Source organism: Eubalaena glacialis, chromosome 7 (assembly GCF_028564815.1).
Source record: "Eubalaena glacialis isolate mEubGla1 chromosome 7, mEubGla1.1.hap2.+ XY, whole genome shotgun sequence".
Classification (NCBI taxonomy): domain Eukaryota; kingdom Metazoa; phylum Chordata; class Mammalia; order Artiodactyla; family Balaenidae; genus Eubalaena; species Eubalaena glacialis.
Genome location: NC_083722.1, coordinates 63,531,587 through 63,777,915, shown reverse-complemented (window position 1 = coordinate 63,777,915; position 246,329 = coordinate 63,531,587). Strand labels below are relative to the sequence as shown.

At 39.8% G+C, this 246,329-nt stretch overlaps 3 protein-coding genes and 1 non-coding gene across 10 annotated transcripts; 1 reads left to right on the top strand and 3 right to left on the bottom strand.

Moving 5' to 3' along the window:
- Positions 1 to 36,198: 36,198 nt before the first annotated feature.
- EPM2AIP1 (EPM2A interacting protein 1) lies at positions 36,199 to 39,223 on the bottom strand. The gene has a single exon (XM_061195249.1). The coding sequence runs from the start codon at positions 39,138 to 39,140 to the stop codon at positions 37,314 to 37,316; it is 1,827 nt and encodes a 608-aa protein (XP_061051232.1). The 5' UTR covers positions 39,141 to 39,223; the 3' UTR covers positions 36,199 to 37,313.
- A 287-nt stretch (positions 39,224 to 39,510) lies between these two features.
- On the top strand, positions 39,511 to 89,877 carry MLH1 (mutL homolog 1). 3 transcript variants are annotated; one of them, XM_061195247.1, is made up of 19 exons: positions 39,511 to 39,740; positions 41,559 to 41,649; positions 43,841 to 43,939; positions 48,358 to 48,431; positions 50,055 to 50,127; positions 51,243 to 51,334; positions 52,776 to 52,818; positions 52,959 to 53,047; positions 55,009 to 55,121; positions 57,842 to 57,935; positions 58,870 to 59,023; positions 64,647 to 65,023; positions 66,753 to 66,901; positions 82,294 to 82,402; positions 83,277 to 83,340; positions 86,765 to 86,929; positions 87,499 to 87,591; positions 87,887 to 88,000; positions 89,573 to 89,877. In XM_061195247.1, exons 1-19 carry the CDS (start codon positions 39,625 to 39,627, stop codon positions 89,738 to 89,740), a joined length of 2,277 nt encoding a protein of 758 aa, XP_061051230.1. In that variant the 5' UTR covers positions 39,511 to 39,624; the 3' UTR covers positions 89,741 to 89,877. The 3 variants fall into 3 exon arrangements, with proteins under 3 accessions (XP_061051230.1, XP_061051229.1, XP_061051231.1); XM_061195246.1 differs by having other exon boundaries at positions 87,884 to 88,000; XM_061195248.1 differs by lacking the exon at positions 89,573 to 89,877 and adding an exon at positions 89,418 to 89,563 and having other exon boundaries at positions 87,884 to 88,000.
- On the bottom strand, positions 56,165 to 56,237 carry TRNAG-CCC (transfer RNA glycine (anticodon CCC)). Its single transcript has one exon. It is a non-coding gene; the product is annotated as a tRNA-Gly (tRNA).
- Positions 89,878 to 90,796: 919 nt separating the features above from the next.
- Positions 90,797 to 213,823, bottom strand: LRRFIP2 (LRR binding FLII interacting protein 2). Of its 5 annotated transcripts, XM_061196477.1 has the most exons (28): positions 213,566 to 213,823; positions 192,415 to 192,557; positions 168,674 to 168,760; positions 167,392 to 167,442; positions 161,265 to 161,321; positions 161,122 to 161,166; positions 155,714 to 155,755; positions 154,193 to 154,258; positions 152,828 to 152,902; positions 151,476 to 151,526; positions 151,350 to 151,394; positions 150,459 to 150,506; positions 149,953 to 150,009; positions 147,669 to 147,737; positions 145,260 to 145,349; positions 139,420 to 139,464; positions 137,898 to 138,014; positions 135,046 to 135,117; positions 130,155 to 130,325; positions 116,792 to 116,884; positions 114,131 to 114,223; positions 103,457 to 103,558; positions 103,046 to 103,178; positions 101,368 to 101,417; positions 96,303 to 96,423; positions 93,670 to 93,749; positions 92,974 to 93,078; positions 90,797 to 92,549 (listed from the first exon to the last, which is right to left on the bottom strand). In XM_061196477.1, the coding sequence occupies exons 2-28, from the start codon at positions 192,502 to 192,504 to the stop codon at positions 92,439 to 92,441; spliced, it is 2,166 nt and encodes a 721-aa protein (XP_061052460.1). In that variant the 5' UTR covers positions 192,505 to 192,557; positions 213,566 to 213,823; the 3' UTR covers positions 90,797 to 92,438. The 5 variants fall into 5 exon arrangements, with proteins under 5 accessions (XP_061052460.1, XP_061052462.1, XP_061052464.1 ...); XM_061196479.1 differs by lacking the exons at positions 103,457 to 103,558; positions 114,131 to 114,223; positions 145,260 to 145,349; ... (8 more) ...; positions 161,265 to 161,321; positions 167,392 to 167,442; XM_061196481.1 differs by lacking the exons at positions 103,457 to 103,558; positions 114,131 to 114,223; positions 135,046 to 135,117; ... (9 more) ...; positions 161,265 to 161,321; positions 167,392 to 167,442.
- Between the last annotated feature and the right edge of the window lie 32,506 nt (positions 213,824 to 246,329).

Below are 246,329 nucleotides of genomic sequence, written 5' to 3'. Positions count from 1 at the left end.
TTCCAATGAGGCAGGGAGGACTCGGTGACCCGTGGGCACACCAAACGCACACAGCCTGCATACTTCTCTGCGCTGCTTCCTGTGACTTAAGAACTAGACTATCAGTCTAGCCAGTGTTCTCCGTGCTTCTGGAACTCACCTCCTCCCACTTCTTCTATCCATTAATCTCCCCATATACCACACGGCATCACTTCCAGTTCAAAAGCTTTCAGTGGCACCTCCATTGCCCTCTAGTAGCTGGGCATTTGAGACCCTTCACAATTTTACCCTATCCTTCCAGTCTTATCCTCCTCATACACACACTCTACCCCAGTGGTTCCCAAACTTGACTGCACACAGGAATCACCTGAGGGTCTTTCAAAAAATACTGATGTCGGGGAATTCTCTGGTGGTCCAGTGATTAGGACTCCATGCTTTCACTGCTGAGGGCCCAGGTGGGGGAACTAAGATCCTGCAAGTCCCCCCGCATGGCCAAAAAAAAAGAAAAAAAATACTTATGTCTGGCCCCTACTCCTACTTAATCTTAATCTGATTTAATTGGTATGGGGTATGATATGGGCCTCAGGATTTTTAAAGGCTCCCCTGGTGATTATAACATGAAATAAATTTGGGAAACACTGTTAGTCTCCAAATCATTGTAGCTATTTGGCATTTCCCTGGCATCACTGGTCCTTTCACTTTTAAGAAAGTTGACATATCCTTTCTTCAATGTTTTTCCCAACATCTCCCAGTTCTGTATTTAGGAAAGGTCCATGCCACCTCTTCCAGCATGTCTCTCTCTCTCTTTTGTTTTTTTTTTTTTGCCAACTGCAAGGAGTCTCTTTTTCCAGAAGGCCTAGTCAGGTTCTTACATCAAGGAGGGCAAGCCAGGAGATTGGTGAGTGCAGATGGTTTAAAAGGTGCCTCTAAACTTTGATGCTTTAACCAGTTTCCATAAACATCTCAGAGTCGTACTTCTTCCTCTGTATCTTTTATCATAGTCTTCTAAACAGTCACATCAACTTAAAACAGTTCTCAAAAGTCATCTTTTAAAAAAAAATTGTTTCTTCTCTCTCTGATATTTTTTATCTGCTATTTTTATATTTTTATCAAAATTACTCATTCTCACAGTTAAAAGAGCATTCCCCCCTCCACATGATCTATTCCCAGGGGCAACCACTTTTACCTCTGTTAGCTGATCGTTTTGATGGCTGTGTTTGTGTCTCTAAATAACACTCTACTTCTTGTTATTGGGTTTTTTTTTTCCAGTTTTATGCATCATCAGGTAATTTTTTTTTTTAGATTATGCTTGTCTGAAAACCTTCACCCTCAATATAGTTTGGCTGGGTATAAAATTCTAGGTTGGAAATCATTTTCCTTCAGGACTTTGAAGCTATTACTCCAATGACCACTAGCTTCCACTTCTGCTGTTGCAAATTCTGAAAACATTCAATTACTCATCTTATGTGACCTCTTTTTTTTTTTAATTTTAAGAAGCCAAAAAAATCTTCTTTTTCTCCCCAATGTTTTGAAGTTGTACAATGATATTCTGTGATGCAAGCCTATTCATCCATCCACTGTATACTGAGTGAGTTCTTTCAGTCTTGAAACTCAAGCTCTTTGGTTCTTGAAAATTATCTTAAATAATTTTGTTATTTCTTCTCCTCCATTTTCCCTATTCTCTCTTTTAGGAAATCCTATTATTCAAATATTGGACTTCCAGGACTGATCTCTATGATGTAGTCCCCTGATTTTCAAATCACTTCTCTCCTATTTTCCATCTTTATGGGGTTTTGGTTTTTTGGTTTTTTGCTCTAATTTCTGAGCACCTTCCTCAACTTTATCTTCTGATCCTTCTTAATGAAGTTTTTGGTTTGGTTTTGTTTTTTAATTTCTGACTCCACACTTTGATTTTTCCAAGAGCTCTTTCTTATTCTGTAAACATTCCTTTGTTGGAGTACCCTGTTCTCTTTTCCATGGTTACATAACTTTTCTAATTTCCCTGCAGATATAGTAGTTTTTGTTTTCTCTACATAGGCTCTGTTCTCCAGGTTCCTTTTTCTGTTTCTGTTTTTTGTTTTGTTTTCCTTGTTATGGATTTTCCTCAGATGGTTATCCGCTCAGGATTAAGAATGAGGGAACCAGATGTACATTAATAGAGAATGATTGAATAAACCATGATATATTCACACCATAGAGAACTGTGCACTGAGTCATGAGGAGGATCACTAGGATAAAACACTATAGGCTAGTGGGCAGAAAATACTAAGTGGGAAAAAGTGTTTATAGTATGCTACCTTTAGAGTAATAACAAGAGGTGGATATTTTTATGCATTTGCTTATATTTTCTGAAACAATGGAAAACCAAAAACTAAGACAAGTGGTTACTTATAAGGAGGAACAGAGTAGAGGGGAAAGATAGGGAAGCTAGGCTTCTTTAAATACACCTTGTTTTATAGTTTTGACTTTGAAACCATGGGAACCTTTAATATAATTGAAAAGTTAAATCTAATTTCTGAAGAGTAGTTCCTAAAATTGAAACCATACTGAGACAAATGAATTTAACTGTATATCAAGTGGGTAGCACAACCAAACAAAAATTATTTCAAGTGACTTTAAAACACAGTTTTGTTTACCAAAGGGATATACCCTAAGGGAAAGAAAGAATCAACAGAGAAATCTTGAATTTCATAGTCTTATTGTTACTAAGTAATATTGGTATGTTTTACAAACATTCTTAAAAACATGTATTTAGAGATATTACTTGGAAATATTTTTATTACTCAGTAATGTGTATAAGTTAGAATAAGCAAATAATCAATTATAGTAAATTCATTCAGAATCAAGATTTTCAGTGTAAGAGAAAAGAAATACAAATATAAAATCAAAGAAGTTACGGAAAATTCTATAATCTGAAAACTAAATTGGAAATATCAGTATGAACTTGCAGTTTATTGTCTGGCTCTGTACATTCGATTCATCCTTGATGTGATGCATTATTGCTGGGTTTAATAACCACATGCATCCCTGACACCCAGGAGGTGATCCCTAAACAACATTCCTTTCTATCAATACAAGGAGCCAGGACTCTTTAAAGAAAATCATTAATTCCATGTTGGGGGCAGAAATGTACAGGTTGATCCTGGGATACTTTGTTGTTCCAGAAAGCAAAGAAGCTATCACAGGGAATGAAAATGAAGAAAGTCTATGTGAATTATAGGATACCATCAGACAAAACAATGTGTTATTGGAGTCCTCAAAGGAGAAGAAAGGGAGAAAGAAGCAGAAAGCTTATTTAAATAAATAATGGCTGAGAACTTCCCAAATCTAGGGAGAGATTTGGACATCCAAGTTTATGAAGCTCATAGGTCCCCAAACAGATTCAGCCCAAAGAGATCTTCTCCAAGACGCATTGCAATATAACTGTCCAAAATTAAAGAGAGAATTTTTAAAGCAGCAAGAGAAAAAAAAATTCTCACATACAAAGGAACCCTCAACAGGCTATCAGCAGAAGTTTTGCAGTCCAGGAGAGAGTGGGATGATACATAAAAGTGCTGAAAGAAAAAACTGCCAACCAAGAACACTTTACCCAGCAAAGCTGTTTGTCCTTTAGCAGCAAAGGAAAGATAAAGCCTTTGCCAGGCACACAAAAGCCAAAGGCATTCATTGCCAATAGACCTGCCTTACAAGAAATGCTGAAAGGTATTCCTAAAGCTGAAATGAAAGGATGCTACTTAGGAATATGAAAATATAAAATAAAAGTAAGTATATAATCAAATTCAGAATACTTTAATACTGTAACATAGTGGTGTGTTAATCATTTAATTCTAGTATAAAGGTTAAAGAACAAAAGTATTAAAAATAACTACAGGGGACTTCCCTGGTGGTCCAGTGGTTAAGACTCCACACTTCCACTGCAGGGGGCGCAGGTTCGATCCCTGGTTGGGGAACTAAGATCCTGCATGCTGCGCAGCATGGCCAAAATAAATAAATAAATAAATAAATAAATAAATAACTACAGTTGACCCTTGAACAATGCAGGTGTTAGGGGCACTGACCCTCCGCATAGTCGAAAATACACATATAACTTATAGTTGGCCCTCATATCCGAGGTTCCTCCATATCCGAGGTTCTGCCTCCACATATTCAACCAACTGCAGATCATGTAGTAGTATTTACTACTGACAAAAGCCACGAACAAATGACCAATAGGTACGTGAAAAGGTGCTCAACATCAATAATCATCAGGGAAATGCAAATCAAAGTTACAATAAGATATCACCCCTCACCTGTTAGAATAGCTATCATCAGAAAGACAAGAGATAACAAGTGTTGGCAAGGATGTAGAGAAAAGGGAACCCTTGTGCAATGTTAGTGGGAATGTAAGCTGGTGCAGCCACCATGGAAGACAGTATGGAGTTTCCTCAAAAAACTTAAAAAGAGAACTGTATGATCCAGCAATATCACTTCTGGATATTTATCCAAAGGGAATGAAATCAGTACGTTGTAGAGATATTTGTACTCTCATTTTCATTGCAGCATTATTCACAATAGCCAAGATAGGGAATGGATATAGAAAATGAGATAGATAGATAGATAGATACATGGATAGAGTATAATAGAATAGTATTCAGCCATGAGAACCAAGGAAATCTTACCATTTGCAAAAAACACGGATGAACCTAGAGGACATTATGCTAGGTGAAATAAGCTTCACAGAAAAAGACAAATACTGTATGATCTTAGTTATATGTGGAATCAAAAGTAAAAAAAGCCAATCCCATAGAAACAGAGAGAGAATGGTGGTTACCAGGGGCTAGAGATGGGGGAAATGGTGAGATGCTGGTCAAGGGATACAAGCCTCAGTAAGATGAATAAGTTCTGGCGATATAATGTAGCATGATGACTATAACTAACTATACTATATTGAACACTTGAGGAAATTCCCTGGTGGTCCAGTGGTTAGGACTCTGAGCTTTCGCTGCCAAGGGCACGGGTTCAATCCCTGTTCGGGGAACTAAGATTCCGTAAGCCATGCAGCGTGGCCAAAAAACAAAAGAAAAGAAAAGAAAGAAAACCCACAATGACCACTTGAAATTTGCTAACAGAATAGATCTTAAACATTTTCACCACACACACACACACACACACACACACACACACACACACGGTGGCTACATAAGGTGATGGATGTGTTCATTGTGGTAATCATTTCACAAAGTATGCGTATATTAAATCATCATGTTGTACACTTTAAATATAAGCAATTTTATCTGTCAATTGTACCTCAATAGAGTTGGAGGGAAAAAAAATAATATTAATTTAAAAGAGCAGGAAAGTCACCTGGCAAGAGCATCCATGGGTCTCTCTCCTCCAAGTCTGTGCCTTGTCCCTTACTATCGTGTTTTCAGGGCCAGAGTCTTGACCCACATATCTTTCTGCTTTTCACATGTGGTTGGTTGGTTAGTTGGTTGGTTGAAAGAATACAAGCTCTTCTCTCTTGAAAGTGTCCAAGAACTCATTTCAAATTGATTGATGATCTGGGGAATTAGGCAGGCCAGAATCATCACTGTCAAAAACATCATGAAAACGAATGACAATTGAGTCACTAGTGGCCACAATGGCCACTATACCAAATGAAGATACAGACCCAATCCACATAGCTAACCAAGTAAGAAAGACAAATATTTAGATAAAGTAGCAGGAACACAGAGTACATAAATAAATGTCAGCTGACTTTTTAAGGTAAGAGCTTATATAACGAGGAAGAACAATTTATTTTCACTCAACATTTATGTAGCACTATTTTTTTAAGTCTTTATGATAATGTAAGTTGTTCTCAAGAGAGTCCCCTAAGAAGGATATTAATTAACTCCACTTTACAAGAAGGGAAATTAAAGAAATGAAAGGTTAAGTGGTTTGTTGTACAACCAGTTTGTCAAAGGGCTGAGACTAGAGAACACAGATGAGCTCCGAATGGGCTTGGCTGTGCTTCTTGGACCCTGAGTTCAGTCCACTCTGGATTCTGGTGCTGAAGCATGATGTCATTGGAGACCGTTGGGGTTATCACCCATTCATTACACATTACATATGTCTAGAAATAGACAGGTCTACACAATAGGAAAAACCACTCCGAACCAAGTTTCATTTCAGCTTCAGTAGAGCTGAATCAGCATTCTGAGAGTACCAATTAAGTGTCATATATGACACTAATTTATCTTGATAACACAGGAGGGGCAGTGTGGACTATGTACAGTCCAACCTTGAAACACACAGATATCTATGTCCTCATGCATATACGTACACCCACACTGAGAACTGCACATTCTCAGAAATGTGTGCACAAAGAGTAAACCAAAGCACGTGCTCATTCAAATCCATGCAGCTACACACACACACACATGCACGCACACACACGATACTCTGTCTTGGTTTCCCCACTTTGAGCATAGCTGTTCACATCTGAACCCACCAATGCTCCATTCAAACCCCTGCCCACAGCAGGAGCTGCCTCTCAGCCTCTGAGCCAGCCCTGCAGAGGCAGGTATATACACAGTAGCCTTCGTTCTCACAGTCCTGACCACTGACTACATCCACCTGGAAGGACCAATCCTGAAGCCTCCTATCTCCTTAGAATAGTGGTTCTCAACCAGGGATGAGTTTTATCCCAGGAGACATTTTTGCTTATCACAACTCAGTGAGAGGGGGAAGGGATGCTGCTAAACATCCTACAATGCACAGGTCAGTCCCCCACGACAAAGAATTACACAGCCCAAAACGTCAATAGTGCCAAGACTGGGAAACCTTGCCTTTGAAGAAGCAGGGGACAACTGTCCTGCCCTCAGCAACTTGCTAATAAACCAGTTGGGGCTGCTTCCTCTGGGACAACTGGCCATGGTTTGTACCACAAGATCCCAACCCTGGACACAGCTACTTGGACAAGGGTGGGCAGGCACCTATCCCAATGGCAGCCATGGCCGACTGGCCAGTTCCCACTGAGCCCAACTGGTGAGAAAGCTGTTCCGACAGGGACCACAGCGATTTTCTGTATCAGACCATTTCTCAGTAATGTAAACTGGAGGCTAGAGTGGACGGCGGGGCAACTGGTAGTGCGCAAGAGATGAAAAATACTGAGAGAGAGCAACAGTACGGGCAAGATAGATCAGCCACATTTATCATCACTAATAAAACTAAACACCCCTGCCAGATCCAGTTGGCAAGCCGAGGCAAGCAGGGAGCTCCCCACACGTGGTTTGTCCTGACCTCTTGAACTCCAGACAGGCATGAGGAAATAATGTTGTTTTCAGGGGCTATTTTTGCAGCCTGATATGACCTTGCTGCCCTCTTCCATGTGGTAAACTCCAGAAGTCTCTGGATGACTCATCTCCATCCTCACTTCCCATGGAAACCTAAGCTGACCATCCACCAGCCCCACCTCCCCGTCTTCAGCACTTCCTGCTCACTGCCACTTATTCTCTCTTACAGCCCTTACCACATTGTTTTATAACAGTTTACTTGTTATTTACCCCTGGAGAGCACATACCTCGAACCCTAGGATTTTATCTTGTTGGTTCTGTACTGCCAGCTCCCTGGCACTTAGCTGACACAATGCTTGTGGAATGAATGAGTAAACAATACATGTCAGTAACGAGACCCACGTCTCGAAGCTGCTGACTATATTTCCAAGTTGGTATTTGTGACAATAAGTGTCTCATCTTAAGAGCTTAGGAGTGGGGCAAACAAAAAAGTTCAGCAGGATTTTGCCAAGAAATTTGCATTTCAACGTGGAAACCGATTCTCATGGGGCAGAGGGAGGAGCAAAAGAAGAACAATCCAGAGATGAAACTGAAGGCTCAAAGGACAGCCCTGGTGGGCTGTGATGGTGAGGATGGCAGGGGGAGCTGTTAAGACTGCAGGTGAAAGGCAGTGACTGTAATGGAAGGTTCTTAAAGGGGGATTGTGGGGTGAGGGTTGTGTAGGGACGACGGAGGTGGCGTCATGAGAGGAAGAAAGCTCTTGCAGCACCCTGATGACGGCCACCGCACTTGGGAAGGGGTTTGTTTCCTCCCCTGGTAGGAGCACCCCTGCTGCTTTGGAAATGCGCCACCGTGAGGCCGGAGCAAGCAGCTACACGTGGGTAGTGGACTCGGGATTTACCTCCATCAAGTGAAAACCACTCTGACCCCGCACGCTTAGGGATGCAACTTCAGTGGCATCTAAATGTCATACACAGACTTCTCTTTACAGCAGCTGAGGTCAAGCAAAGGGAAGACCACACACCACTCATCTCACAATCCATCATGCCCTCTGCTGTAGGGACAGTGGTTTATTTATCTTTGCTTTACCACAGGGCCTTACGCTCAGCGGGTGTTTTTTGTTTTTTTTTTAAATCTCTGCTTAGTGCATTTATATGAAGATGATGTCTTATAGCAAGTTTATTTAAAACTCCAAAAACAAGTGAAATAAGCCAGGCACCAAAGGACAAAGGTTGTATGATTCCACTTGTGTGAGGTACATAGAACACTCAAATTCATAAAGACAAGGTAGAATAGTGGTTACCAGGGGCTGAGGGGAAAGGGGGTGGGGCAGTTGTTGTTTAATGGGTATAGAGTTTCTGTTTGGAATGATGAAAAAGTTCTGAAATGAGATAGTGGTGATTGTGAATGTACTTTATGCCACTGAGTTGTACATTTTAAAATGGCTAAAGTGCAAATTTTACATTATGTATATTTTACCACAATTAAAAAAATGAAAGAGGGGAATTCCCTGGCAGTCCAGTGGTTGAGACTCAGTGCTTTCACTGCAGTGGGCCCGGGTTTGATCCCTGGTTGGAGAAGTAGGATCCCACAAGCCGCACGGCATGGCTGAAAGAAAAAAGAAAGGAAGAAAGAAAGAAAACTGGTCTCGCTTTAGTAACATCATACAAAACAGAATTTAGGGGCTTCCCTAGTGGTGCAGTGGTTGAGAATCTGCCTGCCAATGCAGGGGACATGAGTTCGAGCCCTGGTCCGGGAAGATTCCACATGCAGCAGAGCAACTAAGCCCGTGCACCACAACTACTGAGCCTGAGGTCTATAGCCCGCGAGCCACAACTACTGAGCCTGTGCGCCTAGAACCCGTGCTCCACAACAAGAGAAGCCACCACAATGAGAAGCCCACGCGCCGCAACAAAGAGTAGCCCCCGCTCACCGCAACTAGAGAAAGCCCGGGTGCAGCAATGAAGACCCAACGCAGCCAAAACAAAAAACAGAAAAACAGAATTTAGGTCAAAAAGCATTAGAGACAGCCACTTCATGCTGACAAAAGGTTCAAGTCATCAGGAAGAATGAACAATTCTAAATGTGTATGTACCAAATAACTACCTCCATATGTGTAAAGCAAAAGTTGTCAGACTTTTTCTTCAAAGAGAAATTTGCAGTGCTGGTGGGAGATTTTAACAATGCTATACTAGTAACCCATAAAAAATTCTTCTACAAATCTCCAAGACAAGGATATTTTATAGCAGCATTATTCACAGTAGCAAAAACTGGAAATAAAGTAAATATGCATCAGCAGTAGAGGACTAAATACATTGTATTAGATTCATCTGATGGAATACAGCAATGAAAATGAATGAGCTGCAGCCTCATGCAACAACATGAATTTCAAAATATAATGTTGAGCAAATGAGGTCAGATATAATATATACTATATTCTTCTATTTATATGAAGCTTAAAATAAGCAAAACTAGACTGCGTTTTGGGATGCATACTTAAGTGATAACTTTTTTTTTTTTTTTTTTTTTGCCACACGTCTTGTGGGCTCTTAGTTCCCTGACCAGGAATTGAACCTGGGCCCAAGGCAGTGAAAGCACTGGGTCCTAACCACTGAACTGCTAGGGAGTTCCTGATAACATTATTTTTTGAAAGAAAGGAAGTTATGTACACAGAAGTCAGAATTATGGATCCCTCTAGGAGGGAAAGGCAGCATTGTGATCAGGAAGGGGAGTATAAGCTGGGGGGTGAGAATGTTGGTGTAGACTTCTAGGGTTTCGGCAAAATTTTATTTTATGGCCTGGATGGTGGTTATATGGGTACTTACTTCATAACAATTCATTAAGATAGGGGCTTAATGGTGGTGCAGTGGTTAAGAATCCTGCCAATGCAGGGGACACGGGTTTGAGCCCTGGTCCAGGAAGATCCCACATGCCACAGAGCAACTGAGCCCGTGAGCCACAACTACTGAGCCTGCGCTCTAGAGCCCACATGCCACAACTACTGAAGCCCGCGCACCTAGAGCCCATGCTCTGCAACAAGAGAAGCCACCCCAATGAGAAGCCCGCACACTGCAATGAAGAGTAGCTCCCACTCGCTGCAACTAGAGAAAGCCTGCACGCAGCAATGAAGACCCAATGCAGGCAAAAATAAAATAAAAAATTGTATAAAAAAATTCATTAAGATATACATTTGTCAGAGCAACAGTAAGCTCTACCCACCACCAGTCGCTCCCATCAAGCCTCTTAGATAGCCTCATCCACCAGAGGGCAGACAGCAGAAGCAAGAAGAACTACAATCCTGCAGCCTGTGGGAAAAAAAACACATTCACAGAAAGATAGACAAGATGAAAAGGCAGAGAGCTATGTACCAGATGAAGGAACAAGATAAAACCCCAGAAAAACAACTAAATGAAGTGGAGATAGGCAACCTGCCAGAAAAAGAATTCAGAATAATGACAGTGAAGATGATACAGGACCTCGGAAAAAGAATGGAGGCAAAGATCGAGAAGATGAAAGAAATGTTTAACAAAGACCTAGAAGAATTAAAGAACAAACAGATGAACAATACAATAACTGAAATGAAAACTACACTAGAAGGAATCAATAGCCGAATAACTGAGGCAGAAGAACGGATAAGTGACCTGGAAGACAGAATGGTGGAATTCACTGCTGCAGAACAGAATAAAGAAAAAAGAATGAAAAGAAATGAAGACAGCCTAAGAGACCTCTGGGACAATATTAAATGCAACAACATTCTCATTATAGGGGTCCCAGAAGGAGAAGAGAGAGAGAAAGGACCCGAGAAAATATTTGAAGAGATTATAGTTGAAAACTTCCCTAACATGGGAAAGGAACTAACCACCCAAGTCCAGGAAACGCAGAGAGTCCCATACAGGATAAACCCAAGGAGAAACACACCAAGACACATAGTAATCAAACTGGCAAAAATTAAAGACAAAGAAAAATTATTGAAAGAAACAAGGGAAAAATGACAAATAACATACAAGGGAACTCCCATAAGGTTAACAGCTGATTTCTCAGCAGAAACTCTACAAGCCAGAAGGGACTGGCATGATATACTTAAAGTGATGAAAGGGAAGAACCTACAACCAAGATTACTCTACCCAGCAAGGATCTCATTCAGATTCGATGGAGAAATCAAAAGCTTTACAGACAAGCAAATGCTAAGAGAATTCAGCACCACCAAACCAGCTCTACAACAAATGCTAAAGGAACTTCTCTAAGTGGGAAACACAAGAGAAGAAAAGAACCTACAAAAACAAACCCAAAACAATTAAGAAAATGGTCACAGGGACATACATATCGATAATAACCATACACGTGAATGGATTAAATGCTCCAACCAAAAGACACAGGCTTGCTGAATGGATACAGAAACAAGACCCATATATATGCTGTCTACAAGAGACCCACTTCAGACCTAGGGACACATACAGACTGAAAGTGAGGGGATGGAAAAAGATATTCCATGCAAATGGAAATCAAAAGAAAGCTGGAGTAGCTATACTCATATCAAATATGACTTTAAATAGATAAAATAGACTTTAAAATAAAGAATGTTACAAGAGACAAGGAAGGACACTACATAATGATCAAGGGATCAATCCAAGAAGAAGATATAACAATTATAAATATATATGCACCCAACATAGGAGTACCTCAATACATAAGGCAACTGCTAACAGCTATAAAAGAGGAAATAGACAGTAACACAATAATAGTGGGGGACTTTAACACCTCACTTACACCAATGGACAGATCATCCAAAATGAAAATAAATAAGGAAACAGAAGCTTTAAATGACACAATAGACCAGATAGATTTAATTAATATTTATAGGCTATTCCGTACAAAAACAGCAGATTACACTTTCTTCTCAAGTGCACACGGAACATTCTCCAGGATAGATTACATCTTGGGTCACAAATCATGCCTCAGTAAATATAAGAAAATAGAAATCATATGAAGCATCTTTTCTGACCACAACGCTATGAGATTAGAAATGAATTACAGGGAAAAAAACGTAAAAAACACAAACACATGGAGGCTAAACAATACGTTACTAAATAACCAAGAGATCATTGAAGAAATCAAAGAGGAAATCAAAAAATGCCTAGAGACAAATGACAATGAAAATGCGACGATCCAAAACCTATGGGATGCAGCAAAAGCAGTTCTAAGAGGGAAGTTCATAGCTATACAAGCCTACGTCAAGAAACAAGAAAAATCTCAAGTAAACAATCTAACCTTACACCTAAAGGAACTAGAGAAAGAAGAACAAACAAAACCCAAAGTTAGCAGAAGGAAAGAAATTATAAAGATCAGAGCAGAAATAAATGAAATAGAAACAAAGAAAACAATAGCAAAGATCAATAAAACTAAAAGCTGGTTCTTTGAGAAGATAAACAAAATTGATAAGCCATTAGCCAGACTCATCAAGAAAAAGAGGGAGAGGACTCAAATCCATAAAATTAGAAATCAAAAAGGAGAAGTTACAACAGACACTGCAGAAATACAAAGCATCCTAAGAGACTACTACAAGCAACTCTATGCCAATAAAATGGACAACCTGGAAGAAATGGACAAATTCTTAGAAAGGTATAACCTTCCAAGACTGAACCAGGAAGAAATAGAAAATATGAACAGACCAATCACAAGTAATGAAATTGAAACTGTGATTAAAAATCTTCCAACAAACAAAAGGCCAGGACCAGATGGCTTCACAGGTGAATTCTATCAAACATTTAGAGAAGAGCTAACACCCATCCTTCTCAAACTCTTCCAAAAAATTGCAGAGGAAGGAACACTCCCAAACTCATATGAGGCCACCATCACCCTGATACCAAAATCAGACAAAGATACTACAAAAAAAGTAAATTACACATTGTAAACCAATTATACTTCAATAAAGATGTTAAAAAAAAAAAAAAGAAAATTACAGACCAATATCACTGATGAATATAGATTCAGAAATCCTCAACAAAATACTAGCAAACAGAATCCAACAACAGATGAAAAGGATCATACACCATGATGAAGTGGGATTTATCCCAGGGATGCAAGGATTCTTCAATATATGCAAATCAATCAATGTGATACACCATATTAACAAATTGAAGAATAAAAACCATATGATCATCTCAGTAGATGCAGAAAAAGCTTTTGACAAAATTCAACACCGATTTATGATAAAAACTCTCCAGAAAGGGGGCATAGAGGGAACCTACCTCAACATAATAAAGGCCATATACGACAAACCCACAGCAAACATCATTCTCAATCGTGAAAAACTGAAAGCATTTCCTCTAAGATCAGGAACAAGACAAGGATGTCCACTCTCACCACTATTATTCAACATAGTTTTGGAAGTCCTAGCCATGGCAATCAGAGAAGAAAAAGAAATAAAAGGAATACAAATTGGAAAAGAAGAAGTAAAACTGTCACTGTTTGCAGATGACATGATACTATATACACAGAGAATCCTAAAGATGCCACCAGAAAACTACTAGAGCTAATCAATGAATTTGGTAAAGTTGCAGGATACAAAATTAATGCACAGAAATCTCTTGCATTCCTATACACTAATGATGGAAAATCTGAAAGAGAAATTATGGAAACACTCCCATTTACCATTGCAACAAAAAGAATAAAATACCTCAGAATAAACCTACCTAGGGAGATAAAAGACCTGTATGCAGAAAGCTATAAGACACTGATGAAAGAAATTAAAGATGATACCAACAGATGGAGAGATATACCATGTTCTTGGATTGGAAGAATCAATATTGTGAAAATGACTATACTACCCAAAGCAATCTACAGATTCAATGCAATCCCTATTAAATTACCAATGGCATTTTTTACAGAACTAGAACAAATCATCTTAAAATTTGTATGGAGACACAAAAGACCCAGAATAGCCAAAGCAGTCCTGAAGGAAAAAAGCGGAGCTGGAGGAATCAGACTCCCTGACTTCAGACTATACTACAAAGCTACAGTAATCAAGACAATATGGTACTGGCACAAAAACAGAAACATAGATCAATGGAACAAGATAGAAAGCCCAGAGAGAAACCCACGCACCTATGGTCAACTAATCTATGACAAAGGAGGCAAAGATATACAATGGAGAAAAGACTATCTCTTCAATAAGTGGTGCTGGGAAAACTGGACAGCTACATGTAAAAGAATGAAGTTAGAACACTCCCTAACACCATACACAAAAATAAACTCAAAATGGATTCGAGACCTAAATGTAAGACCGGACACTATAAAACTCTTAGAGGAAAACATAGGAAGAACACTCTTTGACATGAATCACAGCAAGATCTTTTTTGATCCACCTCCTAGAGTAATGGAAATAAAAACAAAAATAAACAAATGGGACCTAATGAAACTTCAAAGCTTTTGCACAGCAAAGGAAACCATAAACAAGACGAAATGACAACCCTCAGAATGGGAGAAAATATTTGCAAACGAATCAACGGGCAAAGGATTAATCTCCAAAATATATAAACAGCTCATTCAGCTCAATGTTAAAGAAACAGACAACCCAATCCAAAAATGGGCAGAAGACCTAAATAGACATTTCTCCAAAGAAGACATACAGATGGCCAAGAAGCACATGAAAAGCTGCTCAACATCACTAATTATTAGAGAAATGCAAATCAAAAGTACAATGAGGTGCCACCTCACACCAGTTAGAATGGGCGTCATCAGAAAATCTACAAACAACAAATGCTGGAGAGGGTGTGGAGAAAAGGGAACCCTCTTGCACTGTTGGTGGGAATGTAAATTGATATAGCCACTATGGAGAACAGTATGGAGGTTCCTTAAAAAACTAAAAATAGAATTACCATATGACCCAGCAATCCCACTACTGGGCATATACCCAGAGAAAACCATAATTCAAAAAGACACATGCACCCCAATGTTCATTGCAGCACTATTTACAATAGCCAGGTCATTGAAGCAACGTAAATGCCCATCGACAGACGAATGGATAAAGAAGATGTGGTACATATATACAATGGAATATTACTCAGCCATAAAAAGGAACGAAATTGAGTCATTTGTTGAGACGTGGATGGATGTAAAGACTGTCATACAGAGTGAAGTAAGTCAGAAAGAGAAAAACAAATATCGTATATTAACGCATGTATGTGGAACCTAGAAAAATGGTACAGATGAACCGGTTTGCAGGGCAGAAGTTGAGACACAGATGTGGAGAACAAACATTTGGACACCAAGGGGGGAAAACCGCGGTGGGGTGGGGATGGTGGTGTGCTGAATTGGGGGATTGAGACTGACATGTATACACTGATGTGTATAAAATTGATGACTAATAAGAACCTGCAGTATAAACAAACAAACAAACAAACAAACAAGATGTACATTTGTGTTTAGGCACCTTTCTCTATATGTATTCTATTTCACAATTACAAATTCTTTAATGAATTAGTGGAGCACACCTTCCAAGTTCTGTGGGAAAACAAATTTGAACCTAGAAATCTATGCCTAGCCAAGCTAGCAGTCAAGATTGAGGACAGACTAAAGCCATTTTTACACCTACAAAGATTCAGAGAGTTTATCTACTGTTTATCCTTTTTGAAGGAGATAACTGAAAATGTTGGCCAGGAAACCAAGTTTGAGGAGTATGTAGAAAATGAGGAATGATAGAACTAACCTTGTTAATCTAATGAAAAGAAATCCAAGGATGATAGTTTGCAGCAGGTTTTGAAAGAAATCTGTCCAAATTAAAACAGTAGGTCAATGGGCTTCAAAAAGATGTCATTATGAAGAGCTCTAGAATAGACCCTGTGCTATTTTATAATAGAAAAGAAACTGTCAGTGCCATAATGAAAAGGCTTTTACTTCTCCCATTTGGGGGTGAGGGAGGACAATAAAAAAAATTCCAAGAAGACAAGAAAGTTATGATCCAAATTTGAAGTAAACTAACGTGTGGTAAGAATTTGAGCAACTGTGGTAGTTTCAGAAAAGAGAAGCCGGGACTTCCCTGATGGTGCAGTGGTTAAGAATCTGCCCTCCAATGCAGGGGACTCGTGTTCGATCCCTGGTCAGGGAACTAGATCCCACATGCATGCTGCAACTAAGGAGCACACATGCCGCAAATGAGACCTGGTGCAACCAAGATAAATTAAATAAATAAAAATTAAAAATAAATAAGTTTAAAAAAAATAGAAAAGCCATTTGACGATTTTCTAGGAACATTGTCCTTTGAGGGGTCGAGAGTCGTGACATTGTAAGTATAGGAGAAAATGTAATAATATGTCATAACCACTTACTACTTATTAATTTTCCACTTGTATCATCAACCTAGAGACCAAAGGTGGGGGATAGTTATTATTTCTGAACAGAATGTAAAATTTTTCAACCTTGGCAATGTAAATGTGAGAGCAGAGTCCCCTCAATTCTAACCTCAGACTGGATGGCCGGAGGTACTAGGAAGTGGAGGTGGGAGGAGAGATGGAGTCAAGGGCAGCAGCAGAGCCTAGAGACACGGTGAATGTTGACAGAGGACAAACACATAGTTTAAGAATAAAATGTAAATCTGCAAAAGTAACAAATAGAACAAAAACCAATGGCACAACTATGAAAAAGTGAGGCAAGGAGGAGGAAAGGAGAAATGGGGTGGTATGAATTGCTATGAATTTGCTAAGTCCTTACTTATCATAGTGGGAAATAAAGAAACAATGTCTAGAGTTGATAAATTGAGTTAGTGATATATAGAGATACATCTGAAACCAAAAGAACTAATATAGGAAAATATTACAAGTGGTTATTAGCACAGTTTAGCTATGAAGGAGGTCAGAAGTGAGGGCACCAAAGCTTTCTATCATGTCTTTTGGCATTTTCTGATTTTTAAAAATCATCCATAGGGAATTCCCTGGCAGTCCAGCAGTTAGGACTTGGCGCTTTCACTGCTGGGGCCTGGGTTTGATCCCTGATAGGGGAACTAAGATCCCACAAACTGCGTGTTGCGGCCCCCCCCACCAAAAAAATCCATAGACCTGAGTATGCAGACTGAAAGGGAGTATTTGGTGAGGAAGAGTTTTTCCTCTGTGTACACGTGCTGTGGATGTGTCATGCCTGAGCCCAACACCGTTCAATAAGTAGGCCCCGGTTGCCAGGGAAACCAGCTTTTCACTGATAGCAGAGAAAAAACCGTTCACCCGGCTGTTGAGCCATGCCACCTTTCTGAACTACCTCTTGCCCCTGTGTGAGCTGCCCAGCTGCAGGAAGCTCACACCTGCCATCTCTCACTTCCCTCTCTGTGGCCTGGGACCCTGGCTAAGGGGGCTAATGCCAGTCAGCATGACCTGCCGCCCTGTGTCGGTACAAGCAAACCTGCTCATGAGAAATGAGTAGCACTTTTGTTTAAATGATACTCATCAAAGCACAGAGAATAGGCTAAAAATCACATTACTTTTTCCATACTTGTTTCATTGACCCCAGGGGGAGAGCAGAGAGAGGACTTTTTAAAAAAATACAAATTACGTTGAGGTATAAATAACATTAGTAATGCACAGATCTTAAGTATACAGTTTTAAGTGTTGTGATTAATATTTACACCTGTAGAACTAACACCCCAGACAATATATAAGATATTTCCATCAACCCAGAAAGTTCCTTCTTGGACCTTTTTAGTCAATAACACACACACACACACACACACACAAACACACCATAGTTTGGATTCTTCTGTTCTTGATCTTCATATAAATAGTATGTTCCCTTTTGTGTCTGGTTGTCTGGTTTCTGCTGCTCAGGATAATGTTTTTCACGTTCATGCATATTGTTTTGTTCCAGAATAACATCCCATTGTATGAACAGAACACATACTGTTTATCCATTTACTATAGATGGGCATTTGGTTTGTTGCTAGTTTTTTGTTATTATGAATAAAGCTGCTATGAACGTTCCTTAACAATGAAAATTTTTATCACATATGTTTTCATATCTCTTGAGTAAATAGCTGGGAGTGAAATTTCTGAGTTATGGGGAGGGGTTATGTTTAACTTTATAAGGTAGTCAAATTAGATTCTCTTTTTAAATTGTGGTAAAATACACACAGTATAAAATTAACCATTTTTAAGGGTACAGTTCAGTGGTATTAAGTACATTCACATTGTTGTGCAATCATCACCACCATCCATCTCCAGAACACTTTTCATGTTGCAAACCTGAAACTCTGTATCCATTAAATAATAACCCCCATCTCACCCTTCCCCCAGCCTCTGGCAACCACCTTTCTACTTTCTGTCTCTATGAATTTCATTTGCTAGGTGTCAAATTTGGAATCAAACAAACAGTATTTGTCTTATTGTGATTGGCTTATTTCACTTAGCACAATGTCCTCAAGATTCATCCATGTTAGAGCATATTTCAGAATTATCTTCCTTTTTAAAGCTGAATAATGTTCCACTGTATGTATACACCACGTTTTGTTTATCCATTCAACCATTGCTTCCACCTTTTGGCTGTTGTGAATAATGCTGCTACAAACTTGAGTGTACAAATCTCTTCAAGTCTCTGTTTTTACTTCTTTGGGATATATATCCAGAAGTGGAATTACTGGATCATATGGTAGTTCTATTTTTTTGAAGAACTGCCATACTGTTTTCCATAGTGACTGCACCATTTTACATTCCCACCAAAAGTATGCAAGGGTTCCAATTTCTCCACATCCTTGCCAACACTTAATTTTCTGTTTTTGTTTTTGTTGTTATTGTTTTAGTAACCATCCTAATGGGTGTAAACTTGATTCATTTTTTTAAAACCTTTTTTGTTATGGAATTTTCAAGCATACACAAAAGATGAAGGACCTCCAGGTACCCACAATTATTCACATTTGATAGCAGGTAGAGAAGGACATACCTTCTTTACAGTAGCTGTGAAAGCAGGGGCAAAGACCTATTTGGAACCGCCAACTAGGAACAGTTTTTTGCAGGCTACCTGACCAATAAGGATGGATAAATGGTGTCCAGTCTTTCCACCTGTGTTCAAAATATGGAATAACAGTCAAGCATACTTTGTAAAGGAGCAGCAGAGGAAGGTCACAACCAATGGGCCATAAAGGAACCCTCAGTATCACTTATCCCTCAGACTGTACCCTTCATATTCCAACTAACAGACAATTTTCTCATTGTAGGAGGAGGCTAAGGCTCTGATTTGTCTTGGTGACCCATGTGATTCACCAGATGGAGACTAAACCAAATGCTGTAGGTAGTACTTAATCTGACAGTATTAGTGAGCTGGTGGACTTTCCCAGTTACGTGGAAACTTGAGGAACTCAAGCCAAGCACAAAAGCCAGAACTGAATTCTCCATCAAGCCACTGACCTGCCCTTAATTTACATGCCCATGCTTGAAGAAAGAACCGACGGACATCCTTTGAATAGGAAACTCCTGAAATGAGTTCCCTGAACATCTGCAAGCATACATCAGCTATCCCTGAACTGGGACTTGCCTTTTCCCTGCCAGGAATCATGGGATCAGGAATGGCAGGTACCCCTCCTATTAACTATATTTTCTTACTTTCTGTATTGATGCTCTGGCATCTGGGACCTTGCTGGCCCAGGGGAGAATGCCCCTCCTAGGGCTAGCTAATTCTTAGACACAGCAAACTACTCTCCTTTACGCAATGCCTTTCATATGCAAAACAGCTAATCGAGAGCCTATACTCTGAACCACTACACACCAGGAGGCAATATTCCTCTGCCCTAGAGGAATATTGCTGGGCACTAGACAACTAGAGACAGCCCCAGTATCCCAGAACAGGCTGAAATTATTCAAACTAGCCAATCCTAAGCCCGCTTAGTGACATAACAATATACACAAACAATTAAGAGGTACAAGCTATTATATATAAAATAAATAAGATAGAAGGATGTATTGTAAAACAGAGGGAAGATAGCCAGTATTTTATAGTAACTATAAATGAAGTGTAACCTTTAAAAATTGTGGGGGCTTCCCTGGTGGCGCAGTGGTTGAGAATCTGCCTGCCAATGCAGGGGACACGGGTTCGAGCCCTGGTCTGGGAAGATCCCACATGCCACGGAGCAACTGGGCCCGTGAGCCACAATTACTGAGCCTGCGCGTCTGGAGCCCGTGCTCCACAACAAGAGAGGGCGCGATAGTGAGAGGCCTGCACACCGCGATGAAGAGTGGCCCCCGCTCGCCGCAACTAGAGAAAGCCCTCACACAGAAACGAAGACCCAACACAGCCAAAAATAAATAAATAAATTAATAAAAAAAAAAATTGTGAATCACTGTTTTACACCTGTGACTCATGTAATATTGTACATCAACTATACTTCAATTAAAAAATGAAAAAAGAAATTATTTCAATTGACTTTAGTGCACAGTATTTTTTAAAAATAAATTTATTTATTTATTTATTTATGGCTGCATTGTGTCTTTGTTGCTGCACGTGGGCTTTCTCTAGTTATGGCGAGTGGGGGCTACTCTTTGTTGTGGTGTGTGGGCTTCTCATTGCAGTGGTTTCTCTTGTTGCAGAGCATGGGCTCTAGGTGTGTGGGCTTCAGTAGTTGTGGCACACAGGCTCAGTAGTGATGGCGCTTGGGCTTAGTTGCTCCGCGGCACATGGGATCTTCCCAGACCAGGGCTCGAACCCATGTCCCCTGTGTTGGCAGGCGATTCTTAACCACTGTGCCACCAGGGAAGTCCTAGTGCACAGTATTTTGACTGTACATTCTTAGTGGAATATATTGTAAGGAAAACCAGAACTGCACAGAAATCTCAAATTCATTTGATAATCTTACTGTAATTTTACTAAATTATTTTAAATGTTATTTTGAAAGTATTTTATGTATATTGTAGATAAAACATAAGTTATTATGCTAATATTTTAGGAAAAATATTTTAAGTACAAAAGAAATATCGGTACGAAGTCAAAGAAGTTAAATGAAAACTCTGCAACGTTAAATTTGAATTGGAAATATCAATATGACCTTAAAATGTGTATTTCTTAGTTCTGTGCATTGGAAAGTCCTAGAAGCAATGACGCCAATGAACAACAAACAACACCAACATTCTCTTGGTGATCTCTAACTACAATTCTCTATTTTCAGGGAGCTGGGGCTCCCAACCGAGTATGGGGTAGGAATGTAGAGATGAGCCTAGAACACCTTATGCAGAAATGCATGGACGCTGTCAGAGATTAATGGCATCATGGCAAAGGATACAGAAGCCAACTCAAAGAAGCTCCCAATGGTCAAAGGCAAGGCAACAGGAGTGTCACAAAGAACAATGACTGCAAAGCAACTGAAACAATTAAAAATATAAAAGTCTACAAGTTTATAAATAAAAATTTTTATTAAAATATAGAAAGTCCACAAGTTTAAAGAGGAGAGAGACACCAACTCTTAAATCTGAAAATTAGTAATTAAAGGGGACGAATTGAGCATTTATTCTGCCTTCAACAATTATTTAATGAAGGCCTAGTAGTGCCAGGCACTGGTCTCAGTACCAGAGACTCATCAGTAAAAAGCAAAATAAACTCCTACCTCATGGATCTTGTCTGTGACTCCTTAGCATGTTTGCTTAACACTATATTTCAAGGTAAATAAATAGTCCCAGTTAGTAAGGAAAAGTTCTACTTTACAGAAGAATTCATGCTAATAAGTGTAGAAGGCATGACAGAGTTAGACTATCAATATTGCAAGTCCTAATGACATAATAGATTCAGGTGACAGTGATCAATGGATCAAAAGCACCAGGTGAAAAACTGATACGGAACCTGACATGATAGGATCAGGCTGTGACCACCTGAAGCCAGTGACCAACCTGGGAATTACTAAACCTGGGACGACCACATAGTCTGCGATCCTGATGTGAGGCAATTAAGAAGTATATGTATCACCTTTTCAGTGTTCTAGTGGTTAAATCTGGATCTCATCAAGACTTGAGAATGAACTACAAGACAACACAAAACATGGAGGATAGAGGAACAAATTAAACCCAAGGAAGAAAACAAATAAATGTAGCACATGGGACATTCTATCCAACAACTGACATGATTTCTCCAAGACAATAGCATGAAAAAGATGAGGAGCAGGCAGAGGGACTCTTCTAGATTAAATGAGTTTTAAGACGCATGGCAAACAAATATCCTCTGTGGACATTGCTTGGATACTGATTGCAAGAGATGAACTATAAAAAGTCATTTTTGGACTTCCCTGGCACAGTGGTTAAGAATCCGCCTGCCAATGCAGGGCACATGGGTTTGAGCCCTGGTCCGGGAAGATCCCATGTGCCGTGGAACAACGAAGCCCGTGTGCCACGACAACTGAGCCCACATGCCCTAGAGCCCGTGCTCTGCAACAAGAGAAGCCACCACAATAAGAAACCTACACACCACAATGAAGAGTAGCCCCGCTTGTCACAACTGGAGAAAGCACGCACACAGCAACAAAGACCCAACACAGCCCAAAAAAAAAAAAAGTCATTTTTACAAAGAAGGACACTACATGATGATCAAGGGTTCAATCCAAGAAGAAGATATAACAATTATAAATATTTATGCACCCAACATAGGAACACCTCAATACATAAGGCAAATGCTAATAGCCATACAAGGGGAAATCCACAGTAACACAAAGAAAACAATAGCAAAGAACAATAAAACTAAAAGCTGGTTCTTTCAGAAGATAAACCAAATTGATAAACCATTAGCCAGACTCATCAAGAAAAAAAGGGAGAAGACTCAAATCAGTAGAATTAGAAATGAAAAATAGATGCAGAAAAAGCTTTCTACAAAATTCAACACCCATTTATGATAAAAACTCTCCAGAAAGTAGGCATAGAGGGAACTTACCTCAACATGATAAAGGCTATATATGACAAACCCACAGCCAACATCATTCTCAATGGTGAAAAACTGAAAGCATTTCCTCTAAGATCAGGAACAAGACAAGGTTGCCCACTCTCACCACTATTATTCAACATAGTTTTGGAAGTTTTAGCCACAGCAGTCAGAGAAAAAAAGAAATAAAAGGAATCCAAATTGGAAAAGAAGAAGTAAAACTGTCACTGTTTGAAGATGACATGATACTATACATAGAGGATCCTAAAGACACTACCAGAAAACTACTAGAGCTAATCAATGAATTTGGTAAAGTAACAGGATACAAAATTAATGCACAGAAATCTCTTGCATTCCTATACTCTAATGATGAAAAATCTGAAAGGGAAATTAAGGAAACACTCCCATTTACCACTGCAACAAAAAGAATAAAATACCTAGGAATAAACCAACCTAAGGAGACAAAAGACCTGTATGCAGAAAACTATAAGACACTGATGAAAGAAATTAAAGATGATACAAACAGATGGAGAGATATACCATGTTCTTGGATTGGAAGAATCAACATTGTGAAAATGACTATACTACCCAAAGCAATCTACAGATTCAATGCAATCCCTATCAAACTGCCAAAGGCATTTTTCACAGAACTAGAACAAAAAATTGCACAATCTGTATGGAAACACAATAGACCCAGAATAGCCAAAGCAATCTTGAGAAAGAAAAATGGAGCTGCAGGAATCTGGCTCCTGGACTTCAGACTATACTACAAAGCTACAGTAATCAGGACAGTATGGTACTGGCACAAAAACAGACATATAGATCAATGGAACAGGATAGAAAGCCCAGAGATAAACCCACGCACCTATGGTCAACTAATCTATGACAAAGGAGGCAAAGATATACAATGGAGAAAAGACTATCTCTTCAATAAGTGGTGCTGGGAAAACTGGACAGCTACATGTAAAAGAGTGAAATTAGAACACTCCCTAACACCGTACACAAAAATAAACTCAAAATGGATTAAAGACCTAAATGTAAGGCCAGACACTATAAAACTCTTAGAAGAAAACATAGGCAGAACACTATGACATAAATCACAGCAAGATCCTTTTTGACCCACCTCCTAGAGAAATGGAAGTAAAAACAAGAATAAACAAATGGGACCTAATGAAACTTCAAAGCTTTTGCACAGGAAAGGAAACCATAAACAAGATGAAAAGACAACCCTCAGAATGGGAGGAAATATTTACAAATGAAGCAACTGACAAAGGATTAATCTCCAAAATTTACAAGTAGCTCATGCAGCTCAATATCAAAAAAACAAACCAATCCAAAAATGTGCAGAAGACCTAAATAGACATTTCTCCAAAGAAGATATACAGATTGCTAACAAACACATGAAAGAATGCTCAACATCATTAATCATTAGAGAAATGCAAATCAAAACTACAATGAGGTATCACCTCACACCAGTCAGAATGGCCATCATCAAAAAATTTACAAATAATAAATGCTGGAGAGGTTGTGGAGAAAAGGGAACCCTCTTGTGCTGTTGGTGGGAATGTAAACTGATATAGTCACTATGGAGAACAGTATGTAGGTTCCTTAAAAAACTAAAAAGAGAACTACCATACGACCCAGCAATCCCACTACTGGGCATATAACCTGAGAAAACCATAATTCAAAAAAGAGTCATGTACCACAATGTTCATTGCAGCTCTATTTACAATAGCCAGGACATGGAAGCAACCTAAATGTCCATCAACAGATGAATAGATAAAGAAGATGTGGCACATATATACAATAGAATATTACTCAGCCATAAAAAGAAACGAAATTGAGTTATTTGTAGTGAGGTGGATGGACCTAGAGACTGTCTTACAGAGTGAAGTCAGAAAGAGAAAAATAAATATTGTATGCTAACACATATATATGGAATCTAAACAAAAACAAAAAAAAAGGTTCTGAAGAACCTAGGGGCAGGACAGGAATAATCACGCAGATGTAGAGAATGGACTTGAGGACATGGGGAGGGGGAAGGGTAAGCTGGGACAAAGTGAGAGAGTGGCATGGACTTATATATACTACCAAATGTAAAATAGATAGCTAGTGGGAAGCAGCCACATAGCACAGGGAGATCAGCTCTGTGCTTTTTGACCACCTAGAGGGGTGGGATAGGGAGGGTGGGAGGGAGATGCAAGAGAAGATATGGGGATATATGTATATGTATAGCTGATTCACTTTGTTATAAAGCAGAAACTAACACACCATTGTAAAGCAGTTATACTCCAATAAAGATGTTTTTTTAAAAAGTCATTTTTACAAACAAATGGGGACACGTGCATATGGACTAGGCATTAGTTTTTGTCAAAGAATTATTATTAGGTGTGACAGTAGCATTGTAATTATAGAAGAAAATGTTCTTGTTTTTTTAAAGATGAAATAAGAACTTCAGGTCTAAAACAGGTATTGTTGTGGCGTGGCAAAGTATCCATATCAGTCAAATAATTCAGGGCAATGAAAGGCATAATATAGGCCTTAAAATTTTATTTTATATTGATAATAGGTTTGAGGTACAATGAGGATAGGTTAGTTAGTAAACAAAGTGTAAAAATATTCATCTCAAGGATGTGGGAAAAATACATTAACAGAAAAAATGAATAAGAAAACAGGAAGAACGAATTAAAGAAAATAAAAGCAGAAATCAATGAATTAGAAAATAATGGTACTGATATATTAATACTGAAGCAAATTCTTTGAAAAGGGCAAAAAAAAAAAAATTCTGCAGTGAGGCTAATTAAGAAAAAGAAAGCTCAAACATTAGGAATGAGAGAGAGTATAACCAGAGATACCAAGGAGATGAAATAAAAATGCTATGAACAACTTGATAAATTTGGAAACCTTCATTTAATGGAAAATTTCCTGGGAATATTCCAAAAATTGGAATTAATTCAATATACAAGAGACATGATAGGAAATGCAAAAACTGTCAAAGAACTCTCTAAAGTGGCTCCAGTCTCATTCTTTTCAGATAAATTTTTTCAAACCCTCCAGAAACAGGTAATATGTACAGTATTTAAACTGTTTCAGAATACACATCAAAATATGAAAATTTTATAATTTTATTATATACCTCATGTAGCTATATCTCAAAGAATTCTAGATTCCTAAAGGCTTTCTGTGTAAGCCCTGTTGAAACCACACCTCAGAAGGGACTCAAACCCACAATCTTCCAACTGAAACCACACACCTGGTCTCAGGACTTAATGAAGCTCAGGTTCTTTGTGTCTTGCTGCAGAAGGAAATCAGCGAGAGCCAAAGTGATAGGTAAGAAGTAGATTTATTAATAATAAATGGGTGGCTTCCCTGGTGGTGCAGTGGTTAAGAATCTGCCTGCTAATGCAGGGGACACGGGTTCGAGCCCTTGTCAGGGAAGATCCCACATGCCACGGAGTGACTAAGCCCGTGCGCCACAACTACTGAGCCTGCGCTCTAGAGCCCGTGAGCCACAACTACTGAGCCCATGTGCCACAACTACTGAAGCCCGTGCGCCTAGAGCCTGTGCTCTGCAACAAGAGAAGCCACTGCAGTGAGAAGCCTGCACACCACAACGAAGAGTAGCCCCCGCTTGCCGCAACTAGAGAAAGCCTGCACGCAGCAGCGAAGACCCAACGCAACCAAAAATAAATAAATAAAATAAATAAATTTATATAAAAAAAGGGAACTAATTAAATTTAAAAGCTTTCACATTGCAAAGGAAGCCATAAACAAGATGAAAAGACAACCCTCTGAATGGGAGAAAATACTTGCAAATGAAGCAGCTGACAAAGGATTAATCTCCAAAATATACAAGCAGCTCGTGCAGCTCAATATCAAAAAAAACAAACAACCCAATCAAAAAATGGGCAGAAGACCTAAATAGACATTTCTCCAAAGAAGGCATACAGATGGCCAGCAAACACACGAAAAGATGCTCAACATCACTAATTATTAGAGAAATGCAAATCAAAACCACAATGAGGTATCACCTCACACCAGTCAGAATGGCCATCATCAAAAAATCTACAAATGGGACTTCCCTGGTGGCGCAGTAGTTAAGAATCCACCTGCCAATGCAGGGGACACGGGTTCGAGCCCTGGTTCGGGAAGATCCCACACGCCGCAGAGCAATTAAGGCCGTGTGCCACAACTACTGAGCTTGCACTCTAGAGCCCACGAGCCGCAACTACTGAGTCTGTGAGCCACAACTACTGAAGACCGCGCGCTTAGAGTCCGTGCTCTGCAACAAGAGAAGCCACCGCAATGAGAATCCTGCGCACCGCAACGAAGAGCAGACCCCACTTGCCACAACTAGAGAAAGCCCACACGCAGCAGCAAAGACCCAATGCAGCCAAAAAAATAATAAATAAATAAAATAAATAATAAGAAAAATCTACAAACAATAAATGCTGGAGAGGGTGTGGAGAAAAGGGGACCCTCTTGCACTGTTGGTGGGAATGTAAATTGATACATCCCCTTTGGAGAATAGTATGGACGTTCCTTAAAAAACTAAAAATAGAACTACCATATGACCCAGCAATCCCACTACTGGGCATATACCCTGAGAAAACCATAATTTAAAAAAATACATGTACCCCAATGTTGATTGCAGCACTATTTACAATAGCCAGGACTTGGAAGCAACTTAAATGTCCACTGACAGATGAATAGATAAAGAAGTTGTGGTACATATATACAATGGAATATTACTCAGCCATACAAGGAACGAAGTAGGGTCATTTGTAGTGATGTGGATGAACCTAGAGTCTGTCATACAGAGTGAAGTCAGAAAGAGAAAAACAAATATTGCATATTAATACATATATATGGAATCTAGAAAAATGGTACTGATGAACCTATTTGCAGGGCACGAAAAGAGACGCAGATGTAGAGAACTGACTTGTGGACACGGGGGACGGGGAAAGGGAGGGTGGGACAAACTGAGAGAGTAGCACTGACATATATACACTACCAGTGTAAAATAGTTAGTGGGAAGTTGCTGTATAGCACAGGGAACTCAGCTCGGTGCTCTGTGATGACCTAGAGGGGTAGGATGGGGGGGTGGGAGGGAGGCTCAAGAGGGAGGGGATGTATGTATACATAGAGCTGATTCACTTTGTTTTACAGCAGAAACTAACCCAACATTGTAAATCAATTATGCTCCAATAAAAAAAAAAAGTGATAGTACATCTTAGCAAGATCAGACCCCCATTTAGATAGACATTGAGGTTGCTGGCCTCAAAACCATGCTCAAGTTGTACAAGCTTGATAATATTAAATATTTAGCAGGGTCTATATTTATGTGCCTAACGGTGAGTCTGGGATTTTATCACCTGTGTATATAATAAAGTGTCTATTTTTTAAAAAATCCTTTGTAAAGAGGTTGCAGGAAAATGGGGTGCGAGAGGATGGTCATGACCCAGGTCTCAGGTGAGTTCCTGGGACGGGCCACCAAGTGGGGCTTTGCGTAGTAAAGTGAAAGCAGGTTTATTGAGAGAGATACTCCATAGAGTGTAGGTCGTCTCAGAAGGCGAGAGCGGCCCCAAAATATGGGATAGTTTGTTTTTAGGGGCTGGGTAATTTCATAGGCTAATGAGTGGGAGAATTATTCCAACTAGCTTGGGGAAGGGGCAGGGATTTCCAGGAATTGGGCCACCATCCACTTTTGAGCCTTTTATGGGAGGCTCGGAACTGTCATGGTGCCTGTGGGTGTGTTATTTAACATATGCTAATATGCTACAATGAGCGCATAATGAGGCTCAAGGTCTACTGGAAGTTGAATTTTCGACCATCTTGGACCTAGTTGGTTTTAACCAGTTTTGTTGTATCCTCAACGGCTCTGTCATTCTTTTAAAGGCTGTGCCCTGCACCCCACCCAAGCCCTCCGGAAACCGGTAATATGTACAGTATTTAAACTGTTTCAGAATGAAGCTGAATTCGGCCTCTGGCCCCCGACACTGAATTAAATCTCAGAGACAGAGTTTTGGGTGAAGTAGAAAAGAATAGCTTTATTGCTTTGCCAGGCAAAGGGGGCCACAGAGGGCTAATGTCCTCAAAACTCTGTGTCCCAACCTAGAGGGGTAGTGAGAAGTTTTATAGTAATGGTTCCAAGAGGGGATGATCAGCTTGTGGACGTTCTTCTGATTGGTTGGTGGTGAGGTAAGTGGGAGTCAGCATCATCAACCTTCTGGTTCCAACTGGCCTGGGGTCTACATGCTTGTGGGTGGCATACTGTCCTTAACTTCTCCCACCTGGTGGGCGTTTCTGTATCTGCTAAACAGCTCAAAGATATTGTTATGTGTATCCCTTGAGGGGGAACCGGTTCTGCTGTGTAATTCAGAATAACCTTAGCCCCCAATCTGGGACCCAATTTCTTTACCTGTAAAGGAGTTGGGATAAATGAGCTTTCTATGGATTCTTTAACATTCAGTTCTATAAATTCTGACTCAGAAGGATCAATGAGAACTCTGATAACAGGAGACAATAAATCCATCAGAATGGTTTTGAATATCAATGGTTGCTTAACCACCAGAGATGTGATAGACAACTTTTGGTGTGTCTGCCCAGCCCAAACTCTTCTGTAGAGTCTTCCTCTTCAACCCACCCCAACCGCAGGACTGGGGGCCTGGAGCTGTATGTTATGGACCCCTTTCAAGAAAAATATCTTTCCAGTCATAACAATGTTCTCCCATTAAAAAAATATATATGAGCAGTGGAGGCTGGTGTTCAGAGAAGAGAATGTAGCAGACGTGCAGAGGGAACACACAAGATTCATGAGGGTAGGAAATTTATTTGGCTTCAAAATCTGAATCTCCAGTGTCCAGACCAGTGCCTGGCTCTAGCGGGCCTTCATTAAATAATTGCTGAATGACCACTGAATTCAATTCCCCCACATGGCTTCTGTAAAATACTTCTGTATTTCTCTAAGCATTCCCTTCTTTCCCTTTAAGCTAGTGCTTGTTGGTTCTTACAACCAGAAATCCCTATCAAATACATTATGGGACCCTTCCCTTCACAACCATCACTCTGGCCTCAGGGAAGACATCAAAGACTGGACTGCCACAAGTTCCTGCCCGGAAATGTGGAACTGGCATATGAGACTGGGTTAGTTGGTCAGTGGCCCTGGAGTGGGGTAGTGATGGAGAGCCACGGAGGTGTACAAGGCTGGCTGGCAAATGGAGGGAAGTTGACAGTGGTTGTTCTGAGAGACATCCTCCCCCTTAAATTGGAGTAAAATTTCCTTCCCATTAGTCAAAACAAAATGGCAAACTTTTGCGGGTGAGGAAATGTTTTGATGGTGGTGAGTTTCATGCATTTATGTCAAAACAAATCAAATTTTATACTTTAAATATGTGCAGTTTATTGTTACTTCATTGTATCGATACATCAGTAAAGTTATAAAAAATGTGGTAAGTGCTTAAGTCGAATTCTTTCAGTTATTTTATAATAACCAATAATGTACCAATAATTTAAGGAGGCCTTTGTTATGACTGCTATTTTGGACTGTGCTTAATATCAGCACTTATTTATTCCAATGCCTTCTCACCCCTGTTCACCCCTCTCAGCTCCCACCTACCCCTCATGGAAGTGAACATGTAATAGTAAATTGTAATAATGTAACCAAGTTGGTGAACTCTAATTCATCATCAGTGGAACTAAAATGCGAGACCTTACACATTTCTTGAATTTATCAACGGGATTTTACATTTTAATCTTACTTCTCTAAATCCCTTCCAGGAGTTAAATATTACTGTAAATTATGTTATACTAATTATTATTATTTTTTTAAACATCTTTATTGAAGTATATACTAGTTATTTTAATCATAGGGTGTATTTGCCTCTTATTCCCTACAGAACTAGTAACTGACTTAACATAAACCAGTGTCATGGCTTGTTAAAATTATCTATGTAGACTACAACCACTTTAACGATGGGCTCAAACCATTTATCTTCAATCCCCAATTCACCAGCAGTGTCTAGTACACAACAGAGCAAGTTGGGGGAAGGGAAGGGATAAAGGATATGATGTAAGATGGGGTAGGAAGAAAAAGGGTGTAGATCTTGCAGACCATGATAGACCTTGGATCTTATTCTAATTGTGATAGTAAGCCACTGGAGGATTCTGAACAGAGGACTGGCATGCTGATTTATATTTTAAAATAAGGATCAGTTTAGTTGCTGTGCGAATAATTATGAGGGAAGTGTGGAAGCAGGGTATATACCAAGAATACCAAGAAAAATGGGCACTCACGTTCACTGAAAGACAGACACAAAAATGTTCATAGCAACTTTATTCATAATAACCACAAACTGGAAACAACCAAAATTTCCATCAACAGTAGAATGGATTCATAAATTGTGGTATAAGTCATACAATGGTATACCACACAGAAGTAAAAAACGAATTGCTGCTACACGCACATGGATGACTCACAGACACAATGTTGAACAAAAGAGTACATATAATTATTACATTTACATGAAGCTTTAAAACAGACAAAGGTAATCCACGGTGATAAAGGTCAGAATAGCGGTTATTTGTGTGTGGGGGGGGCATAGGGCACTGACTGGGGTACTAGAAATGTTCAGTATCTTGATTTGGGTGATGGGTTCAAGGGTGTATATAAAAATCCACTGAGGTGTACATTAAATATTTGCATTTTACTGAATGTAATTTCACCTCAATTAAAAAAAAAAAATATTTTCAAAGAAATTTTACAAATAGGGAGATATAACTATATGTGTAGTCGGTAGTATTGTCTTCCAAATATTTCTGGTTCTCTTCCAAGGCAGGAGGAAGGATTACACTCCTCCTTGAACTTTGGTGTGGCCATGTGATTTCCTTTGGACAGTGAAAGTGCTTTAAGGGCTGGCCTGTAAGTGATTTGTCAGACTTTTTCATTTCCCAAAATGAGTAGCCACACCATACATGACAACTGCTTGGTCAGCCTGAGTCCTAGAATGAGGACCACTTAGAGCAGGATCAGTGAACATTTTCTGTAAAGGGTCACACAGTAAATATTTTAGACTTTGTGGGCCAGACACTTTCTTCCACAACTACGCGACTCTGCCACTGTAGAGCAAAAGCAGCCAGACAATACATAAACAAACGGGCAAGGGTATTTTCCAATAAAACTTTATTTACAGAAACAGGCAGCAGGACAGATTTTGCCCATGGCCATAGTTCTTCAATCCCTGACTTAGAGCAAAGCCCCTAGCCAAGCTACAAGAGAAAAGCTGGGATTTTGGGGTTGTTACCGCACAGCAACCTAGCCCATTCTGATACAGAAACTGGTTCTGTTTTCGAAAAACCTAGCGTACTGAACATTGGCTTAGTTGGCAGGCATTCAGGAATTGCTAGTGGAAGATGGAAGAAATAACTTATGCAGGGGCGATGCATGTTAATGGAGTGATGAAACTGTCCCGAGAGAATCTGGAAGGCAGAGAATCTATCCTTTACTCAAGAAAAAAAAAAAAAAAGACAAGAAAACAAAATATGTTATGGTTGCTGTTGGCCCCATTTGACAATATAGACAGGAAAGAGATGAACTCAGAAAAGAATTCATCAGTTTGCAAGCAAAAAAGCAAGGGAATAAAGAGAGTTCACAAACTCAAGTACTTACTGGGTAGGAAGAGGCTACTTCTCAATTACAAAGAGATAAAAGCGAGAAATCCTATACGCCAAAGGTTGACTAAAACCCACTTTTGCAGCAAGGATCAAATTACTGGATGACTATTACACCTACTGTTAAAACCTCTGAATTAGTTAATGGGCCTCAGATTAAAAGTCCAACTAAGAGTGTAACACTGGTTAATCCCTTAAACTGGAAAAAAATGGCTCAGGAAAAAAGAGACTAAGGGTATGGCTCTCCCACAAAGCCTGAAAGCCCAAGTTACCCAGAAAGTAAGTTCAGAGAGGCATGCGAACAAGAAAGCAAAGAAACATAGCAAATCTAAGAAGTACACATTGACCAGATGTCACTTTCGGGTTACCTTCCTTGGGGAGGTGATGAGGACATTCTGCAGGTAGGAAAGCAAGTGAACTGAATATCTAGTGACCAGAAGGGCTGACTGAGTCATTCTTCTAACATTTTGTTAAATTTACTTACTTTAAAATCCCAGAAGAGCCAGAAATTATCTGTAAAGGAAAAGAGCAAGTAAATAAGATGCCATTTTCTCCTAGGGTTGATGCTTACAGAAGGAAAATGGATATTAACTCTTAAGCAGCATTATCTTTTTCCAATACTGAATGCAACTTTTTAATTACTGAGGTATTGTTTTAGTCCACTAAATAGTTGTCCAATCTTTCTCATCCAGGTTCCTTTGCAAGCCTCCCTTTAGAAATTAAAAAAAAAAAAATTAAGACTTCTACATCAAGGAGGTAGACAATATTACATGGCGGATTTATGTGAGTATACTCAGCTTTACTACTTACGTTTACTAAGGCAAACTGCAATCTAAGTTTGTTTCCTCAACAACATTCACATAGTAAATATTTGAACCACATGCCAAGCACTGAACTAAATTCTAGGAATACAATTCCCTAGTCACAAAGAACTTAGTTTCATTTCTTGATTTGTAATATGTGGATAACAATTACCCAGCAAGCAGGTATGGCAGGACCACTGTGAAGGTCAAAGGAGACTATGAAAGGGCTGCAAAGATCGTAAAGCACTATACAAGTATTTATTCATCCAAACATTTATTGAAATGTCAGGCATTGTGCTAAGCACTAGATATAGCAGTGCGCAGGCATATATATGGTCCCAGCCCTTGTGAAGCTTACAGTCTAGCACTGATCAATAAGAAGGAACAACAAAGTGTGCTAAGTATATGGCTGGGGAAGAACAGGGTATTTAGGGAGTGCACAGTAGGGGCACCTAGTCTAGAGGGTATTGATGAAGGCTTCCTAGAGGAAGTGGCATATAAACTGAAACTTGAACAGCCTTATCCCAAGAGCAGTGGTGAAAGCAGAGGAGTGATATGACCAGATACGTCTTTTGGAACAATCTGGCTGCAGTGTGAAAGGGATCACAACCAGAGAAATGCAGCCTGAGAAGGCCAGTGCTATAACTTAGGTAGGTTGATGGCCTTGATCAGGATAGTAGCATTGTAGAATCAAGAAAAGTTTAGGCAACAGACTTAACAGAAAGGTGTGTGTGAGTGGATGTGATGGATGAAGAGGGAAAAGTCATGGCTAACTGGGTTTGGGGCTTGGGTCAGGGCAACTGAATGGTTGGCAGTGGTGGTGCCATTTACTGAGAGAGGGACCAGGAAAGGAGGAGCAGGTCTGGGGGGCAAGGTCAAGGACATGTTGTGGTACCTATGAGACAGCAAAGTGGACTTAAGTTAGCAATTAGATATAGGAATCAGGAAAGGTCTAGAAAGGAGATATGAATTTGGGAGTCATTTGCGTAAAGTTGGTAAGTGAAGCCATGAAAGAAAAAAGAGATCAGCTACGGAGATGATGTAGAATAAGACAGCTTAAAACCAAATTTAAAAATCCCAAGGACACAGATGTTTAAGGGAAAGAGGTGCCTGCAAAGAAGACTGAGAAAGCATACTTGGAGATGATATCTCCCTGAAGCCAAACTAAACAAGTATTTAATGAAGGGTGGCCAGTGGTGTAAAGAGGGTAGGAATATTGACAAGGACTTAGTAAGCTTGGTAAAGAGCAGTCTCAGCAGCAATATGGGAGAGTGGAAACACAGACAAATCTTTTAAGAAAACTAGTAGGAATGGGAGATATGGGGACATAGAGTTTTTTAAAAATAGTACTTATTTTAACTATATTCACTGATACAACAGGACTAATAACAACTATTTTATAAAAAGAAATTTTTAAAGACTGCCATGCAGCTACAGAATTACTTAGTACAGAAAACAGTAAAATACACACTTTGTTTTTCTTTTTTACAAAGACTAGTTTATGGCAATTCTCTATTGTTCAGGGTGAATTTAAAATTCTTAGCTTATGCCTCCCCCACATTCACTGACATTAACTAATCTTATTATTACCTTAAGCAAAATATATAGTGGAACTTCACAAAATGTACAAGAGTTCAATATTTAAGGAACTGGGGTGAGAAAGCAGAAGCAGCTTTCAGGTCTTCCAATTATCCTTTCAATAAAGCACCTGCCACGAAAGAGAATACTCCAAACTATTGGGAAATTACCGGTAGATTTTTGTTGTTGTTGTTTGGTTTTTCACTATGTTGTTTTTCCAGATATTTACTTCCTGTTAACCCAAATCTTAACTTGACCCTTCTTGCTACGTATCTTAGTAATACATTACACGTTCTTTTCTGCCCTAAACCAATTATGTATAATAGAACAGAGCCCTTTAATCTGGTTCAATACCAATTACTGATTTATAAATGCTATTGTGAGCTACCAGAACCTAGCAAGGCCTTGATTGCATCTTACTAGCCAAACTTGGAATGTTGGAATTAGTTTCCCCTATCAAGTATTATCAGTTTTCCCAACTTGCCCTTCTAATTATGCTTCTACCGGTAATTTGCCCTGTCCCTCGAAATATAAGAGGATCTACACAGGGGGGTCTACTGGCACTTTGGGAGGAATAAGTCTTTATTGTGCTGTGCTGTCCTATGCACTGCGGGGGATGGGGTGTCGTTCATTCCCTCAATAAGTGTGACAATTAAAACAGTCCCCTTTATGTCTCCCGACATCCTCTGGAAAGAGGGCATACTGTCTCTGGTTGAGAACCACTGGCAGAATTTTGGTTCTTGGGCTCTTTATGGCATCTATTTTGAAAGCTCAGGCTTCAGTTCCTTCTAAATTCTTGTTTGTATTCTGGTTCCTTGAATTTGCTGAATTAGTGGCCACACAAAAATTCATTACAATAGTTAAGACAGGACTTGAACACAAGTTTTCAAATTGTACTTGAGAGGATCTCTAAGTTGGGTCCTCTTCTTAAATCATTTCACATATTTGGCTTTACTGTAAGATTTCCTTTTCATGGTTAACATAAGTTTGAAAATTACTGTTTTAGCACAAAGCAGATGTCTCACTTAGAAATACGAAGTGCTACAATCTGTAAATAAAGCTGCTTCTTGAGAGTTAAATATTTCCACTTGTGCACTGTCTTAAATACACAATGTGTGGGATAGTGTCAAAGTTATAATAAATCCATTTCCAGCAACAAACAGCATTTGATATTATATCACTTTAAAATAAAGGGTTTCCTTTAAGCAGGATTTCTTTATAAAGCTGCAACACTCATGCAGATAGGACAAATTAGCTAAAATATCTCACACCTCCTGATCCTGGGATGCAAACATCTTTTTTTCCTCATCCTTTTTTGACAGGGCCAAACTGTCTAGAGTAGAAAAAAGAATTACTAGTGGGCAACCCCTAAGAGTCTATACTTACCGTAGTCCTTTAGTAGGCAAGCTCATAAAACAGCACCCAATTGTGAAAAATTCAGGGGAAACCTCCAAAAATTGGTTAGTCTGATCTCCAGACTGCAGGAAGCCTCCTAAACTAGCAATTTAAAAAAAATTCTTGCTCCTCTGACTAAAATTTTACGTGCTTATTTTCTGTATTAGTAATATCATTATCGCTAGGGCGGGTGGGAGGGAGGTGAGAGGGAGGAAATATGTCAATATTTACTTTGACTCAGAAATATGTCTAAAAAAAATAGTCTCAAACATTCTGATAGTTCGACAAAATACCTCCACTGTATGTACGTTCCTCCTTTTCAGAAAATTCTGCACTTGCTATGTGAGTTTCTGCAAATTGGCTCAAACATATATTTAAGCAGTTGATAATTTCAGACTATATGCATCAAAATTTTAACACTTTGTTAAAATAAGAGCTAAAGTTTCTTCGAAACACCTTAAAAACAGACTTCTAATTCAACTCACATTATTAGTACTAAATGTCTTTAAAAACAGTTATATCATAAAAGCAAAAGATAATGACTTTGCCATCAAATTAAGTTTTAAAAAAAGGTCTGCATGTTTCAGTCCCATGCTGCCTCTTGAGATGGAAAAAAAAATATGTCTGAAGAATTTGAATTGTGATTAATTTGGATGAATAATGTGGTGCTTTCCCACAATCCAAATTAGTAAACTTGAAAATCAAACAGATGTTTGCTTTTAGAATTGGATTCTTGCTGAGTGTTTCAATGGTGTACTACAAAAGTTTATGGATTTGATTCATTTCTTCCTCTCACAAGATCATCCCAAAGCGGCTCTATTTCAGTGGTGGCAATCCGAAACAGGGCATGGAGGTGTTCGTCTGTCAATGGCTGGCTCAAAGTGTGTTGGTTTCGAGTCAAATATGAAAAAGCCTTTTCACAGATTTTGCTACTATCAAACAAGGATGCCACCTTACAGGCAACCCCTTTGATAATCGGGTAAGATTCAGCAGACAATCCGGCATAGAACTGCCCTAAGTCTTTGCTTCTGTATTCGTTCCAAAGGTTAGTATTTGCCTGAAGTTTTGTTAGCTCCACCCTTACTGAAATAGGTGCATATTCAGGTTTAAAGCTAAATGGATTTGCAAAAAGCTCTAAGTCCTTTTTAATGAACTTGAGGTCCTTGAAATGTCTCTCAAACTCTTTTTGTAGGCGACAGATCACCACTCGATACCTATCAGGATCGAGTATTTTTTCGTCTTCTTGAAGATGCCCTTTAAGCTCATCAACAACCTGGCTCAAGGCGACAAAGTGTGTTAGATTTTTTTCCTCGATATGTCTCTGAAGTAAATTCAGCTTCACTTCAAAGGCACAAATATGGTCAAAGGCAGCAGCAGCAAAGACTTTACTCACTCTCAATAGTTCGCTGAGTTCTCGAAGGTAGTCCATAATATCCACCAAGAAGCCAAAGTCACAAAGCCATTCCTTGTCTGTGAAATGGACCGTTGTTGCCCCTATCGAAACCAAGAATGTTTTTATCTCTTTTCTTAAGGAAAATATTAGTTTTAAAGTCTTCCCTTTTCTAAGCCAATTGTTCAGACAGCGTCCATTAACCCTTTCACCGTGCTCTGATTCAGATTCAGTTAGTAAAGCCTGAAATTCCGGCCGCCTAACGCCTCTGGTCTTAATCAAAACTATCCATTCAGATATGGCATTTACGATTTGATTAACATCTACATCGTAGGAGCTCAACAGTTCCAAGTGAAGAAATCCTGAATAATGGATCACATTCCAACAGTTGGGGCTTACAGCCTTTTCTCTCATGTATGACACCAGTCCTGAGTTCTCACCAATCATCCTCAGAGTGTGGGTCGTGGTCAGTCCAACCATCCGCTGCAGGCTAAGCCCTGCCGTCTGCAGGGCCTCAAGGATTGCCGCCATGAGGGCACCAACACTGAAGTGATGAGTCAGGTTGATTATGGTCAGAAGCTCTTCTTGCACCTCCAAATCGTGGCCTACGCCGCGGACAAAGACCAGGAGGTAGTTCTCATAGGCCACAAAAGCCTGGTCGTCCAAGGCAAGGGAATAGGCTTTAAAGTCCTTGGCTCGGTTAAAAAGCTGACTGCGTAGATTTTGGTTAATGTCCAGGACCCTCTGCCGCGTGATCTCCGGAGATAAATCAATGCCATTCAGAACGCTTACGTGATCGGGCAGCACATCTCTCAGCATCACCTCCATGCACCGGTGTACAAAGTCCCCCTCGCCCCAGCCGCAACCCTTCAAGGCCAAGAGGCGGGCGAGCCCGAGACCTGCACGAGCAGCTCTCTCCTCCGGAGTGAGCGGGGCGGCCTCGGGCAAGTCGCCCTGACGCAGACGCTCCACCAGGGCCGCGCGCTCGCCCTCCGCCACATACCGCTCGTAATAGTCGTGCTCGGCCTCGTAGTGGTGCCTGACGTCGGGTTCGCCGGTGGCTACGACCAGGCGGCGACACACCAGGCACAGGGCGCCCTCGCCCTCCGGAGGCTCCACCACTAGGTACCGCTGGGTCCACTCGGCCCGGAACCCCCGAGACTCGTCGATTTCCATTTTGCTCCTCTTGGGCGTCATCCACATTTCACGGGATGCCACAGGAGCTGGGCCGACCTCCGGGAGGCCGCAAGGAGAGGGGAGGAGCAGGAGCGAGCCCCAAGCGCCTCCTCCACTCTGCGCCAGATCACCCCAGCTGGGGACACCAACCTGCGGCTCCGACACCTCCGTTCCTATTGGCTGGAGATTTCGTATTCCTCAGCCCCAGACATGAGCCAATAGGAAGAGTGGACAGCGATTTTTAGTGCGCAGGCGCACATCCTTCTAGCTGCAAAGTGACCTGAAGCCGCTTTAGGGCGGGACTAAGAGAACCGGAACTCATGGACTTGACTGGCATTCAAGCTGCCCAATCAATAGCTCACTGGCCCGGAAGCGGCGCTGCCACTAGAGGGTGGGGCAGGACGGCGTCAGCCGAGTTGATGGAAAGATGTGGGCACGAATCTCTAAGGGGATTGGCTGAAGGCACTTCCAGTTAGCTTCTCGCCGTGACACGGGCTCCTCTGGCGCCAAAATGTCGGTGGTAGCGGGGGTTATCCGGCGGCTGGACGAGACAGTGGTGAACCGCATCGCGGCAGGGGAAGTTATCCAGCGCCCGGCTAATGCCATCAAGGAGATGATTGAGAACTGGTACGAAGGGAGTCAAGGCTTCCTTAGAGGCTACGACTTAACGGGCCGATGCTCAGGATAGGGCGGACACGCCTCCCTGCCCAGAGCCAAGGCGTGTGCGGCGCAGGGCCGCGGCGGCGGAGGCCGGGGGTCTTGCCTTCGCCCCTCAAGGGTCCCCGAGCGTCCTCGCGAGACTTTAGGGTTGTTGCGGGGCAAGGAGAGGGTTACGCAATATTTTCATGTTGCCATTAAGAGAAGTCCTTTAAAAATTTTATATGCGGACGGTGCAGATTTTTAAATGTATGAAAATTTTATAATTTAAAAAGGGAAAAAAACTTCCTTCATCCTTCAGAGGGTACTATGTGTTATCAGTTTCTTGCTTATTCCAGAAGTCATCCATCTACATTCAGAAGTACAATTCATTTTGAGTTTTATTCTAAATAAATTGCTGGGATTTTAGGAGAGGACGGTGGACTTGGGGTTTAACTTGTGATTTCCCTATTGCCAAGTGATTGACCCCACTTAGGATTTTCCTGCCCTTTACTTTTTGCGGGGTCACTTCGAAGATATCTGATTTTATGGATTCTGAAGGTTAGAACTGTCACACAAACCTTGTGGAAGGAAGAGATTAAAAACGTGGAAAGAAAGTTGGGTGTAAACTGTAAACTTTAAAAAGGGCAGAGGCTCATAATGTCCCTAAACGTTATGTCAGATCCTTTATGTTAAAATGCATTGATGTTAATAAAATCTATACGTTAAAAGGAAAAAAATGTCCCAGCGAAGATTGATAGGTTTGTAAAGGGATTGTTGTGAAAACACAAACAACCATCGTGGGTAATGGGACTGAAAGAAGAGTGGGTCTGAAAGGACCACTGAAAGAAAGGAAGAGAATTAGAAGGTAGACAAAAGAAGGAACAGGGAGACTGGGGACGGTTTCTCCTTTTGACTTTAAATTCACAAAGGCTGGCTTTTGTTTCTACAGTGTTAGAATTAACTGACAGAACGATTTGGGCCTGTTACTGTACTGTGCCAGAAGACTACAGCAATGCTACACAGATTAGATCAGTGGATTATAATTCTCTAAGCAGAGATTTTGTATGGAGTCCAGTTACGCTCTTTTTAATTCGTAAGTCAAGACGGCTAAGTACAACTTCAATTCAGGGGCTCCTGAGAAAGATCTTTAATATTTCAGTAACTTAATATCTTATTTCTGAATAAAGAATTTTCTGTGTGAGGAGGAGGAAACTTCTCTTTCTCATGCAGCCTCAGTCTGGATTTATTTTCTCTAGCTCTGTAGGTGCTCTATGCTTGTAGGTTACTCTTTGAAGGAATGAAAAGATGTATTGGCTTCTTAAAGAACTTTCTGCACTGCCATTTTTTCTTTCCCCCAACATAAATATATTTGCATAAAGAAAATAGTGGAGAAAAACATTTAGAATCTTTTTTAATGACATTTTATAAGGGTCATTTAGGAACCTGAGGCTGAATAAAGTTTGAGTAACAGATGGTAGAATTAGTTGAAAAGTAGGTAAGAAAGAGGCATGTGCTAAAAGGTCCCACTTCTAACTTCCCTTTCTTTTTTTCCTAGAGGAACAGAAATGTTGCTGAATGTCCTATTGGAAATGATGGTTCCCCCCTCTGTCCTTCTCTTCCTTCCCTCTCTCTCACACAGCATGTAAACTGATAACAGTGTAGTCACAGAGCCTGTGAGACAAAGGGAAAACGCACTGAGTCTTATATTTGTGTGGAATTTGTTCTTATCCCTTGACTCGTATTAAAATATGTGCATTAGAGTAGTTGCAGACTAATAAATTATTATTTTTTTGTTTGATTTGCCAGTTTAGATGCAAAATCCACAAGTATTCAAGTGGTTATTAAAGAGGGAGGCCTGAAGTTGATTCAGATCCAAGACAATGGCACCGGGATCAGGGTAAGGAAAACCTCAGAGCAGCAGGATGTTTGTGTGCTTCGTGTGCTACATCTGCAGGAAGTGGTGGGACTTTTCCCGGTTCTGGAAACTTTAGGCTTTTATGGATGGGATTGTTTGAAAAATAAATATTTATTGAGTACCTATTCCATGCTGGGCACTGTTCAGGAGAATAAGGAGGTCAAGGAGCGAGTCATGAAGCTTTAAAGGTTGATTGTCCTGAGCAAAGAGAACAATACACACAAAAACCACGAAATGGAAGCTTGCATGACACGCTTAAGGACTAGCAAGGGGGTTGGTGTGTCTAGAATGGGTGGTGGAGGGAGTGGAAGCCTATAAGGAAATAAGGTCTGAAGGATAACCAGGCTGAGCATGTAGGACCTTGTAGGATGTTGTAAAATATTTGGCTTTTACTCTGGATGAGGTGGGATACTCTTTAGAGGGTTTTGAGCAAAGAGGTGACATGCTTTGGCAAGTTTTATAAGAACTCTTTCGTCTGCAATGCAGAAAATAGACTGTAGCAGGACAGGATAGAAGCAGTGAGGAGGCTTTTGAAGCAGTCCAGGAGAGGGGTGATGGTGCCTTGGACGGTTTGGTTGTGACAGAGATGTAAGAAGCAGTGAGATTCTGGGTTGATGAGGAAGACCAAAGCTCTCAGAATTTGCTTGTACAGGGAGTAAGAAAAAGAGGAGTCAAGAATGACTTCAAGGTTTTGGCCTGTGCAAATAGAAAAAAAAGAGTTGCCATTTACTGATGGGAAGGCTATGGAACAAGCAGGTTTGGGGGAAGATCAGAAATTCATTTTGGTGTATGTTGAACTTAAGATGCCTGTTAGTTGGATACATGTGTGAGTCTGGAGATAAAAATTTGGTGTATTGCATTTTGATGGTATTAAAAGCCATGAGACTCACATAAAGAGAAGCTCAACATGACTGGTAACTAGGGAACTACAAATAAAAATTTCAGTGAGATACCACTTGACATCCGCTAGGATGGCTGTTATAATTAATTAATTAATAAAAACCAAATATTTCAACTACAATAAAAATTAAAAAAAATATTGACAAGGATGTTGAGAAATTGGACTCTTGTATGTTGCTGGTGGGACTATAAAATAGTGCAGCCATTGTGGAAAATGGTATGGTGATTCCTCAAAACAATTAAACAATTGCCACATGATCCAGCAGTTCCACTTCTGGGTATATACCCAGAAGAGTTGAAAGCAGGGTCTTGAAGAGATTTGCACACTCATGTTCATAGCAACATATTCATGATAACTAAAAGGTGGAGGCAACCCAAGTATCAACAGATGAACGGATAAACAAAATGTGATAGATACATACAGTGGAATGTTATTCAACCTTACAAAGGAGTGAGATTTTGACAAGTGCTACTACGTGGATGAACCTTGAAGACAGTATGCTAAGTGAAATTAGCCAGTCACAAAAGGACAAATACTATATGATTCCACTTGTATGAGGTACCTAAGGTAGTTAAATGCATAGAATCAGAAAGTAGAATGGTGGTTTCCAGGGGGTTGGGGGCCTGCGCCGCATGGCCTGCGGGATGATCTTAGTTACCCGACCAGGGATTGAACCCTTGCCCCCTGCAATGGAAGCATGAAGCCCTAACCACTGAACCACCAGGGAAGTCCCGAGAGCTTTTGTTTAATGGGTACAGTTTGTTTGTGGAGATGAAACAGTTCTGGACATGGATGTTGGTGATGGTTGCACAACAATGTGAATGTACTTCATGCCACAGAACTGTACACTTAAAGAGGGTTAAAATGGTAAATCTTGTCATGTATATATTACTACAGTTAAATGTACCTATAGATTTTTAATAAAGAAGTTTTCTAATACAGTAATGATTTTTGTAAAATCTGTGAGCCTGGGTGAGATCATCAAGACAGTGAGTGTAGACAGAGCAGAGGTCCAGGGATGGAACTGTGAATTATCCACTCTCAGGGGAGATGAGACAGAAGCAGCAAACGAGGCTGAGGAATGAGGCGAGAGAGGAAGAAGGTGCAGCAGGACTGATGGAGTTCTGGATGCCCAGAGAGGAGGCTCCTGCTGATTTAGAACTCTTCTCCCAAGAGGAATGTTTTCCTGGATTCAATCAAGAAAAGGGAAATTAAAAAAGATTTGGAAAAATGAGTAACATAATTATTCACTGATTTTTTTGCACCTTCTAGAAAGAAGATCTGGAGATTGTGTGTGAGAGGTTCACCACAAGTAAACTGCAGTCCTTTGAGGATTTAGCTCATATTTCTACCTATGGCTTTCGGGGTGAGGTAAGCTGAGGATTGAAGAAATGTGTAAAACATCCTCCTGTGATGACATTTCTGCCATTTGTCAGCATATGTTTCTCAGCAGGTCAATAAGACATGATATGTTTTACTTGTTAAATATATGCAAATCTAAACAAACTTAGATTCAGTTTTCCAAAACTGAGAATTGTTCATAAATGCTTTTTAAAAATAATTAATTAATTAATTATTTAACATCTTTATTGGAGTATAATTGCCTTACAATGGTGTGTTAGTTTCTGCTTTATAAGAAAGTGAATCAGCTATACATATACATTTATCCCCATATCTCTTCCCTCTTGCATCTCCCTCCCTCCCACCCTCCCTATCCATAAATACTTAATACACCATAAACTGTATCTACAGAGACCTCCCAGGTCTCTTGCTGGAAGAAGATAGCACCATCTACCAAGTTTTCTTGTCCAAAATCAAATGTGAATCTTACCAATACTTAGATCCAATTACCCATATACAGAAAAATACAAGGAGCAAGGGAGCATGGTAAATGGTACTGAGACTGGAAATCACATGATAAAAGACTTGTTTCCTGTAAAGTAAACTGCATGGGGGAAAAAGGTAAAGAATGGAGGAAGAAGCATAGATTAGAAGGGATTTAAGAGGCATGTGAACCAGCTCCAATGTATTGATCTTACTTGGATCCTGATTTGCACAAACTAAAATTGTTTTGAGACAGATATTTGAACACAGATTGGTTATTTGATGGTATTAAGGAGAAATTACTGTTAATTTTCTTGGTATAAAAATAGTTTCATTGGTTTTTTTTTTTGAGTCCTTTTAAGTTATATGCTGAAATATCTGTGAATGAAATTATATGCTGTATCATAGGGATATATTAAATAGAAAATGGATAAAAATAGTATCTTATATTTTTATGACAATACTCTGTGGATATAAAGATATCATTCAGTATATGTAGGGCAACATAAATTGTAATGGCTACATACTGTTCTTTTTTTTTTAATAAACTTATTTATTTTTGGCTGCATTGGGTCTTTGTTGCTGCACGTGGGCTTTCTATAGTTGCGGCGAGCGGGGGCTACTCTTCGTTGCGGTGCGCGGGCTTCTCATTGCAGTGGCTTCTCTTGTGGACCACGGGCTGTAGACGCATGGGCTTCAGTAGTTGTGGCACATGGGCTCAGTAGTTGTGGCTCACAGGCTCTAGAGCACAGGCTCAGTAGTTGTGGTGCACGGGCTTAGTTGCTCCACGGCATGTGGGATCTTCCCAGACCAGGGATCGAACCTGCATCCCCTGCATTGGCAGGTGGATTCTTAACCACTGCACCACCAGGGAAGTCCCTGTTCTATTACTTGTACATACTGCAGTCTATTTAGATAATTTCCTGTTGAACATTTATGCTCTTTGCCATTTTTTTCGTGTTTAATGCTCTGGTGAATATTCATGTACATACAATGTGTTTTGTTCAGTTATTTCCTTAGGATAAATTTATAGAAATAACATTCGTGAGTAAAAATATGTATCCTTTTCAAGTAGTTTGTATTAGTTTCTTATTGCTGCCCCCCAAAATGACCACAACCTTCGTGGTTTAAGGCAACACAAATTTGTTATCTTACAGTTCTGGAGGTTAGGGGAAATGGGTGTCACTGGGTCTCACTGTGCTAAAATCCAGGTGTTGGCAGGGCTGTATTCCTTTCTGCAGGTTCTGAGGTACCAGAGAAACTGTTTGGAGTAGTTATTTGGGGGAAATGGGAGCCAGGGTGGGGGAGGAGAATGGGGCCAATTACTTTTCGTTTTAGGCCTGTCTGTAGTTTTTGGATTTTTTAATCATGTGAATGTAGTTTACTTTTATTTGACTTACCTATTTATTTTATTCTGTTTTATTTTTTGGCCTTTCTGAGCGCCTTGCGGGATCTTAGTTCCCCAACCGGGATCAAACCCGGGCCCCGGCAGTGAAAGCATCTGAGTCCTAACCACTGGACCACCAGGGAATTCCCTATTTGATTTTTTTAAATTAAAAGGCAGCTGTGACCCAGTCACTGCAATTTAGATCAAATCCGGGTAGTCTCAAGCACCCTCTGGCTCACAGTGAGCCCCAGGTTGTTCCAGGTAGGGGCAACATCAGACTGTGTACCCTGAGGCCCCCCTGACTTTTTTTTTTTAATAAATTTATTTATTTGTTTATTTATTTTTGGCTGCATTGGGTCTTTGTTGCTGCGCACGGGCTTTCTCTAGTTGCGGCGAGTGGGGGCTACTCTTCGTTGCGGTGCGCAGGCTTCTCACTGCAGTGGCCTCTCCTGTTGCAAAGCACAGGCTCCAGGCACGCGGGCCTTAGCAGCTGTGGCACGCGGGCTCAGCGGTTGTGGCACGCAGGCTTAGTTGCTCTGCGGCACGTGGGATCCTCCCGGACCAGGGATCGAACCCGTGTCCCCTGCATTGGCAGGCGGATTGTCAACCACTGCGCCACCAGGGAAGTTCCCCCCCAGACTTTTAAGTAGGCCTCAGGTCAGCCCTAGCAAAGCAGTTTCATTCTGGCTTTGCAACTTCCTGAGTCAGTTCCTAAGTGCATGGCCTCCTGGAGCCTTAGCCCAGCTGTAGGGTATCTTTGGGGTTGTAATTAAATAGGGAAGATTTATTGAGGGATTGCTGTGTGCCATCCATGGTTCTCAGTCCTTTGTGTGTATTAACCCTTTCACTCTTAACAACTCCGTAGAGTAGGTTCTATTATTATTATTACTACCATGTTTTACATACGAGGAAACTGACAGAGTTTAAGAAACATGGCCAGGGCACACAGCTAGGAAGTGGCAGAGTGGGGAATTGAGCCCTGGCCGTTTGACTCCAGAGTCTGTGTTCCTGTCCTCTTGCTCAGGTGACGGTACAAAGGCCCCTGAAGCAGCAGGACCATCTGCCAGTGGCCCTTTCTTTTCCTGGTGTTGGGTAGCATTGTAGTTTTGGATGTATTTAATGTCCTTCCTTACCACAGGTCGCAAAATCATTTACATTTTTAATGATGAAAATTAGCTCAATTACATACACCAGGGAAATCCAGCTAGGACCTGGTAATCTCTGAGCCTGAGCCATGGTCCTTGTTAATGAACTGAGTCTGCCACAGATGTATTCATTGTCTCCTGAGATGCTGTCACACAGACCCTGTCGCAGTGCCTGGGTTGCATTTTTTTATGCTATGGTGTCCTTGGGAAAGGAGATACAGATTCCAAAGGGCTAGCAAACCAATCCTGATTTTAAGGGGAAAAAATGGTCTTTTTTTTTTTTCTTTTAATTTGTTTAGTCTTAATTGCATAATTAAAAAAATATTTATTTATTTATTTGGCTGGGCTGGGTATTAGTTGCGGCATGCGGGATCTTCGTTGCCCCCTGTGGGATCTTAGTTGCGGCATGTGGAATCTAGTTCCCTGACCAGGGGTCGAACCCGGGCCCCCTGCACTGGGAGCACGGAGTCTTAACCACTGGACCACCAGGGAAGTCCCTGCATAATTTTAAATTTTTATTTCTTTTTTTTTTTTTAACTTTATTTATTTATTTTTGGCTGTGTTGGGTCCTTGTTGCTGCGCGCAGGCTTTCTCTAGTTGCGGCAAGCGGAGGCTGCTCTTCGTTGCGGTGCTTGGGCTTCCCGTTGCGGGGGCTTCTCTTGTTGCGGAGCACGAGGTCCAGGCGCGCGGGCTTCAGTAGTTGTGGTACGAGGGCTCAGTAGTTGTGGCGCACGGGTTTAGTTGCTCGGCGGCATGTGGGATCCTGCCAGACCAGGGCTCGAAACCATGTCCCCTGCACTGGCAGGCGGATTCTTAACCACCATGCCACCAGGGAAGCCCCTAAATTTATATTTCTAAACATAAAATTGCTTACAGAAAACAGTTTTGAATAATAGTATACAGCACTATCTATTTGCAGTGTTTCCATTATCCATTTCTGAAGGCAGGCTTTAAACTTGTTAGAAGACAAATCATTGCGACTATTAATACACCTATAACTCTACACCTGAACACAGTTGCTATTAAGGTTAACATTAATGCTTGGGGGTAGGGAATTCCCTGGTGGTCCAGTGGTTAGGACTCGGTGCTCTCACTGCCGAGGGCCCAGGTTCAATCCCTGGTTGGGGAACTAAGATCTTACTAGCTGTGCGGTGTGGCCAAAAAAAAAAAAAAAATGCTTGGGTGTGTTTCCTTTTGGAATTTTATATATATATTTTTTCCCTTGTTCTAGTAATTATGCTACAGATTCAACTCAATAGCTTCCTTTTTTTTTTTTTTAAAAAAAGTCATCAAAGCGAGTGAGCAGAGTGCTCATTGTTGCCATTTGTTAATACAAAACAGAAGAGGCAATTGAGATAACTTCTCCGTTAATGATGAGATGGGGTGACCCAGCAGTTGGTTTTTCTTTCATTCCATTTCCTTTTTTTCCTTAGGCTTTGGCCAGCATAAGCCATGTGGCTCACGTCAGCATTACAACCAAAACAGCTGACGGGAAGTGTGCATACAGGTATAGTGCTGTCCTCTGCTATGTGTATAAATTCATCCTGAAATGTGCTTTTTGCCTGCATCTCAAAGTAGTCCTATCTGAACACCAATGTTATCTTTTTTGGTCTAGATCTTGGGTAACTTTTCTTTCCTGCCTTTGGATTAGTTGATAATCCACAGGGATCATCATAGGTAATAATCTTACTTTATGGACTTGTGGAAGGTACGATGTAACAGATTACAAGTGCCTAGCAAGGTGTCTGTTACACAGAGGAATTCTGAGTCCTTGGGAGCTGTGATGTCATTCTGCCCCTTTGCCCTTCAGCAGGATGTCGCTTTGGCCTGATTATGGGGCCGTGGCTGGGGTGCTGAAGGATCCTGGTTCCTTAGCCGCTCTGAGCCCCTCCCCGCCCCCCCCCACCCCCAGGTGGCCACTGGCTGTCTCTTATGTTGGCACAGTTTTCAGAGGCTGTTGAATGACCTTGGAACAGAACAAAAAGGGGATTCAGGGAATCAAAATCACACCTTTGTTTTCATAAGCACTGGCCATTCCCTAGTGAAAGATGGGTATTGAGTGTCTAATTCATGCCAAAAAACAGAATTTTTTTTTTTATCATACAGATTGTTAGTTTTTATAGAAAATAGCTTCAACAAAGGGCAGTTCTGCCTGTTTCTCAGCCCTCTTTAACAGATGAGTGTGTGCAGTAATGGAAGATGGAGCATTTCAGAGTCTGCAGCACTGGTGCTAGAGCGGGTTTAATCGATGCAAATTGTAACAGCCCTAGGACCTAGCTGGGCTGATATGATTAGAATCCCTTCTCACAAACTGGGGAGCCGCTTATGAGTGAATGTCTTCTGAAATAGTCTGGGACACAGGTTCCATTTCTTTGCCTCTGGGGTGTTATGCCCCTGCTTGGGACCTCTAGTAGCTCTCCTTCTGTGGCAGGATGAAATCGAGTCATTGTCATAGCAACTAGCACCCTCCCAATGCACTCAGCCCATCTTCCCAGCCTCTCCCCTCCACACATCCTCAGCTGCTGCATACTCTAAAGCTTCTTTGCTTTTGTTTATGTTTTTCCCCTCCTGGATGGTCTTCCCTGTTCTCTCCACCGGAGATTATACTGCTTCAGAGCCCAGGTGAATTGTCATCTCTTCTGTGACACTTCCCCCCACCCCCACCCTAGGCTAAATGTTTTCCTACTCTGGATCACTTAGCACCTTGTTCTACACTTAAGGGAAAAGTCTATCCCCTCACTAAATCAAGAACCTCCCAAGGCCTGCCTTTATTACAGGGCGTTTACAGGCCTGATACATGGTAGCCCCTCAATAAATGATTGCAGAATGATTGAAAAAAATTTTACAGTCATCTTAGGCAATGGCAAAACTATTGTTTGTAGCCCAGAACTCAGGAACTAAAAAGCAATATTTGCCAAAAAAACAAACAAAAAATGGATTTTTCCCCCCTCCTTTGGTATCCAATTAGAATGGTTATGGAAGTGGAAAAATAGAGGAAACCGGTAATTAAGGCAATTTATAACATGGCTATATTTTAATCTGTTGTTAGTGTAATTTACTTTTTTACTCTTCGGATAAGTATCTGTTCTTTTTTTGTTAGCTCTCAGTAATCTCTTATATTTTCTGATAGAGCATATTACTCAGATGGAAAGCTGAAAGCTCCACCTAAACCATGTGCAGGCAATCAAGGGACCCAGATCACGGTAAGAATGGTACACGGGAGGGGAAGTTTTTGAAAAAGAGCTTTGTATAAATATTGAAATAAAAAACAAAATTGTCTTTGAGTTCTCAAAGGATTAAAAAAAAATGAATATTTATTAGTTAATAGGAGCCCCAAGATATCACCCTGTAAGAAAGAGAAATGATTATTGACTTTTGTGGCATGGCAGCCTGCCCACCGCCTCTTTTTTTTTAAGAGGCTGGGAGTTTCTTCTGTTGAGACCGCAGAAATCTGTGGCAGGGTAGCTGGCATTGAAAGAACCTTAAGCTTGGCTCCAGTTGAGGAGTCAGAGTCTTAGCCTTGCCACTCAGTGGTTGTGTGTCCAGAGGCAAGTCGTTTAATGTCCCTTACCTCACTTTACTCATCTATCAAGGAAGGATGTAACGAATATCTGCCACTCACTCAAAGGGCTCTGAGTAACAGATTGTATCATTAATTAGGAGAAAGTCTGTTACACTGCCTGCCGTATTTCTGTGGTGCCACATTTGGTCTCTTCCCATTCCGAGATCCCATAAAGCACCCCACTGTCATGTTACACATCCCACCCTACCACCCTCAGCCCCAGCCAGAGCACATCTCCTCAAAGGTTCCAAGCCCTGGGCTTGATGAGGCAGGTGGAGAGGGGTTGGGGGCCGAAATGAACGTGTACTTCGCAGTGCACGTTAAGGGGGATTCCTGTACCTGGGACCACAGTGTAATTTCCAAGAACCCCTAAAAGATCTGATAATTATTCTTAGTTTGCAAAATAGGTTTGAATGCCATGTGGTATTGTAATTGTTTATAAGTTTATGTTTGCCCCACTAAATCCTGTGCTATTCTGGGCAGTAGTGTGCTTCATTTGTCTTCTTATTCCCAGCACAAGGCAAAGAGCCTGACATGGAGGTAGCCCCCAGTACCTATCTGAGAAATCAGTGAGTGAAGCGGGAGGCAGGTGAAATATCCCTTCTTTCTTTTGTTAAGGCTGCCCCATCTCTTGCCCCCTCCCCTAATGCTTAGAACTGTGCTGGTGGTAAATGTAGTTGGATTCTCTGCCTTAAGACCCAGCTTTATTTCCATCTATTTCTGTGAGTTTACAAGAAAAATCAATCTTCTATCCAGGTAGAGGACCTTTTTTACAACATATCCACGAGGAGGAAAGCTTTAAAAAATCCAAGTGAAGAGTATGGGAAAATTCTGGAAGTTGTCGGCAGGTACAGTCCAAAATCTGGGCGGGGGTCTCTGAATCACTCTCTCACCAAAGGAATGTGTTCCGCTGCTTAGAAATTGAGAACAGTTGCTGAGCTAGATGGTAAGCAGCAGTACTAGCCTACAGATTGTTTCTGGTCAAGGTTTAGTCACCACTTCTGGGTTGTCTTTCATGTCCCCAGGAGAGAGCAGGAGTTGGTCTCTGTATCAGTGAGGGTCCTTTGGTGGCAGGCAAAACAAACTGAGTGTACTAACTTGAGCCCAAAAGACATTTATTGAAAGGCGAGGAGTGACTCAGCAAGTGGAAAGAAGTGTGTGGACGGCTGCTTCTTGGGGAGAACAAGAAGCAGGGTGGCTTCAGGGATTTAATGTAGTGGCCCTGCTCCAACCGTTTTCATTCCTTTCCTGACTCTGCTCAAGAGCCTGTCTCCCGGGAGAGTGCATCTTATTGGCATAGCCTGGGTCCCCCCATTGTGTGCCCACATTTGTGGGGAGAAGATTTCTTGACTGGCAGTCTAAGGATATATCAAGTGGAATGGGGAAGAGGTAGTGTCCCAAAGGAAGACTAGGGGCTGTTAACAGAGTGAGAAGGGACTCAGGGCAGGTGAAAACAACATTATGTCCAGGATTGACTTAACCTGCTAGTACAGTGGCCCCAGCATGGCTCTCTGAGCCTGCGTGTCCTTGAATTGTAACAGAGGTGTGTATACTATTTCTCAGTATTGCTACAAAAATTAAAATCAGTAAAACATTTACCTCTATTAAAGTGGAACAGACACATCAATTTTTTTTGCTTTTTTTCCCCTGGAATTGTATGAATCAGTATCACAATATTAATTAGCTCCTGGAAATAGAGGAGTTCTGGTTGGCTGTTTTAGTTCTAGGTGTGATAAGTGAACTAATTGTTACTGAATAAGTGCGTTTGGCTAGACACAATCCTCCAGGTCCTGGGGCCCATGGAGGGAGGAGTAGTAAATGATAGCCAACCGAGAAAAGGCTGGGAGATACTAGGACAGGACCTTGGGGGGAGAAGAAGCGGGTGGGGAGAGGGTGTGTTGGGGACTCTGAGACAGAACAACACAGTGCAGGGGGTGTTCAGGCTACATTCTCAAGATGTCTTTGAGGCAACCCAGATCTTTTGAGTTTGTGAAAATAAAACTGTAGGCAAGGAAGAGATTGTATTGAAATATCCTTGAGTCTAGTCAGCAACGTATAGAAGCAAAGTTTTTTGTTTTTTATTCGATTCTGCCACATTTAGCATTGATATCTTCATGTCGTCTCTGTTGGCTTATTTTCCTGTGGGTAAAATATGACATTTAAAGATATTTTTGTTTGTATATATCTTTGTTTAGATTATTTAACTCCACCAGTTTGTTTAACTGAAAGGGGGCATGTACTCTGCATTTGGCCACTCTTTTTTTACTGTTTTGTTTTTTTCTCTGCCAGGTATTCAGTACACAATTCGGGCATTAGTTTCTCGGTTAAAAAAGTAAGTTCTTGATTTATAGGGGATGGTTATGTATTGTAAAAGAAGAAAGTATTTTTTTATAGTTGCCCGTGGAGACGAGGTTACGGTGTTTCAGTCAGCCCTGTGAGACAGTAAGTTGGATCTTCTGTTCTGTTTATCAGCAAGGTGAGACGGTAGCTGACGTCAGGACACTGCCCAATGCCACAACCGTGGACAACATTCGCTCCATTTTTGGAAATGCTGTTAGCCGGTATGTTGATAATTTATTTTTAAAAATCTTCTGCATTCCGTCACATTATTTTGGAATCTGTTAACACCTGCCTTAAGAGTTTGCTTTAACCAAATATGCAGGCTTGTTTTCATGCTTCAGGCTTATTGTCATGTTTCAGATTATTTCATGGAATCAACCCTTCTTGGGTGCATGTCATCTAGATGCTCTGGCTATGAATCAGTGTGTTCTCTCTAGGTCTCTGTCTTTACAATATCTCCAGTACAGGAGAATTCTGTCATCTTCCAGTGCTCCCTCTTGTCCTTGTATTTTCATTATCATCACTTTAGGATTGCATTTATTATCATTCAACATTTATTAATTGCCTCCCATATTCCAGTCTTTGTGTCAGAAGTTAAGGATATAAAGACAAATAAAATGTTTCTGCCCTTAAACACTTGCCTGTCTGGTGGCAAGCAGTTTTGTGTCACCAAATCTTCATTGTCAAGAAAAGCCTAAGCGGGAAAATTGCTTGTATTATTATAGATTTTTCACGGCACTCCCTTCTGTGGGTGAAAACCACTGTTTCCATCACAGATCCATAGCTAAATCTCAGGACTTTGCAAAGCCCAAAGTGCCTGTGTCATAATCTGAGGGGAAAGATACTAAGAGCCTTCTATATGCCAGGCGTGCACCAGATGCTAGGGGTACACAGATGAACTAGACAGCCCCTGACTTCACTTTTTCCAATAATCTTAAAACCAGGAGCAATAATCCTAGAACTCAGTTTTCTACTTTGAAGGACAAATTACTCACTCTTGGAATAAAACCACATTCCTAGCTAGGGAATAGTCAATTTGCTTTTAATTACCCTTTTCTTACTAATTAAGTAATTAAGGAATTGTTTTTTTCAACTGTGCTCCCAGAGCAAAAAGAGAACTCTGTTGTACAGTGAAACTTTTAAGAGCTCATTGACCAAATTTTAAGACTCAGAATTAGTTGTTATGAAATTCCTAGGGACTGTAAGAGAGCAGCAGTTCCCAAAATATGTTTCCAAAACACCAGCCTCTTTTTTGGGGAAGAGAGGGTTTGCTGGTTCACCGTGTGGTGGAAGAAAGGCCAGCTGTGCCCTCTACTCAGATTGGGAGCACACAGCACTGCCTGCGAAGCATCCTCCATCCATCCAGCAAGTGCGCAATGAGCAAGTGCTCCTTGCTGGGTGCTGTGCTGTGTGGTAGAGATATTCAGTAGGGAATGAAGCAGAAAGGATTCTTGCCCTCAGAGGACTCATATTCTAGTTGGAAAAACACAGGAAATAATTATTCCATTCATTAGTGACTGTGCTGTATGCCTCAAAGGAAAAGTATAAGGTGGGGGGATCTCCTGTGGTTGGGGAGAGGGATTGTCATAGAAGGCTGTTTGAGGAAGTGGTCCCCGAGTTACGGGGGATAAGGAGGAATTAATTAGCTAGCAGTGGGAGCTTTCCAGGCAGAGGGACCAGCAATTGCGAGGCCCTCAGGCAGACATGAGTGTGGCTTGTGGGAGAACCTCCTTTCAGCTATTGGCCTCCCCTCCCCATAAACACACTCTGGGGAGCACCACACAGGAGCCCCATCGTGGTGCCCATCAGCAGAGTAAGGGATTCAGCAGAGATGAGTTCTTTGGAATCTCATCTTTGGGACTTAATTACTAAGATACATAAAAGTTTCAGCAAAATAAGGTCTCAGAGCCTGGACTTGCTGTGTCCTAGCAGTGACGGTGACGCTTGGCATATAACATATTGTGAGTGCTTGAACACACTAGCTAGGTGGGTAGGTGGGTGGATGGATGGACAGACGGATGGATGGGCGGGCCCCGGGGGTCTCAATGAACCAAGTCACAGGGGTCCACATTTGGCAGTCAGTTTATGGGAAGGAGCCCTGGTTTTTCCAACTCTGATTCTTTAGAAAGTTTGAATTTTCCATTTTTTTTCCAAAGCCTCAAAATTTCTCTTTTCCAATCAGAGAATTGATAGAAGTTGGGTGTGAGGATAAAACCCTCGCCTTCAAAATGAATGGCTACATATCCAATGCAAACTACTCGGTGAAGAAGTGCATCTTCTTACTCTTCATCAATCGTAAGTGCGAAAGAGCCACTTGGGGAAATCTATCCACAGGGAACTTTAGGGGGCCATGGAAAAATTCTTCATGGCCAGGTTTGATTACACCCAGGGAAACCTCATGCCGAAATGTGGTTTAATTTCTGCCCTTAGTCTGCTCAGCCCTCTCACATGTGCTCATTGTTGGCTGACAGTTGGGGAGTCTGGTTCTTGCCTCTGAGAGGGTGCCCAGGAGACGGCATCCCAGGCCCCTGTGAGCCAGTTCAGCCTGCTCACCTGCTGGTCTCAGAGCCTTTACCAGCAGGCCCCAGGCAGATCTTTGTTCTCTCCTTATATCAAGGCCCAACATCGGAAATTGCACAGCAGGATACAGGGAGGGGGTATCTCATGTGCAGGCAGTGTTTGTTTTTTTTAATTGAAGTATAGTTGATTGGGAGTTGCCTGGCGGTCTAGTGGTTAGGACTCAGCGCTTTCACTGCCATGGCCTGGGTTCAATCCCTGGTTGGGGAACTAAGATCCTGCAAGCTGCGCGTAGCGGCCAAAAAAAAAAGTAGTATAGTTGGTTTACAGTATTGTATTAGTTTTAGGTATACAGCAAAGTGAATCAGTTACACGTCTATATATATATTTTCAGATTCTTTTTCGTTATAGGTTATTACAAGATACTGAATATAGTTCCCCGTGCTATACAGTAAATCCTTGTTGTTTGTTTTATATATAGGGGTGTGTATTGGTTAATCCCATGCTCCTATTCTCCCCACTTTCCCCATTGGTAACCGTAAGTTTGTTTTCTGTCTGAGTCTTTCTGTTTTGTAAATAAGTTCATTTGTATTATTTTTTAGATTCCACATGTAAGTGATATCATATAATATTTGTCTTTCTCTGACTTCACTTAGTATGGTAATCTCTAGGTCCGTCTATGTTGCTGCAAATGGCAGTATTTCATTCTTTTTTATGATTGAGTAATATTGTGTATATACATATATACACCACATTTTCTTTTTTTAAAAAAAATATTTATTTGGCTGTGCCGGGTCTTAGTTGCAGCATGTGGGATCTAGTTCCCTGACCAGGGATTGAACCTGGGCCCCCTGCATTGGGAGTGCAGAGTCTTAGCCACTGGACCACCAGGGAAGTCCCTAAACCACATTTTCTTAATTCACTCATCTGTTGATGGACATTTAGGTTGCTTCCACGTCTTTGCTATTATAAATAGTGCTGCTGTGAATGTTGGGGTGCATATACCTTTTTGAATTAGAGTTTTCTTCTTTTCCGGATATATGCCCAGGAGTGGGATTGTTGGATCATATGGTAATTCTATTTTTAATTTTTTTAAGGAACCTCCATACTGTTCTCCATAGTGGCTGTATCAATTTACATTCTCACCAACAACAGTGTAGGAGGGTTCCCTTTTCGCCACACCCTCTCCAGCATTTGTTATTTGTAGACTTTTTAGAGGTTAGGTCAGACTCTTATGTGTGTCATTCACTTATCTACACACTGGGCAGGCTCACTCAGGTGGCAGGGACAAAGAACACTCCTTAGGCATATCTCAAGTTCAGAAATCTCAGCTGAGGGGCTCCAGCTGTCCGTTTGTCAGATTACACAGTACAGCAGCATTATTGAGGCAGCTGTGGGTGATGTAGTGAGCCCTCAGAACAATAGTCTCCTCATTGATAAGATCACAGCCAGTCTTCTCATTGGAAATAAAAAGATGTGGCATATCCTTGGCTCCACCAACGCAGGACAGCAGGTCATCAGCAGGTCATCGGTCTGAGGAGAAAAGAGAGCTGTGTTGTATGAAGATCTTCCTCTGATTTTAGTCTTTTTTCTTTTTGAAAGCTCCTTTTTTAAAAACATTTATTTTATTTTTGGCTGCATTGGGCCTTTGTTGTTGCACACGGGCTTTCTCTAGTTGCGGCACGCGGGCTTCTCATTGTGGTGGCTTCTCTTGTGGAGCACGGGCTCTAGGCGCATGGGCTTCAGTAGTTGTGGCACGTGGGCTCAGTATTTGTGGCGCACGGGCTCTAGAGCGCAGGCTCAGTAGTTTTGAAGCACGGGCTTAGTTGCTCCATGGCATGTGGGATCATTCCCGGCCCAGGGCTTGAACACGTGTCCCCTGCATTGGCAGGTGGATTCTTAACCACTGCGCCACCAGGGAACCTCTGATTTTAGTTTTATCTCTCCCAGCTTTTATTGTTTTCCACCCCCTCAAGCCTGCCTCATTTCCTAAATTACCTTCAGCGTGCATTCAGGTATTTCTACCACCTGAAATGCCTGGAAAACACACTCTTAACCTTAAGTACTCCATTTGGCTCGCCCACTGTTGGAGGTCCCTGAGCAGAGGTAGCCGCTCCCTCCCCTGTAGTCCTTACCGCTGGGAGTTGGAATTAGGTTTATTTACCAGAGTTTGTCTCCCAGCTTGTGGCATGTGTGGTAGGTCCCCATGATGTATTTGCAGAATGAAATTCTGAGCAAGGGCACGTGGTCCACCTGGACCGGCAGGGGGAAGGGAGTGGGGAGGCAGAATTGACTGCCCTGTCGTGTTCCTGCTACTCAGGTGAGAGGAGAGCCCCAAGCCCACAGTGAGATGCTGAGGAGTCGTAATGGTCAAGGGGGCTGATGTGGATGTCACCCCAGAGGTGTTCTTCCTGAGCTGATGTCATGGCATAGTATAGGTGCGCACCTGTCACCTCACCCCTTGGGACAGATTTGAGCTAATTACTTTTATTTTCTAGATCGTCTGGTAGAGTCAGCTTCCTTAAGAAAAGCCATAGAAATGGTGTATGCAGCATATTTGCCCAAAAACACACACCCGTTCCTGTACCTCAGGTAATGCAGCTCTGAACTCCTTACCCAAGACTCACAAGGAAGAGTAATTCTGTCCAGCGGTCCTCTTTTAAAGAGATGGACTTGCTAATTAGCCTGGTCAGAGTGAATCCCATACCCCACTGGCACAGGTTGTTCTGTCTCTTTTCACAGGTAAAGGGCACAGTTTTCCTATATTTATTCACTCCTGCAGAATCCCACTGAGAGGCTCCCTTGTGTCAGGCAGTGTGTTAGTGAAACAAAGGTGAATAAGGTCTTGCCCCTGCACCAGGAAGAACCTGCCCGAACCTGGCAGAGAAACCCTTCCTTCTCCAGGGTCTGTCCAGTGCCCTCTACCTACAAAGATCCACACTGCAACGCTCCATTATCAGAGCCAGCAGTGAATGGTGAATTTGGCCTGAGGCAATAAGTTGATAGCTGGCACAGCCTCTAAACTGACTTTTGTACTACATTTTAATGTTACAAAGTTCTCTCGCATATACTGTTTTGATCTCCATGTAATACTGAGCAATAAATAGGGACAGGTTCATGGTTACAGACGGGAGAACCAGTCCAGAGAAGTTAAGTGCCTTGGCCCTGGGTTATGTAATGACAAATTCCACTAGTTCTGGAGAGGTGATAATAACAGCTGACGTATGATAAACATGCCGGGTACGTGCGAAGTGCTTTACACGAGTTTAATCCCCACCATGTATTATGTCCAGTTCACAAGTGAGGAAACCAAGTCATAGAAAGATGCTGTAACTTACCCACAGCCACTCAGCTCTCAAGTAGCAGAGTCAGCATTTGAACCCAGGTCACTCAGACTTGACCTTGAAGTCTTAACCGCTGTGTCATTTGGCCTCAAGTCTTCCACCCACCACATAACGCGCCGTGAGTGAACTGCCCGCCCCCATTCTTCACCATGTGAGGTAACTCTGCTCTTTTTTCCTGCCAGTTTAGAAATCAGCCCCCAGAATGTGGATGTCAATGTGCACCCCACGAAGCACGAAGTTCACTTCCTGCATGAGGACAGCATCCTGGAGCGGGTGCAGCAGCACATTGAGAGCAGGCTCCTGGGCTCCAACGCCTCCAGGACCTATTTCACCCAGGTGGGGGTGCTTCACCCAGCTCTTTCTCTGGTGCCTTTCCCACCTTAAATGTGCCCCGTCACACGAGAGCCCAGGTTTTTGACGGTTGCTGTAGGACTTTCTTTCAGCAGCATTTCCTTCTTTGAACCCAACTGTGAAGGTTTTGTGGTGTTATTCCTGGGCCTGGAGTCATAAGCCCTGAGTTCTTCTCTCTGCCTCCTCTGACCTTAGACTGCCTTCCTAGGAAAATGAGCTGTCTGAAACAGAGTAGGGCGCCGTTCCCCTGCGTTCTCCACTGGAGACGTTTAGAGGAGGCTGATTCCGCATACCTAGGGCAGAGTGCAGGGGCCAGGCTCTGGAGGGGCAGGGGGAAGGGCGGGGCCTCTCGTGTCAGACAGACCTGGGTTACTGCCGTGTGACTAACCTTCCCTGGCCTCCACGTCCCCCTCAGTAAAGGTGGAAGTGGTCACCCCCACATCCAAGGACGGTTACAAGTGGTTGGTGAACAGCAGATGGAAAGTGTCTGGTCCGGGACCTGGCACCGTTCATCTTATTACAATTATCCAGGTTCTAAGTGCTTTGATTATAAACTGCTCCCCCTCTCTGGGGCCTTAGTTTTCCCATCTGTAAAATAGTGGGTTAATAACATGATCTCTAGTGTCCTGTCCCAGTTCTGAGATGACATCATTCCTGGGCAGTCCTGTACTGTATTCATAGTGAGGATGGGTTCATCAGAAGCACAGCAGACACCAAAACTACAGAAATGGAAACATTTTCCCTGTTAAATTACACTGGGTCCTGCAAGCAGAGAGCGGGCTTCTGTGAGCCCTGCTTCTCAGAAAACTTTTAGAGTGACCAAGCAGATGAGTGCTTCCCATAAGAGCATTCACGGTTACCACCTGGAAAGAGCCTAGGTGGAAGACCAGCAGTGAGATGAACGCACTTGGGGCAGCCCTGGGGCCTGCACGCCCGGAGGTTGCTGGGGCTGAGGGTGGGGTGTACGTGAGCCGTTGGAGCAGGAGCTGTACAGGGGGGGCTCCATAACTGGCAGGTGGTTTTTATCCGTTGTTGTTGCTCAGCGCCCTTTACTGCTCCCTCCCCAAATATGTGCTGAGGCTCCCCCATGGGCAAGGTGCTGCTGGGTACGGTCTCCTCGAGTCTCCATCCCACGAGAGAGAAAAACAGAGACTCGGGAGGAGGGAGGAGGGGCTCTTGTCCTGCGCTTGGGCCTCAGAGATGTGAAAGAAGGGATGTGGAGCCTGGGCCCCCAAGGCTGAGAAGGAATTAGGTGGGCAGAAGGGGACAAGGAGTGCACAGGGCGTTTCTGGCAGAGGAAAGGACGAGGATACAGGCCTCGGGGAGGGGTGGGGGGGTGCAAGAGAACAGGTGTTGAGGATCTGAATGCTCAGCATGCTGAGTCAGTGTTCTCTATGCTGGCTGCCATTAGAATCACCTGGGAACCGTTTAGATAATACCTGGGCCCTCCCCAAACCAATGAATCAATCTCAGGGGGTGGGGACTGGGCATCAGTAGTTTTTAAAAGCTTTGCCGGGTGCTGGCGTGTGCAGCCGGGGTTAAGCAACGCGGAGCCTGCGTGTTGAAGGCCTACGCTCACTGCAGAATTCAGGCCAGATCGAGAGGTTTTTATCAGTAAGTTAAGGAGTTTAGACTTTGACTTGATGGGAATTGACGGGATCTGGTTTGCATTTTATGAAGAGCTCTCTGGCTGTGGCCTGGAGAGTGGATGGAAACCCACAGCGACTTGGGCGAAGTGGGGAGGGGGTCTGAGCAGAGGAGGTGGCTCCATTCACTAATAGTTAAAAATATGGAATTGCCAGCACCTGGACATGGGTTGGCTGGAGGGGAGTTGGGGGAGAGGCCCAGAGGAAGGGGTTCACCAGAGACCAGGAGGAGTCTGTCGCTCCACTGGGAAAAGAGCCTCAATTTCCCTCTTTGTCTGATCGTGCGTGAGGCAGATTCATTTAGTTAGATTGCATTTTATTTCCCGAAAGAACTCTGCATGGTCCTGACCAGTGTGTCTTTAGAAGGAAGGTGGGTTTCTGGATCAGAGGGCCTCCCTCTGTTGGTGCATTGCTCTGCGTGGAGGGCTCCAAACTCAGACTGTCCCTGCTCCTGCGGGGTCATCAGAACACCTTCTTGCTTGCCAACAGCAGGTTGCCCTGGCTCCTGACCTTCTGGCTGTGGGTCACCTTCATCCTGCTCCCCAGCTTGTGCCTTGCACTCCACTCCAGCGGCCAGTACAGCAAGAGCCCTGGTTTGCTGTGAGGCCATTTGGTATGGAAATCGGGGACCCTGGCGACTCTTGCAGTTTCTTCCAACTCTGTCATATTGGACAAGGTATTTCACTTTTCAGGACTTTAAAATTACTGTCTGCAGAGTAGTTATGTTACTTTCTGCCTCCCAAAATCCACCTGTGGAAATTGCACAGGCAAATGAAGTAAGTGCATCGTGAGGGCTTTTTAAACTGTCCCAGGAGTGTTTTTCCTTTTTGAGCAGAGTTGCTACTTTAACTTTTAATTTTTATTTAACTCTTTATTACTGAATCTTTCTAAGCACACAGAAAAGCAGGTAATACAGCAAATCTCCATGTACCTATCACCCAGTTTCAACAAACCATCAACACTTGGCCATCTTTGTTTTCTCTCTCCCTCTCCCACTTGAGGGTCGGGGATGGGGAGGAGTAGTTTTTAATTAATTCTTAATTTTAATTATTTATTTATTTATTTGGCTGCGTTGGGTCTTAGTTGCGGCACCCAGGATCTTCATTGCAGTACTCGGGCTTCTCTCTAGTTGTGGCATGTGGGTTTTCTCTCTCTAGTTGAGGTGCACGGGCTCAGTAGTTGTGGTGCGCCGGCTTAGTTGCCCATGGCATGTGGGATCTTAGTTCCCTGACCGGGGATTGAACCCGAGTCCCCTGCATTGGAAGGCGGATTCTTTACCACTGGACCACTGGGGAAGTCCCTGGGGAGGAGTATTTTAAAGCGGATTCCAGGCATTTATTTTTCCCCTAGTACTGCATTATGCATCTAAAAACATTTTTTTTCTTATACAATCGCAGTGTCCTTTTACACCTAATACAATTAATAGTAATAATACCATTTCATATCTAGTCCATATTCAGATACCCCAGTTGTTCAAAAAAAGATCTTTTTATAAAAGTAGCTTTGTTCAGGAATTCCCTGGTGCTCCAGTGGTTAGGAGTCAGTGCTTTCACTGCCATGGGCCCAGGTTCAATCCCTGGTCGCAGAACTAAGATCCTGCAAGCCGTGTGGCATGGCCAAAAAAAAAAAAGTAGCTTTGTTCAAATCTGTATCCAATCAAGTTCCACTCATTATATTTGGTTATGTCTCTTTGAAACTAGAAAGATCACCCTACCTTTTTTGGTTATAGTTCTTATTAGCTTACTTTGAAGGTGTGCTGTAGAAAAATGCACATTTTGGGTTAGCCAATTGCTTCTTCTTAGTGTTCTTTAACTTGTTTCAATCCTCCACATTTCCTATAAACTGAAAATTAGATCTAGAGTTATGGTTATATTCAGATTAAAAAAAATGTTTGCAAGAATTTGTGATAGATGATGCCATGTACCTTTTTTTTTAATAAATTTATTTATTTATGACTGCATTGGGTCTTCGTTGCTGCACGTGGGCTTTCTCTAGTTACGGCGAGTGGGGGCTACTCTGTTGAAGCGCGCGGTCTTCTCATTGTGGTGGCTTCTCTTGTTGCGGAGCACGGCCTCTAGGGGTGCAGGCTCAGTAGTTGTGGCTTGCGGGCTCCAGAGTGCAGGCTCAGTCGTTGTGGCGCACGGGCTTAGTTGCTCCGTGGCATGTGGGATCTTCCCAGACCAGGGCTCGAACCCATGTCTCCTGCATTGGCAGGCGGATTCTTAACCACTGCGCCACCAGGGAAGCCCCTGCCATGTACTTTTATCGAATCCCAGCAGGAGGCGCATGATGGCTTGTTCTGTCATCGTGGTGTTAAGATTTCTCAGCAGGCTTAGCTGGTGACAGCCGGATTCCTTCACCATGAAGTTCACTATTAGTGATTAGCTTAAAGGTTTCACCATTCATTGATGACCATTACCTGCATCAGTTATTTCATTAGTATTGCAGGATTATGATTTTCTGATTTTATCATTTCTTCTTTATTAATAAGCTATACTTTTCTCTACAGAATAATTTTCACTCATTTGTTAGAGCTATCAGTTTATCCTGAAATATAGTTCATACCAGAAAGTAAGGATAAATGCTGAGTTCTATGCCTTTGATGATCAATTTGCAGGGAAATGGGTTGGTGTCCTAGCAATGTCCAGTAACATTTAATGACTTTTTTCTGTATCTCCCTCTCTTCCTCCCTCTTTCGCTTCTTCTCCATTTTTCTCTCTTTCTCTTTTAGTATTTTGTCATAGTTGTTAACAAGCATCATAATTCAATCAGTTGTAGTCAAATTATTCCATCTTTGGTCAGCAGAAGCCCCTTCAGGCTGGGGCTCTTGTCCTTTTGACCCAATTGCATGAATTTTTGATAGTTTCCTTGTGTCTGGTGAGACAGGATGTTTGTAGGCTCACTCTGTACTTTCCCAGCCCATGCCCTGGAATTGGCCACTTTTCCAAGGAACTCTGGTTTATTTTAGTGGGGAATGGCATTTAGACACTATAATCTGGGATCAGGGGACCTCATTGCTACTGGGTGGTCATTGCTTTCAGGCCTTTCCAGTGGACAGACCTAGGAAATATGTATATTTAAAAATAGTCAGTAGGAAGATGGTTGCCAGAGCTAGAGGGGAGGGGAGAATGAGGAGTTACTGTTTAATGGGTAGAGAGTTTCCATTTGGGAGGATGGATGTTGGTGATGGTTGCACGACAGTGTGAATGTACTTAATGCCACAGGACTGTACACTTGAAAATGGTTAAATGATAAATTTTAAGTTATGTATACTTTACCACAATAAAAAAATAAAATCTCTTATGGCAACAAAAAAAAAAGTAGACGAAAATATGAGAGTTTTACACTGGTATTTTTATATCAAACCAGTTTTTATTTTATTTTTTTAAGGGTTTTTTTTTTTGATAAATTTATTTTATTTATTTTATTTTTGGCTGCATTGGGTCTTCATTGCTGCGTGCGGGCTTTCTCTAGTTGCGGCGAGCGGGGGCTATTCTTTGTTGCGGTGCGCGGGCTTCTCATTGCAGTGGCTTCTCTTGTTGCGGAGCATGGGCTCTAGGCACGTGGCCTTCAGTAGTTGTGGCACACGGGCTCAGTAGTTGTGGCTCATGGGCTCTAGAGCACAGGCTCAGTAGTTGCGGTGCACGGGCTTAGTTGCTCCGTTGCATGTGGGATCTTCCCGGACCAGAGCTCAAACCCGTGTCCCCTGCATTGGCAGGCGGATTTTTAACCACTGCGTCACCAGGGAAGCCCTCAAACCAGTTTTTAAATTATAAGGATTTAGCTGAATTTTTGAATTTTATATTTGTGTGTTTTTAATTTCATACTTCAAATTTTGGTCAGAATTTCTTCTATAATAATTCTGTAATGATATACCTGGTTCTAGCTTTTACTCCATTTTGGGACCTGTGCTTCTCTCCTTCATACACTGACTCTTCCCACTGTCTTCTTTTTTGACACAGACTTTACTACCAGGTCTTACTGGCCCCTCTGGGGAAGTGGTTAAATCCACAACAGGTGTGACCCTCTCATCTACTGCTGGAAGTGGCGACAAGGTGTATGCCCACCAGATGGTCCGCACAGATTGCCGGGAACAGAAACTCGATGCCTTCCTGCAGCCTGTGAGCAAGGCCCTATCCAGTCAGCCCCAGGCTGTTGTCCTAGAGGACAGGACAGCTGCTTCTAGTAGCGGGGCCAGGCAGCAGGATGAAGAAATGCTTGAACTCTCAGCTCCTGCTGAAGTGGCTGCCGAGAATCAGGGCTTGGAGGAGGATGCAACAAAGAGGACTGCAGACTCGTCAGAGAAGAGAGGGCCCTCTTCCAGCCCCGAGAACCCCAGGTATGGCCTTGTGTGAAAGCACAGCTTGCCTCCTTCGTTCTTTAATGAAACTGCCTTCTAACTTGGGCTGTCACAAACCCCTTGCATCTTCTCTCCCTGATTCGCCCTCTCCCTCCAGTGGGTTGGTGCTTTGGCCTGGTCTGCTGTCGGCCTTTGACCATGGCTTTAGAGTCACCCATCACAGTGGCCTTTGAAATATCTTAAATGTCCATGATTCCAAACATTATTTAAAAACACATCAGAAAAAAAAAATCAGAAGATTTATCCTTTAATTTTAGTATTGAATTTTGATAAAGCCTCAACAGCAGAGGTGGCTGGAAAGGGGGGCCTAAAATATCCGGAGGATTCTTCCATCCTACTCCAAGCTGCTTTCACTCCTTTCAGAAGAACAGTTTCTCAGTTCAAATTATGAAACTCCCTGAAGTGCATGAGCTAGTGGTGAACGAGAGCTAGTGGTGACCGAGAGCTAGAGAGAGGGGGCAGGAACAGCCGTACTAGTGACTGTCAGTTAATTTTGAGCATCTTCAGTGTACACTCTGCGGGTGCTTCAAGGACATCTCACTGCCATCTGTAAGGTGGATGTTCCTTATTTAGTGTGTGCGGGTACTGACCCCGGAGCTCAGGGTGAAGTCCTTTGCCCGAGGCCGCACGTCCCCCTGGTGGCTGACCACCGAAACCCTGGCTCTGATTGCCCAGTGGAACTTGGGTGAGTTTTTTAATTCCGGTTTGCTCACTTCCAAGTCAGTCTAGGGAGATGGCTTCTAAGGATTTGTTTTTAGAGAATAATAAAGGATGCTAACGTTCACTGAGCATCCACTGTGTGCCAGATACTTAATATGCATTATCTCAGTTAATGCTCTTAACAGCCCTGCTGGGAAGTGTGACATTTCTGTTTATCACTTGGGGACTTAATGCTACGAGCCATTTACCACACAGCAGAGGAATCTTTTTAAACCAGGAACCAGGGTGTCTCACTCCTTGCTGAAAACCAGTGCTTCCCGCGGCACTTGGGGTGAAACCAGCCTGCCCGCCCCCAGCTCATCACTCTCCTCCCCTTCGTGGCGCTTTGGCCACGCTGCTCCAGTGCTGACCCGACCTCGCTGAGCTCTCACCCCTTTGCTCTTGCTGGTCCCTCGGCACAGGAACTCTCCGGCTTCTTGTCACCCAGGTCTCAACTCGGATGTCGCCTCTTACCAGAGACCTTCTTTGTCCATTTAATCTAAAGTTCTCTCGCTTCCCCTTCATTCTGTTACCTTGTTTTATTTTCGTCACAGTACTTGTTGCTACCTAACATGATCTTTCTTTGGTTGCTATTTGACTCTGCCACTAGAAAGCCAGCATGGTGAGGGCAGGCACTTTGTCATGGCTGTGTGAGGTTGGTATTATAACTGTGCCCGATGGACGGATGGATGGAGGGCTGAATGAATGAGATGTGGTGAGGTCAGCGCACTTGATTGAGGCCCTGCAGGTCTCCGGGCTGAGCCAGACTCCAAAGCCCTGCTGCCTGCAGTGGCCACTGCTAAGGCCTGAGGGGTGTCAGAGAAGCAGTATCTGGGAGGACATCCTGATCTGGCTGGCCGCCACCAGCACAGGGAGCCCTCCCCAGATGTGGAGAGCCGGCACAGAGAAGCTGCTCCCTTCTCCAAAATGCAAGGCACAAAATTTGACTGAGTTTGAAACAGTTTTTTTAAGATAGTTATGAGCTGCCAGTTCCTCGTTTACTTTGCAGAAAGAGACATCGGGAAGACCCTGATGTGGAAATGGTGGAGGATGCATCCCGAAAGGAAATGACAGCAGCTTGTACCCCCCGGAGAAGGATCATTAACCTCACCAGCATTCTGAGTCTCCAGGAAGAAATCAGTGAGCGGGGACATGAGAGTACGTAAGTGCTGAGGGCTGCCTGCGACTCCCAGGGCCAGAACTGCTAATGTGAAGGTTTGGGAAGTGCAGGAAGCGTTTGTGTTGGGACAGCTCTGCAGTGTGCTGAGCAAACCTCGCTTCCTTTAGTAACCCACAGCAGCAGCAGCTGAAAAATAATTTTCAACTGGGAGAGAAGGGAAAAAGTAGTCTCTGGCTTTAGTTAGAATTAATTGGTACTCTCGTTAAACCAGAGGAGTCAGAGTAAAGTCATTTAAATAATCTTCAGTTTGATTTCTGTCTTAGCTAAAAGCAGCACGGCCTGCCCTGGGTGTGCTGTTGCTGAAAGTGCACAGGCTCTGGGGGGCCCTAGTTTGTATCCGGGCACTACTGCTTCTGTTGTGTGACCTTAGACTCGTGACCTAACCTTTCCGTGACTCAATTATTCCTCATCTGTAAAATGAGATTAATTTTACGCTTGAAGATTATTGTGCTGATTAGAGAGAAATGTAAGTAAAACACTTGGTACAGAGTAAGGAGTCAATAGATATTTTTATATCCTAAAGATAAAGTGAAAAATCATTATCTTCCTCAGAAATAGCTTTCAGAACACCTGAGTATAGAACTCCATTTGAGTCCCCATTACTCCAAAACTAACTTTATGGTTTTAGTAACAAAAGGGGGCTCGTCACCTCCCAGGGATGAACTGACACAGGGACTGAGGTGTGTGATAGTGACTTGGCCCTAATAGCAGTCCTGACCCCACTTAATGAGCCACAGTCGTGCTCCAGGTGGAGCCGTCATTGCTGGGCTCCACTGGGCGGCTCTGCACTTGAGTCTACACAGTTTAGCCCTGGCCTTGCCATTTTTCATCTACTACACATTTCTTGATTAAACAAGTTAACATTTTATAGCAGTGTTGAAATTTATCTTAAAATATGACAACCTGGACTTCTAAAAGAAATGAGTGGGGAATCCCCTGTCAGTCCAGTGGTTAGGACTCCACGCTTTCACTGCTGAGGACCCAGGTTTGATCCCTGGTCAGGGACCTGAGATTCCACAAGCTGTGCGGCGTGGCCAAGGAGCAATTTAGTGCCTTTCCCACTGACTCTTAGCCTCCTAAACAGCTGCTCTGACTCAGAGGCCCCTTACGTCTTCTCTCTCTGTCACTGCTTGTTTGAATGAATGCAGGAAGGCCTCAGTTTGCCTTTCCTTGCCCGTTCTTTCTTTTCTTCACACTCTGGGCCTTTGTGTGTCTGCATGTGGGGAAAGCCATAGGGGGCCTGTTCCCTTGGAAGGCTACACGCTTCCTGTGACAGGCCTTGCAACTTGCAGATGGCGCTGCCAGTTGGCTTCTGATTTCTGTTTCCGTTAAGATTTGCTCCCGTTGCTCTTTCCCTCTGTTATTGGCCTTCAAGCTGGGGGCTTTTAAAACCATTTTAAATAATTAAGAGGAAGGTGGGCCATGACTTGATTTATTTAGCAGCCTTCCTCACAGTTGCTTAATTGACAGACTCCCTCACATTTGGGATTTACTGAGTTTTCTTTAAGGATTTGTATTCCTTATGCAAAGCAGGCTATTTAAAGTTATAATTTCAATAAATTTCTGAATAGTTGCAAACTATTTTCAGTGCAGTACAAAGCTAACCTGCACCAAGTTTGGTCAGGTTTGGAGTTCATTGATGAAGTGTTGATGAATCTAAATGTTCTGAAATTGTATGTTCATGAGTGCTACCTCATTTAATTCTAGAATAGTCTTGTGAGGGAGGCAGAGCAGATACTGTTATCTCTGTTTTAAAGATAAGGAAATGGAAGATGGAGAGGACAGATTAGTTGGAACATCACTACAAGGCAAAACTGGCCTGGGTGCCTGCCCTGTGGAGGGTGGGTCGTTACTGGTGTGGCCTGAATCAGAGACGCTAGCCCAGTATTTAGGTGCAAAACTAGGTCAGCTGCTCTAGATCACATGTTGGGATGAGCACAGCATGTGATCCCTGATCCCTCAGACTGAGGCTGTTTTCAGACATGCAGGGTAGGGTCTTACAGAGGGAGTCCCAGTCCTGGTGTGGGGAGTGGGTTGAGCACTTTGGAGCCAGGAGGACTCTGCTGAAGCCCCTGCCAGCTACACCATTCCGTAGCCACTCAGAAGTCTGTTCACCTTTGTGGGGCCTTTCCCTGCTCTGTGAAATGGTGCTCCTGCTACAGCCCTTACCGGGCTGTTGTGGTGAACACCTGAGACACCATGTGCAAAGGTGGGGGTGGGGCGCGCTGCCTTGGGCCCTGCCCACCGCATCTGTTGATGCGGCCCCAAGCAGGGGTGCTGCTTGTCTCTGAGTTGAATGCCTACGGGGATTTCTCTGAAGCTCAGATCTGGGGAGGCAGGCCAGAGCCTGGCTGTGCCCGCATAGAGCTGTGACCCTGGCCCAGGAAGGAAGTAAGATGCTTTCCTTTAACGACATTCTTAATTGCACTTATTTGTGTGATTATTTCATCGTGGTACCTGGCAGAGTGCCTGGCTCGGGAACTCAGGAGATCTTTGCTGAAGGAGGGATTGGGAGGAGCCGCCTCGGAGGGGAAGCCCTGGAATCTATTTTTGAGGGATGTCAGAGTTGAATGCTCCGTCAGACAACTCTCGAGTCTGTGGATTTACCCAGTCCTCCTGGGTACACTTTCGAGCAACAAATGAGGTTAATTTCCGGCCCAGTATCCTGTCACATGTTCCGTGGAATTAGGCTTATCCTGGATTGATAATGACTAAGTTACTTATTGCCAGTCACATAATTTTGATCTGTTAAGGAGGATGAGGAATGTCATAAGTTATTTGCTATCGCTTGAATCTGAAAATGTGCTTAACATTTCATCCACAACTTTATTTTCTTGATCTTTGGTGAACAGTCCTGGGTTTAAGTGTACACACTCTTCTATGGTTTGTCACCACGTGACAGCTTCTTTTGGTTCAAGAAGTCAGTTCGGGGGCTTCCCTGGTGGCTCAGTGGTTCAGAATCTGCCTGCCAATGCAGGGGACACGGGTTCGAGCCCTGGTCCAGGAAGATCCCACGTGCCACCAAGCAACTAAGCCCGTGCGCCACAACGACTGAGCCTGCGCTCTAGAGCCCGCGCGCTGCAACTACTGAAGCCCACACGCCTAGAGCCCGTGCTCTGCAACAAGAGAAGCCACCGCAATGAGAAGCCCACGCACCGCGACGAAGAGTAGCCCCCGCTTGCCGCAACTAGAGGAAGCCCATGCGCAGCAACGAAGACCCAACGCAGCCAAAAATAAATGATAATTAATAAAAATAAATATAAAAAAATCTTAAAAAAAAAACCCCGGAAGTCAGTTCAGCAGACATTGCACCACGCCGAGCCCCGAGGCAGAAAATGCATTGAATGCACTCAAACCTCTGTCTTAAAGGAGTCCACGCTGTTCGGGCGGTGGGGGGGGGGGGCGCCGTTTGGTAAATTGCCGGCTGTGACATAAGGTAGAATGAGGGACATTCTGGAACAGAGAGGCCGCGTCACCAGTGTGACAGGGTGACATCTGCCTGGAAGGGCTGCTTGATCAGCTCAGGCAGCAGCCAGAGGCCCTGGGGGCTGCCAGGAAGCAAGCTCCACACGTGGCCCTTAGGAACCAGAGGACAGCTCACCCTTCCTTCAGGTGGCTTTACTTGCTGCTTCTCAGAGAACGTGCTGAGACCCTAGGCTGCCGTTGTGAACTCGGATGTGTGGTTTGCCTTTGAAGCACAAAGGATTTGGTCCTATTTTGCTGCTGGCAGAATGGCAGGGAAACGCCCGCAGACCTCCAGTGCTGTGGGCGTAGCTAGGAGAGGAATGAAGCACAGGTTCTAGAGGTCCTGATAGGAGGCCGGAATGGGTGCCAGCAGCCTCACGGAGCCCAGGGAGGAGAAGCCCTGCCTGTCCTTGTCCACCTCCTGCCTGGATGGAGCCCCTGCAGGGAGCCAGCGCCCCCCCCCGCGGCCCCCTGGCCAGGCTGGGCCTTGGTGGCCTGTGGATGCATCAGAGCTTTGATGAAAAATCTGTATGGAAAAATCTCTGACCCTTTTTTAGTAAATTACACTGCTTCTCTTTCCTCCAGTGCCTCATTATTCAGGATTATTTGATGTTCTCCAGCTTCTAAGATAATCATTTTCCACCTACGCAGAACATCCTGTAGAGACATTGAGTTTCCAGTGGGAACAGAGGAGAACACTTATTCTAATAAATGAGGAAAATAAGCCTCTTTCTGCGGGGGGAGCAGAGTGTTGCAGAACTTATGTAACAATGTGAGAACTCATGTGTGGTGTCCAAGCTTAAAAAAAAGTGCAGTAAAAATGTGATGTACAGGCTTATGGCTGTCCCCAGACCTTTGCCCTGCTGTCTCCACCCCCTCTCCCCTGTCCCCCTTTGTGGTGGTATGTTTACTTCTTCCATTAAATATATATGTATGTACACGTACACACACACACTCAGATAAATTAGTAGACGCAAAATCATGCTTATGAAACATAAGTAGGATCTACAGGAGAAAACAAATGAACGCTAACTTAAAGGAACAGCTCGTTGCCATCACCTGTGCAGCCCTGTGTGCTCTTTCCCTGTCCAGCCCCTTCCCTCCTCCCTTAGGGTAACTGTGACCCTACATTTTGTGATTATTTCCTTTCTTTTATTATAGTTTTACCACCCATATTTGTAGCCCTACAAAATTTATTGTTTACTTGTACAAATTTTAAACTTTGTATAAAGGGAATTATATTTTTCTGCAATGTATGTAAGTATACACATATTCCTAAAATTCATCCATCTTGCTACGTTCCAGTTTACTTTTTCTGCTTGTAATAGATTCCACTTCCTGACTTTGCCACATGTTTAGTCACTCATTCTGCTATGGAAGGACATGTGGGGGAGTCCAGGGGCGTCACCCCTGCCTCTCAGCCCCCAGCCCCTTTCCTGGACCTGAGCAGATCAGGAGCTTGGCACACTGGCCGGGAAGCTCTATGCAGGGTAAGACACACACTTAGAGTTACTGCTGGCTTGTAAAGTGACAGCTTGTTTTCCAAACGGGTCGCTAAGTGTGTGGTCCCACCAGCAGTGTGGAGAGTTGCTTTGCTCCACTGTTTCTCCAGTGTTTGATGTTGTCAGACTTTTTACCAGTTCGGTGTTTGTGAAATGGTGTCTAATGGTGGTTTTCATTTGTGTTTCCCTGATCACTGATAAAGCTGAGTAGGTGTATTTCCTCTTCTCTTAAGTGCCTGTTCTAGCTTTCTGCTCATGTTTCTGTTGGGTGTTTGGTCTTTTCTAACTGATTTTAGAAGTTCTTTATATGTTTATTCTAGACAGTAATCAGTTACATGAAAATATCTTCCTTCAGTTTGGGGCTCTTGTGGTATTTTTTTATGAATGCTTCCCCCCCCCCGCCATATATATATTTTTAAATTTTTAAATTTTATTATTATTTTTTAACATTTTATTTTATATTGGAGTATAGTTGATTAACAATGTTATGTTAGTTTCAGGTGTACAGCAAAGTGATTCAGTTATATATATCTATCTAAAGAATAGATATATTTTTCTAGTCTTTTTCAAATTTTTTTCCCATTTAGATTATTACAGAGTATTGAGCAGAGTTCCCTGTGCTATACAGTAGGTCCTTATTAGTTATTTATTTTAAATATAGCAGTGTGGACATGTCAATCCCAAACTCCCAGTCTATCCCTCCCTGCCAAGTTTGTTCTCTAAGTCTGTGAGTCTGTTTCTATTTTGTAAATAAGTTCGTTTGTATCATTTTTTTTTAGATTCTGTATATAAGTGATGTCATATGATATTTATCTTTCTCTGTCTAACTTCCTTCACTTAGTATGATAATCTATAGTTGCATCCATGTTGCTGCAAATGGCATTATTTCATTCTTTTTAATGGCTGAGTAATATTCCACTGTATGTATGTGCCACATCTTCTTTATGCATTCATCTCTCGATGAACATTTAGGTTGCTTCCATGTTTTGGCTATTGTGAATAGTGATGCTATAAACATTGGGGTGCATGTATCCTTTTGAACCATGTTTTTCTCTGGTTGTATGCCCAGGAGTGGGATCGCTAGATCATATGGTATCTCTGTTTTTGGTTTCTTAAGGAATCTCCATACTGTTCTCCATAGTGGCATGTACCAATTTACATTCCCACCAGCAGTCTAGGAGGGTTCCCTTTTCTCCACACCCTCTGCAGCATTTGGTATTTGTAGACTTTTTGATGATGGCTATTCTGACTGGTGTGAGGTGATATCTCATTGTAGTTTTGATTTGCATTTCTTTAATAATTAGTGATGTTGAACATCTTTTCATGTGCCTCTTGCCCATCTGTATGTCTTCTTTGAAGAAATGTCTATTTCGGTCTTCTGCCCATTTTTTGATTGGGTTTTTTTTTTTTTTTTTTTGATATTGAGCCGCATGAGCTGTTTGTAAATTTTGGAGATTAATCCCTTGTCTGTCGCATTGTTTGCAGATATTTTCTCCCATTCTGTGGGTTGTCTTCTCGTTTTGTTTATAGTTTTCTTTGCTGTGCAAAAGCCTTTGAGTTTAATTAGGTCACACTTGTTTATTTTTGTTTTTATTTCCATTACTCTAGAAGATGTATCAAAAAAGATATTGCTGCGATTTATGTCAGAGTGTTCTGCCTATGTTTTCCTCTAAGAGTTTTATAGTATCCAGTCTTACTCAAAATGGGTTAAAGACCTAAATATATGTCTTCTTTGGCGAAATGTCTATTTAGGTTTTCTGCCCATTTTTTGATTGGGTTGTTTAGTTTTTTTGTTATTGAACTGTATGAGCTGTTTGTATGTTTTGGATATTAGGCCTCTTGGTTGCATTGTTTGCAAATATTTTCCCCCTGTTTGTAGCTTACCTTTCTTCTGTTTATGGTTTCCTTTGCTGTGCAAAAACTTCTAAGTTTGATTAGGTCCCATTTGTTTATTTTTGTTTTTATCTCTATTGCCTTGGGAGACTGACCTAAGAAAACATTGGTACGATTTATGTCAGAGTGTTTTGCCTATGAGCTCTTCTAGGAGTTTTATGGTGTCATGTCTTCATGTTTAAGCCTTTAAGCCATTTTGAGTTTATTTTTGTGTATGGTGAGAGGGAGTGTTCTAACTTCATTGATTCACATGCAGCTGTCCAACTTGCCCAGCACCACTTGCTGAAGAGACTGTCTTTTCCCCATAGTATATGCTTGCTTTTTTTGTCAAAGATTAATTGACCATAGGTGTATGGGTTTATTTCTGGGCTCTCTGTTCTGATCCATTGATCCATATGTCTGTTTTTGTCCCAATACCATGCTGTGTTTTTTGTTGTTCTGTTTTTGTTTATTTATTTATTTGGCTGCACTGGGTGTTTGTTGCAGCACGTGGGATCTTCATTGCGACATGTGGGATCTTTAGTTGTGGCATGTGGGCTCTTGGTTGCGGCAAGCAGGATCTAATTCCCTGACCAGGGATCAAACCTGGGCCCCCTGCATTGGAAGTGCAGAGTCTTAACCACTGGACCAACAGGGAAGTCCCATACCACGCTGTTTTGATTACTGTTGCTTTGTAGTATGTCTGAAGTCTGGGAGGGTTATACCTCCTGCTTTGTTCTTTTTCTTCAGGATTGCTTTGGCAATTCTGGGTCTTTTATGGTTCCATATGAATTTTACGATTATTTTTTTAGTTCTGTGAAAAATATCATGGGTAATTTGATAGGGATTGCATTAAATCTGTAGATTGTTGTGGGAAGTATGGCTATTTTAACAATATTAATTCTTCCAATCCAAGAGCATGGGATATGTTTCCACTTCTTTGAATCTTCTTCAGTTTCCTTTATTAATGTTTTATAGTTCTCAGTGTATAGGTTTTTCACCTCCTTGGTCGGGTTTATTCCTAAATATTTTATTTTTGGGGGTGTGATTTTGAAAGGTATTGTTTTTTTACATTCTCTTTCTGATATTTCATTGTTAGTGTAAAGAAATGCAACCAATTTCTGTGTGTTAATCTTGTATCCTGCTACCTTGTTGAATTCGTTTATCAGTTTTAGTAGTTTTTGTTTGGAGTCTTTAGGGTTTTCTGTATATAGAATCATGTTATCTGCATGTAATGACAATTTTATCTCTTCCCTTCCAATTTGGATATCTTTTATTTCTTTTTCTCATTTGATTGCAGTGACTAGGTCTTGCAATAGTATGTTGAATAGAAGAGGCGAGAGTGGGCATCCTTGTCTTTTTCCAGATTTTAGCGGGAAGGCTTTCAGCTTTTCACTGTTTAGTATTATATGGGCTGTGGATTTGTCATAAATAGCTTTTATTATGTTGAGATATGTTTCCTCTATACCCACTTTCGTAAGAGTTTTTTAATCATGAATGGATGTAGAATTTTGTCAAATGCTTTCTCTGCATCTATTGAGATGATCATGTGGTTTTTGTCTTTTCTTTTGTTTCTGTGGTGTATCACGTTGATTGATTTGCGAATGTTGAACCATTCTTGTGAACTTGGGATGAATCCCACTTGACTGTGGTGTATGAGCTTTTTTATGTGTTGTTGGATTTGGTTTGCTAATATTTTGTTGAGAATTTTTACATCTGTATTCATCAAAGATATTGGCCTCTAACTTTCTTTTTTGGTGGTGTCTTTGGTTTTAGTATCATGGGTGATGGTGGCTTCATAGAATGTCTTTGGGAGTGTTCTCATCAATTTTTTTGGAACAGTTTGAGAAGGATCAGTATAAGTTCTTCTTTGTAGGTTTGGTAGAATTTGCCTGTGAAGCCATCTGATCATGGACTTCCGTTAGTAGTGATTTGTCTGTTCAAATTATCTGTTTCTTCTTGATTCAGTTTTGGTGGGCTGTATGTTTCTAGAAACTTGTCTATTTCTTCTAGGTTGTTGAATTTGTTGGCATGTTCATAGTATTCCCTTATGGTTTTTTGTACTTCTGTGGTGTTGGTTGTTATGTCTCCTTTTTCATTTCTTATCTTGTTTATTTGGGTTCTCTCTCTTTTCTTCTTGGTGAGCCTGGCCAGAGGTTTGTCGATATTGTTTAACCTTTTAAAGAACCAGCCCTTGGTTTTATTGATTTTTTCTATTGTTTTTTTAATCTCTATTTTATTTATTTCCTCTCTGATCTTGAGTATTTCCTTCCTTCTGCTGACTAGGTTTTGTTCTTCTTTTTCTAATTCTTTTAAGTGGTATATTATGTTGTTTATTTGAGATTTTTCTTGTTTTTTGAGGAAGGTCTATATGGCTGTGAACGTCCCTCTAAGAAATGGTTTTGCTGCATCCCATAGATTTTGTATGGTTGTGTTTTTATTGTCATTCGTCTCAAGGTATTTTTAAATTTTCTTTGATTTCATTATTGACCTGCTGGGTTTTTTTTAGTAGCATGTTGTTTAGTTTCCATGTAATTGTTTTTTTCACATATTTCTGTGGTTGATTTCTAGTTTCATGCTGTTGTGGTCAGAAAAGATGCTTGAGACAATTTCTATACCCTTAAATTTGTTGAGGCTTGTTTTGTGCCCTAGTATGTGGTCAATCCTAGAGAATGTTCCATATGCACTTGGAAAGAATTTCTTTTTTTTTTTTGGATGTAATGTCCTGAAAATATCAGTTAAGTCTAATTAACTGTTCTGTTGTATTATTTAGGATCTCTGTTGCCTCACTGATTTTCTGTCCAGAATATCTGTCCATTGATATGAGTGGGATGTTAAAGTTTCCTACTGTTATTGTATTCTTGTCAATTTCTCCCTTTATGTCTTTTAGTATTTGTCTTATGTATTTGAGTACTCCTGTATTAGTTGCATATATGTTGACCTGTATTAGGTGCATATATGAATGTAATAATCCTCTTCTTGTATTAATTCTTTTATTATTACATAGTGTCCTTCTTTATCTTTCTTCATGGCTTTTGTTTTAAAGTCTATCTTGTCTGATATGAATATTACAACCCTTACTTTCTTTTCATTTCTGTTTGCATGAAATACCTATTTCCATCTCCTCACTTTCAATCTATGTGTGTCCTTTCCTCTAAAGTGGGTCTTTTGTAGGCAGCATATTGTAGGCTCTTGCTTTTCTATCCAATCTGCCACTCTGTCTTTTGATTGAAGTGTTTAGTCCATTGACATTTAAGGTAATTATTGATAGATATGTATTTATTGCCATTTTAAACTTTGTTTTCCCTTTGATTTTATATTTCTTCTTTGTCCCTTTCTTTTTTGTTTTTCCTTTTGTGGTTTGATGATTTTCTTTTGTATTATGCTTATGTTCTCTTCATTTTGGTTTTTGTGAATCTATTGTATGTTTTTGATTTGTGGTTACCGTTTTTCAAGTATATTAACCCCTTCCTATATCTACTTGTCTTAGACTGGTAGTCATATAGGCTCAAACACATTCTAGGGAATAAAAAAAAATCTGCATTTTCTTTTCTCCCCCACATTTTATGATTTTGATGTCCTTATTTACATCTTCATGTTCATTCTTTTGCTGTTTCATTGTGGTTATTATTAGTTTCACAGAATTTTTTTTTTTTTTTTAAATGTGTGTACTGGCTTATTTAGGTGATTTGCTTTCCAATTGTGATTTTCTCTTTCCTATGGATTATTTTCTATTTAGAGAAAACCTTTCAATATTTCCTTTAGGATAGGTTTAGTATTGCTGTATTCTTTTAGTTTTTGCTTGTCTGAGAAATTCTTTATCCCTCCTTCTATTCTAAATGATAATCTTGCTGGGTAGAGTATCCTAGGTTGCAGATGTTTCCCTTTTAGGACTTTGGATGTATCTTGCCACTCCCTTCTGTCCTGCAGTGTTTCTGTAGAGAAATCAGCTGATAACCTTATGGGGGTTCCCTTGCCTCCTTTGTTTTTCTCTTGCTGCCTTTAGAATCCTCTCTTTAACTTTTGCCATTTTTATTATAATATGTCTTGGTGTAGGTCTGTTTGGGTTTACCTTGTTTGGGATCCTCTGTGCTTCCTGTACCTGGATATCTGTTTCCTTCTTTAGGTTTGGGAAGTTTTCAGCCATAATTTCTTCAAATACAGTTTTGATCCCCTTTTCTCTTTCTTCCCCTTCTGGAATCCTTATTATGCATACATTGGCACAATTTATATTATCCCATAGGTCTCTTATGTTGCTTTCATTTTTTTTTTTTTTTTTCATTTGGCTTTCTGTCTGCTGTTCTGATTGGGTCATTTCCATTATTCTATCTTCCTGGTTACTTATTCATTCTTCTGCATTATTTATTCTGCTGTTCATTGTCTTTGGTTCAGTTTTCATCTCAGCAAATGAGTTTTCTAATTTTTCTTGGTCCCTCTTTATAGCTTCTAGTTCCTTTTTACAGTACTCTGCATTTCTGTCAATAGCCTTTCTAAATTCCTTCAGTATTTTCATTATCTCCTTTTTTAACTCAGTGTCTATTAGACTGAAGAGGTCTGTTTCATTGTTTTGTTATTTCAGGGGAATTCTCTTGGTCTTTTAATTGGGAGTGGTTCCTCTGCTTCTTCATTTTACTTATAGTTCTCTTGCTCTATGAGTTTAGGAGAAACAGTTATCTGCTGTGGTCTTGGAGGGCTATTTATATGTGGAAGTGTCCCTGTGTAGCTTGTGTGGGTTTAAGATTTTTGGTGTGAGGGCTGTTTTTAGTCTGGATGCCTGCCACCTCTTTCCTTAGTGTGTGCTGGCCGTTACCTCTTGATAGTGGATGTGCAGATGCTGTGGCTGGTGCCTGGTCATGGAGTTCTCAGTGGCAGTGGCAGCTCACGTGTGCCCCCAGAGCACATGATTAGAATGGAGGTGGCTCGGGACTTCTCCTGGAGTCTGGGAGGGCAAAGTGGGCAGCTCGAGACTGCTCCTGAAGTCCAGGGGGCAGCAGCGACTCGTGACTGCTCCTGGAGCTCATGTAGGCAGTGTCTTGCTGCGTTAGAGCTCGTGCGGGTAGAAAGGCTGTAATGGTGGTTCCTGCCCCTCCCCTCACGCACTACTGACACAATGGCACCTGGCCTCTAAGGCAGCCCAGGCTTCCTCTGCATACACCATCAGGTGTGGTTGTACCAGACTCCAGCCCCTTCAGGCTGTTTCCGTGCAGCCCATCCCAGTCCTCTCTCTGGGTCTGATCTCTGAAGCCCAAGCTTCCGTACCCAGCCCTCGCCTGTATCGGCAGACAGGTGTCTCAGGCTCGGAAGTGCAGAGCTGTGGTACTGACTGTCTGTGCATGTCTTTCTCTGTTCTAACTGCTGCAAACTGGTTGCTGTGTTCTTCTCTGAGGCTCTGAAGCTCCCCCTCTGTCCTGGTTGATCTCCCCGCCGGTGACAGGACTTCCCAGGGTACAGGAACCTTTCCTCTTTTACAGCTCCATCTCAGGGATGCAGGTCCTGTCCTGATTCCTTTCTCGCTTTCTTTTTTATTTATTTATTTATGTATTTATTTTTTGCCCCACTTGGTTACGTGGAGATTTTCTTGCCCTTTCAGAGGTCTGAGGTCTTCTGCTAGTGTTCAGTAGATATTCTGTGAGAATTGTTCACATGTAGATGTATTTTTGATGTATTTGTGGGAGGAGGTGAGCTTCACGTCCTAGTACTCCGCCATCTTGATCACTCCTCTACCACACATTGGCCTTTTAATCTTATTTAGGAAATTCTTTCTATCTCTGGGATAATTAAATCTATATTCTTATATTATCTCCTAAAATGTTTATACTTAAATCTCTAGTCCATCTGGAATTAATTTTTGGTATATGGTGTTATCGTCACAGTTTCCATGTGAATATCTCATTGTTCCATATTACGTTGTTACTGTCAGTTTGTTTGGGTTTAGCCAGTATTTTCTGCTCATAATTCTTTTCCTCAGACCTTTCATGGTCTGCCCTAAGCACCTCCTTCTGTGGGGCCTGAGATGGCAAGCTGAGTTTTGCTTTGTCTAATCCATCTTTATTTTGGTAAGTTTCTTTGCTGGGTTTAAAATTCCAGATTGGCAATTATTTTTTTCTCAGTGCATTGAAGGTATTATTTTATCAGTCATTGGCTTCTATTGTTGCTGTTGAAAACTCAGCTGTCAGTCTTATATTTTACTACTTTGTGGGTAATCTCTCTTTTCTCCCTGAGAGCTTTTAAGATCTCTTTAGTGTCCTGCTTATCTCAGGTGTGGATTTTGTTGGGCTTCCTGGAGCTGAGGTTTGGTGTCTTTCATCACTTCTGGGATATTCTCTGATCTTTTGTCTTGAGAGTCTCCAGTTACTGTCTCTCCCTGTCCCCCGCCCGTTCCGGGATTTACTTACATATTTGTTCTTCTCCATATTGCATAAGCTATCTATCTTTCATATTTTCCATTTCTTTGTCTCTCTGTGCTGCACTTTGGATAATTTTTTTAGATCTACCTTACCATTAATTACCTTGCCAACTTTGTCCACTCTGTTCGGTCTATCTTGATTTTTAATTTCAGTTATTGTATTTTTTATTTTTAGAAATTTTATTTGGTTTTTTTTGAAATCTCCTTGATCATTTTTAATATAAACTTATTTTTATTAACTTTGGTTTTAATTTTTAAGATTGAGTCAGAATAAAATCATTTTCCCCATTGTTTACCATGGTATTTTGACCCCCACCTGTTAGCATATTAAAATACAAAAGACGTTGTATCACGTGACCTTGCCAAAGGTGCAGATAGCGACAGTTCTACTTTCTTCCTTTCATATTTTTATACTGTTTCCTTGCCTCACTACAATGGTTAGGACCCCCAGTACAACGTCAAATAGGATGAGTGAGCATATGGGTGTTAATTATCTTGTTCTCCATTGTGGAAAGAACACATTCAGTATTTCACCATTAAACATGATGTTAGTTGGAGGTTTTTCATAGATGCCCTTTTCAGATTAAGGAAGTTATTTTCTGTTCCTAGTTTGCTGAGAGTTTTTAATTATAAATTGTTGTTGTCTAATACTCTTTCTATATCTAAAATGATCATGTATTTCTCATTTATTCTGTTAATATGGTGAGATTTTCCAAACGCTAAATCACCTTGCTTTCCTGGGCTAATCTCTTCTTGATTGTATTATTCTTTTTTTTTTTAATATATTGCTGGATTTAATTTGCTGATGTTTTGTTTAGGATTTTTGCATCTGTGACTGTAAAGGATATTGGTCTAAAATTTTCCTTTTTTCAATGTCTTCTCAGGTTTGCTGTTAGGGTTATGCTAACCTTGTGAGGTAGGAATTATTCTTCCTTTATTTTTTGAAAGAGTTTATGTAAGATTGGTGTTATTTCTGTTTTCTTTTTCTATTTTTTAAATTGCACTATAGTTGATTTACAATATTGTTAGTTTCAGGTGTACAGCAGAGTCATTCAGTTACACACACACACACACACACACACACACATATATTCTTTTTCAGATTCTTTTCCATTCTAGGTTATTACAAGATATTGAATATAGTTTGCTGTGGTATGCAGTAGGTCCTTGTTGTTTATTTTATATATAGTAATGTATATCTGTTAATCCCATAATCCTAATTAATCCCCACCTGCTTTCCTCTTTGGTAACCATAAATTTGTTTTCTATGTCTGTGAGTCTGTTTCTGTTTTGTAAATAAATTTATTTGTATTATTTTTTAGATTTCACGTGTAAGTGATATCATATATTTGTTTTTCCTTGATCACTTTTGATAGTCTCCTGCCACTTATTCAATGTTTTAATATCTCTTAAGCATACTGAACATGCTTATTATTTTATCCTCTTTGCCGATATTTCCAGTCTCTAAAACTTGGCAGATGTGACTGTGATTTCTTCTGGATTCTAATTCTTGGTGCCTAGTTTCTTTGTGTATTTTGTAACTTTTTGACCACTAAGTCCTGGTACTTTATCTGTGAGGAATTATTTGAAGTCTGGGTTGAAGATGAATTCCTCCAGAGAGAATTTGCATTTGATTCTATCAGGAACCTGGAGGAACAGTCAGCCCTGGAATCAGTTTAAACTAAAATCTCCACTTTAAGTTGTCAAGCAGCCTGCTTAGTGTGAATCCTGGCTGCAAAAGAGGGGAAGCGGCCTCCTGTTACAGTCCACATTTTGCACCATTCCTAGGCTTCTGTTTTTCTTTCTCTACACCTCAGAGCCTGCAAAAACTGAAGATCTTGATACCTGCAGTTCCTCCAGTGTCTTTGGATAAAGCTGGTTTCAGAGCTCTTGTTACTTCTCTGGCTTCCTGCTTTGTCTTGGATTGTGATCTTTGAGTATTCCTAAATCTTTTGGCAATTCCTTGTTGCATTTTGAAAGATTAGTTCTATCTTATTCCTTCTTTGTGTGTACTTTCAGCAAGAGGTTCCGTTCAGGAACCTGTTTGTTGTCTCTAGTTCTGGTGCTTTGGGCTGCAGAGAGGTGTTGGTGGGGTGCAGTTACTGACCTGTGTCTTGTTTTCCAGCTCTCCGGGAGGTGCTGCGTAACCACTCGTTTGTGGGCTGTGTGAATCCTCAGTGGGCCTTGGCACAGCATCAGACCAAGTTATACCTTCTCAACACCACGAAACTTAGGTAAATTGGTGTGAATGTGAAAAAAGCCGAGCTGCTAGAAGAGTAGTCCTGGAGGCAGAGGCAGGAAAAGCCGGGGAGAGCAGGATGACATAGTTGGAAAGGGCCCTGGCTTTAGAGTCACATGTCGTTTCACATCTGGGCTCAACCATTTACCATTTATGTGACCATGGACAAGTCACTTTCCTAATCTGCGTCTCGGATTTCTCATCTGTAAGATGAGAAATTTGGGTTATTACTACTTAACTTGCAGGGTGTTGTGAAGGTAAAATTACATGAGACGCCTGGGTTTGGTAGATGCCCAGTGCTCAATAAAAGTTGGCTGCTGTGAACTGGGTGCTAAGGGCTTAGTGCTGGTGGAGCATTGCAGCGTGTGCTGTGTACAGCAGGGTGCTGTGGGAGATGCTCTGGCGGACGTCCGCTGCATCGCCCACTCTCAGCCCTTTAAATCCAACTGATTGGATTTAAAACCGGGGTCACGTCCCTGCCCTCCCTATACAGCCCATATTTTTTAAATGGTGAGTTGTAAAAGAAGTGATTTATAGGATTCTTTGCAAGTGGGGAAAAGGTGAGCAAACAAAAACTCCTTCTTAACTTTATCACTACTGAGTGTTAGAACCTTTTACAGCACCAGAGGGGTGGGGATAGAGCACGGGTGATGACAAGGCAGATGGTCTTAGTGGTCTGACCTGTGTGCAGAGGCCGGCCGCCAAAGCCCTGGTGGAGCAGGAGATCCCAGGACTGTTAGAAAGACCACCGCGAGGCAGCACATCTCTGTCCTACCCGTCTCGGGTTATCTCTCCCATTTTGTCCCTACTGCTTGGCTCTGAAGCATGGATTCAGCTTTTCCTTAAAGTCACTTCATTTTTATTTTCAGTGAAGAACTGTTCTACCAGATTCTCATTTATGATTTTGCCAATTTTGGTGTTCTGAGGTTATCGGTAAGTTTATTTCCTGGTTCTCATTTCTGAAACTTCAACAACTGGTCATTTCTGAAAATAGCTCTGCCTTATTATCTTATTTGTAGTATATTAAATTTTTCTAAATATGCTTAGAATAGTTTATTGTATGATTTGCATATGGAGGTATCTTCATATAGTTTTATACAAAGCAGAACAGTCATTTGGTAGCCAACTTAAATGTTTATTATTATTATTATAGAAATTAATACATATCTACTTGAGAAAACTTGGAAAGAGATAAAAATAGAAGTAAACATTCTTTAAAGCCCATGACCCAAACACAACATAACAAGTTCAGTCCATTTCTTTCAAGACCTTGTCATTGCCTAATTTTAATTTAGAGTTAAAAATCATACTATCTATGTAGTTTCATGTCTTCTTTTTACGTTTGACATACTTTACAAAAAAGCTCTCTGGAATTTTTATTGGCATTGTGTTGAATCTATGGATCAATTTGGGGAGAAAATCTTTTGTTAATTTATCCCTTAATATTTCATATTTTTTGGACACTATTGTAAGTGACATTTTTATAAATTGCCAATTGTTTGTTGCTAGTATCTAGAAATACAAGTGTTTTGGTACATTAATCTTATATCTTGCGACCTAGTTAAACTCACTTAGTAGTTCTAGTAGCTTTTTTATTGACTCCAGCAGATTTTCTATGTAGATGATCATAGCATCTGTGAGTAAAGACAGTTTTATTCCTTCCTTTCCAATCTGGATGCCTTTTCTTACTTTCTCTTGCTTGATTACACTGGCAAGAAGCTTAGTACAAGGTTGAACAGTAGTGGTGAGAATGGAAATCCTTCTCTTATTCCTGATCTTGGGGGAAGCATTCAGTTTTTGACTATGAAGTATGCTTTCTGCCGTCGGTAGGTTTTTTGTAGATGACCCTTAGGTGGTTGAGGAAGTTCCCTTCTATTCCTTGTTTGCTTAGAGTTTTTATTCAGGAATGGATGCTGAATTTCAGATGCTTCCTCTGTATCTGTTCAGATAATTGTATGGTTTTCCTTTTTTCAGTTTGTTAAGATAGTGAATTACATTGATTGATTTTCATATTTTAAACCAGTCTTGCATTCCTGGGGTGAACCCTGCTTGTACATGATGTATTATCCTTTTTATATATTACTGGAATTGATTTGTCAAAATTTCGCTTACAACTTTTTTTTTTGGCTGGGCTGCGTGGCTTGTGGGATCTTAGTTCCCCGATCAGGGATTGAACCCGGGCCCTGGCAGTGAAAGCGCGGAGTCCTAACCACTGGACAACCAGGGAAGTCCCTTGTTTACAACTCTTAACATCTGCATTCACGAATGATATTGGTTTGTAGTTTTCTTGTATTGTCTTTGTCTGGTTTTGGTATGGGGTAATGCTGGCCTCATAGAATGAGTTGGGAAATACTTTTTCCTTTTCCATCTTCCAAAAGAGTTTGTGTAGAATTGTTTATTCCTTAAATGTTTGGTAAAATTCATCAGTGAAGCCATCTGGGCCTGGAGATTTCCTCACAGGAAGATTTTTAACTAAAAATTCAATTTCTTTCATAGATATAGAGCTATTCATGTTAGCTTTTTCTTGAGTGAGCCTTGGTATTTGGTTTCTTTCAAGGAATTTGTCCATTTAAGTTTTCAAATTTATTGCCATAAAGTTCAGAATATTTTTTATTCTTTTAATGTCTGTAGATCTGTACTGATGTACTGTACTCTGTCATTCCTAATATTGGTAATTTATATCTTTTTAACTTGATCAGTCTGGCTGGGGGTTTGATCTCAACTGATTTTTTGTTTCATTGATTTTTCTGTTAATTTTCTGATTTCCATTTCATTGCTACCTGCTCTGATCTTTATATTTCCTTTCCTCTACTTATTTTAAGTTTAATTTGTTTTTCTGTTTCAGAAGCTGAGGTCACTGATTTGAGATCTTTCTTTTCTAGTATAGGTGTTAAGTACTATAAATTTCTCCCAAGTGCTGCTTTAGCAGCTTCCCACACATTTTGATGAGTTGTTTTCATTTTCATTCAGTTCAGAATACTTTCTAAATTCCCTTTTGATTTTTTCTTTGACCCTCGCATTATTTAGAAGTATATTATTTAGTTTCTAATGACTTGGGGATTTTCCAGAGATCTGGTATTGATTTCTAATTTAATTCCATTTAAAAAAATTATTTATTTTATTTTATTTTTTGGCTGCATTGAGTCTTCGTTGCTGAATGTGGGCTTTCTGTAGTTGCCGCAAGCAGGGGCTACTCTTCGTTGTGGTGTGTGGGCTTCTCATTGTGGTTGCTCTTCTTGTTGCGGAGCATGGGCTCTCGGTGCGTGGGCTTCAGTAGTTGTGGCTTGCGGGCTCTAGAGTGCAGTCTCAGTAGTTGTGGCTCACGGGCTTAGTTGCTCCTTGGCATGTGGGATCTTCCCGGACCAGGACTCGAACCCGTGTCCCCTGCGTTGGTAGGCGGATTCTCAACCACTGCACCACCAGGGAACCCCTTAGTTCCATTTTTGCAGAGAACATATCGGAATCCTTTTACACTTACTGAGACTTGTTTTATGGCCCAGAATATAGTCTATATTGGTAAATACTTTATGTGCACTTGAAAATGGGCTTGTTGAGTAGAATATTCTATAAATGGCAGGTGTATCAAGTTGATAGTGATGCTCAAATCTTCTGTATCCTGATTTTCTATCTACTTGTTCTGTCAGTTATTGGGGAAAGGATATTGAAGCCTCCATGTAATCGTGTCTATTTCTCTTCACAGTTCTATTTTATCCTTCATATATTTTAAAGCTCTGTTATTGAGTACATAAACATTTAGGATTGTTAGGTCTTTTTGTTAATTGACTCCTCTGTTGTTATGAAAAAGTAAGAACAGTGTACTGTGGGTTTATAATATGTAAAATGTATGACAACAGTTACAATGTCTGAAGGAGAGAAATGGAAGAAAATTTAGGCATCTTATTTTTCACAATAGATTACAGTCTTCTATCTAATCAGATGATTTACCTGAAATGTCATTCGATTTAACTTACTCTCCCTCCCCCTTGCTTTAGTTATGGGTAAGGCAGTAGGAAGAAATGAATGATCTGCTTACTGTCTGCCTTGTGATTTTCTAGAAATACGAAATTGGGGTCCTTAAAGCTACACAGAAGGAAAGTGCCGCCTCAGGGCCTCGCCTTTCCCACCTGTTCAGCAGGTCTTTTTGTTGGTCACACCTTCTCTGTTGAAATGGCCATTGGTGAGGAGGAGGATGAGCTTCTGTTGTGGATTTTCAGGTGTTTTCTTTGGGGGAACTGCGGAATGAGTGTTAGATTTGTCACTTCTCACCTGCTATTGTTGTGAAGATGGTTTTGTGGGAATTCAGGCTGCGTTTGGATGCCCTGTTATGCTCACTCCTAATGTTTTTGATCCTTCCTAGGAGCCAGCACCGCTCTTTGACCTCGCCATGCTTGCCTTAGATAGTCCTGAGAGTGGCTGGACAGAGGAAGATGGTCCCAAAGAAGGACTTGCCGAATACATTGTTGAGTTTCTGAAAAAGAAGGCTGAGATGCTTGCAGACTACTTCTCTTTGGAGATTGATGAGGTGGGTGATGGTCATTTTTATACCTCCATTGTATTCTTCAGATAAGAGTCAAGTTCTGTAGTTGGTCCAGGATCAGGACAAGAAGGCTGGGCCCCCTCTCAGAAGCAGCCTGTGACCTCTGTGACATCTTCACTCCCTATTTGCATTTCTAGGTTCCACAACTTTTATCATCCATTCGTGCACATTCCTGTCCCCAGGGTGCAGGACCCAGGCAGGAGGGAGAGCTGAATCCCACGGTCCCTGCAGGCCCCAGTGAAGGAGATGATGCTTTGCCACTCGCTCTCCTAAGAGGTTTCTTCCTCTTACCCCTTGATTTCTGGGGCCTTCCTTGATGTGTTCTTTGGTTGGTGAGCAGATCCAAAGAGAAGGCGGCTCTGCTACGTGTCAGGACAGAAAGCTCTAAGTGCTTAGTTCTGCTGCCCCCAGTGCCCAGCCTGGTCGAGCACCTGGTTGCTCAGAACGGAAGGTCTGAGGACAAGACCTGGAGGAAGCACCAGGGAGAATTTGTTTAAACTAAACTGTAACGGCATGATTTCTTGTCCCCTGTCCTGGCCTTTTTCCACAAGCAGGAAGGGAACCTGGTTGGATTACCCCTTCTGATTGACAACTACGTGCCCCCCTTGGAGGGTCTGCCTATCTTCATTCTCCGACTGGCCACTGAGGCAAGTGATGGAGCCAGTCCTGATGACAGTCCTGTGGGTGTGTGAGTGTGTGTGTGGGGGGCGGGGAGGGCACATGGCCCTGCCGTCGTCTGTAATGATGAAGAGGAAAAGGGTAGCATGGCTAAGGCCCCTCTCATCCCTGCCCACCCCAGCAATACTCAGCAGTTCCAACTTACAGCTTTAATGCCTAAAAAGTCACGTTTAGTTTTTAAGTCGTCTGTTATCTCCATTTAGAAATGAAATGTGTTTAAAGCACGTACCTATGTTAAGGTATTGAATTCTCTCTTTGGAGCAGGTGAACTGGGATGACGAAAAGGAATGTTTTGAAAGCCTCGGTAAAGAATGTGCGATGTTTTACTCCATCCGGAAGCAGTATGTGTCTGAGGAGTCGACCCTCTCGGGCCAGCAGGTATGAGGGTGCGCATTGGTGCCCGGGACTGGGCGCACAATCTTGCCCTCTCTAAATTCCTAGGATCTGCTGCGTATAAGCTTCAAACACAATGGTCAGCTCTTACGAGTTTTATTTCCTTCTGAAATATAGAAGGTACCTCCAGAGTGATCTCACTGTCAGATGTACAAACACAAGCCATCGCAGTGAGAAATGGGAAGTTTCAGGGCTAGTGGGTGGACTGTATCTCCCATCGTGAGCCCGGAAGTGTGTAGCCCCAGCCTTCAGGTTCTGGGCCAGTCTCCCCAGTCTCTTTCGGCTTGTGCCTCACTCTGCCTCTGACCACTGCTGTGCCAGGAGGACACGGCTGTACTTGGGTCAGGGCCCCAGCTCTTCTTACGGAAGGTCAGCCTGGGTTCCTCATGTTTCTGTGTCGGATGACAGTGCTCTTTCAATCCACAACTATTTTGGAGGGTTTGGCTGGGTGGGGGAGAGGGGACTGAAATACAGGAGTACCTCAGAGATTTTATTGGTTCCGTTTCAGACCACTGCAGTAAAGCTAGTTACACAAATTTTTTTGTTTCCCAGTGCATATAAAAGTTATGTTTATACTATATACTGTAGTCTGTTAAGTGTACAGTATAGCACTGTCTCTAAAAAGCCAGTGTATATACCTAAATTAAAAAATGCTGTTAGAAAAATGGAGCCAATAGGCTTGCTCAATGCAGGGTTGCCACAAATATTCAATTTGTGTTTAAAAAGAAAAGAAAAAAAGAAAAACCGCAACAGTCTGCAAAGTGCAGTAAAATGAGGCCTGCCTGTAGTGTAAGAATGGAAGGGTAGGCACTTTATACACATAACTGTCTCGGTGATTGCTCCTGGTCCTCCTCCGAGACGACATGCTGTTGCTCCAGCTTCATGGGTGAGGAAACTAAGGGACAGTTTCAGCGGGTGCTCAAGGGTTCCCAGAGCCTGTGGGTGGTGGAGCGGAGATCCAGTCCCACGTCGTGTTGGCCAAAGCCCCTGGAACCATCTCATTCCAATGGAGGCGGCAAGATAGCACACTTACCAAACTGTGCTGAGAGTATCCCGTTTGATTGGAAACACTGACTTCAAGGTGAGGAAGGATGGATGGGAAAGAACATTTTCTTGTACATGAGGCAGCTAAGGCTTAGATGTAGGAGGGGAAGGGTGGAGTAAAATAATCCTCATTTATTTTTTTCTTTTCTTACCTGTGGAGCTCTGTGGGAAACAGAACTACATTGAGACTCCAAATTTAGTGGTAATTATGGAGTGCACTTCCTACTGCTGCCATCCAAACCGTATGTTAGATCCTGCTACGGTAACACACTCTCCCTGAATGGAAACAGCTTCCACGGCAGGAAGCATCACGAGAGCCACGACTGATTCTTTTCCTCCATCTCATCTCTCTGCTCAGGCCTATAGGATCCCTGAGAGACTGGCCTAGAAAAGATACTTCACAAGCATTAAGTCACACAGCCCATTATAAGCCACCAAGACTCTCCAGGCCCAGTGCACATCAGCCAGGAAACCAGTGTAGACTGGGATGTGAACATCTAACATCTCTTTCAGAGTGAAGTGCCCAGCTCTACTCCAAACCCCTGGAAGTGGACTGTGGAGCATGTCGTCTATAAAGCCTTTCGCTCACACCTTCTGCCTCCGAAACATTTCACAGAAGATGGAAACGTCCTGCAGCTTGCTAATCTGCCCGATCTATATAAAGTCTTCGAGAGGTGTTAACTATGGTCATCTATGGCCTCTGGGATGGGTCGTTCTTCCTCTGTATCCTGACATTGGTAGGTTGGACTCACACTTGCATTCTAACTAGTAGCACTCCTTCATGCATGGTGGATTGACTATAAATAAATAGTCAAATTTGTCCTAACATGGTTTTTTATTTAATTTCATTACACTTGAAATTTTCCTAGATCCATTTTCACCTAGTGTATACTGATTGTGTTGAAGAATCCCAAAAGTAGTTTGAAAGCCTCCTGGATGTCTGATAAGAATTCTAAAAGGGCCTTAAAGACTTTATAGATCATGCGTTGATTCGATTCTTTCTGTGTTCTGGTGAATTTCTAATATCAGGTGATAAATATAATGTTGGTTCAGGTGCCTTTTTAAAAGAGGTCCTGAACCTATAAGAGGTGCTGATGACATTGTCAATTCAGCTTTCTACAGAGTCACTCTATTAGTACCTTCAGTAACCAAAGCTAATTAATTTATTCTTAATTTAAAAACTTGAAGAAAATAGTTCTTATCCAGTCCAAAACAGGCATGAGTTTTTAAGTTAGCTCACTTTGTTAATGGCTATCAATACTACCAGCTTATGATAAAGGAATTTCTAGGTATTCTTGTTTGAAGGGTATTGTAAAAATACAAACTGAAACTGTAAGTACCATTAAAATAAGCTACCTTAATATTAGCCTGCATTAATAGAAATGTGCAGTCAGCACAGGGAGGAAGAATGCCTATAGTTTTGAGGTAAAGTCCAGATTACAAGGCTCAGTGAAGAAAGTTCTGTGGAAAAGAACAGAAGAGTCTATTTTATGAGAAGTGGAACCATTCCATTTGGAAAAGACTGGGACAACAAAACAGCTCCAGGAGGAGCACAGGCTGAGTGACCGTGGGTGGAGAGGAAGAGGGATTTCCAAGGCCTCAAGAGGTGGACTACACGATGTTTCGGTTCCAGGTATGTATGGGATTCTAGGATAAATCTGCATTTCAGAACATGCCTCCTCACTGCCCACTCCCACACATCAACTGAAAGAAAACTTATAGGAAGTCATCTCAAAATATGGAAACCAATTTCCTGAATTATTTTATTTTTTAAAATAAACATTTATTTTATTTATTTATTTTTGGCTGTGTTGGGTCTTCGTTGCTGCGTGTGGGTTTCGCTAGTTGCAGCGAGCGGGGGCTACTCTTCGTTGAGGTGCGTGGGCTTCTCCTTGCAGTGGCTTCTCTCGTTGCAGAGCATGGGCTCTAGGTGCGTGGGCTTCAGTAGTTGTGGCACGCGGGCTCTAGAGCACAGGCTCAGTAGTTCTGGCGCACGGGCTTAGGTGCTCTGCGGTATGTGGGATCTTCCCGGACCCCAGGGCTCGAACCCACGTCCCCTGCATTGGCAGGCGGATTCTTAACCACTGCGCCACCAGGGAAGCCCCTGGTTTCCATGTTTTAAACACAAAGAGCTAATTATTCTAAAGAAGGGAATAATTATTAGAGATTTTATTCATATTTAAGTTAACTTTATTACCTAGTTTCAAGTCTAATTTTATCTGTTTATGTGGCCTTAATTCATTAGACTTTCCCCCATATTTTTTCCGTGTAAACACATTGAAGATACAATAATCATTTCCATAAAACCACCTCAATTCTGAGAGCAAAAGAGAATCACATACTGTAACATGGCTACGACTCGATGATAAAATCCTCTTAAACTGGGTGCCTTTAAAGATGAAACTGAAGTTCTTAAAAGAAATTCTATATTCCAGATTATTTTTCTTTAAGATTATTTTAAGGAGAGAAAAGAGGGGCAAGCTAGGAGGGCATGATTGCCAATGACTAGTTTTAAAGGCTCCTCTAAGAAAATGAATGTGTCAGTAGCCAACTGTAGTCAGCAAAAGGGTGTATTTAATAGAATCTTCAGGCCGACTTCCCACCTGCCTGGCCTGGCCTGGCCTGCCCTCCCTCCCTCATCGGGCTGGTCTGAGGTTTCATTCCACAGATGAGCAGCAGATGAAATACTTTACAAGATACAGCACAGTTGATGTGAAGACTAAGGACCCTACTCTTACTTTAAGAGTACAGGCCTTGGACTTCCCCTGCCCCATGCAATAAAGCAAGTTTTATATACACTCCCCGTATCTTTTTCTAACAGTTTCTTATATAAATTTAAATATCTTACAAAAAAAGGCTTTTTCCTCCAAACATATAAATTTGAGTGAAACATATATTCCCCACCTGTGAACTTGTTTCTTCACTAAAATATAAATGCTACCTGATATTAAGGGTAAATGTCTTTTGACCACTGGAGATCACTGACGTCTGAATTGCACTGTGGAGAAGGCACTTGTGTTTTCTGAGGTCTCCAGGAAGTACCTCGGTGAGCGCTGAATCGCTGTCCTCCAGAGCCCGTGCCAAAGCCTCCGAGTGCCCAGTCACTGAGGCAGCTGGGGAAAAATGGTGAGTAAACTTGATTCTAAAATTATGGAAATAAAAAATAATAACGGCATGGACCAGTTCTTAGTCTAGAATCAAACTACCAACAAAATCCAAAGTGTTCATTCATGAAGATTCAAACCTGTTTCATTCTCTCATAAATTATAAAATACAAAGGTGGCTATTTTAATGACAAAGCTCAAACAGTCCTGAAAGGGGTTTGAGTGGACGAAAGATCAGTCCTTCCGGGCGGGGCCCGGGTGGCAGGGCAGCCTCCCTATTGCTGGGCCAGCAGTGCTGTCCTGTTGGCCTTCATCTTCTCCAGCCGCTTGGCCAGGTGGCTGTTGGTCATCTCCATCTCCTCGATCTTGTCCAGTGCTGTTCGTAACTGGAGACAGGAAGAGCTCGGTCACTTCACATGGTCAAAAACGAAACCCAGCGCTACTTTCCTCTCCAGTTTCTGGGAAGTGGAAGCACTGCCCGCGATCCTGCAGTTGCATTGTTTTTCAGGCAGCCAGAGGTGTTAACCAACGGTGCTGAACATTAATCACAGAGAGGACATAGAGAAGCTGGAGAAACAGACCTCATCTAAAACAAAAATAAAAACTCTTTTTCTTATTATCTAACTGACCAAAACTTAAAAGTAAATGGCAGTCACCGTGTAGGTCAGAAACCAACACAGAACAGTAACTCCACTGCTGTTTCACTAAGATTGGAGCCGGGATTAAATTCCTTGTGCAGCAGAGAATTTATCTCCAAAGGATTTTTTCTTTTTAGGAACATATTCCAAGAAGCATAATAAAAGCAAGTACCTCTCGTTGTAGCTTCCTCTTTTCTGCTTTCAGTTCATCCTCGACTTTCTCCGCATTCTCAGCAGCGGTTTTATATCTCAGCACCTGCCCCTCCAGGCGGCTGATCTGTAAATATGAGAACACAGGCCTCTGGTGCTGGTACTAGGAACCACCACTTTTTTGCAGCCGAGATGGAAATACAATGTCATGACAGATTCCAAGTAATCTAACACTAACAAGTCCCCTCAGGGTGAGTCAGAGGTCCTCTCAGAACTCAACTGCTATTTATACATCTAGAACTGTCCCTAGAGAGGATGACAGCTGTAGAGTCATTATACGGCCAATTTCCCATGTTCAGTTTTACGACAACCATATTGTTTAAAAGCCCCAGTAACATCGCAGGAGGAGACTCCCCGATAGACTTTCTGAAATGTACAATAAGGGATTATGTTATAAACTACAATCTTCTTGAAGGCTCTTGAAATAGCTACAAGAAACAGAATTATAGCTTCAGTCTCATTCATTCATAGAAAAGGCTGAAATGCCCTGTCAGGTGTTCTCTGCTGGCCTTTCCACTTTAGAGCTTTTATAGAGATCCAACTGCAAAGGCAGCTCAAAAAACCTAGGCATTCATGGGGTTAACCACTGAGATGCAGGAAGCAGATGCGTTGTAAAAGGGACATAAATCACTTGGTACCATACACAAGAAGGACTTACACTTTGCTCCAAGGTGGTTATATCCTGTTCTGCTTTTGAAAGCTTAAACTTGTATTCACTAATTTGTCTGTTGGCATCTCCTAGAACAGAAGAGAATAATAAACCATCTCACAGAGGTGAAGGTGTGAACGTGAGGCAGTGAGGCCCCCTGCAGCACAGGAGAGGACCGTGCAGAGGAAGAAGACAAAGCACAAACGCACACAGGCAACTGCGGTATCTCCTGCAGCGCAGGTTCTGGCGCATCTATGCTACGAGAAGCTCTAGCACTTGCGTTGCAACAGCATTTTAGAAGAAAATTCTCTCTTCACGCCATGATGTGTGCAGGTAGAGGTTTAAGCAAGGAGCCCTGTCAGCGCAGCAGGGCCCCTGCCAACCTTACCTGCAGCCCCATGGCCCAGGGAGCCTCTGTGCCCACGGGACCGGGCCCCCCCCTCCGGTTTCCCTGCCCCCAGCCCTGCACCTTCTCATCTCCCCAGGTATCCTGCTCCCCCCACACCCCAAGTGCCCTTTTCTCCCCACCTCTGATCTAAGTCTAACCAACCTTTAAGGTCCTGCTCAAGGTCCTGCTAAATTTTCACCTCCTTCATGACTCTCCTTAGTTAACTCTAGCTTCTCCTTCCTTTGTTGCATTTTTTTGGACTCTCTTTTATGACAGCATGCTTTCCTAACATGATATAGGTATGTAAGGACAGGGGCCCTGTTTTAGCTTCTTGAATCTACCTCTGTTTCTAGCCAAGTGCTTTGCACATAATGTACGCTTAATATTTACTGAAATAAATGCTTTTCAGTAATATGTTGTGATAATGTGTTAAGGATAGAGCTATAAATCATTAGCTGTATATCTGACCTAAGAAGCAAACCATTTAAAATGAGAAGCTTAGAAATGCTGGGGGAGAAAAATTCCAGCAATCCAAATTTAACAAAAATCACTCTGAACTAATTACATTGTAATAGGAATCATATCATAAGGCTTGCAGGAGATAAACCAAATCTATCCTACTTAAGAACTTTTCTACTTTTCCATAAAACTAAGGTTAAAACTACCTACATAATCTTTAATGCAAAAGGTTTTTCTAATTGGATAATTACTGTCACCCTAAAAGTAATGTGGTTATAAAAGCCTCTCCCCAAAAGCCATCTCTGGTAGCGAAAGAGAACTACTCCCATTTCTGGGCCTAAACCTGAAGCTTTAGGATATTTTTTTTTAATTCTTAACTCCAGCAACTTATTATCAAAATGTGCTGCTTCCTTCTCACCAAACCACTCATTCCTTCCTGTTTTCAAAAGTATAAATCCCTGGTCTCAGCCATTTATTTCATGCATGTTCTGAAATTCCATCCCCAAACACCATGCCTACAAGCCAAGGCAGCTGTCCAGAACTGAGAGTCACCAGGTTCCTGTCCCGGCCTCTGGCGCAGGGGAGCTGCCTGCTTCTGTCGCTACATGCCAGGCCCAGCCCAGCCCTGCCCGGCCCTGCTCTGCTCACCTGGGTCACAGGCCCACCCCGGTCACTTGCCCTGCCTGCCACAGATGCCAGCTCTGTCGTGGTGCCTGCTCTGGGAAGATGTCACACATCAGTGTACACCCATTCCTCCTCAATATGATTCCTTTTGAATTTGCTGTTTTAGGCCAAACTCTTCCAAATCTGTGCACTGCCCTCTCTCTAAGACTGTTGGCGGCCACTGGACTGTTTTGGTTACTATTACAACCTCCTAACTAGTCAGCCTACCTTTTGTTATGCCCCTCTTTTCATCTACCCTCCACGCCAAATCGGTATTTCTAGAACAAAATATTTATCAGGAACTATCACAAGGGTTCCAACTGATATCCAATAGAGGAAATGATACTAACCTCAAAAGTTAATAGTAATAAGTTAGTTTTAATAAGCCTGGTCCAAAAAGGCTTGTCTATTTGGCCTAACTCAGAATATTTAGATGAAAGGGCCATGGAATAACCAATATTTTAAAATAAGTTATCAGAAAAGCCTTATTCAAATTGAAAAAGAGTCTCCCCTGTGTGATTATACATTATCTAACTGTATACGAATGGCTGCTAAAATCTCCCCGCTGTGGGGATTACTGTGAATACTGTAGGCACTGTAAAATAATATGGGGTCAAAAGTAGAAAGGCAGAAAAACTGAAATAATTTGGGTAAACTGAGTAGGCTTACTTTGTGGCCTTGGTTTAAATTCCATCTAATAAAGATTAATTTGGGTTAACAAGACTACTTCTGGGAAAATTCTGAAGCTACTCCATAGTAGTGTGAGTTAGTTCCAAATATATCCCTCCAGTTATCTAAGATAAATTCCATAGAAAAACATGTCATTAGGAAGGGTGCTTACAGATGACCCGGGGATGTGGAAAAGGATAGTGTCATGATGTCACTATTTGCAAAATGTTCTAGAAATCACTTTGCCAAGAAGCGGGGAGAGCATTACCTCTCAGGCCTTGTCACCCCAGGAAGCACACAGCCTAGTAGAAACCTCTTCAGTTCCATGACTGACCAGGATGGCTTTTCTAGTCCAGCTGAGCACTAACCAGTCTTCAGAACCACAGGCTCTAACAGCCTGCTCACAACCACGCCCCGGACACAGTCCCATGCGGGTCAGCGGGCGGCCCGGCCCCAGCCTTACTCTGCATTTCGATGAGCTGCAGGTCCGAGCCATTCTGCAGTCCCGCCAGGTCACCTGCTGTGCCATCACTCCTGGAGCACTTCTGCCGTTCCTCCTCCAACTGCAGCTTCAGTTTTCTAACCTGAAGAGGAAGTAAAGGCTTATCAGTGAGATCCAGTCTCTCAAATGAAACAGGTATTTGGCCTGGTGGCCACATCTTAGAATAAGGCCACAAATCATTCATTCAGAAACTGTTTCCTGGAGTGCCTGCCATGGGGCACGCTGTGCTCAGGTGCTGGAGATCAGCTACGAACTAATTATCAAAAGGAGCAAGCTCCAGGACCAGGTGTCCCAGTTAAAACAGCCGTATTTTATTATTTGTGTAGGTCTGTGGAAAAGTGCATCTTAGGGGTTTCTTTTTGTTATTTTTTATTAAAAATGGAAAATTCATAGGCAGTTAGAGGTTTCTTGTTTAGAGTTAGGTTAAATATTCTTATTTAGAAAAACTGTATACAGAAATAATTGGAAATATATTTTTGAGTTCGGCTACATAATCTACCTTATTTTACCCAAAATAAAGGCCATTCATAGCAGCTTATTCATTAATAGCCCAAAACAAGAAACAACTGAAATGTCCATCAAGAGACGGATAAGTAAATTGCACTCGATTTATACAATGGAATTACTACTCAGCCAAAGAAGGGAACGTACTACTAATACGTGCAGCAACAAGGTGAATCTCAAACTGAGTATATGCTGCGTGAAAAACTCCAGAAAATGCAAACTGAAGGGACAAAAAGATCAGCGGTTGCCTGGAGAGAGGGAGGGAGGTGGGAAGGGAAGGAAGGTTTACAAAGGGACACAGGAACTTTGGCGAAGTTATGGATATTTGCACCATCTTGATTGTGGTGATGGTTTCACAGGTATTGCTGTGGGTTAAACTGTCCCCCCAAAATTCGTATTTTGCAGTCCTAAGCCCCAGTACCTCAGAATGTGACCTTATTTGGAAACGGTCACTGCAGAGGCACTTAGTTGAGATGAAGTTACACTGGAATAGGGTGGGCCCCTAGTCCAATATGACTGGTGTCCTTATAAGAAGAATGCCACATGAAGAGACAGACAGGCACAGAGGGAAGATGTGCTAAGACAGAGAATGTCATCTACAAGCCAAGGGACCCCAAAGATGGCCAGCAAAATGCCAGAAGCTATAAGAGAGGCCTGGAACTGACTTCCTGTCACAGGCCTCAGAAGGAACCCACACTGCTGACACAGGGCTTCTGACCTCCAGACTGTGAAGTGAGAGGACATTCTGTTCTTCTACGCCACCCGGTTTGTGGTGCTTTGTTATGGCGGCCCTTGGAAACTAATATAGGTATGTACATCTGTACACTTTAAGTATGTGCAGCTTACTTTATGCCAGTTATAACCTAATAAAGGTTTTTTTTTTTTTAATTTACAAAATAAACTAAAAAATAAAATTAGGAGGGACTTTGGGTTGGGAAAAAAGAAGGCCCAGTTGGAGACAAGAGCCTCACATGTGGAAAATAAGATTAGACGGGCAGAAATGAACTGCATGCTGAGGCCTCTGGTCCACCCTCAGTTCCCAAACTGCACACAGCTAGGACTGTAGCTCAGGCACAGGACGGGACCTCTCTCTTTACAGGATGGGGATCTCTCTCTTTAGAACTCTCTGACTAGCCTAAAATAAAAGACCAACATAACCACATCTAAGGTTCCCAGTAAGACACCCAGCCACATCAAGCTTCACAGAAGCTTGGACAAGCCCTACCCACAAGCTCAGAGCTGCCCACCAGCTTTTTAGTCCTCTACTTTTAAACTGAAGACCAACTAAATGTACATAAAAGAACATCTGGAAGGAAACAAACTATGCAGATAGAAAAAAAGAATCAGGAAGCAAACCAACCAGCCTATCAATACCCTCTGAGATAAGTGAAAACATCTGCATCCTTGAAATGACTGCAGAAATAGAAACTCAATAAAAATGCGAAGATAAAGTTGAGGATATCTTTCAGAAAGCAGAACAAATGAGACGAAAAGGGATGGAAAAACAGGAGAGAAACAATAAGAATATCTGTCCCGAGGTCTAATCCCCCTCGCCACCCCCAAATCAGAAATCAAAGTCGTGTTTCTCCAAATGCCTACAACTCTTATCATCAGAGATCCAGGAAGGAGCACAAATCAGAGCAAGTCTGCCCTCTCCTACAGGGGGCCACCTCCGGACCAAGACCAAGCGTCCCCACGCCTCCTGCGTCCTTCATCATCAGGGGTCAAAGGTGAGTGCGTGCTCAGAGTTCCAGGTGGCTTCCCCAGCTGTCCTCGGCTCCATCCACAGGGGTCAAAGGGAAAGCTCGGCACTGGGACCAGGTCTGCCCCTCCCCTGATGGAGAAAGGGCGAGCTCGGCACTGGGACTAAATCTGTGCTTCCCAGACATCTCTGCCCTTTCAACCACGACATCACTGTCTGCCTCGGGTCAACCGGGACTAATCTCATCATCCCCATCATTCCTGTTCAATCATTCCTGTTCAATGTCCATCTCGAAAAGTCTTGTCCTCCCTTTTCCTGCACTCCTTCCCAAAAGGCCCGGTACAAGCCCTACTCTATCTTCATCTCCTAACCTTTCCCAAAGCCTGACACTCTTGCACTGCACCCTCTGGACTATCCTCCATCCTCTCTGTGCATCCCCGTTACCCCATCCCGTCCGTGCTCTAATAGAGACCTGCCCTCCCCCTGAGGGGCCTGCTTCCTCTGCAGCCTGGCAGTCCTTTCAGCCCTCCTCTCACTGAGCCTGAGAATGGATCAGGTGTCTTCTTGCGTTCCTTGCTGTTACAAACTCTTCTCCCTCTAGCCTCCCTGAATTCCTAATGCAGTTCCTAATCGCATCACTTCAGATTATAAGTACTAACCCCCCTCATCATTGCCATCTCCCCACTCTTTCGTCACCATTTTAGCTGCTAACTCACATGCTCTCCAGGCTACTCCTGCCTTAATTGTTGGCAAATTCAAAATACATCTAAGTAGGATCTCTCCTACAACGGATCTCTAGTTTCTGGAGCAAGGATCTTGCCACCTATCCCACCTTGCCCTCAGCCTCTCGCTCCCACCGTCATATACCAGATCTCACCACTAGACAACAGCAGTCCCTACCGAATTCAGTTCCATGTATCTTCTCTCTAACCACTACTCTTGATCTTTCCAGCTCATTCTCTCTGGACCCAACTCCAAAAATCCTTCAACCCCACTGGCACCACTTTTTCCATCTTCTCTCTGCTGTGCCTTGATGTCTTCCTGGATTTCCCTCAAACCTCCTTACCCAGTTTAATCTCCAGGTCCATCATCGTCACTCTCTCGCACAAGCCCTCACCTCCTCTGCCCTATTATGCTCACCTGGTAAAATCTCTCTACCCACTCCATGCCTATATCTATGCAGCTACATGTGCCTGGAGAAACACACACAATAAATGCATTCATGCAAAACTCCAAACCACATCACTGAAATCTCAGAACCCTAGGGAGAAAGGAGAGTATGGTACAAGCTGCCAGGGAGGGAAAAACGGGTCATAGACAAAAGATCAAAAATCAAAATGTCCTTGAAATTCTCAGTAGCCGTGCAGGAGGCCAGAAGACAATGAAGCAATTTATTAAAAAAAAAAAAAAAAAAAGTTCTGAAGAACCTAGGGGCAGGACAGGAATAAAGATGCAGATGTAGAGAATGGACTTGAGGACACTGGAAGGGGGAAGGGTAAGCTGGGACGAAGTGAGAGAGTGGCATGGACATATATACACTACCAAATGTAAAATAGCTAGTGGGAAGCAGCCGCATAGCACAGGGAGATCAGCTCGGTGCTTTGTGACCACCTAGAGGGGTGGGATAGGGAGGGTGGGAGGGAGACACAAGAGGGAGGGGATACGGGGATATATGTATATGTATAGCTGATTCACTTTGTTATACAGCAGAAACTAACACACCATTGTAAAGCAATTGTACTCCAATAAAGTTAAAAAAAAAAGAATGAAAATGATTACAACGAGGAATTCTATAACCCCATCAAACTGTTAATCAAGTAAGAGGACAAAATGAAGACATTTCAGTCCTGCAAAATTAAGAAAAATTTACAGCCCCCAAACTCTTTCCTCAGGAAGCTACTGGGGGATGTACCAGAATAAGAGAATGGACACAGAAGGAGGGAGGCATAAGATGCTGCTCCAGCCTGGAGCACAGGCAAAGGAAACTCTAGATGATGGTGAAAGGTGGTCATGTCTCTGTCCGGGGGAAGCGAGCCTCTAAGTTCACAAGGGGTGAGTCAGATGCACCAAGAACCAAAAGAGATGGAACTGAGGGAATACTTGATGCATCTGAAAACACCAAGAGTGGACTGAAACGACTATTGGAGAGTCTGCAGCTAGATTAGTAACAAATACATAGGAAACCAAGCAAATGACAAGAAAAACCACAATACTAACTTCAGGCTAACTAAGGAGTTGTGAAGGAGATGAATCCTAGAATGCTCCATGGCTCCACTGTGAGCAGTGTTTACAGAGTCCTGATAACGTAAACAGACTGGAATCTCACTGCTCCTTTATTAGGAGGATGTGGGGATGGAAAGTATACATGCGAGTGGTAGGGAGAGGGGATGAAGGAAAGATAAATCCTTACGTCCCATAGAGGGATGTCAACAGAGCAGCCTTAAACAGAACAATCAAGAAGCAACATAAGCATGTTATATAGAAGCATACAAGGGCGGTACACACCACAAGAATCAACTAAAGGAACCAAACGGGATGGTCGGGGCTGGAGGCGGGGAGAGGGCAGGGCAGGGCACTTCTGTCCTCAGAACAGGCTTTTAGAACTATCTGACTCCTTAAACTTCGTGTCCTGTAATTTTTTTTTAAAGAACAGGAGACAACAAAGATGAATTATCTTTTTATCCTTCAACTCTTACTTGAGTAGTGATGTTTGAAACAAGCACATTTCTTTCTAGTGTACATTTTAGTTTGCTAACATTTTACCATATGATTTAGTCAGTTACAATTAACATCCCCTTCCAATGAGAAGAATACCTTTACCTGTGATAGTAGCTCTTCCTTTTCTCCAGCAAGTTTTCGTAGCCTTACATCTAAAACAAATGAAAAATTTGTAATGTTGTAATATATAAACAATTTAAAATGATTCTTCAAATTCACAAATAGCAAACATTACCTGATAAACAGTTCATAGCTCTGAATATCAAGACATGAAGGCTTTAATGGTGAAAGGAAAAGTACTTAATTATTCAACACATATTTCCACACAACTGATATTTATCAGGGCACTAAATACAACATTTGCTCCCAAGAGCAGTGATTTTCCATCTGAAGACAAAATGAAGTACAAAGATCATTTCCTTGTTTCAAAAATTTGCAAGTTTTACCAGTAGACAGACAACTCAAAGCCAAGGGTACTCCCACAGGCTCTTAAGCCCTTAGTAGGAGAAAACAAACTATGGGAGAGAAGGCAGGGGCTAAGAATGGGCCTGAGAGGGGTGCTGGAGCAAAGAAAACAGAGGAACACAATGATGGAAGGAGCAGAGGCCCACAAAGCTAGTTGGGGGAGGGAAGGGGACCAACTCTAAGATGTGGGCCGTCAAGAGCCATCTGAGGCTTGGTAGCAGGATTGCTAGGGCTCACTCCTGGCCTGAGGGGAGGGCTGCTTCTTCCCAACATGCATTAAAATAGGCCCCTTGGACTGAGGGGACACCTACAGATGAGTTTTTTACAAAAGCACCTGACACCCAGCCAGCGCTCCCCACAATCCACCAAGGTCATGGCCAAATGTTTCAGCACCTCCCATCAGGCAGAGAAAACCATCTGAGCTGCCCGTGGCTGTACACTCAGTCTATTCCCCACGGCAGCTCTCACTCACCTCGCCGGCATCCTCTGCTTTATCAAAGTTCTCGACAGTTACACTTCCAGAATTCTGTACGTTAGAGAATGTGCCCTTAAAACGTTTTGTGGCTGCCCGCCCCCCTTTATATTATAGTATATCTATTCTTCTAGGAAACCTACATATATATGAAAATAAGACAAAGAAGAAAAAAAGATCATTTTTTAATATAAAAGTGAGCTGGTGATACAGTATCTACTTGTGCCATTCTTCTTCTCTAGAATAGGAATCTTAGTGGAGGCAATAGATGGGCATCTGAGTGGTTTCCTGAGACAGGTGTCATTAGGTTCTCAAGGGGTCAAATTTAAGAGGCTTAGCCCTTAAGAGGCTCAGAAGCCCTGCTCTGGAATAACACTCCTCTGATATCTTCTTGGTCGTCTGTTTGTTGCCTTAAGAAATGAAGTGGCAAAGAGCTACAAAATCCTGGCATGAGTAGCAGAACAGAAAACCAGATGCTCCAGGAAGAAGAAACTTACACATACTCTGGAAGCTGTCAACCAGCCCACTGGTTCCCCCAGATGGATGTGCTGGATTATCTCTTTGCAGAAGGTTATATTTAAGTGAAAAAGCAACATGTATACACCCACAGTGCTTCCAACCACGGGCCTTACAGTTACACTTACTGCCTGTCAATGACCCCAATGCTGGTTTCCCAAGGTCAAGGATGTCTGAAGACAGTGTGCCCAGATTTCTTCCTGTTAGGGATCTAGATAAGGCTCAGACAGCCCTGGTGTGTTTTTGTTTTCCAAGAGAGGATGTAAACAAGCTGGAAGTCCAAAAGGACAGCATTAATCCAAGTTAATTCAGTGGCCGGTGTCTTACCCAGTGGCCCTTCTCCTGCCGACTCCAAGACCTGAGCGGCTTCCTGAGACACAACAGTGATGGCTCCGACCACTGGCTCCTGATGGACGTCGCCGTTGGGAGTGCCGTCGGGGATGATGACTAAGCCATGTTTCTGCGGAGAGGAAGAAACCCACCATCACAAAAAACGGCCCCCAGGGAAGGAGGACACGGCAGTGAGGCGATTGACCCTGCGACAACACATGCCTGCCACGGGAACACCTGGTCAGCACTAGCTACACGGAATCTAGCTCTGCAGAGACAGGACTCACACCTACCAAATCTGGGCTGAGGAGTGAACACTGTGCTTTGTATTCAGGCTGGAAAGAGGACAGGACGGAAGGAAGGAGGAACAAAGCAGTGAGGGCCTGGCGCGCGGGGGAGCTCACGTACCTCTCCCGTCTCCACTGCTGCCTTCAGCTCGGCCAGCTCCTCTCTGAGCGAGTCCCGCTCACTCCTAAGGCAGCCAATGTATTCTTTCTGTTTCTCTAGGGCCTGGTTTAGACAGGGTAGCAAGAGAAAGAACGGCACAGAAAAAGAGCAAGTGAAAGGTAGCAGAGAAGTACCGAATTCAAATTCAAAAAAGATAAAGGCATAGGAGACAAGGAAGCATTAAAAGCTTTGGAAACAACCAGTTAGATATGGGAGGAAATACACAGTTATACGGGTATCTATCTCCAGAAGAAAGTTTTAATAGTAAGTGGTTAATCGTGCATAAATTTGGCAAAACATGCTTATCACATCAGGCAAGAAAACAAATCTTTCTTTTTCAGTTAAGAAAAGGAAGTGAAGACAGTAGTAATACTAAAATAAAGTCTTCCTTACAAACCTCCTAAGTACATGTTTGTTTGGTAGACCAAAAAACCCACGTTTCATGTTAAAGTATATTCAAGAATATACTTGATTTTTTTAAAAATAAAAATTAGTTCTGGAGGAAAACAACCAGTATATATACAAGGTATTTTAATTAAATACTGGCCATAGTAATTGTTCTCCAAGTAGTATGGTAAAATATTCCTCAGATACCGCTTAATTAAAAATAGCTAATCTCCCCCCCAAAATTCTCAAGGATCTGTTTTTTGTTAATTTAATTAACAAAATAATAACTAAGGGTTATTTGGTTTTCTGATATACCTTCAAAATGTGAAAAACCAAAATAAAATACTGACAAAATAAATACAGCCCACCTATGGCAGGTAGCAGAATATGGGTTTGGAATCAGGACGTTGAGTCCTGGCACCTATTAACTGACCTATGCCTCAGTTTCCTCACTGGAAAAGGGGATAATAACAGCAGCATCCTATGGGCACAGGCTGAAAGGAGTACTCAGTGTCAAGCACCCTGCCTGCAGTGTGTAAGATGCAAGCAAGGCTTAGGAAAAGCCAGACTGGGTTCCATTTTTCCCACCATTGCCTAAATCTCACATTGTCAGAGCTCAGGACAGCGGTGCAGAAGCAGAAACACACGTTTGGTCAACAATGACATATTGTTACTCTATGTAATAAAATACCCCATACTTCAGAACCCACCCAGGATAAGCAGTCTGTGCAGGTATCTGACAGCTGGGCTATTTGAAAAAGCCTTTCTCTGCACATTTGTTCCTATATTTAATGTTTTCTACCAGCATTCCCATTAATCCAAGAAGTTAAACTACAACGGGTAACTTTCCTCTTGGTTTACAGAGTTTAGAAGTGGGCTAACTGCTTAGTTACTGACTGCTGAATAGCTGGACAACTTTTTAAATCATTATAATCCTATTTTCCAACCAATAAGTAAATACTGGATGATAGCAACTGCCAATTGTGTAGCTCCAGGTGTTAAATATACATATAATTTCTCTCATATATTTTTAATTTAATTTCTCCCTTATATACCCTGTACTTTCCTTATGCCCATTTCACAGATCAGAAAACTGAGGTTCAGAAAGGCTACGTTTTTACCCAAAGTCACAGTAACTGGTAAAGCCAGAAAATGAATCCAGTTCTTTTTGGTTCCAAAGCCCTTGCATACTCTTTATCTATTGTCGCCCCATGAAGGCCACAATTATGTTCCCTTACTATCATCCCAGATAGTACTGGAAAAGTAGTTCACAGGGCAAGTCCTATTCCTTACCTGCCCAAACTGCAACATGAACATCTAACTTCCTTTCAACAATTTACATTCATACTATGTGTCTAGAGTCTGTGTGTAAGTTAACAATCTGCGTTTCTAGCACCATAAGGCACTTACTCTACCACTCCAAGCTAATATTAACACTCCATTACATTACTAGCAAGTGTAACATTAGGACAACAAAGCCCAAGCAATACTCTCCCATCTACTGACAGCCACTCTCATCTCTGCTGCGTTGGCTATTTTGGGTTATGGTATCTGTGTGCATAGTCGTGCCATGCGTCACCACACGTAACTGGGTCAGCAACCACTGTCACAACATGCTCTGTAGAAACACCACTGGAGACAAAAGACCCGTTAGGAACAGACCAATTTGAAACTCAGAATTCTACCAAATGCTAGTACATGCCATTTGTTCCTCTTCCCAATCTTATAGCAGATTTTATCTTTACTTTTGGACTTTTAAATTTCATCTTCCCATAATTATGGATGGGAAAATAAAATACATCCTGCAAATCCTTCCATTTCACCACAAAGTTTGAAGACTACTAAAGTACCTTATAATTGGACCAAATGTATTCACACTGGATCTGAAATCCTCTGTATTACCTGACCATATAATCACTACCCTTGTGTTTGTATTCCATAATTGTTCCTACAGATTTTTTTTTAGGGTAAAAAGTACATGCTTGTGGAGATCTAAATAATTCTTTACCCCTGACCTAACCTCAAATTCTAGTGTCAAGAAGCCTGAAAGGCTGAACTTTTGGACAACAGGTTATAATTACATACAGGCACAAATATCTTTAGTCAGAATGGGTGTGAGCCTTATGCTGGGCTATAGGGATACACAAGCCCTTCATATGTACTGATCATACACATGACCACTGGGTGCTCAGAACTACACTGGTGCTAGAGGTACGACCACTAGGATCAATGAAAGAACTAAAGAAAACTGAACTTTAATATGAGAATAATGGCCATGTTCCTTCATGGAGTTACTAAATTTAAATCTTGATAATGAAGCTAGAGACAAATGATAGGTAGTCACAGATCATATTTTTAAATGTGTCTTTTAAAAGTCAAGGGAGGACCACCTCACACACATTAGGATGGCTACTATCAAAAAAAAAAAAAAGAAAGAAAGAAAAAAAGAGAAAACAAATGTTGTCAAGGATGTAGAGAAACTTGAACCCTTCTACAGTGCTGGTGGAAAGATAAAATGGTGCAGCTGCTATGGAACACAGTATGGCTGTTCTTCAAAAAAATTAAACATAGAATTACCATATAATGTAGCAATTCCCCTCCTGGGTACATACTCAAAATAAATCACCAAGAGAGTTTTGCAAACTCATGTTCACGGCAGCATTACTCACAATAGCAAAAAGGTGGAAGCAAACAAGCGTCCAGATGAACGGATAAACAAAATGTGGTACAAGCATACATTGGAATATTATTCATTCTTAAAAAGGAAGGACTTCTGACACATGCTACAACATGTCTGAACCCTGAGGATATATGCTAAGTGAAATAAGCTAGTCACAAAAAGACAAATACTGTAGGATTCCACTTTATGAGGTACCGAGAGTAGTCAAATTCACAGAAACAGAAAGTGGAAGGGTGGCTGCCAGGGGCTGGAGGAGGAGGAATTGGGGAGTTGCTATTTAATGGGCAGTTTCAGTTCTGCAAGATGCAAAGGGTTCTATGGATGGATGATGGTGACGTAGCACAACGATGTCAATGGACTTAATACCACCAAACTCTACACTTAAATTTAAATGGTCAATTTTCTGTTATTTTTTTGTACTTTACCACAATTAAAAAAAATTTTTTTAAGTCAAAGGAGGGACAAACTACTGATGCATGAAACAACTTGAATGAATCTTAAGGGGAATTATTCTGAGTGAAAAAATGTAATTCCAAAGGGCTGCATACTGTACGATCCCATTTATATAACATTCTTAAGATGACAAAATTATAGCAATGAAGAACAGATTAGCAGTTGCCAGCACCTGGGATGGTGAAGGGGAGGCAGTAGATATGGCTATAAAAGGGCAACAGGAGGGACCCCTTATGGTGACAAAAAGGTTCTGCATCTTGATTATATCAAGGTCAATACACTGGTTGTACTATAGTTTTACAAGATGTTACATTTTGGGAAAACTGGGTAAAGGGCATACAAGATGTCTGTATTATTTCTTACAATTGCATATGAATCTACAATGATCTCAAACATTTTTAAAAAGTTTAATTAAAAAAAGCCAAGTAGATAGCCTCATCCACCAGAGGGCAGACAGCAGAAGCAAGAAGAACTACAATCCTGCAGCCTATGGAACAAAAACCACATTCACAGAAAGAGAGACAAGATGGAAAGGTAGAGGGCTATGTACCAGATGAAGGAACAAGATAATATCCCAGAAAAACAACTAAATGAAGTGGAGATAGGCAACTTTCCAGAAAAAGAATTCAGAATGATAGTGAAGATGATCCAGGACCTCGGAAAAAGAATGGAGGCAAAGATCGAGAACATGCAAGAAATGTTTAACAAAGACCTAGAAGAATTAAAGAACAAACAAACAGAGATGAGCAATACAATAACTGAAATGAAAACTACACTAGAAGGCATCAATAGCAGAATAACTGAGACAGAAGAATGGATAAGTGACCTGGAAGACAGAATGGTGGAATTCACTGCTGCAGAACAGAATAAAGAAAAAAGAATGAAAAGAAATGAAGACAGCCTAAGAGACCTCTGGGACAACATTAAATGCAACAACATTCTCATTATAGGGGTCCCAGAAGGAGAAGAGAGACAGAAAGGACCCGAGAAAATATTTGAAGAGATTATAGTCGAAAACTTCCCTAACATGGGAAAGGAAACAGCCACCCAAGTCAAGGAAGTGCAGAGAGTCCCATACAGGATAAACCCAAGGAGAAACATGCTGAGACACATAGTAATCAAATTGGCAAGAATTAAAGACAAAGAAAAATTATTAAAATCAGCAAGGGAAAAACGACAAATAACATACAAGGGAACTCCCATGAGGTTAACAGCTGATTTCTCAGCAGAAACTCTACAGGCCAGAAGGGAGTGGCATGATAAGGTGATGAAAGGGAAGAACCTACAACCAAGATTACTCTACCCGGCAAGGATCTCATTCAGATTCGATGGAGAAATCAAAAGCTTTACAGACAAGCAAAAGCTAAGAGAATTCAGCACCACCAAAACCAGCTCTACAACAAATGCTAAAGGAACTTCTCTAAGTGGGAAACACAAGAGAAGAAAAGGACCTACAAAAACAAACCCAAAACAATTAAGAAAATGGTCATAGAAACATACATATTGATAATTACCTTAAACGTAAATGGATTAAATGCTCCAACCAAAAGACACAGGCTTGCTGAATGGATACAGAAACAAGACCCATATATATGCTGTCTACAAGAGACCTACTTCAGACCTAGGGATACATACAGACTGAAAGTGAGGGGATGGAAAAAGATATTCCATGCAAATGGAAATCAAAAGAAAGCTGGAGTAGCAATACTCATATCAGATAAAATAGACTTTAAAATAAAGAATGTTACAAGAGACAAGGAAGGACACTACATAATGATCAAGGGATCAATCCAAGAAGAAGATATAACAATTATAAATATATATGCACCCAACATAGGAGCACCTCAATACATAAGGCAACTGCTAACAGCTATAAAAGAGGAAATCGACAGTAACACAATAATAGTGGGGGACTTTAACACCTCACTTACACCAATGGACAGATCATCCAAAATGAAAATAAATAAGGAAACAGCAGCTTTAAATGACACAATAGACCAGATAGATTTAACTGATATTTATAAGACATTCCATCCAAAAACAGCAGATTACACTTTCTACTCAAGTGCACATGGAACATTCTCCAGGATAGATCACATCTTGGGTTACAAATCAAGCCTCAGTAAATTTAAGACAATTGAAATCATATCAAGCATCTTTTCTGACCACAACGCTATGAGATTAGAAATGAATTACAGGGAAAAAAACGTAAAAAACACAAACACATGGAGGCTAAACAATACGTTACTAAATAACCAAGAGATCATTGAAGAAATCAAAGAGGAAATCCAAAAATACCTAGAGACAAATGACAATGAAAACATGATGACCCAAAACCTATGGGAAGCAGCAAAAGCAGTTCTAAGAGGGAAGTTTATAGCTATACAAGCCTACCTCAAGAAACAAGAAAAATCTCAAACGACCTAACCTTACACCTAAAGCAATTAGAGAAAGAAGAACAAAAAAACCCCAAAGTTAGCAGAAGGAAAGAAATCATAAAGATCAGAGCAGAAATAAATGAAATAGAAACAAAGAAAACAATAGCAAAGATCAGTAAAACTAAAAGCTGGTTCTTTGAGAAGATAAACAAAATTGATAAACCATTAGCCAGACTCATCAAGAAAAACAGGGAGAGGACTCAAATCAATAAAATTAGAAATGAAAAAGGAGAAGTTACAACACCGCAGAAATACAAAGTATCCTAAGAGACTGTTACAAGCAACTCTATGCCAATAAAATGAATAACCTGGAAGAAATGGACAAATTCTTAGAAAGGTATAACCTTCCAAGACTGAACCAGGAAGAAACAGAAAATATGAACAGACCAATCACAAGTAATGAAATTGAAACTGTGATTAAAAATCTTCCAACAAACAAAAGTCCAGGACCAGATGGCTTCACAGGTGAATTCTATCAAACATTTAGAGAAGAGCTAACACCCATCCTTCTCAAACTCTTCCAAAAACTTGCAGAGGAAGGAACACTCCCAAACTCATTCTATGAGGCCACCATCACCCTGATACCAAAACCAGACAAAGATACTACAAAAAAAGAAAATTACAGACCAATATCACTGATAAATATAGATGCAAAAATCCTCAACAAAATACTAGCAAACAGAGTCCAACAACACATTAAAAGGATCATACACCATGATCAAGTGGGATTTATCCCAGGGATGCAAGGATTCTTCAATATACGCAAATCAATCAATGTGATACACCATATTAACAAACTGAAGAATAAAAACCATACGATCATCTCAATAGATGCAGAAAAAGCTTTTGACAAAATTCAGCACCCATTTATGATAAAAACTCTCCAGAAAGTGGGCATAGAGGGAACCCACCTCAACATGATGAAGGCCATATACGACAAACCCACAGCAAACATCATTCTCAATGGTGAAAAACTGAAACCATTTCCTCTAAGATCAGGAACAAGACAAGGATGTCCACTCTTGCCACCATTATTCAACATAGTTTTGGAAGTCCTAGCCACGGCAATCAGAGAAGATAAAGAAATAAAAGGAATCCAAACTGGAATAGAAGAAGTAAAACTGTCACTGTCTGCAGATGACATGATACTATAAATAGAGAATCCTAAAGATGCCACCAGAAAACTACTAGAGCTAATCAATGAATTTGGTAAAGTTGCAGGATACAAAATTAATGCACAGAAATCTCTTGCATTCCTATACACTAATGATGAAAAATCTGAAAGAGAAATTAAGGAAACACTCCCATTTACCACTGCAACAAAAAGAATAAAATACCTAGGAATAAACCTACCTAGGGAGACAAAAGACCTGTATGCAGAAAACTGTAAGACACTGATGAAAGAAATTAAAGATGATACAAACAGATGGAGAGATATACCATGTTCTTGGATTGGAAGAATCAATATTGTGAAAATGACTATGCTACCCAAAGCAATCTACAGATTCAATGCAATCCCATTCAAATTACCAATGGCATTTTTTACAGAACTAGAACAAAAAATCTTAAAATTTGTATGGAGACACAAAAGACCCCGAATAGCCAAAGCAGTCTTGAGGGAAAAAAACGGAGCTGGAGGAATCAGACTCCCTGACTTCAGACTATCCTATAAAGCTACAGTAATCAAGAAAATATGGTACTGGCACAAAAACAGAAACATAGATCAATGGAACAAGATAGAAAGCCCAGAGATAAACCCACGCACCTATGGTCAACTAATCTATGACACAGGAGTCAAGGATATACAGTGGAGAAAAGACAGCCTCTTCAATAAGTGGTGCTGGGAAAACTGGACAGCTACATGTAAAAGAATGAAATTAGAACACTCCCTAACACCATACACAAAAATAAACTCAAAATGGATTAGAGACCTAAATGTAAGACCAGACACTATAAAACTCTTAGAGGAAAACATAGGAAGAACACTCTTTGACATAAACCACAGCAAGATCTTTTTTGATCCACCTCCTAGAGTAATGGAAATAAAAACAGAAATAAACAAATGGGACCTAATGAAACTTCAAAGCTTTTGCACAGCAAAGGAAACCATAAACAAGATGAAAAGACAACCCTCAGAATGGGAGAAAATATTTGAAAAAGAATCAACGGACAAAGGATTAATCTCCAAAATATATAAACAGCTCATGCAGCTCAATATTAAAGAAACAAACAACCCAATCCAAAAATGGGCAGAAGACCTAAATAGACATTTCTCCAAAGAAGACATACAGATGGCCAAGAAGCACATGAAAAGCTGCTCAACATCACTAATTATTAGAGAAATGCAAATCAAAAGTACAATGAGGTGCCACCTCACACCAGTTAGAATGGGCGTCATCAGAAAATCTACAAACAACAAATGCTGGAGAGGGTGTGGAGAAAAGGGAACCCTCTTGCACTGTTGGTGGGAATGTAAATTGATACAGCCACTATGGAGAACAGCATGGAGGTTCCTTAAAAAACTAAAAATAAAATTACCATATGATCTAGCAATCCCACTACTGGGCATATACCCAGAGAAAACCATAATTCAAAAAGACACATGCACCCCAATGTTCAATGCAGCACTATTTACAATAGCCAGGTCATGGAAGCAACGTAAGTGCCCATCGACAGACGAATGGATAAAGAAGATGTGGTACATATATACAATGGAATATTACTCAGCCATAAAAAGGAACGAAATTGGGTCATTTGTTGAGACGTGGATGGATCTAGAGACTGTCATACAGAGTGAAGTAAGTCAGAAAGAGAAAAACAAATATCGTATATTAACGCATATATGTGGAACCTAGAAAAATGGTACAGATGAACCGGTTTGCAGGGCAGAAATTGAGACACAGATGTAGAGAACAAATGTATGGACACCAAGGGGGGAAGCGGGGGGGGGGGTGGTGGTGGTGTGATGAATTGGGAGATTGGAAATGACATGTATACACTGATGTGTATAAAATTGATGACTAATAAGAACCTGCTGTATAAAAAAATAAATAAAATAAAATTCAAAAATTTAAAAAAAAAGTGTGACACAGACACTAAGTAAGCAAATGCTGTTGGAAAAATGGCGCCCCCCAAAAAAAAAAAAAAGCCAAATGAACACGTTATTATATACTACATATAAAGAAGATACCCACTTATTCATTCAATAATACCAAGAAAATTTAAAAGTCAAATAATTTATACTGTAACCATCAGTACATCTTCTGGGTAGAAAAAAATTTTTGTTTTATTTTGAATAGCTATTGGACTGAAAGATTTGGTGGTTTTCTATGGCTGGTCCAAAATAATCAGTTTAATATGCTAAGATAAGTATACAAAATAGAAATCATGGACCTGCAGATCTGTGCTAAAGAAAATTATGTAAAACCCTAAAAGAAGCCCATTCTAAATCGTGACCAGATTTCAACTTAAGTTTACAAATTACCTGCTTTGTGCTATACACTTGTTCACATCTCATTTTAAATTGTCCAAGTAAAAAATTCAAATAGAATCAGTAGTTCACAGTCACAATTCAAAACTCTTAACAGAGTTGTTAATTAATACCTCAGAAGGTTTTTCCAGCTTTAGATGGAATTTCAGGAACTTGGTATTTTAGCATCAGAAACTCTAAAAGGTAGCTTTCTTTCTTTAAAACTTCTTGGTCTACCACACTTTAACAAGTAATTTTGTTTCCCAAGTGTCTATTTAGAGGATAGGGTCCTTGGAGGTGTGAAATGACCTGGATACCAGAATGCCCCTAACTATGGAGGGTGTGATCTGGAGGGCTTCACATCCATGCCTGTCCACCATAGGTGCTCTCAGGGATTTTGGCCAGCTTCTCCCTACCCCACCTAACCTCAGGTAGAAAGGAGGCTTCCTAACTATGTCTTCAGGCCAAGGGTTTCCTTCTCTCTTTTCCCTCCACGCTGCCCTTCCCTGACAAGTTAAGCCTCTGTGGAACAGAGAGCTCATATGCCATGAGGTGTAGGTGGCTGCCAGTCAAAAGGCCACAGGGGATGAACTGGCAGGGATTTTTTCAGCTCCAGTGTCCTTGGAATCTACCTGAAGGGCTTAGCAAAAAGGCACTGAAGACTTTTTCCTTATCTGGGCCCCTGCTTTGGGGAGTTGCAAGGATATGATTAGAGGTGACATCATAGTTTGGCAGCTCCAGCAAATCTTACATTCCTATCCACTTCCGTAATTAAAATGATTTTAATCTCTTCCTATTTTATTCACCAAAGATTTATGGGATGCTAATAACTTTTCCCCCACCCCCTATCCTCTTGCTTCTTATCCAAATTCTTACAATGTAAGGATATCAAATTAGCCACAGAGTTTGAATTAAATGCCTGTGGCTGTTTCTGCATAAAAATCCTGGGGAAATAAAGAACAACTTCCTTAGAAAGTTCCTACTTGTAGGTTTTACAAGCCCAGAGTCAGCTGGAGAGAAGAGCTCTTTCCAGGCATAGGATCAGGTTTTCCCATGGAAGTTTCTGTCTTCTGCTTATTCATATTTCACTCTGTATAAATGCTCTAAAAATAGTCAAAGGACAGAATTTTACGAATCTCTAAGTTAAATTTACATTGGTCTATTCCTCATCAATGAGCTTTGGGCCAAAGCCCAATTTCATCTCATACCCTAATGTTTTTATCTTTCCAAAGCAGTGTCTCCTGGAGTTCAAACACCTCTTTTGTCATGGTGTCTATTCTCTGCTGCATACGCTGATTCTCCTGCAGAGGAAAGGGGAAGAGAAGTAATAAAAGAGCAGAAAGAAAAGGAGGACGGGGTTAGAGGGAGGAAAACAGAACAAAAATAAAGCTGATAAAGAAACTTAACAAAAGCAGAAAGTCTATGACCAACAGGAAGGATGACATCCAGTGTCTTAGAAGGAAAGATGACATCCAGCGTCTTGGCGCCGTGTCGCTATGACAGCAAGCGAGGGGACTGGGGGCAGCTGCTCCAACCACAGCTATGAGGCAGCAAGCCAGCTGGGGCTTCTGTGTACACCCAGCTCCACACATGTACTCTTCCTCTCATACGTGCCTTTCCCCCAAACACTGGACAACTTACACTTTTAGAGAGGGAAATTCAGATTTTCTTATGAACAAATGATCCTTATCACAGACAACAAGCAGTAGTTTTGAACCCTATTTTTTTAAGAAGAACTAAAAAACTACAAGAGGGACATAGCTCAATCATTTTGAATTCCTGTTAGCAGAATCTATGATAGCAAGAACATCATAAATTACACATTTCACATCAGTTTTTAGAAAAACTAGATTTTTAGCATTTAGCAATTCTTAACTCTTCTGACTAGGCACTGATGCTCAATTTATACTCTCTTATATTTAGCAGGTTCTTTTATGCATTATTGGTAAATTATCATCTTCCACTTTCCCTACTCATACATTTCTCATCTACTTGGTTCTCCATTCTAAAGACCAAAAAAACATTATTTTGGCATAGTCAGTTATAAGTAAATGTGAAGGATGTTAACTCTAAACATAAAAAATACTTAAAACTAAGGTTTTTAAAGTTTGTACACCCAGCACCCTGGGCTTTTAAATTGGAAACCATACTGACAAATTGTAAAAATCAAGCATTAAAATAGCTCTTAAATGCAATCATCAAACTAAAAACTAGAACACTTAACCAATTCTAACATAAGTTACTGAATTTGAGAAGCAGATCCCAAAGTAGTTTTATTATTCTTTGGAAATCATATGGGGAAAAGTACATATTTTAATTAGAAAAAGAAATAACAAGTGGCTGGCATATTGACACACACAAAAGAGGACAAAAAGGGAGAAGAATTCACGTGATTTTTAACTGCCAGCAGGATACAGAGTTTGGATAATATGCTTCTTGCCATATATCGAAAAACTAAGACAACTAATTTCACATGTAATCTGATATTTTCAAAGGGTTATCTGTGTTTGCATTTAGAATTCAAAAATTCTATCTGCTTTCAGCAGGCTATGTTCAAGTCAATTATTCTCAAGAATGACAAAAAAAGTAACACAAATCCACAAAAAGAGTCACTTCTTTTCTTCTATTAAATGGTTTTTAAAGTCATTTATAGGGGGAGAGATTAAGTGAGGCAGGCCCATGGGGGAAGAGAAAAAGAGGGAGGGAAGGGGGGGTGGTTCTGAAGGACGAGGGACAGGGCTGAGTTGAGCGTGATGCATGTGGCATCTCCAGGGTTGTCAAGAGCTGGCCTTCCTGGGACTTCCCTGGTGGTCCAGTGGTAAAGAATCCGCCTTCCAATGCAGGGGACACAGGTTCGATCCCTGGTTGGGATACTAAGATCCCACATGCCCGAGGCAACTAAGCCCACGTGCCACAACTACTGAGCCCATGCACCCTGGAGCCCACGTGCCACAACTAGAGAGAGAAAACCCACGTGCCACAACTAGAGAGAAGCCCATGCGCCACAACGAAGAGCCTGTGTGCCGCAGTAAAGACCTGACGCAGCCAAAAAATAAAAAATAATTTAAAAAATGAATCAGAAATAGATTTAAAAAAAAAAAAAGCTGCCTTCCTGATATCACCACGGCATCAACACTAAGTTAACATTAGACGTGCTTGATAACCTCACCAAGAAAGTGAGCATGACCCCTTCCCAACAAACCTCACCCCATATTTATAAAAAATGACAATCTCAAGAGGAAAACCACATTTAAAGAAAAACAGAGATGCATGCAAGCTGGCAGGCACAAAAGGATGATACATGCTTTCAAAGATTTCTTGGAGTCCCACACTCCTCCTTCCCTCCTAGGATGTTGCTGTGGCCCTCAGAGCTCCTCCACCTCAGGAACCTGAGTCACAGCCCCGGGCAACCTTCACCTTTTGTCTACTACCAGGCGTCTTGACACAATTTCTTCTTTTCATTTAGCCATCTCAGAAATGCACCTACCTGAGCGACGATCAAACTTCTTATTCCCCAAGAATCATGTCCCCAAATGTAACATTCACTACATTCCAAAGAATCATGGTACTCTGTAATGTTTCCTTTTGCCCATTTCCTAAGATATCTTTAGGAAACAATATGCTTAGGAATAAAAGACAATTATAAAAGCTTCTGCTATTAAAAGGTGAAATATTTATAGGGTTCACAGTATTAATTTTTTAAGCCTGCCTTCATGTTTCACGTTTGTAAGATTTTAGGGTACAGCCAAATGTGAAGAGACAAGTTTGTTTGTGGCATTTTAACTCCCTTCCCTCCCAACACACATGCCCTCATCCAATTCAGTGCATTTTTTTCCAAAATTAAGTATTTCCACAGTTCAGGTACATACCTCAATAAGCTCATCTCTTTGTCGGAGGCCTTCTTTAAGTTCATCCATCTTATGCTGTAGCACACTACACGTATGTTTCTGCCTTTCTAACTCCTGTTATTAAACAAATGATATGGTTAACAGAAATCATGGCACATGACAGACTGGAACATCTACAATATACCATTAAGCAGCTAAGTGTGATCTCCAGAAACACACCTGCACTGCCCATGTATTGTTAACTTAGAAAAATTCTGTATTCTTTGGAAAGGCTCAGAAAATTCTCAATTTTCATCTCATACGATTATATATCTAGACAACCCAAACTAATCAATGGCAAAATTACAATGAACAATGAAATTACTTGGTAAAGTAACAGGTTATAAAATTAACATACAAAATTCAATAATCATCACAGATTAAAAATGAAACCTAGAGAGAAGATATAATAAACACAATATCAAAAAATAAAATAAATACATACATGTAAAATTACAAGATATACATAAAATAGATATGAGGAAAATTATATAAAACATTCCTGGAAGACAGAGAAGTAGGACTGAACAAATGGAAAGGCATCTTCTTGGATGAAAAGACTCAGCATCACAAAAATACCTGTTTCGCCCTAAATTAATCTATACATTTAATGCAGTCCAAATAAAAATACCATCAGGTTTTTCTCATCAGAGTAAGACAAGTTGATTATAAAGTTTATTTGGAAGAAAAACAAGAAAAAAAAAGCTAGAAAAACACAAAATGAAAACAAAGAAAGCTAACCTTACTAGATATTAAAACATATTATAAGGATTATACAATTAAAACAATGTTGTAATGGCTCATGAATACAGACCAATGGAGTAGAATACAAAATCCAGAAATAGACCCAATTACATATACAAGTACATTAAACAACAACAAAACAAAGAGAGCAGCTCAAATCAATGAGAAAAGATAGACTTTTAAATGAGTAATGTTGGTATAACTGGATATACACATGGAAAAAGAAAACTGGAACCAAACTTCGTACCATACACCAGAACAAATGCACAGAAAGAAAAGAGAGAGAGAAAGACAGGCAGAGAGAGAGAGAGAGAGAAAGAAGAAAGGAAGTAAGAACATACAGTTACTAGAGAAAAGATGAGTGAACTGCTATAACCAAGGAGCGGGTAAGAATTACCCAAAAATGACTCAAAAATCCACAAGCAAGAAGGGGAAAGGGGTAACAAATAAGACTACATAAAAATTAAAACTTTTGAATGGCAAAAAACACTATAAGCAAAGCAAAAAGACAAATGACAATAAAAAATTTTTACAATTTATATTTACTATCTTTCCATATAGAGAGCCTCTAAAATTAGAAATAAAGAGGAAAAAACCCACTATTATATAGAACAATAGGCTAAAAAAATGGACAGTTCACAGAGAAAGAAACAAATTGCTTTGAATATGAAAAGATGCCCATGCTAAGGGAAATGTAAATTAAAACTGTATTTCTCACTGAAACACCAGTAAGAGTCCAAAAACTTGACAATATACTCAGGGAAAAGTAGTGTGGAGAAGGAAACAGACCCTCTCATTTGTGGGAATGCAAAATTGTAGAACCTCTACAAAGGAGAATTTGTTATATCTAGCAGGATTACCACACCTTTTGACCTGGCAAACTCACTTTTCTGACTCCCACAGATACCAGCAAAAATACAGAAAGACCTATGCAGTACATTCGTCTTTGTAGGACTATTTTTAACAGCAAGAGACTGCAAACAACTCAAACGTCCATTAATAGGGAACTGGTGGAATAAACTATAGTACAATGGAATAAGTGTACAGTGATAAGAAAAGAACGAGGAAGCGCTCTCTATACTACAATCATCAGGTGATGAAATCCAGATGCAGAACAATATAGTATGCTTCCATTTTCTAAGAATGGAGGGATACAAATATGTGTGTGTGTGTGTGTGTATATGCGCATATATACACACAAACACACACATACATATTTTTGAATGGCAAAAAAATGTCTTCTTAAGATTAAAAAAAAATGGAAGGATAAACCATTTAATTAAAAAAATTTCCTTAGGCAGTCTACCTGAAAAAGTATTCAGAGTAATGATAGTAAAGATGATCCAAAATCTTGGAAATAGAATGGAGAAAATACAAGAAACGTTTCACAAGGACCTAGAAGAACTAAAGAGCAAACAAACAATGATGAACAACACAATAAATGAAATTAAAAATTCTCTAGAAGGAATCAATAGCAGAATAACTGAGGCAGAAGAACGGATAAGTGACCTGGAAGATAAAACAGTAGAAATAACTACTGCAGAGTAGAATAAAGAAAAAAGAATGAAAAGAATTGGGACAGTCTCAGAGACCTCTGGGACAACATTAAATGCACCAACATTTGAATTATAGGGGTCCCAGAAGAAGAAGAGAAAAAGAAAGGGACTGAGAAAATATTTGAAGAGATTACAGTTGAAAACTTCCCTAATATGGGAAAGGAAATAGTCAAGTCCAGGAAGCATAGAGAGTCCCATACAGGATAAATCCAAGGAGAAACATGCCAAGACACATATTAATCAAACTATCAAAAATTAAATACAAAGAAAAAATATTAAAAGCAGTAAGGGAAAAGCAACAAATAACATAGAAGGGAATCCCCATAAGGTTAACAGCTGATCTTTCAGCAGAAACTCGGCAAGCCAGAAGGGAGTGGCAGGACATATTTAAAGTGATGAAAGGGAAAAACCTACAACCAAGATAACTCTACCCAGCAAGAATCTCATTCAGATTCGACGGAGAAATGAAAACCTTTACAGACAAGCAAAAGCTAAGAGAATTCAGCACCACCAAACCAGCTTTACGACAAATGCTAAAGGAACTTCTCTAGGCAGGAAACACAAGAGGAGTAAAAAACCTACAAAAACAAACCCAAAACAATTAAGAAAATGGTAATAGGAACATACATATCGATAACTACCTTAAATGTAAATGGATTAAATGCTCCAACCAAAAGACATAGGCTGGCTGAATGGATACAAAAACAAGACCTGTATATATGCTGTCTACAAGAGACCCATTTCAGACCTAGGAACCCATACAGACTGAAAGTGAGGGGATGGAAAAGGATATTCCATGCAAATGGAAATCAAAAGAAAGCTGGAGTAGCAATTCTCATAGCAGACAAAATAGACTTTAAAATAGACTATTACAAGAGACAAAGAAGGACACTACATAATGATCAAGGGATCAATCCAAGAAGAAGATACAATAATTGTAAATATTTATGCACCCAACATAGGAGCACCTCAATAAATAAGGCAAATGCTAAAGGCCATAAAAGGGGAAATCGAGAGTAACACAATCATAGTACGGGACTTTAACACCCCACTTTCACCAATGGACAGATCATCCAAAATGAAAATAAATAAGGAAACACAAGCTTTAAATGATACATTAAACAAGATGGACTTAATTGATATTTAAAGACATTCCATCCAAAACAACAGAATACACTTTCTTCTCAAGTGCTCATGGAACATTCTCCAGGATAGACCATATCTTGGGTCATAAATCAAGCCTTGGTAAATTTAAGAAAATTGAAATCATATCAAGTATCTTTTCTGACCACAACGCTATGAGACTAGATATCAATTACAGGAAAAAAATCTGTAAAAAATACAAACACATGGAGGTTAAACAATACATTACTAAATAACCAAGAGATCGCTGAAGAAATCAAATAGGAAATCAAAAAATACCTAGAAACAAATGACAATGAAAACACAATGACCCAAAACCTATGGGAAGCAGCAAAAGCAGTTCTAAGAGGGAAGTTTATAGCAATATAATCCTACCTCAAGAAACAAGAAACATCTCAAATAAATGACCTAATCTTACACGTAAAGCAATCAGAGAAAGAAGAACAAAAAAACCCCAAAGTTAGCAGAAGGAAAGAAATCATGAAGATCAGAGCAGAAATAAATGAAATAGAAACAAAGAAAACAATAGCAAAGATCAATAAAACTAAAAGCTGGTTCTTTGAGAAGATAAACAAAATTGATAAACCATTAGCCAGACTCATCAAGAAAAACAGGGAGAGGACTCAAATCGATAAAATTAGAAATGAAAAAGGAGAAGTTACGACACCGCAGAAATACAAAGCATCCTAAGAGACTGTTACAAGCAACTCTATGCCAATAAAATGAATAACCTGGAAGAAATGGACAAATTCTTAGAAAGGTATAACCTTCCAAGACTGAACCAGGAAGAAACAGAAAATATGAACAGACCAATCACAAGTAATGAAATTGAAACTGTGATTAAAAATCTTCCAACAAACAAAAGTCCAGGACCAGATGGCTTCACAGGTGAATTCTATCAAACATTTAGAGAAGAGCTAACACCCATCCTTCTCAAACTCTTCCAAAAACTTGCAGAGGAAGGAACACTCCCAAACTCATTCTATGAGGCCACCATCACCCTGATACCAAAACCAGACAAAGATACTACAAAAAAAGAAAATTACAGACCAATATCACTGATAAATATAGATGCAAAAATCCTCAACAAAATACTAGCAAACAGAGTCCAACAACACATTAAAAGGATCATACACCATGATCAAGTGGGATTTATCCCAGGGATGCAAGGATTCTTCAATATATGCAAATCAATCAATGTGATACACCATATTAACAAATTGAAGAATAAAAACCATATGATCATCTCAATAGATGCAGAAAAAGCTTTTGACAAAATTCAGCACCCATTTATGATAAAAACTCTCCAGAAAGTGGGCATAGAGGGAAACTACCTCAACATAATAAAGGCCATATACGACAAACCCACAGCAAACATCATTCTCAATGGTGAAAAATTGAAACTATTTCCCCTAAGATCAGGAACAAGACAAGGACGTCCACTCTCGCCACCATTATTCAACATAGTTTTGGAAGTCCTAGCCACGGCAATCAGAGAAGATAAAGAAATAAAAGGAATACAAATTGGAAAAGAAGTAAAACTGTCACTGTCTGCAGATGACATGATACTATATACACAGAGAATCCTAAAGATGCCACCAGAAAACTACTAGAGCTAATCAATGAATTTGGTAAAGTTGCAGGATACAAAATTAATGCACAGAAATCTCTTGCATTCCTATACACTAATGATGAAAAATCTGAAAGAGAAATTAAGGAAACACTCCCATTTACCATTGCAACAAAAAGAATAAAATACCTAGGAATAAACCTACCTAGGGAGACAAAAGACCTGTATGCAGAAAACTATAAGACATTGATGAAAGAAATTAAAGATGATACCAACAAATGGAGAGATATACCATGTTCTTGGATTGGAAGAATCAGTATTGTGAAAATGACTATATTACCCAAAGCAATGTACAGATTCAATGCAATCCCTATCAAATTACCCATGGCATTTTTTATGGAACTAGAACAAAAAATCTTAAAATTTGTATGGAGACACAAAAGACCCCGAATAGCCAAAGCAGTCTTGAGGGAAAAAAACGGAGCTGGAGGAATCAGACTCCCTGACTTCAGACTATACTATTAAGCAACAGTAATCAAGACAATATGGTACTGGCACAGAAACAGAAACATAGATCAATGGAACAAGATAGAAAGCCCAGAGATAAACCCACGCACCTATGGTCAACTAATCTATGACACAGGAGTCAAGGATATACAGTGGAGAAAAGACAGCCTCTTCAATAAGTGGTGCTGGGAAAACTGGACAGCTACAGGTAAAAGAATGAAATTAGAACACTCCCTAACACCATACACAAAAATAAACTCAAAATGGATTAGAGACCTAAATGTAAGACCAGACACTATAAAACTCTTAGAGGAAAACATAGGAAGAACACTCTTTGACATAAATCACAGCAAGATCTTTTTTGATCCACCTCCTAGAATAATGGAAATAAAAACAAAAATAAACAAATGGGACCTAATGAAACTTCAAAGCTTTTGCACAGCAAAGGAAACCATAAACAAGACGAAATGACAACCCTCAGAATGGGAGAAAATATTTACAAACGAATCAACGGACAAAGGATTAATCTCCAAAATATATAAACAGCTCATGCCGCTCAATATTAAAGAAACAAACAACCCAATCCAAAAATGGGCAGAAGACCTAAATAGACATTTCTCCAAAGAAGACATACAGATGGCCAAGAAGCACATGAAAAGCTGCTCAACATCACTAATTATTAGAGAAATGCAAATCAAAAGTACAATGAGGTGCCACCTCACACCAGTTAGAATGGGCGTCATCAGAAAATCTACAAACAACAAATGCTGGAGAGGGTGTGGAGAAAAGGGAACCCTCTTGCACTGTTGGTGGGAATGTAAATTGATACAGCCACTATGGAGAACAGCATGGAGGTTCCTTAAAAAACTAAAAATAAAATTACCATATGATCTAGCAATCCCACTACTGGGCATATACCCAGAGAAAACCATAATTCAAAAAGACACATGCACCCCAATGTTCAATGCAGCACTATTTACAATAGCCAGGTCATGGAAGCAACGTAAGTGCCCATCGACAAACGAACGGATAAAGAAGATGTGGTACATATATACAATGGAATATTACTCAGCCATAAAAAGGAACGAAATTGGGTCATTTGTTGAGACGTGGATGGATCTAGAGACTGTCATACAGAGTGAAGTAAGTCAGAAAGAGAAAACAAATATCGTATATTAACGCATATATGTGGAACCTAGAAAAATGGTACAGATGAACCGGTTTGCAGGGCAGAAATTGAGACACAGATGTAGAGAACAAACGTATGGACACCAAGGGGGGAAAGCGGGGGGGGGGTGGTGGTGGTGGTGGTGTGATGAATTGGGAGATTGGGATCGATATGTAAACACTGATGTTTATAAAATTGATGACTAGTAAGAACCTGCTGTATAAAAAAATAAATAAAATTTAAATATTAAAAAAAAAACAACAACTACAATGAGGTATCACCTCACACGGGTCAGAATGGCCATCATCAAAAAATCTACAAACAATAAATGCTGTAGAGGGTGTGGAGAAAAGAGAACCCTCTTGTACTGTTGGTGGGAATGTAAATTGATACAGCCACTATGGAGAACAGTTAAAAAACTAAAAATAGAACTACTATACGACCCAGCAATCCCACTACTGGGCATATACCCTGTGAAAACCATAATTCAAAAAGAGTCATGTACCACAGTGTTCACTGCAGCTCTATTTACAATATCCAGGACATGGAAGCAACCTAAATGTCCATCGACAGAGGAATGGATAAAGATGTGGCACATATATACAATGGAATATTACTCAGCCACCAAAGAAATGAAATTGAGTTATTTGCAGTGAGGTGCATGGACTTAGAGACTGTCATACAGAGTGAAGTAAGTTAGAAAGGGAGAAACAAATACTGTATGCTAACACATATATATGGAATCTAAAAAAAACAACAACAAAAATCGGTTCTGAAGAACATAGGGGCAGGACAGGAATAAAGATGCAGACGTAGAGCATGGACTTGAGGACACGGAGAGGGGGAAGGGTAAGCTGGGATGAAGTGAGAGAGTGGCATGGACATATATATACTACCAAATGTAAAACAGGATATGTAGTATGAAAGAATTATTATTATTAGCTAGTGGGAAGCAGCCGCATAGCACAGGGAGATCAGCTCGGTGCTTTGTGACCACCTAGAGGGGTGGGGTAGGAAGGGTGGGAGGGAGACGCAAGAGGGAGGAGATATGGGGATATATGTGTATATATAGCTGATTTACTTTGTCATAAAGCAGAAACTAATACACCATTGTAAAGCAATTATACTCCAATAAATATGTTAAAAAAAATTTCCTTAAGGAAGGAAGAAATCGGGATGAAGAGAAAGAGACAAAAGACTGACTTCTTTGAATATATTTTCTTTATTGATTTGATTCAGATCTGTGTAAATAATTCACAAAATTGTAAAACAAAAGTAAATTTAAAAGCAATTCATTGTGGAAGCAACCCAAGTTTCCATCAACAGATGAATGGATAAACAAAAACTGGTACATAAATACAGTGGAATAGTATTCAGGAAGGAAATTCTGACACATGCTACGACATGAATGAATGCTGAGGACATTATGCTAAGTTACATAAACCAGTAACAAAAAGACAAATATTATATGATTCCACTTATATCAGGTACCTAGAAGAGTCAAACTCACAGAGACAGAGAGTAGAATGGTGGTTGTGAGGAGCTGGAGGAGGAGGAATTGGGGAGTTGTTTAATGGGTACAGAGTTTCAGTTTTGCAAGATGAAAAGTTCTGGAGATCTGTTACACAACGATGTGAATAAACATTACTGAAATGTTCACTTTAAAATGGTTAAGATGGTAGATTTTGTCATATGCTTTTACCAGAATTAAAAGTAATTTCATAATAAAAATTTAAAAAGCAATTCCTAAGTATTGAAAATAAAATGTAGCGAACCTAGCTATACACGTCCAGTTAGTAGTATAAGCACAGAGAAACCATTTCAAGTAACTTTTAAAAACAATGGTTGTACTATACATAACCTAGAAGCAAAATAACAACCAAACAGAAAAAAAAACTTTTAACTATTTTCAGTAATTATACTGTTGGTGGTAATGTTGGTATTGCTATTCTAGGTATTGTGGGACAAAGCAATGAAAATAGACTATAACATAATTACTAGCGTCCCTAGTGACTCTGAGAACTGGGAGTGGTAGTGTGGGAAGAAGGAGATATACATATATAAGACAGAAGAGGTCAAGTAAAAGCCCTACATCCTGAATATAAACTAGAACTATAAGCATAACATATTTTGACTTTAAAAACAAACAAAAATACCCCATATACATATTTCCCTGATATAACCACTAAAAAGGTCTATAAACAGTTACCATCTTGGTGGCAAGTACACCCCTAGCACCCACACTGCTCCACTAAAAGAGAACCAGGGCTCCTTGTAATAACAGCTGATTTCAGGTCTGGAGCAGGAAATGTACCAGACGAGTCCAGAACACTTACTTGTGCTAGACAGCAAAGAAGCTATCACAACCAATTAGACTCACATCAAAATTAGTTGGGAATCAACCTGAAGATGTTCACATTAGTTAAAGGTGGGACAACCTGAAAATCAATAAGAATAAAAGCTACAATGGATTGAAATCGTCAAATGCTTGAATTCTTGCCTTCATAATGATTTTTTAAAATATAATTGGGCACTATGAGAAGATGCCAAACAACCAGTTCCTTATTTTGAAAACTTATAAACAAAGGAAAAGAATCAAGTTTTTATCTTGCCTTTCCTATGTAAACTGTCTCATTGAGTAATAAGAGATGAGGGGAAATTTCTCTTTAAAGATGGACTTACACTAATAAATAAAGCATAGGAAAGTGAAAAGACAACCCACGGAATGGCAGAAAATATTTGCCAACCATGTATCTGATAAGGAACTTATATCTAGAATATACAAACTCTAACAATGCAGTAACACAAAGATAATCCAATTTAAAAATGGGCAAAGGATCTGAACAGACATTTCTCCAAAGAAGATGTACAAAGAGTCAGTAAGCATAGCAAAATATACTTGAAATCATTAGTCATCAGGGAGATGCAAAGCAAAACCGCACCTGCTAGAATGGCTAGGAAAAAACTCAGATAAAAACAAGTGTTGGTGAGGATGTGGAGAAATCAGAACCTGCTTACACTTGCATATACTTGCTGGAGGGAATGGTGCAGTCGCTTTGGAAAAAGGTCTGGTTATTCCTCAAATGGTTAAACATAGAGTTGCCATATGACCCAGCAATTCCACTCCTAGGTGTATATTTAAGAAAAAGAAAGACTTATGTCCGCACAAGAACTTGTACACAAATGTTTATAGCAGCATTATTCATCATAGACAAAAAGTGAAAAAACACCAGATGTCCATCAGCACTTGAATGGATAAACAAAATGTGGTATACCTATACAATGGACTATTATTAGGTCATAAATAGGAATGAAGTACTGATGCATGCACCACACAGGTGAACTTGAAAATATTAACCAAAGTGAAAGAAGCCAATTATAAAAGACTACAAATTATATGATTCCATTAATATGAAAGTCTAGAAAAGGGAAATCTATAGAGACAGAAAGTAGAATAGTGGTTACTTAGGGCTCAGGGGAGTGAGAGATAGCTAAAGGGTACAGGATTGCTTTCTGACGTGATGAAATATTCTAAAATTGTGGTGATGGTTGAATTTGTCTGTGAAGATACAAAAAAACCACTGAATTGTACACTTAAGATGGATGAAGTGTATGGTATGTGAATTATATCTCAATAAAGCTGTTTTAAAACAATAAAAGAAAATGAAAGAAAACAGTAATGATAAAATTAGAGTATCTCATTTTGCAACCCCTAATCAACTAATGGATATAAGTATCCAGCTACAGCATCACAGAGAGAGGTGCCATACATCTGGGCCTCCTGAAGGGTTTAGTCTACTTCTCTATGAAGTAGACTAAACCCGTATTTGATTAAACCTCTAAACCTAACTATTTACAGGAAATACAGAGGAAAAAGGAGCATGGTAAAGAATGACAGTAATGAAACAGCAAAATCCCCAAGACTGTCAGAAACTGTTAAAAGAAAAGCAATCCAATTTCTTCAACACATAAATTGCAAGGGAAAAAAGGAGATGATAGGAAACCTATAAATAAAAACAGACTTATAAGACATGACAACTAATTCCAATGTGTGGAACTTATCTAGATCCTGATTGTTTTTTTAAGTGTGAAAAAGAACAATCATTTATGACATTGAGACAACTGAAATTTTAACAATGACAGGATATGTAGTATGAAAGAATTATTATTAATTTTTCAGATGTGAAATGGTCTTGTGGTTATATTTTAAAAAAAGAGAGTCCATGTCATTTAAATTCATACTAAACTCATATTAAAATGTGGGGTATTTAGGACTTGCTTCAAATAATGTGAGTGGGGGAAGTAGACAGGGCAAAATTGGCCATTCATTGATGGTTTGTTAGGGGTAGGTAATGGGTTCAGGAGAGTTTGTTATACTCTTCTTCTTTTTTTTTTTTGTATGTTTAAAATCTGCCATAAAAGATTTTATTAAATCTCAGATAAGCTTAAAAAAAAAAAAAAAAAAGGGAAAAAAATTCCCTACTATAATGAATAGCTATTAAGAAAAGAATAATACACCTGAGACATTCCTAATCAGGCATTCTGTCCCTGAAGTAGGTACAGAGACAATATTTAAGATGCAGTTACCATAATTCCAGCAGAAAACACTAAAGGCATTTTGAAAAATGGTATGAATATCATTCTCTAACCTCACCATCTGCTGCTATAATGAAACATACCAGAGTGCCTGACCTCTTTGTATGTCTCTGAACAGGAACATCTACTGCACGAGGCAATATCTGTTTAGGAGAAGAGAGCTCAGGGTGAAGGTACAGCAGAGAGAGACACGACCACAAAGTCTTCTGCATCGCAGTACCTGAAGCAGATCCCCAGGGTATTAAAAAAAGCATACAGATTTTTCAAATTCAAAAAGCACAAGATTTAAAAACAAAAACAAATTGAAAAACCACAACTCTGTATACTAAGACATCTCTGCATCTTAGAAAATTATAGGTGGGAAAAATGAAGTTGGTTAAAATAGCTTATCACAGGGACTTTCTTTTATTTTAAAAATGCTCAAGGACATTTGAGAAGATGGAAAGATAAGAACTCGTTTTAGGACTGATCATTAAACACTTGGCATGAGATTTTCTTCTAATCTGTTAGAAGCAAAGAGCCAGAAATAGCTATGAAAAATGTGTGGGAAGGCAGAAAAGGAGTCCAAGGACTAAGAAAAGTATGACAGCTCAGACACTCCACAATTGGCCTATGAGATACAGGAAGAATCAAAGAGGAAACATCTATTGTCACCAAATCTTCAATGAGCCACCGTCATCAATATGAAAATACCCAGAGGCCTCTTTGTCACTTTATCTAGACACAAGTTTTCTTACTCTAACTTTTTTGTTAATAGACACTATTTTTTTCCGAGGAGTTTGAGGTTTACGGCAAAATGGAGCAGAAAGTACAGTGTTTCCGTATACTCCCACTCCTCTCCCCACCCCTCAGGAACAGCCTTCCCCCACTATTAACATCCCAAACCAGAGTGTTACATTTGTTACAATCAATGAACCTACATTGACACATCATTGTCACCCAAAGCCCATAGTTTACATTAGGGTTCACTCTCAGTGCTGTACATTCTATGAGTTTTGATAAATGTATAATGTATCTACCATTATACTATGATACAGAATAGTACTGCTGCCCTAAAAATCTCCTGCACTCTCCCTCTTCATCCCTCCTTTCCCCAAACCCACTACAAATACTTCCTAACACTTTTTAAAAGTGACCAAAACAGGCTGGAATGAGCATTTTTGGTCCTCAAGGAAAGAAATCCCTACAGAGTCTACAGTAATAATGCTGGTCCCTTAGAGGTTATATTAACAGCTTTTCTCCCTTTATTATGTACAAATACAGATTGTTGTTGCTTCTAACAATTCACCAAAGCTCATCTCCTAAATTATTATTATTATTTTTAAAACTTTTGCAATGTACTGGCAACTCATTTCTTGACAGTAATATCCACTTGTCCTCTGCTTGGACTAACTAAAACGCTTTTAAAAAATCCAATAAGCTTTTAAGAGAACCCAGCTTGTTTTCTGCAGTTGTCAAAAGGCAAATCCAGGCCTTGGGCAGTGGCTTTTATTTTCCATCTGCACATTTTAACAATATAGCTTACAAACCTCTAAAGAAAACATCTGTCGATTTTTGACCCACGTCTCCACACTGCAGTTTTTAAATAACTGGTTAAAGACGTCTCTCCAACCATTTAGAAAACATGTTCTCTTGAAAAATGAGAGAAGAGAAAAGAGAAGAAAAGAAAAGAAAAGGGAATAAAATGAACCACCTCAATGAAAGCCTTTGGAGCTTTGTGGAGTTCCAGCCAGTTATAGCAGGAAGAAGTAATTCACTGTAATTGTCCCAATTAAGAGATAGAAAATAAAGATAAAATTTGAGCTGTATTCTATTTTCAGAAACTAAAGGAGGTCATAAGCTTCCCCTTATGAAAATAAGTTAAATCTTATAAAAATTAAGAAAGGAAAATATTTCAGGACCTGCAATCTTACGTTCTGTCAATTTCCTTGCACCAATCAGCTGTGATGGAAATATCATTCCCGGGGATGCTGTGCCCTTCCATCAAACCCAGTACTTCTTAAACGGCAGGTTTTAATTTTCTGACCCCAGAGAAAGGCATGATGTAAGATGAGCAATTACCTTTGATTTTTCTTCATTTTCTCTATAAAATTCTGCCATCTGTTCCTCCTGCTCTTCAATAACATCCTTGAGGGTATCTACTTGGTATATCAAATTGTTCTTCTCATTGTCTAACTGTGCATTGGAAACCATGGCTTTCTTGTATTTTTCTTCCACTTCAGACAAAGACTCCTAAATGAAAGTCAAAGTCATCAGCCTAATATCTAAAATATGTTCATTGTCTATATGCCATATAACAGGAAACCATAGCACTGGCACAAACACATGAAGATGCATTTTTGCAAAATAAAAGCAGTTTGGGGAACACTTTGTTTAGTAACATGCACATAAAACAGGAGGATGACAATAAGCCAAGAGCGCATCATTATAAGCACTTTATGGGCTCTCTGCTATCCAAGAAAACAAATTCAAGCAGCAGTGTAGCCTCTGAAAGATGAAAAGGTGTGCAGACAACATATAAGAGTCATAGTGTAAAAATCATAAAATACAGAATCATTAATGGTTTCAGAAATGTTACTCCTGTAGTTTTTAACAACAGCTATTTGCAACAGAATACAGACACAACAGAAGACAGCCTCTCTTTACTCAAGTAAATTTCATACTTATTTGAATTGCACCACTTCCTGGACCTGTGTTTTCAGTACTTTCTTGGTGTGCATAACATTAACGTAAATGTATAAACATTTTGTCTAGCAACTTCAAATATTAGCCATTTTTAAATAAGTAAGCAATATAAAAACTATTATTTAAGAAAAAAGAGCTACCACTCAATGCCTAAATTTTTATATACTTCAAAGTTTTCTGCCTAAAATAGCTTACAGCCTGTTTCTTAATAACGACATCTATTTGGTAGATTACTACTACCTAGCAGTATTTTTAAAACTAAAAAGAAAAACATTTCACATAGAAAAAGTCATCACTTCTGGAAGTAAATTTTTATTTTATTTTACTTTAAAAAATTTTTGGCCATGCGGCATGTGGGATCTTGGTTCCCCAACCAGGAATTGAACCCGCACCCCTGCAGTGGAAGTGCAGAGTCTTAACCACTGGACCGCCAGGGAAATCCCTGGAAATAAATTTTTAAAATATTAATGCAAATGTTTAACAAACAAAAGATCAGTGATATAGAACTGAGAGTCCAGAATCCTTACATTTATGATAAACTGATATTCGACAAGGATGCCCAGACAACTCAGTGGGAAAAGAGTAGTTTTTTCAATAAATGGTGTTGGGACAACTGAGATCCACATGCAAGCAAATAAAGTTGGACTTCTACTTCACACCAAACACAAAAATTAACTCAAAATGGATCAGAGACCTAAATTAAAAGCTAAAACTATAAAACCCTTCCCAAAAAACACAGGAGTAAATCTTCGTGACTTTGGAGTGGGAAATGGTTTCTCAGATACGATACCAAACTATCAATGAAAGAAAAAGTAGACTTTATCAAAATCAAAAATTTTATGCTACAAACAATACCACCAAGAAGGTAAAAAGATGACCCACAAAATGGGAGAAAATATTTGTAAATCTTATATCTGATAAGGAACTTGTATCCAGAATATATAAAGAACACTTAGAAATCAATAATTAAAAGACACATCATTCGATTTTAAAATGGGCAAGGATATGACCAGATATTCCTCCAAAGATGGTGTACAAATGGACAATAAGAATACAAAAACTTTCTTAATATAATTAGTGATTAGGGAAATGCACATCAAAACCATAATGAGATACTACTTCAGATCTACTAGGATGGCTATAATCAAAAAACGAGAAACAAGGTAAGTGCTGGTGAGGATACGAAGAAACTAGACTCCTCATACATTGCTGGGAAGAAGGTAAAATACTGCAGCTGCTTTGGAAAACAGGTTGGCAGTACTTCAAAATGTTAAACATCGAGTTATCATATGACCCAACAATTCTACTGCTAGGTAATCTACCCAAGAGAAATGAAAAGATATGTCTATACAAAAAGCTGTACACAAATGTTTACAGCAGCATTATTCATAATAGCTCCAAACTGGAAACAATCCAAATGCCTATCAACTCACAAATGGATAAACAAAATGTAGTAAATCCATATAGTGGAATACTACTCAGCCATTTTATATATACACACACACACACACACACGTATATATATGCACATATATGCATACACACATATGTATACATATGTGTGTGTATACGTATATATACACACACACACTGATGCGTCTTATAACACGGATGAATCTTGAAAACATTATGTTAAGTAAAAAGCCAATCATGAAAGACAACACAGACTAGTGGTTACCCAGGGCTAGGTGCAGGAGTGGGAGTGGAGGAGTGGGAAACATCTGCTGATTAGTATGGGGTTTCTTTTTGGGGTAGTGAAAATGTTCTAAAATTGGTGATGGTTGCACAATTCCGTGACTATGCAAAAAAACCCCACTGAATTGTACACTTTAAATGGGTAAATTTTATGGTATGTGATTTATATCTCAATAAAGATACACACAAACACATATGCATACACAAACACATATGCATACACTTAATAATTCTTCACAACCCAGGACTGTATTAACAGGCAAGATTTATATTATGATTGAGAACAAATACACCCAAAATAAAGAACATAAGCCCAGTTAACTGTATAATGGTTCAAATATAGTAGGTACCTTAACACAATGCAGAATTTAGAATGATTCTGATCCATCTCAGAGACTAATAGCAAAAAAAAAGAGTCCTCCTCACAACTCAGTCCCATAAAAAATGGGGCATGACTGCATGAACACCAGAATCTAAGACAGTTCAAGCAGTAGCTGCAAGGACACAATATATAACATAATAAAATTGACATAAAATGTATGGAGTGTACTTTTTCCTTTAAACCAAAGACCACAGAAGACTATTTTAAACTTAAGTGTCAAGGTAGTTTGTTTTTGTTGTTTTGGCCACACGGCTTGCAGGGTCTTAGTTCCCCAACCAGGGACTGAACCCTCAGCAGTGAAAACTCGGAGTCCTACCACTGGACCGCCAGCGAATTCCCTCAAGGTGGTTTGAATGATTTGAATCTAGCTCACACAGTGACACCCATAAGGAATGAGTTTTACTTAAATGTGTCCAGGGCAGCGACGTTCAGCGTAGGTGCTGGCTAGAAGCAGCAGCGTCATCTGGGACCTGGGGCTAAAAACGCAAATTTCCAACCACCCCATCCTAGACCTACTGAATGAGAAAATCTGGGAGCAGAGCCCAGCAACCTGTGTTAACAAGACCCAGGTGACTGCGGAGGGAGGGTAGAGGGGGGAAAAAGCACCTCAAAGGCAGACATACTTAAGAATAATGTCATAAGCAATGACCGAGCATCCTTTTTTAATAGAATATAGATACATCACACCACCATGCTTTGACCACCAACCAGATAATTTTTTAAAAGGTTTTTTCTTCCATTTAAAAGAGTCATTTCAAGGATAAACATCATTTGAAGTCAAGTTCAATTATACACTAACCATGAATTAAGAAAAGGGGACTTATCTGTTCAGGGTCTCAAATAAGGTTAATCTGTTTTTTGTATCCTTCAAAAAATGAAATAAATGGTAGATCTAAAAGGTAAGGGGAAAATGTTTAAAATAAAATAAAAAACGAGTAAGAATGCCTTTGAATCACTTGCTTTCCTGATACATTGTTACGTACGAGACTTTAAAATGAATGTATTTATTGAATGTACTGGATTTGTTCCATTGATCTAAGATATTTCCAAGTCATATCTCTAAAACCTTAAAAGGGGGATTAAATCCTGAAGATGAGAGCAGTAAGACTAACTGAGCACATCAGCTCACTAACTCTGGGATCCTCCTGATGTTTACCGACAACCACACACTGCTGTCAGCAGTGTCCAGGCTTCCCGGGGGCGCCCTCCATACGCCTTCCCACCCTTTCTAGTCCTGTGCCTTCTGGACCATAATTACCTGCATGAAGTTTCTGGCTGGTAGCTGGGCTAAGGCCAATCATGCTGGGCGGCTGAGCAAAGCCTTGACCATTAGGTCTACACTCCGTCCTTTGAGCATATCCTGAGTCACCTTTCTGAATGCCTTGCTTACGCATTTTTAGAGGCCTGGTGTATATTTCTATTTCAAATAGGGACCCACATGTATTCAGAGAAACTTACAGTAATTCATAATATTAGGTTTGAACTTCATAAGAAAACACAGGGAAGAGCATGATCATCAAGTGCCATTTACAACTAAAATGTCTGCCTCACACGGTACTTCTAGTGAAAACTGGTAGCCATCCTCGATTGGAAAAAATAAGGCCCATTTAAATTTACCTCCAAATTCTTTAAGGCACCGAATCTGTGTAGCCCTTTTTGATCTGTGTGTAAAAAAATCAAAACAAAAAGAATACACAGTCCTCACGCTTCAGGGTCCTTCCTCCAGAAGGAATATTTATAATAATGCTCTTTCTCTTAGATGCTTCTTCCTTCTACTCCTAATACTGACTGAATTTGGTGACAGAAACAGGCAATGCTCTTTCATTTAGCTTGGAAGAATTTTAAGGTCTAATTCTCAATAAAAAATATTCTTAGAACACTTTTTAGGTTTTTGCCCAACTCAATTCTGTAAGGCTAAGACACAAGGGATACATAAGTACTTTATAAGGTTTAAAAACTGTAAGGCATAATATCTTTTCCTGAATATTCCAAAAACTACAGTACACATTTAAACATAAGCAGAGATTGGAAGTTCGCCTTTCCTATGCATTGCAGGTTAAGCACATGCTTGAAAGACAAACACTGTTAGTAAAGCTATGTGAGGTGGGGTTAATAGAATTTGTGAAACCACCATTACCAACACTTCTGCGTACAGAGAACATGCTTGGGCTGCAGAATGGGCCCTGATACCTTTAGTTCCTTAAGCCCCTGCATGTATCTCCCTTCTACATCCTGTATCTGGTCCTTAAGGTCATAGATATCCTGCAGGACATAGGAATGAACCATTGCATAAAACCACACACAAAGTCTCAAAGGATTCAGATGAAAATGTGAATTAATTTTGCATATTCCAGACTAAAAGCAGAGAAACTGAGGTACACAAATGTAACTGCCACTGCAAACTGCTAAAAGGGGCAAACAGGCAGGTGATGGTGGGGCTGGGGAAGGCCTGGAGTAATCAATCTAACATATCAAATACTTCCTTGACATTAACTCCTGTGGAAAAAACATTAGCAAATGGGGCTGGGGCTGTGTACAAAAGCTATATAACATTTTTTAACATACAATTTAAAAAACTGTATCAATCATTCAAATAATTTTTAGCATAACACTCCACCGAGAACTAGTAAAGTATGTAGCAAATTAATTATAAGCTGAAGATTTTACTGAGTCATGCAGAAGTTTTTAAAAATGTAAAACTAGATATGAACAAAGTTGTCTTTCAATGACTTGGTTACTGACCACAATTAATTTGGGAGAAAGATAAGTAAAGGGAGGGGTATTAAACAAATATTTAAAACACAATGTCAAATGAGAGAGTATATCCTGAGGACATCATTTAAATGATGAGAAAAGCCTTTGCTCCAAATGTTAACATAATCCTTATAAGAAAAGTGAAGCAGGTCAAATTTTAAATGGAAAATATTGTTTCCCTTGTACCTGACCTTGCTACCTGAGGTCTATTCTGGATGGTTGATTTAGGGGGGAAACAATTGCTACAGGGCCCTGAACATAACTGTACAATTACAGGCAGGATCAATTATCAAAGGCCCATTACACAGAGTTTCTATATTATATTTCCCCTGCCCCCTTAATTCCCTCCTTGGTAGGTTTGCCTTTTATTCATTGGTTCATTCGACAGACATTTATCAAGTGCCTATTAGGAGCCAAATGCTAGGATACAAAAATCTGATTTCCTTCAAGGAGGTTGTTCTCTCAAAGAAGAAATACAAGTAAACAGTGAGCACAAGCTAAGTCTGAGGCTGGAATGCCCCATCCTTTTGTCCCACTAGAAAATAGCACCTAAAGGCAAGAGTTAAGCTTATTCAACTTTGCACCCTTGTGCTTATGCCTGGTACTTAGGAAGAGTTCAATAACACTGACCCCTTCAAAGTCAGAGCCAGACTGACCTGGGCCTCCTTCTGCAGTGCCACTGCCGCTGTTCCAAACCTCCTCGCCCTCTCCTAACCCTCAGCCCACTTTTACGAGCTGCCCATTTCACAAGCCAGACTCCTGCTCCTACCCCGCCCACAATCTTACTCAGTCACCACCGGTCCCTCCCTCCTCCTCTACTGTGTCAGCGGGAAGGGGCGGCCACCTTCCATCCATCTGATCCCTGGACATTCCTCTCACCCACTCAGGCACTTTCTCAGTCAGCTACCCCTTCTCCTTCCTTAACCTTCATAGTCTCTCTACTGGCTCAATCCAACCAATGAAAACAACAACTAATGCTGCCTTTAGAAGAACACAAAAACCTCTTAACTTCCTCTCTCTCTCTACTGACCAAACAACTTCCATTCTCCAATACTCTCTTCAGAGCACGCTGCCTACGTTTTCTCCCATCACAGTTTTGACTTGCTCATCTCATCCCCATTGTTCAACCACAGGGTAACTCTTCTCCTTGCCTCCAATGCCTCTTCCAGTCTGTGGTCAATCTTTAGGAATGCAAATCAGATAGTACTGCTCCGCTATTTAATACCCCATAGTTGTCAGGGTAAACCTGAATTCCTGCCACACAAGGTGCTTTGTGATATGGCCCATCACTACTTCTCCAGCCTTCTCTCTCACCCACTACGAATCCTCACTTCTCATCCTACCCTCTGGCAACTTTGCTATACAGATAATCTTGTGGTTCTCTGAATTTAACTATCTGAGAAAGCCTTCACCCTTCAGCTTCTTTGCCTGGTTAATTTTTATTCTTCCTTCACCCCTTGTCTCCTCCAAAAAGCCTTTTTTTAATCTCTTCTTCTAGTCTAATTTAGATGATGCTTCTCTGAATTCCCTTAACAGCCCTATTCTTGCTACTACCATGGCATCACACCACCTGGTTTTACTGGTTTATATCCATTTGTCTTCCCTATGAAACAGCGAACTCCTTAAGTCCAAAGTGTGCTTTACTGCCTGACTCTGTGGGGCCAAGTGCTCAACAATGCTGAACGAAAGAATAAATGCAATTTTTATTACTGCCCTTCCCTCGTTCCTCAAAAAGAGCATGTTCAGCAAATAGACATTCAAATACATTTTGAAAGGGTTATTAATAAGAATGGAGACTCAACTAATGGGTTAAATGAGCTTACATTACTCAGGTATTTCTGTCATCCCAAATATTATTATACTTGTCTTATCATGAAACACTGAGAGATAACTGTATTCAGGCAGCCAAATAACACCATAATGGCTCAAAAGACTAATAATTCCCCAAATCTGGTTCCTTGTACATCCACATATTTTCCATTCAAAATATGGCCAATTATTTGAGAGAATTACTTTTATATACATTAGAAAGTTTTTTTGGCATTTGTAAATTAGCAGAACTCATTCCAATATCATCAAATGTTCAGGAAAGAGAATGGAAGAATTAACTAATCTCCTTCCCTTCAGACCCTAGTCACATTCTTGAACTGCACTAACAATTTTTTTTAAAGAACTCATACCATACTTTTTTCTTCCTACCAAGACACATTAAATGTTAAATAGTTCCAGTAGACTACAAAGAAGCCAAAAAATTGTTTATAAAAAGCAAACCAAAAATCGCGGTTTACCCGCAATTCACTTAATGAGGTGTCTGGATCTATTAAGCTGCTGGTGTCCCCGCTTCCTCGTCTGGATGAGTTTCCACTTAGAGGGGTTGTTGCTGAGGCAGAATTTCGAGATGAAGGCTAGAGAAAAAGAAATATGGCACTTTGAAGTCTTGTTTCTTTAAAACTATATTTGCTGTGGAAACTAAAAGTGGGCCAGGGTGGTGGGGAGAGAGCTAACACAGTGTGCACAAGAAGTTACCGAATGCAATCCACAGGCAATTTAGATTGGCTTTGGGGAGAGGGCACCCAGAGGCGGGCCCAGGCATACTAAGCACAACTGTGTTCGCTCGCTTTATTGCAATCTAGAATTCATAATAACTAAGAAGGAAATGGTTCGCGTGAGAGTTGTCTGTTTTCTAAGTTTATCTTTGCTGTATTGTAAACAGCACTGGGGTGAGTACATCAGCTTGATTTTAAACAGTTTTAGAATGTTATAGTTGGTATGCTAATTAGCAGTCCTCCTATTTAGTTCCTGAAGCTGCTTCTTTAGAATCTTTTCCTAATACTTTGCTGATAAAGTTGGAGATAACTATTTGCAGCTGACAGCAACAATACCGTGTATCACTATGAATTTAGACTGTTCTTCCCACAATGAGTTTAAATGCAACATCATGCTACTGAATTAATAAATGGCAGGGATTTGTGCTATTCAATACAGCAGCCAACTAGCCACATGCAGTGATTGAGCACTTGGAATGTGGTTAGTCCAAATTGAGAATTTTTTTTTAGGTGTAAAATACACACCAGATTTCGAAGGCTTAGTGTGGAAAAAAGAATGTAAAATATTTCATTAATAAGTTTTCATATTGATTATGTTTAAATATTTTGGACATTTGGGTTAAATAAAATATATTATTTGTATTAATTTTATCTGTTTCTTTTTACTATTTTAGTGTGGCTGCTAGAAAAGTTAAACTTACATATGTGGTTTACATTTGTGGCTTGCACTGTATTTCTGCTGGATAGAACTGGTACACCTTTTGGGGGCATAGTACAAAATTAATCCTGATAATTTCCCTAAGATGACTTTCTAAAAATATTTCTAGAAGAAAATTAGAGACTTTTTAAACACAAAGCAACTCCTAGAAAGGAGTTATTTTATTGTACTTCGAAGAATTATTTATCTATAATAGGAAAAAAACAAAACCCTCAGAGTTTGTCACCACCATTCCTAAAGACACTTCTTCATTTTCAGTGTTTAATGGTTTCTTCTAAGGATTAAATTCTAGAGGAATGAAAATCAAAAGAGCAGCCAAAAGTTTAAGAGGTGACATTCAAGGAAATAAAATGCAGTGTCTTTTCTCTTCCCAGTGCTTCACATGATTCAACCACAGAGGAATTTGGGGGTCAAGGACAGGAAGTAGATGAAGAGAGGAAGAGTAGCTCCATCAGTTAAACTGTTGTAAAATCAAGAATAAAATAGTAGTAGACAGTAAGTTATTGACCTTGAGAACTTAATTTCCTTAGGAATTTAGATACTCACCCTTGTGTAATTTTCAGCATATTGTTTGTCAGATTTTTCATCCAACTAGAAAAGAACAGAGATAAAAATCAGAAAAGATGCTTAGCATTTTGATTTTTTTATGGGGAAAAAAAAGAAGTGACCTCATTTGAGTTCTCCAAGTTCAATCGATATTTGGAACCTAAAAGCAAACATACTAAAACTGAAATAAAAGTTGGGACACATAAAACAAGATGTTAAGAACTTTAATTCTTATCTAAGGAAGACATGGAGTAAGCAAGCTGTCCTTATGAAAAAATTTAGAACTTTTACACAGATTTTCTTTTCATGGTATTTGAAACATATTAAAGAAAACTATATATAAACTTAAATTTTATCATTGTAAAAGTTAACACACACACACAAAAAAATGTATACATCAAAAAGAAAATTCTGATAAAACCAAAAGCCAAAAAACTTTATTATCTTAGCATTACTGACACAGGACACACAGATTAAGAGTAGCACACTTAGCCAAAAAAGTTCAGATTGGACTAGAGCATGTAAAATATATCATCAAAAAAATTTCCCCACAGCACTAAGGAATTGGTTGTCTGGTTTTTGTTTTTGCGTTTTAAGTACTACATGCTCACGCATCTAAAAAAAAGAAAAAAACAGCACAAAGGGTATGCAAAGTAAGCCTCTCTCTAGAGGTACACCATACCCGGATCTTCAAGGGCAACCTACACCCAGTCTTTAAAAAATTTTAACAGTAGTGGCCCAAATACATTCCATATCTTCTTTTTCCCCTTACCATGTTTCAGAGATCAGAGAAAGTACTTTATTTTTCTTCATGGCGTTTATCACTCCCTGACCCCATGATATTTATTAACTTATTAATAAATAAACTTATTTATTAATTGTCTGATCTCTCTCTCTTTAATGTAAGCTCTATGTCTGTATATTCTTTTCTGTATTCCTAACACCAAGAATAGCACCTGGGGCTTCCCTGGTGGTGCAGTGGTTAAGAATCCGCCTGCCAATGCAGGGGACACGGGTTCGAGCCCTGGTCCGGGAAGATCCCACATGCCGCGGAGCAACTAACCCCACGTGCCACAACTACTGAGTCTGCACTCTAGAGCCTGCGAGCCAAAACTACTGAAGCCTGTGTGCCTAGAGCCTGTGCTCCGCAACAAGAGAAGCCACCGCAATGAGAAGCACGTGCACCGCAACGAAGAATAGCCCCTGCTCACCGCAAATAAAGCCCGCGCGCAGCAATAAAGACCCAACACAGCCAAAAATAAATAAATTAATTTAAAAAAGAGAATAGCACCTGGCATACAGGACTTAAAATTTGTTGGATGAATGAATAAATGAATTATATCCCATATGTACTTATAGACTTACCTCATTTATTTTAACAGCTGCATCGTAACCTATTATCTGGACATACCATAATTGAGTTATCCTATCTTCTGCAGATAGGCCTTACGGTTGTTTTAGTTGGTGTTTCGAGAAGGGAAGTACCTAAAAGGTTTAGTCTAAAACCCTGACTTTATAGCTGAGGAAAGAGAAATTCAGAGGTGAAAGATCTTGCTGAAGCATGCATAACTACTAAACGTCAGAGCCGAATCCAGACCTCAGTTTTGTGAATTTTTCGTATTATTTACCTGTATATACTGTCCCAATTACCACTGGGGGAAAAAAGTCACAGAAAAATTTAACTAAATGAAAATATACCCAGACTCCAACTCCCAGACCAACCCTCCCAGCCCAATCTAGAGAAGAGATTTGAAAACCTTCCTTAGTTAATTATTAAAACACAAAATGTCATTATTTCTGGCTCAGTTCAGATCACTTCACTCTAGCTTCCTCATATTTGACAGTTTTTTCTGTTTTTTTTCATTACCCACATTTATTTGTGTTCATTTTGTCTCAGTAAACACCTTTTATTATAAGTACCAAATCAGAATATAAATACTATTTCAGACTTCAAATTCTTTTTGCTACTTCTTACTGTAATACTCTTAAAAAAAAGAACTGATTTTAGTTCATTTTGACTTCTTTAAACCACATATGAAATGTTTTAAAACAGGCGATGACAATAGTTTTTAATATTGGCAGTTATTGCCATAAAAAGGAATTATCTTCCTCACATCTATACTAGTAAAATATATTGCCTAATATTTAATGTGTTATTCCTCAGAGTGAAAGAAATACCATATCTAAATAAACTGACTTATTTTCCTTAGAGTATCTTCCAACTCTCTTCTACTAATGAGTTAAAGAGAAAAACAAGCAGCATTCAGAAACATTCTTCCAGGTCCATTTGAAATCCTGTCTCTTATCCCACTCTCACACAAATGACCCCCAAACCCACCCATTTTTTAATAGACAGTCACCTGAGAATAATCTTACATTTCAGAGGCTGCATCGCTGACCCAGTCCACTGCAGGATTGATTCTGTTGCTTTCGCTATCTCCTGACATATCCCAACTGCCGCACCTGCCCAAGCTGATCATGTGCCAAACTTCAGGAATTGTGGAGGTAGCAAAAGTGCCTAGAGCAGTCCCGCTGCAGGGACTTGGCCAGAGACTCTTCAGTGCTCACTTCTCAGGCTCGTGCTGCGTTATGTGCAGCCTTCCGTTTAGACGAAAAGCTAGTTGAAACCTGGTATTCTAAAAGTGCTGGGAGGTCTACATAGCTGCATTGCAACGATAAGCTAGTGTTCAAAATGATGACCAAAAGAGTCTGCCAGATCCTCAAAAGGCTCTTAAGTGGAATAAGATATAATCATGTTTAATATACTAAGGTATAAAAGAGGGAAATGTTGGTAAAAGGGTACAAACTTTCAGCTAGAAGATCAATAAGGTCTGAGGATGTCATGTAAAACATGGTGACTACAGCTGATTTTTAAAAATTGTTATGTATGAATAACATGGAAAAAATAAATATGCAATAATATGAAAAATCAGAAAACAAAGGCTATATGTACTATATAGTCATATATTTGTAAAACAAGCAAATTAAACTGAGATAGAGAAAAATACGGAAAATAAGTCATCAAATTGCTTTAAAAAAAAGTGGCTAAACAAAATGGTAGACTACAATATAAAACAACAACAACAAAACAGAAAGCAAGGCTTTTTTCCTTAGTAAAGCCCTCAGGACTTGCTCATGAATACTGACTACAGCCTACTATTCTCAAAAACTTTCAAGTAAATATTATGCCATTACACTCCTAAATAATTAAATAGGTAATTTTCCAATCAAGAAAAGGGTTCCCTTGATAGCTGGAAATGGAAAGTTTGCTGACAAGCTTGTATCAGTAATATTTCATATTCGTATTAATGCACAAAGAAGAGCACATGATGGCAAACTTTATTGCTTCTTTTAAGAATTTCAAATTATCAACTTGCAAACAAAGTCTTAAATATCATCTTTTCCATATTTCAGTGATAAATGCCTTTGCCTTATTTATGTCTGGGAAATCTGAAAATGCTTTGTTCTTGACATTACAGTATAGATTGTTTCTCTTTAAATCTACACTCGATTATTTGTTGAAATTAGTACATGAGAAATATTTCTTAGAATACATATCTTGTCAAATCTTTGAAACTCTTGGTTTCTTCTTAAAAGAAAGGTATTTCTTATTCTCTGATTAAGAGGCCCTTTGACCTCCGTTTCAGCAAATGGCTACTTTGACAGATAATTTTATCCTACTAAAATGGTAAAATACAATTTGAACCTTTTTGAGAGGAAACAGAATTTTAGTTGTGAACACATTTTTTTTTTTTTGGCTGTGTTGGGTCTTCGTTGCTACGCACGGGCTTTCTCTAGTTGCGGTGAGTGGGGGCTCCTCTTTGTTGCAGTGCACGGGCTTCTCATTGCGGTGGCTTCTCTTGATGCAGAGCACGGGCTCTAGGTGCACGGGCTTCAGTAGCTGCGGCTCGCGGGCTCTAGAGCGCAGGCTCAGTAGTTGTGGCGCACGGGCTTAGTTGCTCCGCGGCATGTGGGATCTTTCCCGGACCAGGGCTCAAACCCGTGTCCCCTGCATTGGCAGGAAGACTCTTAACCACTGCGCCACCAGGGAAGCCCCCTGAACACATTTTAATACCATCATTTGAAAGAGTTGTTTAGAAATAAAGATGTATTTTATTCCAAATTTTTTTGCTCTAGAGAGGGGCCCAACATATATTTTAGGCTTTGCCAAGAGGTAAAATTAAGGATATTATGTAGGTACTTAGATAACCATTAAAAAACAAAAAACAAAGAAAACTTTGGCTGGTAGGCTATAAAATAACAGGGGGCTGGCCAGATTTGCCAACCACTGATCTAGAGAAGCTTGTGCTTATGTTATAAGGTATACAGCATGATTCGATATACATATACACAGCCTATATACATGTATATCAAATCATTATGCTATATACCTTAAATATGTATACTTTTTATTAAAATATGCAGATAAATCAAAATAACTACCTGGCAAAAGAGAAGAGTTTTATTAATTAGTAGAGGCAGTGGAAGACTAAAAAAAACTGTCAACCTTTTCACTCCTGTGTAGTTACTCAAATAAATTGCCAAGAAATAAACGTAAGGAGGACATAGCCAGTAATTCAGACATCACATTAGATGCTAAAAGAATTCAAAGTTTTTAAGAGAAAAGGTGTACACAATAAATTAAATTGTTTACATCTATGAAAAAATAGGTTACTAAGCAAATTAATAAAATGGGCAATATTTCAAGGGAAGGACTTGGGAGCCAGTCTTCTAACTTTGTGTGCAGAGAGACTGTTGATGTGACCAAGGTCAAGATGGGACTGTTGCTCAGCCAGCCAGACGTGAGTGCCAACAATCTGGAATACTTAAGGACAACACTCAGAATTGTTTTCTAGGATTAGTCATTCAGAAATAGCTATTTAAATACAATCGGTGATGTGCTAAATATAAATAATTCTCTCTTCATTAAAAAACTGTCTAATTTTTTGTTAAGAAACCCTGCCTCAACTGCTTCAAAGTGCTTGATAATTAGGACAGCATTGGTCCAAGGGCAAACAACACTAATGCCAGTTACGGAGAGACGTCACAGACAGAAAATCAGGCTGTTACATACATCAGGCAGGTAGACATCTGCTGGTCTGGGTTCCTTCATTAAGGTAAATGCCTCAAGGCATTTCTACTGGACAGTCTTTCCTAAATTCAGTTCCCAATGAATGTGAAAGCAATGGATAGGCATTTCTTCAAAACAATGCCACAATCCAAACGTTCAAAATCTATTCAGATTCTTCCCAGTTACTATAAATTAGTGACTCTTTGCTAAGTAGTGTATTTTATTGTCCAATCTTCAAAGTTTACCTAAAAATTTATAGATTCTCCAAAATGAAAAGGGAAGAAAAATTTTAAGACTGATCAGGAATATCTAAATATGGGCTAGGTATTAGATGGTTTTAAGGAGTTATTTTTCATTTCATTAGGTATGATAATGGCACAGTAAATAAAGAAAAAAGTTCTCAACTAGAGACACATACTGAACTATTTATTGGGAAATGGCATGATGTATGGGATTTGCTTTAAAGTACTTCAGAAAAAAAAAGGAGGGAAAGGGGAAGAAATAGATGAAACAAAATTGGCAAAATATTGATAATTGTTGGAGCTGCTGATGGGTTCTATGGGGGAAAATTTCCACAGGAAAAATGTTTTAAAAAATCAGAACATATAAATATATACATTTCAAAACAAAACAAATAACTGTATTTTATGCTAGTGTGCTGAAATAAGTATTTCCTAGGCAGTAAATTAAGTTCCTATTTTTAAAATAGCTATTTTGTTAGCTGTTAGTCACAAGTCTGAGACAGTGAATCCCCATGCGCTGCACTCACGCTGGTCAGATCTGGGATGCTGACATCATCCACGTCGGAGACCATGCTCCCCCTACGATTGGAGCGACTAAAATAATCAGCTGCAGAAACCTTTCAGTCAGGAAAAAAAATGAGATGCTTTACAAGTTAAGAAGAGAGAGAAGAAAAAGATAAGAACATTGGCATATAGGGGGAAATTTTTTTTTTTTTTGGTGTGTGATAAAGTATCATGAAATGAAACGAGAAAACTGCTGTGATTTACCTACTCAAGAAGGTGAGAAAGAAATGTAAAGGGTTCCTAAATGACATCACAGCTCCCTAAAATAAGCTCTTATTATTCATCGTAGCTAGAGTTCTATGCTGTAGAGATCATCCATGTACTGCCTGAGAACCAGCATCAGTGACCTCACCATGAGGGATTCCAGGATAGCATTTACCTAACGCCTCTACTATAGTTCACAAATGTATAATGCATTATAGCTATCAGCTCTGTTAAGCACATATATCCTGAATGCGGAACTATCTGCAGAGTATTTACTGTGCCTTTTACCAATTTCCACAGTTCCCTCTTTTTCATATTTCTCAGGACCGAGAACTGTAGAAAAAAATAATGAAAGAACTACACTGGCCTCTTTCTGGTTCCCCAAACATACCCAGTCTCTTCCCACCTTAGCCGTTGGCACTGGCCTAGGAAGCTCTCCTCCCAGCTCTTCAAGCAGTTCAACTCTCAGCTCAAAGGTCAACTCCCTCGGAGAAGCCTTCTCTGATCACCCCATCCAAGGGCTCTCTCTCTCTCTCTCTCTCACACACACACACACACACACACACACACACCCCACTCAATGTCTTCTACAATATCACCTGCTTTTTCTCTTCACAGTCCCCAGGTTTACTTTCTCTTTTTTGTTCCTATCTTTATCAGTTTATTTTCTATTTCTTTCACCAGGATATAAGCTCCATGAAGTCAGAAATCTGGTCTATGTGGCTTACCACATTATTCCCAGCACTTAACATGGTCCCTCACATATAACAGGTACTCCCTCCATACACATTTGTTGAATTAATAAATAATGAATATTTTTTACCTCACTCATCAGCTGTTCTTTACCTCAGCTCTGTCTGATTACCTTACTCAAAAACTCTGCTCTTCCAGAAAGGAATCTGCAAGCCCATCCACAGAGATGCCTTCCTTAAGGCTTACAGATACGAAGTTTTGCTAAGAGCTGAGATAATCAAGCAATAGTATTCTTGTTCACAGTGATACAACTTAGATTTACATAGAATAATATAACAGTACCCACTATCTCAGAATTTTGATAGTTATTTTCTAGACAGTAATTCATTTAATCCATATATTAAGCCTACCTACAAAGATAGTCATTACATGCCCATTGTACAAATAAAGAAATCGTTATTAACACAACTAACAGGTTGGAGAAATGGTTCAAGCCCAGGCATCATTATTTCAGAGCCCCTGCCCTTTCCACTCCATCACTTTCTGGGGTGCTTTCGGTGTCATGGACTGTTCTTTCTCCTGCAGCTCTGAGTATGAGCATTAACTGGCTTGCCAAGGGACCACAACTGTCTTAATTAGATCACTGGATTTCTGGCAACAAAGCTCACAAACTCCTGCTGTTCCCCTTTTCTATGTAAACTTTGGGTTTACAATCTTTCACAAAACATGACTTGTATTAAATGGCCTTCTATTTTCTTAAAGGAATTATAGCCTCTTAGTTATTGGGCTCTTTTGTTTTAGCTCTAAGCTGACACACCATCCTCACCAATGTAATTTTCGAATCAATTTTTAAGTATAGCAAAAATGTCATCAGCTCTCTGTAAAATTTCTTGCTTCATCAAAAGAATAACCTGAAATTATATAATTTGTATTCTAACATAGCTATTTGTTACCTCTATAATTGTAACTCTAGTTGAATTCTAAGACCAAAATTTTTAAATTTTGCCCTCAGCAACTCAAAGTATTCGCGGGCCTTAAAAGATGTATAAACTATGGTTAAATTTAAATACACAGCGAAGAAAACAACTAATTAATGGCAGCATGATTTCTAATCCATCGTAATGAGTTTTAAACAATGTGGAGGCATTAATTTTGCTTGAGAAATTTTTTGGTTTTGGTGAATTGTGCACATACATGCACGCGCACAAAATAGCAACAAAAAATTAAAAGTGAAAATCTGTCAAGTACACAATGACTAGCACATAAGAGGTGTCACTAGGAAAGCTTACATAGCCCACTAAGAAAACGTAGTCTCAGGAATACATTTCTGAAGGCAAATTATTCATATAAACTAAGTTCGAAGAAAACGCTCATTTTGTCAAGTGCAAATTTCATTTTCCAACAGATTTCACGTGATCACACAGTGTTGCAATTTTAAAACTCATCGTATGTGTTTGCATGCAAATCACGCTCACCACACTCTCCCTTCGCCCATGGCTGGCACGACCAGAAGAGGCAATGCTTGCAGTGTCATCGTCGATAAACTATAGATATTAAAAGCAGATAATGAAAAAGATGCAATTTCACTACAGGTCTTCCCTGACTGAAGGCACATGAGGTAAGGCTTTGGGAAGCACACAAACACTCTCCGTGAGCATAATAATTAGCAGCATCTATTGTGCACCATTAAACCAAAAAGCTGTTTCAAGGCATAATGAACGATCATTAAAAACCAAAAGATATTTCCAAAAAGCACAAAGAATAAAATAGTACTTCATCTTTTATTTACGTTAAATGAAAGAAAAGGGGGCGGGGTATGACTCTACTGGCCAAAACCAGCCAGGGACTTCATGCTTTTTAAACCTCCAGGCCCTTTGGGGTCCTATCAGGGGTCAATAAATACACTTAATGTTTCAGTTTGGGAGAGAAAATAAAAGAATCTTCGTAAGTGAAATAATATAAGTCAAAGACAGAATTTCCTACCGGCAAGGACACTGAAATGATGATTCTTATTGTCCTTTATTCATTCCTATGCAGCAGGTGGAGATACTTCTAATATCACCACACAGTTTACTTCCTCTTTCACCAGCAGTGGAAGACTCATCTTCAATATATGTAGGTTGCCTCCATTCTGACATCACTAAGAAACCATTCTGGCATCACTGGGATAATACCTCTGAGCCCAACTTGCAAATGAAAGAGCATTCAGCCAGCACACAAGGACAAGATTCTACACTTGACTGAAAATACTACCATGATTTTGTTTGCAAGGGACCATCACAGTTGGGACACTAAAAATGCTACCAGGCCCAAGAATTGCCAAGTGGAATTTTATTACCCAGTGGGTTAAAAGTAAACTTCCTCCTTACGTGAAAAACATCCCTGTAATAACTTTTTGTTAGCTATTAGAGTAGAATTCTTGATAACTGCCACTTGGAAATGGCAGAAGAAATGAGCCAAACATATATGTAGAAGAAAGTCCATATATCTCACCTGTTCCACTCCACAAAGTAACCTATGTTGACCATTAAGAAACTGCTTAATAATTTCTCCAATTTTGACACTGTCAAGAATAAAAAGGTAGTTCCTAAAGTCATCATTTGTCATTGAAAATGTTAATTACTAGAGATTTTTGGTGGGTAATATGGCAATATATAGCATAATTTAAATGTAAATACTCTGATTCCCATCATTTCATGATTAGCAATTTACCATGCAGATCTACTCATACAAGCCCACAAAAATATACTTGCATAAGCATGTTCATTGTACAAGTGTCTGTAGTAGCAAAACTCTGACAACCTAAATGTCCATCAAAACGGGAGCAATTTTTCAAATTTACAGCCCAGGCACTAATGGAATGATCCATTGCCATTAAAAAAAAATGTGCTGACATAAAACTATCTCCAAGAGGCACTCAGTGGAAACAGTAACGGACATGGTCTACTTTTAAAAATCTTTTAAATGTCAAAAAAAGAATGAAAAAAAAAAAAGACTGACCAAAAAAATGAAATAAATCTTTATATACTGATTTGAAAAGATACTTTGAGTAAAGAAAACAAGTTGAAGCGCAGTATGTATACAAATCATTTACATACTGTTCAAATAAAGGACACTCATATATACATAAAATATCTCTGAAAGGATATACAAGAACAGAGGTTGCATTTGGGGAATGGATATAGGAGGAAAGGGTCAGAGAACTTTTACTTTGTACTTTCCTTAAGCTAATATTACATTTATAAATTTAAAAAAAAGTTTTAATACTCCAGAAAGACTGGGTGATTAGAATTGTCCCAGTTTTCTGTTTTATGTAGCAATTTTTAAAAGCTGACTTATTTGATTTCTTCTCCTCTCACTCCACTGATTGACAGGCTGGTAAGCAAGTGAAATGGTTCAATGTAGGAAGCAGAGATGAAAAGGAGAAAGGAAAAGGACAGGGCAACCAACTCATAGTCTGAATTATCACCACTGAAAAGAGAAGAATTTCCACACAAATGACAGTTACATATAAATTTTTTAAAAATTCTAATGGCACTAGTTCCAGACTCATTTAAGAAATTACGTGCTTAAGTCACATTCATACAGAAACCACCGGTTAGGACAAATTAGTTCTTGAGTTTGTGTACTGAAGGAAAACGATAACCCATGCACAATAGAGTGAAACACACCACATCCTCAATATTCTGAATGGTGAGTACAGATTAATGAAACAATCAAAAGTGTCTATAAAGCATGCAAAGAGACTAGACAGCTCACCACAGGACTGCTTCGGGCTGAACTCGTTCTTGATGAGTGAAAACTGTATTCAGATGGCTATAAAGTTTCCAAGAAGAAAGGTTTTACAATAACGATCAGTTCCTTTTCCTGCTGGGAATGCATCAGTGCCCCTGGACCTAACTCGCCCCTGGCTCCCAGGTGAAGATAACTGTTCCTCCCCAGCCTGGAACTCTACTTCACTCCCACCCTCACCATCCAGCAGCCCACGGCAGGAGGGAGAAGAAAGGCCCTGAGAAGCGCTGTTCCCAGCCTCTTCCTGAGGAACTAATTGAGCCAGAAAAGAGGTTTCTCTACTTGTATTGCCTTTATACTTTAAGCCACAGTTGCCAGCAGGTGTCTTCTCACAGCTTGGGTGAGAGCCACCATTGGCAAGCTGATGGATCACAGCTTGTAGAGTAATTATAGGTCAGATTAAATGGCTCTGTAAGTAAACTGTGCCCACCTACACACCACCCTCCTCACCACCTCCGCCTGGTTAGACTTACAGTTCGAGAACCATAAGGGTTATATAATCCACCATCATACAATGACGCCTAAAGAACAAAAGAAATGCCATTTATCCATTCAGCATCAAAGTTATTTTGAAAATGACATAACTTCTTTGCAGTACCTAGTTCCAAAAAAGTTTTGAAGAACGGTGTTAACGTGTATAGCCTCCTGAGGTGGTAACACTCATTTACGTATGCATAAATTCCTGCGTCAGCCTCATTAAAACTTCAAACTCACACTTCATTTAAAAAGCACCACTGGTTACAGCACTGCCTTTCATCATGTTATGAAATTCGGAGAACATTTACGACTTTATTCTCTCAAAGGAGGAAATAGAACAGAAAAGAAAGTGCGGCACGGAAAGCATTTTGCCCACTGTTACGATAAAATTAAGTACAAAGCCTCAGGTTCCCAGTCCACTAGGACAGGCCACAAGACAACAAACAACAGCTTGAAAGCAACCAATTCCAACTCGCACATTACACAGAGCTACTGTTTTGTCTTTCTAGTCAGCTGGCTCCATTAGAGCCTAGTATTAACATGGCCAAGGCCACAGCTGTTCCCCCCCAAAATATGACACCCCATGCATGGGCAGCCATCTCACAAAAGTATGCAAGTGTAGTGCAACCCATGTAAGTCTACCTCCTCTACAGGAAGCCAATTCTAAGCAAGGGCCTACCAACAGCCAGCAGTATCTACTGCTATGATATGCTCATTTTTGCTCCCCCAAAGTTTTGTATTTTAAGCACAGGCAGCACAGTCTGCAGTACACATAGCATTAAAGCCATGTGTCCTTGACTATTCTGGAGGAAAGGTGGCAAGCCAGAGTCAGCACCATGGCAATGGCCCCACCAGGAGTACACACGTTGGAAGAGGAAAATACACACCAGACTGGCACTTCTCAGAAGACCAGAATTTGCAGTAGGGGAGGCCTATGGAGAAAGCACATGATTTAACCCAAAGAAAAGCAACTGGTAGCTATGAAGGCGCCATACTCCTCAGGAAGTACTAACCCTGTAGCTCTTAGATGTTGCCAGAGGGTCACTGTATAGGGAAGAAGACTGCTAAGAAACAAAACAAAACAAGCAAAAAAAAAAAAAAAAAAAAAAGGGAAAAAGAAAAGGAGAATCAGCCTCACCATCATGCGAGTAGAAGACATATTTATTTTATACTCCATAATTCATTAGTAATTCTTGAGTGTTTAAGGCAGTTAAGTGACACACAATGTGAGAAAAACTTAATCATTAGAAATCTCTTTGAATACCAATTTTAAGGGATAAGAAAGAAAAACACTTGGAATAGTTTTCTATAAATGGGTAAGTCCTATTGGTCTTTGAACATTAGTGTTAGGAGATGGGATGGGCACCTAAGAAAATACTCAGGAAAAGAGGGCCATGGCACAGGGAGTGTGGCAAACAGTGTCCACATCCCAGTCCCCAGCAGCTCCTGCGACATCTAATGGGCTTATCCTGATTACTGGGGAACCAGGTAAATGAGCTCTGAGTTATTGCTATAAACACTCTCCCAAACAGATTAGAAAACGTGTATTTCACAACAAGCCATGGACCAAGTGCCTTAGTTTAATTAGATAAAATGTACTGGTCACAATGAATCCACACGCTAACAAAGCACAGCATTTTTAAAAAAGGAATTAAATCTTTTTCCTGATGTCATCTCAAGACACAATTTTCAGGTTTTTTTCACCAAGCTCAATCAGACATGGAAAATAAGATACATAAATATCTAAGTTATGTTCTGACAACTGAATTATTTCAAATGTACTATGCGCCATATATTTAAATATGTGTTTTAAATGTATGATGTGCCAAATGCCTTGAAAAAACAAGAGATTCTAACATTAAATATAATTACATTCTTCTCATCCCACGTACAGTTTAAATGTTCACATGTATGTTTTTAATAAAAGGGCATACACTGTGATATGTACTGATGCCTACAACTTATTTTGAAATGCATCCCCCCCAAAAAGATGAACTGATGGATGGATAGAGGGACAGCTGGACAGATAATTACATGATAAAGGAAATATAGTAAAATATCAATTGTAGAATCTGAGTGGTAGGTACGCAGGTGGTTACTATACAATTCTTTAAACTTTTTTTGTATGTTAACTATTTTTCATTAAAAAAACTGGAAAAAAATGGTACTCATTTTAAACATGGTGATTCAATAGTTCCCATTATTTAAAGATACACTCACACAGACTATGTGAATTCAGTTACCACAAACTAGTATATACACAGCCATTCACAGATTAGTTCTAACTAGTCAAAATGCAAAACAAGGGATTAGAAATGTGTTAAAGTTGGATAAAACACATGAAGCCAAAAAACTTGTGACAAACCCTAGTATAGTAGGCAGAGGTGGGTTTGCTATGTCTAAGACTGCTATAGTTTCTCTGGTCAAAGTAGAGGCCACTCTGCAAAAAGCAAAATTAAACACATTTTTCTTAGGTTAAATGCCGTTAACCTAAAAACACAGAGGCAAAATCGGATACTGCTAAACCCCTTCTCCTCCAAAACAATGATTTTAAAGCATTGAATCATATTAGGTAAAAGTGAAAATAACAACTATTTCAGGTCTCTCAAAAAAGATTAATATTAAAGGTTAACTATTTTCAAACCAAGTCATTGCTAATTTTTTTTTTTTTTTTTTACTTTAAAAACAAGAGTATAAACCCTCAGACAAAATGGAATGGAAATAATAAATGATTTATTCTCATGTCATACTTACGAATGTCCTTGAAAAACCCAGGATGAATGAATAATTACCACTTTTATAATCTATTTGGCAATGCCACAGAAATCATTAAGGTTATTTTTTCAAAACTCCTGGCCCTGCCCGAGGCACCAGGACTCACCTCTCCCCAGAGCTCCCAACGCTGCCCCCACCAGGGCGTCTCACTAATGCCCTCTCCATTTCATTCTCTCCCCCTTCCTCATTTCTACCAGCCAAAGCCTCCCAACCCTCTCTCCACCCCACCAATGGTCAGAGCCCTTCCCATGGGAACCCTGAGTTAGCAGGGAGCTTAGGACTGTACTTCCTCTGACACTGCTGTAAGCAACCTGACAGGAAAGAGGTGTTCCTAGCACCCCAAATGGGTATTCTAGACATTTTTTCCTCCACAGAAATGTTTAGCAAGGTCGGCTGGAATGGAGAGCACTATTAGTTCCATAGTTTAATTACATTATTGGTTGAAGAGTCTTCTGGAAGACAGCATGGGAACTCTGCCATTGCGTACTTTATTGTTTCTACCAGAAAATCAATTTCAAGTTCCCAAAATTATAAAATCTATAAAAACAATCATTCAGAATGAAACCTATATGTGACTTTGGTACTACTTATAATACCACAACTAAATCAATTCAAATTTCTAAAATAGGTATAAGAATCTCACTAAGCCTATTCTTAAGGTATAGTCCTCCAAAGGACAGTTTGTAAATGAAAATACATTGTTAATGAACTTCGTGGGACACTTTCCTAACGCTAGCCACTAGGGTTAGATATATTAACTTGATATTAAATCTTGTAAATGAAAACAAAATTATTTTTAAATAAGTTCTGATAAGTCATGTTTCAGTATATTATCAAGTTTCAATAATGCCTTAAGAGCACACCAGTGCAGTCATAATTCTTAACTTCCGTAAAAGTAATCAGTGAATTTTACAGCCACACAAAATACTGTGATATGAGACACAACAGAACTAACCAGTGGGTCTTTACGAGAACCAGAAGATCTCTTCTTCATTCCATCAGAGTGACTGTAAGAATGATTCTGGAAGTAAATATTGAATACAAGGATCATATAGTGAAGTTTAAAAATAATTTAATAAAATTCATCTTAAAATCATACACAGAAAGATCCACCTGAGACAGAGTAGTCTACATGCACTCTATTTCCCACCTGTTAGTAAATGATTCACTGCCCTTGACCGGCTAAGACACACAGCCTCTCTACACACCTGCATTCCCCCTCACCTCCCCTGTGCCATCCAGCTCAGTGTCTAGTCAACTAAAAACTTAATTAGGACTCAGAGCCAGGCAGGATATTTGTGGGGACCCTCACCCCACACCTCATTTGAGTCCCTGCCCATGGGACTATCTTCTTTAAAAAGGTATGAGTGACAAGAGAGTCCACTTCCTTCCACAGTCCTCCTTACCTAAAGGCCAAAAAGCAATCCTGTGCATCAATCAAAACAAGATTGAGAACAGAAAACATAACATTGTACTGCCCAAGACAGTCCTCTTAACCCGTTAGTGGTCCCACAGCATGTGCTGCTCAGAGGAAAGCAGCCAACATGGTATGGATTGTCTCGAGTAGCAGCAGCATCATTAGACAATAATCTGACATCTGAGTGCTTTGAAGATAGCTCTGTCTCAACACATAACTTCTCCTAGGAGTACAGAGCCAAGTGTATGTGAGGGGATAGAGGACAGCAATACTACTAAACAGGTCAACTGGTAAACAAGAAGTCCAATCTAGGTATGCACCGTTGGCCTGTAATGCGGAGGTGCAGCTAGAAGGGTCCTAGCTAACAGTCTGCTCTATGCAAATCATCTGAGACATGCACAGCTAGATCCTGAATCAGTAATTATACACTCATTTTTCTTTTTAGAATATGCATATCTTTCCTTTTATACATTACCCTGAACATTTAAGAGCTGCTGATATAGTCTAGCAACTCAGGCAATCTATTGACATATTAACCCAAGAAAAACATGTGATAACTAAACTTCCTTGGCCAAAATGACATACCATAAAAAAACCAAATCAAGCAAAAAATGAGTGGACATAACTGATGCTTCAGGTGTCATCTGTCACTGCTGGATGCTTTCACACCTGCTGGCTTGTGACACAGAACATGAAACACGGTAGGGCCTGTGCTACTGTAGTTCAGTACGTATCAAAACACTGCTGGAAACATGTCTTCCAGGGCAATGAGTATGTGTCAGCTGGGTGGCTCATTATTTTAACAAAAGATACTACTACCAATCTTAGTCCTGAATAGGGAAGCAAATAATTTTTATCTGATCCTGATATTCTAAAAGACGAAGTTATTCAAGTGCTAAATTATGCCACAATTGCACAACACTAGATTTTGCTTTGTTAGTCATACATTTCCCCCAAACATCGTAACAAACCTATGAAAAAGTCATAATCTATGATTAGCATCATCAGGTGTTTATAAAGTAAAACTCTACATTTAACATAAAGTTATGCACTACATACTAATGATGAAAGTCTTGACGATCTATCCTTGAAAGCATCATACTGGATTTCAGGAAAAGGTGAAAGTTGGTTGTATTTCCAAAATCAGAAATATAAAGAGGGGAAAAAGTAACATTCATAAAGTTATTAAAAATCCAGCACTATTTTAAAAGCCTAAAATTATTAAACACAAAGGCTGTGACATTTGAATTAAAGAATATTCTCCCCCCTCATTCTTTCCTAGTATAGGTTATTGCTAAACTATACGTACAGGAAAAACTGCATGTTCTCTTTCAAAAACAGAATTTACAATCAGTAATGGTGAGATGATTCATCCCAGTATACTATAGCACAAAACACCCAAGGAAGCCTTTAAACGCAGGAAGTAAGCATTCTGAAGTCAAAAGATGTTTTACTTTTTCTTATTGTGTCTGTCACCATCGTTTTCCATCATTTGAAACATGGCAAAAGCAAGGCATGGAGAGGCAATGAAGCAGGATCACATAACTAGTATAATAAAGCTTACAAAAAAAACAAAAACAAAAAGCAAACAAACAAAAAAACAATTGCAGCATCAAAAGGGGGAGAGTTCCCTTGTATCTGCTTGTGCACACACCTGAAAAACTTCCTTCCTCAAGAACTTTCCCTATGGAAAACAGTGAACAAAACTAGAAACTTGGCCGGAGTAAAGTGTGGATTACATACATTTATGACAAGACCAGAAAAACCACATTTCACGTAGGGTCTTTAAAAAATAATACGTGTAACACCACATTTCAAATCCAAGAAACTGAATTAAATAGTAACTAACTACTCAGATTTGTGGTTTCCTAACTTCATTTTTTAAGCATTCTAGCTCAGATTTTTTTAAGCAATCTGACCCAGAAGAGCAATGTATAAAACAATAAAACAATGCATAAAACAAAAGCAATAAACAAGTTCCTCAGGTAGTTTGGTAAAAATATCTTTTTTTTTTTTTAACATCTAAAATATCTTTCTTTTGCAACTTTTATACCCATTTAGGATTCTAGGGAACACTATTCAAAAACCTGATCTAAAGTAATGTTTTCCTAAGTGTGGACTGCAACTCATTAGTAGTTCATAAAATCAATTTATGGGTTCAACCAGCATTAAAAAAAAATAAAATAGAAGAGAAAATACTAGAGTGTATCATGTACAGTAAGAGTAAATATTATTTTGTGAAACTTCTGTTTCTATAATATTTTTTATATACTTATATACATACTAACACACAGGCATATGTCTGTATATGTATACTGGATTATGGTGTAAAATGTATTCCTTTTATAGAGGTCGCAATTTTAAAAAGCTTAAAATACACTAGAAGATCAAATTATATAGTGTAGTTCTAATAAAGCATTAAAATAATAGTTCAGACAGAACAAAGGCCCTCCCTTCATGCCCAATGAGATGGTCATTTACAAAAGATATTGCAGAAACCCCCCAAAATATACTTCATAAGTATAAGGCTAAGTGGTATAATTTTACCACTGGTGTAATTTCAGTGAAAATGATACTGCAATAAATACTAAAAAGTGCTGGAGCAAAATATCTGCCTTTGCATGCTTTTCTTAAATTATCTTGAAAACAGAATATAAAGAGTGTTATTACATGTGTAAAAAAAAATCTTGTTTATCCAGAATTTTCTAAAATGCCTAAGGGTGTGCATTTGGTGGTAAATGATGTGTAATGGTAAAATGTCACTGTGGTGAATAACATTTCACTGAAAATAAAGTTCCTTCTCTATGGAAGTTTCACTTAACATCTTTTCTCAGTTAACAAAATATCTTTTTTGTTTAAAAAAAAACCCCATGACCAAAACATGTATTACTCAAGTCACACATTCTTGCATATAAACTATTCCATTCTCCCAACCAGATAAGTTCATTGAAGGGACTGGTCATGTCTTAGTTCTTCTCATGCTCTCTGTAACACCAATGGCCTTTTGCAAAAGCTTAAGATTTAACAAGTTGAACAAAATTGACCTATTTTGATTTTCCTTTTCCAAAATACAATGCAGAGCTCATATAGTTTTATTTTATTTATTTATTTATTTGGCCATGCTGCACCGCTTGTGGGATCATAGTTCCCCAACCAGGGATTGAACCCAGGTCCTGGCATTGGAAGAGCGGAGTCCTAACCACTGGACCGCCAGGGAATTCCCTCAGATAATTTTAAAAATTGCTGAATCTGGTAGGAAAATCCATAACTTGGACACCCCAATTGCCACTAGAACAACTGAGTAAACAAAAAGAATCCTCCAATACGTGCCAGTTGGTACTTATGTTATTTAAAAACAAATGATTCATCAAAAGAGGGAGAACTGAAAATATTAAGGGCTCTAGCTAAATAAAATGTTTCCAAACTTGCTATTATAATCTATCCAAAAAGGTTTTTTTTTAACACTCAGAAAAAGTTACCTCAAAGTTTTCATTCGGAAATAAAATTTTTAAAAAGTACAGAAAACAGGTTGTAGAAACAAAGTTCAGCAAGTGTTCATTTCTGTTAGAATGGACCTATTACTCAAGCCCCCAGGACTCTGTGAGTCAACAGTGAACGCACAATACTAACACGGCACATTTCTCTGGGCTACACACCATGATGTCTTTCCTTTTGGGTGTACTGGCTCTGCTCCAATGTGTCCCCATTACGTCCTTCGATGGGTTCTTCCATGGAATTAAACAGTGTAGGAGTAAATGACAAAACACAAATTGCAAGCATATTAAAATTAACTTCACTAAAATTATACTAAGGCAATTGATATATAAATAGGAACTGATAAAAACAACAGTAAGAATTTCCACCAATTAAAACTGCAATGTATCTCTACCACTCTGATTCAAGATCACCTCATTTTCTAATTTTGGATCTCCTCCTTAGAGTCTTCTTGTATTTCACTGTATAAAGCAGTGACCAAGCACTTTGTAAGATTTTTTTTTTTTTAAGGTAGATGTTTTTTAAAGAAACAGATTGTTTCAATTCTAGACTCAGGGCGTTGATTTAATCTTCCTTCCCCAAACCTACCATTCAGTCTTGAACTATCTTTGCTCTTTCTATTTTTATGGAGAATGTCTATAACACTGTTACCATCTCCAGCCCAAATAGCTTCTGGCAGGACACCTTTCAAGAAAGCAGTACCTGAAAGTTAACTGGACAAAAGGAAAGATCAAAGTCCTAAGAATGTGGCATAAAACCATAAATACATCTGCCTCATATCCAGGTACATATATCTAATGTTCATATATCAAATACAAGGTCCAAAAGCCTAGACTTTTTAATACACAGCTCATAAGTTTAAAAAGAAAACTGGCAGAGAAATACCAAAACCCCCCAAATAATATAGCAAATCCCGATAAAATTTAGGTCAGTGTTTTAAACCATCACAATTATTTTTACAGAGAACAAAAGTTGTCTACATATCAGTTTAATGTAGATGGTAAAGTTACTTTAAAAAGCAAATAATCTGACGAAAACTTAGAACTCCCAATATTATCTAGCTAAGAGAAAAAAGAAAAAAAATCTTATCTCAATTACATTTCTTTTAAACTATGTTATTAGTGAGCTTTCATTTCAAAACAGACATTTCCAGGAAAGTCTAAATATTTTAAATGTGCTAAATGTACACTCACACACAGTAAAGTTCCAAAGTCTCCTCTACAGTGTAAAATTTTTTATTAATCTTTAAGTTTGCATACTGATTTTTTTAATTAGGAGCTTAACTCTTTTTCCCATAACAGCAAATTTTCATAATTACCATAATGAAATAAAATACTGTGAGAGTTCTAGTTATATCTTAAATTTATTTAATGATATAATTTCCATGAAATGAAAATCAACCTCATTACTTTATAGACACCCTGGATAAACAATTCCTTATTTATTTAATTGCAGATTTCTTTTTTTGTTTGTTTGCAGATGTTTTAAAGGCCCCTAAATTAGGTTGAACTTGGAAGGTTTTAGCATTAGGTTAAACTAATATATAATCAAGTTTTCCATACAAATTTACAAATAACCAGCTTGATAAAAACTGTGTGAAACTTCACACTATGAACATTACAATGAAAAGTAAAGGGAAAACTCATATGTTTTTTTAAAAAGAGGAAAGATGGGATTATTTTCAAAGCCCTTAAGGCTCAACTTTTAAGCTTCTGTTGACTAACTCCCTGTGAGAAAAAAAACAATATCTCCAGGGAGAAGCATGACAAGTTTTTCTTAAAGTATTTCTCGGCAAGATCAGCTTGGTGCTTTGTAACCACCTAGAGGGGTGGGAGAGGGAGGTGGGAGGGAGATGCAAGAGGGAGGAGATAAGGGGATATATGTATATGTATAGCTGATTCACTTTGTTATAAAGCAGAAACTAACACACCATTGTAAAGCAATTATACTCCAATAAAGATGTTAAAAAACAAAACAAAACAAAAACAAAAACAAAAGTATTTCCCCTGCAAAATCATTCTTAAACTACTGATTAGATTTCTATAAAGGCTTTTTAATATTCTTATAAATCTAAATTTTTATAATTAACCAAAATACTTATGATTCAAGAATTAGTTTACTAACTTATTCTAAAAAGACAGTAGGTTACATTCACCAATAAGAACTATAACCAGAGTAAAAGACTATTTAAGAATACAAACACATCCATAATTAGTATACCAGAACACACTCAGTTTAATATAGTGTATTTTTATACATTATACAAGATAGGAAGAAAGCTAGACCTGGGGAGAATTAACAAATATAGACCTTAGCAAGAAAGATAATTTTACTGATGAAAAATCTAGATGTAAGTACATATACAATATTATCAATGTGTAAATTAAAAAAGCATTGCTCTAAGGTTTAAAGCACAATTCTTTAAGAAGAGAGTCAGTTTCCTGGCACAATATGCAAGCCTTTGATGAGCGATTTCTCATTTATCTTGATTTACAATGATGTACGCTAAAAACTTGAGACAAACTACAAAATGTTAATCAAAATGTTGAAGCATGATAATTTCTATAAGTATGATAAGACAGGCATTTTTAAAATCAGAAGCTCAATTTTCCCACTGAATAAAACTATAATTAGTCACCCAAGCCCCAAAATAATAAATTTTATTTAATAAATTGTCATTTAAAAAAATATGAAAGTAGGAAAAATCTGAAAGTTAGAAGCATGCCGATGTTATTCTATAGAATTAACCTTATTATTTTGTGATGGTTTTCCAAAATCAAAGGTCCTTTTATAGAAAAAGTGAATATATATGTTAACAGATAAAATATTCATGATTTTAGAACTGATTTACTTATAGCAATAATTTGAAAGCATCATTTTCCAATGAAATAGCTTTGCCAATATTTCTGTGTTTTAAAAAAAGGCAAAGGGATAGCTTTGCTATGGGGGTGTAAACAACTTAAAATACCAACCCTGTGACTGCCAAGACTTCGAATGGACAAGGCATCCTCAACTCCCTGATAAAAATAAAAACAAACATAGTAAAGGTGTGTGAGTGACTATGGCAAGTTGATGAGGAAAAGTATTAGAGGCAAGTTTGTAGGTTATTACAAACCAGAGAAGGACGATGATGACTGGACCGGTGGGAATACCTGGCCCTTTCCGACTCATCCTGGGAAAGGAGAAAGTACATGGAGAGTTAATCACTCAGCGGAGGGCTGTCTGTCAGAACAGCTGAGCACAGCAGCACCTTCCCCACAGCAGGCGGAAGGGACAGCTCAGCCTCAAAAGCTGAGTTTGGGGCAGCCATGTCCCTCAGTTGGAAAGAAAGTAGAAATAATCTTGGCAATGTTTTTATTTGAACAAGTGTGTGTGTATCTATCTATCTATCTATCTATCTATGGATAGATAGATATATCTGACCACTTGTAGAATGTACTCTATATATGACCAAGGGAGTTCAATATACCAAGATAAAAATAAGCAAGTATACTTAAACAGAAATTGAGGTCAGCATTAAAAACAGACTTTGATCTATTTTTTCATTATGATGTTTACCCAAGGCAGGAAGAAATGTTTATTTTATTACAGATGTGGTTTAAGGTGGCAATGTGTTGCTTTAAAAAGATTTGGGTTATAATTTTGTGCTCATTGCAAAAAAATTTTTTTCTTTTTCTTTTACCACTCTAACTGGAAAAGAAAAGAACAACTAAATGAAATAGCCCCTGACTGTGTGTTGTTAATATGAAAAACTACTTAAAATTAGAAGAAATCAAATAAATATTTCAGAATTGATAAAGTTACCTCAAAAGTTATGCCTTATGAAGATTGTTAAAAAAAAAAATTGACCAAAAAAAACCAACCTCCAAACAGTTGACTAATTAAATATATAATTCTAAACTTTTCCATATTCAGCTATTAGCACTGGAGCATTAAGTACAGAGTCGTGAAATTAAATGACTAGTCCCTAGAACCTAATCAAGTGTTAAGAAACTTCTGATCAGAATTTCAAAGTCCCAAGTGTTAAAGTAATTTGCATTGACTAAGAATCTACACAAAACTGTCCAACTGAGTTCATAGCTAATCAACACCGCTTTTTCCAAAATGCATCAATACTTCAACACCCCATGACGATACAGCACGATCATCATGCAGGCAGAGCAGACGGCTATGCCTGACCATTCATCTCAAATCCAGAAACAGTAATTCAACTGAAACACCACAATTTAATGTTTTATTTTGGTCATGATCTTTGAATACAAGTCCAAAAAACTCTTGGTTGTCATGTGCTGTGCACATTGATGCCTTTGATCAAATCTGTTCAGAAGTCTGTTTATAAGCACCAGTATGATTCAATGATTCAATATCCAATATGGTGTTCTGATCTTTAGGAATTCATCACCGATTCACATTTTTGTTATGTGATAGACACATGTAGTCTGTAAGGAGTCAAGCAAGTTTCTTCCCTTTCTTTGACTATCAGGTGGTATACCACAAAAGTTTGGGGGGCATGTGTGTTAGCCCAGCAGAGTAGGTACAGCTTTTTAAGTGGTAACCAGTTCTAGGCTAGTTAGCTTGGTTAGTATAAAAAGCCTTGTGCTACACAGGCAAGTTAATTCTACATGCCCCCTCCCAGTATTATTTGGCGTACTAGGGTGACATACACGGTTTAATGCTCAATCTTTATTCTATCCTTTCTTTTCATTCCACCTACTACACAAGAGCACTTTTAAAAATCCCGCCTCTACACATGAAAAGATACTCAACATCATTAATTATTAGAGAAATGCAAATCAAAACTACAATGAGGTATCACCTCACGTCAGTCAGAATGGCCATCATCAAAAAACCTACAAACAATAAATGATGGAGAGGGTGCGGAGAAAAGGGAACCCTTTTGCACTATTGGTGCCAATGTAAATTGATAGAGGCACTATGGAGAACAGTACGGAAGTTCCTTAAAAAACTAAAAACAGAACTACCACATGACCCAGCAATCCCACTACTGGGCATATACCCTGAGAAAACCATAATTCAAAAGGACACATGTACCACAATGTTCATTGCAACACTATTTACAATAGCCAGGACATGGAAGCAACCTAAATGTCCATTGACAGATGAATGGATAAAAATGTGGTACATATATACAATGGAATATTACTCAGCCATAAAAAGGAAAGAAACTGGGTCATTTGTAGAGATGTGGATGGACCTAGAGTCTGTCATGCAGAGTGAAGTAAGCCAGAAAGAGAAAAACAAATATCGTACATTAATGCATATATATGCAATCTAGAAAAATCGTACAGATGAACCTATTTGCAGGGCAGGAATAGAGACGCAGACGTAGAGAACGGACATGTGGACACAGTGGGGGAAGGGGAGGGTGGGATGAATTGGGAGATTAGGTTTGACATAAATAAACTACCATGTGTAAAATAGATAGTTAGTGGGAAGCTGCTGTATAGCTCAGGGAGCTCAGCTTGGTGCTCTGTGACAACCTAGATGGATTGGATGGGATGGGATGGGTGGGGGAAGGGGGAGAGGGAGGTCCAAGAGGGAGGGGATATAGGTATACATATAACTGATTCACTTCATTGTACAGCAGAAACTAACACAACATTGTAAAGCAATTTTACTCCAATAAAAAATTAATTAATTAATTAAAAAGAAATTTAAAACCTGCCTCTAAAGAGCACAGCCCATTAAAGATGCAGCAGACAGATGAATTCATATTTATTCTTAATTATACCTATTATAAAAATAATCCTAAATAACAATACCTTATTAAGTATTGATATACCCCTAGATTTACACAGCTTTCTTTTTAGCCCCATTTGAAAAAAATGGCCTAAAAAGAGTTCAGAAGAACTACAGAATAAAATGTAAACCCATACAGGCTGGTTAATTTAAACTGAGAGAATACAGTTTATTCCATAGTCATAAACGACCCCTTAAACAACCACTATCCAACAGAACTTTCTGTGACAATGGAAATGTTCTATGTTTGTGCTGTCTAGTATGGTAGCCACTAGCCACATGTGGCTACTGAGCACTTGAACTGCTAGAAGTGCAACTGAGGAATGAAACTTTTTATTTTAATCAATTTAAGTCCAAACCTAATTACCCACACATGGCTAGTGGCAACCATACAAACAGTAAGGGAAGCTCAAAGCAAATTTTTATTACACCAAAAAAGACTCAAAGCACATATTTTACTAAGAGTCTGCCATGGAGCACCACTCTTCTACAGAAAGGCAGGTATTCAGGTAGTCTTAAATTACTCCCTCTACCTGGAATACTTTTGCACGGTGGCAAATAGGAAGAAACAGAAGGAAACCCTTGTATAAAAGAAAAGACCCTAGCACCAACTCTAGAATTATTTTTAAGAGCTAGAGGATTCTTAAAGATCATCTAGTCTGATCCCTTCCTTTTACAGTACAAAAAACCCTGCAGCACAAAAAGATTAGGAATCAACAAAGTCAGAAAGCTGGGATCAGCATTCACATCTTCTGACTCACCAGACCATTGAAACTACAGCGGCTAAATCCAGACTGATTACATAGAAAGAACATGAAGATAATGGCAAGGTATCCCGGTTTTTACTCAGAGCTTTCTCCTCCTCTGGAATACAAAAAAAGAAAAAAAAAAAAGCTTCCTTTCCCAGGTATTTCTGGAGTAGTATTAAAACTGCCAGTTGGCTTTTCTTGAATTACTAGCATCAGAAAGCTAATAGAAAAAATTTCAGCAAACTGTGTTCTTAGGTACCAATTACAAGGCAGAGTATCCCTCTCTTCCACGTCAGGAAAACAAAACATTTTCATTGTCCTGGGAGTCTCCTTATTAGTTTAAAGGATCCAAAGCTGAATGAACAGGACAATGCCTTAAAAAACGGATGTTTATCTGTTAAAGCTTTCTGGAAAATTATGTTTTGATACATTTAAGTTAAATTAATGGAAATAAAACATTTTCTGTTTTTAAAAGTTCACTTGGAGTGAGGATGAAGTGGTTTTATTTAAAAAAAAAAAAAAAAGCCCACAGCCCTGTGAATACACCTGGCCATCTTCTCTGACAACAAATACTTAATTCAAGCCTGCAGCCATTCCCTCAGTTTTAAATTAGGAAACTTCAGAAACTGCATTTACTCTTTCAGGTCACCAACATGCCACTGCTTCAGACATCCAGTTTATAAACAGAAGCACTGGCTAACCTAAGACCAACTGGAAGCCCGGAAAGACATAGGCCCTTTTCTTCTTGGTCCTTCTACCTCCCACTCCATGATTAGCACATGGGGCACCCTCTCATCCCTTCGAATTCTGGGTCTGTCACAACGAAGCAAGTTGTTTACTTCACCAATCCTTTATCACCTATCTATAAAATGGATATAGTGTACCTATCTTATAATGGGGAATGAACACATATATAAAAAGCATGAGCACAGCGTTGGCACACAGATATGCACTCAACGACAGCTTCATTCCTGATCCTCACGCCCTTGGGTTCCCTATTCTCATCCCAACAGCCTACCCCCAGACAAAAAAGTAATAAAATTAGGAGAAATTTTTAATATAGGAAGATTCTTCCTTCTAATAACTGACAATCCAATTGTTTGTATATACATTATTTATTTCATTATAAATTTATTAGTAATTTATATTTTATATTGTGACTATCACATGCCAACTTCTACTATAAGCTCATAGACAGAAAGCAGCCAGAGAGACAAGGATAAGATAAGAAGTGAGAGGAAAAATCAGTTTTAAAGCAGTATAAGCAAGTGTCAGAAGGGGTTAGAGTGTTAATTATTCCCATCTGAAACTAAACCCCACCTTCCCTGCATGTCCAAATCCTACCTATTACTGAAGACTTGAGTTAGTCGCCACCTGCATTTTAAGCCTCTAACCCCCCTTCCATGAAAATCTAGCACGTTCACTGCCTGACCTGCACACCTTTCACAGAGATAAAAAATACGTTTATCTTCATGGCCTTTAAACATAGGAATCAAATATTAAACTTTTAACTTAGGCTTTTCTTCTTATTTAATGTTTTGGTCTGCCCTAAGACATTAAAATCTTAGGCAATTTAATTTGAGAACTATTATACATAATTAAAAGAAGAAATTAATATTTCCATTTTTGTAAGTAAAACCGATTTCTTATATTCACACCAAACATTTTTAAGACATCATCAGTAATATGAAGCCAGTTACATGCAGAAGACACTTTAAATAAAAATAATTAAGCTAGCTTTAGTAACAAGAAAGGACAGGTTCCACTCCAAAATAACAGACACATACATGAGGAGTCGCTTAATTTTAAGCAACCAAACATCTTTTTTCTCTCTTTTCTAAAATATCACAATGAGAAGTATGATAAAGTTTTAAATGTGTAGGTCAATACAGTCATAAATATTTTCATTCTGGTTATACCTCAGAATGCTATTCTAGAAGGGATTTGTTTATGAAAGTTGCTTGTTCAGCAACAATTAGATAGCGGTTCTTAACCTCTGAGGATCACAGACTCCTTTGAGAATCTGATGATAAAAATGCCTGTGGGCATTTCACATGAAAACATACATATACTCAAATCCTTGCCTGAGATTTTAAGGCTTCATGCCCCATCCCCCACGCCTATTCACATACCAAGCTAAGAACCCCTGCAATAGGAGGCAGCTGGGAGACTTACCAACACTGAAAAAAGTTCAAATTTAGGAATGACTCACAGTAACTAATACTCTACTGGTTGCAATTTGCTCTTGTAGCTAACAAATTTGGGAGTGATGGTAAAACAAAAAATAAAAGTAATTTTCAGAGGAGATGAAAGAATGACTTGGGTCATCCCTCAATGAAAACCCTGCTGACTTAGTTTTTTTAAAAAAAGAGAGAAAGGAAGAAGGGAACAGGGAAGGAGAGGCGGGGTGGAGGGCGGTGGAAGGAATAAGAGGGGTAGAGTGACAAATCTGAGGGACAGAAGAACAAACCCATAGAAAGAAAACACATTCATCTACTCAATCTTTCTTGGTCAGGAGCATTCATGAGATGAGTGTGAGGCTGTAACTACAACAGAAATGGCTGGACTCCAAGCACACACTTGGTCCACTATAGGCAGAAGAGACACTCTCTGACCTTTAGGTTCAAACATGCCAAACACTCCTACTTGGCAAACGATTAGTCAATGTTTTACTTTGAGACTGCATATTTCAGCAACTGATCACAACATGCAGGGCAGGCAATCCTGGCCTACCAGCCACTTCTGAATCTGTCCCCATTTCCGATCAAAGGAATGATAAGAGTGCTACAAATGCAAAAGTTTCATAAACTAAAGCATCCAACATACTGCATTCTATGAAAAGTCTTAAATTAATCACATACATTTGCCCTGAACAGCAATGATTGTTAATTTAAAGTTGTTACACATTCAAAATACAGAACATACTAAGAAAAATATGCTCAATAATAGAGATATATGGTCCTCTGTAGTTTAGAGAACTATAAATAAAACTTATACTTAATAACTGTATCCTTATAATTTTAGGAGTATAAAAGACAATACATTGTCACATTTTCATTTCAAGCCAAGAATTGCATTCATATTTGAAGCCATGAGGTTAAAAAATTTAGCAATATATTAACTGCTTTTGGTTTTGTTTTTGAGCTGTGACAATATGGACTCTATACACATCTCTTTAACACATTAACAGAAGATCCACCACCAACCTCAAAATAAAGTGTTTAATACTGCCCTGCAGGTTTTCCGCCCCCCTTCGTACTAATACAACATCAGAAATATTTTTTATGGGAATTTTTGGAGTTAGGTCAATGTCAGAAGGAAAGAGTAAAAAAGAGTATTTGTTTCATTTTAAAGCAACCCAATTTCTATATGCCTACTTAGAAAAAAAATTTTTTTTGCTTTTCTTTCCGATAATTAAAACATATTGAAATGTATTAACTATAGAAAAGCATAAGAACATAAAACCAATCATAATTCCACCATAGATAGACCAAAGTATTGGTAGTAATCACTTCTTTCCAGTAGTTTTTGACCTATATACAGATACTAGTTTTTGTAACACAAAACTGGAGTCCCACCCATCTTACAGTTGTGCTTTTTTTTCATTTTCTTAGATGAATATTTTCCTCTATTATTAAATATGCTTACAAACTGTAAGGTTGTATGATTTCACAGAGTTTTACTATGTAGATATCGTAACATAATTAATCAAAATTCTAGGACATTTAGGACCATAGTAAATAACTTTGTCATCGCTAAGCCTACTTTAGCTATTACAAGCACTTATTACACAATAATAACTTATAACGAGTAAGAGCTATGTATGTGTTTGCTGTTATGATTTAAAACAAATATTGCATTTAACTTGCTGACATAAATGGCTTGTTAAAATATATACATCAGGTTATTCTATTCCCAGTGTTTCAGAAGGAACCAGATTTACTTCAGACGGAAACTAGCCAAGTATTGATATTTTTGAGACCAACACTAAATCAGGGTTATCCACCCAAATTACCTCTTTTTGTTGCCGTTCCAGTTCTCTCATGCGGATATCTCTTGCTTCTGCTCGGGCAGCCCGTTTTGCTGCCAGTCTTGCCTCTGCCTGAAAAGTAATATAAAGATTCAGCTTTATTTAAAAACCACCACTACCAGCACCACACCTGTAAGTCAGCTTGGAGGACAAGGAGCCAATGGGACATTACTTCCCAAAGAGGGTGGGGGACAAGACGTGGTCCACCAGCAGCCTGACTGACTTCTTCCATCAACATCCCGCCCGTACTCACTTCTTTTTCTAGTCCCAGAGTCTCTCCTGAAATCTGGGCCTTTACCGTCAACTGCTTGCCTTGATTACACATTCAAAACATTTCACACAATTCATTATATGTTTCTCCACACTTGGTTTTTCCAGAATTTTCTTCCCCATCAATTCAATCATACAGATTAGAAACTGCAGGGCCAGCCTCTGCTTCACTTTGGACCTTGCCAGTATTCGCTCTCCAAGTCCCGTCAATTCTCGACCACTGAGTTTCTCTCCAACCCATCTCAGGTTCCTTTATGCTCACTGTTCCTGCTTCTTTCAGGAACTCTTCCTCTCTCTCTCTCTTTCCATTGAGATATAATTCACACACCATCAAATCCACCACTTAAAAACATACAATTCAGTGGGTTTTCAAGTACATTCACAAAGTTGCACAATTATCACTACTATCTAGTTCCAGGATACTTTCATCACCCCAAAAGGAAAACCTGTACCCATTAGTCATCACTCCCCGTTACCCAACCCCAGACCCTAGCAACCACTAATCTACTTTCTGTCTCTATGAATCTGCCTCTTCTGGACATAGCATACAAATGAAATCATACAATAGGAACTCTTCATCTCTTGCTTGGATACTGCAACAGTCTCCAAATCCATCTACCTAACTCCAGATTCTGCCCTTCAATTCATCCTCTATGTGGTTACATGATTGCCAGTCTGCCTTTGTTGCTGATCATGTCAATCATTCTGCTGTGTAAAATACTCCAGTGGCTCCCCATTACTCATGGTTAAAGCAAAAATTCCATAGACTAGCACAAAGAGAAGACAGGAGACGAAAAGCAAAAGCAGAGATTAAGGTTTCTCCCAGTCATCTCTCCACCTTATTTCCCATTACGTGCCCCACCTGCGCCAGTTGCATCCACCTCCCTCCACTCCTGGACTCTCTCTACTGTGCTGGGAGGTTAAGCCTCTCTTCACAGACTGCTGGCAGGAGGTATTCTCCCTTCTCTCTTCTTCAGCTACCGTGCTACCTTCTATGAAGGGTTCCCCCAGTCCCTCTTTCACAGAGTAATACCCTATGGACATGTGCCTACTGTGGCTTATTACACTGTATTAAACGTACTACATGGTATTATATGGTATTAAAATTACATAATTCTATCACTCCACAACTTTCATGTCTCAGTGCCTGCTAAATAAACAAGAGATTTTCAGGTCATGGGCCAAAGTATCAAGGAAATGAGCCAACGAAACAGCTTGATGCACCACATGAAACAAGCTTAAAGGGAAGGAAGCATGCAGGGAGGAGCAATTAGTTTTGCCTGGCAAGGTCACAGCAGGCTTCTAGGAAGAGGAGACAGTTTAATGGTTACTACTTATTCAACTATCCCAATTTTGGCAATTTCCTAGTCTGTTTAACTGACCTTTAAGTAGCAAAAACCCTGCAAAGTGAACTGCAATCTGCCAACCACAAGCTCTCACACTGTCATCACCAGAGCAATCAGTGTTCTCACATGAATTTTACATTGGCCTCTATCATTAAAAAACCTACATTCCCCACCTTCTTTACCCCTCTATGAATGGTCACCATTTTCTTACCAGAGTTTGTATTTTATAGAAAAAGACTTCAAGGCTAAGTTATGCTTCAGCAGATAACAAATATGTTTTAAAATTACAAAGTATCATTTTTCTGGGAAAAATTTTCAAATCTCTCTTTTTTTAATTTAAGAAAGCCACAGCAATGTATAGGAATTTTCATTTACACTTATATTAGCTTTGCACTTGTAGCTTCCCTTAGAAATTTATTGAGAATGCCAATTTCATCCTCCTGAGATCTGTGGCCAATTCTGCACAATCTATTCTAAAATGGGACTTCTCTCACCAAACCTAAATTATAGGTAATTGAAATCTATTCTCTAATACAACTTCTTGCACAACAAAAGGACCTACTGTATAGCACAAGGAACTCTACTCAATATTCTGTAATAACCTATATGGGAATCTGAAAAAGAATGGATATATGTATAATATATGTATAACTGAATCACTTAGCTGTACACCTGAAACTAACACAACACTGTAAATCAACTATACTGCAAAATAAAAAATTAAATTTAAAAATTAAAAAAAGAAAAAAAAAGGAAGGGACCTAACTGCTGTATAACAGAAAGAACATGGGCTTCAGAGCCAGAAAAACATCCTTCTCTTTGTTACTTAGCCAACTTTATGCAAAACTCAGATATTACCTCCCTTGGAGCTGGTATTAAATAAGGCAAGCTTTAAAAAGGTAAAGAAGATTTAAAATTACTTTATCTGTTTTTTTTCTGTACATTGCTTCCACGTGCCTGACAGGAGGAGTAGCAAGGAGCTAACGGTGATTCCAATCTGGTAAGACAAGACGTGTACTCTATTCTTATACTGACATATTTTGAAATAGTTAAATTATAGGAACACAAAGCATACTTCTAAGTACCAACACTAGCACTTTCCCCTCAGAATACTATTGCGTAAAAGAGCTACTGCAAATTCGTTTTAACCCACCCTCACAGATATAAAATAAAAAAGATAAAAAAACTAAAGCACCACGAGGATTTAACTGAGTTCAAAACAAAGTTGGTTAAAAAAAAATTAACATAGAATCACCACTTGATCCAATAATTCCACTTCTGGGTACATACAACAAAGAATTGAAAGTAGAGACCCAAACAGGTATTTGTACACCAACGGTCATAGCAGCATTATCCATAATAGCCAAAAGGTGGAAACAACCCAAATGTCCATCAGCAGATGAACGGACAAACAAAATGTGTTATGTACATACAATGAAATATTATGTAGCCTTTAAAAGGCTACATAATAATAATAATTTAATAATACATTTTGACACATGCTACAACATGGATGAATTCTGAAGACATTTTTTAGAAATTAAATTTTATTGGAGGACTTCCCTGGTGGCGCAGTGGTTAAGAATCTGCCTGCCAATACAGGGGACACAGGTTCGAGCCCTGGTCCAGGAAGATCCCACATGCCACGGAGCAACTAAGCCCGTGTGCCACAACTACTAAGCCTGGGCTCTAGAGCTTGCGAGCCACAACTACTGAGCCTGCATGCCACAACTACTGAAGCCCGCATGCCTAGAGCCTGTGCTCCGCCACAAGAGAAGCCCACCGCAATGAGAAGCCCGTGCACCACAACGAAGAGTAGCCCCAGCTCGCCACAACTAGAGAAAGCCCGCGCACAGCAACTAAGACCCAACACAGCCATAAATAAACAAACAAATAAATAAATAAAATATATGAGGAAGTTGAGTCTTAAAAAAAAAGTTTTATTGGAGTATAGTTGTTTTACAATGTTGTTGAAGACATTATTAAGCGAAATAAGCCAGACACAAAAGGACAAATATTAAATGATTCTGCTTATCTCAAGGATCTAAAATAGTCAAATACCATGGAGATAGAAAGTAGAACAGTGGTTTCCAGGGGCTGGGGGGGACAAGGGAATGGGGAGTTATTATTTAATGGGTACAGAGTTTCAGTAAGGATGATGAAAAAGTTCTGAAGATGGATAGTTGTGATGACTGCACAGCAATCTAAATGTACTTAATGCCACTGAACTGTATACTTAAAGATGACTAAAATGATAAATTTTATGTTACGTTTATTTTACCTCAAAAAAAAAGGTTACTTAGCTTAAAAGTTAGCATAAGACATGAATGAAATCAGAAGTATTCAGGAGCCTAAATCATTTAAGTATTTGTATGGTCTTTAGGCTGACATGACCCAAACTTTTAAATAAAGTTAATAGGAAAATTCAGGAACTGGAAATTCAGGTTCAGAAGTTACCTGTGAAATCCAGTAAGCACTGGACCAGGTTTATAAACATTATTCTGATCATTATGCTTTCAAATATTAGGCACATAAAAGCTGATTAAAGGAAATAATATGTAATTGGATAGGTATAGGAATTTATTCTTCCTAGAGCAGTGAAAATGAAAACACAAAAAATAAAGATATATTTGGATAGAATTAAATCTATTTCTCACTAAATGCTTGGGGCAAGTGGAAAAACAAAATGACAGCAAAAATCATGGGCCTTGATCACCCCTGGAATAAACGCTTTAGATTGTGTTAAATCATAAACCTTCTAAATTTGTTGAATGTTCACTTTATCACTCAACTAATAACTAGGAACCATACAATGGAAAACATGAGGACTAAACATGTACTATGGTTTGAGTGCTTCTACATTAGGGACTTTTCCTCTACCATCAGAATTTTGTACTATGTTGTTTGGGGGTGTAAAAAAAGAAAAATACATGAGATGCAATAAAAAGACAAATAAGGCTGACCCTTGAACAACATGGGTTTGAATTGTATGGGTCCACTTATTTTTTTCAATAGTAAATACTACAGAACTACATTATCCACAGATCGGAGGAACCCCAGATATGAAGGGCCAACTATAAGTTACAGGGGGATTTTTGACTGCAGGGAGGGTCGGCACCCCTAACCTCCTCATTGTTCAAGGGTCAACTGTAACTCCATTTTAGAATGGGCAAAGGATTTGAATAGACATTTCTCTAAAGAAGATATACAAGTAGCCAATTAGCGCACAAAAAGATGCTCAGCATCATTGGTCATTAGGGAAATGCAAATCAAAACCACACTGAGATACCATTTCACACCCACGAGGATGGCTATAAAAAAAAATTTTTAAATGGAAAATAACTAGTGTTGGCAAGGATGTGGAGAAGTCAGAACACATTGCTGGTGGATATGTTAAACGGTGTAGCTGCTACTGAAAATGGTTTAGCAGTTCCTCAAAACATTAAACATAGACCATAAGACCTGGCATCCACCTCTAGATATGTACCTAAGGGAAACGAACACGTGTTCACACAAAAACTTGTACATTAAGTATTCATAGCAGTATTATTCATAATAGCCCCCCAAATGGAAACAACCCAAATGTTCATCAACTGATGAATGGATAAACAAAATGTGGTATCATCCATAGAATGGAATATTATTCAGCCATAAAAAGCAATGAAGACTGAGCTCTGACCACCACAGCAACAGTCAGCTCTACCCACCACCAGAGCCTCCCATCAAACCTCTTAGATAGCCTCAACCACCAGAGGGCAGACAGCAGAAGCAAGAAAAACTACAATCCTGCAGCCTGTGGAACAAAAACCACATTCACAGAAAGATAGACAAGATGAAAAGGTAGAGGGCTATATACCAGATGAAGGAACAAGATAAAATCCCAGAAAAACAACTAAATGAAGTGGAGATAGGCAACTTTCCAGAAAAAGAATTCAGAATAATGATAGTGAAGATGATCCAGGACCTCAGAATAAGAATGGAGGCAAAGGTCAAGAAGATGCAAGAAATGTTTAACAAAGACCTAGAAGAATTAAAGGACAAACAAACAGAGATGAACAATACAATAACTGAAATGAAAACTACATTAGAAGGAATCAATAGCAGAATAACTGAGGCAGAGGAACGGATAAGTGACCTGGAAGACAGAATGGTGGAATTCACTGCTGTGGAACAGAATAAAGAAAAAAGAATGAAAAGAAATGAAGACAGCCTAAGAGACCTCTGGGACAACATTAAACACAACAACAGTCGCATTATAGGGGTCCCAGAAGGAGAAGAGAGAGAGAAAGGACCAGAGAAAATATTTGAAGAGATTATAGTCGAAACCTTCCCTAACATGGGAAAGGAACTAGCCACCCAAGTCCAGGAAGCACAGAGAGTCCCATACAGGATAAACCCAAGGAGAAACACGCCGAGACACATAGTAATCAAATTGGCAAAAATTAAAGACAAAGAAAAATTATTGAAAGCAGCAAGGGAAAAACGACAAATAACATACAAGGGAACTCCCATAAGGTTAACAGCTGATTTCTCAGCAGAAACTCTACAAGCCAGAAGGGAGTGGCATGATATACTTAAAGTGATGAAAGGGAAGAACCTACAACCAAGATTACTCTACCCGGCAAGGATCTCATTTAGATTCGATGGAGAAATCAAAAGCTTTACAGACAAGCAAAAGCTAAGAGAATTCAGCACCACCAAACCAGCTCTACAACAAATGCTAAAGGAACTTCTCTAAGTGGGGAACACAAGAGAAGAAAAGGACCTACAAAAACAAACCCAAAACAATTAAGAAAATGGTCATAGGAACATACATACCAATAATTACCTTAAACGTGAATGGATTAAATGCTCCAACCAAAAGACACAGGCTTGCTGAATGGATACAGAAACAAGACCCATATATATGCTGTCTACAAGAGACCCACTTCAGACCTAGGGACACATACAGACTGAAAGTGAGGGGATGGAAAAAGATATTCCATGCAAATGGAAATCAAAAGAAAGCTGGAGTAGCTATACTCATATCAGATAAAATAGACTTTAAAATAAAGAATGTTACAAGAGACAAGGAAGGACACTACATAATGATCAAGGGATCAATCCAAGAAGAAGATATAACAATTATAAATATATATGCACCCAACATAGGAGCACCTCAATACATAAGGCAACTGCTAACAGCTATAAAAGAGGAAATCGACAGTAACACAATAATAGTTGGGGACTTTAACACCTCACTTACACCAATGGACAGATCATCCAAAATGAAAATAAATAAGGAAACAGAAGCTTTAAATGACACAATAGACCAGATAGATTTAATTGATATTTATAGGACACTCCATCCAAAAACAGCAGATTACGCTTTCTTCTCAAGTGTGCACGGAACATTCTCCAGGATAGATCACATCCTGGGTCACAAATCAAGCCTCAGTAAATTTAAGAAAATTGAAATCATATCAAGCATCTTTTCTGACCACAACGCTATGAGATTAGAAATGAATTACAGGGGAAAAAAACGTAAAAAACACAAACACATGGAGGCTAAACAATACGTTACTAAATAACCAAGAGATCACTGAAGAAATCAAAGAGGAAATCCAAAAATACCTAGAGACAAATGACAATGAAAACACGACGACCCAAAACCTATGAGATTCAGCAAAAGCAGTTCTAAGAGGGAAGTTTATAGCTATACAAGCCTACCTAAAGAAACAAGAAAAATCTCAAGTAAACAATCTAACCTTACACCTAAAGAAACTAGAGAAAGAAGAACAAACAAAACCCAAAGTTAGCAGAAGGAAAGAAATCATAAAGATCAGAGCGGAAATAAATGAAATAGAAACAAAGAAAACAATAGCAAAGATCAATAAAACTAAAAGCTGGTTCTTTGAGAAGATAAACAAAATTGATAAACCATTAGCCAGACTCATCAAGAAAAAGAGGGAGAGGACTCAAATCTATAAAATTAGAAATGAAAAAGGAGAAGTTACAACAGACACCACAGAAATACAAAGCATCCTAAGAGACTACTACAAGCAACTCTATGCCAATAAAATGGACAACCTGGAAGAAATGGAAAAATTCTTAGAAAGGTATAACCTTCCAAGACTGAACCAGGAAGAAACAGAAAATATGAACAGACCAATCACAAGTAATGAAATTGAAACTGTGATTGAAAATCTTCCAACAAACAAAAGTCCAGGACCAGGTGGCTTCACAGGTGAATTCTATCAAACATTTAGAGAAGAGCTAACACCCATCCTTCTCAAACTCTTCCAAAAAATTGCAGAGGAAGGAACACTCCCAAACTCATTCTATGAGGCCACCATCACGCTGATACCAAAACCAGACAAAGATACTACAAAAAAAGAAAATTACAGACCAATATCACTGATGAATATAGATGCAAAAATCCTCAACAAAATACTAGCAAACAGAATCCAACAACACATTAAAAGGATCATACACCGCGATCAAGTGGGATTTATCCCAGGGATGCAAGGATTCTTCAATATATTCAAATCAATCAATGTGATACACCATATTAACAAATTGAAGAATAAAAACCATATGATCATCTCAATAGATGCAGAAAAAGCTTTTGACAAAATTCAACACCCATTTATGATTAAAAACTCTCCAGAAAGTGGGCACAGAGGGAACCCACCTCAACATAATAAAGGCCATATACGACAAACCCACAGCAAACATCATTCTCAATGGTGAAAAACTGAAAGCATTTCCTCTAAGATCAGGAACGAGACAAGGATGTCCACTCTCACCACTATTATTCAACATAGTTTTGGAAGTCCTAGCCACGGCAATCAGAGAAGATAAAGAAATAAAAGGAATACAAATTGGAAAAGAAGTAGTAAAACGGTCACTGTTTGCAGATGACATGATACTATACATAGAGAATCCTAAAGATGCCACCAGAAAACTATAGAGCTAATCAATGAATTTGGTAAAGTTGCAGGATACAAAATTAATGCACAGAAATCTCTTGCATTCCTATACACTAATGATGGAAAATCTGAAAGAGAAATTATGGAAACACTCCCATTTACCATTGCAACAAAAAGAATAAAATACCTAGGAATAAACCTACCTAGGGAGACAAAAGACCTGTATGCAGAAAACTATAAGACATTGATGAAAGAAATTAAAGATGATACCAACAGATGGAGAGATATACCATGTTCTTGGATTGGAAGAATCAATATTGTGAAAATGACCATACTACCCAAAGCAATCTACAGATTCAATGCAATCCCTATCAAATTACCAATGGCATTTTTTACGTAACTAGAACATATCATCTTAAAATTTGTATGGAGATGCAAAAGACCCTGAATAGCCAAAGCAGTCTTGAGGGAAAAAAACGGAGCTGGAGGAATGAGACTCCCTGACTTCAGACTATACTACAAAGCTACAGTAATCAAGACAATATGGTACTGGCACAAAAACAGAAACATAGATCAATGGAACAAGATAGAAAGCCCAGAGATAAACCCATGCACCTATGGTCAACTAATCTATGACAAAGGAGGCAAAGATATACAATGGAGAAAAGACAGTCTCTTCAATAAGTGGTGCTGGGAAAACTGGACAGCTACATGTAAAAGAATGAAATTAGAATACTCCCTAACACCATACACAAAAATAAGCTCAAAATGGATTAGAGACCTAAATGTAAGACTGGACACTATAAAACTCTTAGAGGAAAACAAAGGAAGAACACTCTTTGACATAAATCACAGCAAGATCTTTTTTGATCCACCTCCTAGAGTAATGGAAATAATAACAAAAATAAACAAATGGGACCTAATGAAACTTCAAAGCTTTTGCACAGCAAAGGAAACCATAAATAAGACGAAAAGACAACCCTCAGAATGGGAGAAAATATTTGCAAATGGATCAACGGACAAAGGTTTAATCTCCAAAATATATAAACAGCTCATTCAGCTCAATATTAAAGAAACAAACAACCCAATCCAAAAATGGGCAGAAGACCTAAATAGACATTTCTCCAAAGAAGACATACAGGTGGCCATGAAGCACATGAAAAGATGCTCAACATCACTAATTATTGGAGAAATGCAAATCAAAACTACAATGAGGTATCACCTCACACCAGTTAGAATGGGCGTCATCAGAAAATCTACAAACAACAAATGCTGGAGAGGGTGTGGAGAAAAGGGAACTCTCTTGCACTGTTGGTGGGAATGTAAATTGATACAGCCACTATGGAGAACAATATGGAGGTTCCTTAAAAAACTAAAAATAGAATTACCATATGACCCAGCAATCCCACTACTGGGCATATACCCAGAGAAAACCATAATTCAAAAAGACACATGCACCCCAATGTTCATTGCAGCACTATTTACAATAGCCAGGTCATAGAAGCAACCTAAATGCCCATCAACAGACGAATGGATAAAGAAGTTGTGGTACATATATACAATGGAATATTACTCAGCCATAAAAAGGAACGAAATTGAGTCATTTGTTGAGACGTGGATGAATCTAGAGACTGTCATACAGAGTGAAGTAAGTCAGAAAGAGAAAAACAAATATCGTATATTAACGCGTGTATGTGGAACCTAGAAAAATGGTACAGATGAACCGGTTTGCAGGGCCAAAGTTGAGACACAGATGTAGAGAACAAACGTATGGACACCAAGGGGGGAAAACTGCGGTGGGGTGGGGATGGTGGTGTGCTGAATTGGGCGATTGGGATTGACATGTATACAGTGATGTGTATAAAATTGATGACAGATTAAAAAAAAAAAAAAAGAGGAATGAAGTACTGATATAGGTTACAACATGGATGAACCCTAAAAACATTATGCTAAGTGAAAGAAGCCAGACACAAAAGTCCACATATTGTATAATTCCACTTATATGAAATGTCCAGAATAGGAAAATCCAAAGACAGAATGTAGATTACTGATTGCCAGGGGCTGGAGTAAGGGGGAGATGGAGAGCGACTGCTAATTGGTATGGGGTTTCTTTCTGTGCTGATGAGATGTCTGTAATTTGTACTTAGAAAGTGGCAGTGGTTGTACATCCTTCTGAATACACTAAACACCACTAAAAACTGTATACTTTAAAATGGTGAATTTTACGGTATGTGAATTATCTCAATTAAAAATTTTTTTAATAAATGAGACAGTGAATAAAAAATATAATGCTAAATTAAATAAATAGTAAAATATGTAAAACTCCAACACATAAAACTCAGTATATAAAATGGGAGAAAGGGAATCTTATGATCTAGTAAGTCTGGAAAATGCCAGGTTAAATTTTTAAAAATCTTTAATAATACACATTATGAATTGCCAAGAAAAAGGTAAAATAAAACAGCATTTCTCAGATTTACCTAACCACATTACTAAATAAGCCCTAAGTAATTCTTCAAGGACCATGTTCCAAGGAACACATTTGGGAAATAATGATTAAGCTCTGGCAATATATCAGGACCCAATTCAAACTGTACTAATTCTGTTAGGGGGGGACCTTACCCTTGCTCTTAATATTTACAAAATTAAACAATGTTTTGAGAATGATCTTCATAGAATTAAAACTCAAACTTTCAAGATGACAGAAAAGATGAGACCTCACATTAATATTACTACCATCATTTGAACACTTAGCAAAGCTAGGTGCTTATTTTCCTTTAATCCACAAAGTAACCCCTTGAGGTACAGAAGGATTAAGTAATTTGCCTAATATCTCCTGGCCAGCAAGTATTCGAACTGAGATCCACATCCTTAGAATCTGACTCCAGTTAACGCTCTTAACTATGTTGCCACAACTTATATTTTTATACCCCAAGTGTAAGAACATATCCTTAGGCAAATAATAAGTTTACTTTGGACGAATTAACCTGTGATTTTTCAATTTAGCATAGATTCTCTCTTTTCTGTGAAACTGTACCATTCTGGTTCCCTTTTTTCTTTGACCATGACTTTACCCCAAATGTAGTTAATCTTCTCCTTTTGCTATACACAGCCTTTCCTCTCATCTGTTTACTCCATATTTTCAATTATCAGCCAACGAGAATGATTCAAATCTAGCATCTCAAGCTCTGACCAAAATCAAAGCCTACATTTCTAACTGTCTAGTGGATCTCTTGTCATACAGTAAGAGTGAATAAAAGCAACCTCATCTTCCCTCAGTGAATACGCTTTGCTTCCCTATTTTTCAATCTCCAGAAATGGAACCCTTGTTGAAAACTCAGTCTCAGGGACTCCTACTTCCTAACTAAACCTTCTTTACAATATCCCTTCAATGCAACCTTTAATATCCATTCCTACAGACTCCCCCTCTTCCAAGCAGGCCCTTACACTTTCACCTGGGATACTCTATTTCCTAATTCTAACTTCACTTTCTCCATTCCAACTCTCCTCCTATCCGTGCTATTTCCACATTACACACTGTTAAATTAATCTGCACCAAGGAACAAGTGGTTGATTAGCCATAATATACTTTATGATGCCCAATACCCAAAAGCATCCTTACACTTTCAGAATTTTAAATTTGGATTCTGTTACTGCTTAGGTCAAATAAACACAGAACAGGCTAAAATAAACCAAATCAGTCTAAATCAGTTTCCAAATCAGAAACTCAACTAAGGCCAATCCTATTATAACTATCTGTCCTGTGGGTCTACAAGTAAAGCAGGATCTATCCTATCCACTGGACAGTGCCCTCTGTTTCCTTGGAATATAACCCACATGTCAAATTTCATTTGGAACTATTCTGGGGGGACTGAATATTCTGGGGGGAAACAAAGTTATATCCACTTTAAAAAAAATAGTTTGAATCCATCATCCTAAGAGTCAAAGGCAAGAGAGTTCATTATAAAGTTACATAGCACTATAAATATAAAATATATGTATATACATATAAAACACAAATGTAAAGTTATATAACAACATACATATAAAACATATATGGACGTGTCTATATATATAGAGACACACACCCTCTGTGCTATGATGTGAACTCCACCCTCCCTAGGGACCTTGCCTCAACTATCTGATCTCCTCTGTCTGCACTCTCTTCCTCTACTGCTTTGTTCTTCTCATCATAAGTAGGTTCAAAGTCTCTCTTATCTTTAAACAAACAAACAAACAAACAAACAGTCCCATCCTGGTTCAATTCTGTCTCGTCTTCTCTCTACAGCCAACTTTTCTAGCACCTCCCTCCTCACTCCCCACTCCCTTCAAATGACACTTTCTGGCTTCTGCCCAAATCATTTCAGTGAAATTGCTCATGCCAAAGTCACTTATGACCTCTGACTACCAAACCCAATAGAATTTTTCTCTTCTTATCTCACTTGTCCTTTCTGGCTTCCCATATCACTGCCACTCAACTTCTTCTGAAAACTCTCCTCTCTTGGCTTTCTGCAATACTAGTCTCTCCTGGTTTCCCTCTTGACTCTCTGACCTCTCTTCCTCAGAATCCTTCATGGGCTCATTTTTCTCTGCTAGCTCCTAAAACTTTAAAATAGCCAAAGCTTCCAGGCTTCATCTTACTCTCTTCACTCTATTTTCCCTCCCTGGGTGATACTGAGAGTCTGCAAAGCTTTGTGTCCAACCCAGACTTTTCTCTCACAGTCCTGATCCAACTGGCTATTAAACCCTGGGGCTGTCCCACCGGAACCTCGGATTTGATATATCACAAATGGAATTTATAATCTTTCCCTTAAAGTTCCTCTTCCTCTTTATGTCCCCATCAGCTGTCCCATTACCCAGAACTGAAATGAAGGATCCCCGTAAGTCTCCTTCCTGCCTCGTTTATATCCTCCGTCCATACCGTCACTAAATCTCAGCTATAGTTCCCATCAAGATTCTCTCTCTCTACTATTTCTTCAGTCCAAACTTCCCTCTCCATTCCCACTATCACTGCCTTAATTCAGGCTCTCATCACCTGTCACCAAGATGACAACAAAGCTTCCTAACTAGTTTTCTCCTTACCAGTCACTCTTTACATGGTGGCTAAATCTGAAGGTTTTACCCTTCAAGGGCTCCCCCACAGCTGCCGAAATCACACGTGAACTCCTTAGCACACAAATCCCTTTCTGATCGGCCCCTCTGGTCTCTCCAGCATCATCTCCCATTCCCCCCACCCTCTCTCCAGCCAAACTGAGTTGTTATTCTGGAAGCTTCCAACGTGTTCTAGTTGTTTCACACCCCTGTGCCTGAGAACACTTAGAAAGTGACACACACAAACCCATAAAACAATACTGTTTATAGTGGTACGTATTAGAACCTTTAGAACAGGAACAGGAAGGATACCTCATGATTTTATTATAGTGGTTCCCTGTTGGGGTGGGGGAAGGGGAAATAGGCCTGGGGATAAAATAAAGGGCCCTAAACTTGGTTTATAATGTCTTCTCCCTTCCTTCTGATCTTTATAAGAAAAGGTCTGCAATAACTGTCCCAAAATGTTAGCATCATTTAATGTAGACTCATGGGTACTGACATTATTATCAAAACCTTTCTGCATTTAACATTTTTCAAAAAGAATAGAACATAACACACACTCAAATGCCTTTAAAAGAAGGGAAACCTCTAGCTTTTAAACTTTTGTCCTGCTGTGATCATGTGACAGTTTTAAAGAGAGGCAAATTAAAATTTCATGATTTGACAGAAATGCACTGAACTGAGCCAAATATGGAATTGCCAGCCTGCATGTATATCCATAATATAAAATCCATGCAACTGGCATGAGAAAGAAAAATAAAGTATAATTTGGACCTTTACAGACTACACTTTAATATCAAGAAATTTGAAATATAAAATTCTAGAAAGTGAAACATTCAAGGCAAATGACTAATTCAGGTAGCTAAAGACTCAGAGTTTACTGTGTTTAATTTTGTTATTCTTCCATGACACTCATGCCAAAAGAACGCTGGAAGACAAATTAAGAGACATAATATTTATTGTGTTGCTATGGTTTCCAAATTAACAAATAAAAATCATTACTCAATTCCCTAGCAACTTCCCTTTAGTAGAAAATCTTAGGTACCATTTTTCTTAATTAGATTTTTTTTTTTACGATTTTTTTTTTTTAAAGAGGTGCATTTCTTTTTTTTTAAATTAATTAATTTATTTTTTAATTTATTTTTTTTTTGGCTGTGTTGGGTCTTCGTTGCCGCACGTGGGCTTTCTCTAGTTGTGGCGAGCAGGGGCTACTCTTTGTCGTGGTGCACGGGCTTCTCACTGCGGTGGCTTCTCTTGTTGCGGAGCACAGGCTCTAGGTGCACGGGCTTCAGCAGTTGTGGCACACAGGCTCAGTAGTTGTGGCTTGCGGGCTCTAGAGCGCAGGCTCAGTAGTTGTGGCACATGGGCTTAGTTGCTCCGCGGCATGTGGAATCCTCCCGGACCAGGGATCAAACCTGTGTCCCCTGCATTGGCAGGTGGATTCTTAACCACTGCACCACCAGGGAAGTCCCTTTAATTAGATCTTACAATATAATTGTGTTTAACCATTTTTTTTTAAAGCTTTTGGTAGTTGAAAACCAACTATATAAATTTTTCTGAGCATAAACACCAATATGCATTAGATAAAATGTAGGGATTTTAACCCATTTTCTTCTGATGTCAAACAACTATATCTTCCTTTTATTTAGAAAACTGCTGACAGCAATATATTCTTTTGAAATGAGAGAAGGAATTTAAGATTACAGACTTTATTACTGAGGTTTGAATACAACCTAGTAAATAGATAGCACAGGAAGACTGAAACCCTGGCTCAGCAATGACACATCTAACCGAAGGGGAAATGTGACCCACAGTTGTGGCAGAGATACTCTGTGTGTGTGCTGGGGGTAGCGGTGGGGCTGCTAGTAGTGTCCTTACATTTAGGGTAAGGGTACTGCGCTTTCTGAATTTTTTCTCCAAATACCTGTAAGTCACAGGAATGGTGAAGATTGTGACAGTGAACCTTATACCAAACATTTTTCAGTCACGCTGACACAAAACTAAGTCATAGGGCTCAATAATCCTCCCTTAATTCTGGTTAGAGGGATAAATCAAGGAACAGTGAGATACCGAGAGTAACGCTGGCCATCACAGAGCCCTGGATTTGGGGGGCGGGGGGGGGGGGGGGGGAGTGCCCAACCACATCGCCTACCCTCCTTTGCCTTAGTTCCAGTGGGTAAATGGGGGAAAAAACAGAGAGGTCTGCACTTGACAGGAATTGGCTGCATTCATGTACTAATGCCACTGGAAAGATTCCTAAATGACTAAAAACGACAACTTAGGTCTGCTCTTTCAAAGAATTTGTCTACTAAAAACAGTAAGTACGAAGGGGAGAATTTTTAAAGAAAACTTTTAACTGGATAGAAATGGAAAGAAAAACATTCATTTTTCATAACCCTGAAAAATTAACTCATATTTCATAATCTTTTATAAATTTTTGTGTACCACCATTGAGTGTATTAAAGGCATTTGAAAGGTATTTTAAATAAGAGTAATTCTGCCTCCTGTGGAGTTAATTTTTCAGACAAATCCAATTTGCAAAGAACAACCTGAACCAAACACAAAAGGGTGATCAAAAAAGTGCCAAAATTAAGAAAGACTTAAGACATGACCTTGAAATCCCCGAGTTCTTTAGGGCTCAGCCTGAGGAGTGATTATCCTCAACTCTACACTTTCTCCCTAGACAACCTCATCCACAACTCATGATTTCAATTACTTTCTACATGTGCACAAGTCTCAAATATGTATGTATAGCCCAGACTTCTCCTTTGACCTCTTGATCCAAATCCCCAAACTGCTTCTTCAAAATCTCCACTTAGATGCCTCAGAGGCACGTTAAATACCACACGTCCTAACATAAATTCATGGTCTTCCCTCTCCAAACCTCCTCCTCGCACTAACGTTGCCTACCATCCCCCAGGATGCACAACCCCAAACCTCCCCTCTCTGCTACCCAACCACTGCCACTCACTGAGCATCTCCTCCTACCTCTGCATTCCAACCACCTCTCCCCATCCCTACTGTCATCACTCTAGGCCAGGCCACCAATGCCTCTGCAAGTCTCATGACTCATCTCTCCGCATCCACTAACGTCTCTTTGTGATATCATCTCCAACCCGCAGGAAAGTCATCCTCTGAAGGCACATATCTGATCACATCATACCCCTACACAAAACCCTTCAATGTTTTTTCCTTTGCTCTTAGGACACAGACCAAAATCTTATATCAGGGTTCTCACCCTCAGCCCTACTGACATTTGCTGTGGGGACTGTCCTGTGCACTGCAGCATTTTTAGCAACATCCCTGGCCTCTCCCCACACATGCCACTAGCACACCCCTCCCCCTGTTGTGACAGGCAAAAATATCTTCATACACTGCCAACTGCCCCCAGTTGGACAAAATCACTCTCAGTTGAGAACCACCGGCCTGTGTGACCCGGCTCCTGCCTACCTCTCTGGCTACTCTCCTCCTTGCTGTACGTGTCAGAGTTAACAGTGATATCACGGGAGGCACAATATTAAGAGCGTAGGAGCCGAAGTGCACATTTCAGACCGACCCTTCTCTAGCTATGTGGCCTTGCGCAAGTTATCTCACTTCTCCATGCCTTGGATTCATCACGGATAAAATGAGAGTAGTAGACCACCCCACAGAGTTATCAAGAGGATTAAATCTGTTTAAAGAACTTAGAATAGTGCCTGGTACATAATAAGAGCTCAGCAAGTGTTAGCTGTTGGTGGTGTTACTCCTTGAATTCTCCACACTCTTTCAGCCTCAAAGCTTGTCACACATTCTTCCCTCTGACTGTAAAGCTCCTCCCTGCATCTGACAACTGCTTCCCCTAAATCACTGCATTCCTCCTTCAAAACTCAATTGAAAGGGCGCTTCCTCAAGGAAGCCTTCCCAAAGTCCCCAAAATGTCAAGTCCCCCGTCACACACTCTTTAATGAAATCATTTACTGTTCACTCAAAGCACTTAGCACAGTTGTAAATAAATATATTATTACATTTGCTCAATTCTAAGAATGCCACTGGTTGTGATATACACTGACAATCACCGCCTTCAAGACAGAAATTACAATATTAAATGTAGATATTAAATTTGAAGGAAAAAAAGAAGCTGAAAATCAAAGAACAGGTCCATTATGTAATGATTTTTTAGGGTCAATTTTCCCCTCTAGAACCTAAGCTCCATAAAGGGAAATGACCATGTTAGACCTGTCCATTCCCTGTCCTCCTTACCTAACACAGCACCTACAGAGAGTAAATGCTCAATAAACATTTACTAAATGAATGACATTCAAAATCCACGTTTAAAAAAGAAACCCACTTTATTCTTATTCTTTTTTTTAATCTTTTTTTAAAATTTTTTTTATTTTTTTGGCTGCGTTGGGTCTTAGTTGCGGCGCGCGGTATCTTCATAGAGGTATGCGGGATCTTTTCCCTGTGGTGTGCGGGCTTCTCTCTAGTTGTGGCGTTCGGGTTTCCTCTCTCTAGTTGTGGCACACGGGCTCCAGGGTGCGTGGGCTCTGTAGTTTGTGGCATGCAGGCTCTCTAGTTGAGGCGTGTGGGCTTAGTTACCCCGCGGCATGTGGGATCTTAGTTCCTCCACCAGGGATCGAACCCACATCCCCTGCATTGGAAGGCGGATTCTTTACCACTGGACCACCAGGGAAGCCCCCAAAACTACTTTATTCTTAAATGAAAGATGGTATTACCCATAATTATTATTGATTATGATTGATTATCATATTGATTATTGATTATTTGCATTTTAAAAAACTGCTATCCTTGCCAAAAGTTTTTTATCCTTAGTTCGACATGGCCTAAAAATGAATAAATTATTCAAATAAAATAGCTAAATAACTATGAGAAAATCATTAGCTCTATCAAGCTATTATGATTATTATTCCATAAAGCAATAACACTGGACAGTATCTTTTAAACTAAGCACAGTTCTTCCCTTTGTATCCTTCTCAGGCTGCTAATCTATAATCAAAACCACAAACTTCTGGTTCTCACTACTCATCATTCCAGATGCCTGGAAACTACCTCTTTAAGCAGCAAAATAATAAAATCCAACCAAGGGTCCATCAATAGATAAATGGATAAACAAAATGTAATATATACATACAATGGTACATCATTCAGCTATAAAAGAAGGAATTAAGTTATTTACAAGGAAAAAAAAAAAGAGGAATGAAGTTCTGACACATGCTACAACACGGATGAATCTTGAAGACATTATGCTAAGTGAAAAAAGCCAGACACAAAAAGGACAAATATTGTATAATTCCAGTTCTATGAAATATCTAGAATTAGACAAATTCACAGGGACATAAAGTAGATTAGAGGTTACCAGGGGCTAAAAGAGGGGGCAATGGAGTTACTACTTAATGGTTACAGAATTTCTGTCTGGGGTGATGAAAGATTTTTGAAATAGACAGTGGTGCTGGTTATACAACATTGTTAATGTAATTAATGCCAATGAATTGTAGACTTAAAAATGGTTAAAATGGCAAATTTTCTTATATATATTTTAACCACAAATTAAAAGTAAATCATGTAAAAACCATTGAATGGTATGCTTCAAATGAGTGAACTATATGTTATGTGAATTATATCTCAATAAAGTTATTTAAAAAAATGAAATCCAAGTTCTAGCAGCTACAAATGTTAAACAGCCATAGTTTCTTTTCTTCCTTATTATTACAAGTAGGTTTGCACACCAAATATGTATACACGTAAATTCTGCTCAATGTAAAAGTCTCCAAACATTCCACTTACTAGACTCTAACTCCTATAAAAGATGATCGGTTTCTATGCCTGTCATTGATTCTTTAGATTCAAGAGAGTTGTGCATTATGAGTATGAATTTTCTTTGGGTCCTGAATCTCAAAAGAGACCACAGAATTTTAGAACTGGAAGGGCTTTCAGATCATCAGGTTCAAAAATAAGCAACGTTCTGATGACTTCCATTTGAAGAGATGTGCAGAAAACATGTTTTCTTCATAATTTCAGCTCTACAACAAGGAAAGGAGGAATATTCCAGGCTTCAGTGAGGCCATAGTAAGACTGCTTGCAAACCCTCCAAGAGGCTTCTACTTCTCACAGGAACACTCTTCCTAACACTCACCGAACTGACCGTGGTAAGGCGGCATAACTGGCTTTCATCCATCCCTATCTTTCTCCTTTTGCGAGGCTAGCTGCCTAAGGGTCTCCATTTGATACCCTCTGTGCTTTCGGGTAATTTTCACTGAAAGGCAACTCTCCAACTGCATTTCCCCCAAACCTGTGGGACAATCAAAGTCAAACAAGCAAGAAAGGTAAGCATCCAGATTGGCCTTCTGATACCCTAGAGAACCTGCTGCTGACCTCCTCCAACACCTGCTCTTATGAGGTCTTCAGAGAGCTGTGACACACATGCTCACCCAGCAAAGCAGCAACATGCCTATTACAGACATGGCGGGACTTCTAGATCCATCCACATTCCTGCCTTCATGGAGCAATCTTCAAACATTTCAACATCTTTTAAAAATGCAAACAGGTTTTACAAGATAAGAAGAATTCTGGAGATGGATGGTGATGATGGTTGCACAACAATGTGACTGTACTTAAGTCCACAGAACTGTACACTTAAAAATGGCTAAAGTGGTAAATTTTATGAGTATTTTACAACAATTTTTAAAGTGCACTCGGTTTCACATTTTAGCATGCAAATTATCCAGTTTGCAGAACATATTCATGCTTTTTGTTTCTTTTGCTCCTCATTCCCTCTAGTTGCCTGATTTGGGGCCAACTGAGAAGCATGGATACTTGAGCAGATAGTAAGCAGGAGGAAAAAGAGGCTATTTTTCTTTATTTATGGTATACCCTGCCTACCTCAAAAAACAATTTGAAGTGAGGAAAAGACAAATTAAACTCCTAAGATTTAACTTAAAAAAAAAAAAGAAAGATTAAGCTATTTGTCCTTTTTAATTGTTATGGGGGTTCTGTTAGTTTTTATTCCTAACTTAAGGTAATTGTGTGTGTGTGTGTGTGTGTGTGTGTGTGTGTGAAAGGGATGATCCTATCAGAGAAAATAACGATTAGGGACTATCTGTGAATGCCAACCATCTAATGTATGAATGCACAATTAAGAACTGGCTATGAAAACTTGAAAGAGAAAAAAATCACAAGGAATATATGAAAGAATTATTAAGATTGCTAAACCTATTTCCTCTAAAGTTTTACTGCACCACACATTAGGCACTCATCCTGCAAATAAAGTCTTTTTTTTTTTTTAACATCATTATTGGAGTATAATTGCTTTACAATGGTGTGTTACTTTCTGATTTATAACAAAGTGAATCAGCTATACGTATACATATATCCCCATATCCCCTCCCTCTTGCATCTCCCTCCCACCCTTCCTATCCCACCCCTCTAGGTGGTCACAAAGCACCGAGCTGATCTCCCTGTGCTATGCGGCTGCTTCCCACTAGCTATCTATCAAATAAAGTCTTGAATCTTAAAAGTAAAAACTAGCCCTTTCATGCTTCAGGTTAAGCTAAGCCTTCTGATGAGGTTATTAAAGTTGGAATATTCATATTCAGAGTTCTGAAGATAGAAATAAAAACTAGAAATACTGGCCTCTTAAAACCTTTTCTAATAATAAAAATAATTATTGTAACTTTAAATATTATAATAAATGGATTAAACTTAGTTATTTCATAGCAAAATAATAATGTACAGGGAGGAAAATAACCTGTAAGTAAAAAAAAACTGACCATCCAGGATGGGATCTTCTGGGTACTTTGGTTCATGGTTCCCATGATTGGCCATCAAAATCCCCTAGAAAGGAGTATGTGTGTATGTGTGTATGTGTGTATGGGGGTGGGTGTGTGTGTGTGTGTGTGTGTGTATTTAAATACAGATTTATAAGCTCAACCTCATAGATTCAGATTTAGCAAGTATGGGGTAACACCTGGGAATCTGTACATTGAAAAAGCAACCTGGGAGATTCAGATGATCAACCACGTTTTAGAACACCTATCTTAATAAATATATTTCTTATAAAAGAAGAATATTTTACTTCTATTCTTACTTTCTATTTCAACTTATTAATAAGCAACAAAATAGCCTACTGGAAGCCTAACACTATGGTAAAGTTTACGTGCACTATTTACTTTAATTGTCACAGCAGCCCTATAATACAGGAGGCCCATATTATTCCCATTTTACAGATGAGGAAACTGAAGTCCAGAGTAGATACTTAACAAGATTACTCAACCAGCGACTAGTACAGCCAGAATTCAAAGCCACACTTATAACTCTCCAAAGTCCAGCTCTTCTGGAAGTAGCATGATACAGAAAAATAAACAATGGCTTTAAAAGCTGAATTTGAGTCCCAGTTCTGATACCTTCCAGACATTAATCTCTCGGCTTCGTCTGCTTCCTCATCTGTAAATAAGGCTAATAACAATGCTTATCCTACCTAACGCATAAGGTTATTGTGAGAATCAAGATGTGAAAGTGCTTTTAAAATCATGAAAAGCTACAGAAAAACAAAATATTAATGGAGGAGATGGAGAAGACTGACAACAGCGCAGCACAGTGAGCCTATGTGTTTGAATTCAAGCTCGGCTATTTCTTAGCTGTGTGACCTTAGGGAAGTTACTTATCTTTTATATGCAATGATTTCTTCATCTGTAAAATGGAGAATATAATAGAACCAATTTCAGAATTTTGTGGAGAGTAAATAAACTAATTCATTTAAAATGCTTAAAATAGTATTTGTCACATAGTAAGCACTCAAGTGTTGGATGCTAGAATGCTACCCAATTTTGTAAATGAAGCATTACATCCAAAAAAAGAGTTCAAGTACCCAGTGACAGTACAAAAAGAGCCTAAAACATACTGGCATTTTCTCCCCTTATAGAAATCTGGGTATGTAAATCCCTCCAATTTTGGAAGCAAACATTTTGAGTAGTTTCAATTTTCAACTGAAACTACGTGGCTTCCAAAATACTTCATTCGGGTAAATACTTAAGACCATTGTAAAGTGTCATCCACTACTTCATTTTAAAATATCTTTTACCTTTTTATCTAAAATTATCTCACTGATTTTTTAAAAGTAATTTTGTTAAAGTATTATCACAGTTTTGTCATCAGTTTTTAGATAACTTTCCTCTGCTTCAAATATCCTCCTACAAAATTTGACTTCTAATTCAAAAGCTGAGTAGCTTATAATAGGAAAAACGTAACAGTGAGCTGGATCCAAAAAAAGACTGTGTAATATGTCAAAAGGAAACAGCACTAGTCCTAAATGAGTTATTTACTAAGAATAACAAAGAGGAAGTGATGAGGGAATAATTCTCACCCAAAGAATACAATTTTAAAATGCTCTAAGCAATTCTTGTACCAGGTTAGTATATGGTCAGGTCTGCAGCTACAGATAAGAGTCTGAAACAAAGCTGGCTCCTCACTAAGAAATCACAGCTGGGAGTTATCTTAAATTTTCAATATGCAACAGGAAATGCTGCCAGAGATTCGATAGGTGACACCCCTTTCCTTTTTTCTGAGTTGTCAACAAACCAAAACAAAAAATGCTCCAGAAGCTCTATTATTAGCTAAAAGTTAGACATAAAAATTCCACTGCAATTATTCAAAAAACAGCTAAGACACTGAATCTGAGCAGACACCAAATAAGGATTATTTCTGTTAACATTTATACAGTGCTTCCTGGAATGTATTAACTGTAGAGCCCAATGAGCATTTTTGTAATATAGTTATCATATCTTCAACATTCTAATTACCTTAAGTTTCAATAATGAAGATTAATTATAAATTTCAAAACATCACGACAAATACCTGGAAGTCAACTAATCCACAAAAATAAAATGAAAAATTAATTTTAAATGAGTTGAATAAATATCCAAGTAAAGAGACAGTAACTGTATTTTACTCTAATACAGTATTTTAGAGGGCATATTTAACATCTTATTTATAGTAAACATTCTGAAACTAGCTCAATGAATGAATGTCTGTATATATCTCCAACCCCCACCTGGAATTTTTATAACATTCTCATCTGTACAACTCAGTGTTGAGAGGGGTCTTCCAGACATACCTCTCTGGCAATGCTACTCAAAGCTTCATCTTCTGCAGAAAATCGGTCTTTCACAGGTGTTCTTTTCCTTCCAGAACCAGGAGTCCCCATCTTGTCTTCTTAATAGTCTTTTAACTGTGAAAAGTGACTTCACTGTTTTCAGCCTTGAAATAAAAAGAAACAATAATTTAGGATGCTTCTCTTTATGCACTTTTAATGCTCATCTACACTTTTAACAAAGAGAAATAATATTTATATGTTTATGTATAAATTAAAGAAATTAGTCACCAAACACTTTGTCCTCCACTATCAATTTATTTCAATAAATTTTAGAATATTTAAATTTATACTAACTACTAAACCTCCTAACTCTTTTTACCATGCTAAACACAGAATGCATTATCATATTAGCCTCAGAAAACTGCAAAGAGCAGTAATTCTACTTAACAGGTTAAAGTTACTACAGCTATTTCTAAAATCTATTTCCATTCCAAAGTCAAAAACATTTCAGAAAAGTCATTCAGCCTAAAACTTTGAGAGCACATATTCAAGAAATTTTAATATAGAGCCTTAAAGCTACAAGGGTAAGTTGGCTTTTAGTGTAATTCAAGAAACAATTCCACTTAAACCATTACCACATCAAAAAAAAAACACAAAAAACAAAAAACAAATGAAGATTTATTATTCTGCAATTAGCAATAACCAGCACCCTCTAGGCAACAAATTCTGAGTGCCTGCTATTGCCAGGTAGGTACTATGGGAGGTGCCAAAGATACTTTGATGAACAAAACAGCGATGACACAGGCCAACAACTAAGAATATATCTATGGGTCTATTTTTATTGTTATTATTATAAGATAGATGTATTTTTACAAAAGAGAGAAGAAAAATTCATCTGCCAGGATTAAATAACAAGGATGATAAAGACCATCTAAGCTTTCTAACACATGGTATACGAAATTAAAAATACTCCTGAGAATGCATCCCAATTTATATGACCTCCTTCTCTCCTATACACATTCCTGAGAAGTACTGCTCATTTAGTGAAATACCCATTAGCTTAATCTTTTTCCCTAGCTTTATCAAAATAGACTGGCGAAATTTCATTACACAGTGAGTCACAAAGAAAATCTCAAGTAAGTTTATCCTAATAGTATGAACTATATGAAAAGTACAAGTGACTTTAATGTATTGGAATTTACTTGATTCAAGCAAAATAAAACAGAACCACTTCATCATTCCATTCTTCCAAAAAAGTTCTCTCCAATGAAAATTCAGGCCATTCCCATCTTAGCTGACACCATTTTTATTCCCACATAGCTGACTTGTATATTTGTCAATCAGAATGAAGACTGAAGACAGTTTATTATTCTGCCATAGAAAATATACCTGATACAAGAAAAGGATTCATTTAAATGGAAATGGAAGAAAAAAACAATGTATATGTGAAAGCAGCAGCGGATAACTTCTAGCCACCAATCAAGACAATTTCTGGAAAGCACAGAGGAGTTTTTTCAGAAGTCTCCCATCATCCTCATCTTCAGCATCATTTTAAAAATCATTCACTTATTTAATAGTAATGCTCTACAAATATTAGTCACCCACTGAGAAAAAAGCAGCATGCAACACAAAGTTCCTTTTCAGACTGGAGTGACAATTTAGCTGATGCACTGTGGTATCATCCAATATTTGTCCTTCAGCCAACTTTCCAAGGACTCACTAAAAGACATTTCACAGAAGCAGGCATTTCACAAAAACAGGCATTTTCTGATTCCAGACACACAAAAATAATTACAGAAGAAAGATTTGGCTGGAAGTGTAGCAAAAGCTTAACAGTAGTTTTGTTACGAGGACGAGATTATGGACGCATTTTTTTCTTCTTGATTCTTTAAAATTTCAATAGCATTTTAAAGAAAAAGGGAAAAAGGGATGCATTTAAAAATAAAAACATTCATATCAAAGAATAAACTGGCCCCGAAGTGGATCACACCCAAATTAGGCTCAATATACTGCACAGCTGAGACACGCAATCTGAAGCCACTGCTGGTGGTGCTCTTTTGAATGCAAGATTTCTTTCTCCTCTTTCCCTGTAATCCAATTTCCATCTTTCTCAACTAACACTGTCTTAGACCTTAGAGCTGCCAGGATATTCCTAGCACGCAGATTTACATAAAGAATTATCTTTCTTAAAAACGCCTAAAAAACAAAACTGTTTCAACAAGCTCCAGGCTAACCCACCCTGAGAGAAAGATGACAGTGAAAGGGACGGAGGCACAGGCTAATGAGCAGGAAATGGGAACTTCCCATCTGTCTTCCTTATCCTCCGTGTCCTATCTACAAGGGTACCCAGGTGTTTACATGCATGACTGGCCAGGTCCTGTCACCTTTTTCATTTGCACATGAGGCAGATCGACCATTACCTATTTCAAAAAACAATCTAGTGCTTTTGAAAAAAATTATATTATTTGTATTCTGTAAGCAGACACACTTACTAATATCAGAAAAATCTAGTTTTCAGCTCCTATGCAACTATCTTCTAACAACTCCAGAACATTCTACACCAGTGATAGGGGGAAACCTTAAACGAAATAAGATTTCTGGCACAGTTGACAGAAAACTACTTTTCAACAAAATGACAAAATTAAAGGTACAGACTCAAAGGTGACCTCGAATAAATTAGTTCCGGTTTCTGATTCTAAAGGACTTTCAGTAAGTTTCTATTCCAAGGAGGTTTTCTCAAGAACATTTTTCATCGGGAGCCATGTTAATTCCTTCCAGCTTTTCCTTAGTGCTATCAACTAAACCAAGAGCTAAACCTTTACATCCACTGACAAGAACAAAACTGACTGCTTTTTGTTAAGTCCTTCACCCAATGTAAAGCTGATTTTCTCCAGATGGTTTTGTCATTAAGTATTTGTCTACCTAAAGGAAAGAAAGGATGTTGTGGAATATAAACCTTCCAAAACAGGTATATCAATTAGGCTTTCTCTTCTCCAATAAGCTTCTCATGTAATACATTTCTGAAAAATAGGCATTTTGCCACATTAAGTGGCATTTCAATCATGATATTGTTCACTCTTGTGAGAACAGAATATCAGTGTGCCATACTCTAAATATAGCACACTTAGATAGTTCTGTCTGGATCCTGATGGTTGCGGTTGCCTTATATCTAAATATTTCATCATAGAGAATTCAAAATATTGGCGTAAGTCTTCGCGTCAGCACTGTCATTACAGTTGACCCTAGTCTGTACAATAAGACATTTGTTAGTTATTCATAAGCAAATCCAAGGATCCAGAATAGCACCTGAACTAAAGAATTAGTGTGATTGTAGTTGTTGCCGTTGGACAAGATTTAAAGTGAGAGGATCTGAGTTCAACTGGTTGTATGACCAACTGCTGCTTTGTTCTTCCCACTGCCTATGCCTTGCTTTCTTCATCCAGAGAGCAGAAATAACAACTGTCCCAACTACCTAACACGGCTAATGTGAGGCTCAAATGAGTTAAGATAAATGCAAGCACTTAAAAGACCACAAAGCACTCCAGGAATGTTCAGTGTCTTGAATTAACTAGCTCTTTTACATATTTAGCTTATGAAGCTGGAAAAAGAGCCATCGTAGCCTTTCTTTAAAATTTCATATTTTTAACTAAATAAAAGTATCCTCAAGTTAGTTATTCCAGCATGCATCATGTGATATCATTGGCCATACTAAGAATTTTTGGTGAAGCGTGGAACAATATGGAAAAAATAAACACACTTTTAACTATAATCATTATACTGTAGCACATTTACATAATAAAAACAAAAATAAGAAGAAAGTTTTAAGGTACTCTGTGGTATTCAAAGTCTTTTTTGGAAAATCCAAATGAATATACAAGTTTTGGTAGTATGGCCTTATAATGCTCTTAGTTAGTGCTAGTCCTCTTATTAGAACTTATTAGAACACAATTGATTTAGAAGGAAAGATAGAGGTCATTAAATGGTACACTTAAGATCTGTGCATATCTTTCTATATAAATTCCACCTCAAAAGAAAAAGTCCTCTAAACAAATACTGAACTCTAGTCAACGATGCACATGTTGAAATATTTAGGGTTGAAGTGTACTTATAACTGCTACTTATTTTGAAATGCATCCAAAAACAAAAACAAAAAAGACAGAATAATGGATAGATAGAAGAATGGATAAAGGAATATATAGGTGACAAAGTATAATAAAATATTAATAGTAGAATCTAGGTGGTAGGTACATGAGTGTTCACAGACCTCTGTCAACCTTTTTTTTTTTTGGCCATGCTGTGAGGCTTGCAAGATCTTAGTTCCCAGACCAGGATCGAACCTGGGCCCCTGCAGTAAAAGTGCAGATTCCTAACCCACTGGACGGCCAGGGAGTTCCCTTAACTTCTTTGTATGTTTGAATTTTTTTATAATAAAGTATTAGGAAAAAAGTAACCGGTGAGAGCTTCCCTGGTGGTGCAGTGGTTATGAATCTGCATGCCAATGCAGGGGACACGGAATCAAGCCCGGGTCCGGGAAGATCCCACATGCCACAGAGCAACTAAGCCCGTGTGCCACAACTACTGAGCCTGTACTCTAGAGAGCCCGCGAGCCACAACAACTGAGTCTGCATGCCGCAACTACTGAAGCCCGCGCACCTGGAGCCCGTGCTCCACAACAAGAGAAGCCACTGCAATGAGAAGCCCGCGCACCGCAACAAAGAGTAGCCCCTGCTCGCCGCAACTGGAGAAAGCCCGCGCACAGCAACGAAGGCCCAACACAGCCAAATAAAAAAACAAATAAATAAATAAATTTATTTAAAAAAAAGTAACCGGTGAGAAAGGTAGATGACTAAATGAACAATAGGCCTGGGAACTGGGAATTGCAATTAAAAACTCTTGATTTGAAACAAAAATGGAAGGCAGAGGTAACCACAGGATAGAAGAATACGAATAGTTATGTATACCTTAGAAAGATTAGGAAAAGGAGAGAACAGGAATTCCTGGACTGAAAGAAAAAAATGGAGGAGGGGGAAGGGCAAAGGGTTGGGTGGGGAGAAAGGAAAAAAGGAAAAAGAAAGGAAGGAAGGGAGGGAGGAAAAGGGAGGTAGGGATTATAGTTAAAAACATCAATTCTGCAAATATCTAGATGAGACCATTACACAAAATGAATAAATCATTACCAGAACCTACAAAACCGACCAAAAAAAAACGTCTAGAACTTGAGGCAAAGTAAAAAATAAAAAATATAAATATGAGGCAAAAAATACATGAGTCAACACTGTACGGCCTGGCAGAACAAGGAAAGGTAGATGCTAAGCACAAACTAAATCTCAGGAAAAGTATCAGAACCTATAATGGTTAATTTAAACTCATCTTTTATAAAATATAATGCCTGTAAAGGGTCAAAGCGAACTTGTATAATCACATCTCCTACTTACACATTCAGAAGTCCTAAGAATTACCAAAAATGTTTTTTAAAGTTTTATATTTTGAATACATAGTATTCGCATATACACAACACAACTGATAATCTTTCCATTTCTTCTTTTCATAAGATGACATGCCAGTGGTGCACTTCCTTCCTTGCCAACAATGTTATTCAATAAATGAACTCTAATGGGCTGTATGTTCAACATGATTTATAATACTACTTCATCAACTGTGCAGAACCTAAATTAGGAAGATGTACTCTTACCAACAATTGCATTCTCAGTTTGCCCTACGAAGTAAATCATGTTCTAGTACCACTCAAATGGCCTCCTTTCCCTACGCCTTTTAAAGTATCTCAGAAATACACGGTCGTATGTTCAGAGAATGAAAGGAAGGGAGAGAGAAAATTATATATTGTTGAAGATAGGTCACACTTAAAAGTGTGAAATAAAGCAGAAAACAAGAAAACAGCAGAAGTACTAGGGTTAATAGAAGCTCAGGTGACAAAAACAAAGATGAAACCAAAAACGAGGGAGAAATATGAAAGCATGCAATAAGGATATGATTTTTTTTAATGTAATTAATATGGAGATTGTAAAATTAGGAAATTTTAATAAAATAAATCATATACTTTTAATTTTTCCCTTTTCAACAAATATCTATTAAGAATTTGCAAGGTACTATGTACATACTAATCACTGCCTTATAAGTAGGCAAAAGACTACAATGGGAAAATTAAAATGGTAAAGAGGTCAGAGAGAATGTACTTATACTATTTCTGCATATCCTTTCTTAATAGTGTTCTCTGAAGCACAAAAGGTCTTCCTTTGAGGAAGTCAATTCACCTAATTTTTTTTTCTTTTGTTGTAAGGCCTTGGTGGTGCATAGCTAAGAAAGCACTGCCTACCCCAAGGTGACAAAGATTTACTCCTATGTTTTCTTCTAAGAGTTTTACAGTTTTAGGTTTTATATGATCCATTCTGAGTTAGCTTTTTATATGGTGTGATGCAGGGATCCAACTTCATTCTTTTGCATGTGGATATCTACTTTTCCACGTACCATTTGTTAAAAAGACAATTTTTTCTCTCATTGAATTGTCTTGGCACCCTTGTTAAAAATCAACTGACCATAAAAGTAAGGGTTTATTTCTAGACCCTCAATTCCATTCCATTGATTGATATGTATATCTTTATGCCAGCATTACACTGTCTGGATTACTGTAGCTTTACAGTAAGTTTTAAAATTAGGAAGAGGGCTTCCCTGGTGGCGCAGTGGTTGAGAGTCCGCCTGCCAATGCAGGGGACACGGGTTCGAGCCCTGGTCTGGGAATGATCCCATATGCCGCGGAGCGGCTGGGCCCGAGAGCCACAATTACTGAGCCTGCGCGTCTGGAGCCTGTGCTCCGCAACAAGAGAGGCCACGGTAGTGAGAGGCCCGCACACCGCGATGAAGAGTGGCCCCCGCTTGCCACAATTGGAGAGAGCCCTCGCACAGAAACGAGGACCCAACACAGCCAAAAATAAATGAATAAATAAATTTTTTAAAAAATAGGTTTAAAATTAGGAAGAATGAGCCCTCCAACTTTGTTCTTCTTCCTTAAGATTGTATTGCCTATTCTGGGTCCCTTATCTTTCCATACAAATTTTAAGATGGGCATGACTATTTCTGCACCAAAACCTGGTGCAGGGGAAAAAAAAAGTGGGTGGGGCAGCAGGGATTTTGATAGGGATTATATTGAATCATAGATCAACTTGGGGAGTACTGCCATCTTAACAACATTAAGATTCCAAACCATGAACATGGGGTGTCTTGCCATTCATTTAGATCTTCTTTAATTTCTTTCTACAATGTTTTGTGATTTTTCAATGAACAAGTCTTGAACTTCTCTTATTAAATTTCTTCTCACATCACAAGGGTCGTTTTAAAGATCAAATGGATATAAACGTTTCTATAAACTGTAAAATGCTTCAGAAATATAAGGTATAACTGACATCAAAAAAAAAAAAACCCACAAAAGATATGAAATCAAAATAGCAAAAGAGGTGGCAAAGCAAAACTCAGAAGTAAATCCCCTGGCTAAAGTTAATTTTAGTTGAGCCACAGGTGGGTGGGTAGGTGGGTGGGAAACTGTACATTTTCAAACACAAATCTAATCCAACACCAGGCCTACATACTTTGTGGGAAGGCACTTTTCGCTATTTCCAATTAACTAGATATGTAGCAACATCTCTTACTGAACTGTACAAGGGTGTGTTTTCTTTCTGAGGTATGTGGAATTATTACTGAAATACTTCTTCCATGAAAAGAAATGAAAATCAAAATATGATAGAAGCATGTAACTAACCTCTGCCACTAATAATAAAATAGAAGGGACCAGAATTAAATCCCAAAGGGGGAAAAAGAATTAGTCTTAGAACTTAGGTTCTCCTTCTGATTGGGAATGAATTCTACTGACGATACTCATAATAACTCTATTCTAATAGTAACAAAAATAAAACTTAGAACATAATACAACAAAAGAAAAAAATTACATGAATAAAGACAATCATTTTAATTTCTTTTTAATCTACGGTAAAACAAAACACTAAGCTGAAAATGACCCAAACTGACAACAGCTTTAAGTCAAGGCCAGTCAACATGATGCAATAAACTGTGGCATTGGAAAACTCATGGGAAGCAAGCAAAGACAGGGACAAGTTTGATATCATGCTTATAAGGTACAAAAAGATGACAAAATGGCATGTAAAGTATGACTGAAAATATGTAAAATTTTGTACATATGAATAATAAATGGCAAAGGCAATAATGTAAAAAAAAAATTTTTTTCTTTTTTCTTAAGCTTTATATACTGTTGATAATCACCTTACCAAAAACTGATTTAAGCTAAAAGCTACAATTCTGTGGCTATTTCATAGTATGAAAACTTGTAAGAATAACCAACTTTGACACTATATTAATAAGCTGATAAGGGGGAAAGATTAATTTAGCCTGTCAGACCAACGGCAAAGTACGACTATAAATATTTATGTTGGTCATCTCTGGTAAAACCATAATTTTCTAACAGATTTCACATCAACCAATACACTTATGGACATAATCAAATTCTAAGTAAATGAGAAACACATTGCTAATTTTAAAAAGAATGAACACCATTATATTAACCTCAAAAATGTAATAAAATTAAAACTCTGACTCAAATCAACAGGTCAAAGTTAGAACAAAGAAGCAACCATTAATGTCCTCTAAAGTCTTGGGGAAAACATCAATGTTCAAGTCTACAAGTTTTTATTATCAGAGCAAAATTCTTGAAAATTTTTGGGTTTCCCTGAAGACCTGTATGATTCCTTCCACCATGTAGCTCACCCACTAGGGAAAAAAAATAGTGGTGACATGAGGTACTTTTATAGCAGAAAGGAAGATGACAGCATTTTCCCTCTCTTGAGCTGCGTTGGTCAGGTTTGTGTAGCTTAAATCTGTCTTACTTAGAAAGACAAAATAATGCCCTGAAATGGTAGGCAAGATATCGATTAGGCTCATAAAAGGAAGAAGTCAACAAGATACAATGCGATATAAGTACAATGTTCATGATGGAATGATTAGAGAGCAGAGCTGACAGCACAGCTGTGACAGTAGCTAATCCAAGTGCTACTCCAACCTAAAGACACAGGCAATGAGGTCCACTCTAGACACATCACTTCTGCTCAGAAAAGACTCAATACCAACAGTTGGTGGCCCCTTGTTATAAAAATAAAGAGAAACTGACCCTCCCATACCTGTTCACCCACTACCCCCATCCCCCCAACACACACACACACACACACACACACACACTCTCTCTCTCTCTCTCTCACACACACACACACAGAAACACACACACAAAGAAACAAAGAGAAAGAAATCATTAATAAAATAACCTTCCAGAAATTCAGGACATGAGTCACCAGATTCAAAGGGCCTACAGAATGTGTAACCCAAGTCCTAAGTCCACAGGTATTTCATAGTGAATTATTATAGTTAATTTCAAACATGGGGACAAGGATGATTTTATAAGCTTCCAGGGGTGGAAAAACCAGGTCACATATAAAGGATTAACAATTAGAATTGTTTCAGTCTTCTGGAAACAAAAGTAATTCTGGCAACAAGAAGACAATAGAGTGATGCCTTCAAATTCCTGAAAGAAAATTACAGACAACCTATGCCCAGCCACACTGTTCTATTCTCATACTTGATTATTAAAAACACTTCAGACACGCAAGTTCTCAAAAATTTACCTCTTTTACACCCTTTGTTAATAAGTTACTAGAAGATACATCTCTAATAAAAGAGAAAATCAAAAGGGAGGAAATTTAGCATACAGGAAATAAATCCAACACAGAACAGGCAAAAGGGATTGATCCCCAGAGTGGGTGAGACATCCCAGAAAGAAAGCTACAGATTGAAGCAATGAGATTCAAGAGATACAGTAGAGGGCTGTCACCACCCAAATCCCCACAGCCTTTAAGACTTCTTTTTAATATGAGCTGATCTGGCCCAGGTTTTTATCTGAATTTACTTTGTCTTGACCCATGTTGATGAAGTTCCCGCTGTCCTACCCTCAGGTGCCTAGATTGGCTGAGGCCTTATTTCACACCACGGACACATTTTGCTTTTACCTATTCCTAACGGCTAGAGCAGGAACTGCTTAGAAAGAGCAGTGTACTTCCCCAACCATATTTCTTCTAGATATTTAGTACCTTGTAAAAACTTCAGCTCTGCCAGGTGCCCTGATTGTGATGAGTCTTATGGTTTCCCAGGACTCATAAGCAAACTTTCCCAAGGACTTAACGGAAAGGACTCAAGGAAGACTCTGTTCAGCTTATCTTCTCCTGTGAGCCTTCATTTAATAGTGGCAATATGGACCTTTCTGTTCATAGCTAGGTTTATATTTGCCATTCAGGTTTTCAAAACTGTCCAAAAAAAGACACTGCTTAGGGATACATACTATGGTAGAAACTGGCCTATTGTTCACCAAGGTCATTTCCCTTTTCTGCCCACAGCTATGCTACATTTCACAACCTTCCTTGCATTAAGTACAGCCATTTGACTGAATTCTGGCCAATGGAATGTGGACAAAAGTGACGTATGTATTAGTCCAGGCCCATCAAACTTCCCATGGAATCTACCACACTCCCTCTCTGTCCTCGAATCTGCCAGCCAGATGCAGAAGCTCAGTGAAACTGTGAAAGTCTTTGAGCCCCAGGGAATGGCAGAGTCACTAGATGAAAGCGGCTTGAGTCCCTGGGTGACTCTGTGGAACCAACTACTCCTTTGCCAGTGCTTCCCAACTCACAGCAGAGATGTGAGTGAGAAATAAGCTTTAACGTGTTAAACCACTGAAACCTGGGGGTTTGTTTGTTACAGTAGGTTAGCCTAACTTGACTAACAGACACAAAAAGGTGGTCAAACTATTCAGTTTCTCAAAATTAAACCATGTATTGATTAGGAATACATATTTGGAGGGAGGGATGGGACTGCAGGGCTAGGCAGGGAATGGTCCCAAAAGAGTGATTAACGTGTAAAATGGGATTACGATTACCTGGAGGGGGAAAAGGTGCCATTTAAAGATATTTACAGGAAACTTCTAGGATACTGTAATGTTCAATTTCTTGGTCTAGGTAGTAAGACTGCAGCTGCTCATTTTATTATTCTTCCTGAAGCTATATTTTTGTTTTCTATTTCTCTACAGGTATTTCACAAATAAACCACTAATTATTTTGCTCAAAATAAATTAGAAAGAGTAGACACTTGAAAAATCCGTTGGAGCATTTGGGAAAAATAAGGTGAATAGAAAACTAAGCTAAAAAAAAAAAAAACAAAAGGCCTTAACCCCCAGGGAAAAAAAGAAACTTAAACAAGAAAGGAAACAATCATGATATAATTCTTGGCTTAAGTAGTAAATAATACATATTTAGTTATAATGAAAACACAGATTTAAAATTGCAAAACTGGAATGTTGCAGGGAGAGGAAGTAAGAGGAAACAATGAAGAAATACCACAAAATAACGATAAAAAACAACAGTTTTCCACCATTTGAAGATATTTTAAGTGCACATATATGTTTTTTACACAAAATGGGTTTACAAAATATGTGCTATTTTGTAACCAGCTATGGCAGACAGACACTAAGGTGGCCACCCCACCATGACCCCCAACTCTTGCTGTTCACATCTTTGTGTAAACACCTCCCCAAGAATGTGGGCAGAACTAATGACTTGCTTCTACCAACAGAATATGACAAAGGTTATGAGATGTCATTCCCACGATTATGTCACATTACATAAGGCTGTCTAGCCTGCAGACTTGCTCTGGGCTCTCCTTGATGGTCTGATGAAGTGGTGAGACTGGGAAACACCAGAGGGTCAAGAACTTCAGGTTGCCCCTATAAGTTGAGAGCAGCTGGGACTTCCCTGGTGGCACAGTGGTTAAGAATCCGCCTGCCAATGCAGGGGACACGGGTTCGATCCCTGGTCTGGGAAGATCCCACATGCCATGGAGCAACTAAGCCTGTGCGCCACAACTACTGAGCCTGCACGCCACAACTACTGAAGCCCGTGTGCTCTAGGGCCTGCATGCCGCAACTACTGAGCCCATGTGCTGCAACTACTGAAGCCTGTGTGCCTAGAGCCTGTGCTTCACAACAAGAGAAGCCACCGCAATGAGAAGCCCATGCACCACAACAAAGAGTAGCCCCCACTCGCCGCAACTAGAGAAAGCCCAAGCGCAGCAATGAAGACCCAACGCAGTCCCCTCCCCAGAAAAAAAAAAAATTTAAAAAGCTGAGAGAAGCCTTTAGGAGCTTGAATATAGCCTCTAGATGACGAAGTAACTTCTAGTAAGCAAGAAGCCTCAGTCATAAAACCACAAGAAAATTAATTCTGCCAAAAATCTAAGTGAGCTTAGAAGCAAATTTTCCCCCAGTTGAGTCTTCAGGTGAGAATTCAGCCCAGCCAACATCTGATTGCAGCCTCATGAGACCCTAAGCAGAGGACCCAGTTCAACCTCGCTCAGGCTCCTGCCCCAGAGAAACTGTAGGATAATAAATGTGTGTTGTTTTAAGTTGCTAAATTTGCGTACTTCGTTATACAACGTAGAAAACAAATACAACTGCTTTTAAAACTGTGGATGAATGAATTCAGCAAAGTTGTAGGGATACAAAATCAACACAAAAAAATCAGTTGCATTTCTATACACTAACAATGAACAAACCAAAAAGGAAATTAAGAAAACAATACCATTTACAATAGGAAAAAAGAACAAAATACTAGGAATAAACCTAACCAAGAAGACAAAAGATCTGTTCACTGAAAACTACAAAACATTGCTGAAAGAAATTAAAGGACACATAAATAAATGGAAAACCACCTCAGGTTCATGGATTGGAAAACTTAATATTGTTAAAATGTCAAATACCCAAAGAAATCTACAGATTCAATGCAATCTCTATCAAATCCCAATGACAGTTTTTGCAAAAATAGAAAAATCCATCCCAACATTAAAACTCCTATGGAATCTAAAGGGACCCCAAATAGCCAAAACAATCTTGAAAAAGAAGAACAAAGTTGGAGGTATCACACTTCCTGATTTCAAAACTTACTAGAAAGCTACAGTAACCAAAACAGTGTGGTATTGGCATAAAGAGAGACATATAGACCACAGAATATAATAGATAGCACTAAAATAAACCCGGCACATGTGGTCAAATGATTTTCAACAAGGGTGTCAAGATCAGTTAATGGGGAATGGACAGTTTTTTCAACAAATGGTGCTGGTAAAACTGGATATCCATATGCAGAAGAATAAAGTTGGACCCTTAGTGTATGCCATATACAAAAATTAACCCTTAGTAGGTCAAAGAAATAAATGTAAGAGCTTAAACTGTCCATACACAAAAAGCTTCCTGACATTGGATATAGAAATAATTTCTTAGATAGGACACCAAAAGCACAGTCAACAAAAGAAAAGTTAGATGAAGTGGATTTCAAAATTAAAACTTTTGTGGGGCTTCCCTGGTGGCGCAGTGGTTGAGAATCTGTCTGCCAATGCAGGGGACACGGGTTCAAGCCCTGGTCTGGGAAGATTCCACATAATGCGGAGCAACTGGGCCCGTGAGCCACAACTACGAGCCTGCACGTCTAGAGCCTGTGCCCCGCAACGGGAGGGGCCACGATAGTGAGAGGCCCATGCACCACGATGAAGAGTGGCCCCCGCTTGCCGCAACTAGAGAAAGCCCTCGCACGAAATGAAGACCCAACACAGCTATAAATAAATAAATAAATAAATAAATAAAGTAGCTATTAATTAAAAAAAAAAAAAACTTTTGTGCATCAAAGTACACTATCAACAGAGTAAAAAAAAAATCAACCCATGGAATGGGAGAAAATATTTGCAAATCATATATCTGATAAGGGATTAATAACAAGAATATATAAATAACCCCTAAAACTCAACAACAACAATAAAAACAACCCATTCAAAGATGGGCAAAGGACTTGAATAGATATTTCTCCAAAGAAGATATACAAATGGCCAAAAAGCATGTGAAAAGATGCTCAACATCACTAATCATTAGGGAAATGCAAGTCAAAATGCAATGAGATAGCACCCCACACCCATTAGGATGGCTATTATTTTTAAAAAGAAAAAAAGATAGAAAGAAAGAGAGAGAATAATTAAGTGTGTCAAGGATGCAGAGATATTACAACCCTGTACACTGTAAAATGGCACAGCTGCTGTGGAAAATGTTATGGCAATTCTTCAAAAAATTAAACATAGAATTACTATATGATCCAGCAATTCCACTTATGGATATATACCCAAAAGAAATGAAAGGAGGGACTCAAACAGATACACACTTGTGTTCATAGCAGCATTATTCACAAGAGCCAAAAGGTGGAAGCAACCCAAATGTCCATTAACAGGTGAATGGATAAACAAAATATGCTATATATCTATATCTATATGATGAAATATTATTCAGCCTCAAAAAGGAGTGAAATTTTCATACATGCTACAACATGGATGAAGCTTGAGGACATTATGCTAAGGGAAATAAACTAGTTTTTAAAAGACAAATACCACATGAGTCCACTTATATGAGGTACCTAGAGTAGTCAGATTCATAGGGACAGAAGGTAGAATAGTGGTTACCAGAGGCTGGGGGGAATGAGGATTATTGTTTAATGGGCACAGAGTTTTCATTTGGGAGGATGAAAAAGTTCTGGGGATGGATGGTGGTGATGGCTGCACAACAATGTGAATGTACTTAATGCCACTGAATTGTATACTTTAAAATGGTGAAAATGGTAAATTTTACGTTATGTGTATTTTACCACAACTAAAAACCCACTTTGGATAAAGAGCAAAAGATGAGTGTAGTAAGACAGGAGGACAGTGACCCTCTCATTTCCTTGACTATCCACTTAGACATGGTGATAACCATGATAGGGGAAAAACATCTCATCTAAACCTACAATGAATTTTTTTCCCCTATTTTTAATCCTATAATCTATGCATCACTTAACTGGAATACTTTTTTTTTTTAATAGAAACAACATGTATGCTTACTAATTACATTGTAATTATACAATATTACAATAAATGCAATAATTATATTGTTTGTTATCATAAGTGATTAAACCATTTAACAGAGAAATAAACATTTTAACATCCTAATCCTCTGCACACAGCATACTCTACTTAAGGTAGAAATCAGACAGCCAAAAAACTGCTCCTAGCTGTTAAAATGTTTCTATTGAGGAAAGTGGGAGATGTAGAAAGAATAACAATGTGATCAGAACAAGCAACTTGAAAGTTAAATTTGTTTCCTAAAGCAGTAAAGACATTTTGTATCAAAAGTAGTTAAAATTTTGGTGTTCATAATGAAAGAAAACTAAGATATAGAGGGTTCAAATTGAAAGCACTGGAAAAAGATGACTATGATTTTAAAGTAATAATCTACTTCTGAGAAAATAAAAACACCCGGATAAGCCGTTGCACTCCAAGGTTTTCCCAACCTCTTTTCCGCTCTCTCCCCTCTGCTCTGTTCTAATCCCACTCTTTTAGGAGGAGGGGAAGGCCGAAACAGGGAAGGGATATAATAAGATAATAGGAATAGACCAGATAATAGGAATAGAAAAGAGAGAAAAATATTACGATTATTTTTTCTCCTCACACTGAATACTAAATACATCATCATCATCAAATGCTAACAATCCAAATTTCTGAGGGCAAGAAAAACTCAATTTCCTGGAGTGCCAACCTAACCTAAGGCAAAAGAAAGGAAACTATCTGCAGGCTTTGCATCTATAAATTAAGTCTGTATGCCAAATTCTTCAAACAACCTCCACTCTAATCCAAGGCTGCAGATAAATATGGTGACATGAACCTTGATCAAAAGACTGGCACACTAAGCTCTTTAACAGCTTTCTAGCCTAAGAAGTGAGATCAGTTAAAGAACTTCAAACCCAAGTACTTTATTCACTAAGTACAGAAACACCAAGGTTTTCATGAGAAAGCACCTGGTACAGAAAGGCAGCTATGCTGGGACACAGCATCTGGTAATAAGCAAGAGTTTAAAGAGATAACTTCCTGACATTACACATGCTACTGTACAGTTCTATGGGAAGAAGAGAATGAGAATTTGGGAAGAAGCTGATTTCTCTGTATAAACTCAAAATAATCCTGTAAAACAGCCCATCATTCCCAGTGTCCTTCTGATCCCAGGGACAAGTGTGAAGGTCTCTGAATTGGACTACTATTTCAACTCGGGGCACGGCCTCCCTGTGTGGGTAACAGTAATGTTTTTCCCCTGTTGTAAAACATTTGACTGATCCCCGCCAAACACTCTCAGAACCAGACATGACATCAATACTGATACAATCCTGTGCTCCTCTTTGTGCACATTTTTCTAAAATGCTGGCCTCGTTAGTTTTCCTTAATCATGCTCATTCCCTAAAAAGGGAAGACCAAAAAAAACTGGATCCTAGGATACGCATGCTAAGCACATTTTCACCCCAAAACTTAGCCTTAATCTTCTGAAGGCAAATGTCCTTTATAAGCTCCCTCTTCTGTTGTTGCCACTTTTCCTAAACCGCAGGCCTTCCTGACTTGCAGTTGGGCCAGGATAGATTGTGGTTATGTGGTGGGTTCTGTCAGACGAGCTTTGACAAGGCCTCAGAATAGACCCTGGGCACCAGCCAGGGAAACTGCCACTCACAAGTTCCAACTTCATCCTCATATGTTAGTCCCTCAGCACTTTTTTTTTTCCACTAGTCTCTCTCATTTTAAAAGGGCAAAGATTCCTGAACCTCCTCCCGGTCATGAGTGAGCTGTGTAACATTGAAATTAAAAATGTAAACCTCCCTTACTCTGCTCACAAACAGTTTGAAGAATAACGATTAAATCTGTACCTACCTTTTGCCTTGAGAAATTAATCCATCAATAGCACTTTGGTTTGCAAAAGGATTTTTGGATCTCAAACCCCACAGAGGTTTATTTTATTAGGAATAAACTAGGCTACGGAAGATAAAGGAAGAGAGAAGGTAGGCCATTTATTTCCCATGTGACTAACAATATGGCAGCAGACTTCTGCAGGGCAAGAAGTAAAACTATATACAATGTTTTTAATTGATATTGGTCATCAAATCCTAAAACAATCAAGCTACTACAAAAGGCACTCATTTAACTAGTATTACCAAATATAAATGAAGTAGTTCGTCTGTAATAGCACAGTCTCCAAGGTACAGTACTTTTACCTTTACCGGTACAAATAAAATTACCCAGCTGTCACTCTAAAATGTTTAAAATTACCTTATAAAATACATTTACAGTATATTTTTAAATTGTGAGGATAAAGAATACAAAGTAATTAAGCACTCTTTTCTCCTACAAGGTTAAGAAAAAAGGTAACTTCTATTATAAAATAAATCCCAATATAAGCTTGAAATAAATTTTTAAAATTTCACAATTTAAGTCCGAACCTTACACTCACACTTTCAGAAATAAATTCCATATACACACTTATGCACTAGAGCAAAGACTTACATATGAGTTGTTCCTTACAGCAGTGTTAGTGGAAAGCTAAAAACAACCTAAATGTCTGTTAATAGGGAATGTTAAAATAAATTATGGAAAATGAACAAGCTATGGTTCATCTACACTAGGCAGGACATCCAGTCTTTTTAAAAATTAGCTGGACATATGTGCTAATATACAATGATCTCTAAGACATATCAAGGGTAAGAATGAAAGGTATAGGACATTTCTCCTAAACACAGGTGATTATATATGTAAGAGAAAATTTGGAGAGAGATACACAGGAAACCATTAAGAGTGGTTGCTTGGATTATGTAGTCGGCGTAGGGGGTGGGGGAAGAAAGCTAGAAGTTTATTGTGGAAAGAAAACTTCCTTTTCACCATATAACATTTTCTTTTTAAATGTTTAGCAATTTTAAAAAGTCCCACAAACATCTACTGAACCCATAAGTGAGCACTCCCCTTCTATGGATGCCATTTCTTCCCTCTTCTTCTTTTTTTTAATTAATTAATTTATTTACTTATGGCTGCACTGGGTTTGCGCACAGGCTTAGTTGCTCTGCTGCATGTGGGATCTTCCCGGACCAGGGATCGAACCCATGTCCCCTGCATTGGCAGGCAGATTCTTAAGCACTGCACCACCAAGGAAGTCCCTTCCCTCTTCTTAACCACCCGTACTCTTATCTACTGCTCTCCCCACCACTAGACCAAAACAAAAGCATACATATGGAGCAAATCTCAGAGCTTCTACAAGAAATAGAATTCTCTCTCCATTCCCCAACCAAAATAAAGATATAATAGAATAAATGAAAAAGTATTAGCATACAGTAAACCCAGTTTTTAGCCCAGTGTTTGATTCCTTTTAAGTGTGGCTTAACTTATTGTAGGCCAAAAAGCTTTTTAAGGTGAAAGCACAATGTGCAACACAAAAAAAATCATTTCTAATGGTGTCCTATCTATTACCTTAAAGGAAAGAATAGAGAAAAAGCCAAAGTTATTTTACTCACAGGGTAAATTTTGCTCAATTCCTTCCTTCTGAAGTTTTAAAAGTTGAGTTTTGAATGATGGTCATAAAGTCTTTATTTGCAAACTGGATAAGGTGGTACATTTTTCCTGTTAAAGGACCATCTCTCCGTTCAGATTCTCCAGAGAGAAAGCAACCACCTAAAAGGAAAAGGCTATGAAATGGTCTCTACTTTGTAGGTGCAATGGAAAGTGCTTCTATGGTGAGGACAGAAGCACTGTATTTCCTCTAAAATGATCCTCATAGACATTCCAAACACGCTATAGGGAGTTTTTTTAATATATATTATCATCAATTCTGTTCCTCTTCAAACTAGGAGCAGGGTAAACAATTCACAAACAGCTCTGCAAGAAACTGCTCCCTCTCTCTCACTTCTAGTAAAGATCAGTTTTTGGTTTTGTTTTGAGAGAAAAAGACTCTACTTTGCCAAATATATTCCCCATATCACTTTTTTCCTTCATTGTGGAGATGCTTAAATCCTGACCTAAGAAGGCTTCTCTTGCATATCTACCTATCAGGACTGTCAGTTCAGGCGGTTTCCACAAGGGATTTTCCAAAAGGGAATAGCTGTTCACTGGAAACTGAAACTCTTAAGTCACTATTAGCTGGACACAAATCAAAAGCAACATTAGGGAACGCTCTGAATATAAGAATGGATACCCAAGGAAATAAGATGCGGAAATTTAGTCAAAGAATTAAAGGAATTTAGTAAGCAAGACCAACAGGGTAAACTTACCATTACTTTATAACTGATAACTAACTAAAGTTCCTTATAAATCAAAATCAAGGTAAAATAAGCTGACTTCCAAAAAGAAGAAAAAGAAAAGAAGGCTAAGCGTATTAAGAACGCTGTGATTCAAAGTCATTTTGCTTAGCAACACTTTAAAAGCCAAAAATGATCAAATAACATTTCTGCAATAAAAAGTTATTTCTAGTTTAAAACGAATTCATTCCAATAATGAATCACCACTTCAATACACACTTTCTTCTCTATCAGAACTTAAATATGCGCTCAGCATAGTCTCATTGCACATTTTTAAGGGCAGATTCCCCCAAATGGGTAAGGCCTTTCACTCAAGACTCTTCTGTGTACCGCAGATTCTTTCAGTGAAGTTTTTCCTGCCTTAAAGATGGTAGCTCTCCTTTTCACCGACATTTATTTTGTTTCTAGACACTTATCTTCCTTCATTTATCTTCCCACATTTGGAAAAAAAAAAAAGAAAGTGGGTAAAATCACAACAATCCACTTAGGAACTAACAAACTATTCTAAATCCAAAGCTTCTGCAAAAGTTCACTTTTTATCTCCTTACCATACTTCATGACAATAAATATGCAGCAACAAACCTAACAAAGCATCAATACAACACTTTCTATGAGCAAAGGCATCTAATTAAACAGGCAGTAACAAACCTCTAGCTTTCCTCTATTACAAGTTTAAGATCCATATCAATGATTCACAAAGCGAGTGACCTAACTTCCTAAATGAATCACACTTTCCGAAATTCTTATTCTACATGAGTATAATACTGGGTCATCATCTCTACATGTGTTAAACAGAGCATGATGTTTGTTAAACAGGGTTAATTCTGCAAGACATTCAAACCACAGCAAACGTCAAGTCCCTGCCAACTAACCCTTACCTGCAACACTTTGCCTTTTCCAACAATTGCACCTCTTCATACAGAAGCATCCCCCAAATAAACATTTTAACCTTGAAACAATGTTATTTTAAACACTAATTAAGAACTGATCCATCCACACCCCGCTCTCCATCTCTGTGGTTCCATTACTGTACCAACATTCTCTTTCCATTGTGATGCCATAAAAAAGTAACGGGCACTGTTATCCTTACATATATCTTTTAATCAATGAACCTACGCTGCAGCTTTTCTTTTTAGGACAGAAATGCTGAGTCATTAAATGGAAACTCAAAGAAAATACGCTACAAAGAGTTACAGTTTAGGATGCAATATTTCCCTGGCCAGGTCTCCGCAGCCTGATATTTGTATCTCCCACGGTGGAAAAAGTAGAGCAAACACTTGCACTTTTCCGTCCCCTCGAAGAAAGAAAAAGACACGGGTTTCCTTAGGTCCTCCGGCTTCCTGCGGGCTATCCACGGGCACGAGAAGCAGGCCTGGCTGGAGCTATATAGCTTAACAGTCTGGGTGTGAATAACACCTCGCATTAGTCAAGCATTAACCCTGACACTCCTAACAAGCGCCTGTTATGCCCGCGCTTCAGTTCGGGTCAATGAGGAAGAAAAAAAAAATGCGACAAAAGCGCTACGCCCTCCACCGGCCTGACACCCTTCCCCGGGGTGGCCGGCCGGGTACAGAACCGAGGGAGTGCCGCGCCCGGGGAGCAGGAGGAGCCCCGAGCACTCGAAGCGGAGAGACAGCGGCCCGAGTTCATTTCTCCCACAATGGGAGTAACGCTGTCCCCGCTCGCGGACCGAGGCTGCGCGTTCGAGACCCGGCGTGAAGCCCGAGGACGCCGCAGGCAGGGGGCGACCTCGACCCCGGGGCCCGCCTGGGGGCCCGGCCCCCAGCAGGAGTCCGCGGCGGCGCGGACCTCGCCGGGCTGCAGAGGCCGGGAAGGCGGCCCCGCTCCCCGCTCCCCTCCAGGCCAGCGGGAGGAGCGGCCCTTACCTGTCTCCGGGCGCGGGCTATGGCTGCGACGCCGCCCGGGAAGGGCCGGAGCGCAGCTCGCCGGCCGGGAGCCCGCCGGGGCGGAGGGCGAGGGGCGCGGGGGGCGGACTCGGTCCTGGGTCCCCGGCCAGGCGGGCCGGGCTGGATGCGGCGGCTCCCGGCGCCGGCAGCCGGTCAGTCAGTCACGCCGATGTCCCTCGGCGCCGCGGCTGAGACAGCGGGAACCGGCCCCCAGGAGGAGCCGCAGCCCGAGCGGCGGGCGGCGGAGGCGGAGGAGGGGCGGGGCCACAGTGTCGACTACTCGCTCACCCGGAAGCAGTTGTGGTCGCGGTGGCGCGCGCTGCGGGACGGGCTTGTTCCCCAGCGGCCGGCTGCGCACCGCCTGTGGGGAAGAGGTTTGGGACCGCGGGTAAGGCGGAGGCCCGGGCGGCCTCCCGAGGTGGCTCCTCCGGTCCCGCGGGGCCCACCCAACCCCTCCGCCCCCAGGACCGGGTCCGGGAATGTGAATTGATGCGCGTGCCCGTTCGAGGCAGCCCCTGCCCTGGTCACCTCCAAACTGTCCGGCCTAGTGGGCTTGGGTGAGTGGGCCCGGGTGGCAGTTCTAACGGTAGGAACGAAGGTGGGTGGGTGTGGTCGAAATGTTGAAAGCCTTATTTCCAAAATGAATGATTTTGAAATGATTTCCGGAGAAGAATGCTGGGGGCGAGGGGGGAAGAATATAGAGTCCGTTAAATATCTGATGGACACGGACCTGTCCTTCATTCCGGAAGTATCTCTCGAGATCCACCAGGTTCAAGGCCCTGGAGAAAGACCAGGGTCCTGCGCTTTGGGAAGCTCATCTTCTAGTAGGGTAGACGGATTTAAGCAAACAAGGCAATGACAGATTGCGATGCGGCTCCGCAGGAAATACACAAAAGTGATGAGAGATTTTGTGGGCGAGACCTCTGGCAGGTTGGAGAAGACCTCTAGAGGGAAGTGGTAGTTGAGCAGCCTCCTGGGAAGAAGGCACGAAATACACTTCGACACCACTTTACATCCAGGGACTGTAGGTTCCAGAACCCCCTGAATAAGCCCACAATTCCATGTTAAGAACCTGGCTCTAATGCCTTCCAAGGACTGTTTCTCTGCTGCCCACCCCTGCGATTTCAGAAGGCTTGCTCTCCCTTTAGAGTTCATGAGGGCTGGAGTATGGCACTGCGAGGGAGGCATGAATTAGGGAACTTTGGTCTCTAGGCAGTGAGACATCAACAGGTGGCTTCATCACAGGAGAATTATCATACCATCAGCCTTGAAAGATAAAATCTCTAACCTTGCACTTTCTCTTTCCATGTCACTATTTTTCTCAGACCTGTGAGCAAACACTGAAACTATGGTTTTCACCTGGGATCAAGAGGGGCTTAATATTCCCAAAAGATCATACTATGTTATGATCTGAATAAAAGGATTAATGACATATTTTTGCTAAATCAGTTGAAGATAAAATAAAAAGCGGACTTTCAAGAGAGAACCTATTCAGGTACCTGAATAATACCAATAAATCCAATAATGTTTATTAAATATTAGTTTAAGTTTATATAACTGCATAATTAATGGAAAGATTGGGTAATATTAGGATTAGATGCTCTTACTTTTTTTTATTTTACTCCTTAGCCACTTGTTTTAGCTCATACCAAACTAACAAAGAAAGGTTTTGCCATATCTTCTGGGAAAACTGGGAGGAAGCTCACACTTATTGACTACCTACTATTTGCACAGCATTGTACTAAGCTACTAAATATATTATCCCTTTCAGTACTAGGACCAACCTTGAGATATGGGGATTATTATACCCATTTTAGTAACAAAGACATTGAGATTCAGAGCAATTATGACTTGCCTAAGGTAACAAAACTAGTAGCTGAGAGTCAGAATTTGAAACTCTAGTCTTTCTGGCCCTAATTCCCCTTTTACTTTATGCCAAATTGCTGTACTTTAATATTTAAAAAGGAAATATAAATGAAGTGTCCGGCCAAGCAAATTTCTATATTGCTCTTATAATTTTATTATGAGTATGCTTTAAGGTAGAGTGGTATGAGGCAATTTTGGAACTTCTCTGTATTTTTACTTCTCCCACTATAGGATATTTGCTATCTGTTGCCAAAAAAACCATTCCACTTGTTTTAAAGTTCACAATGGGGACTTCCCTGGTGGTCCAGTGGCTAAGACTCCGCACTCCCAATGCAGGGGGCCCAGGTTCAATCCCTGGTCAGGGAACTAGATCCCACATGCAGCAACTAAAGATCCTGTATGCCGCAACTAAGACCTGGCACATCCAAATAAATAAATATTAAAAAAAAGTTCATGATGGCATGTGTCTTTTGAAGGCTCCCAAGAATGTTATAAAGTATGACACTAACGTTTTGTCATTGCAAGGGGATCCTGACTAAATGCATCACTCTGAACTGTTTCACAAGCAGTCTTTCCCTGCACATTCTTTCTGCCAAAAATATGTGTTCCCAAATCTTTATGGAATATTCTGACATGTGAATGCCCCCAGGTCTGTGTGGGCTGTCCGCTCCAGGGACATATTAATAGATGAAGGAAAATTTTGAAAGTATTTATATGGTTTTGAGCAATGAGGTGGTAGGATTTGTACATTTTTGTTCATTTCATATCAGATCCTTCACATTTTTCTTTGATGATGTCAAGAAATACAAATTTTCCTTTCTCAAGAGCAAACACTCATTTTTGTGGCTTTCACAAAATTAACTTTTGCAAACACAATACTATGTTTCATTCTACACACATCTCTGGAAAACATTAGTTCAAACATTAAAAATAGGACGCTACTTTTCAGAGCCCAATATTTTTATTAGTAAAGTGTATTTATGTAGCACACTTTGGAAGAATTTTTAAAATTTTGGTTAACTCCTTACAAACCTATGGAAACCTAGCAAAGCAACAGTCTGTGACTGCTGACTATATTTGCTTTAAGTTCTCTTTCCAGACATTATTTCTTATCTAGATTTCCTATTTTTTCTTGCTTTCCTTTTTTTGGGGGTGGAGGAGGGGAATAACTATAGACTCACAAGAAGTTACAAAAATAGTACAGACAAGTCCTGTGTACTCTTTACCCAGTTTCCCCCATTGGCAGCATCTTACATAACCTATAATACATTATTAAAACTAAGAAATTGACATCTTGCTATCTTTAGATTTTTAGTTTCTTTTTGTGTTTCATATCAGAAAATTACCACTTTGCAACAATTCATTTCTGTTATATCTGGCTCTTCTCCCTTTCCTTAATTAGCAGATGACAATATCAATAAGCTTGCCACAGTACTCGTCTGGAATTACAAGTTTACTAAAAAATTCTGTGGGTCAACACACTTAAAAGTGATTTATTTGTAAGATTTTTGTTTTTTCTGCTTATATTGTTCCAAGTCTTCCTGTCCTAATAAACCTATAAATTTATACAACCTGCGTGTGTGTTTTAATACATCCTCTGACCACTGAAATGTTTTCAAAGAGATTGCTATTAAAGTAAAAGAATGCACAGGTCCTCATTTGACTGGGAAAAAAAAAAGTTTGTAAACATCTAACTATCCGAATGAGAATGCTGCGGTCTGTTGGTTCGGAAGCCAGATCTCACTTAGGCTAATTCTAGCTCCATATGGACTCTCCTAGCCAGAGCAGCTCGTCCTTTACTCCACCAGAGAGCAAACGAAGGAAAGAGAAGAAGTGTAAGTTACTTTCTTCAGACTTAGTGATGAGGAAAGTTTGATGAGAAGGGAGAATTTGGAAATTCGTGTAGGTATCAGTTATGTATAAATGCCTAATCACAGATAATCAAGTGATGGCTCTTCTGCATTGTATATACATTGTAAATGAGTAATCAAACATTCTTCATATTACAGCTCATTTAGCAAACTTACTCATCTACTGTATACCAGGCCCCCAGTTAGGCACTAGTAACATAGGAACACAACAGGATCTATTTTTTAAGTGAGTATTAAGCTCTTACTATGTGCCAAGATACTTCCTAGATGCTAGGGACTCAAGGAAAAGTTAAAAAGAAAGCTGTGTTTCCTTCTCTCAGGAAACTTACTGTCTGGTAAGGGAGATAAATGATCACACAAAATTAACTTTATAATCCTAATAGGTATTACTAAGGGTAGGTATGTGGTGCATGAGGGTGAGGTAGGAGAGACAGGCCCCAGGCTGAGCAGCTGTAAGTGGTCTCCTGATGACGCTTTGAGATGGGAAACCAGCAAGAGCGTTGGGCCCTGATTGGGTGCATTCTTGTGGATTTCCCAGCCCAGCACATGTGCAGAGGAGGCCCTCAGGCTAGGGGAAGGACAAAAGGAGGGAGACGATGCCAGCTGGAGTCCATCTTGGCTGAGAGATGCGTGCCCACACCAGGACAAGATACGGAGATGATTGGCCAGAGACAATCTGGAAAACTGCCCCTATATAAGAAATCTAAGCTGCCCCTATTGGGGGCAACTCACTCTGAGCTCACTGTGTGTTCCACACATATTTTTTTTTTTCACACATACTTTGTTCCTTCCACACACACTTTGTTTCTAATAAATGCTTTTGTCTTTTTCACAATCTTGGTCTCTTTGCTGAATTCTTTCTTCAAAGAAAACACAAACAAAGGTCCTTCTTCCAGCTTTTGACCACAGGAATCAAGGGCATCAAAGTGGAACTCAACCTAATCTGAAGTATCAGAAATGACTTCTCCTAGCAAGAGATGCTCTGAGCCAAGATTTAAAACTGCTTCAGAGTGAACTCAGTGCAGAAGTTGGGGAAGAGAAAGGAAGAACATAAAGACCTCATGATGGGACAAGCAGAGAGTCTCAGGGACTATAAAGAAATGAGGGAGATAATGTGAGATAAGTCTAGAGAACCAAAGGCCCACCATGCAGGGCCTTACAGGCTTCCTAAGGATTCTTATCTTTGTTTTGAAAGCAATGCAAATGAATTGAAGAGTTTTTAGTAGGAATGACATGATCAGACTTTGTGGTTTTAAATGATCACTCTAGCTTCAGTGTAAAGAATTCATTCTTTAAATAAATATGACCTGGATGTGCACTATAGGCCAAGTACTGGCCTGCACACTGAGTACACAGTGGTGGACAAAACGCACAGACTCCCTGTCTTTGAGGATCTTACAGACAATACATAATACATAAATAATACATAAGATGATGAGAAGTGCTATCAAGAATATTGGAACCCAGGTAAGAATAAGAGGGTAGGGTGCTGTTGCTATTTTATTAGTTTGAACTATATGAAAGTACTGATCTTTTTACATCTTTTTTCTTTTTAACCTCAGGATGATATTAAGTTTATGTGGTACAGCCTGGTAGGATGACATTAGTGTTATACTGTTCAACCTAATATTTGGAAGAGTCAGAGAAGACCTAATGAGGTGATGCAAAGAAAGAGGCAAGCTGTGCAAATTTGTGGTGGGGAGAGCATCCCAAGCTAAGGGAAAGCAAGTGCAAAGGCCCTAAAGCAAGAATGTACTTACCTGTTTGAGGAGCAAAGAGGAGGCCAGTGTGGCTGAAGAGTAATGGACAAGAGGGAGGAATGGTAGCAGGGACTAGAGCGTGCTGGGTCTTGTAGACCATGGTAAGAAATTGGCTTTTCCTCTTTGAATGATGTAAGCTGTTGAGTTTTGAGCAGCGGAGCTACACGATGTGTCATCTTGAAAAGGACTGCTCTGTTACTGGTATACAGAGGGATCACTGTAAAATCTTTCAACTTTGCTGTACGTTTTAAATTTTTCCTAATAAAATGAGAAGACTTTCAGCTGCTGGATTGTAAATAGACTTTAGGGGGGGAAGGATGAGATCAGGAAGACCAGTACTGCAATAATTCAGATAGTAGTGAAGATAGTAAGAAGTGGTTAGATTCCAAATATATTTTGAAGATAGAGCCAGTAAGCTTTGCTTATAGAATGGCTTCCAGATGTGAGAAAAAAGATAACACTTAAGGTTTAGACCTGAGCCACTGGAAGGATGGGGTTGCCATCTACTGAAATCTGAAAGGCAGTCTATTCAAACAGGTTGGAGGAAAAGACTTTTTGGACAAGGTGAGTTTGTGATGCCATCTAAGTGGAGACATCAAATAGGCAATTGAATATACAAGTCAGTAATTCACAGGAAACATCCAGGTAGGAAATACAAATGTATGAATCCACCTAAAGACTAAGATGTAAAGATCAGTGCCTTGAGTATTAAATGGAAATACTCAGTTTAGCCTAAAGCCTGTCTTGCTTTTTGTTCTAGGCTAGTTTGTTTGTAGTTACTGGTTACTTTATATTACCATTCAGAATATTTATATGCATTACTATCTGCTATTCACTTGCATTTTAAAGGGTTTTGTGTTTTAATGTTGGTCTTATCTAAACAGATTATACATTTCTTGAGAAAAGATCTATTTTCTTTTACACACTCCACAATGCCGTATCACAAAGACATTTTATAATGCTCATATAATAAATTATTGGAATGTAGAGTTTGTTGTTGTTATCATAAAGCATTAATTTTCTTACAAATATTTAATTTGGACACTTGTAGCTTCGTAAGTTTACACTTAAGAAAATAAGGGTAGACTTAGAATTTCCAGTGTTTTGCCCCTCACGCCCATATCAGTTTGGATGAATAAGAGAGAGCCTTCTTGGGGAAAAAAAAAAAAAAAAGGCTCAGCTGTCATCCATATTAGCTTTATACTCAAACTTCACGTGATAGCAAGACAGTTCCCAACAACTTCAAGTGTACCTCCACCCCCATCCAAGTCCGGCAAGAAAGAGATCCTTCCCAGTAGTCCTGGATTCACTAATTGAACCAACCTGGTTAACTGCCCATCCCTTAACAAATTACTGAGCTAGGAAAATTCTGTGCTGTGATTGGCCAAATATGAGTCATATGCTTCACCTCTGGTTCACCCAAAGAGCATGGACTATAGAAGAGGAGTGGTTCCCTGGGAAAAAAAATGGGTCACTGTCACCAAAATAAGGAACTGGATAGTGATGTCAAAAAACAATGCATTCTACACCTGGTAACTCAAAAGGCCTAAACATTGTTCCTTCCTTAAGCTTTTAAAAGAAGTTAGCAATGCCATGCACTCATGTTGAATCTCTTCCGATTCTGTATGCAATACTACATTTCCCCATGAATCATTAGGCTGTCATATATTCACTTGTTATTGCTGAGTGAACCTCACCAAAAGTAAATGCATGAACCTCAAAGTTAACCAGCTGGAAGGGTCAATATTTCAGCACAACACTTTCCAGGATACTCCCACCTAGGTATTGCAGGTAGTTTCTTGTCCTACAATTCTTTCCTATTGTCAGTCTGCCTGAAACATATTTATTTGCCCTCAACAGCCTGCAGGCAGGGTGGCTGCTAGCTAAGGTGCCTGGAAAACCACTGCAGAAGCAAGTGACAATGAATCAGCCTAAATTCATCTTCTAGAAGGACATTTACATAGTGTAGAATCTTGAAAGCAAAATGTATCTACAGATAATGTCTTTTCAGCTTCTTTTCAGGTTCACCGTTTCCATTCCTTTCTATACTAACAGGTTACTTTCCCCACAAGATGTTTGACCTAATTTATGTGGCATTTTAAACATTTTAGTTTAAATTTTGCTGCAGTAAATGGATAACTTTGCTATAAAGAGAATGTTGACTCTATCTATTAGTCTGGAATTTGGGGTGGCTCTCTACTTTGCTGCTTCCCTGAACACCAAACGTAACATTCTCTGTCCTAGGACCTGCTTCAAGTTGGTCATAAGACTGGCCGAAAATCAAACCAAATCTAAATGAATGGTTGTTGAAGTTAATCTCACATCCTGGAGCTGTGTGTGCCACGGAATAGCCTGCTTTTATTAACAAGCACAATTCTGATCAGAATCACTGCTCTGTGGTCCTGTTCATCAGAATTTCATGTTTAGAAATTGGATTCGGGTCTGGTTACTTTTAAATTTATTTATTTTATTTATTTATTTTTGACTGCGTTGGGTCTTCGTTCTGTGCGTGGGCTTTCTCTGGTTGTGGTGAGTGGGGGCTACTCTTCGTTGCGGTGTGCGGGCTTCTCATTGCAGGGACTTCTCTTGTTGCAGAGCACGGGCTCTAGGCGCACGGGCTTCAGTAGTTGTAGCACATGGGCTCAGTAGTTGTGGCTTGCGGGCTCTAGAGCGCAGGCTCAGTAGTTGTGGCGCACGGGCTTAGTTGCTCCGTGGCATGTGGGATCTTCCCGGACCAGGGCTCGACCCCGTGTCCCTGCCAATCCTCTGCATTGGCAGGCGATTCTTAACCACTGCGCCACCAGGGAAGCCCAGGTCTGGTTACTTTTAAATTTTCTATTGCAGGAAAAGGTAACATAGGATACTGTTAACCATGTATTTAAATGTTAAAAGTAGGTTACTGAACAATATGTTCTGGATGATTCCAGTATTCTTAATATTATACATAGAGAATTTCAGGATGAGATACCCAAATGTTAACCTTAAGGAATGGAATTATCAGTGATTTGACTTGATTGTTTACTTTTCAAAATATTCCTAGATGAAATGTACTACATCTGTCTCAGATAAATTAAGTTTTAAAGATTTTTTCTTGATGTGGACCATTTTTAAAGTCTTTATTGAGTTTGTTACAATATTGCTTCTGTTTTATGTTTTTTTTGTTTTTTTGGCCCGGAGGCACGTGGGATCTTAGCTCCCTGACCAGGGATCAAACCCGCACCCCTTGCATTGGAAGGTAAAGTCTTAACTACTGGACCGCCAGGGAAGTCCCAGATAAATTAATTTTTAAAGAAAAGATAGTTTATAATACCAATACCCCAGAGTCAAAAATATGCAACAGATACAACTGAAAAATAGATCTAATTATGATTCTCACTGCTCAAAACCGTTGTAGATTTTTCTCTTGCTTGGCATACATCATTTATTCTTTCATTTAAAACAAAAAGCATGTCCTGGATGCTTGGGAGTAAATGAACAATACAAGTGCGGCTCCTGCCCTCCTAGAACTAACTAACTAACTAACTGTCTAGTGGAGATATAATGAGTAAGCTGACAGCAAACCCAGTGTGTCACATTCAATAGCAGTTTCATGCATTCCCCACCAAAATACCCAACCCTCCTTTTACAGAATAAATTCTGGCCTTGGCACATCAGCTGACAAGCATGTTGAACTCTCCCATGGTGGCACTCACTGCTGGTCCACGCTTCAGTCTGAGCCTCATCCCCATTGCTGTCCACATGCTAGTTTTCAATTATTAGAGCAGCGTTCAATGATTTGAGTATTCACACACATAGATAACAAACTTGTGGTTACCAAAGGGAAAGGGGGGATAAATTAGGAGGCTGGGATTAACATATACACACTACTATGTATAAACTAGATAACCAGCAAGGACCTAGTGTATAGCACAGGGAACTATACTCAATATTTTGTATTAACATATAAGGGAAAAGATTCTGAAAAAGAATATATATATATGTATATATGTATAACTGAATCACTGTGCTGAAACTAATACAACATAGTAAATCAACTATACTTCAATTAAAAAAACAAGAGGGGCTTCCCTGGTGGCGCAGTGGTTGAGAGTCTGCTTGCCAATGCAGGGGACGCGGGTTCGAGCCCTGGTCTGGGAAGATCCCACATGCCGCGGAGCAACTGGGCCTGTGAGCCACAACTACTGAGCTCTGCGCATCTGGAGCCTGTGCTCCACAACAACAGAGGCCGCGATAGTGAGAGGCCCGCGCACTGCGATGAAGAGTGGCCCCTGCTTGCCGCAACTAGAGAAAGCCCTTGCACAGAAACGAACACCCAACACAGCTAAAAATAAATAAATAATAATTTAAAAAAAGAAAAAAAGAAAAAGAAAAAAATTATTCGAGTATTTACTTGCTCTTATTTTATAAAAATGAAAGTACAAATACTAGTTATAGGAAATGTAGATCTTATAAGTGTAATGTGAATGATGTAAAGATGAAATCCTTAAGTGTGCCAGAAGCAGTGAGTGTCTAGCCTCAACCAGACGATGAGACATTCATGAAATGAAGGCCAGTAGACAGAGTGAAGGAAAGAAGAAAATCAGAGACCAAGCAGAATCTTGGAAATATTCATTGTTCAATGTCGTAGCTAAAAGTTTAGCTATGTTTAGAGATTTCGATCTCACTTTTTAGCTCTGTAGGAACGGATTCCTCCTAAACCAAGGAAGTTTATTGTTTGATTGTTAGATACATTTGCAGGTATGCTTTACGTTTGAAAGTTGGGAACTGCCTTTGGTGGTTCACCGTTGCCTATAGAACTTTTCTAAATCATTTATCACATCAGTGATGTTAACATCCACAAGTTTATAGTGATATTAAGAAAAGAAAGAACTTACAAGTTACCTGTAAGTTGTTACAGTACGTTGCTAAATTATACATTAATGGTAATCGGTAAATACAACATTTATTCTGCCTTTCTTGTACAAATTGTATTTTAGGGTAGCCAAGAGTTGTTAAGGAAAAGTCCTTTTGTATGAAATATTTCCAACTAATAAATGTAAAAGGAATGATTTAAAAAATCATCATTTCGGAGACTCAAAAAAAAATATCAGATTTAAATGACAATCATCGATGGCTGCTAAAACCATTAAGTGAAAGACTGATGGATACAGTTATATGGATGGACCAATCCTTATAGACACCTGGACCCACTGATCAATTGTAACATCACTAAGAGTTGAACAACCATACATCATACACGTCCTAAGGTGGTGCAATCGAAAATATACTGAATCACCTATGAGGTATTTTTGCCACTCCCCAGAATATTCTGAGTTTGAATCCAATCAAGCCTATAAATGTAACTATCAATTTATGGAGAGAAGGGAGAATGAACAGTATAGGAAAGTGTCAAACAACACCAAGATGCAATCAGTTAACCCCAGAACGTGGAAAGTTCTACTGGACAAATGAGAGGATTTCTTCAACAAAGAAATTACCTTAATAAATTAAAAGAGATTTAAGACACCTAACAACCAAATACAGTATGTGGATCCTGACTTGACCAATCAATTATAAACAGACGTTTTTGAGACAATGGGGAAATTTGACCAAAGACTGGATATTAGATGATATTAAGGAATTATTATTAATTTAAAGGTTAATAATTTTGTCAGTGTCATAAAGATATTGTGTCACAAGCATACAGTGGTTATGTTTTTGAAAACAGTCTTTTGTCTATTATAGACATATAATGAATAATTTAAGGGTGAAATTCTATGATCTCCAGGACTGCCATTAAGATACTCTAGAGGGAAGGGGGGAAATGGCAGGACAGATGAAACAAGATTAGGTGAGGGTTGATAGGTGTTAAAGCTGAGTGATGGGTATATGCTGGAGATGGGATATAATACTATATTCTCTATTTTATTTGTGTGTTTTAAATTTGCCATAACAGGAAGTCAAAATTTAAATCAACACATACATACATACATATATAAAGGCTTTAGGGCAGCTTACTTCTGCACCTGACTTGTTACCTGGGGAAGAGACTGAGTGAATGAATCCAAAAAACTATAATATTGGGATCCCTGAGCCAGTTAGTATGGGTGCACTTGTCTAAATGTGTAATCCTGAGGAAAGGAGCATCTTCCTTTTTTTTTTGTGGAACCCCTGAGGGGAAATGCACCAGTAACGGCCACAGTGAGGACAAGAAGCTCAATCCAAATCATTTCTTTTGGACGGCCTGTGTATCCACAGGTGCTCAAAGGAGTGGTAGCTGAAGCCCTCCCTGACACCTGGGGCTGGGGTCTGAGTTGTGGTGTAATTATCTTAGACTGGGGCATACGTAAGAGGTATAAGGACAGCGTGCTCAAATCCTGTGGGCAGCAGTGGATGTTGACAAGATCATTGTTTTCCAAGGGCAGAGCTATGGAATGTTCCAGAGTCAGCAGTGACGCCAGGCTCCCAGCTGCTACAGCACTAGGGTAACAACTTCCAGAGCAATCAGCCCTGGTTGTGATGGCTGTGATTCCTAGACACAGGGGAAGGAGGTGGAGCTAGAAGGAGAGAAGGGGTGGTCTGGGTTTCCCAACTGATCTAGACGTGTGGGGCTTACATTGACAAACCGGAGACATCCCTGTGGTGAGACACTGTGCGTTTGTCAGCTGGTGAAGCAGGATTGACTCATTACCCAGTTCTCGAATTGCATGATTCTATCATTGTATTACATGGAAATGACTCTGACCATGATTTGGGAGCGTGACCAGAGTGCTCCTCCCACTCCCTTGTCTCTTGCATAATCTTGGGCAGGTCACCCTTCTTTAAATTAGGATAATAATACCTTGCCTTTCTACCTCCAGGGCTGTTGTGAGGATCTTGAGAGATAATATATGGAACTATAATTTTTGTGAACTATCAAATGCTATTCAAATATGTAATTTGATATAAAGGTCAAATATCATTCTGACCTTAAATGACTAGCTGATTTATATCTTAAAGCCTCTTATTTTCTTTGATTCTATGCTAGTAATAAATATTTAATTAGTACATTATAAAACTAGATAGTCAAGAAACAACTACAGAGAAATTTAGTGTATAGTATGACCTTTCTGCATTCTCCTATGTTACATAGGAATTCCTGGAAATAAGAAAATCTTGCCCAGTTAATATTTTATAGTTATATCCTTGAATACATGCCCATCAATTTAGGAGACAAATAATTTGCTACATATTCCATAAATCATGCTTATTATTTTATAATCTCAATTTCATAAATCAATATTTCTTCTATTCAATAGTATATAATCAACTGGGGAACAAGAACAGGGTTGGCAAACTATGGCCCATGGCGTAAATCTGGCCACCACCTATTTTTGTATGGCCTGCAAACTAAGAACTGTTTTGACATTTTGAAATTTAAAAAAAAAAAATTCAAAACAAGAATATTTTATGACACATGAAAATTACATGAAATTCAAATTTCAGTGTCCATTTATTTATTGGAACACAGCCACACCCATTCATTTACGTACTGTCTGTGGCTACAATGGCAGTTGAGCAGCTGTGAGAGGGACCACATACATGGTCCACAAAGCCTAAAATATTTACTCTCTGGCTCTTTACAGAAAAGTTTGCCTATTGCCAGAATAGAGGGTTCAAAGGGACAGAAATAAAAAAATTTTGTTATTTTTTTATCTCAGGATAAATAAACCTGGGATATACGGACTCAAATTATGTATATGCAACAAGAGAAATCCATAGTTACGGTTTTAATATACAATGACTGGTTTTGAGTCAATTACGAAAAAGTTACATAATAAGTAAAATATAAATAAATGGAATGCAATTAAATCCTTAAAAATATGTTCTCATTTTGCTCAATGTTGGTAGCAAAGTAAAGAGAATTGGGAGTAGTATATTTATTCTCTAACATACAACAGAAACCGACTTTAGTAAGGGAAAGAGGAAGTTCGTTGGAAAGAGGATTCTTGAGCAGTTCCAGAATTGAGGGAAGAGCTAGAGGTCATGACCTTTGGAAGGACAGCAGACTGGTAAGCTCCAGGTCACCAGCAGCAAGAGACCCTGGATCTGCTCTCAGGGCATTTCCACAAGACTTCAGGAGGCTTCTATTTGAATTTTTGGGAGAAATAAATTGATGGGCCCAGTTTATGGCCCTGGAGCCCAGGGAATGGAGCGATGTGCGTGGGAACTCACTGGAATTCCATGGTTGGAATGAAGAAGGAAGAAAGAGGAGGTAAGAAGGAGGAAGGGATGCCAGGCAAACAAAAACCAGCAGATGTGCTCACAGGGAGCTTCTCAGGAAACACAGGCTTTAATCCCAACTTCAGCACCAAATGGGTAAATGTGAATAAGTCATCTCATTGGGGGTCAGTTAGGGGTATTTCCATTTCATGTTAGTATAAAAGGAGGGGCATAATTAGGCCCACCTGCCATAAAACTATTCCTTGGCCACAGTACATAAAATTCTCACCCTCAGGACAAATTTTTTAAGTTAAAGAACAATAACTTTTAGAGGATCAAATTAAAATATAATTGTGTAACCACTATCACCACTTCTATTCAACATTGCACTAGACTTTTCAGCCAGCACAGTAAGATAAGAAAGTGAAATAATTGGCATAAAGGTTGTAAAGAAAAAAGTTACCATTTTTTTTTTACAGAAGGTGTGATTATATACATATACTATTCAAAAAATCTATTAAATATTACAATTAATAGTGAATTCAGCAATGTCACTGGATGAGGGTCAATATACAAAATTCATCTTATTTCTGTATCAGCAACACAATAACAACAAAAATAAAATGAAATTTAAAAAAATGGTACTATTTACAATAGCATCAAAAAACATTAAATATGTAGAACTAAATGTAACAAAAGATGTGCGCCAATTTCCTCAGATTGTCTATAGGTTAACGCAATCCCAATGACAATCCCAGAAGACTTTTTATTTTGGTGGAAATTGATAAGCTGACTCTAAAATTTATAAATAAATGCAAAAGATGAAGAATAGCTGAGGCAATTCTGAAGAAGAAAAACAAAGCTGGAGGATCTAGGTCACCAGATATCACATCTACTAGGATGGCCAACTGTCCTACTTTGCCAGGGACTGAGGAGTTTTCTGAGATGCAATACTTTCAGTTTTAAAACCTAGAAAGTTAAATATATCAAATCACTATGTGGTACATCTTAAACTAATGCAATGTTATATGTCAGTTATATCTCAATAAAAATGTTGGGTGGGGACCAAAACATACTGGGAAAACCAAGACAAGTCAGTCACCCTAGGACTTAGTATAGAGCTATAGTTATTAACATGGTGTGATACTGGCTCAAGTATAAACATATAAACCAATGAAAGAGAACAGAGAGACCAGAAATAGATTCATACATATTTTATCATCGGCTTTTGACAGATGGCCCGACAGTAGTCCATTTGGGAAAGGATGGTCTTTTCCATAAATGGTGCTGAATAATTGGCTATCCATAGGGGGAAAAAAACACCTCAATTTCTAACTCATAACACAAAAAATAAATTCCAGATGAATTATGTTTCTAAATTTAAAAGATAAAATAATAAAGCTTTTAGGAAAAAAATAGGAGAATATCTATTCGACCATGATATGGATAAAGATTTCCTAAGTAAGACACAGAAAATGCTAAATATAAAGGAAAAAAATTGATAAATTGAACTAGATTAAATTTAAGTGTTCGTATTCATTTAAAAATATCTTTATGAAAATGAAGTGCAAGCAAGCCACAGAGTGGGAGAAGATATATGTGATTTATATGTATAATACATCAAACTTATGTAATATATAATTACATAAATACAAAAATATATTCATATATGTTATATATTTGTATTAAGTATTTTGTTTAATATTTATTTAAATAAATATATTTAATATAAATATGTTGATGTTTATATTAAATATAAAATTATAATAATATATAACAAATATATTTTTGTATATAAATCACATGTATCTCCTCCAACTCTATATATGTGTATGTGTTTGTATGTGTGTGTATATGTGTGTATATCTATAAATCTATATTTATATCTATACCTATCTTATTTATATATATATATATATATATATATATATATATATATATATATACACATATATCATTTGTTAGGTATACATCTGACAAAGGACACATATACAGAATATATAAAGAGTTCCCATAAGTCAATAAGAAAAGGTCATATGAAATGGTGCTTGACTTCATTAGTCATCGGAGAGATGCAAATTAAAATCACTATGAGAGAATACTACATGTCTACCAGAAGAGCTAAAATGAAAGACAGGGAATTCCCTGGCAGTGCAGTGGTTAGACTCCATGCTCTCACTGTTGAGGGCCTGTGTTCAATCCCTGGTCGGGGAACTAAGATCCTGCAAGCCACATGCATGGTGCAGCCAAAAATTAAAAAAAGAAAAAAAGAAAAAAAGAAAGAGACAATACGAAGTTCTGGTAAGGATGTGGGGCACATAGAAATTTCACACTTTGTTAAAAGCAGTATCAAATGTACAATCATTCTGGGAAGCTCTTTGGCAATGTCTACTAAAGCTGAACACATTCATACCCGATAACCTACAGATTTCACTTCTGGGTACATACCTAGGTACATACCTAGACACCTAACGTAAATCTTCCTAAGGGGTTTAGACCTGGGGTCACAAATTCAAACAGCCCCTGACCACGTCTAGACCTCAAGGTTCCGCCTCTCTCTCTCTCAACGGCTGACTGCTCGTGGGTGGGCACCTTACCCACACCAGGTGCCGCGGATGCAGTCGAGGCTCTGCCCTGATCCCCTTGCCTGGGCAGTGCACCATCCCCCAGCTGCTGTGAATGTTGGCTGCTAGCAGCTCACAGCTGCCCTTTCTCTTGAATCGCCTTGCCCAGAAATGCTTGAGAAACTATGCCCTCCCCCACCAGAGGCAGCCCACAGTCAATAACTGATGGGTATGGGGGTACGAAAGCAGGCTCCATGCTTCGAGATGGGGTAACTGCAGTGCTGTACACTCTCCAGAATCCAGGGTGGGATCAGGCTGAGGCTAGATGTGCAACTCTGTCTCCTGCTCCATCCTCACTGCCTATCAGGTTTCTCCTGAGAGCGCTCTCCCAATAAATCACTTGCACCAGCATCCCTCTGCTTCTAGGGAAACCGAGGTAAGCCATAGGGCCCATAAGTTCCTCTTTCCCCAAAGAGCCGAGAGCCTAGGCACACTGAGACAGCCCCATCAATGTCAACACAGCCATGAACTCCTGGAGCTCACTGTCTTCCCCTTGCTGAGCTGGGGTTGTTCAGCTTCCCTTTGGTTTCATAAAAGACCCCGGGAGCTTTCCGATAATCCCCCTTTCTGTTCAAGTCAGCCAAAGTCCATTTCTCTTCCCTGAAACCAATATAACCTTAACTAGTAATGATGGGTAATCCAGGCCTGACCTAACATGGCTTTGGAGATAGGACTCAATCCTTTGTGGAAGAACATCAGTTGGAATCCTGAGGGAAAAATCAATTGATTACCCTTCCTATTCCTTTGGCTTCAGTAACTGTAAGTTTTGCTAGGAATGCTCCCCATCTTTTAATCCTCCAGGAATTTGCCTTGCTGAGGAGCTAATTTGTTACCCAGGGCTATGTTTCCCCGAGACCTTCTTGATTCCCTGGAGGCAGAGAGCTAAATTCCTTCCACTGGTCGTCATTCTCTTGCATCTCTCTCTGTTTCCAGTCCTGTGCAGGAAGCCTCTAGCATTTCTCTGAGCCTTCTTATCCCTAAAATGTACTTTTCTACATCCTCTTATTCTCTCTGTGTATGCATACATATGCAGTGAGTTTGCATACATGTTAGGAAAGCAAAAAGAGGAGGTGGGGAAATCGCAGGAGGGTGGTTGGATTTCAAATCACTCAACCACGGGTTATAAAGAAAGGGCGACACAACACCAACCTGATTAGTTCCACTCAGAATTGTTTACTGATTCATCAGAAAATTGATCCTTCTGACCCAGACTCTCCTCTCTCAATGGTCAAAGGCAGCTTTTGTTTGAGCCAGTAATTGTGCCTCTATAGCAATTTTATGTAGTCTAGCCCAAGACACGTTTCTACCTGAGCCAAATGTGGATATAGCTGGATAATTTTTTTTTTTTGGTGGATAATATTTGAAGATATTAACCTACATTCTGTTTTCCAGTGGGCATCTCCTCCTCTCCCCTTCCTCCACTTAAGCAGACCGTCATGTGGTCTCAGGGGAGCCATGCTGCAGGGTGAAGGTTGAAAATTTGACACGTCTTTCTGGCTTGTTCCTAAAGATTGGTAGAGGCGATAAACTGATGGTCCGCTGGTCTTAGAGCTCTCACAGATGAGGTTTGTTTGGCCCACATGGTACTTTTTAAAAGTCTGATTTGGGCGACACAGGGCTCGGCTCTCCAGTTTATCACAGTCCCCAACACTCCTTATTGTCTGCCACAATTGACATTTCCTGCTTGGCTTCTTTCTGTGTACACTTGAATCTGTGACCCCCCCAACCCCAAAACCGTTAAGGAAGATTAGGTTTGGTACCCTAGAAGCAAACATTCTGCTCTCTGAGGAAGAAACAGGAAGATTAAGAGAGGAAATTTCCCTCTCAGAAGAGAGAAAGCCACAACGTAAGGCCCCAATGATGGCTATGACCATGATTTCATTGCACGCAGTTTAAATAACAACCCTAAGCAAGACTGATGGGTGAGTGGCCATCGTGAGGGAAGACAGAAACGTGGATCTAAGTTAGAGAGATAGGAGGGGAGGCTGTGGTCTAGGGTCTCATCTGCTCAGCATCCCTTCCTTCTCCTTCTGGTTGGAGCATCTTGATTATTCTTCGGAAACTGCCCCAACACATTGCATAGAATCTTGGAGTTTAAAGTGCCATGGCCAAGGGGTATGTGTGACCAAATGACCCAAACCAGGCCATTCATACTCTTTCTTCAAGGAATTTGGACTTTGAGCACAGGAGGATAAGGGTAGAAAACCTACCCTGATGGAGGATCCTTAAAGAACTGCCCATTAACTCCTGCTACCTGGACTCCTTAGGTACCCTAATTCCTCTTCTTTCTGGGGCCTATCATGTCAGATTCTGTAAATTCTCTGAGCTTCCCCATATTATTCCAATAAGGTCTTTTAAGGGTCAGTTTCTGTTGCTGGCAACCTGAGAGCCCTGCCTTGTACAAGAGGGTTCCTGGAGGATGTGGGATGTGAGCCAGCAAGAATAGCTTCTTCCAGGTGAAGAGCACATTCTCAGCAGAGCCTCTCAAGAACTCTTCTCGGCCTGACTCAAGGGGAAACTTCAAGGGAGGAAGTGTGAGAAATCGGGGTGTGGGGAGATATGGGGAAGGGGCTAGAGTGGGAGAATCCTTTCTTGCTTGTCTGCAGAGTATGGCCTTTCTCCCAGAGCAGAGGTCCCCATGATGTTGTTGCAGTCACTCCTGAGGCGTAATCAGTGAGCAGCAGAGAACTGGGCAGGATGCATTAGAAATTGGAGATTCACCAAGGAAGTGAGTTCTGTAGGAAGCCTCATCCACCAGGTGAGTTGGGGCAGCAAAGAGTTGGGGACCATTATTTTTATTTAAAAAAAAAAATTATGTATTTATTTGGTTGCGTCGGGTCTTAGCTGCGGCAGGAGGGTTCCTGAGTTGTGGCTCATGGGCTCCTTAGTTGCGGCTCACCAGCTTCTTAGTTGCAGCAGGTGGGCTCCTTAGTTGCGGCAGGCGGGTTCCTTAATTGCGGCTCGTGGGCTCCTTAGTTGCAGCTCACCAGCTTCTTAGTTGCGGCACGTGGACTCCTTAGTTGCAGCTCGTGGGCTCCTTAGTTGCGGCTCACCAGCTTCTTAGTTGCAGCACGTGGGCTCCTTAGCTGTGGCTCAAGGGCTCCTTAGTTGTGGCTCGAGGGCTCCTTAGTTGTGGCTCGAGGGCTCCATAGTTGTGGCTCGCCAGCTCCTTAGTTGCCGCTCGCCGGCTCCTTAGTTGTGGCATGTGAACTCTTAGTTGCTGCATGCATGTGGGATCTAGTTCCTGGACCAGGGATCAAACCTGGGCCCCCTGCATTGGGAGCGTGGAGTCTTAACCACTGTGTCACCAGGGAAGTTCTGGGAACCATTATTGAAGAGATGTAAGAGCAATGGAGGAGGGGAGAATATGAGAATGCAGTGATTGCTTGTAAAGAATAGAATGGACTCCTGAGTCAGTCTGCCTGCATTTGAATCCTGGCTCCGTCACTGACATTGTGTGATCAATTTTTTCACCCCTAAATACTCCCTACCTCAATTTAATTTAGTGGCTGGCAAAACCCAAGCACTTAATAAAGGATGACTAGTGTTATTATTTTTATCACTAAAATGTTATTCTATTAATCCAAATTGTTAATTATCAATTATTATTATTACCAATTAAACTTCAGATTCAAAGCCACAGACAATGCCTGCACACCCACCCACATACAAAACACACAATTATATTTCAGAAATACCCCTGGGGCCCAGCCTGAAATTACAGACTAATAAACCCGAGACAAAGCCAATAAGATATCATAAAATAAAAGATCCAATGGGCATAAACTTGTACCACTGTGCTAAAAGGGAAATGTGGTCTGAGACACAGAGCTATGGGATGGACAGGGACCCAGGTGAGTGGCAGAGTTGGGACAATAACCTGGGATTACTTCCTGTTCTGATAAGATTCTTGGAAACTAGATACAGATACAGCCCATGCAGCTGAACAGGAGCACAACAATCTGTGATGTATCCTGTGAGCCCAAGGAACTGGACCTGAAAATGGAAATGTATTACTAAAATAATTGCATTTATCACTCTTCAAGAAGATGGAGTGATGGAGAAAGTGCTGGTCTGGGAGTTAGAAGTCCTGGAGTCACCAGAAGGTCTATGAGGACTTCTGGGAAGGGATTCACTCTCTCAAAGCCTGGCTTTCCCATGTTAGTATCCCATGACCGTGGCATGCATGGCCCTCCTCCACCCTTGTGAATATGGCTCGCTCTGTCTGGAACACCCTAATCTCACTCCTCCTCCACCTCATCCAGATGCTCTCAGGATCTCTGAGTTGATTTTTTGTTTTGTTTTGTTTTTTTAATTTAATTATTTTCGGATGTGTTGGGTATTCGTCGCTGCACGCGGGCTTTCTCTAGTTGTGGAGAGAGAGAGCTACTCTTCATTGCTGTGGCTTCTCTTGTTGCGGAGCATGGGCTCTAGGCGCATAGGCTTCAGTAGTTGTGGCTTGCAGGCTCTAGAGCGCAGGCTCAGCAGTTGTGGCTCACGGGCTTAGTTGCTCCGCGGCACGTGGGATCTTCCCGGACCAGGGCTCAAACCCGTGTCCCCTGTATTGGTAGGCAGATTCTTAACCACTGCGCCACCAGGGAAGCCCAGGATCTCTGAGTTTTAAACACAATGTGTCCTCCCCCAGAACCGATATTTTTTCCCAAAGGTCAGTTGGCACACATGGACATAGACTTTTGGTCATCACCTGCTAATGTGTGGGCCATTTCCCTGGGTCACTGAGGCATAAGCATTTAAGCTATAAAGCCACACTTCCCACCACACTCCCGCATGGCAGGAGGGACAAGTATTAACCTCACTGTACAGATGAAGAAACTGAATCTTAGTGAGGTGAAGTGACTTGCTCCAGATCACAGAGCTGGGAAGTGGCCACTCAGCCCCACATCTACCTTGTCTGCTTCAAATCCAAGGTTATATCCTAGATAGCCTTATCATCTCCAGGGTATGTAGACTCTGAGGGACCTTCTGCACCCAAGGTCTGGGGAACAGTCCCTTTCAGGTAGAGGGGAGCCCTTAAGAAAAACCCCAGGATGTATCTAGAATCATCCAAAGATTATATCAGTGATTATATCAGTGAACAAAGCAGAAAGAACCCCATCTCTGTGGAATTTATGTTCTGGTGGGAGAAAGAGACAGTAAAGCAGTAAAGCATAAATGTAACAAATAAGTAGATGATATAGTATTATTAAGAGGTAATAAGGGCTACTAAAAAGAAAGAAAGAAAAAAGGTAACAGGATGGGAGGAAGTGCTGCAATTTAAAATGGAGTGGTCAGCCATACTTTGCAATCAGGCTTACATGTGGCATGCTTTTCTCATTCCATCTTTATAAATTAGCAAAAAATGTTTTTTTGTTTGCTTATTCCACCAGTTCTACTGTGACATACTCTGCATATAAAGACATGTAGCAATAATGGGGGGGGAGGGTAATCTCACAGTGTCTTTGGAAGGGCCAGAACTTGCCTTAAATCTTTCTCAACCAAATAAGTATTTTGTCTATTAGTGCTTGCGAGAATTTGAATGTAGGATGGGCTCAACTGCACAAAAGGAAAAGATTTTTACTACATTTTTTTATATAGAAATAAAGTGAAGAGGTATGTAGTACATGAATGGTACCAAAATGGTATGTAGTACATGAACATGCGTTGTTTAATTACAGAAAATTCCAAAACTTGTATTATTATTATTTTTTTTTCCGTGTGGAAAGGCAGGAATGCTTTCCTGGACAGCAGATGAACAAGCAGTAGCTTTAGTTTGTTTGTATGTGGGTACAGTTGGAGCACTATGTATGTATGTATTCTGGACTACTTTGAGAGAAGTAAGTATTTAAATGTAACAAGGTTAAGTGAACTTGTTATAATATATTTGGGGAATCAGTTCAGTACAAATTGTGACTGTAAACATTGTACTGTAAATGTTTTGTAGTTTTCCCCCAATAAAACTTTTGGGGAAAAAAAGGAGTGGTCAGGGAAGGTCTCTCTGAAAGGTGACATTTGAGCAAAGACTTGAAGTTCAGAGACTGACCCCCGAGATATCTGGACAAAGAGGATTCCAGGCTGACAGAAGAGCCAGTGCAAAGGCCCTGAGGCAGAAGCATTCTGAATGTGTGGGAGGAACAGCAAAGAGGACAGTGGCTGCAGCAGAGTCAGCTGGGGTCAGAGAGATTAGGGGAGGCAGGTCACAAAAGGCCTCAAGGGTGACTGTAAGAACTCTTACTCTGAGTAAAACAGTAAGCCATGGGAGGGTCCCAAGCAAAGGAGTAACATGATCTGACTCACATTTTAAGACTAACTCTGGCTGCTGTATTGGGAGTAGATTGCAGGGAGAAAGGGCGGAAGCATCTGGGCCCATTAATATCAGCGGGTCAGGGAGAGGACAAGAAACCAGCAGAAGAATGGACGGAGAGTTAGGAGATAAATCAGAGTTTGTTTTCCTAGAAGCCACAACAAGAAAGACTTTATTTTTTTTTAATTGAACTATGGTTGATTTAAATATAGTGTTAGTTTCAGGCATACAGCAAATTGATTCAGATATATATATCAGATTCTTTTCCACTATAGATTATTACAAGACATTGAATATAGTTCCCTGTGCTATACAGTATGACCTTATTGTTTATTTTATATATATAGTGATACATATCTGTTAATCCCAAACTTCTAATTTATCCCCCCACCCCTTTCCTTTTTGGTAACCATAACTTTGTTTTCTGTCTGTGAGTCTGTTTCTGTTTTGTAAATAAGTTCATTTGTATTATTTTTTAGATTCCACATATAAATGATACCATATATTTGTCTTTCTCTGTCTGATTTACTTCACTTAGTATGATACTCTCTAGGTCCATCCATGTTGCTGCAAATGGCGATTTCTTCTTTTTTATGACGAATATTCCACTGTCTATGTGTATCACATCTTTATCTATTCATCTGTTGATGGACAGTAGGTTGCCTCTGTGTCTTGGCTACTGTGAATAGTGCTGCTATGATCATTGGGGTGCATGTATCTTCTCGAATTAGAGTTTTTGTCTTTTTCGAATGTATGCCTAGGAGTGGGATTGATGGATCCTATGGTAGTTCTATTTTTAGTTTTTTGAGGAACCTCCATACTGTTTTCCATAGTGGCTCTACCAAGTTAACATTACCACCAACAGTGTAAGAGGGTTCCCTTTTCTCCACATTTTCACCAACATTTGTAACCTGTGGTCTTTTTCATGACAGCCATTCTGAAAGGTGTGGTTTTGATTTGCATGTCTCTAATAATTAGCGATGCCGAGCATCTCTGGGGCCTTTACTGGTTGTTTCCTTTCTCTGGAATGACTTCCCTCCAGCATCCCTCCTCAGAGAAGCTGCCTCTCTGAGATGCTGTCCCATGCCCATTTAATCTCTTTCTGTGCATGTCTCACTGTGTGGAGTGATCTTATTTCGTTTGTCTACTTCTCTGTGTGCCCTGCCCCCTCCGCTTCCACTGCTAGAATCTAAGCTCCAGGAGGGCAGAGACCTTCTCTGTCTTGTTCCTTTAGGTATCATCAGTGTCTAGAACAGTGCCTGGAACATTTTAAGCTCATAATAAATATTTGCTGCATGAATGAAGAAGTCCCTGATTTCCCCTGACCAGGAGACCAAGGACCCGTATTACACAGGTAGTGAATGGCAGAGCCAGGATCTGACCCCATAATTACTAAAGGCATGGCTCCTCCCTCCATGTCACTTTGCCTAGGGAACCTGGAAAAGCACAGCCCTCCCCTTTTCTGTATCTTGATCCCAAGTTTTATGACCTTGCCTTTGGTTCCCACGTGGGATCACCACGGCCATCCCTCTAGGGCAAGTACTAATGGTTGAGTTGCAATGAGATAGAATCTCCTTAGCTGTTTTTCTTCATTCTAAGATGGCTACTTTTTCACATTTTAGCATTTCTCCAATTGTAATGCTTATTTTTTTTTTTTACTTTTCTTAAATTTATTGAGGCTTGATTTGTGACCCAAGATGTGATCTATCCTGGAGAATGTTCTGTGCACACTTGAGAAGAAAGTGTAATCTGCTGCTTTTCCATGGAATGTCCTATAAATATCAATTAAATCTATCTGGTCTATTGTGTCATTTACAGCTTGTGTTTCCTTATTAATTTTCTGTTTGGATGATCTGTCCATTGGTGTAAGTGAGGTGTTAAAGTCCCCCACTATTATTGTGTTACTGTTGATTTCCTCTTTTATAGCTGTTAGCAGTTGCCTTATGTATTGAGGTACTCCTATGTTGGGTGCATATATATTTATAATTGTTATATCTTCCTGGATTGATCCCTTGATCATTATGTAGTGTCCTTCCTTGTCTCTTGTAACATTCTTTATTTTAAAGTCTATTTTATCTGGTATGAGTATTGCTACTCCAGCTTTCTTTTGATTTCCATTTGCATGGAATATCTTTTTCCATCCCCTCACTTTCAGTCTGTATGTGTCCCTAGATCTGAAGTGGGTCTCTTGTAGACAGCATATATATGGGTCTTGTTTTTGTATCCATTCAGCAAGCCTGTGTCTTTTGATTGGAGCACTTAATCAATTCACGTTTAAGGTAATTATCGATATGTATGTTCCTATGACCATTTTCTTAATTGTTTTGGGTTTGTTTTTGGTAGGTCCTTTTCTTCTCTTGTGTTTCCCACTTAGAGAAGTTCCTTTAGCATTTGTTGTAGAGCTGGTTTGGTGGTGCTGAATTCTCTTAGCTTTTGCTTGTCTGTAAGGCTTTTGATTTTTCCATCGAATCTTAATGAGATCCTTGCTGGGTAGAGTAATCTTGGTTGTAGTTTCTTCCCTTTCATCACTTTAAGTACATCATGCCATTCCCTTCTGGCTTGTAGAGTTTCTGCTGAGAAATCAGCTGTTAACCTTATGGGAGTTCCCTTGTATGTTATTTGTCGTTTTTCCCTTGCTGCTTTCAATAATTTTTCTTTGTCTTTAATTTTTGCCAATTTGATTACTATGTGTCTCAGTGTGTTTCTCCTTGGGTTTATCCTGTATGGGACTCTCTGCGCTTCCTGGACTTGGGTGGCTGTTTCCTTTCCCATGTTGGGGAAGTTTTCGACTATAATCTCTTCAAATATTTTCTCGGGTCATTTCTCTCTCTCTTCTCCTTCTGGGACCCCTATAATGAGAATGTTGTTACGTTTAATGTTGTCCCAGAGGTCTCCTAGGCTGTCTTCATTTCTTTTCATTCTTTTTTCTTTATTCTGTTCCACAGCAGTGAATTCTGCCATTCTGTCTTCCAAGTCACTTATCCGTTCTTCTGCCTCAGTTATTCTGCTATTGATTCCTTCTGGTGTATTTTTCATTTCGGTTATTGTATTGTTCATCTCTGTTTGTTTGTTCTTTAATTCTTCTAGGTCTTTGTTAAACATTTCTTGCATCTTCTCGATCTTTGCCTCCATTCTTTTTCTGAGGTCCTGGATCATCTTCACTATCATTATTCTGACTTCTTTTTCTGGAAGGTTGCCTATCTCCACTTTGTTTGGTTGTTTTTCTGGGGTTTTATCTTGTTCCTTCATCTGGTACATAGTCCTATGCCTTTTCATCTTGTGTATCTTTCTGTGAATGTGGTTTTTGTTCCACAGGCTGGATTGTAGTTCTTCTTGCTTCTTGTAATGCATTTTACAATTGATGAGTACTTAACATAGTTTCCTTTTCCTCTTGAAAGCTCTTATTAAACCTAGGGTGTATCTTGCAGTAATGGTGTCCTAGAATTTGGAAGTAAATTGCAGTGGAAACTCTGTATTGGTTTCCAGAAAGCAGTGGTACTTGGAATAAATCGTGGAAATTTCTCTCTTTCCCTTGGGTTGTATTCTTTCTGTTTTACACAGATACTGTACAGAGCAGCATCAGATATTTATTTTGTTGTTAATGGTATATTGTTTTTCTCCTTGTCTATCTTCCTGATAGGATCTGGGAATTGAATAACACAAGAACATAAAAATATATCTAGATTTGTTCTGACAAGTTTCATATCACTGAATATACTTGGAGGAGGAGAAAATTTGACCTTAAGAAAAATTACATTGAGAAATCCAGCTGCTATTATAAAAACCGTGCAGCACAGAGAAAATGATGCTTCGTGTATTGTGGTATCCATGTAATTTATGTCAACAGAAAGCCAATAACTTCATCATGATCTGAAAGTAAATTTCAGTTGCGAGATCTTGGGCTCTCTCCTGATCTGATAGAAGGAAGCATGCTGTATAAACTCTCAGTTCCAACTTCCCAAAAGAACTTTTGGTGGGAGGTGGGGGGAGGGAAAGACAGATGGCTCTCAGATTACTCTGATTTCTCATCAGCCGTCACCAAAGGCTGCCAGGCATTTGACAGAGAGAGAGGATTTATGCAGGAGCATCACGGAGGTAACTGAAAACAGAAAATATGATTTTAATAAACATTCTTCCTAAAACTAAGGATGTCATTTTAAATTGACATGTTGAAATTGATGTTTCTCCAACAAATGTAGATTCATCTGGTCTTTTAAAAAAAAATCCAATCTTGATGCAAGTTGCTTAATTAACCTTTGGACTTTGGATTCCCAGTCTGGATCTGGCAGGTATTAATAACGTTTGTCTGAAACCACAGTTGTGCAACAATTATTGCATACTTTTATTTTCTGTCAGTTGAATTATGTTTTGAGTGTGTACCCCCATCCTACTGGCTGGTGGGCAGTGATCTCAGCCATCTTCTCCACACTGGACCATCGTTCTAGGGTCTTGTGAAATCAAGTCCCGGGGAGCGTCCTTTAGTGACCAGGTCCCTTGGGGTCACTGCTGACACATCCACCATCTCAGCCCACTTCTCTGCTGCCCCCTTGCCACTCTAGGGCCTGGGAATCCTTTGTACAGCTGTCCGTATTCTTATCTCCATGGTCAACTGATTATTCTTCTTTGGAGTCCTGACCTTTTACCATGTCTCCACTTGGAAGCCTGGGGCTCCCAGGGCCTATAGAATTCTATTTCCTCAAGCCAGGAAGAATCTCTTTGTATGGCTTGAGGGAGCCCTTCCTTCCTCCTTCCCTCTCTGAAAACTCCTTTCTCCCTCCCTACACCCTCCGTAGATCCTCCAAATTCTCCCTCAGGCAGGGCTGGGATTAAGATGAGAGAAATGAGGTATTCTCCTCAGCCATTAAATTTAAGAGTACAACCTTAAAAATTGTGATTTTAGGGGGTATTTATTTTGAGTTTTTAAAACTATTGCATTAAAATATTATTTTATCTTGATTATTAAGTTTTGTGATGGCTCCTTAAATTTTGTGGCTGAAGAGACTGCCTCACCCTAATCCTGGCCACGGATTTTGGAAACAAAAGCAGAAGATCCTATGGCTTGCATCTCTTTTTGTCTTGCTGTGTACCCTGAAACCAGTTTGAATTGAGGGAAAGAGGGAGGGGACATGCAGGGAGGATGAATCATAAATTAATATCTCAAGATACTATCTGGCCACACAGAAGTAGAGGGCTGGGCTCTGTCCCAAAGGCTCCTTCCAGCTCTCATGCCTGGTGCCTCTAATACTGAGGAGAGGATGAGATGGCAGTTGGTGACTCATAGACAGATGTACAGAAAGGGAGATACCTGTTGCCTCACCCACCTCAGTCATCAGCAGCAATTAAAATTGCTTTTCAGCTCAGATTCTTCACCAATCAACAAAGGCTCGCTGGCTAGAAACATCCCAGCAGAGATGACAGTGGTCTCTGATCTGCGGGATGCCTCTTAGTTTCCTTTTCCTCTTTTCTTTGAGGCTCATCTGTTGACTTTCTGGTTGTGGCCCTGGGCCGCTCTGCACTTTTGCACTCATTAAAAAACAAAAACAAAACTGCTTTTTCCTGAAGAGTCTCCGTTCCCCAAAATGCCATCAGCGAAGTTCGATTCTATTTTTTTAAAATTAATTTATTTCTTTTATATTTTGGCTGCACTGGGTCTTTGTTGCTGCACGTGGGCTTTCTCTAGCTGCGGCGAGCGGGGACTACTCTTCGTTGCGGTGCGCGGGCTCCCCATTGCGGTGGCTTCTCTTGTTGCGGAGCATGGGCTCTAGGCCTGCAGGTTTCAGTAGTTGTGGCATGCAGGCTTCAGTAGTTGTGGCTCATGGGCTGCAGAGCGCAGGCTCAGTAGTTGTGGCACACGGGCTTAGTTGCTCCGCGGCATGTGGGATCTTCCCGGACCAGGGCTCGAACCCGTGTTCCCTGCACTGGCAGGCGGATTCTTAACCACTGCACCACCAGGAAAGCCCAAGGTACTATTCTTAACCCAAGTATCTGTAGAAGCTGCATCTTTGACCAATGCCATGAAGTTGCAAGCAAGGTGAGCAGGTAGAAGGGGGTGTATTGCCAGGTCATGAGGGGCACCCACAGAAAAGGTTTTCCTGAGAAAACCCGAGGTCATGGCACGGACTCTCCAGCTTTGCTGTCTCTCTGAGGCCCAGCAGCCTTGAACCGGGTGTCACCCCCCAGCCTCCCGCGTACAGCTAGCTTCACCCCAGCTTCCTGGGGCTCCCTGCCTGGCATCTGTGGGTGTCAAGGCGCCCACTCTGGCTCCTGGGTCCCCATTACCCTGTAGCTTGTCTCCTCAGAGCCAGCAGGGCCAGACTGTCAGGGGTCCATTTCCAAACTCCTGGGAAAGGCCTTGGATCGGCCCAGCGTGGGTCAGGGGTTTACATCCAGCCTTCCCCGCTGTGTCTGACGGTGGTGGAAGGTCACGGGGTACAGGGCTGCCCCTTTGGGAGGACAGTGGGGTTTCCTAAGAAGAGGAGGGTATGGGCTGGGCAGGAAATACTGGGTCTCTCTGCTGCCACCCCTAAATGCCACTTCCTGCTTTCTGTCCACGGCTCAGGGGCACACCCCTGGTAAGCTTCCCTTTCAAGGAAAAATGATCCTCTTCTGATGGTCTACCTCCCTGGTCTTCTCTGTTTTGGGTTCTGAGGCTGATGTATCGCTTAGAGAGACCTTTCCCACACCACGATTAAATATTAAAAATTTCTCCTATGTGTACCTTTATTAAACACTTAAACAGTAAATATTTCGTCGATCCAGAATTAATTTTCATGCAAGGATTTAGGTAGGAAATTCAGATTTATTTTTTCCCCCCAGGTGGCTAGCCAGCTGTCCTGACACACTTTTTTGACTTATCCATTTTTTTTTTCCTTTTAAAGAGTATCTCATTAGTTACATACTAAATTTCCTTATGCTTTAAGTCTGTAACTAGAGTACACAGATCTTCTTCAACTTACGATGGGGTTGTGTCCCAATAAACCCATTATAAGTTGAAAATATCTTAAGTCGAAAATGCATTTAATTCCCCTACCCTACTGAACATCATAGCTTAACCAAGCCTAGCTTATACGTGCTCAGAACACTTATATTAGCCTACAGTTGGGCAAACTCACCTAACACAAAGCCCATTTTATAGTAAAGTGTCAAATATCTCATGGAATTTATGGAAAGTGTACTGTACTGAAAGTGAAACGCGGGATGCTTGTCTGGGTACAGAATGGCTATAAGTGTATCTACCCTCACGATCAGGTGGCTGACTGGGAGCTACCTCTGCTCAGCATCACGAGAGAGGATCTATCACACATCACACACATCACACACATCACTAGCCTGGAAAAAGATCACAATTCAAAATGTGAAGTAAAAAAATAAGTTTCTACTGAATGCATATCTCTATGCCCCACCATAAAGTCGGAAAATCATGTTGAAGCATTGTAAGCCAGGGACCATCTGTATTCTACTTCATTAACCTGTTAACCCATGTGCCAGAGTCACCATGTTTTAATGACTACAGGCTGCTTCTTTTACACCGTGGAGTTGTTTTGTACATCCCATGATTATTCTGATTGTTCATCCTCACAGAGGAGACTGGACCCTGGGGCAGGTTCCCCTCTCCCCGGAGGGAGGCCCTTTGCCATGGGAGTGCCTACTTTGTGTTGGGCGTTTCCCTTCCATGCCCACTTCAGCTGACCAAAGCTGCCAGGGTCAGGGTCCCCTCAGCAACCAGCCCAGCTGCCCACGCGGGAGCCATTCTCAGCAGGGCCCAAGCACCTGGCTTGCTCCCCACAGGTTCAGCGCACGGGTGAGCTGTGGGAGAGTGAGGTCACCCTGCCAAGGACCACATTCCATCGGGCCCTGGCAGCAGGGTAAGGGGCCATTCTTCTAGGACTTGCTTTTGCTAGGACTGTACCCCTTCCCCATCTCTAGCCACGTTGGCTCAGAGTTGAAAGACAGGTGAAAAGCTGGGTGAAAGCCAGGTTCCTGGGATCATGCTACTTAACTTCCAGTTGGACCCTTCTTAGAAGCCTGTTTAGCAGACAGTGAAAAGGCTGACACTACTTCTAGGGTCCCCTTTGTCTGTAATTTTCAAGTTTTTAAGTTTTAGGCATGTGTTTGCTCCCCTTCTGGTTTCCTGTTGCAATTTAGAATTTTTGACCCTAAGTTCATTTAGTTACTTTGATGGAGACTTCAGAAATGGGAGAAGAGAATTAAATGCATAGACTTAATTACCCCGTGGATGGGAGATTCTATACTTTTTTAAAGGGAATAATGGGAATACAAATGATCCCTTTCCTTAAAGGCAGTATTTCTAAAATGTGGGTCTGTGATAGGTTGTATGATTTGTCCACAACTCTGCCTTCCCTCCTGGCCCTTGTCCTGGCTTCCCTCACCCTCCATGGGAGGTATATATATCCCTGCCCTGTTGCCATTGGCCATGTGACTTGCTTTTGCCAATAGGATGTGAGCAAATATGATGTGAGCAGAGGCTTTAAATGTGCTTACCTGTTTAGCTTGGCCTCTTGTGCTTCTGCCATCTGCCACAAAAAGAGCATGAGCTGGTTCAAAGATGAGAGACACAGGAGCAGACCGGAACCTGGCCTGCAGACCACAGCAGAGTGGCTCCAACTGACCTGCAGACCAGTGGATGAGAAAAACAAACGATTATTGTAAGCCATTGGAAATTGGGGGTTGTTTGTTACACAGCACAGTACTATTGCAGCCAAAACCTGACTAATACTGAGTAATATATGGATCCACTTTAGAGAAAGAAATTTCTAGCATACCCTCTGTATGCTTTACATAAGTCCTTCAACAAATAATACTGTATATATGTGTGTATTGGGGGGAGGGATAGAAACAGGAAGACCAGTTAGAAGAAGTAACTTATTCTTATTCTTATAATTCATACACAACCATAAAAGCAAAACAGAATTACAAGTTAACTTCAAATAAAGCTACATCAATAACCTTCATCAACTCAGTGGAAGGGACAATGCTTCCATTAAATTGTCTTTGCACTGCACGTATGCTCCTTGCTGTTCTGTCTCAGATTCTTCTGGGTCAGGTGTGTCAGAGCCTTGCGATGATGGAATTCCCACAGCCCTTCTCTACAATCGCTACGGAGCTCACAGCTGAGTCCTTTGGCTTTTACTTCTTAGTATAACTGCTTCCTTAAGAAGTCAGTCCACCTCTGTTCTGTTTCACTAACAGGCAACAATTAAAACAGTAGTACTGGTCACAACCAAGCAATATCCTAACAAATGTAAAACAAAGGCCTGGAATTTGGTTTGATGATTTTCCCTTCGTTTATCAGGCTGATGATCCGGCATATGTATGTATTAACTTTTTAAGGCTATCATAGAAACAAAAACACGTGCAAAGAGTTCAGAAATCCTGACGAGAATGTCAGATCCTCAGCCTACTCATCCAGCTTGGGACCCACCGCATTAAAGCTTTCTGTTGATATTGCTCAAGAGAAACAAAGAGACAAACCAGACTTTTCACAGTCTGGGCAGCAGGTGGCGCTCATGACATTTAGAACCACACGGGGGCCTCAATACTGCGTGCATTGGTCTGTTTCGGATACAATTTGCTGGTGTTGCATTGCAGTGAGTTTGTTGTTTTAAAATCTTTTTAAAACACCCCCTCTTCACGACCTTATCTGGGCTGAGTCAGCCAAATTTAGCCCAATGCAGCACAGGCTGGTGACCGGGCTGCTGTTTGGTCCTTGGGCTACGTTCTCTTTTTTTCTAGCAACGCGGGCTTGCTGGGAAAGTTCCTACCCTCCTTGGACACAGGCAGGCGGCTTCTCCCAGCTGGTCTCCTCCAGAGCCCTGCACCTGCAGGGGTGTGAGTCCCTTCTGCTCCGCTCTTCCATCAGTCTAAGGGGCCTCTAAAAGGGCATCTGTAGCAATTTTACCCTTAGCAACATGCATTACCTTTGATCGTGTGGAGATCATAAGATATTTTATCTTCAACTTGTATGTGGCCTCAACCACTCTAAGCCTTGGTTTTCCGTTCGGAAACTTGGAATAGCAGCATGTTCGTAAAGAATGGCCACTTACAGGATGCCTCACTTATATAAGGAAAATCACCCTGAGATCTTCAGGATAGATAAAATACAGATTCAATCGTAAAATT

Bases quoted from the DNA above. Each gene is read 5' to 3' on its own strand.
- EPM2AIP1 (XM_061195249.1), bottom strand. From the start codon at position 39,140: ATGTGGATGACGCCCAAGAGGAGCAAAATGGAAATCGACGAGTCTCGG.
- MLH1 (XM_061195246.1), top strand. From the start codon at position 39,625: ATGTCGGTGGTAGCGGGGGTTATCCGGCGGCTGGACGAGACAGTGGTG. The intron at 43,940-48,357 runs GTAAGCTGAGGA...TTTTTTCCTTAG, and splicing joins CCTATGGCTTTCGGGGTGAG to GCTTTGGCCAGCATAAGCCA. The intron at 82,403-83,276 runs GTAAATTGGTGT...TTTTATTTTCAG, and splicing joins CTCAACACCACGAAACTTAG to TGAAGAACTGTTCTACCAGA.
- LRRFIP2 (XM_061196477.1), bottom strand. From the start codon at position 192,504: ATGGGGACTCCTGGTTCTGGAAGGAAAAGAACACCTGTGAAAGACCGA. The intron at 138,015-139,419 runs GTGAGTATCTAA...CTTTTTCTCTAG, and splicing joins ATGCTGAAAATTACACAAGG to CCTTCATCTCGAAATTCTGC. The intron at 114,224-116,791 runs GTATGTACCTGA...TTTCCTCTGCAG, and splicing joins AAAGAGATGAGCTTATTGAG to GAGAATCAGCGTATGCAGCA.